Here is a 288358-nt window from a genome sequence, read left to right as displayed (position 1 = left end):
TCTTCCTGCCCCCAAGGATCTGGCAACACTGGTCCACATTCTTCACAAGGCCAAATAGAGGTTCAATAGTAACTGCTGTATTTAGACAGGCTATGCACCCTCCAGTCCACCACCTGGCTGCTTCATTTTCTTAGATAAACTGCCTGCCCTCTACAGGTATTTGAGTTTGTTACTTTGAATCTAAGATTTCTATACCGAAGTCAGTTTACGGTTGACTTCAAGGCACCTGGAACTTCTGATATTTTGGGGTTTTCTTGTAGGGTTGGGGGTTATGGAAACTTTTAAAAGAGCTGTTAATATTTCCCTACCCAAGGATAAGCCTATATATGAGGAACAAAGTCCTGGCTATCATTGCTGGGGCATATGTACAATGTCTAGCACATAGTAGGTACTCAATAAATATCTGCTAAATGTATGGAAACGTTTTTATTAGTGTCAAATGCAATGAGGAAAAAAATGTATCAAGTAATGTGTCAGTTATTAATCTAATTGACACCAGTAAAGTTAGAACATCTTTCTTAAATTAATTGACCATATGTATTTTTATTTTAGGAGTTACCTAGCCAAATCTCTGCCCATTTTCCTATTGGGACATTTAAATTTTCCTTATTCTTTCATAAAAAATATTTATATATTAATCAATTATTTTATGATATGTGCATCCCTTTTTTTCTACTTATTTACCTTTTTATCTTATATATGTTTTTATGAAAAAAATTTTTTAATGTTTATTTATTCTTGAGACAGAGACAGAGCATGGACAGGGGAGGGGCAGAGAGAAAGGGAGACACAGAATCCAAAACAGGCTCCAGGCTCTGAGCTGTCAGCACAGAGCCCGACATGGGGCTCGAACCCATGAACTATGAGATCATGACCTGAGCCGAAGTCAGATGCTCAACCAACTGAGCCACCCAGGTGCCCCTATATATGCTTTTATGTAAAGAAGTTTTAATTATTTTTATGCAGGAAGAGTCTTGCATTTAAAAAAAATTTGGGGTGGGGAGTGATGGAGCTCCTGGGTGGCTCAGTCAGTTAAGTGTCCAACTTCAGCTCAGGTCATGATCTCATGGCTCGTGGGTTCAAGCCCCAAGTCAGGCTCTGTGCTGACAGCTCAGAACTTGGAGCCCGTGTCTCCTTCTCTCTCTCTGCCCCTCCTCCACTCATGCTTTGTCTCTCTCTGTCTCTCAAAAATAAATAAATAAACGTTAAAATTTTTTATTAAAAAAATTTGGCGGGGGGGGCGCGGTGCCTGGGTGGCTCAGTCAGTTGAGCGTCCAACTTAGGCTCAGGTCATGATCTCATGGTTCATTGGTTTGAGCCCTGTGCTGGGCTCTGTACCTCTGTACTGACAGCTCAGATCCTGGAGCCTGCTTCGAATTCTGTGTCTCCCTCTCTCTCTCTGCCCCTCCCCCACTCACATTCTGCCCCTCTCTCTCTCTCTCTCTCTCTCTCTCAAAAACAAACATTAAAAATTTTTTAATTGTTTTAAGTTTATCTATTTATTTTGAGAAAGAGGATGTGAGAAAGTGGGGGAGGGGCAGAGAGAAGAGGGAGAGAGAGGGAGAGAGAGGAAGAGAGAGAATCCCAAGCAGGCTCCACGCTGTCAGTACAGAGCCTGACACAGGGCTTGATCTCATGAACCGTGAGATCATGACCTGGACTAAAATCAAGAGTCAGACGCTTAACTGACTGAGCCACCCAGGTGCTCTGAGCCTTGCATTTTTGAAGCACACTTCGTCCACAACAAGAATAATAATAGTAAAAATAAAGTATCAATAATATCAATAATAATAATATAAGTAGAATTCTCCATTCCTGTTTTACCTTCACAGCCCTTTTGGACAATGGTAATGGCAGAAAGGAATGATCTAATTAGCAGGCTACTGGGATTACACTGGTTACAGGTCAGTTTCCATAGATAACTCAGAGAGGGAATTTCTGCCTTTTCCCAGTTCCAGCTCCCTTACAGAGATTTATGTCAAGAGATAGAACAGGTGAGACAATATATATTTCTAACCATATAATTTCTATACTAGCTCAAACCAAGTCAATGGATGAAGAGGTAGGTCAACAGTACCCAGAATCTCTCCCTGGAGTCAGCAGACTTAAATTCATTCTTGTATATGGAATACCAATTGTGTTCCTGATAGCATCGTTGCTTTGCCAATGGCATAAATCCCACCAAAATTTCTCCCAGTATCTTTCCTCGAAATGGAATTGACTTGACCAAGTGCTGCTCCGCTTCTTACTAGTCTTAACTTCCAGGAAGAGCAAGTTTTTGTGTAAAGGAGCAGATAGTAAGTAGCTACTCCTCAACTTCTCCTCCTCCTCTTCCAGCTCCCCCTTCTACTCTTGTCCTTCTTTTTTTAATGTTTATTTATTTTTGAGAAAGAGAGACAGAGTGTGAACAGGGGAGGGGCAGAGAGAGCGAGACACAGAATCCAAAACAGGCTCCAGGCTCTGAGCTGGCAGCACAGCTGGCTGATGCGGGGCTCGAATCCACAAGCGGCGAGATCATGACCTGAGCCGAAGTCGGACGCTTAACCGACTGAGCCACACCCAGGCGCCCCATCTACTCTTGTTCTTCTTTTTCAAATTACTTTTTTCTTTATGTAATGCCATGAGGTTGGAGAGTGTAACATGAATAGGAATAGAAACATTATTTTTTAGTGGGCCATTTTTGTTTACCCCAGGATCACGTGTTCCCTGCTTTTGTAGGCATCCCAGATTGAACGTGATCTGCTGACTCACAGGCAGTGGTGTGCTAGTGCTGGCACAGATCAGTTGGAGAGAGTTGATTGTATGTGTCCCTTCCTAACTTTGTGTTTGATGACAGTGTGTTGACAGGCTGAAATTAGCCATAGTGTGAGTATTAGCTCCATGGAATTAGGCTAATGCTATAAATCAAGTGTATTAGCTTGCTATAGCTGCTCTAACAATTAGCACAAACTGGGTGGCTTAATCAACAGAAATTGATTTTCTCACAGTTCTGTAGGCTACAAGTCTGAAATCGAGACTGGCAGGGTTGGTTCCTTCTGAAGGCTCTGAAAAGGATCTGTTCCAGTCATCTCTCCTTGGCTTATATCTTCTCCCTGTGTTTCTTCACATTATCGTCCCTCAAGGTGTGTCTCTTTCTCTACACGTGGCATTCTTTTTAAAACATCACCCTATTGGATGAGGGACACAATATATTCCAGTATAACATCATCTTCACTTATTCCATCTGTAATGTAACTGTTTGGAAATTAGGTCACGTTCTGAGGCACTTATGGTTAGAACTTCAGCATATGAATTTTGGGAGTATACAATTCAACCCTTAACATTTGACCTTTATGTTTTTCAGAGAACCAGTTGTTAAACATTTATCAGCATACCACTGCCTACAGGCCTAAGATTGCTCTCTTCCTCCATTAGGACTGAACAGACGACTGAGGCAAGCAATTTCAAATGGAAAAGCAAACACCTGATGATTGTAAGTAACTCGTTAGAACTAGTGGTATTACAAGCCCAGCGTTCCCCTTTCTTCGAATGAGGTACTAAAGAAAATGTAGAAACCTGAAACCATAAAACTTCTAGAAGAAAATATAGGAGAAAAGGTCCTTGACATGTGTCTTGGCAATGATTTTCTTGATATGGTACCAAAAGCATAGGTAACAGAAGCAAAAATAAACAAATGGGACTACATCAAGTTAAAAAGCTTCAACACAGCAAAAAAAAAAAAAAAAAAATCAACAAATGAAAAAGCTACCTATGGAATGGAAGAAAATATATCTAAACTATATATTACAATAACAGGTTGATATCCAAAATATATAAGGGACTTACACAACTCAATAGCAATAGCAATAATAATAATAACTTATTTAAAAATGGGCAAAGGACCTGAATAGACATTCCTCCAAAGAAGACATCCAAATGTCCAACAGATACATAAAAAGGTGCTCAAGATCACCAATCATCAGGGACATGCAAATCCAAACCACCATGAGTGACCACTTCAAACCTGTTAGAATAGCTACTATCAAGAAGTAAGAATGGGGCACCTGGATGGCTAAGTTGGTTGAGGGTCCAACTCTTGATTTTGGCTCAGGTCATGATCTCACAGTTGTGAGACTGAGCCCTGCATCAGGCTCCGCACTGAGGACTGAGCCTGCTTGGGACTCTCTCTCTACCCCTCCCCTGCTCACACACACACACTCTCTCTCTCAAAATAAATAAATAAATAAATAAATAAATAAATAAATAAACAAACTTTTTTTTTTTAAAAAAAGTCAGAAGATAAGTGTTAGCAAGGATGTGGAGAAAAGCAAGCCCTTGTACACTATTGGTGGGAATGTAAATTGGTGCAGCCACTATAGAAAACATTATGAGGTTCCTCAAAAAATTAAAAATAGAAATACCATATGATCTACCACTCCCACTTCCGGGTATATATTAAAGGGAAATGAAATCAGTATCTTGGAGAGATATCTGTACTCCCATGTGGACTGCAACATTATTTACAATAGCCAAGATACAAAAACAACCCAAGTGCCCATTAACAGATGAATAAAGAAAATTATATATATCTCTTAAAATATAAATATATAATTAAAATATATAATGGAATACTATTCAGCCCTGAAGAAGAAGGAAATCCTTCCTTTGCAACAGCATGAATGAACCTGAAGGACTTTAAGTAAAAAAGCCAGACCGAGAAAGCTGAATACTTCACAATCTCACATGTGGGATCTAAGAGTCAAACTCATAGCAACAAAGAGTAGAAGGGTGGTTACCAGGGGCTGGGGGATGGGGGATATGGAGAGATGTTGGTCAAAGGGTAAAAACTTTCAGCCACAAGATGAGTAGGTTCTAGAGATCTAACATATAGCATGGTGACTATCGTATTGTACGCTTAAAATTTGCTACAAGAATAGATCTCAAGTGATCTTTATCATACACCGAAAAATGGTAACTATGTGAGGTGATGGACATGTTAATTAGCTTGATTCTGGTAATCATTTCACAATGTGTATATACATCAAAACATCATATTATGCACCTCACATGTCTAAAACTTTCACTTGCCAATTATGCTTCAATAAAGCTGGGGAAAGAGTACATTTTTTTCAGTATAAATAAAGTATCTTTAAAAATAGAAAATGTAAAACTAGTACATAAAATTCCCCCACAAGGTTAGAAAGGATTACCCAGGAACACATTGCATTCGTCTCATCAAAAGGCATCAGAAAATATGACTAAAGTGTCTGTGAGAGCTAAGTAGTGGGTGACCCTTCATACATACTTGACTTCAGTTTAGAAAGCATACAAATTTATTCAGCATTATTCAGTTATCATTAAAATTAATTTTATTAAGTGTGAATAGCAATAATGACTCTACAGGAGCATAGCCACCTGAATCCAAAGTAGATCAGTCTATCTATCCTATCTATCCTATGAACCTAAATGAATTCACAAAAAATAAGTCAGTGAAACTGGCAAATTAATGCCTATCAATGGACTTTTCTAATTTTTAGCCTATTCCTTTGATATCACACTGGTCACAAGGTAAGACTCTAACATATGCTAACTGAGTAGACTGAAATAGGGTGGAATTGGCAAGGGATGGACATGGGCAGACCTCATTCACAAATAAATTGATCTTTTTCAGAACTGGTGACTGAGCAAAGTCATGTAAGTTTGCTATGGCAACCAAGAGCCTAAAATAACTTTGCCTGAATAAAATGAAGGCTTCACTTTGCCCCTTCAGAGTCATAGGGCATTTAATTTCTGAAAACAGCCTCTAAGGTATAAGGTAGACACTGTGAAAGTTCTGGAGTCATATTCAGATACCTAGCAATATTTTACCTTTTTTCTTGTGTTGTTTAGAAACACTTGACGACTCATATTTCTCCTGCAATGCCATTTGTTCTGTCCACCAATCCATTGGCATATTTTAGGAATATTCTTTTTCTTGTACAAAAAGCTAGGACAAAAACTCCCATAGCCAGATAGATGGGACTAGGACTGGCTTGTTATAAAATCTAGTTAGTCAAATATGGTTTGGTAATGTTCATTAACAAAACAAGCATGAGTAAGCTCAATGCGATTTCTTTTCTTTCTTTCTTTTTTTTTTTCTTTTTGGAATGGGCACTTGGTGAATGGGCCAAAACCCTTTACCAACTCTGCTCATTTTGGTCATTAAGAATGATCACCAAAGAAATTTCTAGGATCTCTTTCTCTGTAAGCCTCACAAAGAAACAGATAGAAATTAGGTCTGTTTTCCCTATCATCCTCCCTTCCTTAACAGTTCTTGGCAGCTATTAATAAGTGACAACCAATTGTAACTGATAACCAATGTAAATTTTGAATGAATGAATCAATCAGTTAAGCAAGCATTCAATAATCACTGAATGAATGCTTGCTTTACTGCTACCACCATGGGAAAGTTTTCTGTCATGTTTGAAGCCATCTTTAAGCTCTAGGTTTCTTTTTTAAATTAAAAAATGTTCAGCTTTATTCAGGCATAATTGATATATGAAAAATAACCCACACACATTTAATGTGTAAAGTTTGATAAGTTTGGACAATACATACACCTATGATAGCATCACCACAATCAACGTAAGATTCCTTTGATTACACAGAGGAAATGAAAAACAAAAGCAAAGAGGTAGGTATTTTCCCTATCTTAGAGGCATTAAGTCTAACAAAATAAATTGCAATGTAAACTCAGAAATTGTCTGTCATAATATATTTGGGGAACCAAAATACATAATTAGTCAAAAGGAAGTTAAATTATAAAGCATTTACAGATAAGGTTAAATGCAATTTCTCTTTTTAATAGAATGTATTAATAGGGTAGTGTTTTGTTCAAAATTTTTTGTTCATTCAGGCCTTGCTGATAAGCAATTCCAACTTCCATCTCCAAAGAGATTAATCACATTTAATGTGTTCATTGGCACAGTGACATGCCTAAAGCAAGTAGGTGGAAAGTGATTTTGCCAATGTCATTGAGATGTGTTTTTGCCAAGCTCTGAATGATATTACTTAATGGCAATTCTAAGACAGATGATATATGTGTTTCAGCCGAAGGAATTTCTTTCTCTCAGCTTAAAATAATTAAATGTGTAGTCAAGTCTGTTTCCATATGTATATAGTAAATAGACTTCTTGAATTCCTACATCTATTCTGAACCCAGGTATATTCTGCAACTTTTTTTTTCAATGTTGGAAAAACAGACACGTGACTTCATAGGTGTGCTATCATAACCCCCTATTAGTGACTACGGTAGATAGAATAATGGTTGCCCAAAGATTTCCGTGTCTTAATTCTCAGAAACTATATGTATTTTACTTTACATCGTAAAAGGGACTTTGAAGGTATAATTAAGTTAAGGATTTTGAGATGGGGAGATTATCCTGAACTGTTCAGGTGGGACTGAAAAAATAATAAGAAGGCAGAAAAGTTAGGACCAGAGAGACGGCATCATAACAAAGACGCCACCAGCCATTGCTAGCTTTGTGAAAGAGGGTCACAAGTCAAGGAATGTGGGAAGCCTCTAGAAGCTGGAAAATCAAGAAAACAGATTCTTCTTGAGAAGGAAATCTTCCAGAAAGGAATATAGCGTGCTGACAGCTTGATTTTAGCCCAGGTGAAACTCCACAACTGTAAGATAATAAATTTGTGGAGAAGGTAGATGGAAAAGAAGAAAGATGGTATTGTATGCGTTTTCTGGAACAAGTTCTAGGCAATATGATTATTAACCAACTAGGGATGTTATTTTGAGGAATCGGAAGAGACAATAAAGCTATGAGAAGATGTTAACTCTTCTAATCAGGTAAGAAAAACGTCTAAACCGTTATTTCTGACTAGATTTGGGGAAGTAATAGTTTCAAGTGCAGTAGCATAAGCCGTTTAATTCATCAGCACGAAAATAATGCCTAATGGAGAATTTCCCAGCAAGAGAAAAAGAAACTTTGTGGAAAGGAGCTTCTCTAGAGGCAGTAGTATTTTACAGGGAACATGACAGCTCAGGTAGCTGAATTCTCAAACTGCATAAACAATTGCACAAAAATCAAGCATGATGTAACTTGAAATCAATATATTCCTTTTTTCACTACGAAGAAATGGTAGATATGAAAACAGGAATTTGTATGCCCAATCTGAGCTATAGATGAAATTAACTAGATGTATCTAGGAAGTCTTCATGGAGGAGAGAAGAAGTGTAATACAGCAGCCTAAAAGGAGGGTGTCACATCCATCACGGGTGTGACCTGACAGTCACAGAGGCAGGAATGAGATGATAACCATCAAAAAGGAGAACGAGCAAAGAAACTCAAAGTTTTGAGATATGAATGCATTCAAATTTTGTGGATCTATGAAAAGAAGCCCGTTATACTTTAGGGCTCAGAGAGCAATGAGGCAATCTACATGACAATCCTAAGAGAGATATTAACCTGAAAACACATGCACACTAAATCCCATCACCTGAATGAGACGCTGCTCCTCAATCCCCCCAAAATATATTTCTTCTTAACTTATTCTTAAATTGGCACAGATATCCAATATTGTAGTCGAAGAAATAAATGTTAACTATACCTCTGAAGAATTTCTCTAAGAATTCCTCTAAGCTATCCCCTAAAGAAAACTTTAATGAATTTGGGGAGCTCATTGGTAGTAAACTCATTGAAAATGTCAAAGAGATAACCTAATATGCTTGATTTATTTTCAAAGTAGGAAAATGTCTGACTAGACAAAGGATAGTGAAGTGGAAAGAACATCAGGCCAAGATGCGGGAGACCTGGGTTTTAGTTCCGACACTGCCACCACCGGACTAGAGAATCTTCTGTAGATCACTTCTCCCCGTTGGGTCTCAGTCTATGTATCTTGAAATTAAGGGGGATTTAAACAAAGTGAGAAAAGGCATATTTATAGAAAACATGCTTCCACTAGTTTATGTTTCAGTCATGGCGGATACACACGATGGATCATGGCCCCCTTTTTCCTGAACCTAGACAAAGCCTTGCAGTCCCAACTCAGCAATCTAGGCAGCTGCTACCGGACCATCAGAGTCAACATGCAAGGTGAAATGTGTTCCCTTCCTTGGAAATGATCTCCGAAATGCCTTCCAGGTCCAAGCGCTTCTGTTTCTGTGCTTTTGTGATTTCATGTTGCCTCTCCTAACTATTTAAAAATAGGCTTGATAAGAATGGATCTTCTTCTGCAAGTTCATTGACTCACTTCTCCTAAGTTTCTTTACAAGTTCTTATGAGATTCCGGGGCAGATAAAGATTTTGTATTATAATGAACATGGCTTATAGGGTTGTTTCTTGTGCTAACAAAAAAGAAGCTACTGAGAATCGTGGGTTAGGTGACTGATGTTGGTCTCTCTGGCCCTCATCTGCCTCCCTCTACTTACTGAAAGTAGATAGTGGTCGAACAGTAAGCATAATGATGACCTGTGAAAGAAACAAAAGGTGTATGGAAGGCTAAAATTTAGTCAAACTGTAAAGTTAACTAGAAGCAGGAAGATAAGATGCCTAAGAAATAAAGAGGCAAGCCTATGTGTTGGAAAGGGCACAGGCTCTAAACTCCGGTGGACCCAGATTAAATAAAACAGTTCTGTCAGTTAAGGTCTGTGCAACCTTAGGCAAGTGACTGAACTTCTTTGAGTCTATGCCTTCACATGTAAAAGTGGAAATAATAACTTCCTCAGGGAGTTGCTATGAAATTTAAATGAGATGAGTTTATTTCAGCCAGTGAAAATATCCAGCATATTGCCTGATACGTAGTAAGTGCTCAATAAATGTCAATTTCCTTCCTCTTAAAGAGAAAACGTGAGTTAAAGAAACTTTCCTTATGCAAAAGCCTATCTACAAAGACTACTGCATTCTTACTTCCTGAGGGGAATTTTTAAAATTTAGAAATAATTTTTAGAAACTAATTTTTGATGTAAAGAAATGACTGTCAGATTAACTGCTGCCTATAGAGCATTTCTGCCTACTTATCTCAAGGTGGAGATTAAAAATTGGAATAGGAGGACATTTTGTAGTTCAGCTCTGAGAAAGTCTGATTGAACTGGGATTTTCTGATTAGGTTGGTAACATAAAAATGTTATTTGGTAGAATATACAATCACTAGTAGTAATTCTATATCAAGCTGAATTTAAAAGGCAAATAATAGTGTATATTAACCGACTCAGCTGGGGCAGAGGTTTGAAAAATGTGGCTTGCAGGCCTTCTGGGTCAGATGGCCGGAGGGGGACGGGGGCAGAGCAGCTCTCCCGAGAAAAGTAGCATGCTCACGGGCCACACTGCAGCGTTGGCAGGCAAGACCGCTGGGAGCTTCCGGGATACACCTTACTGTCTTAAAGGTCCCTTTACACATGCAGGAACCTAAGTAAAGAATATAAATAATGCAAAAGCGTGAAACCCTTCATCTCTTGAAAGGAATAGGAATGAAAATATACAAGACCGGGACCTCTGAACTACACAGGCATGCAGTCCCTAGTGTGGAAGGGCCTATACTAAATAACAATCTCATCAGGATGCCTAGAGAAGCATGATGGGTGTTTCTACTCCAGCTCTCACCTCAACCCACTTTGTCCTTGGCATCTGTATTTTCAGAGTCAAATGTTGTAGTGCATTTTGAATAACTGAGTATATTTTCTGGAAAGTTCATAGGATTTTAATCTCTTAGAAGATGGATAGTTCTGTGACAAAAATTATTTCTGTCTATGGAAAAATAACAGAATTGTCATTTAAAGTGTTTCTTGTGGGAGCGCCTGGGTGGCTCAGTCGGTTAAGTGTCCAATTTCGGCTCAGGTCATGATCTCACGGTTTGTGGGTTTGAGCCCCTCGTCGGACTCTGTGCTGACAGCTCAGCGCCTGGAGCCTGCTTTGGATTCTGTGTCTCCTTCTGTCTCTGCCCCACCCCTGCTCATGCTCTGTCTCTCTGTCTCTCTGAAAAATAAATAAACGTTAAATAATAATAAAAATAGAGGATCTCATATGCATAAATATAAAGTTCGATGAGGTGCCTTTAAATCTCTATAATCCATCAAGTGATACATTATACAACTTATGAAGTGCTGCAAATAAAAAGTGGCAGATGAGGGGTGCCTGGGTGGCTCACTGGGTTAAGCGTCCGACTTTGGCTCAGGTCTTGATCTCACTGCTCGTGAGTTTGAGCCCCTCGTCAGACTCTGTGCTGCCAGCTCGGAGCCTGGAGCCTGCTTGGGATTCTGTGTCTCCCTCTCTCTCTGCCCCTCCCCAGTTCACACTCTGTCTCTATCTCAAAAATAAACATTAACAAAAATCTAATAAAAAGTGGCAGATGAGCAACACAGAGGAGTAAGTGCTCTTATGGTTGACATTTATTTTTCTTACCCTTCATCTGATGGAAGATATTTTCCCGGTACCATTATATTCCCTTCAAACTCCTACAAGGAGAACAGTGTTACTGGAGTGGAGAAATGTTCTGGGCAACCAAAGGGGTATACAGCATAAAGTGTACAAAATATCTCTCCCGAAGTCACTGTGATTCCACCTCACCTTGGGGCATAAACTGTATAACCTATATTAGGGCCAGTTGCTAGTCTCCAGGTCCGGTCCCACAGAGGATTGCACTCAAAGGTATAAATAATATATTATAGTGGGAGATTACAGGAAACTCCCTTACTTACTTACTTACTTACTTACTTATTTATTTATTATAGTTTATTTATTTAGTTTGAGAGAGAGAGAGTACATAGAGAGAGGGAGAGAATCCCAAGCAGGCTCCCCACTGTCAGCACAGAGCCTGACACAGAGCTCAATCTCACTGCCTGTGAGATCATGACCGGAGCCAAAATCAAGAGTCAGACGCTTAACCCACTGAGCCACCCAGGCACCTTATAGTCGCATTTTTAACCTAAAGTTGAAGACTCAGATTTCATATTTTAGTTAACTTCCCCTACAATTATAAAAGAATAGTAACATCACTATTGCACTTGGTGACAATTTCTCTTTATGAAAAAGTACAGAAACATTAGAGCTGTATTACAACGTTGTGATGAAACAAAATTAATATGCTCTACATCTTGATCTCATTATCAAGTCACCTTTAATTTCAATAATGAAATGTCTCCAAGAAGCCAAGGCTTTTTTTTTTTTTTTCCCTGTGTTCAAATGTCTGCGGATGGGAGAATGTTGCAAGGATCTATTCAAATGATACCAAGAGTTAGGTGAGACTATGGGTTATGTCAAGAAGTTGGTTCACTGATCTATTTTGATACAAAACGCCCTCGGTGATTGTTTTTACACTTAAAAGCACTGGGTCAGTCTTAGCAACAACAAAGCACCTTAACTGCTGTTATTTAAAAATTGTGATCGGGGTGCCTGGGTGGCTCAGTCAGTTGAGCGGCCGACTTCGGCTCAGGTCATGATCTCACGGTCCATGAGTTCGAGCCCCGCGTCGGGCTCTGTGCTGACCGCTCAGAGCCCGGAGCCTGTTTCAGATTCTGTGTCTCCCTCTCTCTCTGCCCCTCCCCTGTTCATGCTCTGTCTCTCTCTGTCTCAAAAATAAATAAACGTTAAAAAAAAAGTAATTAAAAATTGTGATCTCTCTCGGGCTCCTCCTGGCTGAAACAACAACAAGGAAAATGTTTTGTATTTAACCACGCATACCGTACCTTGTTCTTACTCTTTTTTTTTCCTTTCTTATTCTTAAATGATAGGAAACGTGAGGGCTCCTTCAGGATGGTAAGTAAAAGGTGCTGAATGATTACAGTCTGGGGCTAAGCCAAAAAAGAGCCAAAGCAACTGAAACTACAATGCAGGACATAAAATTATTTGGCATACAGTAATCACAAGACAAAAATAATTTAGGGGAACATTTTGGTCTCTTCATATTAAAACAAAAGTGTCAAAAATGAGTAAAAGAAGAAATAAGAATGTCCGTTGTTTTTTTTTTTTTTTTAATGAATGTGGATTCTGCCATCCCTATAGTTCTTATTTGGGGACAGAAGATTTCAAAAAAAAAGACTGTTTGTGATACTTTCCTATTCAAAACCTTTCAAGGATTTCTCATAACCTTCTGGGTAAATTCAAAAACTTTTAGGAGGACATTCAAGTTTCTTTAGCATAATTTTCAAAGCATTCAAGGACCTGGCCCTAGCTCAGCTCTTGCCACTTCAACATGCAAATCCATATAAAAAGTGAGCCCTTAAAGGTTTCAAAATAGATCTTTTTCTCTCTTATTTCTCTCTGCCTCCATGCATGTGCTGGGAATATCTTTTCTCCTGAAGTGAATTCCTCCTAGTCCCAAAAGGACCAGTTTAAGCAATAATCTTTTACTGTCTCTGAAAAGTCTTTCCTGCTGCTCCCATTTTGGGTGGCTTCTCACCCATGTGCTCCCAGGGCAAACATGGGAATAGATCAGCTTTATTCCTTTAAGTACAAGGAAAAATTAATGCCACTAAGGATAAAAATGTTAACTGTATGTATAATTGAATAATATGACTTCATAGTGGAACCGAGAAGGCGATGTGTGTCACCTACCCAGCAAGGTTTTACCAAAGACAAGTGACTCCCACAGTATAAGATGGCACGTCGGCAGGGTTGATGTGTTTCGGAAGACCACTTCGCCGAGTAATTTACAGTTCATCTCTGCATAGTAACAGCAGGAACTGGTCATTCCATTACCACAAACAGTGATAGTGATGGCGGTTAGTGCTTCCACTCTGAACATCATTGTGTATGTGTGTTTCGTATACGGGCGTTCTGGAATTAACTGATAGTGGAACCCTAATGTCCTTTCTCCAAGGACCTAACATCTGACTTGCAATATCTGCTTACCCCAGCGGCGATCTCACTCCTATCACTTGGGACGTGGAAATGGCATGTGCATCACCCTACGATTATGACATCGCTTCCCTACCATAAGAAGGCATCACTAACATGTCTAGTCAATTTTTCAAAATCCTAGGTGACCCATAAAATGTAAAAATTCTATAAATGATTAACTCATGAAATTCGATTGAAAGCTCTGCTCCATGCACATTAGTGACATTGAAAGAGATAGTTACAGTTCTAGAATTTTTATATTGGTGGAGTTTGCTGTCAGCAATTGGTTGAGTGAAGCGGGGAAAAAGCTGAAGGACTTGTCCTGGGCTGAATTTGCATAGCAATTTCACCGTTTCTTACCTGCATGTGTCTCTTTGGGGAAGCATTTGTAGGGGACTCTAATGAATATTCTGGTGTCCTAAACCTTGTACCCCAGATGTCTTGACATCACCACTGATTGCAAAAGCTACGCCAACAGCCAACAGCTTCATGAAGGAACAGTTGCGTATTTGTGAGTGTTGGGACCTGGATTCTTGCTTTAAATTTGCTACAAAGTGTGTGGGTGATGCCAAGTTATTTTTCCCTCTTTGGATTCCAGTTTTTTCTTCTAATTGGGTTCCATGATCCTAAGATCTCTTCTAGTTTTAATATTCTGTGCTACAAATGTATTAGCTTCAATAAGGTCCAGTGCTTTCTCTTTTGTGAAGATCTTGGTCCTAGATGTTCAATGCCATGAATCTCCACATCCCAATATGTTCACTAGTAGTAGTTAGCAATACTAAACACACTCTATGTACCAGGCCCTATACTAAGATTTTTACTTTTATGTATATTAACTCACTTGTTTCCCACAACAACCCAGGGGAGTAAATACTAGTATTATTCCTGTTTTTTGGAGGAAGAAATTAACATGCATAGAGGCTAAGAAACTTGCCCTAGATCACCCGATTAGGAAGTATCTGAATCCAGGTGTGAACCAGGCCCACGTCCTTACCTTTGTGCCACATTGCCTCCAGTGAGGAGTAATACTAAGGAGCATAACATCAATGTAAGTCTAGTTGCATTGCATTTGGCAACTTGATAACCCTTACCACTACTGTGTGAATAAGTAGCATGGATAGTATCATCATTTTATAAACAAAGGAATTAATCAGTTTTCAAATGTTACTCCCCAGAAGTTCAGCATTCTTTCTTCTACATGTCAGTGCTTTCTAATATTGAACGCTGCAATACTAAGTTTAGATTAGTATTCATTCACTAAATATTTCTTGAAAGCTTACATGTTTCAGGAACCATGCTAAGATGAAACTGATAAAAAGGATCACATTTTTTTTTCACAGAAATACAAGTACCACTTAATGCTTTCACCATTAAATTGGGAATGGTCTTTCTAGTAGAGGGGCTTCTAAGTAAGGACCTAGAGAAAATGATGATGAAGATCATGAAATGAAATGATGAAAAAGAAGAACCTTTTAGACAGAAGAATACAAAGGCCTTGAGATGGACTTATGCAGGTGGGTCACGGGAATTACAGATTGGTCACTGTGACTGGAGAAGAGCGATTCAGCAGAATAATAAGCATTGAAGTCAGAGAGGTAATAGGTCACCAGATCATGTACAGCCTTATTAGGACTTTGGATTTCACTCTAATCAAGATGAAAACCCATTGGAGATTTCATCAAAGAAAGGCATGATCTGGCTTAAAATATATGTGATTAAGGCTTAAAATATCTGGCTTAAAATATAGGTGATTAAGGATATAAGAAACAATGATTACTACTACTTTACTGAGTATTTTCCAGAAGTATTGTCCAGTTGCCCAGATGTTTTTCAGAAACATTTTTTTAGCTACTTGACTTTCTAATAACTTTATTTTTAAATAGCTGTCAATACTCAGATCTCTGAAGCCTTCTACAAACTCAGGTTTAGGAATAGTTTTCTTTTGTTCTTTTTCCCCCCTTCTCTTTCTTTTTTCATTTCTGTGCTCTTTTAGATTTAGCGTGAAGCATAAGTTAACATAGGACCAGAACTGATGTCTGAAATTTCACGTCCCCTGTTACAACAAGAGTCCAAAAGCATGATAACCTCCAAAGGATGATGTACGAATAGAAGTTGTCTAAAGCTGAAGTCAGCATTATTGTACCATGGGTTATGGGGGCCAGCCTGCACAGTCTATATTTTAGTCAATACCCAGGTATTTATATACACTGGTTCTCAAATGGAACAATGGCCTTGATCAGTAATTCTCAGTTTCTACCGCCCATGAGGAAACTGATGTTCTCACAGACAATATACAACACAAGGGCCTTTTTACAGAATAGAGAAGAGAGAACTCAAGGTATGCTCATTTCTCAGAATCTTAGTTATAACTCTAACACCTTCCTCTTGCACTCAAAAAAAAGAAAAAAGAAAGCATACTGAAATGCAGGTGAGTTTGTGACAGAGTGACATTTTAACGGCACGGTTGGTATATGAATATCCCTGGTCCAAATGCTCAGCTGAGCAAGAAATGCGATGCCATTGTTTCCTAATTGTGCCTAATTTGCATGTGGCAAAAAGTTAATTCAGGATTTCTGTCATATTCCCTAGGGTTGTGTCCATCTGACATTTCCTGAGATGGGCATCATCCATTTGGATCTTTGTGGCTGATCCATGCAAAATACTTCTTTGTCATCCCTCAATCCCAACCACAGAGCTTCTCTAATTCCAACTCTCTGTGAGACATTTCCTTGTCCCTGTTAGGGGCATGGGAAACATTTAACTGCTTCCTCCCACTATTCTAATTCTTCTAGAACCAAGGTAGGCCTGTTAGGGGGCCTTTATTGCCTGAGTGCTACTCTCAGGTAGCACTCTTACTTCTGATACAAAACCCAGCGCATGGTGACTATGTAAGGCAGTCTTAGGCCCATCTTCCCAGATAGATCACTTGGACATTTCTTTCAATCTCTTACTACTGTGGCCAAGAGGCAATTTTTCCTCTTTTCTCCTCTCACGAATATGGACATATTCTCCTCTCTGGTTCTCACATCTACCGTTGGTTTCTTACATTCAGTTATTCTCCACCCCCCGAGGACTTAGTATGGGCATGGGTTGAGAGCTCAGGCTACAGTACTCCACCTCAAGCACCAACAATATCTATTTATTCCTGGTAAATTATGGTACCTATCCCTTCACTCCAAATTTCAAGGATGGATCTTCATATGGTCTAAGCAAATCATGACTATCCCCCAGGATATACTAGTATTTGCTAGAAAAACAAACAAATCCAAAATCTTAATGGCTTTACATGACAAAGATTTAATCATTACGCATACTACACATCAAGGGTGGGCTAAAAAGCCCTATCCACGGGGCAGGGACTACCTAGATTACATCACCAGAAAGTGTGACAGAAGGAAAACAGAGTCATGGTGCATTTCACATCAGCAATAAGTATTCTGGCCCAGAAATGATGCATGTCATTTCTGCTGCAATTCACAGATCTGAATGAGTCCTGCCCCTCGTTGCCTTTCCCAACCCTGTCAGTCTTGGCCATATGATTGCTTTGGCTAAGAAAACGTAAGTGGAAATAACTTGGCAAAAGTTGTAAAACCACAGCATTATTCTTCATGCAGGTTCTGTTTCCACTGCTACAAACTGGCAATGCCCTGCTTCCTCATTCAGCCCACATCCTGGAACTAAGATGATACTAACTAGAGCTGTAGCCAAGATGCAGTCAACTCATAGCGTGAACAAGAAATAAACTTTTGTTATTATAATCCATGGATGTTTAGGGTTGTTTGCTACTGGAATGTAACTGTTTCTAAACTAATTTATATAGTCTTGAAGGGAGGAGAACTGAAATATTTGATGAACAGCACTAATAACTTATCATACACTTTACATGTTCTAAACACCTGGGTAAATAATTTTGGACTTGGAAAAATACTTGAAGTTATGGTAAAAGCAATTGGGGAAGTAAGAAAAGGTGAATCTATTTGAACCCATTACTAGAAGTATGCTCCTCAGAGTGGCACTAATGTTCTGACATTGTGGCCATGAAGGAAGAAATTTAATTAGGCATACTATTGTCGCACAATAAATGGTATTTATATAATCGAAATAATATCAATATTTATGGCTTTCTACCTATACAATCAACTAGATGTAAATTAAAGAATACTTAACACAATCAGTTGTAAACATAGTGATCGGCCTTGACAATATAAAATAAACATAGTGCTTCTAAAGCCTGGGTGCTAGAAAGAGGTAAGAATGGGTATAGGAGGGATACAGGGAAAGAAGAAGGAGGGAATTACCAATATTTCATTCTACAAAATAGGGAGTTAGGAGAAACTGTTTCTGGTTGGTAAAACAAGAAATGGAGATTTAAATACTCCATTTGAAGTAGAAGAGTTTCCCAGTGGAGAAACTAGAATGATTATATATTGGTCAGAATAGGCTAAGTTAGAGTCAACATCTGACCAGCTGCCTATTTTTGTAAATAAAGTTTTATTGGAACATAGGCACCCCATTTGTTTATGTCTTGTCTGTGGTGCCTTGCACACTGCAACAGCAGAACTGAGTAGTTGCAAGAGTCCTAAAACAGAGTCTTAGCCTAAAATATTTGCTATCTGACACATTACATAATTTTTTTCTTTATAACGCCTGCACTAGCCTATGGTAGAGTGAAAATTCAGTCTCACAAAGTGACCTAGGGGCGCCCGGGTGGCTCAGTTGGTTAAGCGAACAGCTTTGGCTCAGGTCATGATCTCACGGTTCGTGGGTTCGAGCCCCGCATTGGGCTCTGTGCAGACAGCTCAGAGCCTGGAGCCTGCTTCGGATTCCGTGTCTCCCCGTCTCTGCCCCTCCCCCACTCAGGCGTGCACGTGCATGCTCTCTCTCTCTCTCTCTCTCTCATCTCAAAAGTAAAATAAAACATTAAAAAATTTTTCGAAAGAAACAAAGTAACCTAACATAGCAAGAGACCTTTTTCTTGCTCACTACGTGTCTAGCATAGGTCCGTACAGACCCTGCTCCATGTAGCCACTCAGAAGAGCTAAGCTGCCTGAGTGTCTACTATCTTATGATGGCTCCATATCAACACAAGTTTTCAGAGTTGGCCACAGTACAAGGGGAGGTCACATGAAAATTCCATGCCTCTTCTTCAATGCTTTGGGGCTGGAAGCAACACATATTACTTTTCTTCATACCCCATTAGCCAGCACTAGTCACATGGCCCTAACTAACTGCAAGGTGGCTTGAAAGCATGATCTTTCATGTAGTTTTCTGTGTGCCTAAAAGCAGAGGAAACAAAGATAGTGGTGAAGCACTAGAAATATCTAGCACAGATGACATAACAATATTGAGAGGAAGATGGAGGGACAGAAGTGGGAGGTTGCAAAAGATCTAAAAACACATCAACCATTACAGGGGATCAACGGATAACATCTAAAGTTGATGAATAGTGTTGCAACTACATTACGCAGAGATAAGAAATTAATGACCAGAAGAACTAAAACTGGGAAGTCAACAAAATGGTTTCTTCTGGGGCACAGAACTGGGCGAGGAGTAGTGTGGGCATGGGACTATTGTGCTTCATTACAAACTCTTCTATAGTCTTTTAGAGTATTGCTCATTTCTTAATGCACGTATTACTTGGATGCTTTATTTAAACTGGATCATTCTGGGCACGAATAGATAACCTCTCTCTACTAGCTTATTACCCAGTTAATATCTGTTTGTTAAGATCTAGTTCACTGACATACTAACAGATTTCCCTCTTTTTCCATCTAGTCCTCCCTCAACCTATTATCCATACTTTTGCTAGAATGATCCTTCTAAAGTACAATTAAATTATTTTACTTATTTTCTCTAATTTTTCAATGTCTAGACATTCTGGAAAAACAAGGTATAAACTCAGTGATGTGGCTGGTAGATGTTTATCAACTGGCTCTCAAAAAAGCCCTGATTTGTAGCATTTGTAACGATTGTGTAAACACTACCATCATGATTGACTCCAACTGCCAACGTGACTTCGCTAAACAGAGTCGAAAAGAAATGCACAGTAGCACACCGTGATATAATATGTCCACCGTGCAGATATAATAGAAGTAAACATCCTCAATAGCATAGATAAGAGTGAAAGAGAGTAAAATAATTAGGAAATGATTAGTCTTGAGTAGATACTATCTTGGCTTTTAATATCTTCTCTTTAATTGCATATCTTACATAATTTAATTTTAGTTATTAAATTATCTCAAATAAATACTTTTCAATAATTAACTGGGTCACGAATTCTACCACACCACTATAAATCTTCTTAGCAACATCTACAAAGCCCTTCATAATCACACCCTATGCTTGGCTTTGCAGCCAATTCCATTCAGCATTCAGATCATAAAGAATGATTAATGGTTCCCTAAGGATGCTGCTCTATGTCCTTTTTCTGTGCATTTCTTCTAAACTTCCTTTGCCTGGAGGGCCACCCTTTTTATCAGGATAATGCAAAACCCCTAATAGTGACACAAGATCCAGATAAGTAGCGATGACAGTGAAAATAGTGGAGTAAGTACTTCTAGAAATTTTCTCCTTAATAAAAGCCATGAGAAAACTAGCAAAAATTCTAAGAATCATCTGTCTCAAAACTCTGGACATTAGCAAAAAGACTAGTAACAATACAAGCATTATTTAATCAAGAAAAAGGGTTGAATGCAGGTAAGAACAGTGAGCTTTGTAGTGTTGTAACTTGCCCTAGTCTAATACCCAGTCCTCTAGCTCCACAGGAGCCATGAAAACTAATGGCCTGCATTCACAGTGAAACCAGCAAGTCCGGCAGCCACTGCAGGGACAGAACAGTGTCAGAACTTTTTCAAAGCTACATTCCCAGATGAATGTCATTATTTGATGTGTCTGATGTCTCCCTGGAAGATCTCACTTGCAAGGCTGTCTGTATTTGACCTCCTTCAGAGATCATCTACTCAGAAGAGCCCTTTCCCTGAAGTTTGAAGAAAACCATTAAAGGCAATTGTTTAAATGCAAGACTGTCTGAGGAAGTGGATAATGGTGCAAGTGAATGATAGACTAACCACAAAGCTTAAAATGAAGAGCTAAGGAATGAGATGTCTATAAAGACTTCAAATCTAGAGGGCCAAGTACATACATGTGCAGACTGTACTGCCAGCCCCAACACGCACACAGAGCCCCTTGGCAAAGACCGGAAGACCTGTTGGTTCCAACCATTTAAGAAAACGTCTGTCCAATCATTAGTTGACGACTAATCTGAGTGGAAACTTTAATGGTGGCACACGACTCAGAAGAGAGATTACAGAATTAGTTCTAATTCTGAACTGATACAGAATTAGTTCAGAACAGTCACTAAACAAACAAACGAACGAGAACAACAATGAACAGCAACAACGATCCCTGAGGTACAGAATTTCATTTCCAAAGTTCCTACGTTATATTATTTTAAATACCTAGTTTTGGACAAAAAAATTGTAAGACAGGCCAAGAAACAAGAAAAAAAAAATACAAACAAAAATTAAAAAGCAATCAAGAAAAACTGTCCCTGAGGAGCAGACATTGGACTATTAGAAAAAGAGTTTTAATTAGCTATTCTAAATATGTTCAAAGAACAAAAGAAAATCATTTACAAAGACATAAAGGAAATTATGGAAAGCATGTCTCACAAAAGAGAGTATATCAAAAAGAAGGTAGAAATTATTAAAAAGTACGAAATAGTAATTCTGGAGTTGAAAAATATAATAACTGAAATGAAAAATTCACTAGAAGTCTCAATGGCAGATTTAAGAAGGCAAAACATAGAATGAGTGAATGTGAGATAGGTTAATTGAGATGATCTGATCTGAAGAACAGAAAGAAAGGAGAAAACTGAACAGTACACAGAGAGTAACATTGGTCACACCAAAATAAGCATAAAGAGAGCCTCAGGCAAAGAGAATGAGAAATGGATACAAAAAAATTGAAGAAATAATTGCCAACACTTCCAAATTTAGGGAAAACATTAATCTAAACATCCAAGGAGCTAAGTGAACTCCCACTACTATAAACTCAGAGATCCGCACCTAGCCATGCCATAATCAAACTGACCAAAACAGCATCAAAAAGAATCATAAAAGAAGTTAGAAGCAACTCATCTTCCATGAGCAATCTTTAATAAACTGTTTTCTCATCAGAAACCATGGAGATCAGAAGGCAGGAGGATGGCATATATAAAGTGCTGGAAGATGAAAGCAGTGAACCCAAAATTTATATCCAGCAAAGCTATCCTTCAAAATGAAGGAGAAATTAAGACATCCTCATACAAACAAAAACTGAGAGAAGTCATCACCAGCAGATGTGCTCTACAATAAATTCCAAAGGAAGTTCTCTGGCTTGAAATGAAAGGAGGCTAGACAGTAATTCAAATCCACTTAAAGAAATAAAAAGCATCAGTAATGATTACTACAGAGATAAAAATGAAAAACAGCATAAATACATTTTGTTTGTGACCCTTCTTATCTTTTCGTGATTTAGAAGACAATTGCTTAAAGCAACAATTATGAATCCACTTTGATAGGCATGCATTGTACAAAGATGTAATTTGTATGACCATAAGAGCCAAAAGAGGAAGGAGAAAACAGAGCTATCTAGAAGCAAAGATTCTGTATACTATCAAAAATAAATTGGTATCTATCCAAACTAGATTGCTATTAATTAAGATGATAATTACAATCCCAAGGTAACCACTAAAAAATTAACTTAAAAAATATATCATAAAATAAATGAAGGGCGCCTGCATGGCTCAGTCCATTAAGAGTCCGACTCTTGGTTTCTGCTCAGGTCATGATCTCACGGTTTGTGAGTTCATGCCCCAAGTCAGGCTCCATACTGACAGTGCAGAGTCTGCTTGGGATTCTCTCTCTCTCTCTCTCTCTCTCTCTGTCCTTCCCCTCTTTCTCAAAAATAAATAAACTTGAGGGGCGCCTGGGTGGCTCAGTCGGTTGAGCGTCCGACTTCGGCCCAGGTCAAGATCTCGCGGTCCGTGGGTTCAAGCCCCGTGTCGGGCTCTGTGCTGACGGCTCGGAGCCCGGAGCCTGTTTCGGATTCTGTGTCTCCCCCTCTCTCACACCCTCCCCTGTTCATGCTCTGTCTCTCTCTGTCTCAAAAATAAATGAAAAATAAATAAATAAATAAATAAACTTGAAAAAAATAATAAATAAATAAATAAAATGAAATGAAATAGGAATTAAAATGGTACACTACAAAATGTATACTTAACACAAAATAAGGCGGTAGTAGATTAATAGAAAAACAAAAATAACATAATACAAATAAAAAACAATTAGCAAAATGGCAGACAAAAATCCTACCTTATCAGTAATTACGTAAGTATAAATAGATTAAACACTCCAATTAAAAGGAAGATACTAGCAGAACGGATTAAAAGTAATCCAACTCTATGCTATTATTTAATAGATGCACTTCAAATGCAAATACACAAATAAGTTGAAAGTAAAAGGATGAAAAAGATATTCCATGTAAACAGTAACCAGAGAACAATGGAGTGGCTATCCACAAAATAGACTTCAGACAAAAACTATTAATAGAGAAAAATAAGGCCATTTTTGTGATGGTGAATGTGTTAGTCCATCAAGTACATATAAAAATTACAAAAATAATTGAACCTAAAAACAGGGTCCCAAAAGACATGAAGCAAAACCTGACAGAACTGAAAATAGCTATAGATGACTCAACTGTATAACTGGAGACCTCAATGCCCCACTCAATAATGGACGAAAAACTAGGCAGAAGACCAAAAAAGAAACAGAAGATTTAGGCAACACTATAAACCAGTGAAACCTGACAAAATCTATTGAACACTCTATCCAACAGTAGTAGAATACACATTTTTCTCAGGTATACATTGAACATTCTCTAGGCCAAACCATATTTTTAGGCTAGAAAGTAAGTCTCAATGAATTTACATACAAAGTATGTTCTCTGACCACAAAAGGATGAAATCAGAAATCAGTAATAGAACAAAATTTGGAGTATATGTGTAAATTAAACAACATACTCCCAAATAACCAATAGGTCAAATAATAAATCATAGGTAAACTTAGGAAGCACTTTGAGGTGAATGGAAATAAAAATAACAACTAACTAAAAGTAAAATGAGGGGCACCTGGGTGGTTCAGTCAGTTGAGCGACAGATTCTTGATTTTGGCTCAGTTCGTGATCCTAGGGTAATGGGACATAGCCGTGCATCGGGCTCCATGCTGAGCGTGGAGCCTGCTTGAGATTCTCTCTCTTCCTCTCTGCCCCTCTCCCCCACTCATGCACTCTCTCTCCAAAATAATATTTAAAAAATCAATAAAGAAAAGTGATAGGATGCAGCTAAAGCAATGCTTGGGAAGAAATTTATAGTTGTGAACCTCTATATTTTTAAAAACTCAAATAGGCAAGAATATGGAGAAAAGGAAACCATTGTGTGCTGTTGGGTGGGAATGTAAATTGGCGCAGCCCCTATGGAAAACAGTATGTAGATCCCTCAAAATAATTAAAAATAGAACGATCATATGATCCAGTAATTTTACTTCTGGGTATCTATTTGAAGGAAACAAAAACACAAACTCAAAAAGATATCTGCGCCCCCATGTTCATTGCAGCATTGTTTACAATAGCCGAAACATGGAAACAACGTAAGTGTCCATCAGTGGATGAATGGAGAAAGAAAATGTGGTGGGTATATACAATGGAATATTATTCAGCCATAAAAAGAAGGAAATCCTGCCACTGGTGACAACATGAATACACCTAAAGGACATTATACTAAGTGAGAAAAGTCAGACAGAGAAAGACAAATCTCACTTACGTGTGGAATCTAAAGAAAAAAATGAAATAAAACAAACACAAAATGAATTCATAAATACAAAGAATGGTGGTTGCCAAGGCGGGGGCTAGGTGGGTGCATGAAGTGAGTGAAGGTGGTCAAAAGGTACAAACTTCCAGTTGTTATAAGATAAATTTAAAAAAATCAAAAAAGCAAAAAATTCAAATCAATAATCTAACCTAATACGTTACGGACCTATAAGAGCAAAGTAAAGCCAAGTCAACTAGAATGAAGACAATAATAAAAATTAGAGTAAAACAATCAATGAAATAAAGGTCAGAAAAACAACAGAGAAAAACAACAAAACCAAAAGTTGGTTTGTTGAAAAGATCACCCAAATCAACAAGCCTTTAGCTAGACTTGAACTAAAATAGAGAAGATTCAAACGACTAAAATCAGGAACAAAAGAGGGGAACTGAAAACATTTGGTCACACAAAAACTAATACACAAGTGTTCACAGCAGCATTATTCATAATAATCAAAATATTCCATATATTTTCAGTCGTAAGAAGGAAAGAAGTTCTGATACATGCCACCACACGGATAAACGTTGAAAAGATTATGTGCTAAGTCAAAGAAGCTAGACACAAAAGGCCACATGTTATATGATCATATTTATATGAAATGTCAAAATAGGCAAATCCATAGATACAGAGAGTAAATGAGCAGTTGCCGAGTGCTAAGGAGAGGAAGGGGTTTCTTTGGGGCAGAAGAAAATATTCTGGAATTAGTGGTGTTGATAGCGCATATTTGTGAATATAGTAAACATCACTAAATTGTACAGTTTAAAAGGGTGTTTGTTATGTGAAAAATAATAAATAGTAAATAAGGAAGTAAATAGTTATAAAACAGTGAGAAAATCTTATTTATTATAATAAAAACGTATAAATTTTTATTGGATAAAAATTCAGCCAAAACATCACTATTTATGAGTCAATGTAAACTCTCTCCACAATGAGTTACAACATATTTCCATGACACTTACTATATTCTATTATTACTTTGTCATGGTGTATACAATGCACATTACAATTGCCTGCTTTCTTGTCTCTCTCCCCTACTATTTCTGTCAAACCATATTTCTTATCTTTGTCACCTGCACAGTATCTGACACATACCAGGTCCTCAAAAAATGTTTGTGGAATGCATGGGTAATTTTTATGACACAAATCTATTAGCATCACCAATCTGGGTACATCATTAGCCACAGAGATCCCACTTTACAAGTGCCAAAAGTGTGACGGGTGAAAATCATGGGAAGCGAACAAGATCTATGTCAAATTCCCAGAAAAGTAACAATTCTTAGGTAGAACTGAGTGCTATTATTATTGCTATTATTATTAACATTAACATTATTGCGTTACATTGTTAACCATACATTTTTGCCTGGAGACTTTTCCAGGTGTTATTTCACATTTCTTCAGCGATTACGTTCTCAGGTTCAGCCTCGTCATGACTTAAAAGAGTAACTGGAAGAACTTAAAGCTTTTTCTGTAGAAGACAGGAATGAATACAGAAGCCGAACATTTAGTCTGCTCTCATCTTGGATCTCCTATGTAGGAGTAACTGAAGCAGTCAAAGGCATGAACTTCCACAGACCCGCAGCGCCACATCTACCCACCCACCTGCATTTGACCATATGCCACTCCCCCCAATCCTGGTTACTCGGGATGAGGCATTCTCACTCCCAGTTAAGACTACTTTCTCCACTGAAGCATCGGATCCCATCTTCTCTTGCTAGTTGAAGGGCACTACTGGGGCAATTATCCCTTTTATTTACAGGATCATCAGGTTTTCCTTCTCCATCGCATTATTTACATCAGGATACGAACACACTCAGTCCTCCGGTATTACCACCCAACAAACAGAAACCAAACCTTCCTTGACCCTACTTCCTTTTGCTCTCTACCCACTCTCCAATAAACTCATTCTAATCAGAATCTCACCCTTACTAGTCCACCTAAACTTTTTTTTTTTATCAGTGTCACTAATAAAATCCACATTGCTACATCCAATTTCAACTCTCAGTCCTCATATTATTCAACCTCTGTACAGCATTTGGCACAATTGCTTATTCCCTCCTCAGAAAACTTCCCCCCCCCACTGGGGTTCTAGGACACTGCACTCTTCTTGTTTCCTCTTATTTTCCTTGTCTCTCTCGCTGAGTCTTTGCTGGTCTTTTCTCTGACTTGTAAATAAATGATAAAGATCCTTAGGGCTCAAAACTAAAATTTCTACTTTATCAATACATTTCTCTAGGTGACTGCATTCATTCGCATGGCTTTAGACACCATCTTCACGCCCATGACTCCCATATTTGTGTCTCTGGCACAGACTTTTCCCCTGAAGTCAACACTCATATGACTAACACGACTTGACATGAATGCCCCAAACTAAGACGGTGATTCCCCCTTCTCTGCCGGAACTTCCTCCATTCAGTCTTTTCCATCTCAGTAAATGGCAACATCCTCCCAGTTGCTTGGGCCACAAAATTTGGAGTTACCTTTGAGTCCTCTTCTTTCTCTCACTCCTCACATCTAATCAGACAGAAATTCCTGCTGGCTCTACTTTCAGAATCTACAATTCATCCACTTACCACTATTCCCTTTGACAATATCTTTATCCAAGCCACCATCATCTCTTGTCTAGGTTATCGCAATAGCTTCCATTGGGACTCCTGGTTCCAGCCATTTCCTTCCTTCAGTCTGCTCTCAACACAGTGATCCTGATAAATCTCAAGTCACATCAAGTCATTCCTTTTCTCAGAACACTCATCCTCAGAGTTAAAGCCATTGCCAAAAGGCTTTTTATAATCTGCCCACCAGGAGCCCTCCTTCTTCACTCCCGGTTACCTCTGTGAACTCATCTCCTACTACTTGGCTCAATCATTACTTTACTCCTTCACCGGCCACTTAAATTTCTTTGAATACTCTAGGCACATTCTCACTTCAGTCTTTGAAGTTGTTTTTCCCTTTTCTGGAGTTTTCTTCCTTTAGTTACCTGAATGTTTCTCTCCCTCAAGTCTACTTACTCATCTGTTTTCCAGTTCCATGCTGTAGGCCCCAGTACAGATTTAGTGATATAGGTTTTTGGATTATTTTTTGACTAATAAAATATTTTAAATGGATGACAAGGTCATCAGCAATTAAGCAGTCTTGGTAAATATCAATTATCCCATTCATTTTCCAGGCTAAGTCTCCCATTATGCTTAATGGTGCCATTATCCTCTATGTCTCTGTGCCCCAAATTTGGCTGTCATCTTTGATATCTCCTAGTTGACAGACCTATTCTCTCCCCCTCTGTTCCATTATATATCTATCTACTGAAATTATGACTATCCTTCAAGTCCCAGTTGAAAGATTCCCTCTTCCATGAAGCATGGCCAAAACTTCTGATTAGAGATTGGCTTACTTCCTTTGAATTCTTAACATTGCATTGTCACTCTCTTACAACATTTCACATATGAAATATAGTGAGGAAGTTGTGGCAAAGCGGAGACATCATTTGGACTTAGAACATGAAGGCAGGATTCACATTTCAGCTGTCGTTTACTAGTATGTATGTGTACACACACACACACACACACACACACATAAATGTGCCTCATTCTAACCACTAGTTGGGATTGTTTTGAAGATCCCATTAGCTAATATATGGAGAAACATGTAACATACAACTTGAAATATAGCAGATAAATAAATAATCAAAATGCAAGGCTTACACCTTTTACTAGACTGAAAGTCTATTGGTAACCAAGGTCATGTCCTGTCCAGCTCTATTTTACACAACCCCACCTCAGACATAGTTAGCATACTGCCTTGTTCACGGTAGGTAGTCAATGTTAAATGAATTAAATTTTACCCTGTTGCCCAATACTGAAGACATTTTATTCTGAGGCTTGTTCTCAAATCTTCACTTTGCCACGTTAGAATAAGGTGACTTTTCACATATACCCTCTTTGATTTGGGTTGTAAAAGATGTATGTTTCAGAAGTGGATTCTATTGATGTTTCCTGCAAGATCATGGCATGTGATGGTGCTATATCTTATGTGTTAAAAGACTCTAAGCAGGATCCCACACCCTTTGATCACACATTGTTTATTTTCCATTTACACCATTACTCTCAGAGCTAGTGCAAAGGGAGCAGTAAGATAGTTCTATAACAAACTAGACATAAATAAATTTCATTTGGAATGTAAGTTGGTTAATTCCTCAATTCAACTTTTTTTTTCTTTCTGTGTGATTAACTGTATCGTCATTTATAATAAGAAAAACTTATAAATTATACTTTTCTACCTGAAAGAAGATTGAAATGAAGGAGTAATATGAAAGATGTAATTATAATGTGCCAAAATAGGATCATTGCAAATTGTTCTTTTTAAGAATTTATTTTGGATGACATTTAAATTAAACTGCATTTTAATTCAAATACAAAGAAGAAAACCCACATCACTAACTAACTTTGCCAATCAACCTGTCAATACACTAATTATCAAAAATTTAGCAAGGCAGAATTGCCCCCTTACAATTCTTATACTCTAGCCCCAGATACAAAGGCAATTACTTTGTTCAAGTTGTCAACTTTGTGAGTTAAGTTTAAAAGTGCATTCACCGACGGTGCTTAATAAGCCCTATCCACGAAAGAATTTTGGTAGCTATGGAAATGGCATTCATTAACTAGAACAGATACAGATCCACTAAGGGCACAATACTGTGCACCAGCCCTGTGCACGACTATAAACAACAAAATAATCGTGTAAAACTAATCTTAACTGCTGTCATTTATTGAGCATCTATCAGTTTTAGATTTTTAAGTGATACCTTTAATTTTCAAACTCTGAGAGACAGATATTGTGGTCCACTTAATAAACAAGAAAGTGACACTTGGCCAAGTTAAGCGACTCCAACAAGGTCGCATGCTTAGGAAGTTCATAGTTCAGTCAGCTTTTTCTGACTAAAGCTCTTGGTTTTTTATCCTATGCCAAAACCAGGAGAAAAAATGCTAGCCTTCAAACAAGACTCCTGAAATCTGACTGCCCCAAAGTCAAGTGCCTCAAGGGCAAGTTTGCACACATAGCTTCCCTCCAGGAATTATTTTTCAGCACAGCTATTTCTTTTTAAGAGGTTTGGACCAGGACAACTTATTCTCTTTTCATAATCTTGGTGGAGTAGGAAGAGTGGCTATGCTGAATATTTTGCATCATGGTTAAAATACTTAAAATATTTAAAATTTTTATTTATTATTTTTGAGAGAAAGAGAGAGCATGAGCAGGGGAGAGGCAAAGAGCGGGAGGCACAGAATCTGAAGCAGGCTCCAGGCTCTGAGCTGTCAGCACAGAGCCCGATGTGGGGCTCGAACCCACGAACCGTGAGATCATGACCTGAGCCGAAGTTGGATGCCTAACCAACTGAGCCACCCAGGCGCCCCCTCCGCCGCTTTTTTATAACAAAATTTAATGGGAGATGTATGAAAAATTGAATTAATAGGATTTATGTAGTATAAACAGGAAAACAATGTCAGTACTATTTTTTTAATTTTAATTCCAGTGTAGTTAACATACGGTGTTATATTAGTTTGAGGTGTACAATATAGTGATTCCACACTTCTATACCTTACTCAGTGCTCATCATGATAAGCATACTACTAATGTATTATTTTTTTTTAATTTTTTATGTTTATTTATTTCTGAGACAGAGAGAGACAGAGCATGAGCGGGGGAGGGGCAGAGAGAGAGGGAGACACAGAATCCGAAGCAGGCTCCAGGCTCTGAGCTGTCAGCACAGAGCCCCATGTGGGGCTCGAACTCACAAACCGTGAGATCATGGCCTGAGCTGAAGTTGGTTGCTCAACCGACTGAGCCACCCAGGCGCCCCATGTCAGTATTATTTTTTAAAAATAAATTATTCAGTGTTTTTAGTATATATGAATTGTATATTTATATGCAATCAATGTAGGCACACAATTCAGACCTATTACAATTCTCTATTATATTTAGGTATCGTGTTTTTCAGTAATTGTCCATTTCATCTAAGTTGCTAATGCATGGTCATAAAGTTGTTTGAGGTGCATATTATTTTTGAACGACTATAGGGTATACAGGGACATTCTCCCTTTCATTCCTGATGTTGGTAAGTTGTATCGTCTATCTTTTCCCCCAAATTAATGAAAAAAAACTTCAAAATTTACATACATACTCATTGTTTTAGGCCCTTTGCTTTGCACAGATCCAAGTTTCTATGTGGTATATGTTTTTCCCCTTCAATCTGAAAGAATTCCTTTTACATTTCTTTTACCTCACGACCTCTTCTGATCTCTGCTTTTGTTTTAATGTGCTGCAAATTTCTGTATTTCTTCATCTCCAAAACAGATTTCCACTGGATGCAGAGATCTAGGCTGGTAGTTTTGTTGATTTTAGCACATTTATAAATTTTGTCAAAGTGTGCTCTGACTTTCATAATTTCTGGTAAGAAGTGTGTAATAATTCCTTTTATTCATCTACATGTAACGTGTCTTTTTTGTTCTCCTGCTTTTAATTTTTTTCCCTACACTTATTTTAGCAATTTGGTTATGATGCCTTAGGCTTGATTTTCTTTGTCTTTATCCTCCTGTATTTGATTGAACTCCTTGGTTCTACAAATTCATAGTTTTAAAATCAAATCTACAAAATTTTATCCATTTGTCCTCAAATAATTTTCTGCTTCCACCTTTCTCCCTTCTCTTTCTTGGACTCCTAATATATATATATATATATATATATATATATATATATATATATTGGATCATGTAACATTATTCTACTTGTCAGTACTGGTCTGTAAATTGCTTAATAAATATTTTCTTGGATAGTTTTACATTTACCGTGAAGATATCAACATAGTACAGTAAGTTCACATATAAGAAAACCCCATACTCAGTTTTCCCTAATGTTAATATCTTCCATATAATGGTGTATATATCACAACACATGAGCCAATATAGATATATTATTAACTAAAGCCAATACTTTAGTCAGTATTCCTTAGGTTTTACTTGATGTCCTTTTCCCACTCCAGGATACCATGCAGGACACCCTATGACATTTAGTCCTCATGTCTCCTCAGGCTCCTCTTAATTGTTTCTCAGACTTGCCTTGTTTTTGATGACCTTGACACCTGTGAGAAGTACTGGTGAGGTATTTTGCATAATGTCCCCCAATTGGGATTTTTTTGTTCTGATGCTGTTGTCATTCTTAGACTGAGGCTATGAGTTCTGGGGAAGAATACCACGGGGTACCTGATAGCACATGACACATCGCTAGTGCCATTAGCTTTCATCACCTAGCCAAAGTAGTGTAGGCCACATTTCTCCACAGTAAAGTTACCTCCACGGTAAAGTTTCAAAGCAAATCGTTTAGTACAGACAACACTCAAAGGGGACGGGAATTGGGTTCCACCTTAGAGTAGGGAGTATCAACGTACGTGATTTGGAGTTCTCTATAGGAGACTTGTCTCTTTTCTTCCACTTATTTACCCAATAATTTATATCACTATGGATTTCCAGATATCTATGCATAGTTTGCATTATAAGTCAATATTATTTATTATTTTTTCATATTGTTCCTGCTTTGGTCATTGGGGGCTATTTCTGTTGGTTTCGGTGTCCTTTTTACATGCCCCCATCCATTTGCTTTTGAGATTTTTAAAAATTTTCTGGCGTTACAAGTTGCTCTAGGCTCATATTGTATATTTCCTGCCCTAGCCCTCGAAACAGTCATTTTTTCAAGGAGCCCTGGTTTCTTTTATTGGAGAATGATACTAGAAACCAAGATTTGAGTCCCAGGTGTGTTGGTTGCTTCTCAGTTGTCATCAATTCTAGGCACTCTCAGTGGATACAGTGAGAAAGTATATACGTATGTAAACTCAACTGTGTATATATCTGTATCTACAAATATTTCTATGTGCAGCCATCTATATCTATGTTAGCTAAACCTGAGTTTATACTGATGTCTTGAACTTGAACCCATTACCATATGTATCATTCTAGCCTTCTGCTTGTCTGCAATCTCCCGTTCCAACAGTGAGAAACTTGAGTCCCAACTCCATCATCTATTTGCTTCATTGTTCAGTTCCAGTATGCATGTCAAATGGCTTCAGAATTGTTAGTCTGTACCCCAGTGGGAAACGATGTTATCCAATAGAGTGCACTATCTATATGAAACTTTGCGTTTAGTCTTATAGACTCGATTCATATCCACCTTTCCCCCCACCTTCTTCAGTGAAGTTATTTAAGACATTTGTAATACAGTCAGATTCTGTTGTCACCAACTGAATGTTCTAATTTTACTTTGGTTTAGTTTTTTTGTTTTTTTTTAATTTTTTTGTTTTGCAGTGCCTAATGTTCTGGAAATTTCATCCACTTAGTTTCTAATTTCAGATAGTGTGTGTTTTAGCTCCAAACTCTCATGTTTTGTTTTCTATTTATCTCCTCATTATGTTCATGTTTTTCTTTAAAATTTAAAACGAAGCTACATTATTTTAAATAACTCTTATAAAGCCCTTGTCAGCTAACTCCATTATCTACAATTTCCTTCTTGTTATAGCTCACAATTTGCTGTTCCATTTGTTTTGCTAGGCAGTTAAATGAAGAGTTTTGGATTTTGATTTAAAGGATTTTTTAATTTGATTTTTTACATCTTGATTTTAAGGTCTGTTTTTAAGCTTTGCTAGAGTGAGTCTCCAGTAGCCTAGTAGGTTTTAAAGACTTTTCAATCCTATGTGTAGAAAATTTAAAAAAAAAAACAAAACCAAAACCAAAAAATCCCCATTTTTTGACATCTGAGAATTGGCCTGACACTTACAGGCCTCAGTGCTATTAGAAGCTGGACTGGCACTCACAGCTAAGCCATATTATTCTCTTGTGGGACATAAATGATCTCACAGAACACCAATTTCAGACGATGATAAAGTGAGATAAAGCAAAGCCATTTTATAAGTTTGCCTAAGCACAGACAAAAATCGGATCTCTATATGACCCACAAAATATGGACATCGCCCTCCCTGCTAACACGAGTGCTACTGATTTGTCCAATTACAGCTTTAAATTTGTTCTCCCCTGCCTTTCTTCTACATAAGATTTATTTTGATACCCAGCCATAGCACTGTCCCTATCTTCTGGCAGCATTCTATCTAGAGCAAACCCCCACTCCTTAGACCCTCTTCCAAATCACCCCACCAAAGCCCTAACACTCTCTGTTGTCAGAATGAACCAGATGCCTCGGTGTTCATTCTCCTCCACTGCAATCAGTAATAAACCCAACCTCTGCATCTATAGGTATGTTCCTAGAGGGCCGTGACAGTGAGTTCTGGGAATTTTTCAACCGGTGACTCACAAGCGGTCACTCTTTCTCTGGTCTCATGGAACTCATCCTACAAATGTGCTGATTAGCAGTCAGCCAAAGATTCCGAAGGCCCTCATAAAGATTCCTGGAGCTCCTTTTCTGCATAGCTCCCTCCTCTCCATTTTTCTGCTATGCAAATTCCAATTGTTTCAATTTACCCCAATTCCCATTTCTACTCTTCAATTTAGTGAAACAACAGTGGTTCACTTGGGTTCTTCTCTCCTGTGCTAGAGCGATTGCAGAGCTCACCTCATTTTTTTCTGTTTCTCTTAGTGATCACAGTCCTGCACTGCCCATTGTCCTGATATCTGATACAAGATTATGTCAAATGTATGTTTTCTAGTTTTCTAGTTGTCTGTGTAGGTATGGAAAGGTCTGGATTGGTTATTTCTTCATGGGCAGAAGTGGAAGTTCAGTAGTCACTTTTTAAAATCGAATCATATTCTATATATTTCTCTGTTATTTGCTGTCCTCACGTCAACCCTTTGAAAACATCTCCAAGATATACTACAGATAAAATATAACATCTCTAAGATATATTATAAATAAAACTCTACGTCACTTGATTTTGGTTACTATCTTATAGAATATAATCACTATTATGTATATAATCAATGCACTTTTATTTTTTCCTTCTTAAACTGAAGTATAATTAACATGCAATATTATATTAGTTTCAGGTGTATGACACAGTGCTTCAACAATTCCATACATTACTCAGTGCAGTGCAGTGGGATGGGTGAATAGATAAAGGAGATCAAAAGGTACAAACTTCCAGTTATAAAATAAATGAGTCACAAAGATGAAAAGTACAGCATAAGGAATATAGTCAATAATATTTCAATACACTTGGAATAAATATTTATTTCCAGTGTGAATGTCTGTGTATGTGGTACTTTTTTTGCGCCTAGCCATAATGTTGCATTATTCTATTTATTCTAACATCCATATGCGCAACAAACTTGTATTGAGATGCTACTATGTACCAGGCCATATGCATTACAATGATCATGGCTCCTACTGCGAAAACTGTAAAAGGAAAAAAAAAATCAATCTCATTGGCTATTTATGAGAAATATATTTTACTTTTTCAGAGCTGACTTTATGCGACATCTACCAGAACTGTAGTTTATGTGTCTTGATAGATACAGTTTAAATTTCTCAAAAAATATCTTTTCTAATCTCTCTCATTAATGCATTTTAAAACCGTAAGTTTATACATAAGTTGTGATTTTAGGAATCTAATTTCAAATTACTTTTTGAGGACAGTCTGTAATTGGGAGAGTCAGACCTACTTGTTCCATACATTTCATTTTCATTTTTTTTTTATTTTCTTTTTTTTAATGTTTATTTTTGAGAGAGAGACAGAGACAGACTTCGAGCGGGGGAACAGAGTTTGGGCAGAGAGAGGGAGACACAGAATCCGAATCAGGCTTCAGGCTCCGAGCTGTCAGCACAGAGCCCAACGCAGGCCTCCAACTCACGAGCCGTGAGATCCTGACCTGAACCAAAGTCGGACGCTTAACCGACTGAGCCACCCAGGCACCCCCATACATTTCATTTTCTAATACCCTATTTAGGGTATTGATGGGAGCAATGGTGGTAGGGAGGTTGGGGCGATAGGTAGTATGTGGTTAAAAAAACAAATGAGGAAAAACAAAAGCAAAAACCCTTGCAAGTTTTCATTGAAGAAACAAATCATGGAGTTTCACACTAGTCAAAAGCTTTGCGCTGTGGGTTGAGATTAGCATAAAAGCACCCAGAAATTACAGCCTTTTCTCCCCCCTGAGTAATTTCTTCTGTGTGCTACCTAAGTCAGGGAAAGGGCAGGCTTAGAAAAAGGAAAACTAGCACCTTTGGTTAGTGGGAAAGATAGTTCTTTCTCGCTAGAAAATGAAGAACAAAGGCAAAGGTGTTTAATGTGAAACTGGCTTTAAAACCTAAGCCACAACCATAACTCACTGTTTATTTTATATACAATGCTATTCTTTAGAACTTCTCATGGTAATCATTACAGTTTATGTTTATTATAGTCATGAAAAACTAGAGCCTTTTTGAAAAAAATTGTAAAAGAGTATTTGAGTAAAACTGTACTAATGTCCCCTTCACTTAATTATTTCCCACCTAATTTCCTTTCTAGTTTACAAAATCCTGATTCTGTATCATTTATTATACATTGAGAGTGAATATAAGTTTGGAAAACTGAAGAGGGGTGGCAAGTAGAGAAGAATCCACTGAAATAAATCCTTGTCTCAGGCAGTTTGAAATACTAAGTCACCAATATGAATAGGCTGTCATTTTTAGGCACATACTGTGTTCCAGGCAGACCACAGCTTTAAGTGATATCCTTTATCCTGCAGCTTTGTCGAGGTGTAATTCGCACATGATACTGTGTAAGTTTAACGTGTGCAACATTTTGACTTGATACACATATATTCCAAAATGATTACCATCACAGCATAAGCGAACACCTTCACTACGTCACATGATTACTATTTATTTTTTGTGTTGAGGACATTTACGCAACTCTCTTAGCAACTTTCAAGTATATTATACAGTATTGTTAACTATAATTACCATGCTGTATATTAGACCCCCATGTTATAATTGGAAGTTTGTACCCTTTGACCAACATCGCCCCATTTCCCCTACCCCCCAGCGCCTGGTGAGCACCAGTCTACTTTCTTTATGATTTATTTCAAGGTTCATTCATATTGTCACAAACATTTCCTTCTGTCCCGTGGCTGGATAACATTCCATTATATATTACATATATCATAATATATATAATATAACATTTTCTTTATCCATTTATCTGTTGACAGATACTTAGGTTGTTTCTTTGCTATAGACACTATGCTTTTTAATCCTCAAACAAGCTCTATGAATTGGGTACTCTTATTATTTCCTGTTTCACAATGAGGTTATTGAGGCCGCAAGAAGTTAAGTAGCTTGTCTAAGGTCACACAGCTAGTGAAAGGTAAAGCTAAGTTTCAAACCTGGGTCTATGTGAATATTTCATCCTAATTCTTTCTTCCCATGTTCTATGCCTCTCTATGGAATCTATGTAAAGTTTGTAGTCTCATTAAAGGGAATAATTGTTTCCTATGGCTAGCTTCCATAGAATATTCTCAGGAGAAATATTTTTACATAACACGTATAACTTCTGGTTCCCTGGTCCTGTGACTAGGGGTTTGACACCATGGCTTTGGAGGTCCATTTCTCTAATTCTATTGTTCTCTTTGGAGGTTAATGTGGGGAGATGAGGTAACTCCACTTAATGTCAGCTCTGCATCTAATTGCCCTGCTGCTCTTGGTTGATACTTGACTTTACTCTACCCAGGGGTAGGAAAGAAGCTTCCCATTAAACAAAGATCAATGATGAGACCTTCCCTAATGACCCATCATCTTCATGGGTTTCAATCTCCTCCATTCTAAAGGAGAGGGAACGTGTTTTAATATATTTTCTTTAAGTTGTGTCAAATGCTTCGTAAGCTCAAGAGATACCAAGACAAATATGACACTCTCCCTTTTCCTGAAGAGTAGTTCACAGTCCACTAGAAGAAACAGACACTAAAGCAAATAATTAAAATTGATGTGCCATGGTCTATTAAAGACAAAGTTTTAGTAGAATTCACAAGAGAGAATTTTGTTAGCAAGAAATCAGAGAAAGCTTCAGATAAAAGGTGATATTTGATCTAGATCTTAAAGGATACGAAAAATCATAAAAACAACATTTGCTGAGTATTATGTGTCAAACACTCTGATAAATGCTTTATATGCATTTTTTGTCTTTAATCCTCCCAGATAAACCATAAGCTGATTATTATGACTGTTATTTTACAGACTCAAAGTTACACAGATAGTAAGGGGGAAAATTGTGATTCAAACCTATGAGTCCTCATTTATTAATGAATAATTATTGTTTCAGGAGCTGTCCTACATTGGTGGCTCCCAACCAGGGCTGGTTTTATCCCATAGGGGATGTTTGGCAAAGCCTTGGGACATTTTGGGTTATCTCAACCGGGGGTATGCTACTGGCGCCTAGTGGGTAAAGGCCAGGGATCCTGCTAAATACCCTACAAGGTACAGGACAGCCATCCACAATAAATAATTATGTGGCTCAAAATGTCAATAATTGGTTAACAAATCCTGTTGCCGTTGAAAAGCCCTGTTTTAAATGTTTAGGGCACAGCAGGGAAACCATGGCTCTGGGATCAACCATCTTACCCTCTTTTGGGTACAGAGAGAAGATGAAATTGGTGAAGTTATATACAATGTAATGTCATGTTGTGACAAGTGCTATAAAGAAAAATAAAGCAGAGAACAAAAATGTGGCAAAGATACACTAATTCAGAAAAAGTGGTCAGAAAATACCTCTCTGTGGAAGTAACACTTGAGCAGAGTGAAATGAAGGAAAAGAGCCATGAGGATATCCAGAAAACAAAGTGCAAAGGCCCTGAGGCAAGAGGCATATTCTAGCAATAGAATGTTCTATGAATGTTCTAGGAGACCAGTGTGTCTACGAAGGGGTGAGCATGGCAGAGAATGCTGGGAGATTATGAGGAGGAGTCAGTGGGAGGCCTGATCACATCAGACTCTGTAATTCATGATAAGGACATTGGATTTTATTTTAGGTGTGACAGAAGGCTACTGGGGGATTTTATCAGGGAAATAACATAATGAGGTTTACATTTTAGGAATAACACTGTAGCTTGTACAGGGAGAATAGACCATTTGAGAGACTCCTCTTTCCATTAGTATATCTGGTTGAGAAGACCAACACCCTGCTAAAATTAAGTAAAAATGTTGATTAAAAACAATCTTGGGGCACCTGGGTGGCTCAGTCCGTTAAGAGTCTGACTTTGGCGCAGGTCATGATCTCACGGCTTGTGAGTTCGAGTCCCGTGTCGGGCTCTGTGCTGACAGCTCAGAGCCTGGAGCCTGCTTCAGATTCTGGGTCTCCCTCTCTGTCTCCGTCCCTCTCCCACTTGAGCTCTATCCCTCTCTCAAAAGTAAATAAACATTAAAAAGCCAATCTTCTTAAAAATACAGGAAAACTGGAAAGAGAGTAAGAATTTATCAAGCCAAAATATAAAGGAAGACAGGATTTCCAAAAGCAATGAAACTACTTCTGTTGCCAAGCCTGTAGAAATTGAGCTTTGTTTGTATGATCTCAGAGGCTGGGGGGAACAGAAGGCAATGCCTAGGACCTTCAGAAAATGGGCAATCTAATAGGAGGCCGTACTTCCATATTTACACTAGTGTCAATGTGGTCTTAGAAATGCATATAGATGTTGGTGGGGCACCCATAGATTTTTCAATGAAAAGCTGGCCCTGATATGCATTAGAAACCCAAATTCATATTGCCTAAATAGCTTTCCAGAAAACATAAGCCATGAAATGGGTAGTAGCCCTAGACACGTGACAGAAGCAAAAAAACAAAAATTATCTTTGGAGAAAGTTACCATACATTTGGGTCTCAAAGGATACCAAACAATAATTTTCTGAGGAAAATGAAAGGCTCATCATAAAAAAAAACTATTTAGCAACTATAATGTGTAAGTTTAAATTTTTTTTAACGTTTATTCATCTTTGAGAGACAGAGAGAGAGACAGAGCATGAGCAGGGGTGGGGCAGAGACAGAAGGAGACACAGAATCCAAAGCAGGCTCCAGGCTCTGAGCTGTCAGCACAGAGCCCAACGCGGGGCTCGAACTCACAGACCGTGAGATCATGACCCGAGCCGAAGTCAGGCACTCAACCGACTGAGCACCCAGCTGCCCCTATAGTGTGTGACTTTAAAGAATTTAAGTGTAGCTGGTATTCTATGGTCCCTATATTGTCACAAGGAAGAGAAATATATTTATTATCTTTAGACTTTGAAAAGTGAAGCATTCATGTTGTCATTTATAGGGTAATCACTAAAAACAGAAAAATTGTGTATCACAAACTGGTAGAAAGAAAAAAGTGGAAATATGAAAAAACTTGATCCAAGGGAAATCATGAAAGAAGGAAAGAAATATAAAATAGTTCCAGCAAATAAAAGAACAAAATTATCTGGTAATATATAAATGCAAATATATCAGTAATTATATTAATTTTAATTGAATTAAATTATCTAGTTAAAAGGCCAATATTTTCAGGCAGGATTAAAAATTCCAAGTACAACAACAAAAATTCCAAGTACATGCTGTTTACAAGAGACATCTAAAATATAAATGCTAAAAGCAAAAGGATGAAAAAACATTTACCAAACCAATTCTAGCCAAAGGAAAAAGAATTAGAGCTATTGCTTTAAAAGAAAGCAGATTATAAGTCAAAATCTATTACTTGAGTGATAAAGTATCTAAATGTGTCGGAGTTTTTTGTAAGTATATCTAAATGTAAGGTCCATTAGGGCAGGTTTTTTTTTTTCTATTTGGTCACTACACCTGAAATAGTGCCTGGTGCATAGTAAATGCTCAATAAATAATAAGTAGATTTTTAATAAGTTTATTTATTTATTTTGAGAGAGAGGGAGAGAGATAGAATCCCAAGCAGGCTTCGCACTGAGCCTCTCTACACTAGACCCGAGGTGAAATCAGGAGTAGGAAGCTTAACCAACTGAGCCACCCAGGAGTCCAGAAGTAGATGTTAAATAAATGAGTGGATGAACTTCCTAATGAGAAAAGGTTTAATTCATCAGGAAGATACGACAGTTTTAAAATATGGATTTACCTAATAACATACCTACCAAATAGGTAAAGCAAAATTTGACAGAATTATAGGAAGGAAAACATAAGTTCACAATTAAGAGTGAGAGACTTTAATATACCTAATAGAAATCTAAATAGAAAAATCAGCCAAAAATATCAGTAAGAATCTCATTCTTGAGGATAGAGTGTAATGAGCACGGACAGACACCGGGAGAACGGTTAAGATGCTTTATAAAAGTCCAGTTGAAAGATAGTACTGTCTTGGCCTTGGGTGGTAAGAGCAGAAAACATAAGAAATGTTAAAGTTCTGGGTATATCCTGAAGGTGGAGAAAACAGGTTTTGCCTCTAGAATGCATGGCTTATCTGAGGGAAATAAAGAAGCCTGACTTCAGGAGCTTTTACCTGAGCAACCAGGTGAATGGTGTTTCATTTATTGAAATGAGGTAAATGGGGAATTAGCAGATTTGTACAAAAGATGATTGTGGTGGTAATTCAAGAGATCAGTTTGGGACATATTAAGATGGAGATGCCTATTAGAGTTCCCAGTTGGAGATGTAAGGCAGTTAATTGGAAATAAAAACCTGGAATTTATGGAAGAAGCTGGGAATCAAATACAAATATGGGAATCAACAGCATATAGATGGCAGTTGAAGCTGTAAGACTAGATGAGATTATCTAAAGTGAGAGAAGATAGAGATCTAAGAACTGAGTCCTGGTGTACTTTTAGTGGCTTAGAAGAATGGGTGTCTGGGAAAATGGGGGTAGGGACAGCAAATGAGACAGGAAGGAAAAGTCACAAAGGTAGGAGGAAAACAAAGAAAGTGTTATATTCTGGTAGCCAAGTGAAAAAAAAAATACTTCAAAAAGTGATCAACTATGTCAAATGATGTTCAGAGGTGGAGTAGGATGAGAACTGGAAATTGATCATTGGATTAAGCAAGATGGAGGTCACTGGCAGGCCTTGATGAGTGTGGCTTCAGTGCAGTAGTGAGGATAACATCCTGATTGAACCACTTTACTTTCAAGAGGTAACAGGAAGAGAGCAACTGGAGATGGTTAAGTATAGATTTTTTTTCAGGCTTTTGTTTGAAATGGAAGCAAAGGAGGCAGAGAAAAGGCATGGTAAAGTCAGAATGTTTTCCTGGCTTAAAAATGGAAAGAGTAACAGTATCTTTGTGTATTCATTGGAATGATGAAATAAAAAAAAAATTATGAAAGGAAGAGACACGATAGTTGGATGAGAAAAGTCCTTGAGCTGGGGATACAGGATGTCTGTTGCATCCACGCGACTCCTGAAACAGAATGCTACGGGCACCAGTGACAGTTGTAACAAAGTTTATTACAATGAGAGGCAAGGCTGACTGATCAGGACCAACACTCTTGACAAGAGTGTGGCCGACCGATCGGAACCAACACTCTTGATAAGAGTGTGGCCTCGAACAGCCGGGGTACAGAGTTTTTAAAGCCGATCACATCGTTTTATCATTATCTGGGAACAGAACAGAGAAACAGTTCCCAGATGAGTTAGAAATAGTTGCCAGATGAGTCAGAAACAGTTATCGAATGAGGTGATTATTTTAGACTTTCTGCCGCTAAGTTGCAACCAGTGGATCTCTTTGACCTTGTCTCTGACGCTCTTTTTTGAGGTTTTGTTTCCTTCATTGGTAAAGCCTGATTCACAAGAGTATGAAGTATGATTTACAAGAGTAAAAGCAAGGTTGTTATCTTTTGACCTTCAGTGTCAGAACAAAGTTGTTATCTTTCAAGCTAAGCGTTAGCCCTACAGTACAATTTAACCCTTACATGTCATCTAATGCCTTGGATAGATGCTCGTAAGTTTCCCGCACACTAAACTGGGAGGGTATGCAGAGTACATTGGTGCAAACGCGGGTGGGTTCATGTGTTTGGTGGTAAGAACGTATGGAAGGTCTCTTATGATTGTTTCTACTTTTCTCAGTGAAAATGAGAAACAAAGTCACATGTACGAGGGCAGGGAGTATATGGGAGATCTCTATAACTCTCATTCCATTTTTCTGTGCATCTAAAACTGATCTGAAAAAATAAAGTGTACTTTAAAAATCAAACAAAGTCACCCGTTCTGTTAGATTTTTTTTCTTAAAAACATAGTCTGAGATAGCAAGTTACTACTGAATATTTATTGAGAAGTGCTCTCAGAAGATCCACCCGTAAGAAAAAGAGAAGGGCAGGTTAAGGCAGAAGGAGATGATACGCAATGCTCTTAAAACCAAAGTCTCAGCCAATCCTGCTTGAACCCGTGGATCTGATCAGTCGGGGTTGTTCCAAATTGGGGCAAGAGGGCTAGGGTTTCACATTCCTGTATTGGCCAGTTTTCGGCCATGGCTCATGACCTGGAAGGGGCCGTAATCCTGGGTAAGCCCATTTTCTATAGCAAACATTAATTACTACTATTTCTTACAGCTTTGTGGTGATCCCTTTCTTTGCTGTTCTCTAGACACGAGAAGCCCAATGTAACAAGATGTCCACCACAGCTTAAAGCTCAATGGGACTCTTACTATATACCTCTTGGAAGTATACCCCTCTGGGAACCAAAGCTTCTAGACCTGAAGAACTTAAGGTTCAAGGCATCTGGCCAACCAGCCAGACCATTCTACATTCCTCATGAATTGAAGTATATTCCAAATTCAGGACACTTCCCTTTCCACAAAAAAATGTATGACTCACTCAAAACTCTGTCCATTGGGAATATTTCTCCTCAGAGCTGTCTTTCAAAGCCATCTCTGAGTGAAATGCAGTGCAGCAAAAGTCTATTTAGGCTTTATCTACATACTGGTTATATTAGTTTTCTAGGGCTGCCATAACAAAGTACCATAGACTGAGTGGCTTAAACAACAGAAATTTATTTCCTCGCTATTCTGGAGTCTAGAAGTCTAAGATCAAGGTGCTGGCAGGGTTGGTTTGTTCTGAGGCCTCCTTGGTTTGCAGAGAGTGTCTTCTCTCTGTATCTTCACATAATCTTCTCCCTGTGTCTATGACCTAATTCCCTCTTTTCATAAGGACACCAGTCATATTGGATTAGAATCCAACGTAACGATCTCATTTTAACTTAATTATCTCTTTAAAGACTATCTCCAAATACAGTCACATTCTGAGGCACTGGGGTTTCGGATATCCCCAAATTCAACATATGAATTTAGCTCATGATACCCGGGACCAGGAAACCAGGCTCATCATTTTGCCATCTCTGTCAGCTCATCATAAAGGAACTCCCATGTGGCTGTGAATCGAAGGGGAGGCACTAATGCAACAGTGGAGAATGACATGGAGATCTGGGCCACCCCCTTGTGCAGCTTTATCATTGCACTCTGGCCCTCTTCAATCCTGTTCTTGGGTGCATTACGGTCCCTGACTTACGATGTTTCAACTTAGGATTTTTTGCATTCACAATGGTGCAAAAGCAATACACATTCAACAGAAACTGTATTTTACATTTTGAATTGGATCCTTTCTGGGGCTAGTGATATAGACGATACTGTCTCCTGATGCTGGGTGGCAGCAGTGAGCCGCCGCTCCCAGTCAGTCACACAATCATGAGGGTAAACAGCCTATACACGTACAGCTATTCTATACCTGAACAACCATTCTGCTTTTCACTTTCAACACAGTATTCAATAAAGTACATGAGATACTCAACATTTTATCATATAATGTGGTAGCTGATTTTGCCCAACTGTAGGCTAATGTGTTTTGAGCACATTTAAGGTAGGCTAGGCTAAGCTCTGATGTTCGGTAGGCGAGGTGTATTAAATGCATTTTTGACTTACAATATTTTCACTTACAGTGGGGTTTCCTGGGATGTAACCCCATGGAAAGTCAAGAAAGAACTGTACTTCAATTTTACAATGGATTCCTGCTGGGTGTGCCGGTCCATATGGATTGGGAGGTCTGATAGGATCCAGCTCATAATGAGTAGCTCTGGCCCCATTGGTCAGATGTTGTGACGCTAGCACACAGTAGAGTAGCACAACAGTAGTTGCTTTTGAAATGGTTCCTAATTCTCTGTTGCAGATGGCATAGACTTGAGATTAGAATCTGAGTGGAGAGCCACAGTATTTTCTACACCAGCCAACTTTGAGTTGGAGGGTCATACTAATTGAAGATAATGTCCATGGTTCTTGCCATGATGTTTGATATCTTTCAAATCTGCAGTGTTTCCATTAGAGGTCCCTCACAACTCTAAAATGATGTGACGAATTCCATTTCATCAACATTGGAATCTGTGATCCATCCAAACGGGAGTATCTGCTGTTCCGTTAACTTGACTCCCACCTCTGCCTTTTTTACGTTATTCCTCCTGCTTTTAATCCTTTACCTCCCACCCCCCCATGTTTAATTGTTACTGATCCTGATAAGACCAGCATGAATATTCCAAAACCCTTCCTTAATGCCTCTAGCCTGTCTTCTCTAAATTCTAACGGCATTTCATTGTGTATGTTCCTTGTGTCTATATATGACATCTACTCAACTGCTAGCTCTTTGGTAAAAGGATCTAAGTCTGACAAAGCCAAAGAATTATTTAGTATATAGAAAGAAGCAATCTATACTCCTTGAAGAGTTCTAAGTACAGCAGCGATTCTAGTCCCCTCCATTGTTAGGGGACATCGGTGGCAAAACAGGGAGGTGGGGAATGTGGATGGACCAACACAGATAGTAAGGCTTGGAGTATGAATAGAAAGTAACAAGTTGTGTTAAATAAGCTCCTCAAGAGACGCTTTTCTTTCTGGGTGCATACTGCTCAGTTTCATTCATTATCTCTCATTTGAAAGTATGGGTGCCAGAGCAGAACTTTCCTTCACATAGGTCAGCGGGAATGTATAGGGTATTACCAAATGGATTCTACAGAGTAATAAACGAAGGCATCAGATGACTCTGGTAAGCTATCACTATGCCTCAAAGCCCTAATGTGCTCATCTGGGCTGAGCAGCTCTTCCTGTGACACATCAGACATATTCTAATGCAAAATCAAAGTTAAAATGCCAGCATGGCTAATAATTAAAATGTTGAACCTTGTAAAGGGACAAGAGAGAGATTGGGGGGGGGATATTTTACTTATCAGGTAAGGATCACAGAAGGGTTGTTCCTTGAAGGTTCCAGAACCTGACTGTGTTAACATATTCAAGAAAAAAGGAATAATCAGTCTCAGGGGGCAGACACACGCAAACTAAAATCATCTTGATTAGAGTAAAAACTTCTGTGCCATTTTAGAAATGGAAATTCTAACTGCCTTGTAGACTAGCAATATAGAGCCACACAATAGAACCACAGCTTGTCTGAACTGAAAATTATTTAATCACCATATTAAATTCACTTATTTTAGGAAAAAGCGAAGGAAAGGAAAAAAACTGAGACAGGCAAAGGGGATGTGATTTGTGCAAGGTCACAGAGCTAGTTAGAGGCAGAGCTGAAGACAAAACTCAAAATTCCTGATTCATAAGCCAGTGAAATACAACTGCAAGTCATTATCAATTCAACACATATTCATGGAGCACCTGAGATGGGTCAAACACAATAAGGCACAAGCAGCAAAATGTGACATGAAGGCCTGACCACAGCACAACGACACTGTCATTTCCCTGATGAAGGACCAGCAGCTGACTAGCTTTTCTGGGTAGCCCAAGAAGCAAAAGCTTCTTCTACTTTAAGCCATCTAAAAATCTCTCTTCTCTGTGTAAGTGCTGACTCACAGAAATACAATGCAAGCAGATATGTAATTTAAAATTTTCCCACAGCCACAATCAGAACATTCAAAAGCTACTGAAATTAATTTTAATTTGGTTTTACCTACTCTACCTAAAATATTATCATTTCAACATATGATTTAAACAAAATGTAATGACATATCACACCTTATCTTATTTGTATTAAATCTCCAAAATCTAGCATGGATTTTATACTTATAGCAAATATCTATTTAAAATGAACACATGTCAAGTGTATAACAGCCACATGTGGCTAGTTTTAGCTAGTTACTACTGTATTGAACAGCACAGCTCCGTATTATATACTAGAAAAATCGGTCCCCAACTCATTTATTAAAATGCAACTCTAACATATCACATTTAATCATCCAATAAGTTACAAAAAGCAGAAAATGCTTTTTTTCAGATGAAGTTCTATGAACTTCAATTAACTGTCCTACTTCCCTTAGTTATTCTATACCATGCCTGAGCACACCAGGTCACTGGAAAGGTTAAATGAAAAGAAGCAAAAAGAACATTTAAATAAAATTTTATATTAAACCCAATAGGTTTTTAATGATTTCTGGCCTTCGTTTATTCCAAGTCTTTATAATTGGGATTAAACATTATTTTCACAGTGGCAAGTCAGAACAGATAACAACAGGAATAGAGACACTTTCTGGTAAGACATTAGGGACTAAACTGTCCATTCCAAATTAGTTTTTCCCCCCAATATCACTGTCAAGACTAGTTTTTCATAAAAGGAAGATCATTTTACATGGAAGGAATTGCTAAACAGGCTAGAGGTTCCAAATCCATTACCTGCTCATCACCTAGCTAATAGATGCTCATCCTCTATAACCTTGGAGAAATTCTGCCACAAAATTCAAATGCAACATGCAACTCATATTTCTGAGCCTAGTGCTGCAAAATATGGCTCAACAATGTTACAGAATCTTTCAAAGGAGAACTTTCTAGAAAATTCAGAATTTATGGTCCCAGTAACTATAAATTAATGAAATGCCACAACCAACTTTGGATCCCAGAAAGATGTAGCCTAACATTTTAGTAGTTGGTCAGGAAAAGGTAGTTTCTACAAAATCCTCTTTTTAAAAAAATTTCTTCAGAGGGAGGGGCCAAGATGGTAGAACAGCTTGGAAGTTTCTGTGCATCTCTCATCCCTGAAATGCAGCCAGATCAACATTAAACCATCTCACACACCTAGAAAACTTATTTGAGGATTAACACAACGATCTGCACAACCTGAATCACAGAACTCAGCAGGTACGTGGCACAGAGAGGTGAACTGGGGGAGACAGAAGCCGCAGAGGGCAGGGAGCCGCTATTGCGTGCGGAGACAGGACGGAGACAGGTGGGTGGGGGAGAATAAGGGAAAAGCACCCCTCCCCAAAAGCAGCTGGAGAGAAAGTGGAAAAGTGGAAACAGCCGCAGGGACTGAACAAAAAAGGGAGAAAGGACAAAGGAGAAAGGAGAAAAGAGAGGGTTTAAATTCCATTAAGATTCTATAAACAGGGAGAGCACAGAGTCGGAAACTCCACAGCTCAATACCTGGTGGTGCTCAGGTGGGAAGGGCTCCAGGTCCCCAGGAGCAGAGTGAAGTCCAGGAGTCTTCAGGCCACACGAGGAGAGGCGGTTCCCCTGCTGGGACGGCATTTCAGAGAACAGCCACATTCGCTGGTGCTGGAACAAGGAAGCCTGGCGCCAGAGGTGTGTTGTGATTTTCCATAAACCCTGAAATGCTGCTGCTACAAGATCACGTGAACCTTTCCTGGGGCGGGCTGGCACCCAGCCACATGCTCTGGGCATCAGCAGCAGCACAGTCCCACGAATGTTCCTGGGTGCGGCCGGCACCTGGCCATTGCTCCATGAGACCCTCTTGCAGAAGGTCTGAGCAGGTCAAAGCTGCAGTCCCTCAGAAATGAGGGGTTGGGGGGCGCCTGGGTGGCTCAGTCGGTTGAGCATCTGACTTCAGCTCAGGTCACAATCTCACGGTTCGTTGGTTTGAGCCCCGTGTTGGGCTCTGTGCTGACAGTTTGGAGCCTGGAGCCTGCTTCAGATTCTGTGTCTCCCCTCTCTCTGTGCCCCTCTCGTGCTCATGCTCTGTCTCTCTCTGTCTCTCAAAAATGAATAAAGATTAAAAAAAATTAAAAAAAAGAAATGAGGGGTTGGGAAACACAGATCCATTTGAGATAAAACTCAGGATAGAGGTGCTGTCTGGCAGCCTGATGACGGCTTGGTCAGAGACAGTGTAGAAGCGGGGAGTGGATGGAAGCTGGAGACAAAGGAGGAGTGCTTGATTGCCAGTCGTGGAGAGCACAGAATTCCGATATTAGTGACTGGGTAGCTGGGTGATGCCATTTTCACCCTCCTGTGCATGCGCATACATGCCTACACGGGCCACAGCAATCCACCACAGTAAGCTAAGCAGTGCCATCTGTGGAGAACGGAGCCATTACGCTAAGCCCCACCCAACTGGGCCAACGTCAGTCTTCAGAACCACAAGTCTCTCTGCCTGCTTAGTTTATGGACTATAAAGTGCTTCATAGTTTGACTTCTAGGGGAAACTTATGTAATTTCAACCATATTTCAGTCTGTTTCCTGGTCCGTCTATCCATTTTCTTTGTTTTTTTCTTCTTTTTCGTTTCTTTTCTTTTTCTTGAATACAGAAAGAGAAAAATTTATTTTCAATTTCATTTCATTTCATTTCATTTTCATTTTCTTTAATTTTTTTCTACTATATTTTTCACTTTTTTGTAAATTTTTCAAATTCTATTTTACTTCCATCATTTCATTTTATTCTATTTCATTGTATGCATTTTCTCACATTTTCAAACATTTTCCTTTTTTTTCTTTTCCCTTCTTTCTCTAATTGATCATGCTCCTTTCAATAAACAGACCAAAACACACCTAGAATCTAGCATCATTTATTTCATTTGTGTGTGTGTTTTAATTTTTTAATTTTAATTTTTGTTTTACTTTATCAATTCCTTTTCTTTCTTCAAAATGATGAAAAGAAGGAATTCACCCCAAAAGAAAGAGCAGGAAGTGACGACAGCCAGGGACTTAATCAACACAGACACAAGCAAGATGTCTGAACCAGAATTTAGAATCATGATAATAAGAATACTAGCTGGGGTTGAAAATAGATTAGAATCCCTTTTTGCAGAGATAAAAGAAGTAAAAGCTAGTCAGGATGAAATCAAAAATTCTAACTGAGCTGCATTCTCAAATGGATGCCATGGCTGCAAGGATGGATGAGACAGAGCAGCAAATCAGTGATATAGAGGACAAAGTTATGGAGAATAATGAAGCAGAAAAAAATTGGGAGATCAATGCAAAAGAGCACAATTTAAGAATTAGAGAAATTAGTGACTCATTAAAAAGGAACAACATGAGAATCATAGGGGTCCCAGAAGATTAAGAGAGAGAAAAAGGGGTAGAGGGTTATGTGAGCATATCATAGCGGAAAACTTTCCTAACCTGGGGAAAGACACAGACATCAAAACCAGGAATCACAGAGGACTCTCATTAGATTCAACAAAAACCATCAACAAAGCATATCATAGTCATATTCACAAAATACTCAGGCAAGGAAAGAATCATGAAAGAAGCAAGGGAAAAAAAGTCCTTAACCTACAAGGGAAGACATATCAGGTTTGCAGCAGACCTATCCACAGAAACTTGGCAGGCCAGAAAGGAGCGGCAATGTGCTGAATTTGAAAAATATGCAGCCAAGAATTCTTTATCCAGCAAGGCTGTCATTCAAAATAGAAGGAGAGATTAAAAGTTTCTCAGACAAAAATTAAAGGAGTTTGTGACCCCTAAACCAGCCCTGCAAGAAATTTTAAGGGGGACTCTCTCAGGGGAGAAAAGACCAAAACAAAACAAAACAAAACAAAAAAAAGACCAAAAGCAACAAAGGCTAGAAAGGACCAGAGAACACCACCAGAAACTCCAATGCTACAAGAAACATACTGGCAATAAACTCATATCTTTCAGTACTCACTCTAAACATCAATGGACTAAATGTTCCAATCAAAAGACATAGGGTAACAGAATGGATAAGAAAAAAAGATCCATCTATATGCTGTTTACAAGAGACCCACTTAAGACCTAAAGACACCTTCAAGTTGAAAGTAAGGGGACAGAGAACCATCTATCATGCTAATGGTCGATGAAAGAAAGCCGGAGTAGCCATACTTATATCAGACAATCTAGACTTTAAAATCAAGACTGTAAAAGAGATGAAGAAGGGCATTATATCATAATTAAGGGGTCTATCCACCAAAAAGACCTAACAATTTTAAACACTTATGCTCCAAATGTGGTGGCACCAAAATATGTAAATCAATTAATCGCAAACATAAACTCATTGATAATAATACCATAATGGTAGGGGACTTCAACACCCCACTTACAACAATGGACAGATCATCTAAACACAAAATCAACAAGGAAACAATGGCTTTGAATGACACACTGGACCAGATGAACCTAACAGATACATGCATAACATTTCATCCTAAAGTAGCAGAATATACATTCTTCTCCAGTGCACATGGAACATTCTCCAGAACAGATCACATACTGGGACACAAATAAGTACAACAAGTATAAGTTGTTCAACAAAGTACAAAAGATTGAGATCATACGATGCATATTTTCAGACCACAATGCTATGAAACTCGAATCAACCACAAGAAAAAATTTGGAAAGTCAGCAAATATTTGGAGACTAAAGAACATCCTACTAAAGAATGAATGGGCTAACCAAGAAGTTAAAGAGGAAATTTAAAAGTACACGGAAGCCAATGAAAATGATAACACCATAGCCCCAAACCTCTGGAACACAGCAAAGGTGATCATAGGAGGGAAATAGGTAGCAGTCCAGGCCTTCCTAAAGAAGGAAGAAAGGTCTCAGATACACAACCTAACCTTACATCTTAAAGAACTGGAAAAAGGACAGCAAATAAAACCCAAAACAAGCAGAAGACAGGAAATAATAAAGATTAGAGCAGAAATCAATGCTATCAAAACAAAAAAAAACAGTAGAACAGATGAATAAAAACAGAAGCTGGTTCTTTGAAAGAACAAAATTGATAAACCCCTAGCCAGTTTGATCAAAAAGAAAAAGGAAAGGACCCAAATAAATAAAATCAAGAATGAAAGAGGAGAGATCACAACCGACACAGCAGGAATACAAACAATAATAAGAGAATATTATGAGCAATTATATGCCAATAAAATGGGCCATTTGGAAGAAATGGACAAGTTCCTAGAAACATATAAACTACCAAAACTGAAACAGGAAGAAATACAAGATTTTAACAGACCCATCACCAGTAAAGAAATTGAATTAGTAATCAGAAATCTCTCAAAAAGCAACAGTTCAGGGCCGGATGGCTTTCCAGGGGAATTCTACCAAACATGTAAGGAAGAGTTAACACCTACTCTCTTGAAGCTGTTCCAAAAAATAGAAATGGAAGGAAAACTTCCAAACTCTTTCTATGAAGCCAGATTACCTTGGTCTCAAAACCAGACAGAGACCCCACTAAAAAAGGCGTCAATTTCAATTTTATAGACCAATTTCCCTGATGAACATGGATGCAAAAATCCTCAACAAGGTATTAGACAACAGGATCCAACAATACATTAAAAAATTATTCATCACGGCCAAGTGGGATTTATACCTGGAATGCAGGGCTGGTTCAGTATCTGCAAAACAATCAGTGTGATTTGTCACATCAATAAAAGAAAGGACAAGAACCACATGATCCTCTCAATGGATGCAGAGAAAGCATTTGACAAAATACAGCATCCTTTCTTGATAAAAACCCTCAAGAAAGTAGGGATAGAAGGAGCATACCTCGAGATCATAAAAGCCATATATGAACGACCCAATGCTAATATCATCCTCAATGGGGAAAAACTGTGAGCTGTCCCCCTAAGGTCAGGGACAAGACAGGGATGTCCACTCTCACCACTGTTATTCAACATAGTATTGGAAGTCTTAGTCTCAGCCATCAGACAACACAAAGAAATAAAAGGCATTTGAATTGGTCAGGAGGAGGTCAAACTTTCACTCTTCGCAGATGACATAATACTCTATATGGAAAACTGAAAAGATTCCGCCAAAAAACTGCTAGAACTTATCCATGAATTCAGCAAAGTGGCAGGATATAAAATCAATGCACGACAATCAGTTGCATTCCTATACACCAACAATGAAGCAACAGAAAGAGAAATCAAGGAATTGATCCCATTTACAATTGCACTAAAACCCATAAAATACCAAGGAATAAATATAACCAAAGAGGTGAAAAATCTATACACTGAAAACTATAGAAAGCTTCTGAAAGAAATTGAATAAGACACAAAAAAATGGAAAACATTTCATGCTCCTGGATTGTAAGAACAAACATTGTTAAAATGTCAATATTACCCACAGCAATCTACATATTCAATGCAATATCTGTCAAAATAACACCAGCATTCTTCACAGAACTAGAACAAACAATCCTAAAATTTGTATGGAACCACAAAAGACCTTGCATAGCCACAGTGATCTTGAAAAAGAAAACCAAAGCTGGAGACATCACAATCCTGGACTTCAAGAAGTACTAGAAAGCTTAATTATCAAGATGGTATAGTACTGGCACAAAAACAGACTCAGATCAATGGAACAGAATAAAGAACCCAGAAATGGACCCACAAACATACGGCCAACTAATCTTTGACAAAGCAGGAAAGAATATCCAATGGAATAAAGACAGTCTCTTCAGCGAATGGTGCTGGGAAAACTGGACAGCGACATGCAGAAAAATGAACTTGGACCACTTTCTTACACCATATAGAAAAATACACTCAAAATGGATGAAACACCTAAATGTAAGACAGGAAGCCATCAAAATCCTCGAGGAGAAAGCAGGCAAAAACCTCTTTGACTTTGGACGCAGCAACTTCTTACTCAACACATCTCCAGAGGCAAGGGAAACAAAAGCAAAAATGAACCATTGGGATGCCATCCAAATAAAAAGCTTCTGCACAGCAAAGGAAACAATCACCAAAACTAAAAGGCAACTGACAGAATGGGAGAAGATAATTCACAAATGACATATCAGATAAAGGGTTAGTATCCAAAATCTATAAAGAACGTATCAAAATCAACTCCCAAAAAACAGATAATCCAGTGAAGAAATGGGCAAAAGACATGAATAGACACTTCTCTAAAGAAGACATTCAGATGGTGAACAGACACATGAATAAATGCTCAACATCACTCATCATCAGGGAAATACAAATCAAAACCACAATGACATAACACCTTACACCTGTCAGAATGGCTATCATTAACTCAGGCAACAACAGATGTTGGTGAGGATGTGGAGAAAGAGGAACCCTTTTGTATTGCTGGTGGGAATGCAAACTGGTGCAGCCATTCTGGAAAACAGGATGGAGGTTCCTCAAAAAATTAAAAATAGAACTACCCTATGACTCAGCCATTGCACTACTAGGTATTTATCCAAGGGATACAGGTGTGCTGTTTCAAAGGGGTACATGCACCTCAATGTTTATAGCAGCACTATCAACAATAGCCAAAATATGGAAAGAGCCCAAATGTCCATCGATGGATGAATGGATAAAGAAGATATATATAGATATAGATATAGATATAGATATAGATATAGATATAGATATAGATATACATACACACACACACATATATATACACACACAATGGAGTATTACTTGGCAATCAAAAAGAATGAAACCTTGCCATTCCCAGCTACATGGATGGATCTAGAGGGTATTATGCTTAGTGAAATCAGTCAGTCAGAGAAAGATAAATATCATATGATTTCACTTATATGAGGACTTTAAGATACAAAACAGATGAACATAAGGGAAGGGAAGCAAAAGTAATATAAAACAGGGAGTGGGACAAAACATAAGAGACTCTTAAATATAGAGAAGAAACAGAGGGTTGCTGGGGGGGGGGGTTGTGGGAGTGGGGGGATGGTCTAAATGGATAAGGGGCATTAAGGAATCTACTCCTGAAATCATTGTTGCACCATATGCTAACTAACTTGGATATAAATTAAATAATAAATAAAATAAAAACAAAACAAAAAAAGAACAAAAAACATTTAATTTTACTTGAGAGAGAGAGAGAGAAGGAGAGAGAGAGAGAGAGAGAGAGAGAGAGAGAGAGAGCCAGAATGGGTGGGGCAGAGGAGGAGAGAGAGAGAGAATCCCAAGCAGCTTCTATGCTCAGCATGAAGCCCAATGCGTGGCTCAATCCCATGACCCTGGGATCATGACCTGAGCCGAAATGAAGAGTTGGGATGCTCAAGTGACTGAGTCTCCCAGGTGCTCCTAAACACCATTCTCTTGGATGTACATTTTTCCTATCACTCTAAAGAATAAATTTATGGGGAAAATGAGGTACAAATTGTGGGTGGTCCTCAACTTTTTTCATGGTTCTTGTTTCATGCACAGCAACTTAAAGAAATATCACTTTTCATTTCCTGAAAAGTTATAAAACACACTTATTTCATTAACAGGTCTTTGTGGAAAAAACCTTACTTTATCTCTAGTTTGCCTGAAATTTCAAAATGTGCTACTCTAATTACTAACAGGATAAACAGTGCAAGTTTATATGCCATATGCCAGAAATTTTATTTTCATAGAAGTTTACTTTCAGATAGAGATAACTCCATTTTTTGAAACCCAGGTGTTTGGAATTATTTTGGGGTGGAAACCTACCAACATTTTTTTTTTGCCCACTATGAAAATTCTTCAATACTTACTACATTTATCGGGAGCATTTGCAAATTTGAGGGTATTCTAAAGAATGTGGCCAGGATGTTATGTAAAGAGAATTAAATCATGCCATATGAGGAACGGTTGAGGGATATACAGACAGACTGTGGGAAGAGGCCAATTTTAACATAAATACTAACAGATCTGAAGGGAGAAATAGACAACAATACAATAATTGTAGGGGACTTTAATAACTCACCTTCAATAATGAGTAGAACACCTAGACAGAAAATCAACAGGAAAGCATTGGACATGGACCATACTTGAGACCAAATGAAACTAACAGACAGATACAGAACATTCCACTGAACAGCAGAAGAATACACATTCTTCTCAAGAGCACATGGAACATTCTCCATGATAGATCATATGATAGGTCACAAAAGAGGTCTTAGTAAATTTTAAAAGATTGAAATTATACCAAAGCCAGGTAAGGACACTATAAGAAAGAAAGTTACAGGCCTATATCCCTTATGAACATAGATGCAAAAATCTTCAACAAAATACCAAACAAAATTCAACAGCATGTTAAAAAGATCATAAACCATGATCAAGTTGGATTTATCCCTGTGATGCAATGACTGTTCAACATACCCAAATCAATCAATGTGATATACCATATAAACAGAATGAAGGATAAAAATCACGTAGTCATCTCAATAGGTGCAGAAAAATCATTTGACGAAATTCAGCATTTTTTCATGATAAAAATTCTCAACAAATTAGTTGTAGAAGGACTTTACCTCAACATAATAAAGGCCCTATATGACCGGCCCACAGCTAACATCATACTCAACAGTGAAAAGCTGAAAGTTTTCCTCTAAGATCAGGAACAAGACAAAGATGCCCATTCTCACTACTTCAACACAAGGTAGTACCAGAAGTCCTAGTTAGAGCAATTAGGCAAGAAAAAGAAATAAAAGACATCCAAATCAGAAAGGAAGAAGTTCATTTATCCCTGTTTACAGATGACATGATCTTACATGTTGAAAACCCTAAAGAATCCACCACAAAACTGTCAACACTAATAAATGAATTCAGTGAAGTTTCAGGGTCCAAAACCAATATACAATAATCTGTTGCATTTTTATACACTAACAAGGAACTACCGAAAAAAGAAATTAAGGAAATGATCATTTATTGAGTGGCTTTGGGAGAAAAATACCTTCTATCAGCTCTGCTAAGGATTCGGGGGTTTGTCAGACTTTTTCTATAGGATATGTCTGTTCCACACTTTTTGTTTCTGCTTAAGGGGTGGGGATATTTATGATCATATGCCTTCTCTCACCCTGCAAAGTCAGGCCAAGTGCCGACAGTCTCCCATTTGCTTTCCTAGAATGGTGCTGAACGGCTCCAGTTGGTGTGCTTTCTTCAAATCCTGCAGAGTTGGGCCAGCTTTCTGTACATGTTCCCCAGCCATCTGCAAAAGCTTGCACGCCAAGCCCTCGAGGGCATGCACAGGGAGACAGGCACAGTGTGGGTGTGCGTGGGGGTGAGGTTCACAAAGCACTGGGCGTGCCTGTGGGCCTCTTGGGCTATCCACAGGCTAGTCATCCCCAGTGGCTTGTGGGCAGGCTTCCTGATGAATTCTGCAAAGCGCTTAGTAGGATCTACATTCCTTTGATGCTCTTGGAGAAGCCTGTTTGCTGTTCTCTCAGCCCCTTCCTCCACTTAGGCAGCAATGTCTTTATTCTTCACGTGATGAGAAAGAAGTGTGCTTTGTGGCTGTGCCCCACACAGGTGGGGCACCAGGGTGCTCACCTACACACTCACTCCCCCCTGCAGCAGAGCAAACCACAAGCTGAGAATCTCTCTCTTGGCATTGAGCTGTGCTGCTGTCGGGGAGGGGAGATGCAGGTAAAGGAAAACTGGTCCTCTTATCCTCTTCTGGGTTTCCAATCTCAGATATTTTTGGCCCAACAGTGTGCTGGAAAGGCACCCTAGTATGACTGATTGTCGAAATTATTCTTTTTTCCAGTGGGAAAACAGTAGAAAACTTGATTCCACGATTTTGCTAATGTCACTCAAGGAACTGGAAGTTTAAAGTCTTGGTAATGGTCCTTGTTGAGTAGCAAAAATATTGTCCTTTAAGGTGTATATGATGTTTGGGGTACTGATGTGACCATTCTGACAGAGAGCAGAATAAAAGCCTAGGAGCTCTTTTGCTCAGAGTTCCATGGGTCTAATATTCTTCTTTGACCAGATCCTAAGGTGTTCTTACATGTAAATGATGGAGCTGTTGAGAACCATGTTTGAGGAATCTAACATTCTTATAGTGAAATTTTATGATATGTGATATCCAAAAAGAAATCACTACATAGCATCACAGAATGAGATCTTATTAAATTATAGCTATATATTTAGACACATGCATAGAAACAAGAAGAGAAAAATGTATGCCAGCTTGTTCACAGTTCACCTCTCCAGAAGTGCAATTGGGTTTATTTTCCTTCTTTTAGTCTTATGTATTGGCTACATTTGGAGTAATTAATATGTATTACTTTGGCAATCAGAAAAAAATTATGTTAGTTCACAAATATAATTAAATAATAAACAATAAATGCCATAAAGTTAATTTATTATGGTAGTTCTTAATTAGTCCACTTTTTTCACCAATATGCTGGAAAATTCCCACTGGGTCTAATAAGAATGACCAAGACCTATGGGGGATGGGAAGAACTGATTGATTTCTACTTTGAATAATGGTGTCATGGATAATTTCAAATTTCTGATTATAAAACTAACAAACATTGAATTTATCCATGAATACAATTCATACATATGAGTTTAAATATATAAAACTAAAACTCTCATTTTAAACACATAAATAATCCTGACTAAAATAATTCAGGACACTTTATTTAAATCCTTAAGATTAAATCTCTTAATTTAAATAAAGGAAATATTTTATTTCCATTAATAGAATAGAGAACCCAGAAATGGACATATGGCCAGCTAATCTTCGACAAAGCAGGAAAGAATATCCAATGGAAAAAAAGCACTCTCTTTAGCAAATGGTACTGGGATAACTAGACATCAACATGCAGAAGAATGAATCTGGACCACTTTCTTACACCATACATGCAAATGGATGAAAGACCTAAATGTGAGATAGGAAACCATCAAAATTCTGCAGGAGACAACAGGCGGCAACCTCTCTGACCTTGGCCAGAGCAACTTCTTACTTGACAGGTCTCCAGGGACAAGGGAAACAAAAGCAAAAATGAACGATTGGGATGTCACCATGATAAAAAGCTTCTGTACAGTAAAGGAAACAACCAACAAAACTAAAAGGCCACTTATATGGAATGGGAGAAGATATTTGCAAATGACATACCGGATAAAGGGTTAGTATCCAAAATCTATAAGGAACTTACCAAACTCAATACTCAAAAACCAAATAATCCAGTGAATAAATGGGTGGAAGACATTAATAGAGCCTTTTCCAAAGAAGACATCCAGATGGCTAACAGACACATGAAAAGATGTTCAACATCACTCATCATCAGGGAAATACAAATCAAGATCACAATGAGATGCTACCTCACACAGGTCAGATTGGCTAAAATGAACATCTCAGGAAACAACAGTTGTTGGCGAGGATGCAGAGAAAGGGGAACACTTCTGCACTGCTGGTGGGAATGCACACTGGTGCAGCCACTCTGGAAAACAGTGTGGAGGTTCCTCAAAAAATTAAAAATGGAACTACCCTACGACCCAGCCATTGCACTACTAGGCATTTATCCAAAGGGTAAAAAAATGCTAATTTGAAGAGACAACCCCCCCCCAACGTTTATAGCAGTGCTGTCAACAATAGCCAACAATAGCCAAGTATGGAAAGAGCCCAAATATCCATCGACTGATGAGTAGACAAAGAAAATGTGCCATACATATACAAAATACTATTCAGCAATGAAAAAGAATGAAATCTTGTCATTTGCAACAACCTGGATGGAACTAGAGTATATTATGCTAAGAGAAGTAAGTCAATCAGAGAAAGCCACATGTCATATGGTTTCACTCATATGTGAAATTTAAGAAACACAACAGATGAACATAGGGGAAGGGAAGGAAAAATAAGATAAAAACAGAGAGGGAAGCAAACCATAAGAGACTCTTAAATACAGAGAATAAACTGAGGGTTGCTGGAGGGGTGGTGGGTGGAGGGACGGGTTAAACGGGTGATGGGCATTAAGGAGGGCACTTTTCAGGGTGAGCATTGGGTGTCATACGTAAGAGATGAATCACTGGCTTCTACTCCTGAAGCCAAGACTACACTGTATGTTAACTAACTTGAATTTGAATTAAAAAAAATAAAACAAAATAGCATCTTCTTGGAAAATGCAACATAGTTCCTACAATGGGAATCATACTAGACTGGTGATCTGGATCTGCTAAATATGTTACTGTGAATTAGGCAAGTCAGGTTTACTGTATATCCTGTATCTGAAAACGATCAGAAATGTATATAGATAATACAGGTATTTCTACAGAACAGCCCTCTAAAATACATGACCACTTCAAAGTTTTTTTCCTGAGCAAGACATATTTTCCTCAGGTATAAAATGACTGAGTTGGAATAAATGATCTAAGATGACCCTTTAACAGGGCGATTGTCACCCCACAGACACACCGGCTCCGGGAAGGAGTCTGTGTTAATATAAAATCATCTCTGTCTTATACGGAGTTTCAAAGTACTAACTTAACAACACATTTGTCCCCATGAAGGAATATCCTTTATCAATATGACCCAATGACCATACTGAAATGTCCCCGTGATTTTAAAGTATACCAGCCTCACCCACAGAAATACCTCCTGCTCCAGAGACTGTAATTCCCTTTAAAGAATCTCTGTAGAGAATGTCCTGCTAGTTGCAATCTCACCAACCCTTAAAAGGGTTTCTCAAGCACCATTTCCTTCAGGAGCTGATACAGCTATACATCTAGATGCACTAATTCACATCAGCCTTTTACACTTCAGTTTTATAGGAAAATTTATACAGAGGCCTTATTTGCAAGTAAAGGATTACATTCTGTTTTTCAGAAGTATGCACCATTTACCACTTTCCATAATGTTATCAAAATATGCCATGTTTGGTTTTGATCTGTGCAAAGCAAAAATAAAACTGAAATCCTGAAAAATACAGTGTAACTAATTTAAATTGTATTAAAATTCCTTGTTACGTCTAAGTGAACACTGTCATCATTAATCCTATAATATAATTGTGACTCCAATAAAATTAACATCTTTGCATTTAAAATGTTCCCCAGAACAAGAGGCCAGTGCTTTGGCGTATATTTTATTATTATTTTAAAAATTAAATTAGAATTTCTAACACTGCATCTCATAGTCACATTATCATTTAGTGAATTCATTATGATTAATATCACCACTGTGACTATCTAGGGAACTAATAAATGACTGCTTCTTCAGCATTTTAGCAATGAAAGCTAAAATGTACAGTTTTATCCCTTCATCATGTGATTTTTCTCTTTAGTTCATTCCAATAAATGAAGTCTTTAATCTACCATTGTTTGACATATAATCTAATTTGGGCAATATATTTCTCTTTTCCTTTATCGCATAACTCTTACTACCTCATTATTTCTTAAATTATATCATCAAATGTAATCAATTTATTAAAAGAGTTAAATGTTATTATAATGGTAGTTATTGCACTATTGAATGTTTTTCTAATGGTTACATAAAACATGTCTCGATTGCTAAACATTAATTTTAGTAGGCATGTAAATTCTTTTATCCTAATAATTTCAAAGGTCCTATAATGAAGGGCCCCTGCCTGCCTAAATCTGAGGGGCACAACACTGACAGTAACTTTGCGGCTAGGGATACCAGGTCTAATTTGCCAGGGCCTTGGGGACTCTTCCGCAACTTTCCCCAGAACCCATTGTAAGTGGAGCCTAAACAGACTCCACAGAGAAGCCATAACATCCAGAAGGACTGGCCAGATAAGGCCACGTTAGACAAAGAAGGGTGGATGCAGTTTTCACGGTACCAAAATGTCTCTTTGCAGTCAAGTCCTTGACACTGCTTTACAAACTTTATGAAAACGATGTCAGGCTAAGGTGAGATGTCTTGTTCTGCTACCTAACTTTACCATTTGATGACAATCTTGCCTTGCTCTTTGCGTTTAGTCCCTCACGATCCGGCCAGTGACAATGGAACGGTGTTATCTCGGTCATCCTCATTGGCCAGATAGTTCAGATTCAGCTGTAAGCAAGTCAGATGCCATTGCAATAGCCCCCATTACAGTGAAAATCTCTTTAAGCCAAAATTCAAAGCTGTCTCTAAGGCCTGCTTATTTCAAACGATCCGTGTAAGAGCAGTTTTGATATTTATCAAATGCTAGATCATGCGGTAGACAGAAGATGTACTGCCCAGGTCCCCCTTCAAGGAAAGACATGTTGCCCACCTGCAGGGAGTTTGGTGGGCACACAGCCTCCAGCTGTCAGCCCCTTCACCGTCTACCTCAGCGGCAGAGAGCTGCCTCGCCCGCAGTAATGCCCACCACAGCCCATATCCGGTGCCAGAGCAGATACAAAGGCAATACTCTCTTCAGAGCATCCAGGAAGTTTGGATGAGATTTTGTTGAAACTTCATTGAAGTTCAATTTCTTCCTTTGCCCAATCGTGCCCTTTCTCTTTCTCTCTTACAGCTACTGATCCTCAATAAATATCTTGTACCCCAATCCCTCAATCTCAGAGTATGTTTTTGGAGATCCCAAAGTTCAGCAATGCATCAGGTGTGTGTGTGTGTGTGTGTGTGTGTGTGTGTGTGTGTGTATGTATATATATATATATATATATATATATATATATATACACATATATGTGTGTGTATGTATACACACACATGCATATACTATAAATCCCAAATTCTGCTTCCAGCATTAAGGCAGACTAAATTCCCCTCCATTGCAAAACAGTTAAAAATAGTGTAAGACCTATTTTTTCAAGCTTTCTAATGTATCACCACTCCGGAAAATCCTTAGAGGCCAACAATGAAGATAAAGTCTAGTTCTTCCTATAGGCAGATAGTCCAATAGAAAATTTGGTACACACTCCTGAAATACCTAGTAAAGAATATCTGATTCAGCAAAGAAATACAGAACTAGACAAGTCCCTATGTGAAGATATCAGAAGGAAAGACAGTGTGATGGTTTGTATCACTGTTCACCAAATGTTCTTGGTGTTTCTCCTTTAGTCTTTCTCCAGTGAAAGGATTTATCCCTATCCTTTTGAATTCAGAAGAGGCCATGGGAACACTTTGGGTAGTGAAATATGGAAGTGATATGTGTCTTTTCTAGGCCAAAGGTTTATGAGAGTGGCTCGCTTTGCCTCCTTTCTCTCTGCAATGATGATTGACAGTATTACAGAGAGAGGATGCTCCACCAGCCTATTTCCTAGAACAGAGAAGACAAAGCAGAAAGAAGTAGCTGACCCAAATTAGACATGTAGCTTGAGTGAAAAATGAACCTATATAATTCTATGCACTGAGATTTTGGAGCCATTTGTTACTAAACTATCACTCTGTCAATTCTACAAAAGAGAAATTTGATTTTATTCAGCATTATTTTAGATATTATCTTATATGACCTTCAAATCAGCCATGTTATGCAGATAATTATTCCACGTGGGGATTTAGTTTGCGAACAATAGAAACCGAGGCTGCTACTATAAGCAGAAAAAGCATTTTATTAAAGATATATCAGATGGCTCTTAGAATCCATGAGAAGAGGAAAGAAACAGATGCAAAGAATGGCCGGGAACACCCAAAGGGAGAAGAGGAATCACACCAGAGAACCAATCTTCTGCAGACCCTACTGCAGTCACTATCACTACTGAACACTTTCTGCCACACCCAACTGGACTCCACCCCCGCCGCAAACACTGCAAATAAGCTTTGAATTTCTCTACGCTTTAGTATTACACTCTGAAGACTCAAAACTCCTGTGAAAAGCAGTCCAGATGGCTAAGATTAGGTCTCAGGTCTATGCCAACAAGTTGGCAATGAGAATATCTGTCCCCCGCTTTCAGTTTCCAAATGGGAAGTGGGGCCTTGCCTCATGTTTCTCTTTGTATTACCCCCGTAAAGGGTACATAGACACTAGGAAGACAAAAGTGACAGATGTAATATTATTTCCAGAACACGCTGAAAAATACTGATGTTTGCAGAATTTAAGTGACCAATAAGGACTTGCATCAGTTAGAATGATTTCGGCAGCCAGCAACCAAAATCACCAACTCAAACAATAAGGTTCTTATTATCTCACGCAAAAGGCATTCCAAGTAAGGGTAAAGCTTCTGGGTTGGCTGGATCAGTTCCTTAATGATGTAATTAGTTCTTTTAATTTCTTAGCCCACGTGACCCTAATATAAGTTCATATTACTACTCCTACCTCTTATAAGATGGCCGCAGGAGCAATCAGGCGTCTACACGTTTTGTTGTTCATTCTCTATGGGAGAAATTCTATTGTCCCCTCATCCTGTTTCCTGACTGGGCTAACTTATATCATATGTTTATCCCTAGACCGGCAACCATCGCCAGGAGATTGCCATGTGCTGATTAGCTTAAGCCTGGCTTCCTGAAGTAATTGCTGGCAAAAGGACAGTATTCCCGTGATTGATTGGCTTATCATCCACTCTGAAGCTGGAGATGAGGACACCTTTTTTTCTGAATCATATACGCCTCATGTAGGAAGGCAAATACATGAAGAAAATTTGGGTTCTGTTATGAGGAGAGCGCGGGAAAATAGGTCCTCTGTAGGCAACAGATATCCATGCTGCACCTACTTCTAATATATATATTTCCGTAAGTGCTCACACCTCCATGAAATGACTTTGACCATCCTCAAAGAGAGGCTACCTAGAGTCTCGTCTGGTTACTGCACTCAGATCCAAACCCACGATCTCTAGATGATGCATCGGTGACTCAGGGTGAAGTAATACTATAGAAACACACAGCCAAGCTGGCTGCCCCTGGATCTGTTCTCAGAGAAAACTTCCTTCATCAGTCAAATCTGTGACGAGCATTTGCCAGATCTTTTTTTTCTTCGTAGGGGATTGCACTGCCTTAGTAGTTTCCTTTGTGTCGCTGGAAGCATGGAAACTTAGGAATTAAGGTTCTTGACTACAATTTCTGTTTCTTTGGCATGTAACGTACTTATAAATTCAAAGAACTCTCAGCCTATTTACTTTTAATCAGTTCTACCAGCTAGAAACCCAGGCCAGAGATCTTGTCAAGTCACCATCTTTGAGTCTGAGAATATTGTTTCCCTTGCTAGAGGTTTTAAGTGGCCACACTCAGCGTTCACTATTATAGGACATTCACGAAGGCAGCAGGAACAGCTAAAACACTCTAACATCCTAAAATTTCCTCTAATAATACATTCCAAGTATGAACGTAGTTTGAGTCCTAAAGTAAAGGCTATGGTACTGTAACAAAACGCTGTGTAATCACACAATATGTCAACAACTTTCTACTAGTTCACTGATTTCATGATACTTATTGAACACATGTAGTGTCTAAATCGGCTATTGTTGCAATCATGCCGTATGACAAACAACCATAATATCTCAGAGGCAAACAAATATATTCATTTCCTCACTCACAGGTCTGCATGTCAGCTGGGGCACAAACGATTTAGGCTGTAGAGTGAGTTGAAGTCGCTTTCACAATGTGTCTCACGCTAGTAGGCGTGCCAAAGGGACGGCAGGTACTCAGGGCGTGTTCTTCTTAAGGCAACGGCAGTAGACAAAAAGATACGCCCAACTTTGAAAATACATTTCAAGCCTACGTTCACATTGTATCTGCAGACATCTCACTGAACAAGAAGAGTAAGTGGTCAAGACTAAAGCAATGGGGTGGGTAAGTATAATTCCCCCGTCCATCATAAAGCCATGGTGAGGACATGGGTGTATGAGAGTACTACACGTGACTGAATAATTATTAATTATTAATAACTAATAAATATTAATAATAAATATTATTAATTATTAATTAGTTTAATTTATCACCACATCTGCTACATAACAAGCGTTGTGGCAAACACTGAGGATACTGCGGTGCTCAACACAGACAAACCCACTGCGCTTCTGGATTTGAAATTGCCATTGTCGGGGGCGGGGAGGGGATGGAGCATAGAAACCATGAACACAATCAAAAGAGAATTTAGAAAATGTTATACAGTGCTAAAAATGTTAATGGTGGAATCTCAGTGATGAATAGGTGGGCGTTTGCTCTAAAATCCTTTCAATGATGTTGTATGTTTGAAAATGATCCTAGCGAAAGGTTGGAAAAAGTACAGCAGGCTAAGGAGTTTATAGAGTGGTTTGTAATTGTGGTTTCTTGGATAGTTGGATCGGTGAAGCATTTTTGAGGAGCTAACATTTGAACAGAGACCCGACTCCTGCGAGGGTAGATGCCAACGGAAATCTGAGAGAAAATCTTTGCAGGACGATGGAACAGCGCATCGAAAGGGCTTTAAGATGACAAATGACTTGTGCTTAGAAGTGTGGTAGTGGGGGTCCTCAGCGTGACAAGGACTTTCCATCTTATTTTAAGCTTTGTGGAGAGTATTACAATGTTTTCATATAGAAAGACAGTGAGCACGTGTGAACATTTACTAACTTCATTAAGAAGGGAACCGATAGGCAAGAAAGAAGAGGAAAAAGAAATGCTGAAGTCAGACTATAAAGTTAGGTATATGGTTCGTCTATCTTTCTACAGGAAAGCGAAATCATGACAGTTTGGGGGTTGATATTTCCACCAGGCTCTATACTTTATCACTTTCTACAGGTGAACCTTGAACCTGGCAAAGCTCTAAGTTGATCTCGACATTAACAGTTGTGGGTAATTATTAGTGAAATAAACTGTGACAACAAGGCTACACTCAGACAAAAATGTGTGTCAGAGGAGAATCAAGCAGGCTTCTCAGAACGATGCTTTAGCCTGATACCGAGATATCAAACAATTAACACTCTGTGACTTTCCAACTCGGGGTAAAACTCTCACTCACAAAAGACACTGGAGGGAGAAGAACGCTGACATTATGACTTCGATTTTTTAAAAGATTTCTGTTTCTGTTATGTGGACAAGAGACTGCGGGACGCAACAAAGTCGGATTGCCGCTGAGGAACCCATTACAGTAGTTCTGACGAGAGGTGATGGGGACTTGGATTAAGACGGGGTCAGTGTGGATGAAAACAAGCACAGGGATTTATAACCTAATGCTGATGTTTAGGTTCCAGGAACTGCTGATATGTGCCTATATCAACATACGTATGCCCCTGTAAGACTACAACCATGATTGGTAGTTTACGAGGCTTACCAATGTGGGGGCAGAGGCCAGCTTCCAAGTACACCCCTTCCCTGATTTGTTCAAAACCTTTACTGGTAGCTTATCTCCCCCTTGATGTGGTATCAAAGTCAGCACTCCGTTTTATTTGTTAGCTATTTAAAGTCCTCAGGGATGATGAAAAGTAATGTGTTCTCCCACCCAATGCTGTTGAGAAACACACTTTCATCATATCACTCCACCAATTCCCCCTTGTCTCTCTGATATCATTACACTTCCCGCTCTCCCAGATCAGTATCATCAGATACAAATATGCTAGTATTTCCACCACCTTAAGTAAAACTTTTGTCCCCACGTTCAGCGTCATGCCAATTTCTCTTCTCTGTACGGCAAAACTCCTAGAAAGGTTTGTCTATACTATTTCTATTTCGTCTTGAACCCAAAGACATCTTGTGCTCCTACTACTCCAATAAGGAGTGTCACAAATGAATGAACTGAACTGCACTGAATGGAAATGAATTAGAGCCCGCTATTTATTCCCGAGGCCTCATCTTAAACTTAGCAACATTTGACGCAGTGGATCCTATCTTCCTCCTCAATACATTTTCTTCAGGTAATACCACACGCTCAGATTTATTCCCCCCTCTCTGGCCACTCCTTCCCAGTCCCCTTTTCATATTCTTCATTATCTCTCAGACTTCTTTTTTTTTAAATGTTTATTCATTTTTTGGATACAGGCAGAGAGAGCGCGAGCAGGGGAGGGACAGAGAGAGAGGGAGACACAGAATCTGAAACAGGCTCCAGGCTCGGAGCTGTCAGCACAGAGCCTGACGCGGGGCTCGAACTCACGAATCACGACACCATGACTGGAGCCGAAGTTGGATGCTCAACAGACTGAGCCACCCAGGCACCCCAATCTCTTAGACCTCTAAATGGTAAAATGTGTCTCACTGCCTTTGAAGAATCCGTGTACACTCATATCTTTGGTATTCTGTTTGTCTCCTGTCTTAAATGCCATCTATATGCTGATGAGTCCAAAATTTATGTCTCAAATGTAGATCCCTCCCCTGACACCTCAACTGAAATGCCTAACGGTAACAATAAATAATAGTAATGATGATAATAATAATGGTAAAGACTAATGCTTGTATGGTGTTTATCATCTAGACCTTATTCTAAACATGTTTTCATATATGAGCCCTCTTAATGAGCACAACAACCCCATCCTATCCAAAACGACCCTTTCCTCCATTCTAAGAGGAGGAAACAGGGACACACAGACAGATTAAGTCATCTGCTCAGGATCACACAGTCGCTGAGTGGTGGAGTGTGAATGCGAACTCAGGTAGTTTGGCTCTAGAATTTTGTGCTCTGAACTATATGCCATCACTGCCAGCAATGAATAGATGTGTCAGACTTAGCATATCCCAAGCTGAGCTCCTGTTCCCCATCACTACCACCACCACCACCAAACTTATTCTTCCAGAGTTTTCCCCCATGTCCGGAAATAGTACGTCCAGTTGCTTAGGGAAAAAAACTATTGGAGTCATCCTTAACTCCCCACCACCTTACACAACCCACATGTACTTCATCAACAAATCCTGTTGGCTCTCATGTCAAAATACATCGAGAACCTGACACCTTCGCCACAATCTCCATTGCTAAGATTCTGGCCCGAAACATCATTATCTTTCACCTGGAACACTGCCATCCTGTCATCACCTGGCTCCTCGCTTCTATATTTGCCTCCCTTGCTTCAAACTCTGCAGTGGATTCCGATCTCACTGATAGTAAGATCTAGAGTCCTTTTAACGGTCTATAATATTCTGCGTGAACTCCCCTATATCTTTCGAACTCATCGCCTACTACTCTTCTGTTCCCTCATTCTGGTCTAGCTATACTGGCCTCCTACCTATTCCTGGAAAACATCAAGGCCTCTGAAATTGTTCCGTCTGCCTAGGATGCTCTTCTTTGGATATCCACGTGGTTCATTCCTTCACTTCCTTCAGATCTTTACTCAAACATCACTTTCTTAGTGAGACTTCCTTGGCCACCCTGTGCAATTTAAACCTTACCCAACCACTGTACAATACCTCCTACATGGTTTATTTTTTTCTAGATTTTACTTACTTATCTTGTTTATTGTCTATATCCTCCTACTAGAATGTACATTCTATGAGAGTAGAGATTTGTTTGTTTTCTTTGCTGCTATAAGCTCAGCATCTAGAATAGTTCTTAGCACATAGTTGCCATTCAATAAATACGTGTTCAAAAAATAAAGAATGAAGCCAAATAACTAATTTTTAACCGTGAGAATTTCTGGCACAAAAACAGGAAAGGTGGGGTTTCTCTCGGTTAAGGAGTAAGTGGTACCTGAGATCTCTTTCTCTTAGAGATTCCTCTCTCATTCCCAGAGACACTTGCTAACCTGGGACTAAACTCATGAGGCAGACTGATGTCTCCCACAGACTACATGCGACATACATAGAGCTAACCAGAACATCAAACTGATATTCAAAAGCTTTGCAAAATTTGTTTACAAAGACTTTCCCAGCCAATATTCCTTCGCTCCTACACTGGAATATCAGAGGCCTCAAATACTCGTCAATGAGCTGCGTGTACTCTGCTGTCATCTTCTGAAACTCATAGGAGACTAGCAGCCAATGCATTCTTAAGGCAGAAGCTCCTTCCTTCCAAAGTTTCTAAACCTGTGAATTATAAATAAATTAACTGGAGGAAAAAAAATCCTCATTAAACCTTAATTATTGACACTGAGTACTGATTACAAAAGGAACTAAAAAATATCCATCCTTTTGATCCCTTAATTCTAAGAGGAGATTTCCAGTCGAACCCCTTTCTGGCACTGGAGCTGCGTGTATACGGGAATTTTAATTGAACTTCCTCAAAGACAGAGCCTCTGTGTAAGTACAAGCAGTCTTTGCACATATCTTCATAAGTCACTTGTTTGACAGTACTTACTTTCATGGGGCATTCAAGTATTACATATGCCACCAATATCAGTGGGATTCGGTTACACTTTCAAAATAAATACATGTCAAAGAGCACCTAGTTTAGGTAGGATCTGGCATCATAGAAAATCCTCTACAATTTTAAGACCAGCGCCTCTGAGCATTTTATAGAAATCTCTTTATTAGGGCACTCCATTGCCCTGTTGTTTGAGCCTAGCATTTTGGTCTTACCTTGAGGCCACATAATGGCTCAGAAACCACTTTGTGATTATCACACAGTGACTGCTATAAAACAGTAAGTGAGGTATTTTTTTCTGCACTTCAAGGTTATTAGACTTACACAGCTCAAGTACACAGTAACTGCTGATCCAGGTAGTAAAGTAGGAAGGGAAATGAAGCCTGTGGTCTCCGGGAGATTCTGATTCTTCTATTGCCTGCCATTAGCAAAAGTAAGTTTTATTAAGTCTAGATTTGTTTCATCAATTGGGAACTAATGGTGGGCTGCAGAGTTGCTTCTAAGGAGTGCTGAGACTGGTTATTGATTTCAAAGAAAGTGGGGAGAACCAAGGGGATAATTGTACTCCAGGAACTCTTATCTCCATCTGCATGACCTTGGATAAATTGGATATATTTTCAGGCATATACAGATTTGTATTATTCTAACTCAAGAGGACCTAACCCAGACCCACATGGTACAGAAGAACAAAAATGAGGCCCGGAGAAGTTAACTCGCTTACCTAGTTAGTGAGATACACAGCTATGATAGAAGCCAGATCTCCAGATTCCCAGTTTAGTCTTCTTTCCATCAGCCAGTTTACCAAAGATGTCTTGAAAACCAATGATACCAGGCGATGTGTTAGGCATGTGGGGGGATGCAAAAATGACCATGATGTTTCCTGTCTTCTAGATGTTTCTAAAAGCAAAATGTGTCCTGATCATACTACTTTACACAGATATTACTTTAAATATCCAGTTTGAAGGCTATACAAAGAAGAGGGCTAAGATTCTATCAAAATGCTTCTGGGAGTTCAAGTTCAAAGCTATCTATCCTCACCCCCCTAAACACATAGAAACAGTCAGGTTTTTATTTTAAAAAAGAAGATATAACTGGATTTTAAAACTGAAACTGAAAGAGAAATATGGAGTGAGTAGATTCATTTGCTAGGGTTACCATAACAAAGTATGATAGACTGGGTGGCTTAAAAACCAGAAATGTATTTTCTTATAGTTCTGGAAGCTAGAAACTCAAGATCAAGGGATTGACAGCGTTAGTTTCTTCTGAAAGCATCTCTTCTTGGCTTGTGAATGGCTATCATCCTCTTGTCTTCACACAGTCGTCCCTCGGTGCCTGTCTGTGCCCCCATCTCCTCTCCTTATGAGGATACCAGGCATAGAGGATTAAGCCTCACCTATTTTACCTCATTTTACCTTGATCATCTCCTCTTTTAAAGGTACTATCTCTACATATATTCATATTCTGAGATTTCAGGGCCTAGGACTTCACCATATGAATTTGTTAGTGGGAGGTGAGAAGAAACACAATCAAGCCCGATAACAATGAGTAAGTGGGGCTAAAGTCACAGGACAGGAAAAAAGAGACTCGTTTGATTCCTTCGAGGTGAAAGAAGCCAAAACACCCTACATATGAGGGAGGATCAAAACTAGATCATTGGATGAAGCTGGAGCTGGGAGAGGTCCCTTGCTCTGAGAAAGGAGGATATAAAAAACTATACCTGGTACCCGATAAAGAACACAGATTCTGTTCGTATTGAAAAGAAGAATTAAGTTTTACACAATAACGAGGATAATGGGAATGGGGAATGAATGGTTTGTTGAACACTTGAAGACCTTTGTCTTGCACTTAAGAGGCTGGAGATGTTGAATAACTTTAGAATTTAGTAGAAAAACTATATAAGTTACTGTGGATGTTGAAAATTTAAAAATAACCATCAGAAATATAGGCATATAAGCTATACTTTCTAAAGTAGAATAAAAATAAAAGTGAAGAAAAAAGCTTTATCCTCCAACATAAATAAGTAGAAAAAAATCAAATAAAAAGTATGATAAACAGGAAACATAAAATAATATAAATAAGTCCAAATATACAAAAATAATGACAATAAATGTTGATTAAACTCGCCGTCTGGCAAGAAAGATAATGAATTAGATGGAAAAGTCCAGCTATTTACTGATTACAAGAAATATACTTAAAAACAAAACAGAAAACAACAGAATGGTTGAAATAGTGATATAAAAAGATATGCTAGGCAAATACTAACCAAATCAAACTGGTATACCAATGTTAATATCAGAATATATTGAGTTTAAAGTATAAAACCCTGAAAGATACGAAGATGTACACTTTAGTATGGTAAAAACCATTATCCACCTAGATTAAACCTGTAAGAACTAGACAGCATAGCCTGAAAATACATGAAGCAAAATTTGATGAAACCACAGAGAGAAATCAATAGGATAGATTTTTAACACAAATTCTCTTCAAAAATGAAAAATACATATATAGAATGACATAAATTATTTGGACAATTCCGTTAATATGCTTGATCGTGTGTGTGTGTGTGTGTGTGTGTGTGCGTATCTGTGTGTGTATGTGTAGAAAGAAATAGAGGGGGAAGAGCAAGAAAGAGAGGTGAGGTAGGGGAGAGAGTTTTTTTACATGCACACAATGAACATTTACAAAAATTGACTATGTGCTAGGTCAGGGGTTTACAAACTTTTTCTACAAAGAGCCAGCTCTTTAGTACTAAACATTTCAGGCTTTGTGGATTATAAGTTCTCCCTTACAAGTACTCAACTCTGCCATCATAGTACAAAATTAGGAACACCCAATACCTAAATGAGTGAGTATGGTTGTGTGCCAAAATATCCTTACTTACAAAAATAAGCAGCCAGATAAATTTACCATACGGGCCTTAATTTGTCAACTTAACCCTTGTTTCAGGTTATGCAGAAAATTTCAAAAAAAATTTAAGAACTGACGTCTTACAGATCTCATTGCCACAAAAAAAGTAACTAAAGTACAAGTCAAAAATTAAGAGTCTTTTTAAAGTTTGGAAGGTAGGAAACTTTGGCTCAAATCACTCATGTATCAGAAAAAAACCATGATATTGGAATTTATAAAACACTTAGAAGTGAATAACAAAAATCTACACACAAAAACATGTGGATCTCTGCTTTCAGTTATGATAGGGAAGGATTCAAAGAGGTTTTGAGAAGATTAATAAACTTGATACATCTTTCATAAAATTAAAATAAAAAGAAGAGAACACACAAATTTCCAATGTCAGGAAAAAGAGGAGAGCACTATAAATCCTCTTGGCAGTAAAATGATAATAAAGGAATATAAAACCAACTTTATAGCAATACATTTGAAAACAGATAAAATAAGACAAATTACTTGAAATATCCAACTTATGAAATTTTACACAAGAAAGAATTGAGAGATACATATAGCTTCAAATCTGTTAAAAATTGAATTTGTCAATAAACAATATATGTGTAATTAAGAAAAAATCCCCTCCCACACACACCCAGGTTCTGATGTCTTCACTGGTGAATTTAATCAAACATTTAAAGAAGAAATAATGTCAAATTTACACAAATTGTTTCAAATATTGAGGAGGAAAGAACACTTACCAACTCATTTTAGAAGACCAGCATATCCCTGATACAAAAATCTGTCAAGAATATTACTAGAAAGTTATAGATCAATATCCCTCATGAACACATGCACAAACATAGGCATAGGATACAAAGCAATATCAGCAAAAGGAAAAGTCACATAGGGCAAAGTCCAGAGAAAACCAGGCACAAGCCTCCAAAAGTTCTCTGGGAATTAAATACAAGATATACTTAACTCCTGCAGACAGTTGTGACAAAGTATGTGAAATGCTGTCTATCAGAAAATCCCATTAGAGATTTAACACCATGGTTTTTTAATGGGGGCTGGTCATGGAGGCACCCTCTGCTTAGCACATATCAAAATCCCAGACTTCAAATAGGAAGGCAGACATTCAGCATAACCACATTGTCTGTACAAGCAATTTAAGCACAGTGAGTCACTTTTATCAGTTATAGAGTCTTCCCAAAATCCGGGTTTCTGAACACCAGCCAGTAGCCACCCATGCAAGCAAGGCTTCCTAATGACAGTAGTCTCCAGGCTGCAGTGTTAACTCTTTTCTGAGCAATAACCAAGTGGGATTTACCCAAGGAATTAAAAGGTGGTTTAATAATTAAAAACCGGCCAATGTAATGTGCAGTGTTAACAAAATAAAAGAACATTAGATCATTTGGATAGATTCAGTGACAGAATTTGACAAAATTCAACAATCATCCATGATTTTTAAAATTCTTAACAAATTGGACACAGATAGGAATTTCCTCATCCCAATCAAAGGCATCTATACAAACTTACAGCTAATATCATACTTAATTGTGAAATAGTGAACATTTTTCCATAAAGCTTTCAAAAAGGAAACAGTTTTACTGTAGGTCCTAGCCAAGCCAGTGAAATAAAGCAAGAAAATTAAATAAGGGTTTACATTTGGGAATAGAAGCAGACAATATGGTGGTTTACATAAATAGTTCTAAGTCATCTACAAAGCAAGCAGTAAAATTAACAAGCGAATTAGCAAATTTACAGAACACAAGTCAATACAAGAATTGTAGTTTTTAATCTACTAGCAACCAAAATTTCAAAATAAACTTTTAAAATCCCATTTCCAGTAGCATTCAAAAGCAGAAAATACCAAGGAATAAATTTAATAAAAGATGTGTAGAACCTCTACACTGAAAACTATAAAACACTGAGAGAGGTGACATCAGTAGTCTGGCAGAAGAGAAGATCCCTTACTTATACCCACCCCCTCAGCAATGATAATTTGGCAGCCATCAATGGACAAAAGTGCCTTTGTGGGAGTTTTGGGATTCAGATAGACTGTGAAACTCTGGGGGAGCCCAAGACCAAGGAGGGCCATTTTGAGAAGGCGGGCCTATTACCAGGGGGTAGGCTCACTGGTCAGGAAAACAGTCTTATAGCCCTGTGGACTTGGCTAGAGCTTCACTCGGCCTTGATCCAGCCACCAGCATCATCAGCCCAGGGACACCAGAGGAGTCACACCTGCCTATGCCTCGCTGATCTCACCCCCAAAGCAGATCTTGAAATGGCCTTGTATCTCGGCTCTAGCCCGTCTCAGCCATGGTGCTGAAATACTCATGTCAAAGCAGGGTACTGGCAGGATACATGCTCCTCTGTGCCCCTGAACGTAGATCCACTACCCTTAGTCTGACCACAAATCCTGAAGCAGCCCTGTGATAGGGCTCCAGCCCGGCTCAGCTGAAGTCCAGCAGAAGTCCTGTCTGCCCAGAAACCTGGCAGGTCACAAACCAGTCCAAGCCCCTAGAGGTAAGCTTGCAGACCTCGGTCTCTATTTTGAACTCGGAAGCATCACTGTGTCTGCAAGAGGCATCAAAATGATTTCAAAATATATTACAAAGCCATAGGGATCAAAAAAAATATGGCACTGGCATAAAAACAGACACACAGACCAATGACCAGAATAGAGAGCTCAGATATAAACCCATGTATGTTTGGTCAAAGAATTGCTCTTGATAAGAGCACCGAGAATAAACAATAGGGAAAGGGTAGTTTTTCAATAAATGATACTGGGAAAACTGGATATTTATATGCGTAAGAACAAATTGGACTCATCTCACACCATCCACAAAAATCAACTTAAAATGAGTCAAAGACTTAAATTTGAGACCTGAAACAACAGAACTCCTAGAAAAAAATCCAAGTATGAATAAAGCTCTATGATATTGGTCTTGGCAATAATTTTTGGATATGACATCAAAAGCACAAGCAACAAAAAGAAAAATAAACAAGTGGGACTACATCAAACTAAAAATTTTCCACACAGCAAAGGAAACAGCCAGTAAAATGAAAGGGCAACCTATAGGATGGGAAAAATACTTGCAAACCATGTGGCTGATAAGGAGTTGATAACCAAAAATATCAGAAGCTCATACAACCCAACAGCAAAATAATAAGCATCATCATCCAATTTTTAAAAAATGGCAAAGGACCTGAATAGATATTTTTCCAAAGACATACAAATGGGCGATGGGTACATGAGAAGGCACTCAGCATCAGGGAAATGCAAATCAAAGCCACTTCACGCCTGTCAGAATGAGATCTCACCTCACATCTGGGTCTTTGACTCTGGCAATTTTATTTGCTCTGAAATCTACTTTATGAGTTATTAATATAGCCGCTGCTGCTTTACTTGATTCCTGATTATATGCTATGTCTCTTCCATTCTTTTATTTTCAATCTATGCATGTTGTTAAATGTAGTTGAGTTTCCTGTGAACAGCATACAGCTGGATTTTATTTTTAAAATCTACTCTGCTAATCTCTGCCTTTTAATTAGTGTGTATTTAAAGTATTTACATTTAAAACAACTATGAATATTATTGAACTTAAACCTGCCATTTTATTATTTGGTTTCCATTTGTTTCCTCTGTCTTGTTTTCTATTTGTTTTATCTTTATTTGTGGGATACTAGACCATTTTCTAGGATTCCAATGTGAATTATTTATAATGTCTTGGGATTTATGACGTTGTATAGTTTAATTAGTGGTGGCTTTGGGTAGTACAATATTCATTTGTGATTTATCACAGACTACTTGGTGTCAATGCTTTACCACTTCCAGTGAAACATGGAAATCTTGCTTCCATATTCCTTTACCTTTCATACTTATAAATATCATCATCACAAGTACCAAGTGGTGTTAAAATGCTTGTTTCAATCATCACATATGATTTAGAAAACTCATGAGGACAGTCTATTGTATTTAGCCATATGTCTGCTTTTTCTGTTGTTCTTCCTTCCTGATGCTGTGATTCCTTATTTTATCACGTTCTTTCTGTTTAAATAACTTTCTTTAGCCATTTTTAAGGTTACTTCTGCTAGCAACAAATTACTCTAGTTTTCTTTTATCTGATAATGTCCACTTTCCCCTTTTATTTCTAAAGAATGGTTTCTCGAATGCAAAACGGGAGCTTGAGAGTTCTTTTTATATAGCACTTGAAAAATGTTGTATCTCTTTTGGCCTCCATAATTGCAAACGAGAAATCCATTGATTTTCCTCTATAGGCAATGTGTTAAATGTCTCTAGTTCTTTCAAGATATTTTTATGTCTTTAGTTTTCTGAAGTTTAATTATGATGTGCCTTGGTTTTAGTTTCTTTTGGTTTATCCTATTTGTAGTTTGCTCATATTCTTGAATCCACGAGTTTATATCTTACCATTTTGGTAATTTTTCAGCCATTATCTCTTTGATTATTTTTTCCAATCCCAATTTATTTCTCTTTTACTTCTGGTACAAATGTTATCTGAATGTTGGATTTTTAAATTTTAGTCCCAAAGGCCCTGTTCATTTTGTAGTCTATTTTTTTTATTATTTAGATTGTATAAAGTTTATTGAGTTGTCCTCAAGTTCACTGATTTTTATCCTCTGTCTTTGCAGCTTTACTACTGAGACATTCCAGACAGGTTTTTCCCTTTGTGGGTTTTTGTTATTGTATTTTTCAGTTCCATAGTTTTCACTGATTTTTAATAACATATTCCTTTTCTGAAAATGTTTATTCATTTCAAATGATTTTCTAGTTGCTTCTTGCATCATTTTCATGATGGTTTCTTTAACATCTTTAACAGATAGTTCCAACATTTGATTCACGTTGGTGTTGGCATCAGTCAATTGCTTTTTCTCGTTCATGTTGTGATTTGCATGATACTAGGTATGATGGGTGTCTTCTTATTGTATCCTGGATATTTGACTAATATGTTAGAGGACTCTGGGTCTTATTTGCTTTTATCTTAGTTGGCAATCTTCTTGCTTAGATTTGGGACAAAGGTCCCAGACTACTTTGTTGGCTGTGGTTCCAAGAACAGTCTAATTTTCAGAGGACATGTAGTATCATTTTGGTTTATTTGGTGTATTTCATATTGCTGGCCCCTAAATTCAATGGTCTCTGCTGGTGCTGCTTCAGGGGGAGGAAAAAAGTTCTCAGGACAGGTTGCCTAGTGCCTCTAAGTGGGGAAAGAGAATCCCTATCCCACAAAATGAAGAGTGATTCCCTGGTTGGGCACTTGTGATAGTTTTTCCCCTGCATGTGGGGGATAGAGAGGTTCCCTGGATCCTGTTGTAGCATGATTGACTTTGTTGGTGGCCCTCAGTTGCACAGTGTCTCTGGCTATGGAAGAATAGTCTCATGCCTGGTGGTGAAAAAGAGCACTTCCTGGACCAGGTGCTTGTTGTGATGGCATTCCCCTTATCATGTCTCCTGGCCCGGGCATACAGTGTTTCTGGGTGAGGGAGGCACACTTGTTTTTCCAAACATATCATAATCTCATACACCAACAAGCTGGACAATCTAGAAGATATTAATACATTTCTAGAAACATATAACCTCCCAAAACTGAATCAGGAAGAAATAAAAAAATTTGAACAGATGGATTACCAGCAATGGAATTGAATCAGTAATCAAAAAAAAAAACTGTCAACAAACAAAAGTCGAGGGCCAGATGGCTTCACAAAGTGAATTCAACCAAACATTTAAAGAAGAGTTAATAACTATTCTCCTCAAACTATTCTAAAAAACAGAAAAGGAAGGAAACTTCCAAATTCATTCTACAAGGTCAGCATTACCCTGATACCAAAACCAGATAAAGACACCAAAAAAAAAAAAAAAAAAAAAAGAAGAAAAGAAGAAAAAAAAAAAAAAGAAAACGACAGGCCAAGATCTCTGATGAACATAGATATAAAAATCCTCAACAAAATATTAGCCAACCAAATCCAACATGAAATTAAAAAAAAATCATTCAAGTGGGATTTATTCTCAGATGGCAAGGGTGGTTCACGATTCACAGATCAACGTTATGCGTCACATCAATAAAAGAAAGAATAAAAACCATATGATCATTTCAATGGATGCAAAAAAAAAATTTGATCAAATACCATATCCATTCATGATAAAAATCCTCAACAAAGTAGGTTTAGAGGGAACACACCTCAATATAATAAAGGCCACATATGAAAAATCCACAACTAACATCATACTCAATGGTGAAAACTTGAGAGCTTTCCCCCTAAGACGAGGAAAAAAACAAGGATGTCCACTCACCAGCTTCATTCAACACAGTATTGGAAGCCCTAGCCACAGCAATCAGACAAGAAAAAGGAATGAAATATATCCAAATAGGTAGGAAAGAAGTAAAACTTTCAGTATTTGAAGATATACAGGAAACCCTCAAGACTTCATCAAAAAACTACTAGAACTTATAATGAATTTAGTAAGGTTTCAGGATACAAAATCAATGTACAGAAATACATTACATTTCTGTACACCAATAATGAAGTAACAGAAAGAGAAATTAAGGAAGCAATCCTCTTTACCATTGCACCCAAAATAATAAGATACCTAGGAGTAAAGGAAACATTCCTAGGAATAAATACCTAACTAAAGAGGTGAAAGGTCTTTACTGTGAAAACTACAAAACACTAATGAAAGAAATTTGAGACAACACAAATAAACGGAAAGATATTCCATGTTCACAGATTGAAAGAACGAATATTGTCAAAATGTCTGTACTAGCCAAAGCACTCTACAGATTTAATGTAATACCTATCAAAATACCAACAGAATTATTCACAGAGCTAGAACAAATAATCCTACAATTTGTATGGAACCACAAAAGACCCTGAATAGCCAAAACAATGTTGAAAACGAAAATCAAAGCTGTAGGTATCACAATTCCAGATTTCAAGTTATACTATTAAGCTGTACTAATCAAAACAGTACGTATTGGCACAAAAATAGACACACAAGTCAATGAAACAGGATAAAAAGCCCAGAAACAAACCCACAATTATATGGTCAATTCATCTTTGACAAAGCAGGAAAGAATATCCAATGGGAAAAAGACAGTCTCTTCAACAAATGGTGTTGGGAAAACTGGACAGCGACATGAAAAAGAAAGAAATTGGACCACTTTTTTACACCATACACAGAAATGAATTCAAAATGGATTAAAGAGCGAAAGGTGAGAACTGAAACCACAAGAATCATAGAAGAGAGCACGGGCAGCAATTTCTCTGGCATTGGCCATAGCAACATCTTTCCAGATATGTCTCCTGAGGCAAGGGGTAAAAAATCAAAAATAAACTATTGAGACTACATCAAAATAAAAAGCTTCTGTACAGCAAAGGAACAATAAACAAAACTAAAAAACAATGTACTGAATGGGAGAAGATATTTGAGCTATCTGATAAAGGGTTTTAGTATCCAAAATATATAAAGGACTTATACAACTCAACATCCCCAAAATACAAATAATCCAATTTAAAAATGGGCAGAAGACATGAACAGACATTTCTCCAAAGATGACATTCAGATGGCCAACAGACACATGAAAAGATGCTCAACATCACTCATCATCAGAGAAATGCAAGTCAAAACTGCAATAATATATCACTTCACACCTGTCAGAAAGGCTAACATAAAAACTCAAGAAGGGGTGCCTGGGTGGCTCAGTCAATTAAGCATCTGACTCTTGGTTTCAGTTCAGGTCATGATCTCCAGGTTCATGAGTTTGAGCCCCACATTAGGCTCTGTACTGGCAGCACAGAGCCTGCTTAGGACCTTCTCTCTCCCTCTCTCTCCTCCTCTCCTATTTTCACATGCTCTCTCTCTCTCAAAACAAACAAACAAACAAACAAACAAACAAACAAACAGAAGTGCCGTTCCATTAAAAAAAATTTCAAGAAACAACAAGTGTTGGTGAGGATGTAGAGAAAAGAGAACTCTTTTGCTCTATTGGTGGAAATGCAAACTGGTGCAGCCACTATGGAAAACAGTATGTAGGTTCCTCAAAAATTTTAAAAATCGAAATACTCTGTGACCCAGTAATCGTACTACTGGGCATTTACCCAAAGAATATGAAAACACTAATTCAAAAAGAATATGCACCACTATGTTTATTGCTGCATTATTTACAATAGCCAAATCATGGAAGCAGCCCAAGTGTCTATCAATGCATGAATGGCTAAAGATGACGTGGTATATATACAGAATGGAATATTATGTGGCCATAAAAAAGAATAAAATCTTGCCATTTGCAACAACATGGATGCAGCTGGAGAGTATAATGCTAAGCAAAATAAGTCAGTCAGATAAAGAAAAATACCGTACGATTTCATTCATACATGGAATTTAAGAACCAAAACAAACTGATGGTTACCAGAGGGAAGAGGAGTAGGAGAATGGGTGAAATAGGTTATGGGGATTAAGAATACACTTACCATGGGGCGCCTGGGTGGCTCAGTTGGTTAAGTGTCCAACTCTTGATTTCGGCTCAGGTCATGATCTAGTAGTTCATGAGTTCGAGCCCCACATTGGGTTCTGTGCTGACAGTACAGAGCCTGCCTGGGATTCTCTCTCTCTCCCTCACTCTCTGCCCCTTCCCCACTCAGACGCACTCTCTCTCAAAATAAATGAACTTCAAAAAAAAAAGTACACTTATCATGATGAGCACTGAGTAATGTATAGGATTGTTGAATCACTATATTGTACCTCTGAAACTAAAACAGCACTGTATATTAACTATTTTGGAATTAAAATAAAAGCTTAAGAAGTAAAAAAAACACATAATAATCTCAATTTTAGAAAGGCTTTAATTCTGAAAATAGTCAAGAGAATCATATTTAATTTACTCCATAAACTCACATGTTGGAATGAAGAATCAGCAAAGCTCTAATTGTTATTTTGTGTTAATAGATGCTTAAGACATATGCAGAAAACCCTCAATGGAGGATACATTTCCTCAAAATCAAGGGTCTGTATCCTTACTGTTGAAGGTAAGCAAGTAATATAAATTTGGCATGCCTCATGGCAGTCTACAAATCAGACGATACTAGTGAAGTTTCTGCCCATTTCATTCACAACATACTTTGGCAATGAATACTCCACATCTTAAGGCTGAGATATCTTTTCCATGGAACAAGAAAACCTCAAGAAAACTCTAGCTGGCTTAAGGGGCTGTTGGTTCTTCATAATTAGACCTCAGCTGAAGATATAACTTGTTGCAGCTAGACCTGTGAATTTTTATGCTTCCTGATTTGGGGGACCAGAGAAGCCAAAGAGCACGGTTAGGAGTAATTAGATAGAGAGAAAAAAGGGAAAATTTCTCTCTCCCTTCCTCGCTCTCAGGCAAAGTTGACTGCCTGTTCAGTCCTCAATGGGGAATGATCAGGATTGGGGAAAACAAAAGAAAAAGAGGGGAAGAGAAATAAAGCAGTAACAGTAAGGCTGAAAGGGAATTAGAACATAGCACATAAAAGAGGTAGAAAGGAGGCAATAAGCATATTGACAAGTAAAATTAGTTATATACAATCTTTCAATTCCATCATTAAAATCCCTCTCCCTCAGATCTTGCTTCCTCACACTCTATGTAGAATTTGATAGAATAGGAATAGTCAATACATGAGATTAATTTTGGAATCATTGTTAAGAATTGGTAAGCAAACCCAGTACTCTGGATGTTACCAAATACAAATGTGACGGGGTAGACTATATAGCCATAAGATTTATTTGATTTTTCACTTTGTGTGCATCATATCAATTAGTCTAAATAAACAGATCTCAGGTACTTAGTCAAGAATAATTCTAACTTTGGTTATATCGGCAATTATCTTTCTAAATAAGCCTTCCTCTCAGGATCATCCTTATATCAGAGTCCCTTAAATGCGACAGGTTATGTGTTGGCCCCAGGGCCTTTGTACATACTACTGCCGCTGCCTTGACTATTATTTTGTCCCCAGCCTCATTGTCTGCAACCTATCTTTATTTTGATTATTATTCAAATACTTCAAATCTCTGCTTAACCATCCACCTCTCCATAAAGTCTTCCTCGACAATGTTACCCATGAGCTCTTATTGTACGTACACAGTAGCTTGTTTTCCCTCATCATAGCACACACTTATCCATATCTCCCAGTAAGCGGTAAGACAGCACAGACCAATTCTATGCTACTCATTGTGGTATTCCTAATACCTTGCATAGCCCCTGGCATAGATATTCCCAATACATATTTGAAAATGAACAAATAACCCAACCTGAAGTAGATGGAGTACTGGTTAGTAGAGTGTGTCCTGAGGGATAAAAAGTGGCTATTAAATACTCCCAGTTTTTGTGGAGTGGTTTTGATCATTCTGCAGTATTCCAAACTTTCAGACAAAAGCCCATAGCACAAACTGAGGCACAGTCATTAAATTCCTGAAACTGAGAATCACATCAAGGGCATAACTGCCCCTCAGGCTTTCCATGAAGATCATCTCATCGCACACTAAGCTCATAAAAATCGTTCTTAACTCAGGTTGAAATGATCTAAGCCTAGGAGTCACAGAGACATTGGTTTAAATTTCAGCTCCAACACTTCCTAGTTGTGTGAGACTGAATAAGGCATTTAACTTCTCAAATCCCAGATTTACATGGGCTTTAATAACTATCTGCAATGGATATAACAGTATATAACACACACTCAATAAAAGTTCCCACAATAATTGTTCAGGGAGAAAACATGAGTAAGACTTGGTCCCTTTCTCTGAGAAGCTCACAGGTCAGTGTAGATAAATCATTACAACTCAACAGGATGAGCAAATGATTACACAAAATGATAGAAGATCACAAATGACATTGATTTACTGTCAAGAACACACGAAAGAACAGATATTTGAGATGGATGACAAAAGGTGAGAAGACATCAGCAGATAAATAAAAGAGCTGGAGGGAAGTTGGGGGAATAAGCATTTGAAGAAGTATATCCAGAAACAAAGATGTGTGCCAGAGCATGGCACATTTAAGGCAAGGTAAATTGTTCGATATGATTGAGTGTAGTAGGTGGTGAGGATGAGGAAGGGGAAGGGCAGATGTTGTCATAAAACTGTCTTGTATGATAGGCCAAAGTTCTTAAAATAGGAACAGCATGATTAGAGTTGTGTTCTAGTATGTTAACTTACAACCATGTAGAAGATGAACAGGAGGAGACAGAGGTATAGTTTGGAATACACTGCATTAATAGGGGTGATAATCTGTAAAGTCTGAACTAATGTTGTAACAGGTAGAACAGAATAAATAAACAGATTCAGGAAGGGGCACCTGGGTGGCTCCATCAGTTAAGCATCTGACTCTTGATTTTGGCTTAGGTCATGATCTCACAGTCATGAGATCAAGCCCCAGGTTGGACTCTGTGCTGAGCATGGGCCCTACTTACGATTCTCTCCCTCACCCTCTGCCCCTCCCCCACTTGCGTGTGAGCTCACTCTCTCTTTCCCTCAAAAAGAAAATAAATAAATAATAAAAACAGATTTAGGAGAGAGCGGGACAAGTTTTGGTGATTGTGGTAGAACAGAACCATGGTCCCCAAAAGATGTGTATGTCCTAAGACCTGTGACAGTGTTTTAAATAGCGCAAGGGAAGTAAGGTTGCTGATGGAATGAAGGTTTCAAATCAGCTGAACTTAAAATATTGAGATTCTCTTGGATAATCTTAGTGGGCCCAATATAATTAGAGGGGTCCTAAAAAGTAGAAGAGAAAGCCAAAGAATCAGAGTTAGAGGGGCATGTGACAATGGAAGAGTATAAGGGTTATGCAATATGAGAAAGACTACGCCAGCCATCGCTTGATTTGAAGACCAAAGGAGACCACAAACCAAGGAACATGAGCATTGTCTAGAAGTTGGAAAAGGCAAGAAAATTGATTCTCCCTCAGAGCTTCAAGAAAGAAACACAGTCCTGCCAAAAGCTTGATTTTGACCCAGTCGGGGACTTTTCACCTCCAGAACTGTAAGATAACAAACTTGTGTTGTTTTAAACCAGTAAGTTTGTGTTAATTTGTTACAGGAGCAATGAGAAACTAATAGAGTGACCAACTAATGGCGAGTGGGAAGAAAAGAAAGGGACTGAAGATCAATTCTGAGTTTCTGACCTCAGTGATAAGATGCTACCATTAATCAAGATAGAAAATACAGGAAGGCAATAAGGTTTGGCTATAGAGGGAATGAAGATACAATAGTGGAAATGAGCAAATATAATGAGTTTGGTTTAGGGTATGTTGATAAATATATAACATACAGAAAGACTTGTCTGGAGGGTAACTGATGCATGAATCAAGATCAGAGGAAACAGAAATTGCTGGAGATACATATTGGGTATTGTTATTATATGAAGGATAGGAGAAATCAGGGGAGGATATCACAGGGAGAGAGAAGATAAAGTGAGAAGAGAGCCAATGATGGAACACTGACAACACAATATTTAAGGATGTGTGTGTGAAGGAGTTCAGTTAAAAGAAGCTGAAGAAATGAAAGAAGGTAGACAAGAATCAGGAGATAGTGTAATAGAAACAGATGGAAAAGAGTGCTTCAAAAGGAAGTGAGCAAAAATCCTAAGGACACAGAGAGATCCAGTAACATGAGACTGAAAATTGGCCATCTCCAGTACAAAATAATAACTGTAATCCCAAGGACCAAACCATGAGTACCAACAGTTTGAATCCCTCTGCTGGCTCAGTGTTCCCCCCAAATACTTCTGCAGTTTAGACCCAGCAAGAGAAGAGCTAGATTTTGGACCGGCATACACAGGACCTTATATAGCTGATTATTAAAAAGATTATATGTGATCTGTCCATTTTTCTATAAAACTTGAATCAAGTTTACTTGGAACAAAGCCCTAAGCAAAACTTATGAATTGTTCCTTCCTAAACAATATCATTTGTACACTTGCCCTTCACTTTGAAAACATATTAGATGAATATATAACAGATTAACCCACTATAATGGTTTATACTTATTATAATCAAACTAATTTCCCTCCTATTTTTTTTTTCTGACTCAAGCTGTATTTGGCCATTCTGTACTCACAGCTTACCTATCATGCTGAATCACTGTACTAAAATCGGAAATTCTTTCCTCTCAGGTAAAGAAAAAAGTTACTAGTTTAATTAACTAAGCCCAAGCCACCAACTGAACTTAATAAAGACACGCACAGAAGATGATTCTCCTGTTGCTCCTACAACAGTGTAGCATACCAAATTGAAGAAAAGCAAAAATTAAAAGGACAGGGATTTACCTTGTTAACATGACACTTACTTAGTAAAATCAGCCCTGTATTCCCAGGATTGTAACTTGTAGTGAAAGGCTCTCAGTTGTGTGTGTGTGTGTGTGTGTGTGTATATATATATATATATATATATATATATATATATATATATATATATATGATGCATGAATCAAGATTAATGCACAATGACTTAAATATTAAAAATAAAACATTTAAGGCTTAATTTTTACTAATTCCAGGAGCAATGTATTTATATAGTGGCTGATTTCCATACATGGAGAAAAATCAAATAAAGCCAAAGAAAATACTTAAAAACTGTCCTATACAGTTTATATGGGAAGTCTATATGGGAAGAATAATCCATATAGTAACTACTCCTGTATAAAAAGATCCAAGTTAAAATTTACAGTAAAAATAATTAAAAGAAAATACGTTTGTGGTTATATCCACACACCAGAAGTACACATAAACAGAAAAAATCGCCCATGTGAAGTATTATTTATTTAGAAGTTTGGTCTAAAATAGCCACATATTTGGCTCATGTCTATATGATGCCAACCAAAACAATAAAGATAAAAAAAGAACTTTCATCTTCATTTTGGATACACCTGATGAAATCAGTCTAAGGAAGGTATACCTGAAGAAATTATTCAGAACCCTTCATAGAGTGACAGACAGATGGAAAATAGTGGTTAAGAGATATGGAGAACAAAGTGAGCACTTCTAACATTGCTCTAATCATCCTTCCCAAAGGAGAAAATAAAAGAGTGGGGAAATAATCAAAAAGCTTCTAGAAAAGATAACAGTTCAGTGTTATCCATAAAGAATGAATAATATGTATCCTCACATTCAAAATAGCAAACCTCAAGTAGCATAAAAATAAATCCACATCTAGATACATTTTAGTGAAACTGAAGAACACATAAGTGAGAGAGAAGATCTTAAAAGCAACCAGAAAAAGAGACCATAATACACAAAAGAACAAAATTTAGCATGCCAGTTGACTTACAGCAACATCAGAAGTGGGAAGGCAACTGGGTAAATTCTTCAAAGTGCAGAGTAAAATTATCTGTAATAGATTGACTCAAATAATGGTCACAACATTTATACCTCCTTATATCAACTTCCTTTGTGGTATCCTCCCATAATGACTGTATGTATGACTGGCTTTGGAAAAAGGAGTAGCAGCAAACTTTATACAAGCAGAAAATTGATAAAGAGTTTACATGTTTCCTCTCTCTCTCTCTCTCTCTCCCTCCCTCCCTCCCTCCCTCCCTCCCTCCTTCCATCACAATCTCCATCACAAGATGCCTGGTCTGGACTGATATAGAATGACATGGAACAAAGTCTGTCATCGTAGCTAAAGCTGTCTTAGATCAGCCAACAACCATCCAGCAATAAGACATATATGAACCCAAGTGGAAAAGAGAAAAATTGACCAGACAAGTCCATCCAAGATAATCCTAACGTTACAAGTGACATGTACAATAATAAATGGTTAATTTAGAGGTCACTGTGTCCTGGGGTGGCTTGTTATGCAGTATCATTGTGTCAAGAGACAAATGACACAGAAATTAGTACCAGATTGATATAGTGGTACTGTTTCAAAGCCTTAGAATAAGGAACTATCCATGAAAACAGTGGAATGATGATCTCTGAAAGTGATCTCCATAAAAGCAACACAAAATGCTGACAAAACTATCAAAATCAATGTGTTTAGAGGGGCTCCTGGGTGGCTCAGTTGGTAAAATGTCTGACTTCGGTTCAGGTCATGATCCCATGGTTCATGGGTTCATGCCCCACGTTGGGTTCTGTGCTGACAGCTCAGAGTCTGGAGCCTGCTTTGGATTCTGTGTCTCTCTCTCCTTCTCTGCCCCTCCCCTACTCACTCTCTGTCTCTCTTTCTTTCTCTCAAAAATAAATAAACATTAAAAACATTTAAAAATCAATATGTTTAGAACTATAGAAATTAACCAATGGTTTGCAGAAATTGAGGAAACATTTACTGAGGAAAAAAACTAAAGCATGGAACTAACAGCATTGTTGCATTATAACTTTCTCTATTCCTATCATCTCTGTTCCGACTCCATAATATTCATTTAAAAAATCATAGTTCACAATCATAGTGAAAATGAGCATCCTAGCAGAAACTATAGAGGACAGAAAAGTTGGAGGTCTTTTAAAAACTGAAGGTTTGTGTGCCCCCAAAATTCATATGTTGAAGCCCAAATTCCTCGCTTGGCTATATTTAGAGATCAAGCCTTCAGGAAAGTAATTAATGTTAAACAAGTTTATAAGGATGGGGACCTAATCCAATAGATAACTGCTCTTATCAGAGACATCAGAGAGTTCACTCACTTTCACTCTCTACATGCTCATAAAGCAAATACCATGGAAAAGCCCAGCAAGGAAGCAGCCACCTACAAGCCAGAAAGAGAGTTCTCACCAGACACCAAATTTGCCAACACTTTCATCATAGACTTCTGGCCTTCAGAACCATGAGAAAATAAATTTCTACTGTTTTTTCAAAATTTTTAAATTTTATATTAGAGAGAGAGTGTGTGCGAGTAGGAGGGTAGAGAGTGAGGGGGAGAGAGAGTGAGAGTCTTAAGCAGGCTCCATGCTCAGCACAGAGCCCAATGTCGGGCTGGATCCCATGACCCGGGGATCATGACCTGAGCTGAAATGAAGAGTTGGACACTCAGTTGACTGAGCAATGCAGGCACCCCTAAAGTAAATTTCTACTGTTTAAGGCACCTACTCCACAGTATTTTGTTATGGCATCCCAAGGAGACTAATACAAGATCCTCCAAAGACTCTTCTCAGACAATATTCTTATTTGACCTATCTGGTATTCCCATGGAAGACTACATTCCAAGGATGTCCTTCTTTGACCTGACTCAAAGATCACCATAAATAACAGCCTTTTCCCCAAGGGTGTCTTTAAAAAATACTTTGAGGTAAGTACTGCACATCACAGCTTCCCAAAGTGGCATATAACAGTTGGAACAAGCAAGAGGCTAACCAAAAATCTGGGAAATGAGATGTTCATAGAGGGTTTTGCTATGTTCCAACATATTCCAGAGGTTCTAGAAACCACATACATGCATAAAGTTATGCACATGCTCATGTCTATATACCTTTTTGGGAAAGAGCTGAGAAGTCTTTAGGCTCTTATCTCTGGCTAATCCTGAGATAATATACAAGCACAAAGAGAAGGAAAATCCTTAGTTGTAAACTACTTGTCTGAATGTTGAAAGAATGTTCCAAGTCACAGATATAGCCCATTAGCAAAGACAGAAACATTCATTGTTTTCAAGCATTTAAGGAAATAACTGTCCAGTCATTATTTGACAAATAAGCTAACAGAAATTTTCGAACAGAAACTTTAGTGATTACACATGACCTATATATGTATATATATTTGACTGAATTCATTCTAAAAAATCATTTAGTCATTAAATAAACCGTGGCCAACAACAAAGAGGGAAAAACCGCAGTATCTGATTTCCAGAGTTGCCACATTATTTGAAATGTTGAGTTCTCAACCAAAAAACTTATGAGACATGCAAAGGAATGGGAAAACATGGCCCATACACATAGGAGAAAAGCAGTCAATATAAACTATTCCTGAGGATGGCCAGACATTGGACTTAGTGGACAAAACTTTAAATCAACTATTTTAAATACATTCAAATAACTAAAGTAAACCATGTCTAGAGAATTAAAAGAAAGTATGAAAACAATGTCTTACCAAATAGAGAACATCAATAAAAATATATGCTATAAAAAAGAACAAAATGAAAATATGGAGTTGAAAGTACATACGTGTGATGAAAAGTTCACTAAAGGAGCTCAATAGCAGATTTAAGCAGGCAGAAAAAAGAATTCATGAACTTGAATATATATCAATTGAGATCATCCAGTCTGAGGAACATAAATAAAAGAGAATTAAAAAAAATAACAGATGGGCACCTGGGTGGTTGGGTCAGTTGAGCATCTGACTCTTGATTTTGGCTCAGGTCATGATCCCAGAGTCATGGGAACAAGCCCTGTGTCAGGCTCTGCATTGAGGGTAGAGCCTGCTTAAGATTCTCTCTCCCTCTCTCTCTCTCTCTCCATTCCCCCTCCCCCTTCCCGATTTGTGCTCTCTCTCTCTAAAGTAAAATAATAGTAATACTAATAATAAATAGAATAACAGAGCCTCAGAAATCTGTGGGACATCATCAAGCACATCAATATATGAATAATGGTAGTTCCAGAGAATAGAAAGGTGAGGCAGAATGAATATTTGAAGAAATAATGTCTCAAATCATCCCAAATTTGATGGGAAAAAAACATTCATATATACATCAAAGCTTAGTGAATTTCAAATAGGATATAGTCAAAGGCATCAACACCAAGACACATTATAACCCAATTATCAAAAACCAAAGACAAGGATGAACCTTGAAACAGGAAGGAAAAAAACTCATCACATAAAAAGTACACTCAATAATATTAACATCCAATTTCACATCATAAAACATAGTGTACAGAAGACAATGGGATGTCATATTAAAAGCAGTCTTCTAATAAATATCTTCTAAGTCAACCAATCCAGTAACTATCCTTCCAAATGTAGGAGAAATTAGGACAGTGTCTTATAAACAAAAACAGAGTATTCTTTTCTAGAAAAGACGTACCCTAAAAGAAATCATAAAGTGAGTTCTTCAGTCTGAAGTGAAATGACACTAGACAGTAATCAATATCAATATGAAGAATAAAAAAAAACACTGGTAAAGATAACTACATAGGTAAATGTAAATACACTAATGCATTTTTTGTAATTTTTTCTTCTATCTGATTTTAAAGACAATTGCTTAAAGAAATGACTATAAATCTCTAATGATGGGCATACAATGTATAAAGTTGTAATTTGAGGGACAATAATAACACAAAGGAAGGGGGAGTGATGAATCTATGTAGGAGCAAAATTTTTGTTTACTACAGAAATAAGTTGGTATTAACTTGAACTAGATTGTTATAAATTAGCATGATAATCATTATCCTCAGTTCAACTACTAGCAAAAAACATTTTAAAATACTACCAAAATTAGAAGGGAATTAAACATTGCATACTATAAAATATCTACATATAACAAAACAAAGCAGTAATGGGAGAACAGAAAAAACAGAAAGGAAATTACGTATAGAAAACAAATAGCAATATGGAAGAGTAAATTCTACTTTATCAGTAATTGCATTAGATGTAAATGGCTTAAACACACCAATTAAAAAGCAGAAGTTGGAAGAATTTTTAAGATTGCATAACTGAATTATTTACTGTCTACAAAAGACATTCACTAGATCCAAAGACACAAATGAGTTGAATGTAAAATGAAATATATACAATGCAAAAAGCGACCAAAAGACAGTGTATATACTGATATCAGACAAAATACACATTAGGAAAAAAAAGTATTACTGAAGAATTTCAAGCCGTTAAAGATGGACATTTTATAATGACAAAAGGGTCAACCCATGAACAAGATGTATGAATCATAGTTATATATGCACCTAAAAAAGAACCTCAAAATAGATGAAGCAAAAAATGACAAAATTGAAAGAAGAGACAACACAACAAATAGTAGAGACCACATTCCCTTATAAATATAGTCCCTTAAACCTTCAACAAAATGCTAGCAAACCAAATATATAAAAGGTTTATATACCATGACCAAGTAGGATTTATCCAAGGAATAAAAAGTTAGTCAAACATATGGAAATCCATGAATAAAGTTAAAAAGAAAAAAAGGCACAGTCATCTCAATAAGGCAAAAAAAGCATTTGACAAAACCCAAGATCCTTTTGTGGCAAAAATATTCAACAAACTAGGGACAGAAGGGAGCTTCCTCAACCTGATAAAAGGCATCTATGAAAATCCCACAGCTAACATCAATCATACTTACCAACAAAAGCCTGAATATTTCCCTCATAAGATTAGAAACAAAGAAAGAATATTTGTTCTTTCCACTTCTATTCAGCATTGTAATAGAGGTTCTAGGCAGGGCAAATAGGCAAGAAAAAGAAATAAAAGGAATCCAGATCTGAAAATAATTCAAATTTCCTCTATTTGCAGATGGCATGATCTCATATATAAAAAATTCTAAGAAGCCTGTAAAGAAACTCCTATAGCTAGTAAGTTCAACAAGTTTTCAGGATACAAGCTTAATGTGTAAAACTCAGTTGTATTCCTATACATCAGCAGTGAGCAACTTAAAATGCAAATTAAAAAACAAGTCTATTTACAACAGCATCAAAAAGAATAAAAAACTTAGGAATAAATTTAACAAAACTGTAAGACTTGAACACTGAAAATTATAAAATAGGTTGAAACATATTAAAGAACACCTAAAAGAGTGGAAATAAATTCTGTGTTCATGGATTTGAAAAGTAATCAATAAGATGGCAACTCTTTGGGGTACCTGGGTGGCTCAGTTTGTTAAGCGTCTCACTTGATTTCGGCTCAGGTCATGATCTCATGGTTTGTGGGATTGAACCCCACATCAGGCTCCATGCTGGCAGTGTGGAGCCTGCTTGGGATTCTCTCTCTCTCTCTCTCTCTCTCTCTCTCTCTCTCTCTCTCTCTCACACACACACACACACACACACACACACACACACACACATAATAAATAAATAAACATTTTTAAAAAATGAAATGGTAACTTCTCAAAAATTGATCTATAGATTCACAGCAATCCCTATCAAAATCTCAGCTGTCTTTTTACCAGAAATTGACAAGCTGATTCTAAAATTCTTATGGGAAGGCAAAAGAACAAGAAAAAGAGACCAAAGTTAGAAGAGACACTTTCTTATTTCAAAACTTATTATAAAGCTACAGTAATCAAGATTGTGTGTTATTGGCATAAGTATAGACATATAGATCAAAAGAACAGAATTTGAAGTCCAGAAATAAACCCATACATTTCTAGTTCATTGCTGAGTGGCAAGTCAATTCAATGGGGGAAAGAATAGTATCTTCAACAAATATTCTGAGATGACAGGATATACTGTGAAAAATTATTAATTTGGACCAGCTTATTAAAAAGCTTAGAAAACCCCTCATACACATACACACACCTGCACACATACACACAATCACACACACACACGCACACACACACAAACTCTGGATGTTAAGGAAAATCCTTACTACCCTTCAACTCCTCCCGTGCACCTTTCCCATCCAGACAGCCTGCAAATAGTTGGCCCAGGAAAAACTTTCTTCATTCAAAGATGTGCTCAAAAAATAGAAGACCCAATCCTATTAAAAGTATACTACCAGAAAAAAAAAAGAATGGAACTGAAAAATGTAGTATATCACATGAAGAACACTAACTGCTAAAGGCTGTCACAGAGGAGATTAAAAAAAAAATACCGACTTCTGTGTTCCGTAATGGCAACTGAGGTTATTTGGGCCCACTCCTCCAATGAAATACTTCTAGACAGAAGGAACTTTAATAGTATTGAAAACTGGCAGGCTGGGAAGGAACAATCAGCCTCATGTATCAAGAGAGACTGTAACCAATGCCCAAGGCCTGCCTAAGAAAAAGGAGTTTAAATTTTTTTTAGCGTTTTATTTATTTGTGTGAGAGAGAGAACGAGTGGGAGGACAGAGACAGTGGGGGGAACAGAAGATCCGAAGTGGGCTCTACACTGGCAGCAGAGAGCCTGACGTGGGGCTCAAACCAAGGGACCACATCTTCATGGTAAGTGCGAAACAAAGTAAACCTGTTCCCTTTTCCAATGTCAAGGAACTTCAGCCATGGTTGCCTTGGTGCTGAGCAGAGCAAGCGGAGAACCAGCAAAAATATGCATCCCTGACAAGTCATGGCCACGGGCTGGTTGTCACATTTATTTCCAGTCCAGTTCCATATTGCTCAAGTACTATAGGAAACCTCAAAATAGGAATTTTTGTTGGGTTATCCCAGAATAGTAGTGATCGTGGACCAATGGCAGAAGCAAGCTTCATCTTAAACCTCAAAGAATCCACGCGAATGCTTTTACATTTATGATTTTACTATTTGGGTCTCATGAATAGGAATGGAGTATAATTTTAATATCCTTTTTGGTACTTTGTGTGGTGTTGGTATCAAAGCTCTCTGCTAACCTCATAGAATAAGTTTAGAAGTTTACTTTTTTATTTTTTAGAATTTGTCATATAAATTGGAATCCTCTATTTGGAAAAAAAATTCTAGATCTAGTGTTTCATCTGTTGGACTTTTATTAATCTTCATTTCCTTTAATATTTATGACTATTCAGATTATATATTTCTTCTCGTATCAATTTTACTAAGTCACATATTTATAAAACTTTCCACTTGATCTGTTTTCAAAGTTTTGGTATAAAGTGTTTAGTATATTCTCTTATTAGCCTCTTCATCTACACTGTATCTATAGTTATGTACCCATTTTAATTCTTAATTTTGTTTGTAGTCTGTCTCTTTTTTTCCTCAATTCATCTTGCCTGAGATTTGTCCATTTTATTATTTTTTCAAGGAACAAATTTGGGCTTTATTGATTCTATTTCATTTATTTCCACTTTGTCGTGTTACCTTTTCACTGTAGGTTTTCAGAATTGATTCTATGTTTCTCTTCTAATTCTTGAGGTAGATACCTAGCATGTTAATTTTCAAGTTTTTCTTATTTTCTAGTATAAACACTTAAGTCTACAAATTTCTATCGAAAGACCACTTTCGCTGTCCCTCACAAGTTTACCCTAATACTTTCAAGATTATTAAATTCTAATTATTCCATTTTGATAATCCATGAATTGTTGGGAAGTATGTATTTACATTATTGATTTTGTTAGCAAATTCCAACTTAATTGTGCCTTGATTTTTCACTTCTTCGATCACAAATTACCTAAATCTTTTCCCAAGACTTCTGTCTCATCAATTGTTCTACCAATGCCATTCATCTTGAAGAACACTATCCTGAATGCTACTGACCTACAACAACCTTGACTGGCTGCTCTACGTCAGGTTCAAAGTTGTATCCTATTTTCTGCATCCCACATCTCCCTCTTGGTTTACTTCTTCCTTTTTGTGGAGAAAAATCTCCAACAGCTTCCTGAAAAAAGGTGCACAGGGCGACAAAATTTATGAGAGCTCATATATCTGAAAACATCTGTTTTCTATGTATATATTTATTGGTTTACGTATGTCCAGAAAATTTTCCTTAGGAATTTTTGAAGCATCACTCCACTGTCTTCTCGTTGATACTGATGGTATTGGAAATTCTTAAGCCATTCTGATTCTTGACCTATTTTTACCCTTCTAGAAACCTGTACAATTTTCTCTTTGTTCCCAGCGCTCTGAAATTTCCCAGTGATATATCTTGGCATGAGTCTATTTTCATCTGTTTTCCTGGGTGTGTGTCTTTTAATCTATGAATAAACATCTTTGAGTTCTGAGAATTTTTCTTGAGTTATGTTGCTGACAATTTCTTCTCCTCCTTTTTATGCATTTTTTAAATTAATTAAAATATCAAAGAAAATTTTCATATAATTTTTTATAATTAATTAAGATATCATATAATTAAATATCAATTAAAATTAATTAAAATTAAAATATGATTAAATTATAATTTAATTTTAATTTAATTAAAATATCATATAATTAAAATATAATTAATTAAATGATATAATTAATTATATTAAAATTAATTAACTAAATATAATTAAAATATCATATAATTAAAATATCATATCATTAAAATTAATTATATAATTAAAATATCAAAGAAAATTTTCATACAATTTTTATAATTAATTAAGATATCATATAATTAAATATCAAATGATTAAAATTAAAATATAATTTAATTAAAATATAATTAAAATATCATATAATTAATTAAATGATATAATTAATTATATTAAAATTAATTAATTAAATATCATATAATTAAAATATCATATAATTAAAATTTAATTATATAATTAAAATATCAAAGAAAATTTTCTTAGCGAAGCGACAGCCACACTGATTCTGTTATATATATACTTTATAAGACATGGTGTGTGTGTGTCTGTGTGTGTGCGTATATAATGTATTATATAATTAATATAATATATTATGTTAACTAATCATATTATTATATTATATTAATCATATTATATACTATATATCATTAACTGTATTAATGCTCTATATTTGTATCTTATTATATTTTATATATTAAGTATGTATTTTGTATTTTATAATTATATATTATATAACTGTTATATATTACGAACATTATTATATTATATGCTATATAACATATATAACAGTGTATAACATGTTATATAGCATATTATATATTATATATATCAAACATACATATCCTGGAAGTCAATGTATTATAGCTCAAGATTTTCATATCTTATTTAGCAAAAATATTGTATTTCTTGGTGTTCATATCAAGTGTGACCTGAAAAAGGAAATGAGTGGTCAAAAATTGAACCATATGGGTAATAGTTAGAAGACACAAACGCTGCCAACTCCAGAACTTCAGTGTACGAAAATTTTAAATTCCAGGCAAGTTGATCTGAACTTCAGCATTCTCTCCAGCTGTATACAGATGAACATGTTTGTACTAAGCTTTGGGATCAGACATGACTGTCATTGTCCCTGCCTTCAACAAGCTCCCAGTACAAAGGGAGACAAGTAAACATGATACAGAAAGAGGGCCATTTAAAATACTGTGGGAACTCAGAAGAAGGACAGAGTAACTGTGGCAGGGAACTCAGCATGAGCAGTTGGAGACGAGGAGGTCCCAGAAAGTGCTTCCGCTGTGTCACATCTGAGCACAAGCAAGAGGAATGGATTTGAATCTTTACGAGGTCACAGACCATCTTGGGGACGTAATTAAATGTATGATATTTCTTCCAGTCAAAATGCATATAAGACAAATACACAGACGTATACTTTGCTTACTAACTCAGAATGTGCACCATGAAGAACTCTTGGCGTAGAAGGATGAGTAGGAACTTTTAGGCAGACAAGAAGAGACAGTCCAAACAGAGGAAACAGCATGTGCAAAAGCCTGCACACACAAAAAGCGTGTCGGTTATTGGGGCGGAGGGGACTGTAACATAATTGAGTGTGATTGCAGCATAAGCTGGAAAGAGAATCGGGCACAGCAGAAGATGGAAACAAGATAAGAAGATAAACAGGGATGAAGCATGAAGCATCTCAACTGTCAGTCACGCGCTTTGTTTACTCAGGGCCTAGACCACGATTGATAGAGATTACACATGGCATGTCAACCCTCTCTTAACTCTTAAAAAATTTCACTGGAACAGCTAGTGCCCAGTGGAATACGAATTGATATTCTATGTGTGGAGTTTCACTGGCGTTCACTGGAGGTGTTGAGCCGTGCAGTACTCACATCTCAAGCTCGTAGCTTTATGAGAGAAAAACAGTGTTAGAACGAAACCAAAAGTCCCTGAGTATCAATTAGTTTACCCAGTAACCTACAGCAGAACTTCAATCTTCGAGGAGTTACAGTGGTTCTCAACACTGGCAGCAAATCCGGTTCACCTGGGCAACTTTCAAAAAGCCAACCGGGCCTGAGATTCACCCCCGACCAACTAAGTTAGAATATGCACGGCTGGGGCCGGGACACCTGATTTTTTGGAAGCTCTTCAGACAGCTTTAATGTGCAGCTAGAATTGAGAACTACCATGTTAAGGAAAATATCCCACAAACTAAATTCCTGCCTACTAATAATTTAGCCTTAATTCTATTACATTGTTTCCATACATCATTAAAGAACTCAAAACTAATTTTTTAATTTTTAATGTTTATTTTTGAGAGAGAGAGAGAGAGAGGAAGAGAGACGGAGTGTGAGCAGGGCAAGGGCAGAGAGAGAGGGAGACACAGAATTGAGCTGTCAGCACAGAGCCCAAGGTGGGGCTCGAACTCAGGAGCTGTGAGATCATGACCTGAGCTGAAGTCGGATGTACAACCGACTGAACCACCCAGGCGCCCCTCAAAAATAAATTTTAAAGAAAATTTAAAAATACACGTTGGGCTATTTGAATTCCTTTGCCAAGCGGCCGAGAGGGTCACACAAGGGACTATGGGGGTGGTGAAGGTAGTCTAAACAGTATGCTTGGGGGTCAACCTCGGGACCCGCAGGCAGTCAATCTGTGTTGGGAATGGTCAGAGTGGACTTTTGCGCATTTTACAGTCTCATCTCCTGGGTGTGCTGCCTAAGGCCGTTGTTCTTTTCATATCTTGCAGATCTGTCTGGCAAAAAGGCTACATGCATCAACAGTTTTTGCTAAGGGTCTTGTAATTAATTGGATGGCCTTTTAGTTGGACAGCTTCTGAGGACAAGGTTTCTTTTCCTATTTTGGCTCAGGAAGCCACAAGATTAGTTGTGTGAATATATTGAACGTTACCACAGCTAATAAGTCATCCGTTGCCTTAAACAAAATATACAGTATTCATTCTAATTTCAGTTATGCCAAAACACTATATGGGTTTGCAATCGATTATTTCTTATATTCTGTAGCCTGTTTGATCCTGAACTTAGAACTGCAAGATGAGGGTCATGCAATGATTTATAAAAACAAATATATTTATAAAAAACAAATACCTTACCATGTATCAAGATACTTTGTATCAACTGTGCAAAGGGATGAGATTAGAAAATATAACATGTGTTGGCCCTCGAGGCGCTCTCGTTCTACTCAAGTGGCGTAATAACTCCACACTGACTCATAAAAGCTCCATAAGAGACGTACAGTAGTCCCTCCTTATCTGCAGGGGATATATTCCAAGATCCCTTGTGGATGCCTGAGACTGTGAATAGTACTGAACCACACATACACTGTGCATTTCCCTGTACATACATACCTTTGATAAAGCTTGATTTATAAATTAGGCACGTGAAGTGATTAAGAACAATAATAATAAACTAGAACAATTATAACAATATACTGCGATAAAAGTTATATAAAGGTGGTCTGTCAAAGTATCTTATCACATTTTGTACTCTCCCTTCTTGTCATAATGTGAGATGACAAAATGCCTACGTGAGGAGACAAAGTGAGGTGAATGACGTAGGCATTGTGACACAGTGTTAGGCTACCACCGACCTTCTGACAGAAGGTGTATATAGAAGGATCATCTGCTTCCAGACCAACGTGGATAGTGGGGAACCGAAACTGTGGAAACAGAGACCACGGATAAGGGCAGACTCTGGTACATAAAGAAAAACATTAAGAAAGATGAACTCATGAGATGTCATGATCACTTACACCCGAGAAGGGGTAGAGCCAGATCATTGAGGGCCATAAATGCCAGGATACAAACTTTAGTAGAAACCCTCTAGACAAAGGGGAGGCTTTTTTTTTTTTTTTTTTTTTTTTTGCATAGGAAAATGCTAGAGTCTGGGGTTCAGGAAGGTTATAAGGTTAACCACAATATATAGGATCGGTTGAAGTTTGTTAAGAGAAGAGAGAAGCTGAGTTATAGGTTTTATTAAATGGTTAACGTAAGAGGTGATGGTGACTTGGGCAAGGGATGTAGAAGTAAGGACTGAAAGGAAGAGACAGATGCTAGAACCAGTGCAGAGAAAGTATAAGGGACTGAGCACGCATTTTCACGTGAGACCGCGAAACGCATTGTGGGGCTATTCGCATTCTTCTACCCATCAAATCATTAAACAGGTCTTTACTAAATAACTATTATGCATCAAACATTGTGCTGGGTTCTGGAGGTACAGCAGTGAACATAGCAATGAATGGCCCCCGCCTTCATACAGGTTCAGTACTGGGAGAGACAGACAATAACTAAAAGATGCAAATAACTGGCAAACACTTATAAGTGTTATGAAGGCAGTTTTGGGCTGCTGAGAGAACACACCAGATCTGAAGGATTTATCAGAAAGAGCAAGCATTGAAGAAGAGGGAAAATCAAGGGCAAAGGCTCTGAAATGTGACAGTCTTGGTGTATTTCTATGTTTGAGGAAGAGGGAGCTGCCAGTGTGTTAAATGACACCGAGAAGTGGAGTAAGATGAAAATGGTAACATTGGCCCTTGGTCTTGGTCGCACAGATGTTACTGTTGACCTTGATGAAAGCGGTTCCACTTGCATAAGGACAAAACCAAACTGGGGTGAATCGAAAAGTGAGTGGGAAGAAAGGGAGAAGAGAAGAGACTGTATCTAGTAGAGAAAGTGTAAAGATTCTGAGCACTGCAGAGGAAGACAAGGGTGCAGGAAAGCTGAGATCCTGATCACCAAACCGAATGCTGCCCAATTTTGAGTTTAGCTTCATGTGAGCCCTGCCCCAAATTCCAAAAGAGGAGAGATTACTTCATTTGATCTAGCCAAGTAATAAGTGGCCAGGTAGGGAGCATACTCTGTGTCCTTTTTCTACCTTTAAAAGCCAGTGTAGTGGCCCCAGACTGTTATTTCTCCATTCGATAGTATTTATAAAATATATTGGGCGAACCACCCATGTTTCCTTTTGTCAACCGAGGGCATTTTAAACATCCCATCGTGCATACACATCATCTTATAGAAGAAATAATATGTTAGGAAGCAAAAGTTGGAAGAAGGTAATACCAGGATGAAAGACAAATAACAAATCTAGCTTCATGGAAAAACCTCTCTACACTGTTTTCTTATTTTATTTCTAAGTCTGTCATGGATTGGTGAAAATACCATCCCAGTCTTGTGTCAGCATGGAAATTAGTGTTACGAAATCACTGGACCAGAATGCCTTATAAAATCTCTTCCAATTCAAATTCTATGATTCAGTTAATAGTAACAAAAAAGTATCATACTTGAAGCGAAATAGTTTTCTTTTCATGTTCTGCTCAATGATCTTATAAATAACTTTCCCCTGAGTCACCTTTGCAGTTCTCCACTCTTCCCAGCAGTTTTGAAGGCCTCTTCTCCCAAGTCTTCAGAGAGCCCAGGGCATTTACAATAAACACCTCTCTCAGCAGAAAAGATAATAGCAGGTGCAACTCTTTCCTGCCGGCTTAAATGTTGATTAAGACTTCAGTAATCACTCCACTCTGTACGGATCCAAAATAAAAAATGCAGGTTATTTTTCAAAGAACTGAAAGGGGAAAAAAACCATAAACCCGCTGAAGAAAAAAAAAAAAAAGGAAAGAAAGCTCACTGGTTAGCTTTTGTGAATAATTTTTATTTCTCGAGTATTCAAATATCTTAGCATTTTTGACCGCTCTTAAAAGAAGCGTATTAATTTTTTTAATGTTTATTCTTGACGGAGAGAGACAGAGACGGAGTGTGAGTGGGGGAGGGGCAGAGAGAGAGGGAGACACAGAGTCTGAAGCGGGCTCCAGGTTCCGAGCTGTCAGCACAGAGCCTGACACAGGGCTCGAACTCACAAACCATGAGATCAAGACCTGAGCCGAAGTCGGACGCTCGACCGACTGAGCCACCCAGGCGCCCCTCTGCATAGAGACAGAGAGACAGAGCACGGGCAGGGGGACACAGAATCCGAAGCAGGCTCCCGGCTCCGAGCTGTCAGCACAGAGCCCGAACCGGGGCTCGAACCCACAAACCGCTAGATCATGACCTGAGCCCAAGTCAAACACTTAACTGACTGAGCCACCCAGGCACCCCAAAAGAGGCATATTAAAATATTACATCAAATAGGATATTTTACATTTTTTTTAAAGTTTATTTATTTATTTTTGAGAGAGAGAGCAAGCACGAGCAGGGGAGGAACAGTGAGAGAGGGAGAGGATCCCAAGCAGGATTTGGGGCTCGATCTCACAAACCATGAGATCGTGACCTGAGTCTAAACCAAGAGTCAGATGCTTCACCTACTAAGCCACCCAGGTGCCCCCCAAATCGGATATTTTGAAAGATGACTTAGGTTACTAAAGGTGAACTTAAAATACCAGAATTGTTACTTAACGGGAGCTCTGATCTGTGGGCATGTGCCTGATGACATCTTTTCAATTCCACCAGCAAGGTCCTAGAGCAAACTTCCTTCCACTGCACTGTCTGCTTTATTGAATTCCCTACCTGTCCTAATTTTATATATTTCCAACGAGCTCCCTTCGAAGCTGACATTGGTGGAAGGGAATTGTTTTCTGACAAGCTAACATTTTAAGGCTAATGGTTTTTTAATAAGCAATTGAGTTTGCAGCTTTCAGCTCTTGTTATGTTTTATTGGTTTTTGTGCTTTAATTTGGTATGTGTGTTTTGGCACAATTCCATGGCAGGTGCAATTTTAAAAATGGAATCAATAAAATTCACTGTGATGTATGATGTGAGCATTCCAAGCTTAGCTTTCAAAACAAAATACTAGGCATGGCTCTTTCCAGAGCCCTGCAAAGAAAATGTGCTGATTCCTCAGGGCTTTCTTCACTGTAGCCTTTTGAAATCTTGTTCGCACTCCTCAAATGTCCAAATACGCCTTCCTGTAAACAGCTCTCACTCAGAGCTCATGACCTCATCTTCTCGTTCTTGAAGAGATGAACTGCATCTAGCAGGAAAGCCTAAGTGTGACTTGTTTTCCTGTTTAAAATCCCTCTTCTGTGCTTTCTGTAGTATTGTCAATCAATAGGGACTTAAGAAATCTTTGTTAAATGACTAGTTGAAAAAATTCATCCTCTCTTCCTTCCTCTCTGACCAAAAGGAAGAGAAATTCCTCCTTTCTAAGACTAACACCTCATAAAGATGCAGAATTTATCTGATTCTATCCTCCCCTGCCTTCTTTAAAACCCTGCTTCATCATGTATTCCTTCTTACTCTAAGTGTGTTTGATCTTGATTTCTCCATTGGTCACTTTGTGGCTGCCTATAAACACAGATAGATGTCTTAATTTTGTTAAACTATGGTCTGGGGAGGGAGTGGTGATTGGGACAGGGCACATGGGGGAAAAAGTTCAAGGGAAAAAAAAGAAAACCACCTCAAGGGCAAGAGGATAGTTAGAAATATTGATAATCGACTTGAGAAAGCAAACAGCTCTAATGATTCGGTAGCAAACCCTTTTTTGCAAGTCAGGTAATTTCCAATGCTTTCTTTGCAACAAAATTGAAGAATGACTTGTAGTTGTCATATAATTATATATAACATATAATATGTAAAATACATAATTTTGAGTAACTCACAAAAAGTTTAAAGAATTGAGTGAAATGAGTATAAAAAGAAAACAACGCCATCCATTCCCATGTACTCACTTATGAAACAAAGTCCCTTTGGTATTTTCATCCAAAACAACAACAACAAAAAAATGAAGATAGAATTGGTAATGAACCCTGTCTCATTCTAGCAATTAGTGATAATCATCTATGTATTCAAGAATGAATGGGAAGGAGACAGAAAAAATTCCATGCATCTCATTAAGAAATGCATTTTCAACAAATGCTAACACTTTACATTTAATAATTGTTTTCAATTTTTATACTATTTTAATTTCAATCCATTGTATGCTGCTATTACTCGCAATGCTATGTCAAGTCAGAAGGAATTTAACACCTAGAGCCTCATGGTCACTTGATTTAAAAAAATCAATGTGTACACATTTTTCTTGAAATTAATAATACGGTGATCCATAAAAAGGCTTTTAAGCATTAGAAAACAATGGTCTGCTGTGGATGACTCCTTCAAATATAATGCTGAAGGGGAAAAATCAAGTCACAAAGAATATATACTGTATGATCCTTTTTGTACAAAGCTCGAACGCAGGCAAAACTAATCTATATCAGGGATTAGCAAACCTTGCCTATAAAGGGACAGATAATAAATGATTTAGATCTTGTGGGCCATAAGGTCTCTGTCTCAACAACTCAATTCAGACGCTGTGAGAGCAACAATGCCAGAGACATACATAATCAAAAGGGTGTGGCTCTGTTCCAATAAAACTATTTACAAAAAACAAGTGGCAGGCCAGATTTGGTTCATGAATATGATCAATCCCCGGTATGGCAATCACCGGTCTATATTGTTCAGGGACTCATACATACATGTAACACTATCATAAAGCTAAGATTACCACTGGGGAAGAGGCAGAGTTACAACTGGCCACAGGTACAGGAGGAAAGTCTTGGGTGACACTTTGTTTCTCGATCTCAGGTTATTACAATGTTGTTCACTATACGAACATTTGTTGAACTTTACATACATGTTTCATGTCTTTTTCTTTGTATTACATTTTACAACACAATTTTAAGACAATTCTATCTTATTGCATATTACTAAATGATACTCTATAAAAATTATATTAATTCACTGGTATGCTGATTATGAATAAAAATACTCCTTTCTTTACACACTCAATAAAACATGTTGCTAGTCTTTTGACCTCAAAATTCTCAATTCTAGGAATTCATCCCAAGAAACTAATTGCACAAGGGGAAAACTATGTATGCACAAGGAAATTTCCCCCAGCGTTACTTGTGTTGGTAAAATCCTGGAAACATCCGTAAGTAGCCACCGATAAAAGGTTTATGAAATGAATTATGGAACACTACATTGCTACTAAGAGTTATAATGTAAATCTATATTTATTGACGTGGAGATATCATGAGAGGAAAATAAGATTATCAAATAATATACAGTATGATTCTACATGTATAATAATATATGCACATACATATATAAAAATATTCCTTAAAATGCTCCTTGTGATTATCTAACCTCAAGAATTAGAATAAAACACTGATATGGTTTGCAGCCTGGACAGGAGCTTCTCCTTCTGCAGATGCATTTCTTCTCCTTCAGGCTCACACAGTCAATGGCAAGTGTTCAGAGAACAACGATTTGGCCCATTGTAATACCATGAATCAAAATATTGCACTGTACATGGTCAAGAGGAACCTGCCAGAAGAATGTTTTGATTTATTAAACCTGTCTCCCTAAGCATGATAAAGTAGCTAAATCATCAATAGATGAAGACACCACCTTCTCTGCCTAGATCTTAGGAGGAAATAAGCCAGTACGTACGGCCCCCACTTCTGATGCGGCAGCTTTGGGGAAGGGGACCAGTGAAAGGCTGGTTCTACTCTGAGTACGTGAATATGACTCAACATTCACACTGGAAGAACTGCTATAAATGATCTGAGTCCTGGTTACAGCCTGAAGTTTAGAACACACCCATGACCTCGGGGTGGTCCCCTGCAGGCAAATGCTACTTCTCTTGATCACCCTGAGACAGAAAAAACAAATGAAGATCCATACACCTGAACCATGGACTAGAGTGAATACAGAGGAGGTATACAGAACTTTCAAAAATTGGAGATATATGCATAGATAATTATCTGCAGGTATGTATATCAAAACAATAATGGTGGTTATTTTTCCGTATTGTTGCTTTTCATATATATATTTTTTTACTTTCTAATTTGCATTTTTTTGAAATTTTAATCTTTACAATAAGTGTGTATCACATTCCCACAAAATAAAACAATAACCTAATAAAGCTATTTTAAAACTGCTTTCACCTGGGGAGTGCCTGGGTGGCTCAGTCAGTTAAGTGTAAGTGTAAGTCTGACTTCAGCTCGACTCACGATCTTGAGGTTCCAGAGTTCGAGCCTCTCATTGGGGTCACTGCTGTCAGCACAGAGCCCACTTTGGATCCTCTGTCTCCCTCTCTCCTTGCTCCTCCCCTGCTTACATGCAATCTCTCTCCCTCTCTCTTGCTCTCTCTCTCTCTCTCTCTCTCTCTCAAAAATACATAAACATTAAAAAAATTCTTTCACCTGGGGACGCCTGGGTGGCTTAGCTGGTGAAGCGTCCAATTCTTGATTTTGGCTCAGGTCATGGTCTCAGTGACGTGAGAACCAGCCCCGTGGGTGTAGAGCCTGCTTAAGATTCTCTTTCTGTCTCCCTCTCCCTCTACCCCCGCCTCTGCTTGCATGCACACTTTCTCTCTTGGAAAAAAAAAAAAGTTTTCTCCAGAAAATACCACTCCCTACAGCTATTTGTCTTCTTTCTTTTTTGCATCCTTTCCCTTATTATTGACTCATCTCTTCTTCAATAAGACTTCCACCCCTACCATTTCATTGAAAATGTACTTTTCAGGGTCAACCTTATCACTGCAAAATCCTCAGTCTTTATTTTCTTTGATAGCTCTAGCCAGCATTCAGCATAGTTAACCCCTCCCTCCCTGCTTTCCAAAATGTCTTCTTGGCTATTCATTCTCCGTTTGTATTTTCCCCTAACTTTCTGCCTTCATCGCATCCGTCTCTTGATTGGCTTAATTTCCTCTGCTGGTTGTGAAATGTAATCCCCAGCCTCAGTCCTTAGAACACTGCTCCTAGCTATGTCTCAGGGCCATTACACTCTGACGAATGACTGTCCAGACTGTCCTAAGCTCGAGCTCCATCTTTGTAACTGCCATTTCCACCAGGATATCTTGACATCACCTTAAACCTAACATGTCAGAAACTACATCTGTTGGCCCAAATCAGTTTTCCCTCTAGACTTTCCTCTTTCTGCCCACAGAACTAGGTCATAATTTCATTGTCTTTGCAATAGCCTTTGGCCAACAACAAAGGAAAGGCACAAAGTGAATCTTTAGCTACAGTAGAAAGATCAAAACAGAACAAACAGTGAGTCTGAATACAATAATTGTTTTAGAGCCGATGTCATAAAAGAATTCAGACCAATATATCATGTCAATTGAAGTGTGGCCATAAGAGTAAATTTAGCTCCAATTTTGGAATCAGTCAGTCCCTGGAGAGAAATGTGTTCATTACCAAGTCATATGGATTAAGAATCACGAATAGGTACACTTCTCCATTCTTATGTAATCATTCACCAACTCTTGTCAAGTTTTCTTTACTGTCTTTCTCTGTCCATTATTTATTATATAGTTCCACTCTCACAAAATACCTAATTCAGGTCCTGTTCACCTTATATCAAGACATTATAATGCTCTGCCGCGTAACTTTGTAAGTCACATACTTTGTTTCTCATATTCTGTTCCTGCTTTCATAAATTGAACCTGCTGACAAAATGACCTTTGGCACATTGCTGACCACACCATAGAGTCCATAAAGCTGACTATATAAGGCCTATAAAATCTGATCCAAAACTGCCTTTCCAATCTTATCCACCAGTTCATTCCTTCACAAACGATTTCTGATCTTGATAACTGCTATATACGAAAGGAATTAAAAATAGTACACGGATAGGGAAAAAAAAATCCTGGAAAGCAGAGATGGGGTGGGATCTAAAGAGTGTAGACAATGAATAGAAAACCTGGGACCAAGGCTCCGGGGTTGAATAAAGTAGGAGCCAGGAAACGAGCAAAAGAAAGAGAAGTCAGTGAGGCAGAAGAAAACTCAGGCTAAATATGAAGTTACAAAAGGGAAGAAGTTGTTCAAACAAAGATGGAGTGTCCAATTATGTAGGCAAAGACTGACGGCTGATCGTTAAATTAGGGACACGGATGGCTGGAGTCCTTGAGAAAAGCAAGATCAGTGGGGTGGAGAGACTGAAGTGTGGAGTGGGAGAACGAGAATGGAAATGTTGGATTATATGTGGAGAGATAGGTAGTGTGAAGAAGGAGTATTGTAGTATATGTGTATGCTAACAGAAACAATCCAACAGACAAGGATACACTGATGTTGCAAGGGAAAGAAGGTGTAAGCGAACAAGCAAAACACTTGGTTAGGGTAGGTGAGAATGGGATTCGGCGCAATTGTGGAAGGATGGCCCCGTGATAGGAACGGGGATGCCGCCTTGGTTGTAAGGGAAGAGAGGGGGTATACAAACATGAGGTGTAGAGAGTTAGCAGCACAAAGGTGGAGCAGGCTCCTCTCCGTGGCTTTTATGTTCTCAGTGAGGTATAGGACTGGGAGTGTGGAGATGGGGGTGGTATAAAAAGTGTATGAAGAGAGAAGGTATTCAAATGAGGTCTCAGAGGGTAGAAAAATGAGCTGGCTATAGAGAAACAGTTGAGATTACAGGCATTATTGCGACCCAATTTGAGTTTTGAGAGCCTTACTTCTAAGTCAAAGTCACTTTAGCTTAAAGTGAAGTCAGGGTGCCTGATGGGTTGATTTTCTCCAGGTATGAAGAAGGCGTAATTACTTCACAGGGCAGAAACAGGATGCAGCCTCATGATCTCATGATTTCTGACCTCTAAGACCAATGTTCTTGCCATGAAATTATTTTTCTAGTGGTATGTGTTCATAATTTCCTCTCGAAAAACCATAGTTCGGGTTATAATTGAATAAAATATTTTCTTTAAATTTAAAATAATTATATCTAAGGGGATGGTGAGCAACAATACTTCAGGGAAAAAAACTGAAGAGGCTTCCAACATGAAAGCATTCGTAATCTCTGTGCCAATCAGCATACATTTCCCCCTGTAAATATTGCAAACTGTCCATATGCTCCTGCTGCAAAAGCCCTCTTGGAGCCTTGTAATCAGGCCAGTGTACCATATTGTTATGCACAATCTAACCTCCTTCCTTCTTGGCCCCTAACAAAGGACAGCAGGCTGATAGGGCTAGAGCTAATTAGCACCCCGTTCATCTTGCCTTATGCTGTGAAATCCTAAAGGAAGCTTCTTTTTCCTGGCTGATGATAAAACAGAATCAGTCCCTTTGCTCTCTGAGCTGAGTCATTTGTCAATCATGATTCTGCAGACGCAATGAAAAGCAAAGAAGATAGAGACAGAGACAGAGACATGGGGACATACATTCCTGTATTTAAAATGTCTTATGTTGCGGGGCGCCTGGGTGATTCGGTCGGTTAAGCGTCCGACTTCGGCTCAGGTCATGATCTCGCAGTTCGTGGGTTCGAGCCCTGCATTGGGCTCTGTGCTGACACCGCAGAGCCTGGAGCCTGCTTCAGATTCTGTGTCTCCCTCTCTCTATGCCCCTTCCCTGCTCACACTCAGTCTCTCCATCTCTCAAAAATAAGTAAACATTGAAAAAAAATTGTAACGTTTTATGTTGCATACGTATGTTTGTGCATATGTATATTTAGTGCCACAGTATAATGGAAAACAAGTGGACATAAATGAGGAAAGGTTGACACAAGAAAACTCGGGAGACTGTGACGACAGCTCTTCTGGAGAGGCAGAATAGTGCAGGGGTAAAAGCATAGACTCTCAAGTCAAAACTCCAGGGTCAAATCCTGCCTCTGTCGCTTATTAGCCATGCGGCCCTGGGCAAGTAACGTAGCTTTTCTGGACCTCGGTTTCCTCAGTTGTAAAAAATGAATAAAAATAGTAGCTAAATCAAAAGGTTATTGGGAGGATTAAATGAGTTGTTTGCATTTCTAGCATTTAGTAGCTTGTGATCCTGAAGACATCATTTCACCACTGGAAGTTCAATTTCCTTATCAGTAAACTTATTTGGTTTTGTGAAATTTTTCCTCTCACGGGAGCCTACATTTTCTGGTATTTTGGCCATATAGCTTGCCAGAGTTGTGGGGGAGTCAGTATTGAATCAGTTATGGAACTTTTTAAGAATTCTCTCTGTTACCAATGCCTATGCTTCCGTCAGTGGCCAGATAAATCTATCATTTATATTTGATTCAGGGATGTCACATATGAATCTGGAAAGCAGGTACGTCTTCCTAAAAATGCACCCGCGTTAATATTCAAGTTGGCTTGCATTCCGTAAGGACTTATCAATGGATGGCCAAGAGGTGCACAACTGAGGAAGCTCAGTCTGCAAGTATGCCCTGCATAGAAAATGCCTCACCTACAAAGCTGCTCCAAGGGGGCACACTCATGTCTTATTGACTCTGCATTCCCAGGTTGAAAACAGGGACCAGCACAAAATTGGTCTCCAAAATGTGTGAAAAGTGAGTGAGGGAGTGAATAAGAAGGCTCATTTGATCATTTGTCTCATTTTTCATCTGCTTTGAAGTCACTTCCCATCATCTAAATCCCTTGGGGTATACTCATTCTAATATGATAGAAGCAGAGTAATAAATATGTTTATGTAATCAATTCGTAGGCAATGTCTAAGAGGTTCCCCCCAAACTCCCCCACACACACACACTGCAATCTCTTCCTACAATAGAGGCTCCATTTCAGCAGCAATTAAAAAGACACATACTCAAAATGCTAAGGAGGAAAGCAGAACAACAAAATGCTGGTTCACGTTTAAGGCCCCGGGCTTTGGTGTTCCGTATGGTTACTGAGCTTGCAACATACCAAATACAGATTCCAAAAGATCTTTTTATCCCCCTGTTTTGTGATTTGTGCAGTCAAGCATGTTAGAAAGAATCAGTAACCAGAACAAAGAGCTGTCCAGCCAATAGATAGCAATTTGTAATCGGTGAAGAGAATACTTTCCCCAGGTTCCAAGATTACTTTTTTTTTTTTCTTTTTTAAACCCTGTATTGCGAAGCAGGTCAAACACAGTTGTATAGCACCCAATTAGAAGCAAGTGAAACCACCGTCAGGTAAGACCCTGAATCTTGGTTAGACAAAGAGAGTCAATGTATTTTTTTTTTTTTTGAAAGGGTGGGGGAGTAATTCCAAAAGAATCACTCCGAGGTGAAACGACTGGCAGTTATTTTTTAAATACACTTTTGTGGCTCAAACATAATCTCATAAATACCCTGAAGCCTTTAACATTGAAAACTGTTTGGGGGTTCAGAGGAGTTAATCTCAAAGAGTGTCATCTCAGAAATCATTAGGTTGGGTGGCTCAGACAGTTAACTGTAGGACTTTGGTTCAGGTCATGCTTTCACATGAGTGAAACGTCATGAGTTTGAGCCCCACATCAGGCTCTCTGTTGCCATCGCAGAGCCTGCTCGGGACCGTCTCTTTCCCTCTCTCTGCCCCTCCCCCTTCTTTCAAAAATAAACCTTAAAAAAAAGAAAGGATGCTAGACTCCAGTCAACCCCCAAAGTCACTTTCTGATCTAAGATAAGCCAATTCTTTTCTGTGTTTTTTGTGCTCCATGAAAATACTGATGTGCAGTCAGTTCCCTTCCAGCTCTAACATTAAATGTGTTTAAAAGTCCTTCATATTTACAGGACGTGTAACCTTGTAAGATAAGACTTATTATCTCCATGTGCAGATGAGGAAATCAGAGCTCAGACAGAGCAACCAATTTCCCCCAAACCATTCTGCTCGTATGTTGCCAATTGAGATCTCCTCGTGTCAAAATCACAGTGCTTTTTCAACCATAGTACACGGGCTCCCGGATACTATTTGCCCTGACGTACATAGATAGTATCTCTGAGAGTTTAAATTATCATATGGCAGGAAATGACCTTTTCTATTAAAAAATAAAGCACTTTGACTATGGGCCACAACCTTTTCGTAACTATCCTTTCGGAGCCCTTTAGCCAAAGACCAACAGGAACACAGCACAGGGGAACCAGGTGGGTTGCTTTCTCACTGCAGCCACAGAGGACACACCGCAGGGCGCTGTGGCACGTCTGGGTAAGAAGACAACAGACGGTGCCTGTTACGGGATTTGGGCTTACAGAAGGTGCTTTGGGGGAAGTTTTAAGAAAGCAGTGATTTGGTGGGAATTGGCTGCTGTCAGGAAGTGGGGGCAATAGGGTGACCGGGCACCCTGATAAATCTTCTCTATTGGGAGGCCAGTCTAGGGCAAAGGTAAAGCTGTAACTGCTAAACAAACAGCAGTCACTCATATGAGCCAGCAGAGGGTAAAGTGCACTCATTTGGGGGGACGTTCATAGTGGTCATCTTTTCTCTAGGCGCAGTCAGGGTTTTGGAGTGGTCTTGTGTTTGTTTGTTTGTTTGTTTGGTTTTGGTTTTTTGGAGGGGGGGCCTTGATCCACCATGGTCACAGAAGGGCCTCGTTTGATGTTGCTGTTCACGGGTGTTCCATGAAAGCGTCCAACTTCGGCTCAGGTCATGATCTCACGGTTGGTGTGTTCGAGCCTCGAGTTGGGCTCTGAACTGGCAGCTTGGGGCCTGGAGCCTGATTCAGATTCTGTGTCTCCCTCTCCCTCTGCTCCTCCCCGACTCATGCCCTATCTCTCTCTCTCTCTCTCTCAAAAATAAAATAAAAAACATTAAAACATTACCAAAAAAAGGAACGCCAAAGTCTAGCTGTGACAGAAAGGCCTCCTCGTAGCAATACCCAGGCCTCGCTCCTCAGTGTCAGAGGCTGCTTTTCACTTTTCTCAACTCCAGTTAACCATTTCAGTGCTTTTCCCTGCAGCTGATCGATGAGGGGGAGTTTTTAAAAGAGAAAAGAGAAAGAGGGCTACTCCTTTTTAGAAGACACTTTTTGAAGCATTACTTCTCTATGGCAAAGAGTGTCTGGTACAAAGTCAAAACATAAACAAGAGCCTGAGAGCAAATAATCACAATGTGTATAATAGAGAAATAAAAATATAAAATTCTCAGATAAGTCAAAAAGAAAAAGAAAATAACCCAACCGAAAAAGGCAGTGGATAGGAAGAGGCAATTCATCAATTCATAACTACAAATGAATGAGAACAGGTATTCAATGCCACTATTCATATAGTGAGTACAAATTAAAACAAAGGAACAATTTTTGGTTTTGCTCACATTGACAAAAAAAAAAAAAAAAAAAAAAAAAGATGTGGGACTAGGAAATGCTCCTACGCAGTTGGTTAGGAATGTACAAACTACAACTACTTTGTAGGATATTTTGGCAATTCCTATGAAACCTTAAAAAGTACATTACATTTTTAGGAGTCTTTTCTATACTAATGATAACACATATAGAAAGACGTATGGCTCAAAAATGTGCATTGTAACATTTGTGATAGTGAAAATTAGGTGAAAATCCATATGTACGTCATTAAAGGAATAACAATTTAAAAAATGGTGCATCCAGGGGGCCCCTGGGTGGCTCAGTCAGGTCAATGTCGGCTTCTTGATTTCGGCTCAAGTCATGATGTCATAGTTTGTGAGTTCAAGCCCCTTGGCATTCCCTCTCTTCTCTCTCTCTGCCCTTCTTTCTGTCTCAAAATAAATAAATAAACTTAAAAAAAGCTGCATGCATACTATAGAGTTCTATGCAGACAATTACAATAATTAGATGGATCTGTATAGCATATACCAAAAAAATCAAAGTTACCGAGCCAGAAATCCAATTTAGAAAATAATACTTAATATCTCATTTTTTGGTCAAGATATTTGTATATATATATATATAATGTCTGCATATATGGATATGGTTACACATATATATGATGTATGCATGTATATATTTTTAAATGAATATAAAATTATCTGGAAGTGAACATACTAACTACAGACAGTTTATTCTGAAGAACATGAATGCCGTTGAGTTTGGGGAGAATACAGGGTGGGCAGAATGGTGGAAAGGCTCATTTTTTGTATACATGTCTGTTTTGCTAGAAAATTTTATAAGAAAATCATATTTTCATAATAAAAAGTTCAATAATAAAACAATCTCTTAGGAAACATATAACTGGGGTGGAGTAACAGAGAACGGAGGCATCCTCCTGGCAGAAACAGCTAAAACACGAAACTGTATACGAAACAATGTTTTCACATATTGGCGTTGAGGTACAGTAAGACACAAAACAACAAAGCGAAGCCTTATTACTGTCCTAGTTTACCGCCTGGAAGGAGATTTTCGGCCGAATCACAGCAGCAGAACTCCAGCAGAAGCCAGCGGCCTCCCTAAGTAAAGCAGACAGAGCTGGGAGTCTAAGGAGGCAAACGCAGCTAGAGTTCCAAGGGCAGAAGACGAGAGAGGAGAGACCAGCACAAAGAGACCACTACGGCAATTTTCCCCTCAGCTCCCCAGCCGAGCCCTCATCAGTGCTTGAATGTGAGGCAACCACCTGAGGCTGGGGAAGGAATCACATGCACAGAGGAGGAACAATTCCTGGAGCTCGACCAGCACAGGAAACCTTTCATGTTCCTGGAACCCAGAATGGAAAACCTTGTACTTCACATGGCATCAGGTAGGGTTCTCACAGGGCCTGTGTACTGAACAAAAACTAGTCCTACATTAATAGCTAGTCTGGTCCTGTCTAATGAAGCTTCAAAACAAGTCTCAAAAATATCAAACTGCTTCCAAATAAATTAAAAGCGTCTTAGATTTAAGTCTGAGAATAACTTCAAGAGAAAAAATCCAACACTAAAACACAACGCCAGAAAACAATCCAACGTTGCCTGGCATCAAATAAAAAATTACCAAAAATGCAAGAAATCAGGAGAATAAGACTAATAACGAACAGAAAATAATTTCAACAGAAACAGACCAGAAAATGGCACATGTGATCAAATGAGTACACAAGAACATTAAAACAGCTATTACGACTATATTCTAGATGTTAAACAAACAACAGAAAAGATCGAACATGTTAAGTTGGCATATGATACATATAAAAAACACCCAAATTAAACTTTTAGTACTGTAAATTATAGGTCTGAAATGAAAACTACGCTGCATGGCATATATAACATATTAGACACTACAGAGGGAGAAACCAATGTTATAGGTTGAACTGTGTTCCCCCATAATTCATATGTTGAAGTCCTAACCACCATTATCTCAGAATGTGACCTTATTTGGAAATAGAGTCACTACAGATACAATCTGCTAAGATGAAATCATTAGGGTGGGTCTTAATCAATTTGACTGGTATCTTGATAAAAAGGGGAAATTTGGACAGAGCTGTACACATAGGGAGAACATCATGTGAATAGGAAGGCAGAGACGGAAATGATGCTTTCACAAGCCACGAATGCCAAAGATTGCCAGAAAATCACGAGAATTTTGTCGAGAGGCATGGAAAAATCACTCTCACACAGTTCTTGGGAGGATCCAACTCTGCTAACACCTTGATCTCATAATTACAGCCTCCAGAACAGTGAGACAATAAATTTCTGTTGTTTCAGCCGCCCAGTTTGTGGTACTTTGTTATGGCTACTGTAGTAAATGAAAACTACCAGCAGCCTGAAAGATATTAGAATAATAAATATCTAAATTTATGCAAAGAAGAAACATTAACCAAAAGAAAGCTAGAATACCTACATTAATATCTGATATAGATTTCAGAGGCAAAGATATCACCAGGCAAAATGAGGGAAATTATAAACTTTCCAGTTTATAAACTTCCAATCTTCCAAGGCACAATTCACTAAAGGAACATAGAAATGCAAATATTGAGGCAACCCAAATAATAGACCTTCAATCCACAATGTAAGAAATGAACAAACCTGCAAGGGGAAATAGATAAATCCATAATTATCATCAGATATATCAATATCCTTCTTTCAGTAATTGATAAAAGGAACAGAAAATCAATAAAATGCACCAACTTGAACAATAATAATCAAACTACCAGATTTATTTGACATTCATGTAATAGTCAACCCAAAACAGCAGAACACTGTCTTTTCAAGTCCACACAAAACACTAAGATAGAACGGTATACGAGGTCATAAAATGAGTCTGAATAAACATAAAATGATTCAAGTCATACACAGCATGTTCTCTGACCACCATGGATTTAATCAGGAAACAATATCAGAAAAATGTCTAGGAAATTCCCAATTAATTATTAAATAATATACTTCTAAGGAGCATATGGATCAAGAAAGTAATGAAAGGAAATTAGAAAGTATTTTGAACTGAATGAGAATGAAAACACAATCTTATCAAAATTTGGGGGATGCAGCTTTGGCAATTTTAAGAGGTAAATTTACAGTATTAAAATTCTTATGTTAGAAAAAAATGGTCTCAATGCAATGGCCTAAGCTTCTACATTTAGAAACTAAGACAAAGAGCAAATTAAATCCAAACTAAACAGAATCAAAAAAATAACAACACTGAAACAGAAATAAATAAAACAGAAAACAAAACATAATGTGAAAAAAATCAGTGAAACAAAGGTTCTTTTAAGAGATCAGTATAATTGATAAACCTCTAGCCAAACAAATCTGGAGAAAAATAGATATTAGGAATGATGGAGGTGGCATCACTAAAGGTTCTATGGATTTAAATAGATAATAGTTGAATGTTATGAACAACTTTGTGAATAGATTCAACAATTTAAATGAAATGATAAATACCTTGAAAACATAAGCAACCTGAGCTCATACAAAAACAGATAACCTAAAAAGTACTATATTTAAAAGTTCCAATGAATATTCTAGGCTTTTTTATTTCCATGTAAATTTTAGAATCAGCCTGTCCATTTATTTTTTTAGAAGACTACTAAGATTTTCATTGAGATTGCACTGGCCACAGAAAAATTGGAGGATTGATACAGAAACCAGGCAAAGATATTACATGAAAAAAACCTGCAGACCAATGCCCTCCATGAACAAAAATTCAAAAAGTCTTAACAATTTTAAAACAAACAATATACAAACATATAATATACCCTAACCAAGTGGATTTTAGGTAATAATCGGATTAGCATTTTAAGAATAACAAATGTGTTATAGCAGCCTGAACAGACGAGGACACCCTAAATGTATTTTTTGTAAACATTATCAAAGTCCATAATCAATTGGCTTTAAGGAAGGGAGGTTAATTCAGATAATCTAGATGGGTGTAATTCAATTAATTAAAAGGCCTTAAGAGCAGAACTCATGCTTTCTTGAAGAAAATCTGCCTGTGAATAGAACCGTCAACTCATGCCCGACAACTGCAAACTGCCCTTCCTGATTGCCTGCTTCATGGATTTCAGAGGTACTAGCCAGCCCCCAAAATCAAGGGAGCCAATTTCTTCTAATAAATTTTTTTTAATTTTTAAAATTTGCTTAATGTTTATTTATTTTTGAGAGGGAGAGAGAGCGTGAGCGGGAAAGGGGCAGAGAGAAGAGGGAGATAACAGAATCTGAAGCAGGATCCAGGCTCCATACCAGCACAGAGCCCGACGCAGGGCTGGAACTCACGAACTGCGAGATCTTGGCCTGGGCTGAAGTAGGACGCTTAACCGACTGAGCCACCCAGGTGCCCTTCTAATAAATTTCTTCAGATAGATAGATAGATAGATAGACAGACAGACAGACAGACACATAGATATAGATACATATAGATAGATTCTACTGGTTCCAAATTCTGGTTGACACTTGACTGATGCACTCAAAAACAGAGTAAAGTAGTAGATTTTAAAGAAAAGCTAAATAGAAATTCTGGAGTTAATAAGTATAATAACTGAAATGAAAAAAAAATACTAAAGGGACTCAAAAGCATATTCGAACTATTGATACTGATTCCATAGAAATAGAGAATGTGAATAGAGTTATAAAAGAGATTGAGTTAGTAATCAAAAACCAAAGAAGAAATAAAGCACAGATGGCTTCACTGATGAATTCTACCAAACCTTTAAGAGATATTAACACCAATCTTTCACCATCTTCTCCCAAAAATATGAGAAAGAAATACATCCCAACTCATTCAGTGAGGCCGCATTATTCTGATTCCAAAACCAGACAAAGATTCACAAGAAAATAAAACTACAGACCATTAATTCTTATTGATAAAGAAGCAAATTTCTTAAAATATTTTCAAACTTATCCAGCATCATTTGGACATGATTATACACCATGACCACGTAAGATTTAGCTATGGAATGCACAGTTGTTTTTGACATGTGAAAACTCATCAGTGAAATACAGCATATTAACAGAATAAAGTCCCCAAATGACATCTCAATAGACACAAAAAAAGGCATTTGGCAAAATCTAACACCGCCTCATGTTGCAACCACTCAAAAATAAGTTTAGAAAGGACCAATCTGACCTATACAGGTCATCTATAAAATTTCCATAGCTAACATTATACTTAATGATGAAAATTTTGATTCTTTTCCACTAAGATCAGGAAAAAGACAAAGGATGTCTGTTCTTATCACTTTTATTCAACATTGTATTGAAGTCTCTAGCCAGGGAAATTAAGCAGGAAAAAGAAAATAGAAGGACTGGAAAGGAACAAATAAACTATCCCCATCTGCTGATAATATGATCTCATTTGTAGAAAATTTTAAGGAATCCACAAAAAAAAAAACCTATTAGAAATAATAAACAAATTCAGTATGGGAGCATGAAAGAAACTGACAACAAAAAAACAGCTGTATTTCTATTACTGACAATGAAACTCTGAAAATAAAATAAGAAAAAATTTCAATTACAGTAATAAATTTTTTAATGTTAGGAATAAGTCTAATGAAAGATTTTCAAGATGCATACACTGAAAAGTACAAAACATAATTGAAAGAAATTAAAGAAGACCTAAATATATAAAGACATCCCACGTTCATGGGTTGAACAACTTAATAAATGGCAATACTCTCAAAACTTTTACATAGGTTCAACACAATCCCTATCAAAATCTGTTTCCTTTTTTTCCTTAATCCTAAAGTTCATATGGAAATGAAAGAAATCTAGAATAGGCAAAATAATCTTAAAATCGAACAAAGTTGGAGGACTTGTGTTTCCTGATTTCAAAACTTACTACAAATAAAAACTTACTACAAAGCTGCTGTTATTGAAATAGAGTGACACTGGCATAATTATAGAAATATAGATCAGTAGAACAGAATTGCAAGGACAGAAACTGACCTTTATAATTTTGGTCAATTGATTTTCAGCAATGGTACTGAGATAATTCAATGGAGAAAACACAGTTTTATCAAGCGATAGCACTGGGGAACTGGATATCCACATGTAAAAGAATAAAAATGGACCCTTATCTCACATCACAGAAAAATTAACTCAAGCTGGATCACAGACCTAAACATAACAGCTAAAGCTAGACAATTCTTAGAAGAAAATATGGAAGTAAATCTTTGTGGATCTGAGTTAGGAAAAGCATTCTTACATGTGCTATCAGACATAAGCAATGGAAGAAAAAAATAGATATATTAAATTCCAACAAAACCAAACCTAAAGCATAAGTGACAAAAGAAAAAAATATATTAATTAAACCTTATCAAAATTTTAAAAATTTGGGCTTCAATAGATACCATTAAGAAAGTAAAACCACAACTCACTGAACGGAAGAAATATTTGTAAATCATACATCTGATAAGACTTGCAGTCAGAATATAAAAAAGAATTATTACAACAATAAAAAAACAAATAACTGAATTAAAAATGGAGAATCTGGGGGTGCCTGGGTGGCCCAGTTGGTTAAGCATCCATCTTCGGCTCAGGTCATGATCTCGTGGTTGGTGGGTTTGAGCCCCGGATCAGACTCTGTGCTGACAGCTCAGAGCCTGGAGCCTGCTTCAGATTCTATGTCTCCCGCTCTCTGCCCCTCCCCTGCACACTCTCTCTCTCTCTCTCTCTCTCTCTCTCTCAAATAAGTAAACATTTAAAAAATGGAGAATTTGTGAAGATGTTTCTCTAAAAAATATACACAAATAGTCAATATGCACATGAGGGGTGCAGAAGTCATTTAAGTCATTTAAGCATCCAATTCTCAATTTTGACTCAGGTCATGATCTCACTGAGATCAAGCCCTGAGTCGGGCTCTGTGCTGACAGCACAGAAGCTGCTTGGGATTCTCTCTCCCTCTCTCTCTTACCCTGCCCTGCTTGTACGCATGCACATTCTCTCTCTCTCTCTCAAAATAAATAAATAAACTTAAAAACTATGCACATGAAAAGGTGCTGAACATCATTAGTCACGGGGGAAATGGAAATCAAAAGCACAATGAAATACCACTTTACATCCACTAGGATGGCTATATTTTTTCAAAGAAAGCAGAAAATAACAAATTTAATGAGAATGTGGAGACTCTGGAACCCTCAGACCTTGCTTATGAGAATGTAAAATGGTGCAGCTGCTGTGGAAGACACTTTGGCAGTCCTCAGAATGTTAAACATAGAGCTGCCATGTGACCCAGCAATTCTAGTTCAAATACATACCTCAGAGTATTCATAACATGTGTGCACACAAAAACCTGGACACGAACGTCCACTGCACCATTATTCACAAGATCCAAAAAGTGGAAACAATCCAATGTCCTCAGCCAACAAATGGATACACACAACAGGGTAAATCTATGCAATGGAATAGTATTCAGCCATAAAAAGGAATAAACTTCTGATGCTACAACTGGATGAACCTTGAAAACATTACGCTACATCAAAGTCCAAACACAAAAGCCACATATTACATGAGCCCATGTATAAAAGGGAATAGGACAGTCCATAGAGATAAAAAGTAGACAGGCGGTTGCCAGGGGCCGGGAAAGAAGCAATGAGGAGTAACTTCTAATGGATATGGGGTTGCTTTTTAGGGTGGTGAAAATGTTCTGAATTAGATTGTGGTTATATTTACATAATTTTGTGAATATGCTAGGATAAAAATACTTCAGTACTTCAGCATACACTTCACGGTGTGAACTTCATGGTATTATATCTGAATAGAGCGGTTATCTTTAAAATATCCATCAGTAGATGTGAACAAATTATGGTATATCCATATAATAGAATACTACTCATTAATAAAAAGGTATGCTACTGATAAACATAAAGCATTGATGAATCTCAAAATAGAGTAATTATGCAAACTGAAAAACTCAGACAATAACACATACATATTGTATCATTGCATTTATGTAAAATTCTGGATACAAACTATTCTCTAGTGCTATAGTGACAGCAGATGTGTGTTTGCTTGGGGACAGGGTGAGGGGGAAGAGTGGAAGGGAAGAATGACAAATCTTTTGAAGGTAGCAAATGTGCTCACTTTAGTGATTGTGATGATGCTTTCATGGCTATATACATTTTTCAAAATGTTTCAAATCATGCAACTTAAAATATGAGCAGCTTACTGCATGTCAAATACACTTTAATCAAACTTTAAAAAGTATAACCACATATAAATCTGTATCTTGTGCTGAGTAGATAATCTGTACATTGTCACTCCCTGTTTCAAAACTCTTCAAGGGCTTCCGTTTATCTTTAGCATCACATCTAATTTTTTTGAGAGGGTACATGCGTGCGCGCACAAGCAGGGGAGGGACAGAGGGAGAGGGAGAGAGAGAGAATCTTAAGCCGGCTCCATGCCCAGCACTGAGCCAGATGCAGGGCTCCGATCCCACTACCATGAGATCATGATCTGAGCCAAAATCAAGAGTCAGACCCTTAACTGACTGACTGAACCACCAAGGCATCCCAAATCTAAATTTCTTAAGTGGTCTATGATGCCCTTACGTTATCCCATACTTTGTTAGCTCTCTGACATCCTCTACTACTCCCTCTCTAGTTTGCTCTGCTCCGGAAACACTCGTCTTCTTTGGCTGTTCCTTTGATATTTCAAGCTCTTTCATACCTCAGAGCTGTTGCCCTTGCTATGTCTTCTGTCCAGGACACATTCTCGCAAGTATTTACTTATGCCATTCCTCACGTCACTCAAATACCACCTCATTGTAGAGGTATTATCTACACCAATTCCTTCTTCCAACTCTCTATTTCTTTTTTTTTTTTTTTTTTTAATTTTTTTTTTCAACGTTTTTTATTTATTTTTGGGACAGAGAGAGACAGAGCATGAACGGGGGAGGGGCAGAGAGAGAGGGAGACACAGAATCGGAAACAGGCTCCAGGCTCCGAGCCATCAGCCCAGAGCCTGACGCGGGGCTCGAACTCATGGACCGCGAGATCGTGACCTGGCTGAAGTCGGACACTTAACCGACTGCGCCATCCAGGCGCCCCCAACTCTCTATTTCTTTTACTGTAGTCAAAGAGCTACCTGAAATCATACATTTGTGTATGATCTGTAAGCTCTATCAGGGCAGAGGTATTTGGTTGCTTTTATTCACCACTCAATTACTCAGTGCCTAGAAGCGTACTTCCGAAATGCGAATCTCTCATTAAACACCTGTTGAAATAACTCTATGCATAAATGTTGGTTGACTTAATATTCCAAAAAAAAGTAAAGAAATAAAATATTAGGTGTTAAGGCAAAAAGTCTTTCATATTAGTACTTCAGGCCAGAAATGCAGAGTGAGTCTGAGTACAGAGATACTCTAGACAACAAGAGAGGAGAAACTGGAAAGCTTGAAACTCACATTGGTAAAATCCAAAGATCTGGAAGATTACAAATGAGTCTTTTGCCTCCAGCATCTTAGGGCTTGAAGGATGTATGGATATTTCCCTTAGGGAAGAATGGGGGTAGGAAAGTGATGTAGTAATTAGATATGTCTCACACATATATTTATTATAAATAATTATTGGTGTGTCTTAATTTACTCTGATATGCCTAGGTTCCCCATTGGTCTCCTTCTGAATTCCCAGTCCATTGGATAGTTGAATAGTTCTGATCTATTTATTTAATATTAATCTCTTCATTTAATGTAATATACTATATGTGTTCCTACTGAATTTATGTTCAATTATAACAATAATTTATTTGTCCATCTTTTTATAATGTGATTTATATTTTGAGAAAGATATAATGAAGATATTTAGGTCAACTACTGAAATTAACTATTCTCAGTATTGTTAAGTGGCTCACTTCATCTCTCCAAAAAGAGTTTGTTCCAGAAATCACAGGGCCAAATAAACACAAATGTTTTCATTTCTGCAATGTTGTATATTGTTGGCATTTATTGGATTATCTTACAAATAAATTATTGAGAGAAATTAGCATTAATTATATTAAAATATGTATGTTTTTATTTTTTAATTTTTTAATGTTTATTTATTTTTGAGAGAGAGAGAGAGAGAGAGAGAGAGAGAGAGAGAGCATGAACAAGAGAGGAGCAGAGAGAGAGAGAGAGACAGAATCCAAAGCAGGCTCCAGGCTCTAGCTGTCAGCACAGAGCCCAACATGGGGCTTGAACCCACAAACCGTGAGATCATGACCTGAGCTGAATTCAGACGCTTAACCAACTGAGCCACCCAGGTGCCCCGAAAATATGTATGCTTTTAAACAGATAAATGTACCCATTGACTAAATGGAAAGAAACAAAAATCAACAACACTTAAAAGCAGTAAATTCTCAAAAAAAATAAAAATAAAAATAAAAACAGTAAATTCTCCCCTATGTAAAGTATATTCTGAACATAAATAAACCAACAATAAAAACCAAGTCCCCCCACCAAAAAAACAAAACAAAACAAAACAAAAACCCAGGAAGGTGGTATTTTAAAAATTCATGTAAATAAATTTTATCTTCACTAATATCTTCATTTATAGCAGTAGGCTGTAACAAAGTCATTTCAAAATCTGCATTGCATTAAAGAAATGAAACAATATAGCCTGTGTTTTTTTAATCCCATAAATATATTTACAAATAGATTTGAAGATGCTTCCCAGATGTTTTTCATGTGATTTTTTTTTTTCAGACACAGAAAGCAAATGAGGGTTTTCGCAGAAAACTTGTTTTTTAATAAGTTGGTGGTTGATTGTGCAGGTGTGTGAATGAATTTCAAGAGGCTCCCAACATTCCTTGGGGTTTGTCCTCCAGGGGATATATTGTGGGGCACAAGCACAGGGCTGGGGCCTCTGACTCCCTTCTCAATACCAAAAACTCAAAGTGTCTGATTTGCCTACAGCCAGCCACACAAGCCTTAGGCTATAAAAAAAAAAATCTAAAATGAGCCAACTGTGATTGCTATTTTTGTCAGAACCAGCACTAAAGTAACGCTCAGAATGTTTTGTCCTCTAAATTCTAATAGACAATGTTTCTCATACACAAAGCACCAGAACGTTTTGGGGGTTTTTTTTGTTCTGTTTTTTTTTTTTTTTAATGAAGCTTGAGTAGAGATTTACCAAGCACCCACACAAAGCTGTTTCAGTATTTTGGAAGAATCTGAGTTATATTACTAAAAAAATATATTGAATTCCAGGTAGTTTTTGAGTTAGTGAAGGGTCTCACCTCATTTGATTCCAGTTATCTCATTTTACAGATTTTACATAGCAGAGAAGGGAAATGATTTCTGGAGATTCATACTGCCAAACAGTGAGAAAACTAATAGCAGAAACCAGGTCTTCTGCCTACACTCCTACTCGATCTTTCTGCTATACCTGTCCATCTATGTTTGAATTCAAAGTTGAAAAAAATAGCTGAAATGCGCCCCCAATAGTTTCTCGATTTTTGAATTAGTTATTCAATTTAAGCCTACAAAGAGTATAAGAAGGGGCATTTTGTTTTACAGCTAATACACAAAGCATATATATTTTTCTTAAGTAGAAAGGCAGAAACCAAGTTGACAAGTCTGGTGCACAGTATCATTTTCAAGCATATCCCTGGTGAAAAAACATATTGAAAGGAACATAAACAGCACTGACTGTTACATCAAGCATATGACAAGTTGGTAAATTCTTTTGATCCTTCCAGTGGGAAGGAAAAATGGAGTAGATGACCTCCATCAAATTGTGGAAATATACCCACTGCCCTCCACCCTGGGAACCTGCTTTCTGCATGCAAACAGAAAAGGAAAGCAAAATAAAGTAAGCAGTTTACCCATGTAGAGCTAACCTGAAAATACGTAGTATATGATGCTGTAGTTGAAGATGTCAACTGTGAAGTCAGTCACCACCAAGAAGATAGCCAGCTAACTGAATCAGGGAGGAAAGCAGAATGAGGGAGTTGTCTTGAAGAGCACTGTGGGCTCCAAACTATAATAGACTAAGTAAGGTTATATACAGGTTCACAGAGACAAAAACAAGGTCCTGGACTGGGCTCCAAAACTTTACTGTGCAAGATGCAAAGTAGGGCCTTCCTGGTAGTCCATTCATATAAGATTTAAGGAATTTAGTTGATAGTTAATATGAATCAATTACCAATTAAAAAAAAAAACTAATGTGGTCTTAGGTGCATACGTTGCAAAATGATATCAATAATAGAAATTCTAGTTCCACTCTGTTCAGTGCAGTCTTGTGTAAATTACTTAACCTCCACGGGCCTCAGTTTCCTCATTAGTCAAATGAGGGGTCAAAAGGCCAACTCCCAGGATTGTTGTAAGGATTAGATTAGTTGATACATGTAAAATGCTTAGCACAGTAGGTGATGCTCAATAAATGTCCATTTCTATTATTAGAAGCATCGTTATTCATAAGGCATTGAATCCAGTGACACAACTTTTATGTGTGTTCCAGTAAAAACATTTCTAGAAATGAAAAATTTGAATGCCATATCATTTTTTAAGTTTATTTATTTATTTTGAGGGAGAGAGAGAGAGAGCACAAGTTGGGGAGGAACAGAGAGAAAGGGAGGGAGAGAGAGAGAGAGAGAGAGAGAGAGAGAGAGAGAGAATCCCAAGCAGGCTCTGCACTGACAGTGCAGAGCCCAATGTGAGGCTCAAACTCACAAATGGTAAAATCATGACCTGAGCCGAAATCAAGAGCTGGATGCTTAGCCAACTGAGCCACCCAAGCACCCCTATGCCATATCAATTTTACTTGTCACAAATGCATTCTTTTGATTTGTTTTCAACCATTTAAAAATGTAGAAAAACATTCTTAGCTTAGCCTGTGTGCCATACAGAAACAGGTCCAAGTTTGGTCTGCAGGCCGTAACGTCGTGCGACTCCCTGAATTAAGGCAGGATGTTTGGTTTTCAGAACTTCCTAGATTTTGGAGTTGTGGATGAGGAATTGTGGACCTAAAGTCTCCCCAAGTTAATACTGTCACTAGTGTAAAGTGGGAATGGCAGCCTGTTGTTATTTTGGTGGCTGTTTCCTGACAGCGGAAGGGCTTGAGACCCTTGGCCATGTGTCTGGGGCTAAGCCTTGCATCCTGCCCTCAAAAGGAGCGGCAGCCACCCCCCTTGGCCTGATGAACCTAGAAATGTACCTGTCTCTCTCCCTGCTCTTAACCAGGCCAAGCCTGAGGCTCCCACCCACAGGGCTAGAGGTTATCATGTTGGAAGACAGTGCTCAGTCCAGGGATACATTTTTTCAAAAAAAAAAAGAGGGCATAAACAAACTAGGAATTGTTCAATAGAAAGTAGCCAAGAAGGTGGGGGGGGGGGGACCCGTAAAAACCCATCAAATAAGGAACATATGGAAACCAGCGTGTTTAACGTGGAGGAAAGATAACTTGGAGTCCTATAGAAACTGTCACCACATACCAAAAAGGCTGTCATGTAGAAGAGGAGACAGACTTGTTCTCTGAACTCAAGACGGTGGGTAGAAACTATGGGGACTCAATATCTGGATTGATACAAGGCAGACCGTTCCAATTAACAGAACTGTCCACTGATAGAATGGGTTGCCTCAAGAGGCAGGGTTCAAGCATTAGTTGTATGCTTGTTTGGCGAGGATTTTGAAGACAGAGTTTACACCAGATTAACCACTTAGCCAAATACTTAGAACTGCAGAAAGTGGCAATCCCCTGGGGTAGGGGGGGATCAGAAATATATGACAAGCTGCTCAATATCCCCCAAATCGCAGAAATGCACATTTAAAACAATAATTCAGGTGTTAGCATTTATAAAGTTTAATGATATTAAGGGCTGGCAAGGGATGTGGTAAAATAGGAACCCTCACGCACTCCTAAAGGAATAGAAATTACAATTCCTTGTGATCTCAGGACACTCACACAAAGCAAATATAGACAGGGTTGTCCACGGTAGCCTCGTTTGTCATAATGACAAACGGCAAACTATCCAACAATATGTTATAGATAAATAAAATATGGTAGACTGATATAGTAGATCTATATGCATTAACTTGGTAAATCTACAAGACTCATAGTAAAATGATAAAAGTAAGCTGCACAACAATGCATACAATAGGAGACGGTTTAAGTTAAAAATACACATAAAGACACAACGCAAACCTACTAGTTCTACAGAAATATCCATATTTATGTTAAATGCATAGAAAAATTCCTAAAAGATAGACACTAAACTGATGGGAAAGGAAAAGGAATTAGCTCAGAGCTCAAAGGTACTTTAGTTTAATCTGTAATATTTGGAATGTTTACAATGGGAATTCTTCATGGTTTACTTGTTTAATTAAAAATAAATATGTAAATTGGAATATAAGAGAAAACTAGGGCCGGGAAGGAAACTAGAGATTATTGATCCAGCTACTTCAATTTACAAATGAAGAAAGCTGAGGCTTGGAATAGCTAAGCAATTTGTTCAAAGCTCTACAGGTATTTAAAGCCAGAGCCACAATGACAGAACATGTGTGTAATAAGAAAACATAGGCTTTGAGTCGAGAAGCCTGGATCTGGGTTCTACCTCTACATGATAGGTTTATGACCGTGGGAAGCACACTTACTATCAGATTCTCAGTTTCCTCTTCTGTACATTGGGGGTTGTTTATTCAGGATTCATTCAGTTGCAAGGAACAGTAGCCCAGCTAACTGAGATATAAAGGAAATACATCCTCTTAAAATAGACAAGTGGAGAAGACCTCAGGCACAACAGCATTCAGGGATGCAAAGAATGGCCTCAAGACTTCTTCCCCAAATATCACTACTCAGGTGTTGGTTTATTCTCTCCCACTCTAGGACCATGTGGTTCTTGTGGGATGGTCAGCCAGGACACCCTGCATCCCTCTAGGTATTGGGTTTGGGATATTTCCCCAAAGAAAAGGAGTTGCTGTAACAAAAAAATGGGGGAAATTTTTTTATAGGTACAAAGAAACACACAAACAAAACAAAATAAATTTTCTAGCCACTTCATAGTTTTGAGAGGAGAAGCAAACAAGAAAACTTAAGAGATGCTATTGCACACACTATATGATGTTATGCAAACCAAAAGAGTCATTAACTCATGTGCCTAAACTCCTCGCAGCCTGTAATTTCCACTCTTCCATGTTGTATCTTTTAGGACTATGATGAATGATCATTACTGGTATGTTCACAGTGGGCCTCTTCTCCCCCAACGTTTGTGTCTTATGTAGCCTACTTTGTCAATATTTCATAATGGCCATTGTATTCCCATTGAAATAGTCAGAAAACATTCAGTATAAAATGTTTCTACTTCAGAGGAGGAGGGAAGACTATGGAAATTTAGTAGCTGTTAGCAACAACATTGAAAGAAGTTGCCCCACTGGAATTTTATTTCTAAAATAACAATGTTGAGGGGGCACCTGAGTGGCTCAGTTGGTTGAGCGTCCAACTTCGGCTCAGGTCACGGTCTCACAGTTCATGAGTTTGAGCCCCACACAGAGCTTGCTGCTGTTGGCATGGAGCCCCCTTCGGATCCTCTGTCTCCCTCTGTCTGCCCCGCCTCCACTTGCGGGCTCTCTGTCTATCTCTCTCAAAGATAAATAAACATTAAAAATAAAATAAAATAAAATAAAATAAAATAAAATAAAATAAAATAAAATAAAATAAAATAAAATAAAATAAAATAAAATAACAATGCCGAGTGAAATACTCTTAAAAGCTCTACCTTCTCCTGTCTTTGCTGCTCTTGTGACAAAGTTGGATGCTTAGCCGAATGAGCTAAGTTCTCTCTATAACGTTGACAACCTTTAAAACTTAAAACTCTCAAAACTATCATTTTCTTCAGGCACGTTCTAGCATTTTAAAGTGTTAGTGCTGGTCGCTATTGGGATAGCATGTTGAAAATATAACGGCAAATTGACGACAGCTCAAAAGAAAGCAACCAGAATGATAGCAGGTTCAAAGTTAACAGGTTAGCTTGAATTTTTCAGCCTTGTTTCTCCCATTTTCTGTTACTTCTTCCCCTTCCAAGTTACAAATAACTTTCCAGCTCTTATCTGGTCAGTCAACGATGAGAAAAATCTGTAGTGTTGTACCTTACCAAGCACTGACACCCCATCAGCTCATTTATCTTCATGGTAAGATTCAATGAACTAGCGAGGCAGAGATTACTGTGCCTATTTTGAGAAGAGGAACTTGAGGCTCATACACAAGAGGAACAAGAGTTCCTCTTGTGTTAGGTCACAGGGTAGTAAACACAAGGGCCAGAAGTTGGATCCCATTCTAGTATTTTTTATGTGACATCACCAAGTCATTCAACAAAAATTAGTATCCACTCTGCACAAAACATGGAGGAAAATTCATGGTATAAATATATGAGGAATTGCCTATATATTCCTCAGTGCCTAAGGGGACACGGTTTCAATAGTGGAAAGTTCTGAAAAATGAGCAGGAAACTTTGTTGATGTCATTTACCACAGTATGCCCAGTGTCTAGCATATGGCTGAAACACATTAGGTGCTCAATAAATATTTATAAAGTGTGTGAATAAACTAATGAATGCAAGACCACATAAAGGCCAAAGTCACAATAAGTATGAAATATTATGGGGCCGAGTATACAAGTGCTCAGGAGACTGCCATTCTTCAAAATCTTCCTTAAAACAGACTATGTAGTATGACACTTATGAACTTTAGACTTGGGGTCTCACAGAAAGTCACTTAAGATCTATGAGAGGGGCCTTGGGAAAGTTATTTTATCTCTTGGACGTTAATTAAGTCCTTCATTCAACAGACACGGTACACTTTCAGAAACTAATAATAGGCTCAAAGAGTTGTTATGATAAAACGAAAGAAGGCAGATGAAATGACTAGCATAGAGGAAGACCACGATTCATGGTAGATTTTATTTTTATTATTATACCTTCCAACGCTCCCTTTCTTGTAACACCCCTAGACAATTAAACAGGTGAGGTGACACGGGGGCAGAACACTGTGCCTTCTCAATTCCAGAACAAAATAAACAAAAGCCCATGATCAAAAACCCAACACAGATTAGTGCTTGGATGTAACAAGCCAGCTCTACTAGTGTAGGATGGGGGTCATCTGACGTGACAGCAGCCACTCTTCCTGAAGGTGACAGAGTCATCACAGCAGAATATTTTAGGTAAAAGGAATCAAACATTTCTAGGAGGAAGAGTTTGGCAGTAAGTGAGGATATTTAGCTTGGGGAAGAGAAGAGAGAGACACTGGGGCAGACAGAACAGATAATATGTGAGCTGTTCTCAAGGGCTATTAAGGAGGAAAAAAAAAACCCTAAAGCTGTTCATGATTATCCCCAAGGAAAGCAGAGCTGAGTGACAGCTTCATGGAGGAAAAGTTGGATTCACAAAATAGGACATGACTGAATTTTAAGCAGACATATTAGGGTCAGAAAAGGCTGGAAGGGAGGACAGAGTGGCCCACAAAGACAACATAAAAAAATGTTAGATGTCCTTTGAATAGTGCTGTGGTATTAGAGCGCAGGTGCATTAGGCTGAAATGAGCATTGTGACCTGGCCTGGGTCAGATTTATGGGTAACACAGACCCAGACACTAATAGGAACATGGGACCTGCCATAAACGGATTTAAGGAACCGAAGTTAGGTGGTCCTTAAATGAAGAAAAATTATAAAAACCCAGTAAATAGAATTCAACCTCTACAGTCTGTGTTGTCTTCATTTGGGGGCAGGGGGTTGAGGTGGGGAGGAGGTGTGGTAAGTCCTCTGAAAGCAGCTTGAATAAGGAAGAGCTTAATGATGATAATTACGATGCCTCACATACCCCAGCACTTTTCTTCATAGCCACATATATCTCCTCATTCAGCCTACAGCAAAATGGTTACATTGTAAATATTATTTAACATTAAATGTAATTGCTTCACAAATCTGCTTTTATTAAGCAATCCATAACAACAATTCAGTTATTCTCTTTCACTGCTCCATTAATCCTTCGCTTCCCTACCAGGAGAGCAGAGAGGTAAAAGTTTTTTGTACGAGTTGCCAAATCTTATCTGAGCATCTCTGTCCTTGGGAATAGGTGCATCCTAAAAGCTTTACAAAACTGTAGGGGAAATAAAATCCGTAGGAGAGATAAGATAAAGTCTCCTAATGCTGAGGAACATGTCGTAAACAAGTCAGTTAAAATGCGGCAAGAAGAGTTGCTTTAAAAATGGCTTCAAATTTATTTTACTTCATAAGGATGTTCATGATATCAAAAGAAATATGGGATACATATGACAATGAGAAGAGAAGAACTATTTATTTTTTTAAGTTTATTTATTTTTGAGAGAGAGAGAGAACATGAGTGAGTGGGGGAGGAGCAGTGTTGAGACAGGGAGGGTGAGAGAATCCCAGGCAGGCTCCGCACCTGCGGCGCAGAGCCCGATGTGGGGCTCGAACCCACAGACCGTGAGAATCATGACCTGAGCCAAAACCAAGAGTCAGATGCTTAACCGACTGAGCTACCCAGGCACCCTGAAAAATTTGTTCTATAAAGCATTTTAGTGGAAAGAAAAATCTCAGGTGTCTCATGCTACAGAGGTACCTTTCTCAAAATGGTTCTACAGATCCATAAAGAATTTGTTTTAGGGGCGCCTGGGTGGCTCAGTCGGTTAAGTGGCCGACTTAGGCTCAGGTCATGATCTCACGGTCCATGAGTTCAAGCCCTGCGTCAGGCTCTGTGCTGACAGCTTGGAGCCTGGAGCCTGCTTCTGTTTCTGTGTCTCCCTCTCTCTCTGCCCCTCCCCCATTCGCGCTCTGTCTCTCTCTGCCTTTCAAAAATGAATACATGTTAAAAAAATTTAAAAAAAAAATTTGTTTTATAACACTACATCTTAATGTGAAGTCCAAATCAGAGATCTACGAGTCCTCAAGATTCCAATTTGGAATCTTATCTAGACATCACTGTATCACATGTATGTATCAGTCTTGAGTAAATTCTGAATAGGCAAAAGTCAGATGGAATACGAAAGCTTCCTGATGTAAATGAAATGTCTTGAGATTATGAGCAGAAAGACACGCTCTGACTTTATTACTCTCAACACATATCGGTTGAATTCAAAGGAGATATTAAGAACGTGGCCCGTGCTTAGTACCAAATAGCACATAGACATGAATAATTTATGCGTCCATCCTTGGAGGAGTGCTAATAAAATGTGAAATAGGCACATATTGAGGACCGGTGTACGATGGCGAGTTTCATAACAAAGGTACAACAAATTCATATGTATCAAATGCTACACGAAGGTGAAGTCAAATTATAAACCAATAATTGCAAAGCTGACGAAGACACCGACAAGAAACAGTGTGCTAAGAAATATATAGTGTCGAATTAGCAAAGAAAAGCCATATGCAGAGATTTAAGTGAGGCGTGGATGCTTTTAAATGTTAACATTGACATCCAACTTACTTTGGGAAATTGAACGATTGACTTTCTTAAAAAATACATCAACTATACCAACCATACAGTCATTCATTTTAGGAAATTTAAAAGGACAAATGTCACACAATTACTAGAATCTCTGTTACACCCATTTCCAAAATCTAAAATCGAATTATCTTGGCTTTCAGTCAGGGATCATTTGTCTAATGAGGATCATCATGAAAGGTGGGTAGCGGCCACACTCCACACTACCAAGAGAACCCAAAGAATACTTGGACAGTCTGAGGACAGAGATTCTGAAACAGAAACCTAAGATATGGTAACTGACAATTACCCAGAAAAAAGATCTTGCCATCTATAAGCCTTATGTGATTTTCTTGTATGTCACTTTATTAACACTCAGTACCTGTTATACCCATTTCACTTGAGCCATGAAATACTGTTAAGCACAGTGCTTACGAGGATTGGCTTTGGAATCAGACAATCCTATGTTCTCCTAGGAGAACTTTAGTTCTCAGAGCCTCATTTTCCTTATCTTGAATTGTTTTCTGGATGTTTTATAGTTCCCTTATTCCTTTATTCCTCTCTGCCTGCCTTAGTTTGTGAACTGAATGGCTTCCACAGCAGTATGTTTGGATTCCCTTTCGATTATCTTTTGTAAACCTACTGTTGGTTTTTGCTTTGTGGTTAGCATGTGGCTCACCTAAAAGTTCTCACAGCTGGAACAGGCTATTTTTGCACTGATTGCAATTTACAGTTGACCCTTGAACAACACGGGTTTGAACTCATCTAATCTTCACAATTCTACTTCATAGACTTATTTTGCAAATGAGGAGACTAAAGCTCGTCGAAGTAAAGGGACTTGGAAAAAATCATATGCTATGTAGTGGGGTCAGAACTTGAAAAGACAGCTGCCTAAATTTCAAACCCAAGCTCTTAAATTTTATACCACTGTTTTTCAAAGTGTCATACAAGAAATAACCATGAATATCAGAATCTATGCTGAAGGACGAAAATGGGGTGGGAGGAAAGGTTTTTGTTTTGTTTTGTTTTGTTTTGTTTTTTAATGAAAAGAAAGTGTAGGAGAAAATCCATGTTACCCTAGATGAGACGATGAGTTTCTAGAAACAAACCAAAAGCATCATCCATGGAAGAAAAGAAATGATAAGTTGAATTTTGTCAAAATTTAAAACTTATACTTGCAAAAGATCCCATTAAGGCCACAGAAAGATAAGCCATAGTCTGCAAAAAAAATATTTACAAAATACCTACCTCATAATACATGTCTGATAAAGGGCTTTTATCCAAAATATATAATGAGCTCTTAAAACTCAACAATAAGAAACAAGCTAATTAAATAACATACTCTATATCACAACACATCACCAAAGAAGATCAGCATGTGAAAATGCTCAACATCATTTTGCATCAGGGAAATGTAAATTATAATGAGACACTACTACACATCTACTAGAATGGATAAAACCTAAACACAATGCCAACTGCTGGGGAGGAATAACTATTCATTGGTATGAATGCAAAATGGTACTTTCACCTTGCAAGACAGCGTGGCAGTCTCTTACAAAGCTAAACATAGTTTTACCATATCATGTAGCAAATGTGCTCCTAGGTAGTTACTCAGTTGATTTGAAAACATATGTTCACCCAAAAGCCTGCATGTGAATGTTCGTGGTAGCTGTATTCATACTCACTCAAAACTGGAAGCAACCCAAATGCCCTTTAATGGGTGAATAGACTTTTTTTAAAAAGTGTGGTATTTTTACAGAGTGAAATGTCATTCTGTAATAAAAACAAATGAGTTACCAAGCCATGAAAAGACATGGAGAAACCTTAAAAGCATACTTTTAAGTTAAAGAGGCCACTCAGAAAGGCTACATACTGCATGATTCAAATTACATGACATTCTAAAAAAAAAAAAAAAGCAAAACCACAAGAACGATAATAACAATCAGTGGCCAGAGGTGTGCAGGGCATGGGGGTTGAGGAGTAAGGTTTGATGTCTGAACCCTAACCGTAACCCTCACCTTCAGTGCAGAGCCTGCTTGGGATTTTCTCTCCCTCTCTCTCTGCCTCTCCCAGGCTCTCTCTCTCTCTCTTATAAAGTAAAATAAAATTTAAAAAAATGTAAAAAGCAACTTGACAGTATGCATCAAGAGCCTGCGAGAAACAGCTTTCTCTGCTGGGAATCTATCAGATTGGCTGGATATGTTTATCACAAAATTATTGGCTACTATTAAGAAAACAGAGAAGAAAAATAATTTCAACTCACTTAATAGGAGAGTATTTACAAAAACTGATAAATCCACTTGATGGAAACATAGGTACTCATCAAAATGTTTATAAAGTATTTACAAGCATTAGGTTTAAAAAGGCAAATACAGAATTATACATAATATATCATTATAATTATGTAAAAGTTACACATAATAAACAGACTAGAAGGATATACACCAAGAATATTTATAAGAGTTGTCTTTTTAGTTTTGTGTACTTTCCAAAATGGTCTAGAGTCAGCATGTTATTATGGCTGAAGTTAAATAGACTGTGTGTCTAATTAGCTGCCTTCCCCCAGGGGTACCAGCACAATAATGGAAAGCCCAAGAGCTTACCAGAAGATATCACTGAGGAAGCATTTTAGCGATATTGCTGACGGCCTAAAACTGTCATGGACAAACCACCACTGAGCCCCTTCTGCATCATAGGGAACATGTTGAGAACAATGTGGCCTTGACTGTTTAGTTGCATTTTACTCTTATTGTTCCTGAATCTCAACTGGTTTAGCATTTTGTCAAATAGACTCCCAGACAGTATGGAGATAACGAGCCCAGATAGATTCAGACACTTTATTCTCTACACAGACAGCAAGAGCAAGACCAACAACGTGCCAGGTTCATGCACCGCTTGACTGACAGGATGGCACCCAATCAAAGTGGCCAGAGGAAAGACACCGTGAGCAACAGGTTGCTCGGTTGCCAAGGAGCCCATCTAGGCTTTGGCTAAGCAGACTGACAGGATGCGGCTGTACTCTGAGGACAGGGGAATGAGGTGGCCTGGCCCATGCCTCATCCAAACCAGGGAGGCAGATGGGCAAGCGCCTTCTGGTAGCCTCGCACAAGATAAGGGGTCAAATAAGAAATGCCTTATGACAGCTCCCCGCAGGGCTGCCAATGCAGCCATGGTCCTGGGAGGATCACAGGGCATTCCACTAAGACTCAGGGCAGCCTGTGTTGGAGTCTTGCCTATGTGGCCTATGTGGAGATATGCCAGGTCGTCAAGAGTACCGGTGTGGACCTACTACCCTACACAGCTGTCCTACCTGCTTTCACTCTTAAAAATGTCCTGGTTTAGACATTAAATTATATGGGCATCCTCATACCTAAAGGCGATAATCATCTCCCCCTTCCCACAACACACAAAACACCGCACACATAGATCAACCTATTTATGGGTCGAGAGTGAGAACAAATGGAAGAGTGAATGCCCACCTCTGGTTTATTTAACGTGGTTTTTAGAACTTAAGAAAAGTGATTCTGAGGTTTACATACAATAGATGGACAAGATTAACCAGCAAAAGGGACGCACATATTAATATGCATTATAAAGCCACAATAATTAAACAGTTTAATGATAAAGGATTAGGTAGATGAATACTTGGAAGAGAAAGAAGAAACAGAGCTGTTTCTCTGTTCACATAATGAAACTGGCACAACCAATAGGTGGCAGAATGGATTCCTTAAATAAGTGGTATTGAAACAACTGGCTGAGGGTTTGAAAAGAGCGAGATGAGGTTCCCTGTCTCACACCAAATACCAAAATAAACTTCAAGAAGATCAGAGGGATAAATGTAAAACGTCAAATGACGGACGAACTGGAAAAGATACGTTGGGTAAATCCTTATCTGATGAGGCATGGTCCTGCAGCATATGAAACACAGGCAACCTCAAAAGCAGAGAAAAACTAATAGGTTCAGCTATGCAACTATGAAAAAAAGTATGTCAAAATAATAATCATGCCTACTCCACAGCATCATTTTTCCCATTTTTCAGATGAGAGAACTGAGAAAGTTTAAGTGACTACAATCCGAGCACCACGGCACCAATCTGAGGTACAGCAATGTATCTCTTAGTAGATAGCATGCCCCAATTTCCTCATGAGTGCAGAGGTCATATCTTCTCCGGGCTTCTCCTACGACTCTGTATGTGAGCTTTGTTAATAACCGTAGGTGATTGAGGTATTGATTAAAATTCCAGGAAGGTCTGATGCAGCCAAATGTAGCCCACAGAGAATCTGCAGGAAAAATAAGCAGTGAGCATATGTAGCCTCCGTTACTGTCTCAAAGATATGTTATGACTTAAACCCAAAGCAAGGGGATTATTTCTAGTCTTGATCTTACATCACTCATCTCGCTGCTACTAGCGCCAATCCTAATTACGAGGAGAAAATTTAGCAGCAAAGCAGTCATCCAGGACATTCTGGAAGGAAAATTTACCTTTGTGAAGTTTGTGTATTGTCTGAGACTACTCCTTTGTAGAGACGAATAAGCGGATCTCCAGGCAAAAAATCATGGCCTTGAAGAAGTGACTAGGCTAACGTAACGTGACAGTCACAAAATACTTTCTTCTGAGTAATGAAACCTGAGCGACTTGGGAATAAATATGTAGAATATTATGATGCCGCCTAACAAGAAACCAGATTTGCAAATGCCAATTGTCTCTTTCATAAACTACAGTTTCAAAATGCTTTCACAAACTTTAGGGGTCCAGGTCCTTCTCATTGAAATGGCTCTGCCTTTAAGACACTTAGAAATATGAAGCATACACGCCTGAAAGGCCTTTAAAGAGCAGCTGATAAAAACTCTTTATTTTGCAGACAGGGAGACTAACCAACTAAGAAAAAGATGAACACAGCGTTACAACATTGGCAAGGAATGTGAGTAGGAAATTCCTCCAAAAATAAATAATAATAATAGAAAATAAACACATAAAAAGATCTATAAACCCACTAGTACCCAAGGACACAAAGTTGTAATAATAGACAACATCTAACATCTACTGAGCATTTTCTATCTGCTAGGTACTAATTGCTTATTTAGTCTTCACACTGACATATGAAAGAGGCACTGTTCTTATCCACATTCATACATGATCCTTAACCTTTCACCTACTGGGCCTACGGGGAGACGTGCAAGGTTGTCAGGGCACGGGCACAGAGCTGCTTGCTCACAAACAAGTTCTGCTTCCTTTCATTCTCCAAGGTATTCTGGTTTGGATTCTCACCATCCTCCTCTTTCCACCCGCTACATGGAAAAGTGTCCTATGGCTTTAAATATCTTCATGTTTCAATTTCAGTCATTCTCCAGAGAGAACTTTTCTAACTACCCAATATAAAGTATATCATCATGTTAGTATTTATCAGCGCACCCTATCTATTCCTCCATAGCATTAACCACATCCTATAATTACTCATTTAATTTTTTGTTATCTGTTCCCTGTTTCTCACTGAAGGGTGGGCTCTTTGACAGGGTAAAATATCTTAGTTGTCTATAATAACACATATCACACACAGTATGACAAACAGTAGCAGCTTAAAATAACTTTCTCAGAATTTCAGTGCTAACCTACTATTCAGGATATCATGGCTGGACTATAGGAATAAGCTTTTGGTTTTTTTGTTTTTTGGTTTTCTTTAAGAAATAAGCATCCCAGTGATTCTGATGCAGGTGCTTTGCAAATTTCCCTTTTGAGAAACACAGGCAAAAGATATTGAATTTTTAAAAATAAATACCTCTTTATTCATTCAAAATGTATTGAGGGCCTACGATATGTCAGACATTATGCTAGGACCTAAGCCAAAGAATCATTCGGTAAGTCCTGATGAAGGTTGGAAAAGGAAATAGACCTCACTAATACAAAGGAAGAAAATCTCCTGAATCACTTAAGCAGCTAAGACAATGGGATAAACAGCCCAGAAGGACACAGAAAAGTTTTTAAGACTTTGGTCTTACTAGGGGCGCCTGGGTGGCGCAGTCGGTTGAGCGTCCGACTTCAGCCAGGTCACGATCTCACGGTCCGTGAGTTCGAGCCCCGCGTCAGGCTCTGGGCTGATGGCTCGGAGCCTGGAGCCTGTTTCCGATTCTGTGTCTCCCTCTCTCTCTGCCCCTCCCCCGTTCATGCTATGTCTCTCTCTGTCCCAAAAATAAATCAAAAAAAAAAAAAAAAAAAGTTGAAAAAAAAGACTTTGGTCTTACTGCTAACATAATGTCTAGCCAAACGGTTTGAAAGGAGTTTTCATATTTATATTTCACAGCAGGTTTTGTGGACTTTCTTAAGTAATGATTCCGCTTTGGGAAGCTTCGTTTGGACACTGGGGCAATTATAATACCATGAGTACTTCAGAATAAATGTTTTCAGACTCTACAGGATGTAGAAAAATCGTGTTTATGATGAAAAGCAGCTTGTACAATGTCCTGTGTCGGTGGGTGATACTCAAACATCTTATCCCTTTAGCACACCCCTCTTATTTCCTCACATGGGTAGTGCTAAGTGGCGTTTCTTGAGGTAAAAAAATAACCTCAAGAAACTATTAAATTTACACCCAAATTGAAGCCATTAAAACAAGTGGATTTTTTAATGTAAAAACTTTTAAGGCATCACTGTCAGAAAAAAGCAATTACAGGACTGGATTTCTATCCATGGTTCCCAACATCTCCTTCCTTTGAATTCTAAATAATCTTGAGAGTGTTTTTATTTCTCATAACTTACTCTTCTATGATAGAATCTGGAGCCATTAATATCATGTGGTAATTCATTCAACAAATACTCATGGGACTCGAAATATGTGCCAGGTCCTGTCTTAGGAGGTGGGCATACAATGGTGAACAAAACGGACAAAAATGCATGCCCCCGTGGAGTTTCTATTTGAGTGTGTGTGGTAAGTAGGTACAGTAAGTAACTCATAATTTATGTCACATGGTAATAAATGCTATGGGGAAAAGCAGAGGATGTGAGAAGGTGACATCTGAGCAGAGTCCTGAAAGAAGTTCAGGACAGAGACACACAGCTATCTGGGCAAAGTCCATTTGTGGCAAAATGAAGCAAACGGAAATACATTCTGGTGGAAGCATGTCTGTCATACTCAAGGAGAAGCAAGGAGGCCGGTGTCGGCGAGAATAATAAGCAAAGGGGAGGGTCATCGGAGGAGTTAAGGAGGTAGGCTGGAGCAAGAGGGCCTTATGGTAAGGCGTTCACCCGAGTGGAGAGAGGAATCGCTAGAAGGTTTTGAGTAGAGAAGTAATATGATACTTCAGAAATATCACCGTGGCTGCTATGGGGAGAACAGACTGCTAGTCCAATGTGGAAGTGGTGAGTCAAGTTAGAAAGATATAGCTGTGCCCTGAGTGTTGTCTGTAAGTGCTGAATCATGGGCGTCTACTCCTGAAGCCAAGAGCACACTGTATACACTGTATGTTACCTAACTTGAAAATAAATTATATAATAAAAAAAGGATATAGCTATAATCCAGGCCATAAATGATACATTGCACCAGAGTGGTAGTAATGGGAGTGATGAATAAGAAATGCCTAGAGGGTCCAAGAATCAATCCCCAGAGCACTCCAAAGTTTAGAACTGAGGAAGTAGAGGAGGGGGTCCTCAAAGGACACGGATAAGGAGAAACCAGTGAGGTAAGGGGGAAATGAAGAGAGGAAAATATCCTTGAAACAAAGTGAAGATATTGTGTCAAGGAGGAGGAAGTAATTAACTATATTAGACACTGCTGATAAGTCAAGTTTCGTGAAGACTGACAGTGGGCCTTAGGTTAACAACATGGATGTGACTGGTAACTGTATTAGTTTGCTAGAGATTGATTGGCTCACCGTTCTGGAGGCTAGAAGTTCAAGATCAAGGTGCTGACAGGTTGAGTTTCTTCTGAGGCCCTTCTCCTTGGCTTTCCGCCACTCACTGTGCCCATACGCACCGGGTGTGCCTCTGTGTGTCCTAATTTTCTCTTCTTTTAAAGACACCAATCCTATTGGATTAGGGCCCACCCCCAGTGACCTCATTTTAATGTAATGGCCTCTGTAAAGGCCCTACCCCCAAATAAGGCCGCATTCCGAGGTACAGGGGCTCAGGACTTCTACATATGAATTTGGGGAGGGCACAATTCAGTCTACAACAGTTACTTTATAAAAATCGATTGTGCACAGAGTGGTAAAATTGAAAGCCTTTAAGAACAAATTGGAGAAGAATCGGAAACAAAACCACTCCAGACTACCCAAGGGCTTTTGCCACAAAAGGGAAAGCGAAAAGGGGCAGCAGCCAGAGGGGAAAATAAAACCAAGAGAGCTATTTTGTTGTGTTTTATTTATGAGGACAGGAGAAAGATTAGTAGGTTATGTTTATGAGGAAGATCCAGGGGAAAATTAATGGCACAGGTAAGGAAGAAGAGAATGGCGAGACAGAGATTCTGCAGTTGGTGAGCAGGGATGGGATTAAGTGCAATGCTTTGAGCTGGGAATATAGATAGTTCATCCATAGTAACCGGAAAGAAGGCTGAATATATGGGCAAAGAAGTTGGTTGGTGGGAAGATGTGGTGATAGTAGCCTGAGGAAAATTTCTCCTGATTGTTTCTATTTTCTCAGTTGAATAGGAAGCGAGTGGAGGGAGTGAATATTTGAGTTTTGAAAAAGGAGAAGGCATGAAATTGTCATTGAGAGTGCTAATGGAATTGGCAAATACAGCATAATTGCCAGGCAGCATTAAGGACCCACTTGAGGCTGGTGATCTTGAATTTAAAGTGAGACCACTTAGCATGATTGTATGGGTTTCTCCAACCACATTTGATTTAACTGGGCTTGGGATTTTGTCAAGCGAGTATGATTAACAAGAGAGAGGCAATGGGGTTTAACATAATAACAAGCGACGGGCTCTAAGCTGAATGCGGAGGGAAGTGAGGATATGTTTGGGAAGGGGGAATGGGAAAGAATTTTGGAGGTCCCGGTGGGATAAAATAACTTTTATCAGGTACCAGAGGGACTGAGTTGGTAGTCAAGTGGGATGCTTAACACTGAGGTTACGGAGGGGTTGCAGTTATGAATAATGACAAGATAAGTTATGGCCATGGGAACAAGTGCCCCACTTGGTGAGGAAAAAAATACTGAAAAAAAAAGTCATGAAGCTGAGAGGCCAGGGTGTCAAAAGGATCGTCTACATGGGTGTTAAAGGCACCAAGAATTAAAACAGGAGTTGTATCGACGAGAGTGGTAGTGTGCTATGAGGACAAACATCTTCAATGACTGAAGAGTAAACGAGGAGTCAGAAGATGACTGTAATAAAGACAGGTGTATTAGTCATGGATTCTCCAGAGAAACAGAATCAAGACCTGCAGTCAGCAAACTGGAGACCCAGGAGAGTTGATGATGCAGTTCTAGTTCAAGTCCAAAGGCCTGAGGACCAAGAGAGGTGTTGGCCTACTTCCTGGCTCAAGGGCCAGGAAGAGCCAATGCTTCCGCGGACTGACGTCCAAAGACAGAAAAACACAACAACAGGGTCCCAGCGCCAAGACACTTAGGCAGGAGGAATTTCATCCTATTTAAGGGAGGTCGGCCTTTTTGTTCTATGCAGGCCTTCACCTGATTGGATGAGACACATCCACATTAGAGGGAGCAATACGCTTTACTCAGTCTATCAATTTTAATGTCACTTTCATCTAAAATCACCTTTACAGACACAGCCAGAAGAATGTCTGACCAAGTATCTGGACACCCTATGGCCCAGTCAAGTTGACACATAAAACCAACCATCATAAAGAGTAACAGGAGATGTAAAGTCTAAGATTCAAAGCTGGGAGGAGGAGAAAGGGAGAACAGCCTATTATCAGCAAGGAGGAGCAAGGAAAATACCTACCCTAACTCCAGGATCAACAGTAGTTTGGCTGTGTTAGAGAAAAAAAAATAAGCAACTCTTGAAAAAGCCTACAGTGACAGCCTTTAGGGGAGAGCCCGATTTTGGTTAGCCTTTAAGAAGGTGAAGGAAATATTGAGAGAAGTTATTGAAAACACAACTTTACTGAACACTGATTCTGATTCCCAGAGGGCATAGGAGCTGAGAAACAGGGTTAAAATGAAGGTGTCCAAGGCAAATATGGAGATAAGGAAGGCTGGGGTGCCTGTGGGAGGAACACAGCAAGGATAGAAGGGCAAGGTGACATTAGTCCTAACAGCTCCACAACAAACCAGTGGTGGAGGGACTCATTATTGCTGGCCAGAGATGAAGGTGGGGATTTTGTCTGAGAGTATACCTGTTTAGCTTTATTATGCTCTTCATGTTTTTACCCCGGTATGGTGATTTCTCCCCTTAACACCTAATTTTTTTGCTGTGGATTTGTAGGAAAACAAATCCAGCATCTGATGAACTGTTATGAGAGGCCCATGCCTTATTCGGTAAACCATCATATTGCCTAGAATGTGAGCCCCTTGAAGACAGGGTCTACACAGTGAACATTCACTCTAAAACTAGTTGATCCTATAGAATCTTTCAGCTTTTCTATTAATGATTTCCTGTTGGCTGGTTCCAGTCCATAGGAATAACCCTGCCATACTGCTTCAACATAACCCTGTCTGTTCAATTTTGTTCAATTTATCTGACCTACCCATCTCCTCAGGCCATTGGGAGAGCTCCAACAATCTCATCTCCTCCAGGAAACCAAAACTGGGAGAAAGGGGGCAAAGACCCCGAGGCAATTCAGTCTGACCACAGAAACCCCTTACTCGCTGCGGTAAGCTGACTGGTACCCACCCCCTCCCCACTCCGCCCCCCAAAAACATGCCTACGTTCCCATTCCTGGTAACTGGGAAGGTTACTTTATTTGGAAAATGGGAATTTGCAGACGTAATCAAGTTAAGGATCTTGAGACGAGGAGACCGTTTTGGCTTATCCTGATGATCCTTAAATCTAATGGCAAATGTCCTTATAAGAGTGAGGCCGAGGGAGGTTTGACAGGGGAGGAGGAGGCGGCAACGGGACTCCAGAGGCAGAGATTCGAGTGATACAGCCACAAGCCACCAGAAGCTGGAAAAGAAACAAACACTCTCTCTCTCCTCGAGTCTCTTAAGAGGCAGCCTTACAGTTCCGCGTGCACCTTAATGTCAGGCCTCTGGACTCGAAAACCGCAAGAGAACAAACTGATGGTAGATTAAGTCACCAAGTGTGCAGTACTTTCTTACACTAGCCACTCACCCTTCAAATGTACACCCTCCCGTGTACGCTCACTACTCTACTACATGATACATTCGTTTGATGCCTATGATTATTCATAGAGAATCATGGTGTGCTGATGCCTTTGGGGGTCACGCAGACTTGACTTCGAATCCTGGCTCGGACGCTCACCAGTCTTGACACGTGGGCAAGCGTTTATAACCCACTGGGCTTCATAAGAATACTACTACTTTCGAAAGAATGCGATAAAAGCTAGAGATAATGATGTGCTGTGCTGAGCAGAGTCCGGTATCCTGTTCGCGTTCAGAGGTGTCATCAGGCTCAGTACTCCAAGGGGTCACATCGGTGATGCCTAACGTTAAAATACCGAGGGGATCGATGACCACATCGACTTAAGCAAGCCACCCAAAACCCAGCGTACACCTCACTTCTTGCAAACTGCCACCATCTACACTTCTCTTTATCACTATCTCTTAACAACACCAAGAACCCAGGGATTCTAAATTCTAATCTCAATTCTGGGACAGGCTTATGAGTATAACCCTAGGTACTTCCAATAGTCCTTACCTCAATTTCGGTGCCTACAAAAATAGATTTTTTTAATGTTTATTTATTTATTTTTGAGAGAGAGAGTGTGCCCACACGCACACACACACAAGCTGGGAAGGGTAAGAGAGAGAGGGAGACACAGAACCCAACGCAGGTTCCAGGCTCTGAGCTGTCGGCACAGAGCCTGACACGGGGCTCGAACTCACAAACTGTGAGATCGTGACCTGAGCCGATCCTGACATGTAACCATGTGAGCCACCCAGGCGACCCTACGAAAAAGATTTAATATACCTCCCGAGAGACACAAAGATGTTTGTATATTTATTATATATAAACAAATAAAACACCATAAACATTTTCAGCCTTGATGTGAACTGCGTCATCACTGAGCCATTAACTGCAGTGACACTGGACCTCTGTTCAAATGGTTACTTTTTGCAAAAGAGAACGATTTGTCCCAGGGATTAAAAGCTACTTCAGCAGCAGCTGAAGCATGGTGTCAGCAAAACTAAAGCCACACGTTGTATGTCTGCTTTCCAGAGACATCTCTGCAAGGGGCTCTCTCCCATCGTAGATAGCTAGATGTACAGCCAGAAACCAAAATGGGTTGTTGTGGTTTTCAAGGGCGTGTGCAGGTATTTTTAAAGTATTGAACAGATATATAATTGACAATGACCTGCCATTCAATGATTTGAAGGAGTTTATTTATATTCTATAGGCATTTTTCAAAATCTATCCAGCAATGCCTTAATGTAAGAGGATATTGAGACATCTTTCACTGAGATGAAAAGCAGGACATTTTCCAGTATCGTATTAGCTTCCGGACTGCACATCCATGAAACTGTATCTCTCAGAGGCAGGGCTCTGTTATGACCATTATTAGAGAAAGGGCAAAGTAAAGCTCAGTAAATACATACTCTCTTCCCGCTTCTATCTCTCGCTCCTAAAAACGTGTTGACTGCCATGCCACTGATCAAAAAATGTCCCTCAGGTTTTCTGGAATAATCCAATTTAAGTGCTAAAGGAGTATGAGGAAAGGGCAATATTGAATCTGATGTGCGTGTATATGTGTTCAGGGGAAGGAGGCTGAGGCCCGGGAAGGTCTCACTGAGGAAGTAAACTTTTGAACCAGACCACCAACAGCCATACAGCAGACTATCATGCAAATGCTAGATATCAAAGAAATAGTTCTATCATAACTTCCAACTGAAAATTTAGAAATTACTATCAATGATGCTTAAGTTTTCCATGGGTACTTCTGACAAAAGAAATTTTAAAAATAACCAAAAAGCATTAAATATGCAATGCTTAACAGACAAGAACACATAAATAAAATATTCTCTCAAATTCTATTGTTCCATTCACATGTATGAGGGTAGATGCCATCCCAGAGGCAATTATACCAAGCTCACTGCAGAATGGAATGTTGCATCCAGAATTCCTTTTACTGCACCTTTCGAAATTTTAGACCTAAAGGTGTATAGGCTAAGCATACTTATGAAAACTACTTCATTCCATGGTTGATTCATCACTCAAGGGAAGAGGGAAGTACACAAAAAAGAAAAGGACATGGAAATTGGAAGGTATGAAAGAAGAAAAGTAACCTCAAAACAGGTAACTACTGTATGCATACAGACATGTCTCTTGTATTGACATTTTTAAAAATGCGTTATGCTTCCTTCTCCAAAAGTGTCCTTTAAGCCTAAAATTTAAATCAGTAGCATTTCCCAATTTCCCTAGGGTGGAAACATGAGTCCAGTGTTCTCAGTGGTGATGCCTTGATTTTTTTTTAATAGTAAAACCTTGGTTTGCGAGCATAATTCGTTCCGGAAACACGCTTGTCATCGAAAGCGCTCGTATATCAAAGCAAATTTCAAGAACCACTGGCTCAGTTGTGATCATGTGGCACTCGGCGTCACGTACTACTCGTATTGCAAGACATCACTCGTTTATCAAGTTAAAATTTATTAGAAATGTTTGCTCGTCTTGCGGAACACTCGTAGAGCAAGTTACTCGCAATCCAAGGTTTTATTGCACTTGCATCGCCAGCAGAGCGTAGGACAGTTTAATGTTATGATTGACAATCAAGTGATAGGGAAAGCAGTAGCTGGATACGTCATTGATAAACCACACAAAGATTTCCACTCCCAGCTCTCCTTGCTTTCTACTTTTCATTGGCAAATTAAACAAGGAAATGATCATGACATACAAAGTGCCGAAACACTTTACCAAAAGAGCACCATGCCAACCTGCTTTCGCAGAAAGGCTTACTTCCTTCTAGGGCATGCTCCTGCCAGTCTCCTTCCTTTTGTATTTACTAAGGTAATGCTGCCTGAATTTTCTGATTTCCCCAGACCTGAGTATCTCATGTTTAAAATCATTCATTCACTCATTCGTTCATTTATATAACAGATATATACTAGTGCCTACTAGATGACCTAGGTACTAGGGCTATAGTGGAGAATGAGACAAGCAAGGACACTGACCTCAAGGAAGAAGTATAGCATACTGAGAGTTTATAACAGGGTAAACTGGAGTCATTTGAGAAGCGGGTGGCACTGGCCAGGTAAGGCCAATCTGGGAAAATTATATTTGAAGTAAGATCAGAAGAATGTTGGAGTCAGCCAGGGAAAGAGAGGTGGGGAAAATTGTTCCAGGTGGGAAAACAGCAGGTGGACGTTCTTGTGGAAGGCAAAACCGTGGCAGTCCTGAAACTTCAAACAGCTGGTGTAGCTGGAGCTCTGAGTGAAGAAGAGAAAGGGAAAGATGAATTCCAAGAGAAGTAGGAAGAGGGGGCACCTCGTGCGTGGCCCTGGCAAAAAGTCTACATTTGACAAAGCACTCCAGGTACTCCTAGAATTTGGTGGAATAAAGACAATCATGTTAACTAACTTGCTAGAACTCTTTGTACAAATCAGTGTCAGGATAAACATCCATCAAAATGAACATGCTTCATATCCGCAAAATGTGTACATTTTTACATTGATATACTATTGAGTTTATTGAATGCAATATATTTTCTCCCATTATTTTTCATTTATATTTTCCCATTCCTCATTACCTTAAATACAAGTAGTCAAATTTAAGATATATGAGATTATGCACTATGCTTGTTTCTGAAACTTCAGTATATTGTAGAAAGCATCTGTCATCACATTAAATCTGTTCTCACAGATATTTGGAATTTTTGTTTGCTTTGGTTTTTATTTTTAAGAGGCCTGTCTTCAAAATGGCTGGTAACATAGAGCAGATCTTGTCTCTTGATTAAGCAGACGAGTAAACTGAGGACATACTATGAAATAAAAGTATGTTCTCTAAATAATAACAACTCTGTATGCCAAAAGCCTATTTGGATTTTATGAATCGATGGTTTAAGGCAATCTTCTCCCACGACATCCTTAAAGGATGTGTGTGTGTGAGAGACAGACAGAGGTACAAACAGACGTACACATACTGCTGTCTTCCATCGCCAAGGATACTACTTGTAGCGAGAACTGCTAGTGTCATACTACAACAAAAATAGAATCAAGACCAAGGATGTTTTTCTTTACTAAATGCACACGTAAACTGACCTATGGGTTAAAATGTTTGGCCAACTACTGCCATAAAGACAGTGAATTACATTTCATGGAACCAGCATGGAATGAACAGAGTATAGGGGTTTAAGTTCTTCTATAGCTACTCACTCAGTGTGTGCCTTGCACAAACTACTTAATCTTTCGGAGCCTCAGTTTTCTTATCCATAAAATGCGTATAATGCATTCATAAAATCGAAGTGCAGATCAAACTATATAATATAAAGGTATTTATTAAACATTTTCTTAAGTTATTCACTATTATCAAAAATTAACTACAATTAATAATTATTAAAATGCTAGTAAACTATTTATTAAACAAAGTATTTTGTAATGTCACTTTTTTTTTCCACTGGAGAATTCTGATGTACTAATCTTGCAATGATTATTTTGCTCATATAGATTTAAAATGAACCTGAATATGACAATCTCGCTGATACTTAAATTGTCCCAGAGCATAGTAAAAAGAAAACTTTCATTTTTTTGGATGAATGAAGCACAGTATTAATATAGAAACCTGGTAAAAACACAAACAGGAGAACTACAGACCAGTCTTCTGAATATTGATGGAAAACTTAGAATTATATGTGCAAAAAGATTCCAATTACACATCAAAAATAAAAAGATAAAAATATATGATGACCAAATCAGGGGTGCCTTGGTGGCTCAGTTGGTTAAGTGTCCAACTTCAGCTCGTGAAGGTCATGATTTCACAGTTTGTGGGTTTGAGCCCTGTGTTGGGCTCTCTGCTGTCAGCGTGGAGCCTGCTTTTGATCCTCTTTCTCACTCTCTGTCTGCCCCTTCCCTGCTTTATTTCTCTCTCTCTCTCTCTCTTTCTCTCTTTCTCAAAAATAAATAAACATCAGGGGTGCCTGGATGGCTCATTCAGTTAAACATCGGACTTTGGCTCTGGTCATGATCTCATGGTTCAGGAGATTGAACCCCGCATCGGGCTCTGTGCTGACAGCTCGGAGTCTGGAGCTGCTTCTGATTCTGTCTCTCCCTCTCTCTTTGCCCCTCCTCCTCTTGTACTCTGTCTCTCTCTCAAGATAAATAAACATTAAAAAGAAAGTTAAAAAGATATTATGACCAAATGGGATTTATTCCAGAAATGCAGGGATGGTTTAATATTAGAAAATTCCTTATCCACCATTTTAATAAATCTAAGGAAAAAAAACTATAAAATTTTCTTCATAGATGCTGAAAACAGGCTATACAAAATTTAGCACTGTGACGTAACATGACCTCTCTGTCTCTCTCTCTCTCCCTCTCTCTCACACACACACACACACACACACACACACGCACACACACTCACACACATACACACACTACACAAATGTATACCTATGTGTTTATAAATATGAAGGTAGGGAAGCAGGAGCTCTGTCATTAAGGAGTACAAAAAGGGAAGAATTCCCTCTACCTCCATTACAATTTCATGACAAAAGAAAAAAAACTGTAGGCATGAGAATAGGAAAAAAAAAAAAGCTTTGCATATAATAGTCTATCTGGAGAAACAAAACAAAAAAACACAAAAGCTAAATTAAAGTTTTTGGCGTGACATAAAATTAGCACAAAGAAATAGCATACATATAGAGAAAATTAGCACAAAGAAATAATAGCATACATATATATATAGAGAGAGGGAGAGAGAGAGAGAAGTCAGTTAGAAACTACTTAGGAAATGCAGTATTCAAAACCTATATAGGAAAATATTAAAACATCCCTGAAAGGCCTGAAATGAAATCTGAACAATTGGAAATGCAGCTCTTACACTTGGATAGGATAACTCAACTTTGTAAAGACGTCGCCCCAGTTTAACATATTAATTCACTGCTATCTCATCAAATATAATGAGTTATTTATGAAACTAGACATGTGGATTCTGAAATTCACATGGAAAAATTAACATGTAAGAACCCTGAGAAAAAAAGAGCACTATAAGGAGAGCTATGGCTACCACATGTTAAAACATACCCTGAAGTTTCCATGATGAAGATTGTGTATAATGGCAGATAAACAGGCCTACAGGCTCATTTTACTAAACAGAAAGTTCACACATAGACACAAAGACACATGGAAATACAGTATATATAACTATATCACATAACAGAAAAATACATGTTTTACCAAATGGCATGGGACACCTGCATAGCCACTTGGGGAAAACATTAAATTGGATACATCACACACTAGAATAAACACCAAACAGAACAGCAATGTAAATGTTAAAAAATTGAAACCACATAAATATTAAAAGAAAACACTGGGGGGAATTTCTATACAACCTGGACGTGAGGTAGGTCTTCTAACTATAACTCAAAGTCTAGAAGCAATAAAAGAATGATGAATTTATCTACATAAGAATGAAAAACGTCAGCACTGCAAAAAATAAATACATAAAAATGGTAAAAGAGAAATGAAAAACTAGAAGAAAATCCATGCAAGTTATATCATAAACAAAGGGCTACTTCCCAAGGATATAAAGAGGTTTTCAATGATGAGAAAAATAAGAAAAATAGTCAAAAGACATGAACAGATAAGTCATAGAAAAAGAAATAAAAATAACCCTTATCATAGGAAATATACTTTGCTCACAATAAGAGAAGTGCAAGTTAAAATTAAACTGAGGTACCATTTTAAAAAACCTATCAGATAATAAGAATTCAAAAGAGCTTTTATCCTGGTAATGCTACAGGATAACAGGCAGTCTCAGCCATTTCTGACAGGTATGTAAAAGGGCAAAACCATGGTGAGAGGGAATTTAGAAATATCTGACACAATACACATGCACTCACCTTTTGATCTAGCAAGGCTTTTCCCAGGAATTTACTTTAAAGATATACCTCCACAAATATAAAAATAAAATATGCACAGTCTTTAATGGCGAAAGCTATTTTTTCATAACAAAATATTTCCTGTACATAGGACCATACATAAAAGAATGATGAATAAGTAGGGCAAATCCACAAAGTTAATTATGCTGCTGCACCAAAATGAGGATGGTTATCTATGAATTGAGAGTTACTTCCGGATTTACAATTAAGTGAAAAAACCAAGCGCAAACGAATGTGTGTAGAAAACTCCCCAACTGATTCTATGAGGCCAATATTATGCTTATACCCAAACTATACAAAGACATCACAAAAAATTACATGACATTATTCCTTATGAATACGAACAAAAATTATCAAATTATTAGCAAACCAAATCTAGCAACATATAAAAAGGTTGTATTACATGAATAACTGTGATTTATTCCAGGAAGCCAAGGTTGATTCAACATATAAAAATCAGTCAGTGTAATACCCCCATATTAGCAGAATAAAAAACAGAAAAGACACAATCATCTCGATACATACAGAAAGAGCATGTAACAAAATCCAACATCTTTACATGATAAAAACACTCAAAAAACTTGGAGTGGAAAGGGATTTCCTCAACTTGCTAAAGGACATCTATGAAACACCCACAGCTAATCTTAGATTTAATGATGGAAGACCAAAAACTTTCTAAGATCAAGAGTAAGACAAGGATATCTGTTCATGTCACCTCTATTCAACATAGTACTAGCGGTTATAGCCAGAGAAATTAGGCAAAAAAAAGAAAGAAAGAAAGAAAGAAAGAAAGAAAGAAAGAAAAGAAAAGAATGAAAAGGCATCCACATTGGAAAAGAAGTAAAACTATCTCTATATACAAGATACGACATATCTCTATATCTCTATATACAAGGTATCTCTATATACAAGATACAACATAATCTTGTATATAGAGAATCCTATGTAATCTGCAAAATGAACTATTAAAGCTAATACACAAGTTCAGTAAAGTCGCAGGATACAAGACCAGTAAACAAAAATCAGGTGTATTTCTATACACTAACAACAATATGAAAGTGAAATTTAATTTTTTAATTTTTTAATTTTTTAAATATAATTTATTGTCTATTTTTTTTGAGAGAGAAAGAGAGCGCATAAGCAAGGAACAGGGGCAGAGGGAGGGAAGGAGGGAGGAAGGGAGGTGGAGAGGGACAGGGAGAGAGAGAGAGAGAGAGAGAGAGAGAGAGAGAGAGAGAATCTTCAGCAGGCTCCATGCTCAGCACAGGGCCTGACACAGAGCTTGATCCTATAATCCTGGGATCGTGGTCTAAGCTGAAATCAAGAGTCAGATGCTCAACCAATTGAGCCACCCAGGCATCCTTGAAAATGAAATTTTAAAAACTCAATTTAGAATAATAGCAAGGAGAATAAGAAACTAAGGGATAAATTGAACAAAATAAGTGGAAGACATACAATAAAAACAGGAAAACATCACTGAAAGAAAATAAAGAAGACCTAAGTAAATTGAAACATAATGTTTATTGATTGGAAGACTTAATGTTGCTAAAATGGCAATATTCCCCAAATCGTTCTAGATTCAATAGAGTCTCTATCAAATCCCAGTTGTCTTTTTGGAAGACACTGGCAATCTGAGCCTAAGATTCATATTAAAATGCAAGGAATCCAGAATAGCCATAAAAATCTTGGAAGAAAAAAAAGTTGGAACACTCATGCTCCCAAATTTCAAAACTTACTACAAAATTACTGGCATAAAGATAGACACACACAGCTCAATAAAGTAGAACAGAGATTCCAGAAATAAACCCACACATCTATGGTCAACTGATTTTCAGTAAGAATGCCCAGATAATTCAAAGAGTGAAATAACAGTCTTTCCAACAAATGGTGCTAGGACAACTGGATATCCACATGCAAAATGATAAATATATGCTACTACCTCACACTATGTATAAAACTTTGACTCAAAATGGGTCAAAGACCGAAATGAAAGAGCTAAACCTTAAAACTCAGAGAATTATGAACACATAGATGTAAAACATTAAAAGTATGAAAATGTAGGTGTTATTCTTGTGACCCTGGGTTAGGAAATGGTTTCTTAAATATGACAGCAAAAGCAGAAACAACCAAAAAGAAAATAGATAAATCGGACTTCATCAAAATTAAATATTTTTGTGCTCCAAAGGACACTATCAAAAAAGTGAAAACATAACCTGTGGAATAGGAGAAAGTATTTGTAAATCATATATATGATAATAATTAGGATGAGTACGCAGAATATATAAGTATTTCTAACAACTCAACAATAAAAAAGCAACCCAATTAAAAAATGGGAATTTCTGTAAAAAAGATATACAAATGGTCAATAAGCAGAAGACAAAATACTTGCCATTATTACTCATTAGGGAAACACAAATCAAAATCACAGAGACCTACCACTTCATGCCAACTAGGATGACTACAGTGGGAAACAGACAATAATAGGTGCTCCTAGAAATGTGGAGAAATTGTAAAACCCATATAATGCTGGTGGGATTATAAAATGGTATAGCCGCTTTGGAGAAACAATCTGTCAGTTCCTCAAAATGCTAAACATAGAATTCCATGTGACCTAGCAATCCCACTCCTAGATATAATCCAAGAGAATTGAAAACAGGTGTTGAAACAAAGCCTGTACATGAATATTTATAGCAGCAGCATTTATAATAGCTAAAATTGGAGATAGCCTAAATGTCCATTAATTGATGAATGGAGAAACAAAATTTGGTACATTCTACAGTGGAATATTATTCAGCCACAAAAAGGAACGAAGTGCCGATATATGCTACAACATGGATGAATCTTGAAGGTATTATACTAAGTGTAAGAAGTCAATCACAAAAGGGTATGTATTGTGTATCATTCCGTTTGTATGAAATGTCCTCAATAGGCAATCCATAGAGACAGAAATTAGTGGTTTCCAGGATAGGGGGGAGGGGAGGGAGATGCGGTAATGGGGAGTAAGTACTAATGGGTACAGAATATCTTCTTGAGGTGATGAAAATGTTCTGGAATTAGACAGTGGCATGGTCGCACAACTTTGTGAATAGTGTACAGATACTGAATCGCCCAAACGAAAGGGTGAGTTTTACATGGTATGTTAATTGCAACTCAACAAAAAGGTAATTTTAAAAGAGCAACCCAGATATAAATGTTTTGTTAAGGAATTCCAAAATTTTCTGAATATGGGGATCACTGAAGGATTTTTGAATAAAAAAAAAAGTGGTAAGTGAGATTTAGGTTTCAAAAACACAAACACTAACAGCAATGAGAACAGGTTAGAAGGAAGAGAGCCTGTAAGAAGGGTCATCTAGGAGTCCGTTGAAATAAACATGGCAGGCAAGCAGGGCCTGAACTAAGGCAACAGTAGCTGAAAGAAAAACAATAATCTGGAGAGGTAGTAGAGGAATGTATCTTTTTCCAACTGTACTGACCTGAGTTACCACTAAGGTAAATGTTTCAGGACAGCCTGTTTTCACTGATAAAACACAGTTTTCTTATCAACTGTCCAGCAGAATTAAAGTAACATAACAGAATTTATAAATCCAATGATCTATATTTTACAACAGGATGTGAATGAGTTTACGGTTCTTACAGTATAAATTACTGTTTCCAAAGGAGCATGATTTTACAATAGTATCAACAGTTGTTTTTCATTTTCACCGTAACTTTTCCAGAATAAATGCTACTTCTATTTGTTTTAAATTATGTTAGTACTCATTGTAATAGAGCTGAGAAATATAGAATGAAAGAGCAAAAAGATTCCTTAAAACTTGGCATTGAGCTTTCTGTTCTTTTCACCTTCTATACGTGTCTGTATACACACACACACACACACACACACACACACACACGTTCATATACACATAGGTTTTAAAATATTTGTAAATGGCATCATACTCTACATGTATCTGTGAATTACTTTTATGCTTAATAAATCCTGTCAGAACTTCCCCTCCTAAATATAAAGAAAATATTAGTTTTAACCCTGCATTGTAGCTCATATAGGTATATAATTTATTGTAATTTATCTAAGTCTATCTCCTTTGATAAACAGTTTGACATTGTTGCTCTTGCTGTTGCTATTAAAAACTAAAAGAGTAATCCCAGAATCTTTTTCTTTTTTTTTATTTTTCTAATGGTTATTTTACTTTTTTTACATTTATTTTTTAAATATAATTTATTGTCAAATTGGCTAACATACAGCATATAAAGTCTGCTCTTGGTTTTTCGGGTAGATTCCCATGGTTCATCGCTTACATACAACACTCTGTGCTCATCCCAACAAGTGCCCTCCTCATCACCCATTTTTCCCTTCTCCCCCACCCCCCCATCAACCCTCAGTTTGTTCTCTGTATTTAAGAGTCTCTTACAGTTTATTTATTTTTGGCAAAGAGAGAGAGAGAGTGTGTGAGCCGAGCAGAGGCAGAGAGAGGGAGGCACAGACTATGAAGCAGGCTACAGGCTCTGAGCTATCAGCACAGAGCCTGATGTGGGGCTCAAACTCACGATCTGCGAAATCATGATCTCAGCTGAGCCGAAGTCAGATGCTTAACGACTGAGCCACCCAGGCAGCCCTCTCAGCGTCTTTTTCAAAGCTCACACTAGTTCCTGCAAGTATCCCAGTGTTTGTATAAAATGGGGATGGGATCACAGAAGTTCAGAGTTGGAGGCGACAGGGGGAGTTGTTCATTCTAAGAGCTATTTTTTTTAACGAAAGAAGAATCTGTAGAGGTACCCGATAATGAAAATACTTCAAATTACAAACAAGGAAGCAAAGATCTATGAGACATGAGCAACCTGAACAAGGCACTACTTTCAGAGGCAGCATGAAATTTATCAAAAGAGCACTGGACTTGGGGTGGGAATTCCTGGCCCAGATTCTGACATTTTCTAACATGGACAAGTCCTTGAGCATCTCTATCCCCAACTGTAAAAGGTAAATAAAAATCCTTGTCCACTGAGTTGGTGTGAATCTCAAAGAAGAAAATGAATACAAAAGTGACTTTTAAAGTGTTAAATGATGTTCACATGTTAATTAATATTTTAATGTGTTGAATACCTTTTATCCTGACACTCCAAATCCAGGATCAGTATCTTTCTACCAGAACATGCAAGTCCATAACAGTCAATCTTACATTCCTATTTTACTACATAGTATCTAATGAAGAAAAGGAGAATGAAGTTAACATTCACTGACTACAAGATAAGCTACTAGGCAGTTTTTTCTTATATTAGTCCAGAGATGTATTTATTCCCATGATATAGGTATAGAAGTGTTGTGTTGTGTTGTGTTGTGTTGTGTTGTGTTGTGTTGTGTTTTGCTTTGCTTTGTTTTAGTAGGCTCCACATCCAATGTGGAGCCCAATGCAAGGCTTGAACTCACGTCCTTGAAATCAAGACCTAAACTTATATCAAGAGTCAGATGCTTAACCAACTGAGCAACCCACGCACCCTAGTACAGAAGTTTAGAGTCAAGTAAGTTGTCTGGGGTTGGCAAAGCAAATCGGTAGCAAAGCCACAACAGGGATCTAAGTCTTCTGATCACCAACACATTCTCATTGAACTCAAACTTTAAGAGCAATCCATTCTCACCTCACAATAAACCCATCCTTCTATATATACTTGTCCACTTCTTCAAAGGTCCATTTTCTGATACTAACTTCTACGTCCCCAACTTTTATTCCAATGAATAACAGATTTGTTTCCCTTTTCTATACACATATTGATCAGATTTCTACACAAGCAGCCTCTCTGCTCCACAGGTGTCTAAAACCCTTTCGTTTTTCTTCTTGCTACAAAAGGGGAAAAACAGTTGTTTCCAAAACTGATAGTGCAATTGACTTTATTTTTGAAACACACATGTGTGCGCACACACACCTACACACACACACACACACACACACACACACACCTGTAGTGAGAAAATATTCTAAGTCATTAATATTTTCATTTCCTTTCAGGTTCTCCCACCCCTAGAGTGGAGTCTTTTTCAATCCCTCTCAAAAGTTAGCTTGACACTTTGTGGGAACGCAGACTACCTCAGGTGACCGAGACATCAGAACTACTGAGCAGTGGGGTGAGAGCAGAAAGTACAGAATGTTGACTCTGAAAATAATGTCAGAAATCATCTAGGTACATTCAGGTACAATGAAAACAAGAGAGCGCCACTGAAATGACCCGTGAAATGTTAAAGCAAAGGTGTAGGGGGTCAGATTTGTCTCATCTCCAGAAAATGGGAAGTACACAAGGTACGAGCCACCAATGTTGAATTATTTGTGCCAGAGAAAATGATTTTGGGACTGGACTGAAAATGACAAAAGAAGGCTGACTATGGTTACTGGGGAAGAGCAGCATTACTACAGAGTAGACAGGATCCTGAAGCATCCTTGGAACCCTGCCACCGGGGTGGGGGGGGGGTGGCGAATAACACTTCCTAGAAAAATATTGCCAGAAACAGATGTGACTTCATATCACTGACATGAAGCATCATACTATCTCATATCCCCCTCAACTTTAAAAATAAAAAGCAATCATTGCTAAGCAACAAGAAATCAGAGATATGACATTCAAGAATATGCAGGAGTCAGTAGAAGCTAACACATGAGCTGCTAGTACCCAGCAGAGACATAGAAGAAAAACAAAACTATCACAGAAATGAAGCCACTGTAAAAACATACAAGACAGGATTGAGAAGAGTAAGCAGAATGAAATAAAAATGAAGAAAACATTTCTGAGAAAATTTAAAATATTAAGGGCAGGTACAAGGGAGGGTCAACATAAATATCAGTCTATATTATATGTATTCAAAGAAATAATTAAGATAGTTTTGCATAAACAAATCAGGCCTTGAACATACATATTAAATGGTCAAACCAGGTTCCACAAAATATAACAAATAATAAATAACACTCAGATATACCATGTTCCAATGTAAAGAAAAAATATCTGACAACTCAATAAAAATATCAAATCACTTATGAGTGAAAAATATTAGGGTGATCTCAGACTTCTACAAAATTACATTCAATGGTAAATGTTGACAAATTAGTGAAAGAAAACTGTTTGCCTTCAAACACTCAGGGAATATAGTTCTGGGAGGTTTTCAGGGGGTTTTTTGTTTGTTTTGTTTTGAAAAAGAAACAACTACAAAGTGAAGGGGGGGGGAACCTGGCTAACCAAAAGGAGTTGTGAAAATTGAACAAGATAATAATTATTTCTTTCATTTAGCAGATATATTAAGATTATAACACATGTAGGGAACATGGTCACAGAAAAATATGTAAATATTTCAAACATGGACGACATAAAAACAATGTAACTTACAAAGTTGATAGGGAAATAGAATTAGTGCATATGTTCAGTTCCTCATCTTTCATGGCTCAGAGTCAAAACAGATCATTCGTATCTGAAAAATAATAGAGGTATATACACTATTTAAAGGTATAAACACTAAGAGAAAGAATGTAAGCATATAAACTGGGAAGCACAGAAATGGGAGGACAGAGTGGAATAAACGGAAACATTTTAAACATTTTCACAATGACCTGAAATATCATAAAGAAAATAAAAAGGCAAGTGACAAACTGGGCGTAAGTATTTACAACATATATCACAGATCCCTCATAAATAAGGAGCTTCCAAAAAATTGAGAAACATCCAAAACCCAAGAGAAAATTGAGCAAGGATATGAAAAAAATAAAGCAAATCCAGAATATAAGAAATTCCATAGGACAAATGACCCAGTTTCCTCAACAAATAAATTACAGGAAATAAAAAGGGCGGAGAGAAACGTACCAATTAAAAGGTTAAGAGATATATAAACCAAAGGCAACATGCTGACATTTTTCGAAAATGGATTCAAGCAAGTAATTTAAAAGACCTTTTTGTTTATAATTTAGAAGATATTTGATTATGGATTATTAAATGTTACTGAGTCGTTGTTAATTTTAGTACATGTGATCATAGTATTATGGACTGTTTTTAGAAACCTTATCTGTCAGAGAAGTATGCTGAAGTATTGATGTATCTGGGATTTGATTTAAAATATTCCACGAAAACTATAAGAAAAGGGATAAAGGAAGCAAAAATATTGGTAGGTTTTGAATCTGGAGATGGGTTTAGGGTACTCATTATACTACTCTCTCTACTTGTGTGTATGTTAAAAATTCAACATACATTTGAATGCACATTTCTAAAAGTCCCATATGGCAATGCAATTATCTGTGCCTAGGGAACAGATAAATCAGAAATATCACAATTATCTCAATTTCCACTGAAATATAATTGCCTTTGCTTTCCTTTACTGGTATTATTTTTTTTAAACTAAAGATTTAAAATGAGGCACAAAAACAGTCACGTGACAGTTTTTATCTTGCGCTGACGGGTTGACTCTGAATTGGCTGTTCGATTCAATTAAACTAACTATATAAAGAGTTTGGCTAAAATATAAGACTTGCAGTACTGCAATTTTGCTGATGAAATACTTCCATCATTTAGAGAGGGGAAGGGAGGAAGTATGTAAATGTTGTGAATAGTATCATGGGAAAAATAAATTTGTGATTGATCACACCTCAGATACCAGCCCAAGGGGAGAAAGGGAAGTACACATGTCTGGCTATTCTGAAATCCCCTTCATAGTACCTCAGCCCCCCACCCCCTGCCGCTCCATGAACAAATCTCACCATGCTATTCATGATGGCTTCAAGCAAGCTATTGCCCATCCCAGGGTAATTGCATTGTTTTTTTGTTTGTTGTTTTTTGTTTGTAAGTCTCTGGAAACCAGAACATCTGAAGATTGAAAAAAATTCCTAAGAGGCATTTCAGACAGGAGAAAGAAAAATGCAAAGAGAATGATCAGAGCTTCATTAAGGGAAGTAGGGTGGTTACCAGCACTATCAAAGGACAGCAACCAATTCATTGTATCTACCTTTAAAACTAAATGATCATCAGACTGTAAGGAATATACTTGAACAACTCAGTAATGCAAACCACCAGACACGTTAAACACAACTTTAACAAAATTCGTATTTCAAAGCAAATAAGAAATATGCTTTATACAATTATCTCACCCTAATCACCCATCAAGGAAAACATTTTCAGGACCTTGAATTCATGCTCCTTTATTAGCTTTAATTGCTTTAAGGACCTAGAATTTTTTCTTTGGAATTCATTTGTTAAAAAACAAGTGTTCCACTAATTTCAAGATGTCTCCTTCTCTTCTGCCTACTTCCAAATTGCTGAGGTTTTTACTACGTTGCAATAGCAGAAAATAACCAAATACAATGTGCATAATGTATCTCTAGCTTCATATACCATCCTGCAAAACACAGCAACACAAAATTATGAGATAGCAGTGTTTACCTATTCAAATGATTAAAGAAATCTAAAATACAACGGTAGATATTTCATGATTAAATGATTATGACCTTTAATATGATTAATTTCATTTCCTTGATCGCATAATGTCAGTGACCATTTTAAGGCCAGCATGACCAAGATGAGAATTCAGGAGTCTTGAGTTCCTATCTGCTATTTCAGCATTTCTACCTACTTTTAACAATTTACATCCAAGTGGTGCTTTTATCTTTAGACCTGTTTATTTATTTCCCCATTCTCTTCTGCTCTGCTTTATGCCACTGTCACGAACTTCATCCTAGGTGGTAGAGTCCTTGCAAACAACTGTGCTTTTCTTGCAGAATCTGCCTCCCAAGGTAGCCGGATTCTCACACTTCTCTACAACTCACAGAACAACCTGCTGTTCCATCATACAGGAAGGACATCACCCCCCATACACACCCATACACTCAGAGCAAGCTCATGTGCATACCCGCATACACACACATACACACACGCGCGCACGCCCAGGACATGTGCATTTCAGATCTCAGAAATTCCTTGGCCTAGCTTCCCTGGCTGCTACTCAGAGAGCCGTTCCTTCCCCACAGAGCATCTGCTCACTTGGTTTGCTGCTAGGGAATAGATCTCATCTACTCATGTCTTCAACTTCCACACCAAAAAGTTTGCTCCCGGATCTAATCACTGTCCAGATTCTTTCTGGACCTTATCTGTAGCTAGATATCATCCCAGTTCTGGCCCAAGGCACCATAGAAACAATAACCTGGAATCCTAACAGGGCAACAAGCACCTTTCATTCACCACTGTAGCATTAACTCCTCTCAGTATATCTGGACCACTGATAATTACGAATGACTGATTTGTGGTCTTCCTGGGTCCTTTTCCTAGCTTTCAGCTCTTGCCCACCACTTTCTCACATCTACTCCCAGTTTGGGCTTCAACCTCCTTTGCTAAGCCATATCCATGCATTCTTACCCTCCAGAAACAACATTCCTGGGCCAGAGAAATCACTCCTGCCCTCAACTTTACCTGTTTACCAAGTAAACTGACTGGCCACCTCTTAGTCCCACAGAGTAAATGAGGTCTCAACCATTCTCTCATTTCTACTCTCCCTGAGCCTGTTCTGTACCTGTTCACCCCTGACGTTTTCCTACTAAAGCCAAACTCACAGCAAAACACCTGCTCCGAAAGTTCGACTTCCGATCCCGGGTCTGGGAGTTAACAGCCCATGTTTAGTGAGTGCTCACCATGTGGCAGGGACAGGTGTAAATACCTCATGGGTGTGATCTCAACAAATCCATACATGTGTGGAGACCAGTATGATGACCAGTATCTCATTTAACCCACACTGTGCGGTTTAGCAGTACCAATAAAAACATAACCAGCCTCAAAAGGTCTTACGCAATAGGGAAGTTTATTATGTAAATTAGAGATCTTAAGGTAGGGCTGGCTCCAGCCATGGTACAAGGAGTACATTTGGGCAGATACAGAGGATTCTGAACCCCTCACATCCTCTTCAATGTTCCTGGTTGGCAGAGGTAACCCCCAAAAACCGCACAACCAAACCTCTCTAACATTTCAATGAGTTTAATGAGCACCCGCCCCACTCCCTCAATGCCCCTGAGCCCTCCAGGTCCACAAAGAGGTCCCAGCATAGCCCAGAGAGCAGTATGAGGTCTCGTTCAGGAGACAGCCAGGCATCTTGCCAGTTTCTATAGGTAGGAATCTGGGACACATGTATGGGTGGGGATTCTAAGAGGGTTCACCTGGGGTGATGAAATGTTCCGATCATGCTCTATTTACTATGCGTACCCTCACCTAGGATTTAGGATTTAATGTTAGCTCAAGCACTTGAAAGGGGGCTTTAGAACAATGTGCTACCTTGTTAATCATAGTCTGAACTCAATAACACCCCACAGGCAATAAGGATTAAAGGGCAGAATTTCCCTGGTGGTGTTGAGAGAACTTAAAGGCTCTGGAAGATAGTAACATTGTATGTCTGGATTTATGCCTATTGTCCCATTCTAATTATTAATAGTGCCCCCTTTCACTCTCAAACGTGTTCCAATTTGGGACAGTGTGCCACCTGCCAAACCACCCCTTACCCATGCCACCCTGGAGGCCCCAGAGGACACTCACTCCCTTTGCCAGGGCTTTAAGAAATGCCTTGGCGAGGAGAGTACCAGAATCCCTATATAAAACCCTGTGGGCACTGTCCTCTGTAGCCTGGAGATGACAGTGGTGAATACTGGGATTGAACTAGGTTTCCTGATCTCGGTGGTAGTAATGGGAGTCAGAGTGAGACTGGGAGAGGCCAATGATAGCACTTAACCATTAAAAGACACTCCTTTCTTTTTTCGTAGTGCTTGATATTTATTGAAAAGAACGTAAACGCTTTTTCCAGGTGGTATCGAGGAGCTGGGCTGAGTGCCTGTTTTTCTTTGTTTGTTTTGTTTTTGGCATTTTTGTCCAAATGCACACATCTGTGGGACTGCTGCAGTTTTGAAAGAAAAAGGACAGCTGTGCAAAACTGGTGCATAGGAGAAAAGAAATGTCAACAATTTGGCTGCCAGGCACGTTAGGCTCCTGCAGCAATCTGGTGGGACAGGGGTGGGGGGACTCTGAGAGTAGGTAGGGAACTAACCAGGTTCAAAGACTGGCCCCTTCAGGGGTTGGTGAGTTGTCCGAATCAATGTCCGAGGACCAACTCAGGCATCTTCTAGGTCGGTCCTTGTTTTCAAGGCTGTGGTCTGTCGCTGGAATGTGGTGGATGGTGGTGAAGTGGCAGCGTAGGTCTCTGGGCAGATGGAGGCCTTGCAGTCGGCAGGGCTGTGCGTAGTCTCACCAGTTTGTAACAGGGGCCTGCCCTATAGCCGGGGCTCAGGACACAGTCCAAATTAGCAGGGCAGGGTCCTAGGGCTGGCCAGAGAGGGTGGCGGCAGGCTTCAGAACGAGGCCCCAGCGGCAGGTTAACTGGGGTACAATTCCTGGAACAAAGGCAAGCACTACGGGGGGCGGTGAGGAGGAGAATCGGAGGGCAGGGGTAGGGAAGGGGATCGGAGGGCGAAACGGAGCTTGGCGGCTCCCGGCCGGGCGGGGGAGGGGGGGGAGAGGATGGCGGCGTGCAGGGCCCTCCCCCCTGGGCCCGAGGGTCTCCCGGCCTAGTAATCATCTTCTTCGTCGTCGTCGTCGTCTTCTTCGTCGTCATCCCAGCCAAAACACTGTTTCATCTCATCGAGGAAGGCCCGGTAATCACCTAGGATGGGGCTATCCATCTCAATGTAGGGCACCACCCACTCCTCGGCTTCCCCGGTGAGCAGGCTGATTAGGAATGCCACCTTCATGGCGTCGTTGCAGAATCGGTTCTCGTTGACGAGCATGTAAGACGCCGTCTGCACGATAAACTCGGGGAGCCGGGAGCTCTCGCCGCTAAACGTTTCGGGGAAGGGCACCGGGCAGCTCGGCGGACGTACCTGGCGCAGCAGGGTGGCCCTCTCGCACACCAGCAGCCGTAGCTGTTCCATGAGCTGGCTGTTCTCGATGCTCAGCGCGCGGTGCCGCATCAGGAGCGCGTGCAGCAGTAGCACCAGCTCGTCCACCATGGCGAACGACTTGGAAGTGCAAGGTTGAGCTCGGCTCGGTTCGGCTAAGGTGCGCACTGAGGCCTCGCAGGAAGTGCGTGTCCGCGGAGGCGCACGGAGGCCAGGGGCGGGGGGCGGTGCGCGCAGGGGTCCGGCGGCTGCGCAAGCTCCGCCCGCAGAGCCACTGGGGCGGCCGGCGCGCCGGCGCGGCCCGGGTCGGGGGGTGTGGTCAGGGAAGCCACCGACTCCGCGTGGGGGCGTGGTCAGGGGGAGCGGGCCGAGCCTCTAGGACTCGGTCTGGGAAGGGGCGGCCGGGGTCGCCGAGCGGCGGGCCCGGTAGGATTCCAAGTCCGCCCTTGTAAGGGCAGGGGACCGCGGTGGAACCCCGGATATGGGCCCGGCTTTAGCCAGGAACGAGTGAGCGCCACAACCCATCTCTCAGAGAGAGCGAACCCGCTCAAGTTGAAAGGATTAATCACCGTGCAACTCAGCCGACTCACCCAATGCAGCGTTCCTTGTCGGGTCTGTGGCCGCTAGATTTCAATTGCGTGTTTTGTTAACACACTTCCTTGCTTATTTAAATCTCAGTCGCCCGGAGAACTATTAGCACTAAGCGCCGCACTGCGGGAGTCACACATCCTTTCGGAGTTTTGAAAGACCCTTAGGGCTCCTCTTTCAAAACAAAACAAACAGGGATTTTTCTTTAGTTGGGAAATAATGTATACCTACATCCTTCTTTTAAAAAAAAAATTATTCTTTTAAAGAGTGAACTGTAAAAAGTTCGGCAAAATCAACTTTCGAGAACCATTTGCAGGCTCTTGCCTATCTTTGACTTTTTCATGTCCTAATGTTAGTCTCCCCAGGCCATCATTCATACATTATTCGTTGCTTAACAATGAAGACTTGTGTTTTTAAATGCTTTCGGTTTTCTGCTTTGAGTTTGATTATTTAAATAGCCGCTGACAACGAAGTTGGGTCCAGGACCTTAGAGCTGACATTATGTTGGCTGTGCTTTTAAAATATATCCCCAGTTCAGTCACCTCTTGTCACTGTTACCACTAGCACCCTGATCCAGCCTTCCTTTCTTCCAACCAACTGCTTAGCTCTCACTCTTCTGTTCCTACAGCGTACACAGGAGTCCCCCCTTATCCGTGGCTTCGCATTCCGGTGGTTTCAGTCACCTGTGTCAATGGTGGTTCGGTCTGGAAGCGGATGACCTTCATTCCCACCTAGCCTCAGATCAAGACTAGCCAGATGCTGCATCACCATGCCTGTCATTCACCTCACTTCGTCTCATCACTAGGCATTTTAGCATCTCACATCATGACAACTAGGGTAAGTACAGTACAAGAAGATATTTTAAGAGATATTCTGAAACTTGTATTATAGTAAAGTGATATAAACATTCTGTTTTATTCTATTAGTTGTTAATGTCTTGCTCTGCCTAATTTATAAATTAAACGTTATCACAGGTATGTATGTATAGGAAAAAACCTGGTCTGTATAGGATTCAATACCGTCCTCAGTTTCAGGCATCTACTGGGGGGGAGGGGGTCTTGGAATCGATCCTCCGTGGATATGGATATGGATATGGATATGGATATGGATATGCCCGTATTTCTCAGTGCCCACGGAGAAAGGCAGAGGACTTCTCCACAGAGTAGTCACAGGAATCCTTTGGAACAGAAGTTAGAACTTTTTGTTCCCTTGCTCCAAATTCTCCAGCAGTTTTCCCCTCTCACTCAAAATACAAAGCAAACTCTTGCTCATGGTCTACAAAGCCCTGCCTCACCCCCTCACCTATTCCCATCCGCTGCTCTAATCACATTGTCCTTCTTGCTGATCCTCAGTACACATCACGTAGCTCTGGCCTCAGGATCTTTGCATCTTCCATCTTTTCTGCCTTGCAAGGCTCTCTCCCCAGTTAGCTGCCTGACTCCTTCGCCCACTGTTTTCAGAGAAGACTTTTCCTGGCCACGTCATCTATCAGGACACCCTACTCTCTTGTCAGTAATGTCTAACCTCTTACCCTGCTTCAGGTCTCTACGTAGCATTTATCATACCAGCGGCCATGGTTACCATATAGCACTTTGTTCATCTGTCTGCCTCCACTTTACGATGTAAGTCTCTGTGAAGAAAAGACTTTGCTTTGTTAGCAGCTCTATCCCCAATGCCTAGAAAAGTGGCCCGGGGTAGAAGATCCACCAATATTTGGTGGGTGAAAGAATCTCGGGCTGCAGATGTCGAGATAAAAATTAGAAGCGGTAGCTACACCCGGTGTGCAAAATACTCTTTAAATTGTCCAAAATGATCTATCTCCGGTCATGAGTCAGTGAAATGACGACTGATGTAATAAAAATGGCAAAGTGGGTTTCTAAACATCCGATTTTGTATTTTTACAATAGAATTGAATGGGCATCCGTGGAAGTGAGAGGCTGAGAGGAGACAAACAGGGCAAGTCCAAGTAGGAAGAGGGGGGCACATAACACTACTGGGAGGGTGTGCAGGGGGGAGAGCATACAGGAGGCAATATGAGCCTTGGGCTCTCCTGTGGTATGGGCTCCCCCACTAGATGAGAAGCCCCCGGGGGCCGTGCAGAGACCCTCTCTCAGTCATCCTTGTGTTCAGCCTCTCACAGTGTTTACTGGGCACCGTATAGGTGTTCAGTGGAGGGAATGAAGGGGCAGGAAATATGAGGGGTAGGTATCTGGCCATTCTGCCCATTCCCAGCTGAGGGTAGAGGGTGGACCCGCTGGGCGGTTGTGTCCAGCTCCACTTTCCATGTCCAGACCCTAATACAAGAAGAGATGCCCGGGATTCTGCTCCCACTAGCAAACATTGTGTGACAGGCACCATATCTCGTGATTGACATGAGCTGCCTCACTGACCCTGGAACAAGGGCCTTGCACAAGGATGGGCACTCTAGGAGCCTGAGACCCGGGAGAGCAATACGTTGGTGGCACAGCACCACAGTCTCGGCTTCTGTAACTCTGGTGCACACGCCCTCTCACTGCACAATTGTTACACACTGGGCCTCGGTGAATGAGGCGGGTCTGGTGGGGACCTAGAGATAATTAGGCCCCTGCTGCCCTAGTCCTCTTCCTTATGACCCTGTGGCAGAGGGAGTCTGGAAGGAAAACAGAAGAAGAAACCATTAGTAGCACCTCTGAGGGGGCTAGTGTTGCTAGGAAACAAGAAAATGCCCTGACCAGAACTGATCACAGAGCTGAGCAGTGACTTTGGAAGGTGCTTTCCAGTTTGGAGGGAGGGAGGAGAGACAGGCAGTTCATCAGTGACCCAAGGGGGAAGCAGCTGGGAAGAGGTGAGTAGGATCCATAGCCAAAATCATCGTATAGACTCATAATGTTCATGATAACCAGTTTGCGGGTACCCATGATGCTCTGCCACCAATGCTAAGGCCTGCTAGCCCTTCCTTCTCCATTCATCTTGCTCAGGGCTGCACATCGCCTTCCTTGCTCCCTTTCTTCTCTCAAATGACCCTTGGATGTTCCCTTTCACCCGTGCGAAGATGCTGGGGGCAGGGGCAAAGTACACTGTGTGTCTTTTCTCAGGCTCAGAAACTTTATCAGGACAGCTCTGGCTCGGAATGTTCTGATGGTGGTTCACACCCCCACTATTTAGCAAGAGCATTGGCCCAAGGCCAAGGAAGTGATCTCTGGTGCTCCTCACTTCCACCACCTTCGAAGCTTTAAACCCTACCCTGGTATAAACTTGTAAAATTACAGCCAGACTTGTAAAATTGCCTTGAAACAAACATGAAAGTGTCCCTTGGTTCTTTAGCCTCCAGAAGGGTATATACAGATCGGACAAACCAGTCTGGCACTTGACTGTGAAGCCAGGTGCACAAAGCAGCTTTGGAGGGGATATTTGTAAGAGGGGCAAATGGATGCCACTAAGATCCAGGCTCCTGCCTATAGACCTGTCCCTTTCCTCCTTCTTAAGCAGGGACACTCTGGGCTACTTTTTACAGCACCCACATCAGGAGGGCTGTGGAGACCTCCAGCCTAGGGAGAGGAATGAGCAGGTACAGCTTACCAAAGTGTCCTAAAATATTTTTACATGTTTATTTACGTACTAAATTAATGTATTCTTATGGCTAAGAAAATTAAATAATACTGACGTATTAAAATTAAAAGGAAACGTTCCTCGTACCTCACCTGCTACCTACAAAATCTCACTTGAAAATTCAAAATTCAGTTTGTCTCCTTCCAGATACATCCATGGGGTTTGCAGGATCCAAATACACATAGTTCTGCTAATAAACATATGTCAGTCCGTACATGTCCGTAGACACAGATAGCATACACAGAGCTGTCTTCTTAATGACTGCATAATACTCCACCCGAATTTCTCAGGTACACTCCTGCTTCGGAGCTAAAGACACCCAGCTCTGTTCATTTTCTCAGACGATGCAGGAGAAGGATTGCACCAAATACACTCACAGTCCCAAAGATAAGGAAGTGGAAGATCAGATTTCTTTTTTTTTATTTAAAATACCTTTTTTAACATTCATTTATTTTTGGAGAGAGAGACAGAGCACGAGCAGGGGAGGCATAGAGAGAGAGGGAGACACAGAATCGGAAGCAGGCTCCAGGCTCTGAGCTGTCAGCCCAGAGCTCGACGCGGGGCTCGAACCCAGGAACTGTGAGATCATGGCCTGAGCCGATGTCGGACGCTTAACTGACTGAGCCCCCCAGGTGCCCTGGAAGATCAGTTTTCTATAACTGAATGATGATTTCTATAAATTAATGTCTTATTACTAAGTAATTTTCATTATCCATGTATATGTTTCTATTTTGCTATAACCTAGAGTTTATTTCCTTTGGTATATTGCACTAGATTTTTGTTCTCATTTTTTTTTCGTTCCTAATTCTTTTAATGTAATGAGTCACCTGGAACAGACAAGAACTTACACTTTTGGTTTGTTTCTAGCATTTTGATACATTTGTTGTTATAGATATTGGCATGTGTCCTGTCAATTTGTGTTCACTTGTTTTATTTTAAATGTAGAATAGGCCTCTCTTTCAAATTGGTTGGTTACTTAATTAAGAGAGATGTTTCATGAGGCAGAATACGTGAAGTGAATCGAAGATAATCACAGATTCTTTGCCACTTAGCATAATCAGCAGGTAGAAACAATTTTTTTTTTTTTTGCCCCTTTAATCTGGGCTGACTTTGTGACTTGATTTGACAAAAAAAAAAAAAAATGGGATGGAAGTAACTTATAACTTAGGAGGCAAGGTCTTAAAGACCTGAAGATTCTGCCTTTGCCACTCAGAATGCTCCCTACTAGGAGCCAGCGGCCAGGTAAGAAGTCTAACCACCCTGGGACGCCTGGGTGGCTCAGTTGATTGAGCGGCTCACTTTGGCTCAGGTCATGATCTCACAGTCCGTGAGTTCGAGCCCTGAATCAGGCTTGCTGCTGTCAGCGCAGAGCCTGCTTCAGATCCTTTGTCTGCCTGTCTCTCTGCCCCTCCCTTGCTCATGCTCTCTCTCAAAAATAAATAAAAACACTTAAAATTTAAAAAGGAAGTCTAACTACCCTGAGAACACTGTGCTGTGAGGAAGCTCAAGCTAGCCCCATGGAGCAAGGCTGCAGACACACATGAGAATAAAGCACCCCCCACCCCCTGGATGTTTCAACCTGAATGCAGCTGAGTGAATGACTCCAGCGGGCCGCTTAGAGCCAAAACACTATCCTGAATTCCAAAACTACATGAATTCCCAATCTACAGAACCATGAACAAATAAAAGGGCAGTGGCTTTCAACCACAAAGGTTTGGGGTAGTTTGTTGGCATGACAGTAGAGACTGAACCTGGAGAAACGGGAGATGCTACACATAAAAGCATGTACCCCGTGCAAAAGCACTGACACGATACAGTGAATCTACAGTCCTGTTCTCTTTTTGTTACATTCTGTATACGTCCACTTCGTTATCAATCAATTGCAGGGCCAGACTCGCAGCCAGAGTTGTTTACACCTTCCCTGAGATCCAGAGCCTTTACCCTGAAACCGTCTCCTTTTCTCAGTCTCACACACCAAGCAGTATTTCCACTGTCTTGAATCGACCCAGAGCCAGGCCCTCCACAACTAGAGACAGTCCCTCTGCCCCAAAGCCTTCTGGGATCATTTAAACTCATGAATCCTAAACTCTTTACCCTGCATTGCCTAGCCTTTCTGGTGGGAACTCTAATAAGAGCTCTGTCCTGTATCTTCCCCTTACTCCCTTCTGCCTACTGTCTAAAACCCGGTGCATCCCCGTGTGGCCTCGCATAGCGTGGTATGCCCTTTATTCTTGGCAAATATAAGGAATACAAATTTTATTCCGATGGCCTTGACCTGTCCATATAGTTAGGCATCTCCATAGTTTAAATTGCTGTGTGTACGATTGAGAGAAGTCCAAACTATTCCGCTCTAGTGGGGAGCTCTAAGGAGACCGCACATCTGTGTCATTGTGTGAGTGGCTGTACCCAAGTGGACATATGCCTGTTGCTGCCCTCTGCCACCAGCGATGCTACTTGTCATGAGAACTGGCAGGGTCACAGTATGACAAAAATAAAATCGAAACTGGCTATGTTTTCTCTAAGGCATATGCATGCTACGTAAATGCCGTGAAGCACATTTCGGGGCAGCATCAGGGAAAGAAAAGAATTTGTGAAATTTGGGTTCAAATCGTCAAACTCCTGTTTACTGTTGTGGCTTGAGCGAGTCACTGAATTCTTCTGAGCTCAGTCTCCTTTTTAACAAATGTGTATAATAATAGGATCTAAATCACAAGACTGCAGTGAAGATCAAATGCTAAAATATAAAAGTATTTGGCAAACTACAAAGTGCTATACATAGAGTGCATGTTATTTTTCCCTGGAGAATTGTGATTTATTAGTCTTACAGTGACTATATTACCTGTATTTTAAATCTAATATGTAGTTTGTTCACCTCTCTTACTTACTTCTGGGATCTATAAATTTCGCTATAAAATTTAAATTAAAAAATGTTTACTCTTGAAAAAAAAGTAGTTGGAAGAATAAAATACGATTTCATGGTAGTCGTGCTTTCTGCCAGTTCAAAACATGCTGCTCTCATAATGAGAAGACATGCTTTTTCAGGGAAAAGAAGTGTCTAGCCTAGCATTCTGAAGGCCATTGTATAGCATTTTCTATTTTCTCTCTCAGTCTTGGGAGACTTCATGCTCCATCTGGGTTGTGGATATATAACGCTCTGTCAGAGTGAAGAGGCGACTGTACTTCCAGAAACCTTCCTTCATCACCTTGCCACCATATCGGTCCTCCTGGGAGAGGCCAGCAGCCCCAGGGCATCTGAGAGAAGGAAACAGGGTCTTCCTTAGCCCTAGGAGCATCTCTGGTCGGCCCTCAGCTGAGTTCCAGCATCCTCTCCTCTCAGCTTCCCTAGGCTTTCCTGCTAGCTGCCCTCAACTCCCTGGGCTCCTGTACACCCAGTGTCTAGTTCTCTCGATTTGGAAACTGGATTCTTTCCGTAAAAACCCTCCCTAGTTAAGAGGAAGTGTGTGCTGTATAAGAGTGATCCCAGGGGCGCCTGGGTGGCTCAGTCAGTCAAGCATCTGACTCTTGCTCTCTGCTCAGGTCATGATCTCAAGGTTCATGAGTTCGAGCCCTGTGTCAGCCTCTGTGCTGGCAGTGCGAGGCCTGCTTGGGATGCTTTCTCTCCCTGCCTCTCTGCCCCTTCCCCACTCTCTCTCACAGACACTCTCTGTCTTTCAAAAATAAATAAACTTTTTTTTTAAAAAAAGAGTAATCCCAGTACCTTTCTCAACGGTCATACTGTTTCCTGCAAGTGCCCCGGTGTTGGTGCAAAATGCAGATGGCCCGCTAATGAAAACCAATTATAAATGAGGAGCTGAAGTTCTAGTTCTAAAGGAGTAACTTGCATAAGGCAAACCTAAGATCCTATCTTTAAAGGCAGCATGGAATTATAAAAATAAAGTAGATTGGGGAGGGAATACCTGGTCCAGGTCCTACATCTGACACGTTCTATCACAGATAAGCCATTGAGCGTCTCTGAAACCCAATTTCCTTATTTGTAAAAAGTGAATAAAAATGTCCCCTCACAAAGTTGGTGTGAGTCTCAAATGAGAAAATAAATATGAAAGTAAGTTTTAAAGTGTAAAATGCTTTTCATACACTAATTCTTCATTTCCTTTCTTTTAAAACTTGCTTTGAAATCATTTCAAATGTATAAAAGACTTGTAAGATTTTTATTAATTCCTACATATGCTTCCCCTAGGTGAACCAATTGTTAACATTTTACCGTAGTTGGCATATCTTTCTCTCATAGTCAGTATGTTTGTGTGTGTGTGTGTGCAATCTTTTTTCCCAAACCATTTGAAACTTGCAAGCAGGAAAACTCATTTCCACTTATTATTACAGCATGCATTTACTGGAAGCAAGTACACTGTCCTACAAAACCACAGTCTAACTATCGAAATCAAGGAGATTAATATTGATATAATGCTACTTTTAAATTTTTTTTTCAATTTTAATGTTTATTTATTTTGAGAGAGAGAGAGAGAGAACAGGGGAGGGGCAGAGAAAGGGAGAAAGAATTCCAAGTAGGTTCTGCACTGTCAGCACAGAGCCCAATGCAGGGATCGATCCCACAAAGCGTGAGAGATTATGACCTGAGCTGAGATCAACAGCCAGACGCTTAACCTACTCAGCCACCCAGAAGCCCCAACATGATGCTACTTTTGAGTCCACCGACCCCATGAAGATTTTTCCCAGTTGTCACCAAAGGGTCATTTTTAGGTGTACCATCCACTCCTGGATCATGTATTACATTTAGCTATCATGCCTCTTCAATCTTCTTCAGTCTGGAAGAGTTCTTCTGTCCTTCTTTGACATGACCTTGATAGTTTTGAACAGTACAGGCTTTTTAGTAACTTTGCAAAGTGTCCCTCGATTGCCGATATCTCTCCATTATTAGATTTATATTACGCATTTTTGGCAGGAATACCCCAGGCATGTCACTGGGTGTTTTTCAGTGCACCGTATCAGAAAGCACATGATGTTCTTGTGTTCCATCACCAGTGGTAGTATTTTATCAGTGGGTTAAGGGAACTTCTGCCAGGTTTCCCCACTCCAAAGTTAAGGTAATTATTTTGTGCTCATTAAGAAATATTTAATATTAGTTTACGTTCTACTCTAAAGGAGAGTTTTCTGTCTTCTTTTATTCATGTTTATTTTGATCAGCATTGACCCTTGAATTCTTATTTTATACAATAGATTATAATCCGTTACTATCTTTATTCATGCTGATATTAAAATTTCCCAGATTTGAAGTGGGAATCCTTTTAGGCTGGCTCCTATGTCCTCTGAATATGTTTACCGTATTCTTTAAGCACTTTCTTTCTGGGACAGTAAGATATTCTTGGCTCATCTTGTCCTTTTCCTGCTCCAGCTCTGGAATCAGCCATTTCTCTAAAGAACCCTCATTACCTTTAGTGGAGAATGGTTTTCAGAAATAAAGATATCACGGTTAGGAATGCAAATTGATATTATAGATTATAGATTTTTTACTTCTAGAACAACTATATAGGCATGTGGAAAGAAAGGTGAGCTTCAAATCTTACCTCATTTCATGTATAACCATTAACTTGAGATAGACCAAATAAAAGTAGAAGCTAAAACTATAAATGAAGCTTCTATCAATAAAAAAAACTTAGAAATTTGTTTCATAAAAATGAAAAATATATTGCTCATCAAAAGATGCTGTTAAGAAAATGAGTAAGGTGTTAGAACTTAAGAGACTATCAACTTACAATGGACTGCTGTGTACATCAGGTGTTGTATATGAACATCACGGTAACCACAAACCAAAAGCCTATAATAGATACACAAACAATAAAGAGAAATGAATCCAAACATAACACCAAGGGAAATCATCAAATCAAAAGGAAAGAGAGTGAGAAAAGATGAAAGAGACAGAGAAGAACTACAAAAATAATCAGAAAACAATGAAAAAATAGCATCTTTTCTGACCACAACAGTTTGAAACTTGAAATCAATTACAAGGAAAAAGAAACTGGAAAAAACACACATGTGAAGACTGAACAATATACTCGTAAACAACCAGTGGGTCAATGAAGCCATTAAAGAGGAAATTATAAAATACCTTGAGACAGATTAAAATGGAAACATAATATTCCAAAACCTTTGGGACACAGCAAAAGCAGTTCTGAGAGGGAATTTTATAGTGATACAGGCCTACCTCAAGAAACAAGAAGAATCTCAAAGAATCCAACCTTATACCTACAGGAACTAGAGAAAAGCAAACAAAACCTAAAGTTAGCAGAGGAAAAGAAACAATAAAGATCAGAGCAGAAATAAATGAAATAGAGACTTTAAAAATGGGAAAAAAATAATGAAACTAAGAGCTGATTCCTTGAAAAGATAAACAAAATTGATAGACGGCTAGGCAGACTCACCAGTAAAAGAGAGGGACCAAGTAAATAAAATCAGAAATGAAAGGAGAAATTACAAATGACACCACAGAAATACAAAAGATGGGAAGAAACTATTATGAAAAATTATATGCCAACAAATTGGGCAAGCTAGAAGAAATGGATAAATTCCTAGAAACATGTAAACTACCAAAACTGAAACTGGAAGAAATAGAAAACTTGAACAATAACCAGCAAAAAAATTGAATCAGTAATCCTAAAACTCCCAGCATAAAAAGCCCAGGACCAGACAGCTTCACAGGTGAATTCTACCAAACTTTTAAAGAAGAGTTAATACCTGTCCTTTTCAAACTACTCCAAAAATTGAAAAGGAAGGAATGCTTCCAAATTAATTCTATGAGGCTAGCATTACCTTGACACCCAAACCAGACAAAGACACTACAAAACTTACAGGCCAATATCCGTCATGAATATGGATGCAGAAACACTCAACAGAATATTAGAAAACTGAATCCAACAATACATTAAAATGATCATGCCAACCCCTCTGAAAAAAAAAAAAAAAAAATGATCATGCATCACAATCAAATGGGATTTATTCCAGGGATGTAAGGATGGTTCAATATCCACAATGAATGAATGTGATACCCCACATTAACAAAATGAGGGATAAAAATAATATCACCTCAATAGATGCAGAAAAAGCATTTGACAATATTCAAGATCCATTCATGATAAAAATTCTCCACAAAGTGGGTATAGAGGGTACATACTTCAACATAACAAAGGCTGTATATGACAAAACCCAGCTAACTTCATACTCAATGGTGAAAAGCTGAAAGCTTTTTTCTAAGATCAAGAACCAGACAAGGATGCCCACTTTCCACTTTTATTCAACATAGTACTGGAAGTCCTAATGATAGCAATCAAACAAGAATATAAATAAATGACATCCAAATTGGTGAGGAAGAACTAAAACTGTCACTGTTTACAGATGATATACTATATATAGAAAACTGGGAGCATCTGCGTGGTTCAGTCAGTTACTCACCTGACTCTTGATTTCAGCTCAGGTCATGATTCCACGGTTCATGAGTTTGAGCCCAACATCAGGCTCTCTGCTGTCAGTGGGGAGCCCGCTTTGGATCCTCTGCCCCCCTTTTGCTGGCCCTCCCCCACTTGTGTGTGCACACTCTGCTCTCTCTCTCAAAAATAAATATTTAATTTTTTTTTAAAAGGCAGAGGGTGCCTCAGTAGCACAGTTGGTTAAGCGTCTGACCATTGATTTCACCTCAGGTCATGATCCCATGGTTCATGGGTTTGAGCCCCATGTCAGGCTCTGTGCTGACAGTGCAGACTCTGCTTGGGTTTGTCTCTTTCCCTGACTCTGTGCCCCTCATGCCTCTCAAAAGAAAGAAAGAAAGAAAGAAAGAAAGAAAGAAAGAAAGAAAGAAAGAAAGAAAGAAAGAAAGAAAGAAAGAAAGAAAGGAAGGAAGGAAGGAAGGAAGGAAGGAAGGAAGGAAGGAAGGAAGGAAGGAAGGAAGAAAGGAAGAAAGGAAGGAAAGAGAAAGAAAGAAAGAAAGAAAGAAAGAAAGAAAGAAAAGAAAGAAAGACAACTGAAGACACCACAAAATAACTATTAGAACTAATAAATGAATTCAGTAAAGTTGCAGGATACAAAATTAATAATCAGGTATACGTTGCATTTTTTTAATTTGGAACATAGAGGAATTTTATTTTATTTACTTTTTAATATGAAATTTATTGTCAAATTGGTTTCCATACAACACCCAGTGCTCAGCCCAACAGGTGCCCTCCTCAATACCCCTCACCCACCCTCTCCTCCCTCCCACCCCCCATCAACCCTCAGTTTGTTCTCAGTTTTGAAGAGTCTCTTAGGTTTTGGCTCCCTCCCTCTCTAACCTTTTTTTTTCTTCCCCTCCGCCATGGTTTTCTGTTAAGTTTCTCAGGATCCACATAGGAATGAAAACATATGGTATCTGTCTTTCTCTGTATGACTTATTTCACTTAGCATAACACTCTCCAGTTCCATCCACGTTGCTACAAAAGCCATATTTCATTCTTTCTCTTTGCCATGTAGTATTCCATTGTGTATATAAACCACAACTTCTTTATCCGTTCATCAGTTGATGGACATTTAGGCTCTTTCCATAATTTGGCTGTTGTTGAAAGTGCTGCTGTAAACATTGAGGTACAAGTGCCCCTCTGCATCAGTACTCCTGTATCCCTTGGGTAAATTCCTAGCAGTGCTATTGCTGGGTCATAGGGTAGGTCTATTTTTAATTTATTGAGGAACTTCCACACTGTTTTCCGGAATGGCTGCACCAGTTTGGATTCCCACCAACAGTGCAAGAGGGTTCCCGTTTCTCCACATCTTCGCCAGCATCTATACTCTCCTGATTTGTTCATTTTAGCCATTCTGACTGGCGTGAGGTGGTATCTGAGTGTGGTTTTGATTTGTATTTCCCTGATGAGGAGCGACGTTGAGCATCTTTTCATGTGCCTGTTGGCCATCCGGATGTCTTCTTTAGAGAAGTGTCTCTTCATGTTTTCTGCCCATTTCTTCACTGGATTATTTGTTTTTCGGGTGTGGAGTTTGGTGAGCTCTTTATAGATTTTGGATACTAGCCCTTTGTCTGATACGTCATTTGCAAATATCTTTTCCCATTCTGTTGGTTGCCTTTTAGTTTTGTTGATTGTTTCCTTTGCAGTGCAGAAGCTTTTGATCTTGATGAGGTCCCAATAGTTCATTTTTGCTTTTCATTCCCTTGCCTTTGGAGATGTGTCAAGTAAGAAATTGCTGCAGCTGAGGTCAGAGAGGTTTTTTCCTGCTTTCTCCTCTAGGGTTTTGATGGTTTCCTGTCTCATATTCAGGTCCTTCATCCACTTTGAGTTTATTTTTGTGAATGGCATAGGAAAGTGGTCTAGTTTCATTCTTCTGCATGTTGCTGTCCAGTTCTCCCAGCACCATTTGTTAAAGAGACTCTCTTTTTTCCATTGGATGTTCTTTCCTGCTTTGTCAAAGATTAGTTGGCCATATTTTGTGGGTCTAATTCTGGGGTTTCTATTCTATTCCATTGGTCTATGTGTCTGTTTTTGTGCCAGTACCATGCTGTCTTGGTGATTACAGCTTTGTAGTAGAGGCTAAAGTCTGGGATTGTGATGCCTCCTGCTTTGGTCTTCTTCAAAATTATTTTGGCTATTCGGGGCCTTTTGTGGTTCCATACAAATTTTAGGATTGCTTGTTTTAGCTTCGAGAAGAATGCTGGTGCAATTTTGATTGGGATTGCATTGAATGTGTAGATAGCTTTGGGTAGCATTGACATTTTAATAATATTTATTCTTCCAATCCATAAGCATGGAATGTTTTTCCATTTCTTTATATTTTCTTCAATTTCCTTCATAAGCTTTCTATAGTTTTCAGCATATAGATATTTTACATCTTTGGTTAGGTTTATTCCTAGGTATTTTATGCTTCTTGGTGCAATTGTGAATGGGATCAGTTTCTTTATTTGTCTTTCTGTTGCTTCATTATTAATGTGTAAGAATGCAACTGATTTCTGTACATTGATTTTGTATCCTGCGATTTTGCTGAATTCATGTATCAGTTCTAGCAGACTTTTGGTGGAGTCTGTTGGGTTTTCCACATATAATATCCATGTCATCTGCAAAAAAGTAAAAGCTTGACTTCATCTTTGCCAATTTTGATACCTCTGATTTCCTTTTGTTGTCTGATTGCTGATGCCAGAACTTCCAACACTATGTTAAACAACAGCTGTGAGAGTGGACATCCCTGTCGTGTTCCTGATCTCAGGGGGAAGCTCTCAGTTTTTCCCCATTGAGGATGATATTAGCTGTGGGCTTTTCATAAATGGCTTTTATGATGTTTAAGTATGTTCCTTACATCCCGATTTTCTCGAGGGTTTTTATTAAGAAAGGATGCTGAATTTTGTCAAATGCTTTTTCTGCATCGATTGACAGGATCATATGGTTCTTTTCTTTTATTAATGTGATGTATCACACTGATTGATTTGCAAATGTTGAGCCAGCCCTGCATCCCAGGAATGAATCCCACTTGATCATGGTGAATAGTTCTTTTTATATGCTGTTGAATTCGCTTTGCTGGTATCTTATTGAGAATTTTTGCATCCATATTCATCAGGGATATTGGCCTGTAGGTCTCTTTTTTTGCTGGGTCTCTGTTTTAGGAATCAAAGTAATGCTGGCTTCATAGAATGAGTCTGGAATTTTCCTTCCCTTTCAATTTTTTGGAAAAGCTTGAGAAGGATAGGTATTATCTCTGCTTTAAATGTCTGGTAGAATTCCCCTGGGAATCCATTTGGTCCTGGACTCTCATTTGTTGAGAGATTTTTGATAACTGATTCAAATTCTTCACTGGTTATGGGTCTGTTCAATTTTTCTATTTCTTCCTGTTTGAGTTTTGGAAGTGTGTGGGTGCTTAGGAATTTGTCCATTTCTTCCAGGTTGTCCAGTTTGTTAGCATGTAATTTTTCATAGTATTCCCTGATAATTGCTTATATTTCTGAGGGATTGGTTGTAATAATTCCATTTTCATTCATGATTTTATCTACTTGGGTCTTCTCCCTTTTCTTTTTGAGGAACCTGGCTAGAGGTTTATCAATTTTGTTCATTCTTTCAAAAAACCAACTCTTGGTTTCATTGGTCTGCTCTACAGTTTTTTTAAATTCTATATTGTTTATTTCTGTTCTGATCATTATTATTTCTCTTCTTCTGCTGGGTTTGGGGTGTCTTGCTGTTCTGCTTCTATTTCCTTTAGGTGTGCCGTTAGATTTTGTATTTGGGATTTTTCTTGTTTCTTGAGATAGGCCTGGATTGCAATGTATTTTCCTCTCAGGACTGCCTGTGCTGCATCCCAAAGCATTTGGATTGTTGTATTTTCATCTTCATTTGTTTCCATATATTTTTTAATTTCTTCTCTAATTGCCTGGTTGACCCATTCATTCTTTAATAGGATGTTCTTTAACCTCCATGATTTTGGAGGTTTTCCAGACTTTTTCCTGGGGTTGATTTTTCAACGTTTTTTTTTTAATTTATTTTTGGGACAGAGAGAGACAGAGCATGAACGGGGGAGGGGCAGAGAGAGAGGGAGACACAGAATCGGAAACAGGCTCCAGGCTCCGAGCCATCAGCCCAGAGCCCGATGCGGGGCTCGAACTCACGGACCGCGAGATCGTGACCCGGCTGAAGTCAGACGCTTAACCGACTGCGCCACCCAGGCGCCCCTCCTGGGGTTGATTTTAAGTTTCATAGCATTGTGGTCTGAAAGTGTGCATGGTATGAGCTCAGTTCTTTTATACTTAAGAAGGGCTGTTTTGTGACCCAGTATGTGATCTATCTTGGAGAATGTTCCATGTGTACTCGAGAAGAAAGTATATTCTGTTGCTTTGGGATGCAGAGTTCTAAATATATCTGTCAAGTCCATCTTATCCAATGTATCATTCAGGGCCCTTGTTTCTTTAATGATCCTGTGTCTAGATGATCTATCCATGTTGTAAATGGGGTATTAAAGTCCCCTGCAATTACCACATTCTTATCAATGAGGTTGCTTATGTTTGTGATTAATTGTTTTATATATTTGGGGGCTCCCGTATTCGGAGCATAGACATTTATAATTGTTAGCTCTTCCTGATGGGTAGACCCTGTAATTATTATATAATGCCCTTCTTCATCTCTTGTTACAACCTTTAATTTAAAGTCTAGTTTGTCTGATACAAGCATGGCTACTCCAGCTTTCTTTTGAGTTCCAGTAGCGTGATAGATAGTTCTCCATCCCCTCACTTTCAATCTGAAGGTTTCCTCAGGTCTAAAATGAGTCTCTTGTAGACAGCAAATAGATGGGTCTTGTGTTTTTATCCATTCTGATACCCTATGTCTTTTGGTTGGAGCATTTAGTCCATTTACATTCAGTGTTATTATAGAAAGATATGGGTTTAGAGTCATTGTGATGTCTAGGTTTCATGCTTATAGTGATGTCTCTGGTACTTTGTGGTCCTTGCAACATTTCACTCACAGATCTCTTAGGATCTGTTGTAGGGCTGGTTTAGTGGGGATGAATTCCTTCAGTTTTTGTTTGTTTGGGAAGACCTTTATCTCTCCTTCTATTCTGAATGACAGACTTGCTGGATGAAGGATTCTTGGCTGCATATTTTTTCTGTTCATCACATTGAAGATTTCCTGTCATTCCTTTCTGGCCTGCCAAGTTTCAGCAGATAGGTCTGCCCCTAGTCTTATGGGTATCCCTTTATAAGTTAGAGCGTGTTTATCCCTCGCTACTTTCAGAATTTTCTCTTTATCCTTGTATTTGCCAGTTTCACTATGATATGTCATGCAGAAGATCGATTCAGGTTACGTCTGAAGGGAGTTCTCTGTGCCTCTTGGATTTCAGTGCCTTTTTCCTTCCCCAGATCAGGGAAGTTCTCAGCTATGATTTGTTCAAGTCCACCTTCAGCCCCTTTCTCTCTCTCTTCCTCTTCTGAAATTCCTATTATACGGATATTGTTCCGTTTGATTGCATCACTTAGTTCTCTAATTCTCCCCTCATACTCCTGGATTTTTTTTATCTCTCTTTTTCTCAGCTTCCTCTTTTTCCATAATTTTATCTTCTAATTCACCTATTCTCTCCTCTGCTTCTTCAACCCGTGCTATGGCCACCTCCATTTTATTTTGCACCTCATTTATAACATTTTTTAGCTCCCCATGACTATTTCTTAGTCCCTTGATCTCTGTAACAATAGGTTCTCTGCTATCCTCTATACTTTTTTCAAGCCCAGCGATTAATTTTATGACTATTATTCTAAATTCTGGTTCCGTTATATTGCTTAAATTATTTTTGATCAATTCGTTAGCTGTCGCCACTTCCTGGAGTTTCTTTTGAGGAGAGTTCCTCTGTTTCGTCATTTTGGGTAGTCCCTGGGATGGCGCCAAACTGCAGAGCACTTCCCCTGTGTCCTCTGGAGTAACTTGTGTTGGTGGGCGGGGCACAGTCAGACCTGATGTCTGCCCCCAGCCCACCGCTGGGGCCACAGTCAGACTGGTGTGTACCTTCTCTTCCCCTCTCCCAGGGGCAGGACTCACTGTGGAGTGGTGTGGCCCCTGTCTGGGCTACTTGCACACTGCCAGGCATGTGTTGCTGCTTCTATGGGATCTGGCGTAGCCAGGGTGGATCCACAAGGTGCACAGGTGCAGGAGGGGCAGGCTTAGCTCCCTTTGCCATCGGTGGTTCCATGCGAGAGGGGCCCTGCAGCACTGGGAGGGAAGCAGACCCGTCAAAGGGATGGATCCACAGAAGCACAGTGTTGGGTGTTTGCCTGGCGCAAGTAAGTTCTGTGATGGGAACTGGTTTCCTTTGGAATTTCGGCTGGGGGATGGGAGAGGGAGATGGCACTGGCCAGGGCCTTTGTTCCCTCCTCCCCCCAGGCTGAGCTCTGTCTTCCGGGGCTCAACAACTCTCCCTCCCGGTGTCCTCTCACCCTCCCCGCTCTCCAAAGCAGAGCTGTTCACTTTTAACATTTGAGATTTTAAGTCCTGCTGGCTGTCAGAACTCATGCAGTCCGGCCCCTTCGCTTTTGCAGGCCAGACTCGGGGGCTCTGCCTTGCCGGGCTGGCTGCCCCTCCACCGCGCCGGCTCCCTCCTGCCAGTCAGTGTAGCATGCACCGCCTCTCCGCCCTTCCTATCCTCTTCCATGGGCCTCCTGTCTACACTTGGCATTCTGCTAGTCTTCTGGCAGTTTTCTGGGTTATTTAGGCAGGTGTGGGTAGAATCTATGTGATCAGCAGGAGGAGGTGAGCCCAGTGCCCTCCTATGCTGCCATCTTCCTCAGCTGTCCTGTGTTGCATTTTTATATACAAATATCAAACAATCAGAAAATGAAATTAAGAAAGTAATCCCATTTACAATTACATAGAAAATAAAATCCCCAGGAATAAATTTAGCCAAGGATGTGAAATATCTGTACTCTGAAATTGTTAAGATAGTAATGAAAGAAATTGAAAATGACACAAATACATGGAAAGACATATCATGCTCATGGATTGGAAGAATATATAATGTTAAAATGTCCATACCACCCAAAGCAAATCTACAGATTCAATACAATCCCTATCAAAATTTGAATGACTTTTTCACAAAACTTGAACAAATAATCCTAAAATTTATATGGAACCACAAAAGACTCCAAATAGCCGAAGCAGTCTTCAAATATAGCAGAGCTGGAGATATCAGACTTCCTGATTTCAACTATGCTACAAAGCTATAGTAATCAAAACAGTATGGTACTGGTACAAAAACAGACACATAGATTAATCGGAGAAAGTAGCTCAGAAATCAGCCCATGCTTATATGGTCAATTGATCTACAACAAAGGAGGCAAGAATATACAATGGGGACAAGACAATATTTTCAATAAATTGTGTTGGTAAAACAGGACAGCTACATGCAAAGAGTGAAACTAGGCCGTTTTCTTACACCATATAAAAATAAATAAATTCAGGGCTTATGGGTGGCTCTGTCTGTTGAGCATCTGACTCTTGATTTTGGCTCAGGTCATGAACCCAGGGTTGTGTGATCGAGCCCCATGTTTGGCTCTGCACTGAGCATGGAGCCTGGTTAAGATTCCCCCTCTCTGTCCCTCTGACCCTTTCCCCTGCTCACACACTCTCTCTCTCTCTCTAAAATAAAAAAATTAAAGAATAATAAATTAAATAAACTCAAAAAGGTTTAAAGACCTAAATTTAGCCCTGAAATCATAAAATTCCTAAACGAAAATGTGGACAGGAAACTCTTGGACGTTGGTCTTAGAATATTTTTTTTTTTTTGGATCTGTGTCCTTGGGCAAAGGCAACAAAAACAAAAAGAAACAAAGAGACTATTTCAAACTGAAAAGCTTTTGCACTGCAAAAGAAATCATCAACAAAACAAAAGACAACCTACTGAATGGGAGAAGATATTTGCAAATGATGTATCTGGTTAATATACAAAATATATAAAGAACCCATACAACTCAACACCAAAAATAACGCAATTAAAAAATGGTCAGAGGACCTACATAGACATTTTTTCAAAGAAGACTTACAGATGGCCAACAGACACATGAAAAGATGCTCGACATCATCAGGAAAATGCACATCAAAACCACAGTGAGATAAGAAATCTAAATTAACATGAATCAGTAAAAAAAAAACAAACAAAAAACCTATGATGAGATATTATATCACACATGTCAGAATGTCTACTATCAAAAAGACAAGAAATACGTGTTGGTGAGGATATGGAGAAAGGGGAATTTTGTGTACTTCTGGTGGGAATATAAATTAGTGCAGTGGAAAATAGTATGGAAGTTACTCAAAAAATTAAAAACAGAAATACCATACAATCCAGCAATTCCACTTCTGGATATTTACCCAAAGAAAACAAAAACACTAATTTGAAAAGATATTTGTACCCTCTATGTTCATTGAATTATTTGGTACAATATTCAATATATGAAAACAACCTAAGTGTCCATAATAGATGAATGGATAAAGATGTGATCTCTCTCTCTCTCTCTCTCTCTCTCTCTCTCTCTCTCACACACACACACACACACACACACAGTGGAATATTACCACTCAACCATTAAAAAATAATGAAATCTTATCTTGTCATTTACAAAAACATGGATAGACCTACAGTGTATTATGCTAAGTGAGATAAGTCAGACAGAAAAAGACAAATACCATATGATTTCACCTATATGTGGAATCTGAAAAACAAAACAAACAAAACAAACAAAACAGTAATAGAGTCATAAAGATGGAGAAAAAACTGGTGGTTGCCAGAGGGGAAGAGGATGAAGAGATAGATAAAGTAGGTAACAGGAATTAAGAGGTACAAACTTACATTTGTAAAATAAATAATTCACAGGGACATAAAACACAGCATAGGGAATATAGCCAATAATATAATAACTTTGTATGGTGACAGATGGTAACTAGACCTATTCTGGTGATTACTTCATAATGTATGTACATGTTGAGTCACTGTGTTGTGTACCTGAAAGTAACATAATTTTGTATTTCAACTATACTTAAATAAAAAGTGTATTTTTACAAAGCTTACTTTTAATTGGAAGCTAATATAAATAAAAATTATCAGGGAAAAATGAATAGACAAGCCACTGAATATATATATATATATACACATATATACACACATATATATACGTATATATATATATATACATATATATATACATATATACATATATATATACATATACATTCTGACATATATATATGTATATATATACGTGTATATATATATATACGTATATATACACATATATACGTATATATATGTGTATATATATATATGTATATATATGCATATATACACATTGAGGACTAATATATATAAAAGGTAAATATATTTTAGAATATATAATAGGACATATGTATCAGGAATATATAAGTATGTAAATAATGCCTAAAAATCCACAATAAAAAGACAACCCTTAGGAGATATTCTGGCAGTTTCTTATGAAGCTAAACATATTCTTACCATACTATCCAGCAATTGCATTGCTTGGTGTTTACTGAAATGAGTTGTAAACTTATATGCAAACAAAAGTCGGCACATCAGTGTTTATAGTAGTTTTATTCATAATTGCCAAAAGTTGGAAGCAACCAAGATGCCCTTCAGCAGATGAGTGATAAATAAACTGTAGTACATCCAGACAATGTAATATTATTCAGCAATAAAAAGAAATGAGCTATCAAATCATGAGAAGACATGATAGAACTTTAATGCATCTTGCTAATAAAAGAAGCCAATCTGGAAAGGCTGTATACTGTATGATTCCAACTGTGTGCCATTCTGGAAAAGGCAAGACTATGGAGACAGTGAAAAGATCAGTGGTTGCCAGGGGTGGGGTGGGGGTAGGAATGAATAGGGAGGATTTTTAGGGAGTGAAACTATTCTTTATGATATAATAATGGATACATGTCAATACCCATAGGATGTACAACACAGAGTGAACCCTATTATAAACTACAGACTTTAGTTAATAATAACGTATCACTGTCGGCTCATCAGTTGTAACAAATATACCACACCAGTGCAAGATGTTAATGACAAGAGGAACTGGTGAGGTGATGGTTGAGGGAGAATACGAAACACTATACTTTGCATTCAATTTTCTGTAAACCAAAACTGCTCTAAAAAATAAAATTTAGGGGAGCCTGGGTGGCTCAGTCAGTTAAGTGTCTGACTTCAGCTCAGGTCGTGATCTCACGGCTCATGAGTTCTAGCCCTGTGTCGGGCTCTGTGCGGACAGCTCAGAGCCTGGAGCCTGCTTCGGATTCTGTGTCCCCCTCTCTATCTGCCGCTCCACTGCTTGCTCTCTCTCTCTCTAGCTCTCTCTCTCTCAAAAATAAGTAAACATTTAAAAAATCTCTTTCTCTCTCTCAAAAATAAGTAAAAATTAATTTTTTTTTTTTTAAGTTTATCAGGGCACCTGGGTCGCACAGTCGGTTAAATGGCCAACTTCAGCTCAGGCCATGATCGCATGGTTCATGCATTCAAGCCCTGCATCTGGTTCTGCACTGACAGCACAGAGCCTGCCTGGGATTTTCCTCTGTCCTCTCTGTCTCTGCCTCCTCCCCTATTCATGCACTCTTGCTCTCTTTCTCTTTCTCTCAAAGTAAAGGAACTTTCAAAAAAATAAAATTTATTTACTAAAAACAAAAGGCAAACTCAAAATTTTTAAATGGGCAGAAGTCCTGAATAAACCAATTTGCAAAAGAAAACATAGGAGTGGTCAATAGGTACATTAAAAGGTGCTTAACATCATTAGTATAAGGGAAGTAGAGTTAGACACTATTTTATATTCATTAGAATGACTTTTTTTTAAAAAAATCTGATAATTCCAAATGATGTTGAGAATGTCAAGTGACTGCAATTCTTATACACTGCCGTTTAGAATGTAAAATGGTACAGCCACTCTTGAGAACTGTACTGTTTGGTAATTCCTTATACAGTTAAATGTATATCTGGTCCTAAAATAAAAATATACGTTCACAAAGATTTCTACTGGAATGCTCATAAAGCATTGGAAACAACCCAAATGTCTATCAACAGAAGAATAGATAAAACAAATTGTGGCACATCCCTATAATCAATATCACTCAGCAGAGTACCAATATACACAGCACAAAGATGAATCCCCAAAGCATTATGTTGAATCAAAGAAGCCAGCCATACTTGTGTGGTTCGATTTATATAGAATTCAAAAACAGACACAACTGCTCCGTGGTGATAGAAATCAGAACAAAGGCTGCCTGGGGCTGGATGTGCAAGGGAGATTGACTGCAAAGAGACACAGAGAAATTTTGAGGGTGATTAAAGGGTTCTAAGATTTTAACTGTGGTGGTTACATGGCTCTATACAATTGTTAAAGCTCATCCAACTGAACACTTGAGATCTATGCCTCCTAATTTATATAAATATACCTGAATTTAGGGGGGAAATGACTGCAGCGCTATCTTCAACGATCTTAACAGAAGAAAAGCTGACACGAGAATTCTAAGCATTAACAAATCTGACATTTGAATATAAAGATACAGAGTGTTTTTAGCACTTGGGAAAAACTAATGGAACATATTTCCCATGAGTCGTTTTTTAAGATACTGCTAAAATTCAAAATTTAGCTATATCTCTGAGGGTCCATTCAGATAAACAAAGGACACTCTCTTTTTGCACAGTTTATATATGCACAGATTTCAGTTACCACGTTTTATGGGCTGAATTGCATACCCCCATTACCACCAATTCATACGTAGAAGTCCTGAGCCCCAGTATCTCAGAATATGACCTTATTTGGAGATAGGGAGTTTAGAGAGGAAATTAAGTTGAAATGAGCTCATTGGGGTGGGCCTTAATCCAATAGGGCTAGGAAATTTGATTGCAGACACATACAGAGGGAAGTTGATGTGAAGATATGGAGAAGATGGCCATCTACAAGCCATGGAGAGAGGCCTGGAACAGATCCTTTTCTCATGGCTCTCAGAAGGAACCAACCCTGCTAACACCTTGATCTTGGACTTCTAGCCTCCAGAACTGTGAGAAAGTAAATTTCTGTTATTTAAGCTACAAATCTGTGGTACTTTGTTATGGTAGCCCCCCAAAACTAATGGACTATGATTTGGTTGATTAACATCACTGCTCAGAAATATGCTTCAAATGTCAGTTACCACAGTATATCAATTGACTAATCGCATAAAGTAGTAGATTCGCTGCTAACTCTTCAGCCCACACGTGACTAATTAATTAATTAATAAGTATGCATCACGTTAAATGACCAGTCACATTACTTCTAACATGGTCTGTCAGTGATTGGTCACTATGCGCTTGATATTCAGTTCAAACACAGCAAAGCCCGCATTTATGTTGCATACTTTCTTTCCATTGATAAGGCTATGTGACATTTTACAAAAGTGGATAATAGAAAGATGGAATTAACCAGTAAACAAAAGTACATATATCAAAGCACCAAAAAATAACACCAAGCATAAAATGGGAAAGTGATTGTAATGAGAAAGATAAAAATGTCATGAAGACGTGACATGGACAAAAGCCCTCACATTAAAGGAACTCTTAAAGAAATCGCACAATATTGAAAATGCAAAGGGTAAAATGTTGGGAGCTGACCCATACTTAGAAAAGAGTATGATAATTTGCCGAGGTATAGGCAAGATGTTTGTTTTATATCATAAGTGATATTACTCATATGCTGGGAAGCTATTGTGATTTTTCGAGAATCTCGAGGAATCTCCCAGTATCTATCTCTGTCTGCCACTGCGAAGCAGATGTCTCTCAAGAGCTTACTAGGAAGCTCCTATGAATCTCACATCTGCCAATGCATCTGGCTACAACCGCTGGCACAGTATAAGAGAGTGATGTGTTCCCACCTTCTAAATCTCATGCAAGTGCCTCTCATTGGCAAATTTTAATACAGAACCGTTTAGGACAAGGAATTCTGGGAAACTTCCCTCTGGCCTCTCTTCTGTGATACAAAGAAAACCTTAAAATGGTGTGATGGTTGTAGGAGGCAGAATTATTGCCACCCAAAGATGTCCAGTCCCTGGAACCTGTGGATATGTTACCTTTCACATGAAAAAGAACTTTGCAGATGAAATCAGAGATACCTCCAAATAGGGATATCCTCCTGGATAATGTATGTGAGACCAGTGTAATCATATGAGCTCTTATTAAAGCTGGGAGAAGGAGGCAGAGGAGTATGTGGGAGAGATTCAAAGTATGAGGAGGACTCCAAACCACCATTGCTGGCTTTGAAGAAAAGTTTCTCTTTGGAGAAAGGGAACTAGGACTGAGGGTACGCAGAGAGCTGTACGATCTGTCAGCCAATGAGGAAACAAGAACCTCAGCCCTGTAATTGCAACGACTTGGATGTACAATGACTCTCACTTACAGCATTTAGAAAGGAATGCTCTGGTGACTCACCGATTTCTGCCTAATGAGAAACTTGTCAGACATTAGACCTACAGAAATGCAGGGTAATAAATTTGTGTTGTCCAAGCCACTGAGTCTGTGGTTATTTGTTACAGCAGCAGCAGAAAACTAATACAGTGGTCATGCTGCATTCATGAGGAGATGAGTGCAAAATCTGGGAAAACCACTAACAATAAGTAGTGTATCCATTGAAATGTAAGGCTAAAAGTAAAACAAATGTGGAGATTATAATTAGAGATGAAAAATACAAATTCCATAAACCCTGATAATGTAGAAAGAGGCAAGTTAGGAAGGGCAGGACTGGAGTAAGATGGCTAATGTTCTTTATAGTAGCAAGTTCATATGTAATGACTGAGGTCAAATCATGGTATTCTAATTTGATAAAGTAATTTGTGTATCCATATGTTCTAAAAGATAATGATAAATATTGGATAAGTAAGATAACTAAAATTTCAGGAATAGAGATGGAAAAAGTGAAAATCTATCAATTCCACCAATGTCCATGATCAGCAACGAATGCTGTCTCAAACAGCAGAGGATTAAACATGTTCTTTATAATTAATGGAAAACTACTATATTAAAAATGTAATCCTTTGAAAGTATCAGAAGAAATAAAAAATCAAAGAAAATATATTAATGGTAATAAAAACAGAAAGCATAGCATACAATAATTTGACAAAGCTATGTCCATAAATGCCTGCCATTTCAATAAATAAAATCAGCTAAATTCGCTTATTAAAAAATGAGAGCTTTCCGATAAGACCGTATTGCAAAATCCAATGTACATAAAGGGACTCCAAAACACTGATATGAAGTGAAGGAAAGAGTTAAAGTATGCAAATACAAGCAAAAATAAAACAAGGTTTATAATTTTGAAATCAGGCATGTTGAATTTAGGGCAACAAACATTAAAATAGAAAAGAAATTTGGGATGGGTGAAATTCTTAACAAAGGACCAACAGTTGTGAAAATCTGTGTGCCCAATAATATAGCATTAATTTTCATAAGACAAAAAAATAACAGGTAATAAAATGAGAAAGAAAGAAACATATGAGTAGTGCAGATTTTAATTCATCTCTATCAGGCCATGGTAGATACAAGTAGACAAAATAATAAAATCAAACACTCAGAAGATCTTGGTATTATAAGTAAAGTATATCTAATTGACAAATATTGAACCACAAGTACCAGTGGCAGGAAAAGAACAGAACTTGAAGTTCACAGAGTCCCATTTTGCTGCTTTGTTGCCTTTAAAACTGTGATCTCCTCTAAGACAGTAACATGCAAAAGAAAGAGGTTGAATTCATTGTTTCACTCCAAATGAAACAAAAACCTTAATATAAGAGCTAAAACTATAAAACTCTTAAGAGAGAACCTAAGTGCAAATCTTCACGACCTTGTATACTCCAAACACACAAATGACAAAAGGAAAAAAAGTAGGCATTTTGGATTTCGCAAAAATGAAAGACTTTGTATCTCAAAGGACACTGTCAATAAAATGAGTAGACAACCCACAGAATGGGATAAATTATTTGCAAGTCACATATCAGGTAAGTGACTGATATACAGAATATATAAAGAAATTCTGCAACTCAACACAGAAAGACAAAAATCACAGTTAAAAAATGGACTTGAATAGACATTTCTCTAAAAAAGATACACAGTTGGCCACTAGGCACATGAAGACAAGCTCAACATCGCTAATCATTAGCTATATATTAAAAAAACAGTAAGTGTTGCTGAGGATGTGGAGAAACTAGAACCCTCATTTATTGCTGGTGAAATTGTAAAGCAATGTAGCTGCTTTGGAAAAGTCTGGCTTTTGATCCAGCAACTCGATTCCTAGGTATATACCTATGAGAAATGAAAACATATGTCCACACAAAAATATAGACGCTCTTCTTCATGGACGCGTTATTTATAATCACCAGAAATGGAATTAACTCCAATGTCCATCCACTGTTGAGACAAGTAAAATGAGGTGTATCCCTAGGAGGGAATATTACCGTGCAGGCAGAGCTATGTAAGTGACACAGTCTTGAAGAACCAGATCTGTATGGCAACTGCAGACACCGCTACGAGTGATAGAAAATAAAGCAGTTAAGTTTTTTAAATTTGTATTTGATTTATTTTGAGCAAGAGAGAGAGAGAGAGAGAGAGGGAGGCAGACAGAGAAGGAGAGGGAGAGATTTGCATTAAGTGTCCAAGACAGGCAAATGCATAGATGTAGAAAGTAGATCAGTGGTCGCTTAGTGCTGGGGGGATGGCAAGGATGGGTGTGACTGATCAAGGATATGGGGTTTCTTTTTGGGTGAAAATGTTTTAAAGTTGATTGTGGCAATGGTTTCTCAACCTTGTGAATATAACAGAAACCATTAAAGTGCACACTTTTTTTTTTTATATTTATGAGACCATGCAAGCAAGGAGGGACAGGGAGAGGGGGACAGAGGATCTGAAGCGGGCTGTGCGCTGACAGGCTGACAGCAGCGAGCCTGACGTGGGGCTCGAACTCACGAACTATGAGATCATGACCTCAGCCAGAGTTGGATGCTCAACTGACTGAGCCACCCAGTTGCCCCTAAACTGCACACTTTGCAAGGGTGAATTTTACAGTATGTAAATCGTGCTCCTCTCCCTCTCATGTATGTATACGGAAGCACTCATAGTTACAGTCAGCGTAGCGTATGGTTATGCAGTGTGGCAGTCCTCGCACACTGTCACAGATGTACTTCCTCATCCTCCTGACATGGGTATCAGCGTCGGGCTTCCAGCCCCTTTGGCTCCTGCTGGACCTTCAGCTTCAGCTCCTCTGACTTCTGGACCAAGTGTGTGTTCAGTTTCCTGCTGAGAGATATCGTCTCCTCTTTTCGTTTATCTACATCATCAGAGAGGTGGCAGGAGACCGACATGGCTTCTGGCTTATCCTTGTAGATTCTGGTTTGTCCTTTCTTCCCTCCACTCTCCGTGCATCTTTCCATCCTAACTACCTGCCCTCCTATCTTCAGGGCAAACACAAGCCTCAGAAACACCAGATACCAGTTCACCAGTTCCAACGATAGCACGCAATCAAATAATTCCCGTAATAAATGCTTTATTCTAGGGGCGCCTGGGTGGCTCAGTCATCTTGATTTCGGTTCAGGTCATGATCTTACTGTTCGTGAGTTCGAGCCCCATATTGTGCTCTGTGCTGACAGTGTGGAGCCTGCTTGAGAATCTCTCCCTCTTCTTCTCTCTCTGCCTCCCTCTCTCTCGCTCTCTCTCTTGCTCAAAATAAATGAAACACAAATTTTAAAAAATTAAGTGCTTTATTTTCTATCACTGGTAGCGGTGTCTGCAGTTGCCATACAGACCTGGTTCTTCGAGATTGTGTCACTTACATAGCTCTGCCTGCACAATATGATTGGCCGCTTCGCTTACCCACGTTGCTGAACTCCATGGCAGTTCTTTCAGACAGCTTTTATGTTATGCCAGTGTGCTCTCAAAGCAACAGTCCTCTTATGCCAACAGTTATGCCAACAGTTCTCTCTCAGTGCTCCCTTAAATCATATTTTGCATCTCTCAGTCTCCTCCGCAAGAGAGCAATATGAAAATAATACTTATTATTTTATTGCTTTAAATGTGCCTTACCAGAGATCATTTTTTTGTACTCTAGTTGTTCTCTGCTCTGTCTTATAAGGTCTCCCAATCTATAAACTTTTTCATTTGAAATGAGAAATTTGTATGTCAATTGCTTTTCATAAAGAGACGATGTCCTGAGGCAGAGTGGAGGTAGGGGAATATTAGTGTCCACACTTACAGGTTTCCACACCAGTGAAAACCTGGTACCTTCTCTGCTAGTTTTGGATAGATTTATTTTGGCAGCTTGGTAGTGACTGTTGGAAATGATCGACAGGAGCCTGAGATATGGCAGAGAGTAGAGATAACACTCTGGGGTTTAGACTAATCTGTGAGATATGGTTTCTCCTTTCCTTGAAGAACTGCTATTTTGCTTGGCCTCAAAGACAATAGAAAATCATAGTTTAGAGGAAGAAATGATCAAATTAAAGCTGAAAGCACTCAGTTTCTCTGTATTGAAAAGCCCAGTCTCACTATTCCAAAAAGAATGGCCAATAAACCTTCGAGTTAATTGGCCTCATTTTGTGAGCAAAGTAAGACAAAATTGCAATGCTGAGAATTTAGCACTACTTGTTCATATAACAGATTAAACTAGATATGCGCATTTCAGTGAACAACTGCCTTGAGTGATTCTTCAGAGGAGCAGTTCATTATAAACAAAGAGATAAAATATGCAAGTAGTGGAAACTGATAATGATTTTTCAAAGTAACACTAACTCTTATCAGACTTGTGGAAGAAACCACTACAGACAATGATAAATCATAAGTTTCCAATAGCGGGTCCCTAGGCTTTCAGAGAAAATAGGGTGGATACACATTGAAGTTTGCATTGCTGTTAACTTTTAATTAATCAGTTCCACTACCTACCTCTGAAAACAGAATAGCCCTGTATGGAAGCCCATTTCTGACAGACAGTGTCAAGACAAAACCTGCGTGTGTCACTTCTGTTGCGATGAGACCTGTTATCACATTAGAGCAGCTCAATGGCAAAAGGAGCTTTGTGACTTAACTAGAACTGAGGACAAAGGCATTCAAGTAAACACTGTGTTTCACTAGGGTTCTTATGAAGGCGTGCGCTCAGGCATGCAAATGATTTGGAAATGCATCGCCTTATTATCTCGTGGAAGGCTATAGTTCTTTTTCTTGAAATATATTTGGCACGTAACATTGTGTAAATTTAAGGTGTACCAACTGTTGATTTGATACGTTAATATATTGTAATATGACTGCCATTGTAGTGATAGCTAACACCTCTATCGCAGCACGTGACTATCATTTCTTCTTGGTGATGGGAATAATTAAGATCTAGTCTCTTAGCAGATTTGATGATTATAATACAGTATTGTTGTCTGTATTCACTATGTTGTGTGTTAGATCTCCAGGACTTACTCGTCTACTAGTTGCCAATTTGTATCCTTAAGCAACACGTCTCCTATTTCCATACCCCGCGCCCCCTATATTAGTGGTATCGTACAACCTTAGTGCCCATCAGTGGATGAATGGATGAAGAAAATGTGGCAAAAATGTACAATGGGGTATTATTTATTCATCCATAAGGAAGAAGGAAATCCTTCCATTTTTGATGATATGGTAGAAGGCAAAAAGTTACTAACGTAGTAAGGAGTTGTAGGCACTTGTGAGGAGATAGCCACAGGACCAAGTGCATGTGATTGGAGGAGGTTTTTAGTTTCAGTACTTTCTGACCTTCGCTGCTACGTACCAGGAAAACTATTGGGTTACCTTATGCATTTGGGGCTAGGCCACCAACATTATGACCATCCCACTCCCAGTGTACTCAAGGTCTATGAAAAAGGACCTTCAGAATGAATGGGGGAGCTTTCTGAGCAAGATTCTTATTTTACATGTGGACCTTCTCACCAAATCCTTATCTATTCAGATCAGAAAACTGTACTCGAGATAAGACTGCTGACTTCTATTCTTTAGGGTTTTTTTTTTTTTTCATTTTTCTTTCTGGTTTTAGTAAAACTGTTTTGTTTTGAAAATCCCAGTTTGTCATACCTTTGTTAAAAGGAGCAAAAAAACCAAACAAACCGGTTTTAAGAAAAGCTTTTGCTGTTTATTCTTTGGCCAGAAAGAAAGTGGGTATAGCTTTCTCTTGACCTGGGGTATAATGAGAACAGTAGGAAGAGAGAAAGAAGAGGGGCCCACCTGCCCAAACTCTCTCAGGGGTGTCGTGAAACTGACATTTTTGATGTGAGCATCTCTTGGCTTATAAAAGCTTATAAAAGGTAAAATGGCAGAGAAATGCTAAGAACACTGGGAATAATAACAGGCAGATTTCCATGAAAGCACTGGTCTCCCATGTGATGTTAACTAAGCCACCGGACCTCTTTACTACAGCTCCCTTTTTGGAAAATGTAGCTACTACTGCCAAACTTGAAAAATCACTATGTGTTAAATAACATAGTGTATATTAAAGTAGCTCCCAGATAATAAACATTCGATGGATGTTTATTATTATCACTATTTGTGTGAGTTAAACAGAGTATTTCTTCTGAACATGCTGTGTTAGTTTCTTGGGCATATTGTTCTTAACACAGAAATGTTTGGGTGGGGGGGTTCTCATGTTTTTAAATATCAGTTCTGGACGTTGGCCTTCCATCTGATTTTTGTCATAATGGACATCCTCTTCCATTAGATTTTGTGCCTCTCTGTGTTCATTATAATTTGTGGCTATTGTAGAAGTATTCACAATGTAACTGACATGCCTATTACCCACCAGAATACAATCTGAACTACCCAGTTGAGCTGGAACTAAATCAACTTTTCCAAAAATGAATCATAATCCTTACTAATATACCTTGACTGCTGTTCATTATGCTTGTAATTGTGGCTGATACATTTATTGAAATATTTCCATCTAATTGGACACTCTCTGAACCAGTCAGCATATGATAGATACTCCCTCCCTATCCACTCTTCTAATACTGAGCAGGAGTGGGGAACTAAATGCCAAGAAAGTTCGAGGTTCGATACTCATGGTCCTTTGCTTAAACCCCAAAAGAAAAGTCTCTCTTAAGAGGAAAGAGGATATTGTCTATCACTTTTGTAATTTAATCTTTTTTATTTTAGAGAATCTTTAGGTTTACAGACAAATTGAGCATAAAGTACTTCTCTCTCATTTTACTATGTTGTGAAAACCTGATGTTGAGCCATTTCAGGTGAGAAGTTTATTGTCTGCTCCTTTCACTCCTGAAGAATTCAATCTCACTTCTGCTCTAGAGTGAAATGGCATTCAGTAATCACATATTACTTCCTATTATGGGCTCATCAGAAGGGTAACTTTCTACTACTGCTAACCCATTTGAAAGAAAAAAAAAAGAATGAAAAATGTAGGATTTGCAGTTCTGAATAAGAAGAATACCTAAGAGAGATTATCGTGAAATCTTACTGTGCCAATAAAAACACCAACTTCAGCTGGAGGCACGTAACCGGCCCTGTGATCTAAAAGAGTCACTTTACCTGGCTAAGTCCCACTTTCCACAGCTGCAAAATGAAGACATGAGACCGGCTCAGTGGTCCTCAACCTTAGTGATGGCACATTGCAACCTTCTGGAGTGGGTTTTCAATCTCACTGTGGCTGGGCATCCAAAACAGTTTTCTAAAACAGGATCATCTCCTCCTTAAAGGTTTGACAGCACTTGACAGCAAGCCTGCCTGGGATGTGTGCACATGGGGTTGTGTGTGTGTATTAGTGTTGTTTCCGCGGTAGATTTTAATCTACTGATTCCGCTTCCTTAGTGTCTATACTTCCATTCAGGTTTTCAATGTTTTGTGAAACACTTTTGAGAAGTCTTGTTTTTCTAAGAAATCATCCATTTCATGCATGTTTACGTGTAAATTATTAATAGTAGTCCCTTATACTTTTTGAATCTTCTGCTCTGTTTTCAGTTACGGTCATATTTTCACTCTTAATAGTGGTTTTCTTGGCCCTTTTGTCTTTCTTTTTGATCTGTATTTCCAGAGTTTTATCTGCTCTATTTGACTTTTTATAAAAAACAACTTTTTGCTGCTCCTTTCTGTTTCTTGGTTTCTTTTTCCTTTATTTCCATTTTTATATTTATTTACTTCCTTTTTTATTTTCTTTAGTTTTATTTTGCTGTTCATTTTATAATTTCTGATGCTGTACACTTTGCTCACTCATCTGAAGTCCTTACTCTTTTCTGACATATGCATATGAGTACAAATTTCCCTCTTACCACTGCTTTGGCTGCATCCCACAACTTTTGATATGAACTATTTTCATTGCCATTAAGTTTAAAATATGATTTGATTTCTATTATTGATTGTCTTTTTTGCATGAGTTATTAGAGATATATTTTAATATTTTTTAATAAATTGGGAGTTGGTGATCTTTTAGTTGTTTATTTCTGTTATTTCATCTCAAGCAAAACAAATACTTTCTGATCTATATGATATTGTTTGGCATTTATTAATATTTTTGTCCTGGGCTAAAACATGGTTAATATTTTTTCTTGACAGAGTCTCATTTATTTATTTATTTTTATATAATATAATTTCCCACCTTTTATTGAGGTATAATTCACAAATAAAAATTATATATATTCAAGGCATACAGCTTGATGTTTTGATATACATTGTGAAATCATCAACACAGCCAAGGCAAATAACATGCCTAGTAGCTCACATAATTACCATTTTCCATTTTTTTCTTACTTTCTTACATTTTCTTTTTATATGGATGAACTTGGACAACATTATGCTAAGCTAAATAATCCAATACTGCATGATCTCACTTGTATGTGGAATCTAAAAATAGCAAAACTCAGGGGCACCTGGGTGGCTCACTTGGGTAAGCATTCAACTTCAGCCCAGGTCATGATTTTACCATTCCTGAGTTCGAGCCCCACCTTGGGGTCTGTACTGACAGCTGAGCATGGAGTCCACTTCAAATTCTCTGTCTCCCTCTCTCTTTGCCCCTCCCCTGCTCGCTCACTCGCTCTCTCTGTCTCAAAAATAAATATTAAAAAATTAAAAACATAAAAATAAAAAAACTCATAAAAGCAGAGAGTAGTAGAGTGCTGGTTACCAGGGGCTGGGGTGGAGTAGAAAATGGTGAAATGTTGCTCAAGGAGTACAAAGTTTCAGTGATGCAAGATGAATAAGTTCTAGAGAGCTAATGTACAACAATGTAAATATACTTAACAATATTTTCCTGAATACTTGAAATCTAAGAGGGTAGATATTAAGTGTTATCACCAATAAAACTTTATTTGTTTAAATGTTCCATTTGTGCTCTGAAAAAAATTATTGCTGGGTGTGAGATTCTAAATATGTCCATTAGGTTAACCTTGCTAATTTTGCTGTACAAAGTATTATAGTCTTAATACTTTGACTACTTGCTTCATTCGTTTATGAGAAATAAGTATTAAAATCTTTCACTATGATCATGGATTTGTGATTTTCTCTTTCTGGCTCTGATACTTTTGATGTCGTGTGTTTTGACACTGTGTGTTATATGACTATATATGCCCAATAATATAACTTTAGTATATCTTTTAGCATTATCTTTCATTTTTTGCTTTTTTAAATTTACATCCAAATTAGTTAGCATATAGTGCAACAATGATTTCAGGAGTAGATTCCTTAATGTCCTTACCCATTTAGCCCATCCCCCCTCCCACAACCCCTCCAGTAAACCTCTGTTTGTTCTCCATATTTAAGAGTCTCTTATGTTTTGTCCCCCTCCCTGTTTTTATATTATTTTTGCTTCCCTTCTCTTATGTTCATCTGTTCTGTGTCTTAAAGTCCTCATATGAGTGAAGTCATATGATATTTGTCTTTCTCTAATTTCTCTTAGCATAATACCCTCTAGTTCCATCCATGTAGTTGTGAATGGCAAGATTTCCTTCTTTTTTATTGCCGAGTAATATTCCATTGTATATATACACCACATCTTTATCCATTCATCCATCGATGGACATTTGGCTCTTTCCATACTTTGGCTATTGTTGATAGTGCTGCTATAAACATGGGGGTGCATGTGTCCCTTTGAAACACCATACCTGTATCCCTTGGATAAATACCTAGTAGTGCAATTGCTGGGTTGTAGGGTAGTTCTAGTTTTAATTTTTTGAGGAACCTCCATGCTGTTTTCCAGAGTGGCCGCACCAGCTTGCATTCCCACCAACAATGCAAAAGAGATCCTCTTTCTCCGCCTCCTCACCGACATCTGTTGTTGCCTGAGTTGTTAATGTTAGCCATTCTGACAGATGTAAGGTGGTATCTCATTGTGGTTTTGATTTCTATTTCCTTGATGATGAGTGATATTGAGCATTTTTTCATGTGTCGATTGGCCATCTTGATGTCTTCTTTGGAGAAGTGTCTATTCATGTCTTTTGCCCGTTTCTTCACTGGATTATTTGTTTTTTGGGGTGTTGAGTTTGATAAGTTCTTTATAGATTTTGGATACTATCCCTTTATCTGATACGTCATTTGCAAATATCCTCTCCCATTCTGTTGGTTGCCTTTTAGTTTTGCTGATTGTTTCCTTAGCTGTGCAGAAGCTTTTCATTTTTATGAGGTCCCAGTGGTCCATTTTTGCTTTTGTTTCCCTTGCCTCAGGAGATGTGTTGAGTAAGAAGTTGCTGTGGCCAAGATCAAAGACATTTTTGTCTGCTTTCTCCTCGAGGATTTTGATGGGTTCCTTGTCTTACCTTTAGGTCTTTCATCCATTTTGAGTTTATTTTTATGTATGGTGTAAGAAACTGGTCCATAAACTAATCAGGTGGAGAGATTTGTGTTCCTGAAAAGCGAGCTTGGCCCAGTTGGGCAGGGCTTAGCGTAACGGCTTCGTTCTCCACTAGATGGCACTGCTAGCCCAGTGGGGTGGATTGTTGTGGCACTTGGAGGCGCGTATGTGCAGGAGCAGTGAAAATGGTGTCACCCAGCTACCCTGTCTCTAGTATTGGAACTCTGTTCTCCCTGATCAGCAATCACACACCATCCTTTGTTTTCAGCTTGCATCCACTCCCCACTTCTACACAGTCCGTGACCAAGCCCCAGGCAGCACCTCCTTCCCGAGTTTTGTCTCAGATGCAGCTGTTTTTCCCGGCCCCTTACTTCTGAGGGACTGCGGCTTTGACCCATTCTGCCCCTCTGCAGAGGGTCTCATCGAGCAATGGCAGGTTGCCAGCCGCACCCAGGAATGTTTGCGGGACTGAGCTGCTGTCGATGCCCAGAGACTACAGCCAAGTGCCAGCCCACCCCAGAAAAAGTTCACATGATCGTGTAGCGGCAGCATTTCAGGAATTATGGAAAATCACAACACACATCTGGCACCAGGCTTCACCTTTAATGACCTTGTTCCAGCACCAGTGAATGTGGTTTTTCTCCCGGGCCCACTGGGGCCTTGCCTTTGTGGGGCTCACACAGCCTCTACCAGGTGTCCTCCCAGCAGGGGAACCACCTCTCCCCGTGTGGCCTGAAGAACCCGGACTTCACGCTGCTCCTGGGGATTCGCCCTTCCCAACAGAGCACTGCCAGGTATCGAGCTGTGGAGTTTCAGACTCTGCGCTCCCCCTGTTTATAGTCTTAATGGAATTTAAACCCTCTCCTTTCTCCTTTCTCCCTTTTTAGTTCAGTCTCTGTGGCTTTTTCAAACCTTCAACTTTCTCTCCAGCTGCTTTTGGGGAGGGGTGCTTTCCCCATATTCTCCCCACCATCTCCATCCTCTCTCTGCACGCAAAAGCGGCTCCCTGTCCTCTGTGGCTTCTCTCTCCCCAAGTTCACCTCTCCGTGCCACATACCTGCTGAATTCTGTGGTTCACGTTGTGAAGATTGTTTTGTTAACCCTCAGATCAGTTTTCTAGGTGTGCAGGATGGTGTAGTGTTGGTCTGGCTGTATTTCATGGACGCAAAACACACAGAAAACGTCCATGCTGTGCCGCCATCTTGCCTCCTCCTCCTAGCATTATCTTAACCCTTAGAATACTTATTTCATCTTAAAACTGATTTCATTTAATATTGATATATCCATGGCATATGAATCCTGATATATTTTCTTCCATTTCTTTGTCTTAACTCTTCTAGGTCTTTGCATTTTAGGCATATCTCCTATAAACAACATATGGCTAAATATTTCTATATGCAATACAAGAACCTTGATTTTAAGTAATAGTTACAAACATTTATATTTATTGTGATTATAGATATATTTGGATTTATTTCTATCATTTTTTGCACTTTTTTCTTTTCTATACTCTTTCTTTGCTTTAGTTTACCTCTCTCCTGTCCTGATTCTCTTTACTAATCCAGTCTTCTTTGTTTACCTTTTCCCCTTCTACTAGTACATGTGACCCTTGAACAACATGAGGTTAGGAGTGCCGACCCCCTGTGCAGTGGAGAATCTGTGTATAACTTATGATTCCCCAAAACCTTAACTACTAATAGCCTACTATTGACTGAAAGCCTTACCAATGACACAAACAGTTGGTTAACATATATCTTGTATGTTATATGTATTATATTGTGTTCTTACAACACAGTAAGCCAGATAAAAGAGCATCTGATTAAGAATATCATAAAGAAGAGAAAATATGTTTACAGTACTGTATTGTAAAAAAAAAATCCATGTATAAGTGGACCTTTGCAGTTCAAACTCATATTGTTTAAGGGTCAACTGTATGTAAAGAACACATTTGATTCCTTTTTTAAAGCTTATTTATTTATTTTGAGGCAGAGAGAGAGAGAACATGCACACACAAGTGGGAGAGGGCAGAGAGAGAGAGGGAGAAAGAGAATCCCAAGTAGGCTCCACACTGTCAGCACAGAGTGCCATGAGATCATGACCTGAGCCGAAATCAAGATTGGACGCTTAACCAACTGAGCCCCCCAGGCACCCAACACATTTTATTTCTATTATTTTAGTTTTTAGCCTTAACATATTATTATTTTTTAAGTTTATTTATTAATTTTGAGAAAGAGTGTGTGTGCCTGAGCACAGGAAGAGAAGAGAGAGAGAGAGAGAGAGAGAGAGAGAGAATATCCCAAGCAGGTTCTGCACTGTCAGTGGGGTCAAACCCATGAACTATGAGATCATGACCTGAGCTAAAATCAAGAGTCTGACACTTAACGGACTGAGCCAGCCAGGAACCCCAGCCTTAACAACTTAAATAAATGACTTAAACTGTAAATTTCAACAGTATCTCTACCCTCCTTTTGGACAATTCAAAAACCATAGAACACTTTTACAGAGATCATTTTCTTTCATTCTTAGATGTCTGGTATTTTAATTCCCTTTGGCTTTGTACCCCCTCTGAAATTAGCCACAATTATTATTTTATATAGTCCATGCTTGGATTACCCACATACTTATCACTTTCTTTTTCACCATTGCTCCTTATATCTCACTCTTTCTGCATTCAATTTCTATACTATGAAGTAGTTCTGTTAATAGTTATTTCAGCGAGTGTCTATGACTGGTGAACACTCATTCTTTATTTCTTTGAAAGTATGTTCAGGTTTACATTACAAATTTGCTAGTTAGAGAATGCTGGATTGACAATTACTTTCTTCTATTATCTGTGGTGATGATTTCATTGTCTTCTGGCTTCTATTGCTGTTTTTGAGAAGCCCTGGCCCATCTAATGGTCTGCCATTACTTTGTACATAATCATCCCTCCTCTGGTTGCTCTTAAGATGTTTCCCTGTTATTGGTCTACAGTTTCACTATTATATGTCTACAAGTAGTCTCAGTTGTATTTATCTTCTTGTGATGCATTATACGTCCAGAGTCTGAAAATTTATATTCATAAATTCTAGAAAAGTATTTGCATATTGCCTCATCCCTATTCTATTTGCTCTTTCTGGAACTTCTGCGAGATATATATCAAACCGTTTCATTCTATCTTCCATGTTTCTTGTTATCTCTTTCACATTTTCTTTTTTTGTTGTTGTTAGACTGAAAATTTTGCTTTATTTATTTATTTACTTATTTTTAATAAAATTTATTGTCAAATTGGCTTCTATACAACACCCAGTACTCATCCCAACAAGTGCCCTCCTCAATGCCCATCACCCACTTTCCCCTCTCCCCCACCCCCCATCAACCCTCAGTTTGTTCTCTGTATTCAAGAGTCTCTTATGAACTGAGAACAAACAAACTGAGGGTTGATGGGGGGGTGGGAGGGAGGGGAGGGTAGGTGATGGATATTGAAGAGGGCATCTTTTGGGATGAGCACTGGGTGTTGCATGAAAACCAATTTGACAATAAATTTCATATATTAAAATAAATAAATAAACAAACAAACAAATACAATAAAAAAAATTTTTTTAAAAATTTAAAAAAAGAGTCTCTTATGATTTGCCTCCCTCCCTCTCTGTTTGTAACTTTTTTTTCCCTTCCCCTCCCCCATGGTCTTCTGTTAAGTTTCTCAAGATCCACTGGAGGGTATTCTGCTAAGTGAAAGTCAGTCAGAGAAAGATAGATACCATATGTTTTCACTTATATTTGTCTCTTTCACATTTTCTATTTATCTCTCTGGAATGAACTCTAGGTAATCTTTAAATATCTATATTCTAGTTCACCAGTTCTAAATGGATTATAGACAGCTGTGCCCAATATATTGTGACTTTAGGTTCAAACTTCCTATTATTTATTTCTGGAAGTGCTATTTGGTTATTTTCCGGATATGCTCATTTCTTTCTTTTTCATAGCATCTTGTTATTTCTTAAGGCTTTTATGCTAATCAGATCTTTAATTATAATAAATATAGCGATTTTATAGTCTCTCAGATTATAAAATCTACTGCCTAGATGGAGGAATGAGGGAAAAGTAGGAAACTTCTCTTTAAAAAAACTTGATTCAATTTTGAGACACAGAGAGACAGACCGTGATTGGGGGAGGGGCAAAGAGAGAGGGAGACAGAATCTGAAGCAGGCTCCAGGCTCTGAGCTGTCAGCACAGAGCCTGATGTGGGCTCGAACTCATGAACCATGAGATCATGACCTGAGCCAAAGTCAGATGCTTAACTGAGCCACCCAGGTGCCCCTAGGAAGCCTCTATTTTGCTGTTTCTGCTGATTGTCACAATGAATTGTTTCCTCCTGTGTTCTTAAATTTGGGGTTGAGTTATATTCTGTAGAGTTTTGTATGAAGAAATTATGGGTCACTGGTCTGGAGGCATGTTCCCTCAGGATGGTTTTATGTTTGTCATTATCCAGGGATAATGACATAATCCAGGGATTGCAACTCACTCCCAATCTTATGCTAATTTTTTGGCTTAGAGTTTCTTGCATCACACAGGTGGAGTGTAGAGCTTTTAACCCAAATCCGCATGTGGTACAGATCCTAGGGTTTTGAATTATTGAGAGGTACATTTTGATATTTTTCTACCCAGATACATGGAGACAAAAATTCTTTGTCATCATATCCCTCCACTGTTGGGAATCTTGATTTGTTTTGTTTCTTTTTCCCATAACTCATCAGTTAGCTGAAAATTCAGCTCTTCAATGGTCCTAGCTTTAAACCAGCTTTTTACTTCAAATTATTTTTCCTGTATAAGCCCAAGGGCTAATCTCCTGTCCTCAGGTAGATGTTAAATACCCCAACCCTTACATTATTGATACTCACAACCCCCTATCGTTTCTATCCCTATGTACTCATGTACTTCCTGCTCTGGTTTTCGGTTTTCACTTCATTTCTGATAACAGAAACTATGAGCTGAACTATGTACCCACAAGAGTTTTGTTGTATCCAATTAGGCATTACTAAGTGTTCATTACAGGAGTATTTTCAATTCTCTTTATCTGCCATTTTGCTGAAATCAGAAGACTATTCCGGGTGTCTGTCTTTCACAGTAGACTGAGAGCTTCTCTCAGTTACAACTAGAGTCAAGACTTCATGGAATGTGTGGCAGGGGCATTCCAGGCAATGATAACAGAATGTTCAAAAGCATGGAATTAAAAAGTCCATGCTGTTTTCTGGGAATAGCTCTGGGTGGTTTATCTTTTGGTTATGTTAGAGGAAGCTATGACAGGTGCCAAAGATGACAGTCATTTCATTCCATAATGAAGAATTTGGATGTATCCAACAGTAAAATTGAAGCCATGAAAGAGATTTAAACAGTGGAATGTCATAATCAGATTTATGTTACAGGCTTATCCTTCCAGTTTCTCTGGGACTGGACTGAGTGTAAGAGAAAGTAGATTGGGAGACCAATGAGATTGCCAGCACAGTCCAGGAAAGAGCGAATTTTTAATCAGCCTCTTTTTAATAGCACAGTTTGACCTCTAGATTTCTGGAGAGCAGAGAAGATACTCCATAGAAATTCATTGTGCACACATATACCACCACTTCCCCCAAGCTTTAAATAAAACTTGGCATGTTTATGCACTCAATAAGTCATTAATTACTCTCTAATTGATTTGACAAAGTAATCTATTATTGCATAGCCTCACCCCAGCTACAACATCAAGCCCTTAAGATTCATATTAATCTTCCGAATAGCATGAAAAGAAGCTGAAGTTTAAAATAAATAAAATATGGGGCGCCTGGGTGGCTCAGTCAGTTGAGCATTCAACTCTTGGTTTCAGCTCGGGTCACGATCTCGTGGTTTGTGAGTTCGAGCTCTGAATCGGGCTCTGTGATGACAGCACGGAGCCTGCATGCTGTGTCCCTAAATCAAATGCTTGTATGGGTAATTAGTTCCTTCTGTCAGTGAATTAACAAGTATATGAGAGTTCGCTCTCCTAACAAGTTACTCCAAGACCTAAAATAAAATCCCTCCTTATATAAAAACTTATTGTCTTCTCTAAGTAACCCACCTTGGATGATTTCTGTAGGAGAGAAGCTGGCTGTCAAGATCAGTCTGTTTCCTGAAACTCCCATGTACCCTCTAGTGAATACCTTTCAGCACATACTCAGACTTGCCTTTCTCCACCAATTCCCTAGGTTGTCTGATGGCACAGGGATCTACTGGTGTCTAACCTGTTTTATTGTCTTCAAACAGCTGCTGAAGACAGACAGAGTCCACACCGGTCAGTTTAGAAGGAAAAAAGATGTATAAAAATATACCCAGGTGGGCACAACATGACATTTTCTCTCAAATATTCTGTACTTGTGGTCCACCAAATATTTCAAGAATATTTTTCTACTTTATTTGGACAAGGTTCTTCTGAGTAAATGGGCTGTATAAAACACCACAATGAATAAGATAAGAGATTGATAAGGTATTGAGAATTAGTAAGCAAGCTATCCTTATAACAATATCCATATGCTGTTTACTCAGCTGAGAGTAGTGTGATTTGTTTTAATTTTTAATTTTACTGAGAAGATACCCTTTCTCTCTCTCATCCTCATTTATCTCATCCATGATTTTTAAGGTTCACGAGCAATTCATTTTGTTCCGAAGAACAGTGATGGCCCGCTGCTTTCAGATACGCATACTGTATCAGGAACGGGAGAGTTTCCTGAAGAATGTTCCATCAGCTAGTGGCGCACACTCCTTCTTCGAAGGAGGAATGCGGAGACACACAGCTAGTCGTGATGATCATAGAGAGACATCAGGCGTCTGTGCATCACCCCCGTGTGGCAGTCTGTTTTCCGCGAGTGCGGAGTCGCTGCCTGCTGGCACCGGGGGATTCTTAGCCTCTCCTGAAGCCCCTGTTTTTCCATAAGTGCCATGCACTGAGCCTGTGTGTGCTCCATCCTTTGTGCGTTCATTTAGCAAATCTGCATTGCACTCTTAACATTTACCCTGTTCCGCAGACAGTATAACAGGATGCTTTGGAGCAAGAGCTCGGAATCTGGGCAGTCAGGCCAGGTTCAAGTCTTGGCTCGGGCAATTATTGCTTTGTGACCTTGGGCAATTTGCTTAATATCTGTCCCTTGCTCTTTTCATCTGCAGATTGGAGGGTAATAATACCTCTCAGGGTTATTTGTTAGGATTAATCACTTAATAGTCAGTGCTTAGAAAAATACACTACCACTACGACACTGCTTATTATTGCCAGACACTGTGCTAAGCACTGAGGAAATGCCTGTCAGGGTCCCTGTTCTCAGGAACCACCAAATCCACCTGGGGAGACAGATCCCTGAACTGGCATTACAAGAAAGTATGGCCAGTGCTTTGAGGTGGAAGTTCAGGGGGTTATGGGAACTCCCATGAGGAGGACCTAACAAATTCCCAGGTGTGTCACAGACAAGTGGCATTAAAGCCAAGATCTCCGGAGGATGATTGGAGTTAAGAGATGACGCGTGCGGGAGTACGTGCTCCTGATGGCTTGAGTGCGCAGACAGAAGCTCATGTACCAAAACCCGAAGGAGATCTTGACATGATACAGAGTAGGAAATGAGAACATTTGACCTGGCGAGGCCATGAACTCTTAGTGACTTTGGGTGCTGGGGAACATGTAGGGATAAGGGCAAGGGATGAAAATGGAGGTGGAAAACAGGTAACACAAAGCCTTATAAACCTTGTAAGAACACGCAGACTCTGATTAGCCATTAAAAGTATGAGTTTTGCCCTAGGAGCAATGGGGAATGCCTGAAAGGTTCCAAGCAAGGAAATTATACAGTTATTTGTGAGCAATAGGAATATTGTTTTGGCTGAAGTAGAAGAATTCATTCATTTATTCAACAAATATTTCTTACTGAGCGTCTGTTGTGTGCCAGGAACTGTCCTAGGCCTTGGGGGATACAGCAGCAAGCAAAATAAAATTTTTAAAAATACCATGTCATGGGGCGCCTGGGTGGCTCAGTCATTTAAGAGTCCAACTTCAGCTCAGGTTATGATCTTGCAGTTTGTGGGTTTGGGCCCACATCAGGCTCTGCACTGACAGAGCTCTGAGCTGTCAGTGCAGAGCCTGGAGCCTGCTTCAGATTCTATGTCTCCCTCTTCTCTCTTCCCCTCCCCTACTTGTGCACGCTCTTTCTCTCTCTCTCTCAAAACTAAACATGAAAAATTTTTTTTAATTTAACAAAATACCAAGTCATTATAGGGTTTGAGTGGGTGGAGAAAGACAATAAGCATGATATATATATATATATATATATATATATATATAGTAATTATAGATAGTAATTATATATAGATAATATACATAATAGTAATTATATTATACATATAATATATAAAATAGTATATACGTGGGTGTGTGTATATATACACACACCCACGTATATACTATTTTATGTAATGATAGAAGCAACATAAGAATTAAGACTGCTGGGGGATGGCTTCAAATTTTAAATGGGTCTCATTTGAGAAAATGGCATTTGAGCAAAGTCTTGATAGAGAATAGGGAGTGAGCCATGTGTCTGTAGGGAAAGGGTCATTCTAGGCAGAGGAGATAACCGATGAAAAGGCCCTGAGGCAGAAATATGCCTCACATAATAGTATGAAGGCTAAGGAGACTAGAAGACAGTAAGTAAACTAGGAGGGGTCATAGGCAATGAAGCAGAAATATAATGATGGGGTATGGGACGTCTGTAGGCCATTGTAAAATGGGCTTTGATGATGTAAGGAACCTTTGAAGGGTTTTGAATATCGGAGTGATTCAATCCGACTTACATTTCAACAGAATTGTTCTGACTACTCAGTTAAGAATAGATGGTATGGTGACATGTAAGCCAGGAAACCAGTTAAAACATTACTGCAATAATTCAGGTGAGTGATGAGGGTGGCTTTGAACTCAGTAGGGCCAGTCTTAGGCCACCCTAAAATATGTAATGCTCAAGGAAAGAGTTTAAATGAAAGCCCACATATGATATATTCTGTCTTCCTATCTTACAAATATGCCTTCGTATTAAGATTTTTTTTTTTTTTTAGCATTTATTTATTTTTGAGAGACAGAGACAGTGCCAGTGGGAGCAGGGCAGAGAGAGGGAGACAGAATCCGCAGCAGGCTCCAGGCTCTGAGCTGTCAGCACAGAGCCTGATGCGGGGCTCGAATCCCTGAACCGTGAGATCATGACCTCAGCTGAAGTCGGACGCTTAACCAACTGAGTCACTCAGGCACCCCTATGTTAAGAATTTTTTAATGCATAAGTATATGCTTTTCAAATAACTAGAAGCTGGAAAAATATCAAATATGACCATATATATATATATATATATACATACACACATATTATTATGTATATCTGGGAGTTTTATTGGTGGGCTGACAATGTATGCAAAATTAATAACATAAAACATGTATTTCATAGTTTATTATATATCTATCCTATAAAATTTTTCTTGTCTTTTTTTCTGCAAAATCATTGTTGTTATAATTGAGATTTTAACATAATATTTATTCTGTTCATGACAATGGCAGATATCCTTTTTTGAGTCATTATAGTAATAATATACTGTTAATAATTTCAATTTGGGGAAACGTTATCTGTGAGGCAGTAGCAATTGAAATTGCAGATAAAATTGTTAAAGCAATACTTAGATTAATAAATGAACCATAGATTTTACTTACCACATTCAAATAGCATAATGGAGAGCATTTGACAAATTTCATTATTGCAGAAAATATTACAATATATTTAAATTTCATCATTTAATTCACCAGGATGTATACAAATTTCATAAGCCCTTAAAGTGATATATAGATGTGTATAGTGATTTTAAAAATTGGTTTCATGCTTCCCACAAGTTATGTGGAAATTTAAAGAAATTTACATTTTAAACAAATACGAATTATTTAATATGAGAAAATATTCCTCAGCTGCCATGTCCCATTGTGAATGCTGAATGAATTCATAACTCCTTCTGGGACCATGAACTAGAACACAAAAGAAAGCAAGAAAGTGGACATGTAGCACTCCTAGGAAATGATTTTCTTCCTCAAGACTCTACTGCGTTTATGCTGTTTGAGAGGGAGGATTTGATAAGTTAATTTGCTCTTTTCATTATTTAGGGGCTTCTGCATCTGACATCCTCCCCACTCTTATGCAGTCTCCATCTTCAATTTCAGCAGCCATACAAACTGAAAGTCTTCAGAACATTTATATGCAGTTATTTAGTTTTCCAAGAATACAGAGTAAGTGATGTGTTTCTCTGGCGCCTGAATGGTATTCGTCAGGAAAATAGACATTTAGGGTTACAGATTATATTTTGTCAGTGCTGAATGTTCATTCTCACATAACAAAAAATGTCCGCGTGTTCCTTAACAAATTTATTTTTGTGTGTTTGGGATAGGCAGGGCCCTCTACAGAAGTAAGCCAAGAGAAAACGCACCTCTTCTCTGGGGTCTAAAGGTAAGACTGATGGAGGAGTTCAAAGGGAGGCAGATTCTGGATATATTTCAAGGCGTAGTCAAAGAATCTGCCATTCACCAAGATGGGCAACACTGTACTAGGATCAGGCTTTAGTGTGGGAAGATTAGGAGCTCTCGTTTTGAATCCTGAATTTGAGATGTGCGTTAGACATTTATTAGACATCCAAGTGGAAATGTCAAGTAGGCAACTGTATATACAAGTCTGGAGTCTAGGAGAGAGGTCCAGGCTGGAGATGTAGATTTGGGAGTCATTAGCATATAGATGGTATATAACGGCATGAGATTAAGTAAATTCACCAGCAGAATAAATATATTTTAGAGAAGAGCTATGAGTAGGGATCCCTTGGTCCTCCTCCTTTAAAGTTTGGGAAGAAAAGGAGAAGATGGAAAAGGAGACTGAGAAAGGAAAGCCTATGAGGTGAAAAGAAAAGAATAAAATATATCATAGAATCCCGATATTTAAGCCAGAAACTGTTTAAGGAGCATTGTGCCAAATGCCTCTGGTAGATGAGAACTGAGACTTGACCATCGTCTATAGCAATGTGGTCATCATTGGTGACCATGAGAAAAGCAGTTTAGTATGAAGTTGTATGAGTGAAAGCCTGATTTGAAGATGAGAGAATGGAAGGAAAGGAATTGGATATACAAGTATAGACAACTCAAGGAGTCTTGCTGCAAGGGATAAAAAAATGTGGTGGCACCTGGATGGCAAAGTGCAGCCAAGATTATTTTTGGAAGATAGGAGGAGTGGCCACATGTTTGATCGTGTAGGAAGCATGATCATGTAGGAGAGATCCAGGAGAATAGCTGGAGCACTCAGCGTCTGGAGTAAGTGAGAGGAACATGTGAACTAATGCATAGATCAGAAGGAATGGCCTGAGATAGAAGCGTGTATCATTAATCCATGGTAACAGGTGGGAAGGTAGAGTATGTGAGGACAGCTGCTGGCAGGTGAGCATGTGTGATGGCATAAGCATGTGGGAATTCTTTTCTGATTACTGCAGATTTCTCAATGATGGAGTAAGCAGTCTCATCAGCTGATAATAAAGGTGGGGTGGGCAGTTGTAGAAGTTTAAAGAGAGAGGACATAGTAAAAATATGAATGTTGGAGAGTGAGGGAGTACGTGGATTACATTAAATATCTGCATGTAGTCGCTGGGCATGAATTTGAAGTAATTCCAGTAAGCATGGCTGTGTGATTTTACCCAGCCACCTTCAGTTGCATAGGTACTGGGGCACAAGAGGAAGAGAATTGGTTTTAACCAGGTTATTGTTCTTCTAAGAGAGTACAACAGAGCAAGAGAGTATCAAGGGAGTGAGGGTCCTGACACAGTCATTGCAAAGGAAAGACTTTAATGTTGAACTCTGGAGTTTAATCTGGTCAAGGAGGTAAGAGAAGACATGAGGACTGAAGGACGGTGGCAAAGGTGGTAGAACCACTTATGTCAACATGAGTTGAAGAATCTTTTGAGTTGATGTAAGAGAAGGAATCAGATGGGCAGATAGGAGGGAGCGGGCACAGTGATGATTGAAATGGAGATTACGGAAGAGCTGATGTGACAGAATCAAGGTTATGACCATGGGAATGAGCGTCTGAGTGAGAGTAACGACAAAACCATTAGAGGAGAAAGCTTCAAGGAATTGAGACATTGGAACGTTGGAGTATCTATCACTTATGGCTATTATGAAATTGCTAAGAATTAAGACAGGAGTCGCTTTAGAGAAAATATCAATGCACCAGGAAATAACATCTCTGGGAAATGATTGGGGAATGGCCTAGCAGCCAGCAGAAGTCACCACAATAGGGCAGAGTGAGTAATTTAGCCTCACTGATTAGACAGGAGAATCAAGACTGACAGTGTTTAGGGAGGAGGAAGAGAGAATGGTCTGGAGACAGTAATGAAGAATCAAAGTGGACAGCTCTCTCTGACCTCCAGATGTAGTGTAAAAGGAGGCAGTGGGAGAAAAATGAGGCACGGTGTGAGATGACGGCAGAAGAAGCAATGTGCTCATGGGAGATCTAGGTTTTAGTTAGAGAAAATGGGAAAGGGGAATTTCAGAACAGAGACTGACATCATGGTGGCTTTTGCTAATGATGGGACTGGTGAGTTTCAGAGGACACAGTGGATGACTTTCTGGAGTCGGGGAAAGGTCAGAGAAATGGACAAGATGGGGGTGGTGGTATGGAATTATAAGGAATTTAGACTGGTGACGATGAACCCTGGGAATCTGGGGCTTCTCGTGGTAACTGACATATCAGGGATAAAATCACCCAGGTCCGGTGGTCTCAAGACGGGCTGTGGTGGTAAAGCTGTGTGTTGGAGAGAGAGAGTGCGTGGATTACATTAAATGTCTGGGACTAACTCTTGACCCAGGAAATGTAAGAGTATGAATTGGATTAGCTGCTATCTTGATTTGGTCCACTATATATATCAATTCTTATTGTCATTGGTTTAGTGACTACCTTTGATTTGTTCGTGTGTTTCTGTATGTACGTATAACCATCTGATGCCATTAAGCCAGTTGTTTTCATTAATACTAGTTAATTAACTCATGAATTAATTACTTGTATATTTAGAGAGCAAATTCCTTGGACCAGGATGCCAGGCACGGGGACTGAGAGTGGAATATTGTGCCTACCTTTGAAGAGCTCACAGAACATCAAGGGAGAATGAGTAGAACAATGATTATAGTTGTATATAATTAATAATTCTAAACGTGGTACAAAAATAGGCTAATATATTGTCCGTCAGGCAGATGATTGAATTTACCTTCAGTAGCTCCATTCATTTTCATTTGTTGATCCGTAAAAGTGCAAAAAATAAAAATTGTGTCTAGATACCAGCTGTCATGAGCCCTTTTCAGCTTACTGTCCCAAAGAATCTTGGGCTTGAGCGGCAGGGTATTTAATGTAATCCCTGCTTCGTGACAGCAGAGTGTTTAGCGGGAAAAAGACTGGAATGGGAACAGGGAAACCTGGCCTAGCTTCACTCATGTTATGAGTGTATGGCCATGAGCTTGTGTATAAGAGTGTGGGCTTAGACATTAATTCACAAAGCATTTATTGAGTGCTTATTATGTGTAAGGATTTCTAATAGAAAGCCAGATCAAGGAAAATAGGTTTCACCTCACATTCTGCTGCCTAATTATTTCACAAATGCAAAATGCACTTTTCATAAAGAAATAAAATTTCCTCTGAAAAAGCTTGAATAAGAAAGAAAAAAATCCACCCCCCCACCCCACCCCCTTTTTTTTTTTTTTTTTTTTTTTTTTTTTTTTTTTTTTTTTTGGTTGGCAGGGCTGGGGAACTCATTCTTGCTGGTTACCATTTAAATCCCTGACAAAAGCTTGACTGAAAAACTGGGCATTAGTTTCCAATTAGCTGATAATTAAGGTGCTAACTAATAATTAGGGGGTTGGTTGGTAATAGGTCGATTTTTTAATACTCCTAACAATTACATTGTTGCAGGGTGGGAAGCGGACAAAACAACACGCTGCTCTCTTGCATTTCCTGTCCCATCATTTCACTGCTTACCCGTGGAGAAACGTCCCAGGGTTGAGGGGTAGCACCCAAATGGACACTCATTCTTTTTCTATTGGTTTCATCCTTCAGGTGCTTTGGTGTAGTCCCTTTAAAGGGTCTTGAAAAGGGGGTGGGGAGAAAAGGTGCTAACCCCTGTCTTACAAGAAAGATGGCTGTATGGAAAGCAAACAAGAACAGCAAATAACCCTGATAATGTCTGTTTCTCCATAGCTTTAATTCAGATACATACAGCATCACATTACCTAGTACTAGCTACCCGGGTGATATAGTCAACAGGTCGACAGGGACACCCGGAAAAATGCCACTGCAGCACAGGAAGTTATTCTTGAAACCAGCTGAACAGCAAAACTGATTTTATGCTGCTTTATCTTATGGTAAAACCAACAGTTTTACAATGCCTGAGCCATCGCTAACACAACGCAACTTTTAGAGGTGGAGGCAAAACTAAGCGAAAAGAGCAGTGATTGTCTTTGAATAATGATTCGAAAGAGCTGCTGTTTCAGAGATCAAATCGTGCTCACCTGAGAAAAGCCATTGTTTCTGGGTAGAGGGCCAGATAATGTCTCAGAGGGAGAGGAATTTCCATGTGCACTGAGACTCAAAGAACAATCTTTACATTCAATATTTGTTCACTGCTGAAGGTTAAGCCGTTTAGGGACAGGATTTCTGGAGCTTTTAAGTGTTACCGAGCCTTCCTGGGGGAAAAGAAGGCCATCACTCAGTGGCTTTGTCAGCTTTGGCCAACCTGCCTCTTTTAGAATCAGCAAATATAAGCTGTTTGGGAGGCGGGCAGATATCTGAACTAGAAGTATACTTCTGGGAAAAACATAGCTGGAAAGACTTCTAATTCTTCCAGGAAGACGACAGTGTCAACATTAGCAACATACTGAGGAAGCCAACCTCTAGGACTGACAGGAACTTTTATTCATGGATTTATCCATATGTTCAACAAACAGTACAAACTACCTATTGTACTCAATGCAAATGGTTAGTAGGTGAATATTAAACCATCTCTGCCACATAGGAGCCGTCCGGTATGGAAGATTAATAAAAAGATAATTACAATATAGTACAAACAGGGTTTTGATCGGGGAATCACAGCTTGCTGTGGAGATAGGCCGGAGAGTCATAGGGGTATAGGTAGGGAAGGTTTCCCGATATTCAAGCTCTTTTATTTGTACTCAGGCGACTCCTTCTTAGTGTCAGGAGAAATCCACTTTTTAACTAATCTATTTAGTAAGTATTTAGTGAGCATTCACCATGTTTTAGGTACCATTGTAGATATTGGAATCATGAATAAGGAAGAAAAGATTATACCATAGAAATAAGAAGAAAGAAATAAGAAATAAGAAAGAATATAGTATATATATGCATATATATATATATATATATATATTCATATAGTCTAAAAAACAGAGTCAGGAAATAATATAAATAAGTAAACAAATAGTATGCTAGAAAGTTCAAAGTGTTAAAAAGAAAGTGCAGCAAGGAAGGGGAATAAGGAGTGTCAGATGAGCAGAGGGTCAGATGAGGGGGACGTCTGCAAAATTTATTTATTTATTTTTTTAACGTTTATTTATTTTTGAGACAGAGACAGAGCATGAACAGGGGAGGGTCAGAGAGAGGGAGACACAGAATCTGAAACAGGCTCCAGGCTCTGAGCTGTCAGCACAGAGCCCGACGCGGGGCTCGAACTCACGGACCGTGAGATCATGGCCTGAGCTGAAGTCGGCCGCTTAACCGACTGAGTCACCCAGGCGCCCCATTTTTTTTTACTTTTTTATTTTTTTTAACGTTTATTTATTTTTGAGACAGAGAGAGACAGAGCATGAACAGGGGAGGGTCAGAGAGAGGGAGACACAGAATCTGAAACAGCAAAATTTAAATGCTCTTACTCTGAGTGAAAAATTATGTTCTAGCAGAGGAGTGACAAGATCTGATTTCTACTTCAGCAAGATCACTGTGGGTGGTATGTCAATAATAGATTTATGGGGCCAAGTTGGGAAATAGGAAAGCTATTAGAATAATCAAGACAAAAGAAGATGATGGCCTGGATCAGATTTATAGCAATGGGAATTGTGAGAAATGGGTAGATAGAAATGGATATATATATATGCAGGATATATCTTGAAGATATTACCTAGGTGCATTTGTGGATGGGTTTGGGATGTGAAAGGAAAAAAGAAATCAAGGACGGCTCCAAGAATTTTGGACAGAGCAACTAGAAGGATGGACTCAGCATTAACTAAAGGGGAAAAGAATGAGGAAGCAGCAGGTTTAGGACGGGAAGGTGGGAGATCAGGAGTTCAGCTGTGGACTTAAAAAAGGTTGAGGCGCTAATTAGCCAAGAGGAGATGTCGATTAGGCAGTTGGATATATGAGTCTGGAACCGAGGGGAGAGCTTGGAGGAGTAATATAAATATGTAAATCATCAACTTAACGATATTATGTAAAGGCCTGAGGCTGCATGACATCACCTAGGAAGTGAATGTCAACAGAGAAAAGGCTCGAAGACTGAACATTTAAGAGTTTGGGGAGACGAGGATGAACTAGCAAGGAAGACCGAGAAGTACCTGCTGGTGGGGCAGCAGGAGAATGGGGACTGTGATGTCAGCAGCTAAACACCAGAAGTGTTTCAAGAAAGAGGGGGTCACCAACTATTCCACATGCTGCTAAAGACTAAATGAGTTGAGGAAGGAGGATTGAACACTGGATTTATCAACGTGGAGATGTTTTCTGGCCCGGACAAAAGCGATTGTGGTAGAATGGTGGGGTCAAAAGCCTGATCAGAGTGGGCTCAAGAGAGAATGGAAAGTGAAGAATTGGAGACATTGCATAGACAACTCTTGGAAACCACTTCTGACATCCTCTGTTTGATAAATAAAGGCCTCCTCAAGCAACTTTCCATTCTTTTCCTATACATTTAAGGGCATGGAGTCTGAACTGGCAGCTTTCTTTTACAGGGGAGGGGGAAGCAGGGAGAAACCATTTGGAATGGAATTCAGCAGGAGGTTCTCAAATTCAAAGAGGGCAGTAATGTTACTGGACTCTTCCAGTTTTCAAGGAACAGAGAGATGTTCTGGTTGACTGAGTTCAAAAGTGCTAATCGGAAAAATACACAGAGAAATGAAAGCTAGGAAAGAGTCTCTTGGAGAGCTGGAACATTACTCAAGATACAAGCAGGGACCCAGTCTCCTCACCAACAGATGTTCATTGCTCCCTATTCTAACAACCTCACCATATTCCTGACTCAGATTTTCCCTCTATCTGCTTCCATTTGTTCTACTTGGGCTACTACTCCTGGTCATCTCTGTGCTCTCTTATCTCGTGGCTTCTGAATAATTATAAACTCTGCTGCCTCATGCTTCCACTTCCTGTTTTGTCTCATCCAGTTTCTGTCGAACGACCAATCGCTAACTTTTTCTGTATCTCCAAGTTAGAACTCTCCAATAGAGAGAGGATTAGATTGGTTTGCCTAGAGAGGGTAACCATTCTAATGAGCACAGTTCTTTTTTTTTTTTCTTTTTAAAGGTTCTTGTTCTATGTAGGACTCGTTCTGATCTCTGTTCGATTGTGGTCAGGGTGTTCATTAAGAAAGAAACATGGGAGTGTTGTCATGGGCATTGGTAGGCATTCAGAGCTTCACAAACTTCTTTTTTCTATAATTTAAAAATTTTTAAAGATTTTACTTTTTAAGTAATCTCTACACCCAACATGGGGCTCAAACTAATGACCCCGAGATCAAGAGTTGCACATTCTTCCAATTGAGCCAGCCAGGCGCCCTCAAACTTTTCCTGAATACAGTTGGCTGAAGGCAAAATAAGTTGGAAAAAGAGATAAATACATGGAAAAGATGGTTAAAATGACTTCAAAGTCAATTGTGTAGATAGAACTTTTTGAAATAAAAAATACTATAATACATAATTAAAGTAAGCATGAATGCAGAGGTGAATCAATTCCTATATAGGAATACTCTATATTATAAAGATAATTCCCTCCAATTAAGCTATCAGTTGAATCCAATTCAAGAGGAACCAAAATCCCAGTGAAAATTTCTTTCGAAACTTGACAAGTTGATTCTAAAATTCTTATAGGAAGAGAAAATACGTTGAGGGAATCTTGCCCTACAAGTGTAAAAGTCTATTATAAAACTACAGCAATAAAAAGAGTATGACCTGACACTAAGTAGAATAGACAAATGATCAATTAAACAAATGGAGATGGCAGGAAAAAAAAGTGCGCATCATAATTCAGTAGGCGATAAAGATTTCATTCTGTGTCATCATTAAATATATAATGATGAGACAACAATCTGGGGAAAAAGAAATGAAACAGAGCTAAACTGTACTTCATACCATACATCAACAAAAATCCACATAAATTAAAAACATAAAAAAAGTTAAAACCAAAAGAAATAGAAGAAAACAAAGGAGGCTATTTGTGTAACCTTGGAGTAGAGAAGGCCTTCCTAAACATTAAATCAAACATACGTATTAATACATAAAGGAAAAGTTCTTATATTTGATAATATAAAACTTAAAAACTTAGGCAAAAGGTACCATAATAAAGTAACAACAACAGCAAAAAAAAATAGAGATGGGAGAAAATAACTACCATATATGTGGCAAACGAAAGGTTAACATACAACATACAATGGCACATTAGGAACCCGACAGAAAAAAGAGCAGACATTATGTCCCATCCCTTCTCCTTTTGAGGTTCAGGAAAAGGTATAGTATGTATAATTAGAAATTGTATATACGGACCAAGTTCTGCTATTTACTATGGCAAGCAAACCACATCACTTAACTCTCTGAGATACCAATCGGACCTAATTCATGGGGAAGGGAGCATTTACTTAATTCAAAGACATGAATGATGCCATTTCAGCTATCAGTGCAGGGCTCTTTGTTACTATGGGACTATACCATGACCTTCAAATGATGTCTATTTACTCTGTACATGCAAATTCTAAAGATCTCAGGAAAGACTTTAACTTCTCTTCTTCACTACCCTAGACCCTTCAAAATAGTGAGTAATTTGTGTGGTAATTTTATTACACGAATCCTTACCTTCCAGCACTTAAAGCCTCTATCAATTCACCCTAGATGCCTTGCTTACAAACGTTCCTAAGTTGTAGAGTACAGCTCCCAATTGGGTCATAAATTTTTTCCAGGGCAAGTACCACATCTTTGAATTCTTTGTATTTCCTCCTGGTATTTAGTGGTATTTAGTGGAGTTCTCTTCACACGCACTGTGAATGGGCTTTGAGTGCATATATCCACATCTACTGCCGGGCACAACTGTAAAAGGGAACTTTGATTGTAACAAGAGAGTGGATTTACAAATGAATTCCTTACAAGAAATGCGTTTCCCTCTGATTTAGGGCTATATGTGCAAAACCCAAGGAGACTTTGACTTAATTGATTTTTCATTATAACCGTTAAGCCTACCTTTTACCGGATTATTTTTATCACTAATTCTTACTCTACAGAAAACTAAAGTGTGAGTTATCCTTCAACATGTGTGAAACCAAAAGTAAAAATATTAGCCCTGGTATGTCTTAAATGTTATGGACTTGATTATTCTTTCCCAGCTGCGTGGTGAGGATATTAGGGATGACATCACTGTGTATATACAATATATTTCAAATCCCCATTTGGAATGCAGTGACAGTCCTAGCGCCATAAAAGTATTATACTACTAAATAATTAACTAAGAAATTATGAAAAACACAATGGAGAATAAAAGACAACTGCAAAAGCATCTATCACAACAAAATAGTTGTCTTTTATAGTTTATTCTGTTTATTTTTCTGTGACTGAAGAACAAAATATCAGTTATGGGCAGATGGCCATTAGCATAATCCATCATGCCAGAAGACAAAACAATGCTTTGTATCTATCACCTTTGATTAGTAGCATAATGTTTTACTTGACTCTGTATAAATAACACTGCGTAACAGAATATGGGTCTTGACAAAGCAACAGTTTGTTTTCGATAGCAGCATCTCTGTTAGGAAATAAAAGAAAGGATGAAAATACCATCTAAAACCTCAAACATGGGGACACCTGGGTGGCTCAATCAGTTAAGCATCCCACTCTTGATTTCCGCTCAGGTCATGATCTCACAGTTAGTGAAATCCAGCCCCGCGTCGGGCTCTGTGCTGACAGGGCAGAGCCTGCTTGGGACTCTCTCCATCTCTCTCTGCCCCTCCCCTGCTTGTTCTCTCTCTCTCTCTCTCTCTTTCTCTCTCTCTCTCTCTCTCTCTCCCTCTCTCTCTCTCTCAAAATAAATAAATAACCTTTTAAAAAAGTAAAACTAAAACCTCAACCATGGATCAAAATGTGGGAAGTTCCCGATTTGCCAAAACCAAGAACACACATTCAGTGTATAGGCAGTCCGCTTAAAAATGAACATTTCCATGAAAATCTTCTGTAACAAGATGAAAAACAATTTGGGCTTTCTAACATAAAACCAAACAGCTTATATAGAATATAGCTATATTCTAAGGGCCTGAAGGAAAGTTTATGCTTTCAAACCTGGCAGGTTTGGAATTCTTGTCTTAGATTTTACCTAATAGGCCTTTGACAGCTTCTACCCTATGTGGTTTCCTTAACCTCCATTGCCCTCCACTCTATTCCCACCAGGAGGGAAAGAAATCAAAGGCCACAGACAACAAAACCTGCAGAACCTCCATCCTTAAAATTTAAGATGCTCCTGTGGCTTAGATTGGCTGACTCACAGCTAATGGCAAACGCCGGCAAACATCTTTTCTAAATAACATCTCAGAAGGAAGAATAGGCAAAGGCTATAAAACATGAGACTGCAGCTTCTTTAATTCTACTTGGGTGCAAAAGTCACAACCATTTTATAACTTGCATGAAATGGAGGCAAACACCAGCAAACCTGCAAAGAGACCAGTTCTAACTGGAACTGGGTCAGCTAAGGGGATGACTGCTGGTAGAGAAAGCAGAAAAGAAGTTCTGGGGGGAAAGGGACTGTTATGTAACGCGAGAGAGTCCTCTAGGCAGCATTCAGCAAATGTTCTTCCTTTCCTCTACCTAGCACCAACGAGGCAGCTATTTTGCAAATACCTTTTGCAGCAAATGTATTTTGCAGATGGCATTGGCAGACCCAGTTTGCACTAAAGGAGAGATGCAGTGCCAGCCTTCCATAAATCTGTGAAGAGAGCAACTAAAGTCATAGAAATATAAAGACAGGATATTAAGCAACTGCCATTGTATTAAAAACTCTCTGCGGTTGATATTTTGGAACTTAATGGCTAGACTTTGCAGACCAAGTAAGGAGCCCCTTTTCATCATCTGATAGTACTTCCCCTAAAAATCTCTATCGTGGTCTTAATAACATTTTTGGGTTTATACAGATCATGAGAGCAATATATGCTCAACATGGACATTATAAAATCCCTAAAAAATATTTTTAATGGAAAATTCTATCATCCCATGATACAGTTTCTATATTCACATATATTCACCCAGGATTCTTCTTTCATTTTAAATTGTATGTGAGTGTGTGTGTGTGTGTGTGTGTGTGAGAGAGAGAAAACTTAGACCCTATTCCAAAAATAATTCTGTATCTTTAAAAATGAGTACACGAGGTGCATTTCCCTTGTCATTAAGTATTCAGATTTCCTCCTATATAGTATTCACTATAACTATTGAGCCTTAGTATAAAAACTATTTTGCTCTCTCTGTAATTATTATTTGGAGTATTAGTTAATGCAATAAGACAGCAAAGTTAAATATGTAGTATACATTTTAGAACATAAGACAGTATCAATATTATTTGCAAATACTATGATTGTGTATCTAGAAAACTCAAAATCACCAAGCAAATCAACTATCAGAATAAGGAAATTTAGGAAGTTGGTTAGAAACAAGATGAACTTTGTTTTATTCTAACTATATACAATTAGAAATTGAAATGGAAAGAATAAGAAATTCTATTCACAATTTCCACAAAAGCTATCAAATACCAAGGAATAAATGTTATCATGAAAAATTATAAGAACATATTGAAACCATATACAAATACCTTAATAAATTGATAGACATAGCATAGTCCTTGGAAAGGAAAAGAATACCTTAAAGGTGTGATATGTTCCTAAATCTAAATTAAGTTTCTGTTTCAAAATACCACTGAGTATGTAATTAGTATGGCATGAGATAAAATGTAAACCACGTGGCTTACGTGAAAATCATCTTGGGAAGGTGCAGAAATCACCTCTGGGAATAAGGCAAGTGCCCTTCAGAGCAATTGACACTGAAGCACAAGACATCCATGCGGCGACTCATCAGTAATGACATATAGGAGGCTGCAGATACAGAAAACATCTAAGCAGCAAGTCACAGGATGGGATATTATGAGTGACAGATGTTGATTTGCAGTCAAAATGATTTTTCTACCTGAAGAGCAGTATCTAAAGTTAAAGAGCTAAGATTTATGTATTTGGTAATGGCTGATAATAGCAAAGTTGGGCAATAGAGTTAGCATATTAATTTATTTTCAGTCAAAATCCAAGTGGATTTTTTTGCAATTATAAAAAATACATCTAAAGTTCTTGTGACAGAAGAAATGCTTGAAGTGCCAAGAGATTCTTTGAAGAATACTGTGGAAGGACTAGACCTATCAGGTATCTAAATATATCATAAAGCTACAATAACCAAAGGACTATGGCGGTGAAAAAGAATAGGAAAAAAAGATGAATAGAACAAAAAATAGAGTCGTGGAACAGATCCAAACATATTCAGGGATGAAATATATTTCAATGGGAGTAATCAAAGATGTGAAGGAATGAAGGATTATTCAATAAATCTAATTGTAAGAAAATAAATTTATGTTTTCATCTACATATATTTTGGAATGATTAAAATGGAAATGGAAAAAAATTCAATGTTGTAAGAAGGTAATAATTTGTAAATTCTGTATGGATCAGGATTTCCTAGCAAGATAAAAAAGTTCCAGAGGGAATAAAATAAAAACTTGATCACTTTAACCACATAAATATTAAAATTTTCAATATATCAAAAGATTCTATAAATAAATTCAAACAACAAAAATGAGAATAGAGCATTTAAAAAAATTTTTAATATATATTTATTTTTGAGAGAGAGAGAGAGAGACAGAGTGCAAGTGGGGGAGGGGGAGAGAGAGAAGGAGACACAGAATCCAAAACAGGCTCCAGGCTCTGAGCTGTCAGCACAGAGCCCGATGCGGGGTTTGAACCCATAAACCAGGAGATCATGACCTCGGGTGAAGTTGGCCAGTCAACTGACTGAGCCATCCAGGCGCCCCAAGAATAGAATATTTTTTTAAAATATAACAGACAAAACATTCACATCTCTGTACGCAAAAAATCCTGCAAATCAATAATAATAATTTATTATACCAAATACAAGTAATGCATTGTAAAATAGGCAGAGTGTGAATACAACATCTACAGGGTTAATACACAATCAATAAACATATGAAAATATGTGCAACCTCAGTAGTTTTCAAGGAAATGAAAATTGAAATAACAAAAGTGTATGATTGTTTTGAAAATTAGAGTGGAAAATCAGGAGCTGATGATACCTACTGCTAGAGCGGGTACAGGAAAAGGGCAAGATCTCACAGATGTTGGCAGCAGTATAAGTTTGCTCTACGCATTTTGGAAAGTAATTTGGCAGCAACTATGAGCATTTTAAGAGTGCATACCTTTTGATCCAGCCACTTGCTTCACTTGTATACATGGATATATGCGTACACGGATGCTCATTATAGCACCCCTGAGTTTCCCAGACATGGCAACGGCTCTTTATTGCCCAAAAACACCTGAAATAAGTCTCTCCGATCCAAGATAATTGACCTTTAGAGTTTGACCCCAAAAGCAGACATCCAAATAATGCTATCAGGCTTGCACCCTTAATTGACCAAGGCAGTCAGTCATTTTGTTAAATTTATTCAAGCACATTGAACTTCATAGAAAAACTCTTAGAATCCCAGTAGTAGACAATGGGCATTGGGGGTAGACAAAAAAAAAATGTTCAGTCTGTACCATTGGTAGATCTTTTATCCATCTCTGTCCCTTTAATTCTCTGCCTATGTATAAATCTTCAGGTGTGGAGTCAAAATTTCTGATACCACATGATATAGTGTGATTCCAGTCTTCTTTGCATTTTCTTATTTCCCAGTTGACAAGGATGTAAGACAAATTCAATTATTAAGGGAGTTTGCTCTACTAATACTTTTAACATGTTAGTTCAGATAGTTATATTACAATATCACTAGTACAAATTAGACCCTCAGGAAGTTTTGATTGAAAGAATGAACAAATAGCTTTTATTGAGGGAAAGAAAGATGTGGAGCATGGCAGGGGAAAGACATAAACCATTTACCCAGGTATTTGTGGCATGTCTTAACTTCTTATTTTCTTCTCCAAATATTTGTGATGCGCATACACAAGGCACCATTCATTTATTCAACAAATGTTTCTTGAACACCTACTATAAACCAGGCCCTGTTCCAGAAACTGAGGACACAGCAATGAATAATACAGATGATGGAGCTTTCATTGTATCAGAAATTTCCTAGTCCTTATACATACACTACCTACCTGAAGGTTTTTCCAGCATGTTTCAGAACACACACACACACACACACACACGCGCGCGCGCGCGCGCGCACATCTCCCAGTACGGACTTCCTTAAAGCTGCAAGTTGTTTGAGATTTCATTCATTTGATCAAAACATGTCTACTGAATGCCTGGCACTATGAGTCAGCCACTGTTATTGGCACATCAGTAAATGAGAAAGACAAAGCCTTTGTCTCAAGGGAATCGTGTTCTAAAAACAAACAAGATAATTTTAGATATTGATAAATGGCATGAATAAAATAAAGAGGGCCATATGATAAAAGTAATTGACGGGAAAGGCTAAAAGTTAGGGTCATCTGTGGAGGTGACCTGTGAACTGAGGCCTGAATGACCAGAAGGTGCCAACCATGGGAAAATACAGAGCAAGAGCTAAAGCTAGATCTTTATAGATGGGAGAACAGCTTCTGCCAGAAGGGATGAACTTGTGGTGTTCTGGAAACAGAGAGGCACAAATGATCAATGGAGAGAGTGGTAAAAGATGATTTCAGAGAGATGTCAGGAGGCCAAATCATGTTGGACGTGGTAGGCTAGGGTAAGGAATGTGACTTTTATTTTAATATGTGGTGGAAAGTCACTGGAAGGTATTGAATAGGGAAGGGAATGATGGAATAAGATTTACATTTTTTGAAGATTACACTGGCTGCTCTTTAGAAAACCGGATATCGGGAAGTCAGTGTGGAATCAGCGTTGCATTATCCCAGATGACAGATAATGATAGTTTGGAACAGAGCAGGAGCAGACAAGATGATATAAAGTGGTTAACTCCTGGATATATTTTGAGGGTAGAGTGTTTCAGGGGCCCCAAGACCACCTTCGACTTTGTTGATTTCACTACAAGGACTCACAAAATTCAATAGCAATTCAATGTGAATGGTAAGGTTCATGACAACAAAGGATACAGTGTAAAAGCCACAAAGAAAGATGTGTATTGGGCAAAGTCCAGAGAGGCTAAACACAGGATTCCAAGTCCTGCCCCATCTGGCGCCGCACAGGACATGCTTTCTGTCTAGCGGCAAACGTTGGGGACAGGTGTGCAATGTATCAGTCAAGGGAAGCCCATTTTAATCTTCTGAGCTGAGGCTTTTAAGATCAGCTAACATAGGCACGTCATGCTACATGATGGCTCTCAAGCCACCATACTTGCCAACCCGTCTGTCTTGATCTTGAAAAGTAGCCACACGACAGCAGATGGACACCAGAATATCATGAAGACCTAAGGTCCTAAAAGCATATTAAGTTAGAGCGGAAACAAATGAAACAGTGAAAAGGGAAAATTTAACAGCTCTTCACATTCGAATAGATTTACAGTTTACAAAGCTTTTGCTTTCATGTACCAGTTTCCCTGATTGATGCAGCCCAGGGTTTCAAATCGGGCTGCGTTCATCATTTCCTTGGTCCTTATACTACTAGCCTCTGAAAATTGCCAACTAACCATGGCTTCTTATCCTTATCTAGAAGCCCTGCACTGACTACGGCTTCATTCACTGAGCATGCCCACCTTTGGTAGGACCCACTGCCATTTCCATGGAGCTGCCATCTGCCCAGAAACAGCTGGTGAGATCAGCGCGCTAGGGCCCTCAAGGTGTCAAGGCTTCAGAGTTCTGTGGCAAAATGGGGAAGATCACTTCTTTACCCTTTTCTCCCATAGAAGTCCCAGAGCAATACCGCATGGGTCCTAATATGTTACAGGCTCTTTAATGAAATACCCGTGCCCGTTTCTGCTCCCAGTTCTCTCTTTTCTTTGGACACAGACATAAATATGCTCGCAGGAATGGATGTGGAGTGATGCCCTTTCCAATGACATCATGTTCCTAAATGGAGGGACCCATGCTAGGGTAACACTACCGGCCTTTCTTCACAGAAGAGGAAAGTCTTCACTCAGCTCAACATTTCTCCCTTCTCCCTTTGGGAGAGGACTCCCGTCAGGGAAGAGTCTTCCTTCTGCACACCATGAGTTTTGTAAACTCAAGTCCCCATTGGAGGGGGTGCACCGCATTTGTTTAGTGCTGCCTGTGACTAGCTAATTCTGGGGTGTGGTCCTAGGAGTATGTTATGCACAAACTACGTTCTCCAAACCCATCAGTGTTTAGGAATAAAGATGATATGGTTGATCTTCATCTCTCTGACTCCTTTAGTTCCAAACTCACATGAAAAAGAGGTATCCCATTGACTGGGCCCACCAAATTCCACAGCCTATGGGAACTTAGCTGGAGACAGTGTCAATGACAGACTTTCCTTAAAACTACTGCTCTTCTCTTGTCACCATATTCTTTTCACTGGGCTAATTAGCTGCCTATAATATCTTAGGAGAATGAAAGTATAATGATATTTGCAGTGTTGTGTTGAGGTCCTCATTTATTACTTCCTCTTGGCCTTCCTTAATATTTTATCGAGTGTATGTTGTATTCCCGGCATGGCCGTTAGCTCTGGCCATGCAAGAGTGCACAAGACAGACATAGCACCTACTCTCAGGAAGCTTGCAGTCTAGTAGTCCAAAAGACATTAATGAATCGATCACCCAAGTCTTAGAATGTATAATATCAACAAAGTAAGTGCCGAAAGGGTCCTGAGCTCTGATACAGTCTGAGGGACCAAGGAAGGCTTCCCCACGGAAATGGCACTTTAGCTGAGATCCGAAGGATGAGTTGGGAGTTCACAAGACAGAGGGATGGGGTGAGAGCAAGAGAGTACCTTAGGGAAGGGTAAAGGAACCAGCAAAAGGCCCTATTGTCACAGGGAGGTGGTGCGTCACTGTGTGCCAAACTTTGTACATGTCTGCCATTTTAATTCTCTCCTTTTTTTTTCTTTTTTTTCTTTCTTTTCTCTTTTTTTTATTTTTTTTTTAATGTTTTCATTTATTTTTGAGACAGAGAGAGACAGAGCATGAATGGGGGAGGGTCAGAGAGAGAGGGAGACACAGAATCTGAAACAGGCTCCGGGCTCTGAGCTGTCAGCACAGAGCCCGACGCGGGGCTCGAACTCACGGACCGTGAGATCATGACCTGAGCCGAAGTCGGACGCTTAACCGACTGAGCCACCCAGGCGCCCCTTAATTCTCTCAACAGTCCTTCCTACAAAGTAGCTAAGACCCCCATTTTACAGACAAGGAAATTGAAGCACTCACAGTTACTGGCTGCATGACCTCGGGGAAGCATTAGAGCCAGCATTTAAGGCCAACCTTGAATGCCCGCAGGGCAGTGGTTCTCAATTGGACCCTTTCCCCAGGGCACATTTGGCAATATCTGGAAGCAATTTTAATTGTTGCAACTTGAGGAATGGTGTACTCCTGCGTTGAAGCCAGGCAAGCTGCTAAAATCCTACAATGCACTGTTGAGATTCAGGTCGAGCCCAACCTCCACTCTTCCACACCTCCGCCTTTCTCCCTAGAGGCCGCTCAGTCCTTTGTGCAGATAGACTTCTGGCCAGTCAGCTGCAATTAGCCACATGTGCCGTAGTGACCATGCATTGGACTCAGGCAGGGACCTCTGCTACTCAGCAGTTCCCTCGGGGATCCACACCAGCTTTGTGTTATCAATCCCATCTCACAGATGAAGAAACAGAGCTCGAATAACATGCCCCAAGTCACAGCAGCCACACTGACAGAGCAAGTGAGCCCAGCTCTTTTAAAATTGGACCCGATGCCATTTTCCCTTCATAAGGCAGCCCTTCAGAGGACAAACACTTCTTCTCAAGCCTCTGCAGGTAAAACTGGCCAAGGCTGGAGATGCGGGTCTGGATGTGCACTGACTGCCGGCGTGCTATCAAGAGTCTGTCGAGTTTAGTGCCTGCATTATTTTTTTAGGAGCTTGAAAATCAGCCCAGTGTTATTCGGCTTGAATTCTTCTCTTGCTAGGCTCAAAGCGCACTAGACACAATCTGCTGTTTGTGTAGAGAACGTGTCAGGAGAGAAAAGAATAGCAGCCGCGTGCGAGCATCTGCTAGAAAAATCCATCTCACCATTAACCGTACAATTGAGTGAGAAAAACATCTGTGCCTGCGATTGCAGATGTAAATCACAAAACCCAAATGGAGCAATGGAACAAACTGGAAGAGGAGCAGAGGGCAAGAAACAGGAGAAACACGTAGCTTTTGTGTCAGAAGGGGAGAGGTCTCGTCTGGGCTTCTGCACCGAACGCTCTCGCCTTCACCTTTCAAACACGACACCATCTGTAGGAAACTGCAAGATCGTCAGCAGGCAAATTATGCAAGGCAGCTCCAAGGAAGCAATAAACAAGGCGGAGGAATCCCAGACACTGTACATCAACAGCAAAAAAATGTCTGAGTGTATGTTGGTGGCATTTCAGTGTTAAGGCTGATGACTTAAAATCGTGGAGATAGAGAATGTAAAAAACGGCAAAGCTGAAGGGCCCTCAGAGATCTACTCGTTCAATCCCCCTTGTACCCGTGAGGAAACTGAGGCCCAGAGAGGGATGTGACTACCCAAGGTCACACAGCTAGGTAGCGGCAGATGATTCTGGGCAGTTCTGGGGAAACTTTTTTTTTTCCCCAGACTCGCAAAAGAAGGAACATTTCACAAAACTTTACAAATAGCTGAGAACATCAGCTTCAAAGCATAACTGAGTTACAACCATATATATAAATTTATACCTCGATTCTGGAAGCCGAAGCCAATGCCGATTACCCACCTTCGTCCAAAGTGCTGAGGTGTAATTGTGCCACTCAGAGTGGAACAGAGACACCTACTACATCTCAGCAAGTGACACTGCACATCTGCTTTGAAAATATATCTCAACTGTAAATGTGGCTCTGTGCCTGCGAGCCTGCCCCTTTTAAAGTACCATGCAGTGTGCATCTAAAGGTAGGAGGAAAGGGAAATCAACCAAGCCCACAGCACCCCAGGCCATGCTCCCTTCATTGGCCCGTGAAGAGTCTGCATTGAGGGAGTCAGGAGGGCTTTAGCTTCCGGTTCGGCCTAGAGCTAGCTATATGACCTTGAAGCAAGTACAGACCACTGGACTTGAGCCCTCCAAAACCTTTTCAGAGAGAAGGAGATAAGAGGCAGCAAAGGGAATGGAAAAATTAGAGAAATATATGGGAAGAGGTGTTGGGAAGAAGCAGGGTTCTCCTCTCTCCCTGCCCTATGCCCTCAATTACCAGCCTAACTAGCAGTATTTTCTGGAGCCGAGACAATGCCCCTCTTAAATTTGGCCTGGGTTGCATCATTCATTTGTGGCCATTCATTTGATGGCCATCTTCCTTTGCGAAATAGCTCTTCAAATCTTTGCCCATTTTTATTGGCTGTTTGTTTTCTTAGTAATGACTTATATGAGGTATTTATATATTCTGGATACAAGCACCTTGTCTGATACAAGTGCTATGAATATTTTCTCCCATTCCAAGGTTTGTCTTTTTTCTCAACGATATCTTTCAAACATTAAAGGTTTTAAATTTTAATAACATCAAATTTATCACTTTTTTGTATTTCTGTGCTTTCTGTGTTCCATCTATAAACTTTTGCCCACCCTAAAGTCACAAAGATTTTCTCCTATGTCTTTTTCTAGATGTTTTAGAGCTTGAAGTTTTACATTTATGTATATTGAGGATCCATTTATATTTATTATCTATCTTGAGTTGATTTTTACACATGACCTAAGGTAAAAGTTGACGTTCCCTTTTTTTTTTCTGTATTGAGATCCATCACTATTTGGTGAAAAGACTGTTTTCCCCTCCACTAAATTGCTTTGGCACCTTTGATCAATTGACCACGTATGTATGACATCTTTCATTTTTTAGCGTATGTATTTTTCAAGGACAGCACCAAAAGGACATAAATCTACATGTACATTTGCACTAACCACAGGTGAAGGAGGGTGGAAGGACAGGAGGCCATTTAGAAAAGTAATTGGGGGGCTCCTCGGTGGCTCAGTTGGTTTAGCGTCTCTCTCTGCCCCTCCCCCCCCCAAAATAAACACATTAAAAAAAAACCTTGCGAAAAGCAATCGATATGATCCCCATGGTTCAGAGTGAAGCTCTGAGAGGTTATCTTATGTAAGGGCACATTGAGCTGGAGAAGCTGGAATCTCAACCTAAAGTATGATGCCAGAGCTGTGCCTTCAATTACTGCTTCTGTCGCTCCATCACTCTTACCTCCATAATGCTCGGTGATAGTTCCACCTGAAACTGTTCCCTTCCATCCGAGCTGTTGAGGGCTAGCTGATAAAATAGTCACTATTTGTTGAATACCAAAGGGTTCAGTCTTTTTGTGTTTATTAACTCATTCAATCATCCCAACTGCCCTAAATTGTTACACACTATTGTCATCTTCATTTTAATGATGTGGAAACTCAGGCTCAGTAAGTTTATATAACTTGCTCTAGATCACGCAGCTATTAAATAGCAGAGCCAGGATCTAAAGCCAGATTGACCTTCCCCGCAAATCTCTTGCTATTAACCATTATGATATGCTACCTTCTCGACTTCAGGTAGATTGCCCCTGCACGGTTGCACAGGATGAGTTAATGACACTGGTCAGTCACTAATGTGCTGTCATAGCCAACAACACAATGGGGGAAAAAAAGGTAGTCACCCTTTCCCTGTCAGCACATAGTGGCTCCTGTGTTTTCCCAATTCCGCCCTGTATGCCCTTCTGTATTTTATCATTCAAAGCCATGGAGGGGAGGGATGAGCATTCAGGAAGCTCCCACACCAGACTTAGAATTTCCATATGGAACTACCTACTCTCAGAAGATCGAAGGCTGCCGTATCATAAAGGGACACCATTTGCTCTGTTATGCTTTGAACTTCAAGAAGTACAATATATGCAAAACAATTCATTTTGATAAGCTGGTGTGACTTCCTCTAACAACGAAGAAATCACTCAGGATTTTCCCAATAACTTTTTATGTTTAATCTTTATGGTCTCTTACTTGGTGTTTCACAACCTAGCGAGGTAAGCAGAGGAGATCCTACTATCTCCATTTTACCGATAAAGAAACTGAGAATCCCATGGAGATAAGAGACTTGTCCAGATTCACATAGCTAGTATGCCGTGGAGCTAAGACTGAACCCTAGGTCTTCTTAAAACCTGCTACTAATTTTCAAATTAAAAGCCACTGATACTCTAATCATCATTTCTTAAGATTATGTCTCAGCATGTTCAGATGAAGTGTATCGCATCACCAAGGTCTCTAAAGATTTTATTTAATAACACTTTCCCCACATTGTAAGCACACTGGTTATCACCCTCTGGACCACTAGGATAGACACAGTTGCTCCCTGACCTTTCAAGTGATGTCACTTTAGCAGGCTTTTAAAAGAGTGGGCCAAGGAAAAAGATTCCTGAGAGGAAGAACGTGTTACCTTGAAGAGTAATCAATTATGCGAATGGTTTCACTGCCTGTTATATCACGGATTATGCTTTCATTTTTCATATTAATGTTCTTTATGTTTTTCAATTAGTCACGGCAAATTACCTGTCCTTCGCCTTGGCAAGGGCAGCTCAGTGGTCCTCAGTGGAATATTTTCCAAGTTCTGTCTGGTGAATTCTTGATCAAATTCTTCTTGAGGCATTAACATGTAATTTTTTGAATGAATGAATGTGTTCTCTTTGACACTATCTCATTCGTGTAGGAAATTACCTATTGAATAAGGAATTGGAAAGATTTGCGTTTCTTTTTTTTTCTTTTTTTTTTTTTTTTTGCAATGGTGCACTGCGAAGAAATTAGTTTAACTTAAATCTAAAACAAGAATGAGAACATTAAAGAAGGTTAAAATTCATCTAATACTTCTTAGTCATTCTAACAGAGAGGGTTTGTGGCATGGAGCTTACAAAGTAGCAGATAGTCCAAAATCCATGTCTGCCTCCATTTCCCCCTGCCGAGTCCTGGCAAAGTGCCTGCCCCTCCCCTGCACTCCATCCCACTGCCCCCCCCCCATATTTCCCAGACCACAATAGCCAACTATCAGCATTTTAATAGCCTGTTTAATAGTCAGTCCCCATCCCCTCCCCTGAGAGTGTAAGACCTCCTAGGACAAGAAGAATGTCTTCATCAGGACTGAATCTCTACCTCTTAGCACACTGCACAACCCAGAAGTGCGTGCCTAGTAAGTGATGGGGGAATGAAGCCATTTGCCTTTGGAACACACAAGTACGTGCTCGTTAGCTACAGCCTTATCTCGTAAATTAGGCTTTGCTCAGTCTATAATTTAACCATTATGTTATGTTTCCACAATCCTCTCTGGGTAAGAAAACCAAATAACTTCCCTCCCTTGACAATCTCACAGTCCAATGAAACTCTGCCGAATATTACCTTTGTAAAGGCCACGTGGTAACCTCCCTTCAAAGTACTTCATCAGGAGCTGCCATTTTCCTTTTCCTTTGACATGTGGAATGGTCCTTAAAATTAGCAAATTCGAGGCACCTGGTGGCTCACTCAGTTGAGCATTGACTCTTGCTCTTGGCTCAGGGCATGAGTTGGAGCTCCATGTCAAAATTTGTGCTGACAGTGTGGAGCCTGCTTGGGATTTTCTCTCTTTCCCTCTCTCAGTGCCCCTCCCCTGCTCATGTTCTCTCTCTCTCTCTCTCTCTCTCTCTCTCTCTCTCTCTCTCTCTCTCAAAAATAAATAAATAAACATTTTTAAAAATTAGCAAATTCCTTCAAACACTGCTAGGATGGTGCCTCAAAGGTCAAATACTTTGGTGTTACAAGCTGGTCAGTTCTTTAGAAAGACATCAGAATATGGGGCGGGAGGCTCTTCTTCCTCAGACTGGTTTTATTATATTTTGTAATCTTTTTGGCTGGGGAGTGCACTATAGAAACTCCAACCCAAGGCCTACCCACAATTACATCTTTGGTCTTCACCAGAGGATAATTTAAATTTCTTTACACTCCATTTTCTAGTGTCATTTGATGACTTGGGGAGGGGAGGAGAGAGCCGCTGTGGACTGAGTCTCCCTAAAGAACTCTAAGTTATTATTAAACCAATATCTTTGCTATTGAAATCCCTCATTGCTATTCATAATTCTTGCAGTCACCAAGGTGGAGAGTTACAGAAGAAAATGCTGTTATTTGTTCAAACTGTATGTTAATTAAGTCAAACAAATGATATAAAAGTAGATCTCAAAATATCTCTAATTTTTATGCATTGTGCAAATGAATGAGTACAAACATCCACTCAGTGAGTGCTTACTTGACGTGAGACACAACTAAACTGCAGCTGAGGTCAAAGAAGTTTTTTCCTGCTTTCTCCTTTAGGGTTTTGATGGTTTCCTGTCTCACATTCGGGTCCTTCATCCATTTTGAGTTTATTTTTGTGTATGGTGTAAGAAAGTGTTCTAGTTTCATTCTTCTGCATGTTGCTGTCCAGTTCTCCCAGCACCATTTGTTAGACTGTCTTTTTTCCATTGTACCCCAATGTTTATAGCAGCACTTCCACCAGTAGTCAAATTATAGAAAGAACCTAAATGTCCATCAGCTGATGAATGGATAAAGAAGGTGTGGTTTACATATACAATGGAATACTACTCAGTAATGAGAAAGAATGAAATCTGGCCATTTGCAGCACTGTGGATGGAACTGGAGGGTATTATGCTAAGTGAAATCAGTCAAACAGAGAAAGACAGATACCATATGTTTTCACTCATATGTGGATCCTGAGAAACTTAACAGAAGACCATGGGGGAGGGGAAGCGGGAAAAAAAACAGTTACAGATAGGGATGGAGGCAAACCATAAGAGACTCTTAAATACTGAGAATAAACTGAGGGTTGATGGGGGGTGGGAGAGAGGGGAAAGTGGGTGATGGGCATGGAAGAGGGCACCTGTTGGGATGAAGACTGTGTATTGCATAAAAACCAATTTGACAATAAATTATATTTAATTTAAAAAAGGACAAAAAAAGATACGACTAAACTGCAAAAGACCTGAAAAAGAACCCATGAGGTCTCTCTTTCCAGAGAAGTCTGTAAGTGATACTCGCTGCTAATGGACTGGCATGTGGAAACAATCAAAGGAATAGCATAGCAGAGTTGAAGAGTTGTAAAAAGCTTGAAAGAATGTCTGTTTTCCTGGGCTTCAGTACAATGTAGGATTATTTGCCCTTCTCTCGAACCCTCCAGGAAGCAGAAATGCCACACAACTCTCAGTTACCCCTTCTTGCAACTTGACAAAGCAACAAGCAGAGTTCCTTCCTATGACTAAGGAACACTTTTCCTGCTTTGATATCATTTCAGTTCCCTTTACTGTGATATTCTGATGCAAAGAATACAACAAATCCCTATTCCTTTTGTGGAAATTTTTCATGCCCTTTAACACCATAAATAAGATGACTCTGATGCTCATAATCTCCACTAGACAAACCCTAAGATATTCTCATTCCCTCTAATTTTACTCATTTAATCCTGTTTAGACACCAAAACAAGAACAGCTCCAGAATCTACTTTCTCCATTCCTGGTTCTCAGAACTACTGGAGACTGATACAAACTGGATCCACCACTCACAAAGTCATTATATCACGCCCACAACTTCACATAGCTAATTGCCTGGTTAAAAAAACAAAAACAAAAACCAAAAACAGATATACAAAGAATCCTGTAGAGGCAGGCTGTGTGTGTGTGTGTGTGTGTGTGTGTGTGTGTGTGTGTGTATTTCATTAAGGGTTAGAATTGAGTAGACATGCAATTTTTGTGGTATTAACTCTGAAATGGATGATTTCAAAAATGAACAAGAAATTAAGGTCAGCTAATTTGGACATATAAATTTGATGGCAAAAAAATAGGATTTTAAGATTCCTAGGGAAAGGGAAATCACTGGCAGTCAAAATGTCCAGCAGACAGAAAAGTCAACAGTTTAACACAGATGTGGTAGAGTGGAAAAGATGGAACTAAGGTTTATATTCTGTGTGATGTTGGGCAAGTCTCTTAATCTCTGTTAGCATGTAGTAAACACCTCTTGGACTGGTGTTCCAGCTGAGAATTCTCCTTCCTCTGAGAATGGCCTCAATATGCAGGGATGGTAGGCCACCAGCGCTCATGTTAATACTATGAGATCCTGATCACTTCGCCATGGTTATTGATCCAGGGGTTGGTACAGGATCCAAACCAAGTACATAAGGTTCTTTCTTTTGGGATTGTAAATCTTGAACAGAGAGGCACAGTGTACTGTTTGCAGTTGGGTGTCCTGTCATTTCATTCTGCCTAGCCCATCCACAGTAAGTTCTTTACATGTCTTTAACTTGACGCTAGTTTCCTTGAGGACAGGACCTTTGTCATATATCCCTCTACAGGGTAACAGAGAAAACTTTTATAGTGATATAAATATCCATTATTTTGATTATGATGGTGAACTCATGAGTGTATACCTATGTCAGAATCATCGATTTTTGTACTTTAAACATAGACAGAATGTCATGTGTCAATGAAACCTCAACAAACCTGTAAAAATGTTGCGGAAACCCATTGGAAGGAGCAATTAATCTGTATTGGTGTGAATATGGGAGAGATTTGTTTCAAATAAGAAAGGCTTACGGTTTTCCAGTTAGCTCTGAGTACTTTGTACCAATAGTACCACTCTCACGGTCCTCTTCTAAGAGAAACTGCTCTTTCCATGGGCTCTGCTAATGAAAGTGTCATTGGGCTGCTTCTTGAGCAAGGGATAGTACTTACTGTATCATAAATGGATCACCTCACCTAAGGATGGCCAATCCCGTTAGGTGATTAGCTAGACCAGTCAAACCCTTTCCAGCCAGAAATTGATTGGATAGTAAGATAATCTTCTTGTTGGTAGCAGAAGAAAATATTTGGAATGAAGAGAGAGAAGTCAAGATGCCATGAGAGAGAGACAGAGAGAGAGAGAGAGAGAGAGAGAGAGAGCCCTACATCAACAATGTCACCTTGGTTGCCCAGACAAACAGAGCATCAGAGCAGTTACTGTGGCCACTTACAATAACTCCATGATTTAGGATAACCTGAGTGAGACTATAACTTTCTAATTAAAACACCGGAATCATCCCATTACATTGTCAAGATGCCCACTGGTCAGGAGCAGCATGGGATCTGATTAAACTTCTCTCTTTTGCCATTCCCACTTCCTGCCAATTAAGACCAAGTCTTTTAGCAGTAGCAAATGTACTGGTGACTTGTAGCATTAGATATCTGCCCCAGGGGTGCCTGGGTGGCTCAGTCACTTGAGCATCCAACTGTTGATATCCACTCAGGTTGTGATCTCACCGATCGAACCCCGCATCAGGAATCAGGATCCGTGCTGAGCGTTGAGCCTTTTGGGATTCTCTCTCTCTGCCCTTCCTCCTCTCATGCTATCTCTCTCTCTCTCTCTCTCTCTCTCTCTCTCTCTCTCATAAATACATAAATAACATTTTTAAAAAATAAAGAAATCTTCCCCAAGTGATGCTGTACATCATTAGTTTCAAACAAGTTGTTTTAGGTCACTTTCAGAGTAGATATCCAAACTGACCTATCTGGGTATGAAGCAGTTTTATTCCTTTTTTGGCAGAGAGATGGTGGTGGACAGTGCTGGATATTCTCTGTTTGCACCTCAGGATCCATTTTCTGCCTTTCTTTGCCCTTCTTTAAGCCCTGGTGGACTGACATCATTGACTGGGTCATCCAGGCTCCCTTAGCTTCCATTAGGTTCAGCCCCTTGGAAACTCTAGCAGACTGTTGGAGAGAGGGAGGAGGGAGAGTTGGTAGGGGGTGCTGTTGGGCAGGGCCTGCGTTCCTCTACCTAAGGCTACAGCTCCTCCATGGCCCCTCTTCTATAACTCTCACTATATTCCAGAAATGGTTGCCTTCCTTGTCCCTGTAGGCCTGGGGATGATAATGGGTTCCTAGGCTTCCACCATTGCTAAAATCTACAATACTTCACTATTCCTTATTGGTTACCTTGCCTTTAAATAGTTCTTTTATTAAACTCTTCATATACTCTTTTTGAATAGGTCATCTGTTTCAGTGAGATCCTGACACAGGGACCTGATCAAAGTTAACTGTGTAAGTTTGGAGCACCTATGAAGCTTTTCTTTTCCATAAACGTTCTAAGTGACAGTAAGGGCCGACATGACATACACCTCCTATTCTAGACACAAAGAATCTGTTTGCCTCTTTGTATCTTCTACTCCTATCACAGTACCTGACACAGAGCAGATGCTCATCAAACATGTACCAAAAGATTTTTGTTAATGACTCAATTAATTTAAATTAATGTGACTTCTGCAATTAATGCTTGGATAAAGGTTTCCTGATATTTTATATGAACTTTTCTAATTGGGAAAGAAAACCAACAGTGAGCAACCTCAGCAGTAATTTAAGGGATGCAGATAAAATCAGCAATGCTGTAACATTCTGCACCTATTAAATACACAAATTTAAGCTATAATACCAAATGCTGGTATTGTAGCAAAGCTGTATATTCAAATACTGCTGGTAGCTGTATGAATTGGCAGAGCCCATTTAAAAAGCAATATGGCAATATGTGTCAAAAGCCTTAGAAATGACCCAGTAATCCCACTCTTGGGGATTCATCCCAAGGATGTAATTGAGGAGAAGCAAAAAGCCATATGCGCCGAGGTGTTTAATGAAGCAATACCTATTATATCAGAAAAACTGGAAACAGCCTAAAATGCCCAACGTGCATTCGATGTTTTGGGGGGATATTATAGAGGTGGCAACAAAAGAGAAAAGAGTTCTATGTATAAAAAGAAAGAGGAAATCTGGGGACATAGACACATGCAGAGAGAAGCAAGGTGCCCATCTACAAGCCACGGACAGCAGCCTGGAGTGGATCCTTCCTCGTGGCTTTCAGAAGGAACCAACCCCAAGAATACCTTGATCTTGGATGACTGTTAGAAAATAAATCTTTTGGGGGCACCTTGTGGCTCAGTCGGGTAAATGTCCAACTCTTGACTTCAGCTCAGGTCACGCATGATCTTGCGGTTCTGAGTTTGAGCCCCACATCAGGCTCTGTGCTGACAGCACTTTCTCTCTGCCCCTCCCCACTTTTGCTGTGTCTGTCTCTCTCAAAATAAATAAATAAACTTTAAACAAAAGAAATCTTTTAAGTCCCCCATTCTATGGTATTTTGTTGTGGCAGCCATAGCAAACTAATACTGAAGCAAAGGTCAAAATGGTGAGAGCAGTACAACTATTAAAATACAGATGTATGTCAACAAAGACAGAAAGTGAATATGCAAAACCAAAATGCACTGATGAGTTATGGTAGTCGGATATGCGTGATTCCTTTATCTTGGCAAATGCTGCAATAGCTACATTTATCCAATTTAAAAAATTGCCACAGGGAGGGGAAAATGTGTGTCAAAGGTTTATTACAACAGCATCAATGAAAAACAGACTTGGTTACACTGCACTATATACCTATGATTAAATGTATCCTAATTCTCTCTCTCTCCCTCTTTTTCACATAATTTCAGTAGCTTTGCATGCTGTGCTTATGTAGCCATTTGTAAATGATGATCTGTTGAGTGACGAAACATGGTAAATTAACTTGTGTGATGTGCTTAATAACTTTTTTTTCTCCTGAGGGATAAAGCTTTTGTGGCTGGAAACAGTTGAAAACTTCATGCTATTGAACCACAGCTCTACAGCTGGACCTCGATCCCTGTTTGGACATTTTGCCAATCCCTAGAGAATCTTGACTGGCCCCCAGGTTCTTTAGGCCTCTCCTTTCAACACCCGGGGTCATCAGCTTGTGTACCTATACAGTGAGCCATCACAAACCAAATCTGACCTCAAGCACGGGAATGTGAACCAGACTGGAACATTTTGGCAAGCTACCTGATTGTGAATGCACCCTTAACCTTGTCTCACAGCCATCTCCCATAATTGGATCTTGTCTTTTTTGTGCTTGAAGCTATGTATTAATAATGTATAAGGTACTTCAGCCCTCTCAGAGGCTCCTGTCTTGTTCTATCCAATACTCAGAGCTCAGTTTCTGAACCTCAGTCTAGAGTTACCTTCAGTAACTCTCGGTCTCCCTGATTCAGGACTTGCTCCTAACTCCGATAACCACCACCAAATCCATATGAGGACCACTCGCATCTGAAAAAACTCCCTCAATTCTTAAAATGCACATGCATGAACCCCGTGCTCTCTTCTCTTGGAGTAGACTCCATGAATCTGCATTTTTTAAGCTTCCCAGGTTATTCTGAAAAGAATATAAACATATAAAGGATATAAATATATATAAAGAATATAAACATATAAAAACTCAAGTTCAAGAGCAATTGTTCTGCACAGCAGCCGGAAAGATCTTCCTGAAAGTCAAGTCTGACACCTTACTTCTCTGCATTACAACCTTCAATTTCTCATTACATTTGAGTTTAAGCCCCAAATGCTTAAGACAGGTTGCAAGGCCTTTCAGGACCTGACTCCTGTCTGCTTGTCCATGGTCATGTCTTACTGGTCCCTGTGTTTCTAGGAATACTCAATTGCTACTGGTTTTCTGTACTTACCATGCTACTGCAAACTTCCATGCCTCTGCTTAGGCCTGTCTACCTAGTGAATATCCGGTCTTCAAAACCCCACTCAGGTAACCTGTACCAACACTACAAAGGCTTTACACATCACACACACACACACACACACACACACACACACACACACACACGGTCTCCAGACTTAATTGCTCTTTCTCTATCTTTACTGTGTATGTCATTCTGTTGTTGCATTGAACTCATACAAACTGCATTTCTTTTATTCCTGTCACTACTTCACCCTCTGCTAGACTGTGAGTTCTTGGAAGGCAAGGACACCATCCTAATAACCTCCATATTCAGAGTGCCTTACATATAGTAGGTGCCTGGTAAATGTTGACCACAATGCGTATGTGCTCTTTAAAGCATCCAGATTCCAGTGAAACTCTTTCTGTCATGATAGTTCATTTCATGTGTCAAGTTGACTAGCTACATCGTGCCCGGATTAAACATTATTTCTGGGTGTTTCTGTGAGGGTGTCTCTGGATGATATGAGAATTTGAATCAGTAGACTCAGAAAAGTAGATTGCCTTCCCCAGTGGATGTGGGAGTCATCCAATCCACTGAGGTCCTGAATAGAACAAAAGATGGAGGAAGGAGGAATTCAACCCTTTTTCTTTCTGCCTGGTTGCTTGAGCTGGGACATGGATCTTCTCCTGCCCTCAGTGCTCGTAGTTCTCCTTTGGACTCAGACTAGAGTCTACAACATTGGCTTCTCTGGTTCTCAGACCTTTGGAGATAGAGAGATAAAGATAGAGATAGAGATAGAGGGTTATAGATATATAGATATAGATATTCTGCCCTATTGTTTTTGTTTCTCTGGGGGAACCCTGACATCTATGATACATCTATGATACACTGATCCAGGAATAATTTCTGACTATCTTGCCTCCTGGCTTGCTATTTCCATGCATGCTATTTCCTCTCAATAAAGTTTACTTACTCCATATGACAAGATTAGATTAATTTTTTTAAGTCCCGCATTTAGTACACAACGTATCTCTTTGTACCTCTATTGTTGTGATTTTCACACTCTGTTTAATATCATCGTTAACTGAGGATCTATAGTTTTGCTCAACATTGTATGTTCAATGACTGCCACATGGTAAGTGCTCAGTAGTTAGGTATCAAATTAATAACTGATATTCTTTTTTTATAACTGATGTTCTTTTGCCAAGGTCATGAGGTCTTATTCGATTAGAAACCTAGAAATGATTTCCTTTATTCAGCAGACTGTAAATAGTATGTGACATTGATTTTAAAGTATTTTGCTTCCTCTTGTCAGTTCTTGATGAGATGGTTCAATGTAATCCATCATTTTAGTATTTGATCATTCTCAAAATAAATCAGTTAGTTCCAAGTCTTCATGGGAAACAGGTTACCATTCAGAAAGCACAAATACTCTTTCTGATTTGAAACGTGATTCCTTGGGGTGCCTGGGTGGCTCAATCGGTTAAGCGTCCGACTTGGGCTCAGGTCATGATCTCACAGTTCTTGGGTTTGAGCCCCACGACTAGCTCTGTGCTGACAGCTCAAAGCCTGGAGCCTGCTTTGGATCCTGCGTCTCCCTCTCTCTCTGCCCCTCCCCTGCTCATGCTCAGTCTCTCTCTCTCTCAAAAATAAATAAACCTAAAAAAAGGAAAGTGATGTCTTTGGATGTTATCTTATGCTTTCTAAAGATTGAGCTAAAATATTAAACTTCACTTGTCTCACATCAAAAAGTGCTTTGGGGGGTGCCTGGGGGGCTCAATAGGTTAAGCATCTGACTTCTGCTCAGGTCATAATCTCACAGTTCGTGGGTTTGAGCCCCACATCGGGCTCTGTGCTGACAGTTCAAAGCCTGGAGCCTGCTTCAGATTCTGTGTGTCTCTCTCTCTATCAGCCCCATCCCCGCTAGCTCTCTCCCTCTCTCTTGCTCGCTCTCTCTCTCTCTCTCTCTCTCAAAAATAAACAAACATTACAAAAAAAATTTTAAGTGCTTTCAGATGGAAGAAACAGGGTGGGAAGGAAGTCAATCAGCATTCCCTGAGATCCTACTATGTTCTCGTTGTGACATAACAATATAGGCATTACTGTCCCCTTGAATGTAAAAACAATGCAACTATGATACCGATTCCCATTTTAGAAATGCCAAAAAGGAAGTTAAGGAACATGAAGTGTATTTCTCACTGTTACTCAACTCAAGCAGAAGAGGAAGGATTCAAATCCAACTCTGACAGCCACTAAGACTGTATACTTTTCAGTGAACTAAGCACATCATCTGCCTTAGAGCTCTTAAGCCTTTCCCAGTAGCAAGAAAAACAAAGAGAATAAATTGTTAGATAAAACCTTGGCCACGGAGATTAATACCGGATCTTCTGTATGTGTTTTGAACTTGCAGTCTATGCTATTCATTCAACAAATAAGTATTGAGGGGTCTCCTTTTGGGAACTGGGGATACAGCAAGTTCAAAGACTAGCACAGTGTCTGCATTGGAGGAGTATACATCTGAGAGGGAGATCTGAAAAAATAAATAAACAGCAAATCATCCATTCCATTTTCAGTAAGTGATACAGAGGGGAAGACGAGGATGCTGTGGATCATAGAAATGGGCCTGACCTCTGGATGTCAGAGAAGGTTTCTCTGAGGATGTGACTTTTAGAGGTAAGATTTGTAGGTGGCAAAGAGTTGACCAGGCAAAGGATGGAGAGAGAGTTGCAGGCAGTGGGAACAGTGTGGGAACAGTTGCAACAGTGTGCAGTGTGCAACAGTGGGAACAGTGTGCCTTTGAGGCAAGAAAGAACACGGAGTTTTAGAAGAACTGAAAGATAAAAAGGCAGACAAGGGTGGGAATAGAGCAAAGATTTGCACCCTCAGCCTCTGCAGTGCTAAGCTTCTCCATGTCAATGCTGGGTCCAGCCAACTAAGGTGAAGAATATGCTACACTCAGTCGCCAGGAAAACGGACAGCTGGTGAGATGAGCGGCAAAGCGGGTACATGCGTGGCAAAGACGTCCGGGCTCTTTATTCCTAAGTCACCAAAACCTTCCTGTGTTCCCAGTGAGCATCAGGGCTCTGCCCTTGTATCTGCGATGAAAGTTACCCAACCTCCTTGTCATCATGCCTATTTTTAACCTACTCTAGGGATCTCTCACCTGCACTCAACCCAGAAGGGCCATCCTGCCTAGCTCTGAGCTAAATAAACTGTTCTCCAGAAGTTTTCTATTCCTATTTCTATTATTTCTATTTTCTAGTCATGAATGGCAGATGCAATCTCTCAGGGCCCCGTTTAGTGTAAAAGAGACACAGTTCACTGAAGAATTGTATTGTTTTCTGAGTCTCAGTGCCCTTAACGATAAGGAAGTGAATAAAGTGCTGGTTGGTAAGGATTACAGTATAAACTGAGGTTGATCAAATCTGCAGGGAAGCCATCTAGAAAGAATGCGTTTAGATAAAGGTGTAAGTCATGGCCCAATAACAGGCCCAACTGTGTAGCCTTTCAGGCCGACCAATTCCCAATTTCTATTCTTGAAAAGGAGTGTAAAATGATCATTATAAATGAAAAAAACATGACATGAGTAATCTGTTTTCTTAAAATTCAAGAGGAAAATTAATTCAAACATTGCTCTACTTGACGTGCACAATTAGCAGAGTTTTGGAATGGCCCCAAGTGACAGCTTCAATCTTAGCTCTTCAAATAAAAGCCTACATATTTTTAGACAGAAGAACTGACTAAGATATAAGTGGCTCGCAGTTAAAGTAATTGCATATCTGGTGGTGGTAAAGTGAATTATAGAAGTGACAAATGCTGTACTTAAATAATTTCAGGCAAACAGCATCCCCCTTCTGCACAGAACGGATCCAAAAGAGCAGAAGTCAGTACAACATCTGCCTCATTTATTCTGTTCTTGCCTACACGGCCAAGGCCCAGTTCCCTGTTTGAGCTGGAGTCACCAACCAGCCTCTGACAACAGCGGATAGACCAAGAGTGATTCCTAGCAGCAGTCAGCTTCCTTTTCTGAAAAGTGAAAAAATGATGACAGTATCTCTAAATCCACAACATTTAACCTTGACAAAAACTTTTCTTCTGGTTTCAATGAAAAAGGACTCTGCTCTTCAAGAAATGTGAAGAATGCCACTCTGCCTGGAATGCTTTGTCCTCACCAACTCTCCATGTCGCCATCACAGTGAATTTCCCCCTACCTACCCCTAATCCTGGGTTATATGCCGGTGCTTACCACTCTGCGTTCTTTTAGCTGTGCCGGGATTCATCTCTCTTCCTAAATAATTTGCTGAGATCTAAGGTCCTGGAAGACAGATACCATGATCCCAACTCCACCTCCAATATGTAAAATAGCTTTGGGCACACAGTATTATTATTTAATAAGGGCTTTTTGAAGTAGATACCAGGATTTAAAATCTTCTTTAAGCCAATCATTCTGAGATTGTTTACGTCATACTTTGAAAACAGGTTGCATCAGCATAAGCAGTGAAGAAACTACTTCTGAACTATTCAGCTGACCCTCTTAGTTTTTTTAGAAGGTTCCTAGCTGCTATGTTTCACAAAGTCATGGTTCGACTGGTTTGGGGAACGTTATGCTGCCCATTGGGTAAATAGAGCTTCTGTGTTAAAAGAAGACAAACTTCAATTCTGCAGATTTTTTTTTTTTTTTTTGCAGGTGGGGGGTGGTGGGAGGAGGGGCAAATAGCAAAAATTACAAAGGAAAACTTCTGGTATCTATCTTTGTTAAGTTCACAAGTATGTATTTCCTTTGAAAATACCAGCCTAAAGAGCATTAAGTTGCTCTTTAGAATAATTAAGAATATGAATTTGTTCGGTACATATTTTTTTGATTATCACAGTCACTGCATTGTTTCCATTAACATATGCAACGTGATTATTGATTAAATGCTTGTTTATGCATTCAGCCAAGCTAATAAGTTATGTAGCTTCATCATCAAGTTCTGCCGCTGGATCTCTGAAATATGAAATTGGATAAGCATGGTATAGAACTTTTTGTTAATAAAATATGCAGAAAAGGTAGCAAAGTGTACACCGTGAGTATTCAACTGGTAGACTTAATCAGCATAAAAGTGTGATTATGTAAGTGCAGGGCAGAATCAATGAACTGTGCCACATGAGCCCTGCGTTGTGCTGCACAATTGTCAAATTACACCCCTTGGTGACCATGCTTATCTGGAACACCACAAACCCAGATCAGAGAAAAGGAACACATACCTGACCATATGACATTTATGGGTCTTCCCGAAGAGGAAGTGTTTTCGATCTCATTTCTTTCCTCCTAGAATTTTACTTGGCAAAACACTGACCCTTAGTGAAATTGGCAAAGTTGTGTCTAAACATACATACAATTGAGCTAGACTCAGGCATCACTCAAAAAAATTCTTGGCACCTTTTTAAAACTCTTTCTTTTTGATCAAGGGCAGTAGGAACTTTTCACCTTTTGTGTTACATGAGGAATCTTTTGAAGGTTACTCTGTCAGTCAACTAGAGGCTTTAGTGTAACAAAGGGTTTTTAGGTATGTAATAGATTTTTTTTTTCTTGAGGTTAAGTGATACAGTGGGGCCAAAGTACCTTGGCACAGGCATCGGCCTTCTTTATTCATGGACTGAACCTGGGGACAAAGGAAGCAGACTTCTTTACCTCTCTCATCAAAGATACTACTCTGCCATAAGCATTCTCTCTTTGACTTCTGCCTTGTACTGATGGACCCTTAAGATATACACACAATTGGATGGGAAACTAAACATTACCCCAGTCTGGAGAAATTTAGAAGGACAGTATAAAAGCCAGGTATCTAGCATTTTCTTCAGTCTGGACTATAATATTTCAACATTCATATCCTAGGATTCACATAATGCTTTTATTTATCTATGTACTTGTCAGTTTCATTGAGATATAGTTGGCATTTTACACTGTGTAAGTTTAAGCTGTACAGTGTGTTGATTTGATACATTAATATATAGCGAAATAATCACCACCATAGCATCAGTTAATACTATTCCTCCATCCCGTCACATAATTACCATTTCTTTGTTTGTGGTGAGAACATTTAAGATCTACTATCTTCACAACTTTCAAGTATGTAATACGGAATTATTAGCCATAATTACCATGCTGTGCATTAGATCCCAGAATTTGTTAATCTTATAACTGGAAGTTTGTACGCTTTGAGCAATATCTCCCCATTTCCCGTATTCCTCAGGCCTGGTAACCACCATTCTACTCTCTGTTTCTCTGAGTTAAGCTTTTCTAGATCCCACATATAAGTGAGATCATACAGTATTTGTCTTTCTTCGTCTGACATATTCACTTAGCATAATGCCCTCGAGGTTCATCCAAGTTATTGCAAATGGTATGTTTCTTCTTTTTTATGGCTGAATAATACTTCATTGTGTGTATCTACTGCATCTTCTTTATCCATTCCTCTGCTCAGGGACACTTAGGTTATTTTTACATCTTGGCTATTGCGTACAATGTTGCAATGAACATGGGGACGTAGGGATCTTTTTGAGATCCTGTTTGCCTTTACTTTGGATCTATACCCAGAAATGGAATTGCTGGTTCAAATGGTTCTAGTCTTCATTTTTTGAAGAGCCTCCGTAGTGTTTTCCATAGTGGCTATATCAATTTACTTTCCCCCTAAAATTGCACAAGGGTTTTCTTTTCTCCATATCCTCACCGACTCTTGTGATTTCTTGTCTTTTTGATGATAGTCATTCTAACATGTATGAGGTGATATCTCATTGTGCTTGTAATTTGCACTTCCCTGATGATGAGTGATATGGAGAACCTTTTCATGACCTGTTGGCCATATGTATGTCTTGTTTGAAAAAATGTATGTTCGGTACCTCTACCCATTTTCTAATCAGGTTTCTTGGGTATTTGCTATCGAGTTGCACGAATTCTTTATACATTTTTGGTATTAATCTTGTATCAGATATACCATCAGATATATGATCTTCAAATATTTCCATAGATTGCCTTTTCATCTTGTTGATTCTTTGTTTTGCAGAAGACTTTCAGTTTGATGTAGTCCCACGTGTTTATATTTGCTTTTGCTACTTGTTTTTGATGTCATACCCATAAGACGGTTGCCAAGACCAAAGTCAAGAAACTGTTTCCCTATGATTTCTTCTAGAATTTTATTTTCAAGTCTTCAATCCATTTTCAGTTAATTTTTGTGAGTGGCATAAGATAAAGTTCCTATTTCGCTCCTCTGCATGTGGTTACTCAGTTTTCCCAACACCATTTATTGAAGAGATTTTCCTATTGTGTGTTCTGAACTCCCTTGTCAAATATCAGTAGCCCATATATGCAAGAGTTTATTTCTGGGCTTTCAATTTTGTTCTGTTGGTCAGTGTGTCTATTTTTATGCCATTACAATACTGTTTTGATGACTATAGCTTTATAGTATAGTTTGAAATTAGGAAGTCTTGTGTCTCCAGCCTTGTTCTTTCTCTGAATTGCTTTTGCTATTCAGGTCTTTTATGACTCCATACAAATTCTAGCATAGTTGTTTTCTATTTCTGTGAAAAATGCTCTTGGAATATTGATAGAGAGTTCATTGACTCTGCAGATGGCTGTAAGTCGTATGGACATTTTAACACCGTTATTCTTCTGATCCATGAACATAGGATCTCTTTACATTTCTTTGTCATGTTCACTTTCTTTCCTCAAAGTCTTTGTGGTTTTAGTGTACAGATATTTCACCTCTTTGGTTAAGTTTGTTCCTAAATATTTTATGTTTTTAATACTACTGTGAATTGAATTGTTTTCTTTAGTTTCAAATGCTTTGTTATTAGTTTATATAAACACAAATAATTTTGTGAATGTTGATTTTGTATCCAGCAACCACACTGAAAATGTTGATTAGTTCTAACAGTTTTTGATAGAATATTCAGGATTTTCTACATATAAGAACACACCTGGGTGGCTCAGTCAGTTAAGTGTCTGACTCTTGATTTTGGCTCAGGTCTTCATCTCATGTTGCATTCTGTAAGTTTGAGCCCAGTATCCAACTCCACGCTGACAGTGCGGAGCCTGCCCTCCCTCTGTGCCCCTCCCTTGCTTCTCTCTCTCTCTCTCTCTCTCTCTCTCTCTCTCTCTCTCTCTCTCTCTCTCTTTCAAAATACATAAACTTAAAAAAAAGGTCAGGGGTGCCTGGGTGACTCAGTTGGTTAAGCATCCAACTTCGGCTCAGATCATGACCTCGCAGTCCATGAGCTCGAGCCCCATGTGTTGACATCCCCATGTGTCAACACAGGGCTCTGTGTTGACAGCTCAGAGCTTGAAGCCTACTTCAGATCTGTCTCTCCATCTCTCTCTGCCCCTCCCCGTCTTGTGCTCTCTCTCTCTCTCTCAAAAATAAACATTTAAAAAAAATTTAAAAGATCATATCATCTACAAAGATAATTTTGCTTCTTCCTTCCATATTTGGATTTTTTAAAAATTTCTTTGTCTTCTTTAATTGCTCTGGCTAGGACTTCCAGTACTATGTTCAATACGAGTAGTGAAAGTGGGCACCCCTGTCTTCTTCCTGATCTTAGAGAAAAAGCTTTCAGCCTTTCACCATTGAGTACACTGTTGGCTGTGGGTTTTTCATATATGGCCTTTGTCATGTTGGTTTGTTCCTTCTATACTCCATTTGTTGAGCATTTTTATAATGCAAGGATATCGTATGTGACAAATACTTTTTCTACATCCATTGAGATGATCATACGTTTTTTATCTTTTATTCTATTAACGTGGTGTATCACACTTATTGATTTGCATATGTTGACCCATCCTTGTATTCCATGGATAAATCCCATTTGATCTTGGTGTATTTAGTCCTTCAAATGTGCTATTGAATGCAGTTTGCTAATTTTTGTTGAGAATGTTTGCATTTATATTCATAGGAAATATTGGTCTGTAGTTCTTTCTTATTATAGTATTCATATCTGATTTTGGCATCAGGATAATGCTGGCTTCATAAAGTAAGTTTGAGAGTAGGCCCTTCTCTTCAGTTTTTTGGAAGAATTTGAGAATTATTGGCATTAATTCCATTATAATGTATGGTGGAATTCACCAGTGAAACCATCCAGTCTCAGGTTTTTCTGTCTTGGGCAGGTTTGATTACTGATTCAATCACCTTACCCATTGATCTGTTAAGATTTTCTATTTCCTCATGATTCAGTCTTGGTGAGCTGTATGTTTCTAGGAATTTGTCCATTTCTTCTAGGTTATTCAGTTCGGCATATAATTGTTCACAGTTATCTATTATGATCCTTTACAATTCTGTAATATCAGTTATAATGTCTCCTCTTTCATTTCCGATTTTATCTGAGTCTTCTCTCTTTTTTTTTGCTGAGTTAGTTTATCAATGTAGTTTATCTTTTCAAAACACCAGCTCTTAGTTGTGTTTATCTTCACGATTGTTTTTTGGTCTCTCATTTATTTCTGCTTTTTTAATTTCCTTCCTTCTGCTACCTTTCTTTGGACTTGGCTTGTTCTTTTTTCTAGTTTTTTTGAGGTATAAAGTTAGGTTGTGTCCTTGAGATCTTTCTTAATGTAGGCATTTTGCAGTATAAACTACCCTATTAGAACTGCTTAGGCAGCATCCAATATGCTTTGATATGTTGTGCTTTCATTTTCCTTTGTTTCAAAATATTTTACTTTCCTTTTGATTTTTTTCTTTGGCCCTTTTATTTTTCGAGAGTATGTTGTTTAACTTCCATATATTGCGAATTTGCCAGCTTTTATTCTATTACTGATTTCTAGTTTCATCTCATTGTGATTAGAAAAGATAGTTGGTATGATTTCAGTTTTCTTAAATTTGCTAAGGCTTGTTTTGTGACCTTTCCTATGTTCTAGGATAGGAGAACATAATATGTCCTTTCCTATGTTCTTTCCTATGTTCTAGGAGAGGTGAACATAATTCCACGGGCATTAGGAAGAATGTGTATTCTGCTGCTGCTGGATGGGATGTTCTGTATATGTCTATTAATGCCATTTGGTCTAAAGTGTGGTTCACACTCAATGTTTCTTTGTTGATTTTCTTTCTGGATGACCTATCCATTGTTGAAAGCAGGATATTGTAGTCCCCACTATTACTGTATTGCTGTCTGTCTCTCCCATCAGATCTGTTAATATTTTCTTTATATAATTAGACACTCTGATGTTGGATGCATCCATATTTACAATTACTACTTACTCTTGATGGATTAAACTAGGTTTTCTCCTCCAAACTAGTAATAATTATTGTGTATAGTTGTGGTATCCTTCCCTAGCTAAAATGAATTCCAAATGAAGAAAAGAAAAGCTCTACTAATCGTTTGTTGTCTGATGATATAGTTTATAAGGAATGTATGTGTGATCATTTGCTTACTGCTATATATTGGAATCTATACCTACTATGGCAATGTTGTAACATCATGGGGTGGAACCTCATTGAATTTTTTTTTGGATTCTTTTATATTAGCACTTTATCTATGCTATGTTATACTTCCATTTTTTTAGTTATTATATTTTCTTTTTTTCCTCCACTGGATTGAGTACATGTGTTTCTGCTGGTACATGAATAGCACCACCATTCTGAAACAGTCTTGTATAAGGATTAATTGAAATACATAAGTGCAGATTTGCTGTTCTCTTTCCTACTCCCTGTTTGGATAGCCTTTCCCAGCGTGATGATAAGCATGGAGATCAATGCAAAAAGCAAGCTGTCTAAACTGTTTTAAACCTCATACAATGTATCAGGAGAGTGTGTCTCTTTTCTCAGTCCAAGTTCCCTAATTTCTCAAGTCTCTTCCTAAGTAATGATGACAGAGTAGACCAGTAACACAGTGTGTATATATAACTTTCATCTAACAACAACAGTTGTCAGTGCAGCAAGCTAACTTTTATATTTAAGTCTCCCTTCATAACACCATTTTTTGCATAATGTATGTCTCTAAAACTTCTTTCCCAAACTTCCCTCAAGGAGGAACTAGAGAGGACATGTTACTCCAGCCCCAGTTATTGTTTACTTCATTTACTTGTAGTTTTCCTATTGTAATGCTATTCACATAAAGAAGGAGACCTAGTTTTAAAATAACTGAGAATGGACTATGAACAGTGCAGCTTTGACTAAGACCTTGAACTTTATCTGTTAAGATTATTACTCTGCTCTTGGCTATCAGCATTCTTGTCATTAGTAAAACTAAAGTCATTATTCAACTCTGTCTTTTACTCTGTATGTTTGTCTCTCTCCCTCAAAGGTCTCTCTCTTGCCTTAAGTTCTGGCTGACCTAAATAGTTTGCTTTCACTTTATTAATTTAAGTCCTTCTACTTCTATGAACTAACCCAAATGCCTTTCTTTCCTTTCAGTCAATACTTTTCTTCTCTGATCTATAACTTCCACTTGATACTAAATCCATGTACTGATGAAGAGAGCTCTGAATTACTAAACCCTGTGCGTTCAATTTTAGTTTTTAATAGGTACAATTGCAAAATAACAAGACCAAAAAAATTATCAAAGGCAAGAGGAAGGAGCCAATAACGATAAAAGCAGAGAGTAGTAAATTGTATAACAGAAAAGGGCAGTAGTAATTAATAAATCAAAATATGGCTATTTCAAAATTCCAATACCATAGACAAATCTCTGACAAGTTTCATCCATTCAGCGTTTGCAATAAAATGGTTGAGTGGCAGGTTATAACTACTATAACACATTTTAAAAAATACTACTCATATACAATGTTAAAAAGTATAAACTTCTGAAGGAAACAGGTAATTAATTTTCAAAACAAAAATTAACGTTTGCTCAAGAAGTAAAAATTCTGCAATAGACATGGAAGAAACGGACAACGCTGTGAAAGAACTATCTCTTTATAGATAAATGGCTAAAGAAGATGTGATGTGTACACACACACACACACACACACACACACACAGTGGAATACTACTCAGCCATAAAACAGAATGAAATCTTACCCTTTGTAACAACATGGATGGACCTTGAAGGAATTGTGCTAAGTAAAATAGGTCAGACAGAAAAAGACAAATAAGGTATGATTTTGCTTATATATAGAATCGAAAAAACAAATGAACAAACAAATAAAACTCATAAATACAGAAAGTAGAATGGTGGTTACTAGTGGGTGGGTGTTGAGGGTTGGGCAAAATGGCTGAGGGGCATCAAGAGGTACAGACTTCCAATTATAAAACAAGTCAGGCATCGGGATGGATTTACAGCACAATGACTACAGTCAATTAAAAACCTCTAACAAGGCAGGGATTACTCTTTTTTGAAACTCTGTAATTTCTCGCACTTAACATAAAACTTAAAAATTATTTCCTGATATAAAAACTTTAAAAAAAGAACAGAAGAACTACCTCAATAAAAGCACCAAATCCCAATTGTTTTACAGATAATGTGTTTCAACTCTTCAATAAACATATAATTTCGATATTATTACACTGTTTCACAGCATATGAATACCTGTATATTTTCGTTTCAAATTTGAATAGTTTATATAGCATGATAAAGTTCTGGATTTGGAGTAAAGCATATCTGGATTCAGTTCCTAGTTCTGCCAGTTACTAAAATTGTGTGAATTTGAACAGTCAACTTCTCTGAGTCTTATTTTCCTCCTTCTTAAATAGGGATTACATGTCTCTGTCTCTCTCTCACACACACATTCTTACCTCCTAGTGTTATTGTACAAATTAAATATGTAAAGCATTTAAAGTTTTCCCTAGATTTGGTAACAATATAAAATGAAAGCAATTATTATTAACAATTCCACTTGTTAAGCTAATAAAAACTTGATACTGAAATCTGACAATGTCAGAAAAAGAAAAGTACCCATAGATTGCACTTACGAATTCACCTGCAGAATCTGTAGTTATAATCACAGGTTATAGCCAACAGAATATTTAAAAAAAATAACATAAAACTTCCAAGCAGGTTTTATTCCAAGAATGGCTCAATATTAAGAAGTCTCTTAGTATATTTTACACCATTAACAGGCATATTATCATATCAATAGATGCCAATATGATAAAAAGCCAAGTACCACTTCATAAAAGTCTTATCTTTTCTGATAAGAAGTCGGTTCATAATTAGTAAAGAAAGATTCTTTCTTACTGTGTTTTTCTTAAAAATACCTAGATCAAACACTCATCTACCCATATGAAATGATCGAACAATTGAGAGGATAATATTAAAGCTATGGTGAAAAAAAGACCATCATCATCTCCATTATTGTTTAATACTAGCCTAGAAGTCAGAAGAAGAACCCAACCAACACTATAGTCTTGGTTCCTGACTCCAATAACCTTCACCTTTATTCACTTCACTCTTTAGACTGTGTCATCATCTGGAATTCGTCCACTGCTGACATCTTAAATTCAAATATGCAATCCTCTAACTATTATTTCCTCCCTTTCCTACTCTCTTATTCCATTGTTCCCATGCCACTTGTTCTTTAACTCCCTTTCAGTTCCCATTCCTTATCCTCTTCCACTTCCTCAAATTCTTTTATCTCTTTGCTGGTTGCACTTGGTTCAGTACCTTTTAGCTAGACCCTATTGTGTATCAGTGAAGCTGCTATCCTCCATTTTTTTTTTTTTTTTTTGTCGCTGTTCCTATCCAGCATACCTCCAGCCCAAACCAATCCAACCACCTGCCCTCTTTGCCCCCTACATACACCAGCCCTGCTCTTCACAGTCAGGTGCCACCACAAAGCCATGGTCTCCTACCTTAGCTGGACCACCAAGACTACTTGGAAGCATGTCTACATGTTCCTGATCAGATTCCTCATTTTCATTGCCTACCTTTCTTTCTCTGCAAGTGATCTTATTTCCTATTTCACTGATTAATTAGAAGTAATCAGTAGTGAGACATGAAAAGCCCTAAACCTACAACTCCTTCCTGTGCAAGAGAAATGTCTACATCTGGGATCTTCTGTCTTTTAAGTGTATCACTAGCAATAACTAACAGTTACTAAGTAAGTGCTTATTGTGTGCCAGGCATTGTGCTAAGTGCTTAATATATATTATTTCACATAATCCTTCAACAGCCCTATGAGTTAGGAACTATTATCATGTCCATATTACAAGTAAGGAAAGAGAGTCCCGGAATGGTCAGGTAAGTTGCCCAAGATCACACAGTTAAGATATAGTTAGTCAGGAATGAAACCTAAGTCTAATGTACTTCCAGGCCTGTGGTTTTCAATAACCACTCTATCATTTACTAGTTGTGAACTTTCCCTTTTGTCTTTCACATTTTCTCTATATTGGCACTTTAAATGCACTCAATCCTCTCCCATTAAAAATACTTCCCTACACTGGGGCACCTGGATGGCTCAGGCAGTTAAGCGGCCAACTCTTGTTTCGCTCAGGTCATGATCTCATGGTTTGAATTTGAGCCCCGCACCAGGCTCTGTGCTGGGCACCAGTGCTGCCCCTTCCCCACTCGTGCTGTGTCTGTATCTCTCAAAATAAATACATAAACTTAAAAAAAATACTTTACTACACTGATCCTATATTTCACTCTACTCACTGTATCCACATCCTTGCTCCCTTTTGCTCCAAGCCCAATTTTTACCCGCTTAGATCAGCACAGTCCAATGAATTGTGTGAGCCATGTGTGAGCCACACGTATACTCTTAAATTTTCTAGTAGCCACATTAAAAAAAAAAAAAAAGAAACCAGTAAAATGATGGTTACTAATATATTTTAATCCAATGTATCCAAAATATAATTGGACTATGTGATCAATATAAAGATTACTAGAGAGATATATTGTATTTTTTTCTTATGCTAAGTCTGCAAAACCCAATGTGTGTTTACACTTACAGATGACTCAGTTGACAGTTGCCACATTTTAAGTGCTCCATAGCCACATGGGGCTAGTTGCTGTTGTAGTGGACAGTGCAGACCTAGCGCACGCCACAGTGACTGTGTTTGAGGTGGTCAACACTGATTACTTACGTGCTAAATCTTTCTTTTTCTTCTATGTTTTATTTTTACTTTCAGATAGCACGGGAGCCAGGGGAGAGGAGCAGAGGGAGAGAGAGAGAATCTTACGCAGGCTCCGTGCTCAGCGTGGAGCCCAATGCGGGGCTCGATCCCACGATCCTGGGATCATGAACTGAGCTGACATCAAGAGTCAGAGACGCTCAACTGACTGAGCCACCCAGGTGCCCTACTTACATGCTAAATCTGATGAGCATTTTTAATATCTTATTGACTGAACGTTATAGAGCAGTTAAGACCATTAACTACTTCTTAAAACTCTCTGTCTTTAGCTTCTAAAACACCATTCTTTTTAAAATTTTACTCCTGTCTGTCTAGTGCTTCTTAATATCTCTTCCTTCCTCTCAAACCTTGTATTTCAGTCGTGCCTGGGACTCTGTCCTTATGCAGAAGTCTACCACTGGTGGCCCTCAGGCTGTAACTTGCTGGAAAAATTCTCAAGTCTACCTCTGTCCATTAGCACCTTGCTGTTCCCAGGACAGACAGCATCAGCATCATCTGGAACATTACTAGAAATCCACAATTTCGGGCCCCACACTAGTCCCACTCACTCAGAATCTGTGTTTTGATAAGCTCCCCAGGTAATTCACATGCACATTAAAATTTAAGAAGCACAGATCTCTGGGGCGCCTGGGTGGTTCAGTCGGTTAGACAGCCGACTTCGGCTCAGGTCATGATCTCGTGGTTCATGGGTTTGAGCCCCGCATCGGGCTCTGTGCTGACAACTGAGAGCCTGGAGCCCGCTTCAGATTCTGTGTTTCCCTCTCTCTCTCTGCCCCTCCCCTGCTCATGCTCTGTCTCTCTCTCTCTCTCTCTCAAAAATAAACATTAAAAAATTTTTTTAATAAATGAAAAATAAGAAGCACAGATCTCTATAGCTCTGCCTCTCTGATGCCTTTCCCTATTATGTTTTCTTGGAAACTGTCTTGTTACTCTCTAAAATTTAGCTCAGGTTTTATTCCTTCTGTGAGGCTTTTTAAAGAATCCTCTACTTTCCCCCCAATGAAGAGCCAAGTACCTTGACTTCTTTTTGCTCCCTGTTGTTGTATCTCTAGCCTCTATTGTATTGCAGTTATCTTTCTACTTAAGTGTCTTTCCTAGTAGAAGTAAGATGATCTCTTTGAGGACAAGCATTTTAGGCATTTTGTTTGCTCATTCTGGGATCATTCATTTTCATGCCTTCATTTCACCGTTTTTTATATATATCGGAGGCTCAAAAATGCTTGTTAAATAAAAGAACTGTGGGACATGGGCAGATGACTTGCCCTTTCTGAGCTTGAGTTTTTTTCAACTGTAAATGAATTTCTTAATAATCCTCCCCTTAACCATAACAAGTTGTCATGAATATTAAATCAGAACAAACATTAGCTTTCTGTTTCCTAAGTAAGGAGAACTACCTCAGAATTCAGTAAATAGACACGTCAAGTCAATCTAAATCAAGATCTCAAAATACTTACATCTTAGTTGGGTTTTATAGGTATGTTCACATTTGAAACCCCTTCTGCGGTACCTGGTTACTAGGCCAAAATGCAAAGTCTTGCAATTCTGGAGTTCCTTACATCCAACCTCCTCCCCAAATAGCCTGAATTTCTTGAGTGGAAATAAATCTGTTTTGACTTATTAAATCCTTTCATCATAAAAGTATCTAGTAAGAAAGAACATAATCATGGCTAGTACTCTTAGACTGAACTCCTTTCACTAGCTGCTCTGCTAAATCTTTCCCCTGCTTATTAAAAAAAAGTCATCTTCAGCCCTAACATTTTCAAGAATTTCAGAAAGAACTATGTCATATTTTTATCATCAGCTCCCTCTGGAACCCTCAGAATATGAGTAGTGAAGACTTTCCTCTGATTTTCCAGCACCTCTGTACTGCAGCGCTCTCAATTATCCCTTAGAAGTCTGCTTTGCACATTAATGGTTTGTCTTGTTTTTTCCCTCCTGGATTTAGAGGTTGGCATCAGTTTCCAGAAGTTATAACTTTCTTCCATCCATATTTTCCAGTGGAGTAGTTTCCATCTCATTGGTCTGTTCATTTTCCCTTGATGAGTTTGTAGTATATGTCTTCCCAGCTTTATCTGCTGTGAAAGCAGAAGGGAGATAACGAGCAAACTGGGCAGATATCCTGATCTCTAGATCAGGACACGACCATTGCCAAAGCCAGTTTGGCTCTTTCCTTGTTCAAGGGCAATCATGACACACAACTTTGTGTTTTGTTTTGTTTGTTTGTTTGTTTGTGGAGACAGACTGAAGTGCAATGAAAAGGCTTCTTTTCCTAAAATTTTTAATTGTTGTTAGTTGACAACAGCAGCAAACATGCTTCCCCAACACTGCAAACAGGTGGGCTGGTGATCTGGGAGAAGAACGAGGAAATGAGAAAATACAAGAGAAATTTAGAAAACAAGTCATGTGATGTGACATGACCTTTGGATCTCACAGTTGTGAGATCTTTGGACCTCTTCAGTTGTGTATTCAGAGGGAAAGAGGTAAAGGCTTGTTTTAGTCATTCACTAAAAATAATCTAGGAGTGGGGGTGCCTGGGTGGCTCTGTGGGTTAAGCCTCCGACTTTGGCTCAGGTTATGATCTTGAAGTTCGTCAGTTTGAGCCCCAAGTTGGGCTGTGCAGACAGTGGGGAGCATGCTTGGGATTCGCTCTCACCCTCTCTCTGCTCCTACCACGCTTGCGTTTTTTCTCTCTCTCTCTCTCTGTCTCTCAAAATAAATAAACTTGTTAAAAATCTCGGCATTTGTCAATTTTTTTAAAAAAAACATATAAGCACACTTATGTCAGAAAGAAGTAAAGAAATAAAATGTGAAAGTCAAATCTTTATCCCCAAGTTCTGAGTAGTTCTTAGGATCCTTGACTGTATGTGCCTTTTCTTCTTCTTTTTTAGTTAGGCAATTTTCATCTCTGCAATTTAGCTATATGAACATGACCAGTTACTTCACTCTCTGAACCTGAGTTTCCTCTTATGTAATGTAGAGAAAACAAGACTAACTGTAGAGTTTTTATGAAGATAAAACAGATGTTATATTTTTTAACCTGTGGAGCTATACATGTTGTATTAGTAATAACAGACTCTCACAAAGGAGATGGAAGCTGAATTAAAAAAATGATAGATGGGCCAGATGGGCAGAATGAGGGGAAGAATATTCAGGAACATTCACGTAATGCCTACTGGGTTCTCCAGGCACCTTTCCACGTTACAGTTTCAAAAATGATGAGTGAAAGCGTGGAGGTAGCATTGTACAAACTGTCACTGAGTGAAGGAGGTTAAACAAGCGTAGCTAGAAACGGTTGGAGCCAGATTGCTGTGGTCGCAGATACCAAGCTCAGTGCTTGCATTTTTCGCCCTATCGGCAACAAGAACCATATCCCCGCCATTAGTCTCAGTGGTGGTAGCCTAACCACTGCTGGCAGTGACACTGATGAAGGTGAACTTGCTTCTCAGGGGAAGCGGGAGAGTCGAAAAACCAGTGCTACATATAAGATGCTCTTTACTGGGTGCCCGGTGGCTGAGTCGGCTGAGCGTCCGACTCTTGACTTAGGCTCAGGTCATGATCCCAGGATCATGGGATTGAGCCCCACTTGGGGCTCCACAATGAACATGGAGCCTGCTTAAGATTCTCTCTTTCTCCCTGCCCCTCTCCCTTGCTCACACACTCTCTCTATATATAAAGTAATAAAATTAAAATAAAATAAAAAAATAAAATAAAATAAAAAATATGATCTTGAATTAGTTCAGGATTCAAGTGTTTGTGCAATCCAAAAAAAAAAAAAAAAAGGAACCCTGGAATTACTTTAGTTTTAATTAGAAAATAAAACCTTGTGTGTGTTTTTTTTTGTTTTTTTTTTTTGTTTGTTTGTTTGTTTTACATAGACCACTTCTTAAAAGCCATATGCGGAAATGTCACCATGAGAAGTTTACTTAGACTAGCAAACAGTTGGTCCTGGTTACAGATTCGCCATACTGTCTGAACCCCTGGCTTTGTCATATTGGTAAGAAGAAAAGGGCAGTTCCCGGGAGGAATAATCTTTGCACAGCATTTAGGGAAGGGGTGAGGAATACGAGTCTGCGTGAACAAGTTGTGTTGATTTTTCCAGCATCCCGCCTAAAGCTGTGTTTATGGCTTGAGAGTTGTTGCCTTTGCAAATAGGCCGCATTCCAAAAGCTCATTTGGGAACCCACAGAGTCCTTTTACGGTCGTCAGATGAGCACCCTGACAGTCTACGGTGAGGCAGCAAGACGGGGAGGCGCAGCTTAGCAGCGAACTTGTCCAGGCATGCCCGGAAGTCCCCCAGAGCGTCAAGTGGCACAGACGCAGCGCTCCGATTGGCGAGAGGATCGGCCATCGCGTAGCTGCATCGTCACACCACATCCCGAAATGTACTCAACAGATGGCGGGTTACCAAAGAGAGACCGGCACACCTGCCCGCACGAGCCGCACACAGGAACGTGTGCTGCTGAATATGCAGAACATTTCAGAGCCAGCCAACCCCAGGGCCCAGCAGTCGCTTGCTGGGTGCTAACTTGAAGGGGAGATTCCAAGAAATGAATCCTACGTTTCGTTAGTGCCAAGATTTTCCCCCCGATGCTTCTCTTTATTATTCGTATCCCGTACCCTCAGACAGATGTGGAGATATTGGCATCAGCAGTGGAGAAACACAAAGCCAAGTGCCGTATGCAGCCCGGATGCCTCCCTGGGAGCTCCTTTGCCGTGACCCCAGGGAAGTGTAATGGGATGTCTTATGAAGGTTCCGTATAGTTGTTGCCAAGATCCTTCATGAGGGGCCCTTGGTCTTTGCTTTAATGGAAGATCAGTGGAAAGTCTTTGTGTGGTGAATGTCAGCATGTATATTTTAGTACCTCGAGACTGAGAAATTGCTTTCCCCGGCTTCTTCAGCCCGCCACTCAAGACAGCGGCAGGGGTAGGTAGTGGGGGGAGGGCGGATGGCAAATTGGGAAAACCACCGGAATTGTCCCGGAGCATAGTCAGTACGGGCTTTCACTTTGAAAGTCTAAGGTCACTAATTTAAATCCTAGCCCCAAAGAGGTGAGGATTCACGTTGGCTTTTCAGATCACATGAGAACACAAAATTAGCATTGTGCTTTTTCCTTCTATGAAGGGCAAAGGGAAGGGCTCTTTAGATGTTCAAAGGAAGTGATACCATAGATGAACAAGGAAAAACATAGTTTTCCCAAATTCAGCACAGAGGTCACCACATTTGGCCCCTTTCTTCTCTGCATCGGGCCCTAATAACAAATTAAAACTAGGCTTCACACGCTTATATGCCCGGACATGACCCTCAAAGATAAACACGGAGTAACTTCCTAGAATGCTACGTTACCTTGAAAATATGGAGTGGAAAAGCACTTTATATTAAAATAAAAACACATATATTAGGAGTTAGAATTTTTAAATCACATTTTATTACATAAGGAGAAGTCTTCAAAAAGTTTGGGGCTTCGAGCTGCTGCGTCAGGCCATACATAAGTCCAAAAGAGACGTACGTTCTCACTCCTGCACCATGAGCACCTTTTTCTCAGAAGAATTTTCGAATTACTGCCGTGAACATAATCCCCCAATTCCTGGGAATATTTCTTGGGTCTTTAAACCATGCAACTTCTGGTTCTGATCCAATGACTACCTTTGTTAAAAAAAACAAAAACAAAAAAACGATGTCCTCTCTACAGTCAAATTCAAACTAGGGAATTTGGGGGCTAAAAATCAAAACCTCTGTAAGTAGGTAGGGTGGCTGTTTACTCATTACTCTAATTTTCCAGATGACACAACTGAGGCCTGGAGATATAAAATGGCTTGCCCAAGAGCACACAGCTAGTAAGCAAAAGAACGGTGACTGCCACAAGTGGTTTTGGAAAAGTTGTGCCCCCACGGCATGCTACTCCACAGGGAATGGGAGGCAGCAAGGACGATGCTTCATGCCAAGGCCACAGCTAGTCAGGAGCCCCTTCAAAGACCCCATTTTTATTCTCAAGTGATATGTCATAATGCTGCTTCTGACAAAAGACTGACACAAAGGTCACAGAGATTGTCTCTGAAAGAAAAATCTCCTCAGAGTTTCACCTTGTTAGAGAGGTAGTAGGAGGATAGGATACCAAAGAAAATCCCTTAGCCCAGTAGTTCAAGTTTGATTTTTCACTTCACTCAAAGTGTTTGCCTCTCGCTTCTCATTAAAAAATAAACAAATACAGGGCACCTGGGTGGCTCAGTCGGTTAAGTGTCTGACTACCGCTCGGGTCATGATCTCACAGCTCGTGAGTTCAAGCCCTGTGTCCAGCTCTGTGCTGACAGCTCAGAGCCTGGAGCCTGCTTCAGATTCCGTGTTTCCCTCTCTCTCTGTCTTTCTCCTGCTCGCTCTCTCTCTCTCTCTCTCAAAAAAAAATAAAATAAAAAATAAAAGTTTATTTTAAAAATAAATAAATAATAAAATAAATAAGTCCCCCGAATAACCATGACTGATGCTGTAACTGCATAAGTAATAAGACTTGCCTTTATGTTCTTTTTAGCGTCTTTTCAAAAATCTATTTATTTGAGTTGATACACAATGTTACATTACTTTCACATATACAACATAGCGATTCAACAACTCTATACATTATGCTGTGCTCACAAGTGTGGCTACCGTCTGTTACCACACAATGCTATTACAATACCATTAACTGTATTTACTATGCTGTGCCTTTTATTCTCATGAGTTCTATTCATAATATATAATGGTTTTGTGCTAAATGCTAACTAAGCCTAGGAAATCCAGGAAGAGGTTCCTGGAGGTGATTTTAGATGTACATCTTAAAATAAATAAAAGGAGTTTGACATGGAAAAGGAGGAAAAACACTCTAGAGTGATGAAATAGAACATGCAAAGGCTGGCGTACTGGGAGAAGTTCAGTGTTGGAAAGGTCGGAAAGGTAGGCTGGAGTCAGTTTGTGAGGGGTCTGGATTTTAGACTTCATCCTGAAGAAAATAGAGAATGATGGGCTGCTTTTATGTATGGTAGTGCCTTGTTTAGTTTGCCTAGTTCAGAACAGAATTCTATGGGTAAACATGGAAAGTGAAATGGACGAGAGTGTGTGAATTTAGGGACAAGGGAACAAATGGAGGCAGGGAATGAGGTCGAAGGTTACTACAAGAAAATACTCATAATAGGGGTGCCCGAGTAAGCTCAGTTGGTTAAGAATCTGACTCTTGATTTCAGCTCAGTTCATGATTTCATGGTTTGTGGGATCGAGCTCCATGTCGGGCTCTGCACTGACAGCTCGGAGACTGCTTGGGATTCTCTCTCTGCCTCTCTCTGCCCCTCTCTGCCCCCCCCCCGCTCCCCCACTCTGTTGTGTGTGCACATGCGCTCTTTGTCTCAAAACTATAAACTTTTAAAAAAAGAAAAATACTCATGATAATATGAGTCATGATTATACCAATTACTTACCATTTATTGAACCCTAGCTATATGCCACAGCTGGGCTAGGGAAAGAGCAGTGAACAACACAGACCTATTGAATGAAATCTCCAGGGTTCCCCATGACTGAGGTTTTTAAAAAGCTTCCCAGGTGATTTCATATCCACAGCTAAGTTTGAGAACCACTGGACTGGACACTAACTTAGCTAAATCTCTGAGTAGCATATATTAATGCACTTAACCAATATCTACACAGCACCTATTAGCAGAAACTAGGAACAAAGTAAGGGGAAGAAAAGAAAACTCCCACTTTCTTGGAAATTGCTTCCTGGAAAGAAGAGAATGGCTCAGGGCATGGGGCAGGGTGTGGGAAGTGACTGGTGACTGGTGATGACTTCTGAAAGGAGGTAACAGTTAGCCTAAGAAGAGAACTGAAGGGCAGTAAGTCATGACCAGAAGGTGGTTGCATATGTTACTTGTTTGTAAGCGTATCTTCATAAGTTGCTAATATGTTTTATATGCATGCTTGTTTATTTGCCAACGGATGCTTCTCTCAAACTCAAATTTAGTGTGACTCTACATACAGGCATACTGGAGCACACACACAAACACACACATACACAAATGCATGTGTGCACACGCGCATACACACACGCACATAGCTGTCTCACACTCATACATTGAAGGTGGCCAAAACTCATTTCTTTGGAAGTTACAGAAGTGCTGCCTTGGCAAACTCTTGAGAATTAAAGCTAAATTTTCTAAAAAGAATTCTTTCTACAAATAGTTTTGAAACTAATGCCATTTTTCATGTAGACTTTGTAGAACGAACTAGTGCTCATAAACTTCAGGAGATATATACCCCTGTTTTAAAATTTTAGGGTATTATGGAAGAGTCAGGTCATCATAATCGTTACTAGTGGTGAACAACTTAATGTTACTTGTCATGGTAAAAAGTGTAATGATCTTTAACATTTAAGTCACAGCTGTTATGTTAGAAGAGAAACCAAAGTGAAGGTCTGTGATTAGCACCGAACCTTCGAAATTAAGACACAATTGTTATGTTTTTCACATGCTCTTATGAAATGTGCCAGTCGACCATTTAAAATACTAAATGTACTTTAAAATACATTTAAAATCACTGCCACTTTTAAGTCAGTGATACTTTATTAATTACTACAAATGGATTTTATATTTATTTTCAAAGGATATTGTACACAAGTAAACAGATACTCTATAAAGCTTAGTGTTATTACAATAAAATGGAACCAATAATCATTTGAGTTCCCAATCGTAATATCAGTAATGGTGATTATGACAATGGAAGATAAAATTTATGGAGTGCCTGTTTATAGTGTAAGATATTGTGCTAAAAATTTCATATGCATGATCACACGTATTCCTCACCATATCCATACAAGGTAGGTACCACTACTTGTCCACATGTTGCAAAGGAGGACACTGAGGTTAGATGTTCCATAGAAGATCATACAGCTACCAAGTGGGATTTAAATCCGTGCTGTCCAATTCCACCACCTAAATGCTTAACCAGCATACTCGACTGCCTCCTATGAGTTCACAATGTGCTAAGTACTACAGAGGACATTGAGATGATAACACTGCATGCTTCTGCACAACTCCTAATTTTGTGCTTAAGAGAGATATTGGCATCAGTATTGATGATTCAATACAGAATGTGATGATCTTCAGAAATGATGCCCTTGTTTTCCTCTAATTGTTCTCTTAGAGCAAAAAATGGCTATTCCAAATAAAACAGATTAAGTGGGACACATTGTTTCTGACTGGAGAATAAAGGAAGACATAGAAGAAGTGAGATGTGAGTGAGGTGTCATAGAGGGGAAAGGACACCAACAGAGGAATATGGAGGGGAAACAAATGTCAGAAAAGGGGAACAAACGGGGGCACCCGGGTGGCTCGGTTGGCTGAGCATCCGACTTCGGCTCAGGTCATGGTCTCGCGGTCCGTGAGTTCGAGCCCCACGTCGGGCTCTGTGCTGACAGCTCAGAGCCTGGAGGCTGCTTCGGATTCTGTGTCTCCCTCTCTCTCTGCCCCTAACCCACCTGCCTTCTGTCTCTCCCTCTCTCAAAAATAAAAATAAACATTAAAAAAAAAGGGAAAGGGGAACAGACGGAAATAAGACATGGAAATGGGACTACAGAACAAATTTAAGAAATGTTTTAATCATTCTGCAGTTACTGATAATGAGAATGCACTATACACCAGGCATTGTTCTAGACCAGGAATACACAGTTACAAACAAGATCTCCAAAGACCTAACCTGATGGAGCTTCATAAGTTGTAATTAAAAGACACATTCAACAAGATAAACAAGAAAACATCTGGTAAGCATAAATAATATGGAGTAAAGTATTGAGATAGGGATGGAGGGAGTGCTAGGTTAGGGGAATACAGAAAGTGTTTCTGAAGACATTGATCTAAATAAGGTAACACTCAGTTGCCTTTTAGTTTTGTTGATTGTTTCCTTCACCGTGCAGAAGATTTTTATCTTGATGAAGTTCCAATAGTTCATTTTTGCTTTTGTTTCCCTTGCCTCCAGAGGCGTGTCTAGTAAGAAGTTGCTGTGGCTGAAGTCAAAGAGCTTGTGGTCTGGATTCTCCTTTCGGATTTTGATGGTTTCCTGTCTCACATTTAGGTCTTTCCACTATTTTGAATTTATGTGTGTGTCTGGTGTAAGAAAGTGGTCCAGTTTCATACTTCTGCATGTCACTGTCTACTTTTCCAAGCACCATTCGCTGAAGAGGCTGTCTGTATTCCTTTGGATACTGTTTCCTGCTTTGTTGAAGATTAGCTGGCCATACATTTGTGGGTCCTTTTCTGGGTTCTCTATTCTGTTCCATTGATCTATGTGTTTGTTTTTGTGCCAATACCGTACTGTCTTGATGATTATAGCTTTGTAATACAGATTAAAGACTAGAATTGTGACACGTCTACTTTGGTTTTCTTTTTTCAACACTACTTTGCCTATTCGAGGTCTTTACTGGTTCTATACAAATTTTAGAATTGTTTGTTCTAGCTCTGTGAAGAATGCTTGGTTCTTTTGATAGGGATTGTATTCAATGTGTAGATTGTTTAGGGTAGTATAGACATTATAACAGTATTTGTTCTTCCAATCTATAAGCATGGAATGTTTTTCCATTTTTTTGTGTCTTCTTCAGTTTCTTTCTGAAGGAAAGAAACTATTTCTATTGTTTTAAGCACGCAGATCTTTTCCTCTTTGGATAGGTTTATTCCTAGGTATCTTATGGTTTTGGGGGCAATTGTAAACAGGGTCGATTCCTTGATTTCTCTTTGAGCTGCTTCATTATCAATGTATAGAAATGCAACTGATTTCTGTATATTAATTTTATATCCTGTGACTGCTGCATTCATGTAATAGTTCTGGCAGGTTTCTTTGGTGCAAACTTTCAGGTTTTCCATGTCATCTGTGTAGAGTGAAATGACAGAGTATCATGTCATCTGTGAAGAGTGAAAAGTTTGACTTCTTCTTTGCCAATTTGTATGCCTTTTATTGCTTTTTGTTGTCTGATTGCTGAGGCTGAATTCCAGTATTATGTTGAACAACAGTGGTGAGAGTGGACCTCCCTGTCGTGTTCCTGACATTAGCACAAAAGTTCTCAGTTTGTCCCCATTGAGGATGATATTAGCTGTGGGCCTTTCATGTATGGCTTTTATGATGTTGAAGATATTTGCAAATGACATATCGGATAAAGGGTTAGTATCCAAAATCTGTGAAGAACTTATCAAACTCAACACCCAGAAAACAAATAATCCAGTGAAGAAATGGGCAAAAGACACGAATAGACACTTCTCCAAAGAAGACATCCAGATGGCCAACCAACACATGAAAAAATGCTCAACATCACTCATCATCAGGGAAATACGAATCAAAACCACAGTGAGATACCACCTCACACCTGTCAAAATGGCTAACATTAACGACTCAGGCAACAACAGATATTGACAAGGATGCAGAGAAAGGGGACCCTTTTGCACTATTGGTGGGAATGAAAACTGGTGTGGCGACTCTAGAAAACAGTATGGAGATCCTCAGAAAATTAAAAATAGAACTACCCTATTATCCAGCAATTTCACTAGTAGGTATTTATCCAAAGGGTACAAAAATGCTGATGTGAAGGGCACACACAGCCCAATGTTTATAGCAGCACTAACAACAATAGCCAAATTATGGAAAGAGTCCAAATGTCTATCGACTGATGAATGGATAAAGAAGATGTGGTGTGTATATATATATATAATATATATATATAATATATATTTATATATTATATATATATATATACGTATATATATATTATATATATATGTATATATATATGTATATGTATATGTATATATGTATATATCTACATATATATTATGTACAGATATATATATGTATATATATACACATATATGTATGTATTATATATATAGAATATTACTTGGTGATCAAAAGGAATGAAATCTTTTTTTTAAATTTTTTAATGTTTATTTATTTTTGAGAGAGAGCATGAGCAGGGGAGGGGAGAGAGAAAGGGAGACACAGAATCCAAAGCAGACTCCAGGCTCTGAGCTGTCAGCACAGAGCCCGACGTGGTGCTCGAACCCACGAACTGTGAGATCATGACCTGAGCCACAGTCAGACACATAACCAACTGAACCACCCAGGCGCCCCAAAAAGAATGAAATCTTAAAAAAGGATAGAATGAAATCTTGCCATTTGCAACAACCTAGATGGAATTTGAGTGTATTATGCTAAGTGAAATCAGTCAGTCAGAGAAAGACAAATATCATATGATTTCACTCATATGTGGAAGTTCAGGAACACAAAAGATGAACATAGGGGAAGGGAAGGAAAAATAAGATAAAAACAGAAATGGAGACAAACCATAAGAGACTCTAAATACAGAGAACAGACTGAGGGTTGCTGGAGGGGATGTGGGTGGGGGATGGGCTAAATGGGTGATGGGCATTAGGAGGGCACTTGTTGGGATGAGTACTGGGTGTCATATGTAAGTGATGAATCACTGGGTTATATTCCTGAAACCAGTACTACATTGTATGTTAACTAACTTGAATATAAATAAATACATACATACATACATACATACATACATACAGAGGAAGAAACCAAAATTGCCCCAAGTTCACTGCCCACTCAGAGGGTATTCTTTCTATGTATGTGCGTGCGTGTGTGTGTGTGTGTGTGTGTGTATGCATATATATATACTTGCAAAATTTGCATGTACATATTAAAATATAACCTGGGAAATAAATAAATAAATAAATAAATAAGGTAAAAGTTGTCCTCCTCTTGCATCCAGTGAACCACTACTTTTGTTGTTTGATCCTGGAAGGATTAAGCCCATAGAACATGAGACGGATTGATACCCGTGGGGGTTCACTAAACCAGGTTCATAATATTCAAAGAGTGGGGCTGGTAGAACCCATGCAGTGTCTTAAAGGAGGTATGTTCTATCCAAGTCAGCCAAGTGTGTAAGAACACCATCTCACTGTATGCCCGATGTCAGAGATTAGATTTCCTGTCTGCGCCACGAGTCACATTCCACACTCAATTAATTTTGTTTCTACTGGTTTCCAGTATTCATTTTGTTCTTATCATGATGTTTTCACCTTTCCCGTTCAATCTAACCCACTTTGTTCTGTCTTTGGCTTATGATCTAGGCTTTCCTCATGATAATACTCTTTTCTCGACTGTAGTTCAATAACATACTGTAGGTTGTGACTCTTCAGGCTTGATCCATCCCCAAGTGTTCCCTTTCTCTATTCTCTCTCTGTCTCTCTCTCTCTCTCTCTCTCTCTCTCATATCCTGACTCCATGGAGACAGCTTTCCATCTTCCCTGTCTGAGCCTTGCTGGAAATTCTGATGATAATTGTAACCAATTAGGTATTAACAATTGTTTACTGAGCACCTACCATATTCCAGTCCTCTCAACAGCCCCATGAGATAGATAATTATTATTACTCCATTTTTATAGCTGATAAAATAAGGCTCAGACTTGCAGAAGCTACTCAAAACAAATCTCTGGAGAAGAAAAAGAAACATTTAGTATATGGATAATGTAATAAAAACTATTATTTATTGGGTGCTTTAAGTTGTGACCAAGAGGGGTGCCTGGGTGTCTCAGTCAGTTAAGTGTCTCACTTTGGCTCTGGTCATGATCTCATGGTTTGTGAGTTCGAGCCCCACACCGGGATCTCTGCTGTCAGCACAGAGCCCACTTCAGATCCTCTGCCCCCCTCTCTCTCTCTGCTCCTCCCCCACTTGCACTCCGTCTCTCTCAAAATAAATAAATAAGCTTTTTAAAATAGTTGTGACCAAGAAAAGAGAGAGTGGGGTGAAATACTTAAAGTTTTGAGAGAAAAAAAGAGCCAACCTAGAATTCTGTTCCCTGTGAGATTATCCTTCAAAAGTGAAGAAAAATAAAGACTTTCTCAGACAAAAATTGAAGGAATTTGTTGTCAATAGTCCTGCCTTGCAAGGAATATTGAAAGAGGTTTTTCAGAGAGAAGGAAAAATATATGTCAGAAACCTGGATTTACATAAAGAAAGGAAGATCATCAGAGACTAAGTGAAGGTAAAATTAAAACTTCTCCTTTTTCGTAATCTAACAGATTATAGTTTGTTGAAAATAATAACAGCAGCAATGTACTTGATTGTATATATGCTTATGTATGTTTATGTATGCATAAAATGAATGATAATAATGATACAAGGACAGGAGGTAGAAACTAGAATTATTTTATTATAAGGTATTCATACCACCCATTTGAAATTGTATAGTGTTATTTGAAAGTGGACTTAGATTATTTCTAAATGTATATTTCAAACTCAAAGGCAACCACTCAAATTTTTTTAAAGAGGTATAATTGATGTGCAAAGAAAGGAGGGAAAATGGAATAATACAAAATGCTTGATTAAAACCACAAACACCAGACAAAAGGTGGAAGACAAAAACAGGAACAAGGGCAACAAATAGAAAATAGTACCAAATATGATACATATTAATCCAACTACATTAATAATCACTTTAAACATCAGTGGCTTACATACACCAGTTAAAAGAGATTGTGAAAGTGTCAGAGTAGATCAAAAACCAAAACTCAACTTAATGTTTTCTATATGAAACATTTTAAACATAAGGACACACATAGATTAAAAGTAAACAGATGGGGGCGCCTGGGTGGCTCAGTCGGTTAAACATCAGACTCTTGATTTTGGCTCGGGTCATGATCTCACAATTCCTGAGTTCAAGCCCTCATTGCTTAGAATTCTCTCTCTCCCTCCTTCTCTGTTATGAGAGATAAAGAGGAGCATTACATAATGATAAGAGAGTCAATTCTCCAAGAAGACGTAACAGTCTTCAATAGGCATGCACTTAACGACAGGGGATCATGATACACGAAGCAAAAACTGACAGAGCCCCAAGGAAAAATAGATGCATTCACTCTTATAGTTGGAGACATTTTTCCTTTCTGTAAAATAGGACTAATACTAGTATGAGGATTCAGTGAATTAACACATGTAAAGCCCTTAAAGTAGTGTCTGACACATTGTAGGAACATGAGAAATCCTAGCTTTTATTATTCCTATTATTACTATTATTAGCCTACCCAGAACCATTATTATTTTCTGTGTGTGACACACAGATTACTGTACTAATCTGTCACTTTTGCTTTTCTTCTGGAAACCTGGGAAAAAGGGAGGTGAAGAGAAGTGTAGAGTTTTGTCGTTGTTGTTGTTGTTGTTGTTGTTGTTGTTGTTTAAATCACAGAGGGAAGCCATGTAATCTTCCACTCTTACCCTCAGCATGACCCTTACTGAACCGAAGGGAGAAAGAAAATTTCTGAGAGAAGAGATAAATAAAATGTATTCCTCTTCACATTCTTCCTCTACTGTTTGGATCCACCATTTTGTTGGGCATAGGGCAGGATTTAGGCTGCAGGGGAGATGGGATTCTTCCCCTGTCCATCACTCACGTTGCCTATTATCTAGCCTGGACGAAATACTATGAGGTAGTAGGGAAAGTGGCACATGAATTCATTAAAAAATTGGAAACCGAGTAAAGATACATTTGGAGGAAAAAATACGAAATAATAGGGCAACAATAGATATATTTATAATAAAGGCTAGTAGGCAGTAGTTTTGGGTGTTGCTCTTGAAAGAAATTTTTGTTGTGTAAAAACTTCTGACAACTTCAGGTCTAGAGGAACCCTGTTTTGTTGTTGTTGCACTCCGATTCCTGTGTACAAGGGTGCATTAGGTATAGATGCCAGTGCCCTTGTGATAAGAAGCAGGAAGGAGCTAACCTTTATTGAGTACCTACTAAGGAAAAAGGTGCCTAATTAAGTTGATAAAAATCCCTTGAACAAACCAGCAAGGTCAATTTTGTTTATTTTACATATGAGGAAATGAAGTGCAAAGAGATTCAAGTGAACTGCTGAAGTTTACATAGCAAGTAAATTGCATATATGCAATTCAAACCTGGCTCTGTCTATTTCCAAAGACTCTTTCTGATATGCCCACCCTATCTTCATTTTTTTAACGTGCCTAAAGAGGAATTTGGGACCCCCCCCCAGAAAGCCAGTACGTGGTATAAAATTGTACTTCTTCATACATGACTAGCCTTAGGATATAAGTTTTGCTTCCTGACGCCTGTATTTTTAAATACTGGTCCAAGTTCATCTCCATTCATAACTCTTTAGGTAGGTGGTACCGACACTGCTGAGACCATGCTTCTCAGGCATGCAGATTGGTAGGTCAAAAGGAACCTGGAGTTGGAATCAGACAGTCCTGAGTTCCAGAATTAGTTTCATAATTTGGTTGTCTACAACATCGGGGAAGTTTCTTAAGTTCTCTGAGCTTTGCTGCCCCCTTTAATTCTCTTTTCTATCTCTCTCCTTCCTAATCTCAGTTGGGATACATAAGAGGCATCTGTTTTCTTACCTCTGGTCCATCTCTTGTGTGTGTTAAATATTGCCACCGTAATAATGTATAACGATCCTCGTCCAAACTGTGGCTTAACGTTATCATTAATTCTCATGAACCTGTAGGTTGGCTCGGCGTTTCGGGCTGCAGTGGTGTAGCAGCTGGGGAAGTTCTGCTCAATGGGTTTCCTTCTGGGGCCCAGGTTGAAGGGTGAACAGCTATCCTGAGGACTTTCTTCTCATGCTCGTTGCAGAGGCACAGGAGGGCAAGCAAAAAATATGTGAGTCCTCTTGAGTTATAGGGTCCGAACAGGCATACTGTTACTTCTGCCCTATTTTCTTGGCCACAGCAAGTCACAAGGCCAAGCGCCAAATCAAGGAATGACAGTGTACCTTTTGCACTCATCAGTGACAAAAGTGTGGATGCAGGGGAAGGTGAAGAATTGGGGTTGATGAGTCAATCTGGCACCCTCTTTGAAACCATTTGAAACTTTCTTGATCTTTCTCAGGCCTATTATTCTACTTCATCAATTTCCTGACTTCCCATCTACAAGCCTTCTGTATCCACACTTACCAGCCATTTTCTCTTTTCTTCTATTCTCAGAATAAGATAATGCCATTCAAGGGCGCCTGGGTGGCCGAGTCAGTTAAGTGCCGAGTCTTGATCTCAGCTCAGGTCATGATCTCACAGTCTGTGAGTTTGAGCCCCATGTCGGGTGCATCTGATGGCACAGAGCCTGGTTGGGATTCTGTCTCTCCTCTCTCTGCCCCTCCCTCATTTATTTTCTTTCTCTCTGTCTCTGTCTCTGTCTCTTCCCCTCTCTTTCTCTCTCTCTCTTTTCTCAAAATAAATAAATAAATAAACTTTAAAAAAAGATACTGTACTTTGAATTTCCTTCAACCTGTACTTTGAATTTCCTTCCCTTCTCATGCCTCTGGGAATCAATTATCTCTTCTTTTCCCCACATACTCAGACTTTTCTGTTTTCTCCTTCTTTTAAAATGCCAATTTCCCAATCTTCAACAAAAAACAAAAACAAATAAAAAATTATTTGACCCTTTATTTTTCCTTTCCTTCCCTTCTCATCCAAGCTTCTAGAAAGCGTTAATTTCCTTTTTTCATTGCATTCATTCCTCAGCATACTTAAATCTGGCTTCTGCTTCCATCACTCTACATTGAATAATGTTCTCTCAAATGTCAATGTGGATTATTCCTTTCCTGAAACACGCTTCCTTTGGTTTACATAAAATTAGTCTCTTCCTATACTCCTTTTATATCACTGTATGCTCTTCCTCAATTTCTTTCACTGAAACTTCTTCCTTGCCTGTGTTTAAAATGTTATTTCTATCAACAGACTAATAGATAAAGAAGATGTGGTATATACCATGGAATAGTACCCAGCCATAAAAAATAATGAAATCTTGCCGTTCTTGACAACATGAATGGGACTAGAGGGTATCACGCTAAGTGAAATAAGTCAGACAGAGAAGGCCAAATACGGTAGGATTTCACTTATGTGTGGAATCTAAAAAACAAATTAAACTGTACCAACTACAATAACAAAAAAAGAGAGAAACAGAGTCATAAAAATAGAAAACAAACTGGTGGTTGACAGAGGGAGTGGGGTGGGGGATGGAAAATGGGTGAAGGAGATTAAGAGGTACAAACTTCCACTTATAAAATAAAAGTCACAGGGATGACAAGTACAGCATAGGGAATATAGTCAATGATATAGTAATATACTTCTTGTGAGTATTTTGTAGTATATATAATTGTTGGAGGTAACATAAAATAAAATGTTGTTTCCTAGAGGTTGGACCATAGTCCTCATCATATTCATCATCTTTTCCACAAATCATCTATTCACCAGGTTTTGTCTATGTTTATCTGAATTTAAGATCTTTTTTCTAAACTCCAAGTATCTCCAACTGAATACATAGGTAACTGAAACAAAACTCAACCATTCTGAATTCACTGCTTCCTACGTAACACACACTGACTCTTACAGTTCTGAGAAGGTTAATGTTGCCAGTGTTTCTTGCTTAGTCTTCCAAATAAAACCTGATACTAGTCCTTCCTTCCTCTGTTTTCATCTCTCCATATCCAGCCAGTCACCACATTAGATCAAATTGAAATCAATCCTTTACTCCCCCTGCCACACTTCAGGTGCTTGTTATTTGGGGGGGGGGTTGTTTTTGTTTGTTGTTTTATTGTTTGGGACAGGGACTATTTCAGTAGCTTCTTAATTTCTCTCTCTCATTTTAGCCTTTAGGAGTAAAACTTTTATAACTAAGTGTGTACCACAATATTTGACACACATTAGGTGTCCAGTGTGAGTTAGATCCCTCCTTCTCTCGTTCTCAAAGCAAACTCATAGCACTAGGCTTGACCCAAAATGAAACTCACTCTGTGCCTTGATGACTTGTTGATTCCTCTTTTGAGAAACAGCTCATTTGGAAGTGAAGACTCGATTTGTTTCTGGCATCTCTGGTCTCCCATTTACTTTTTGGGCCCAGTCTCCTTTGCTTGGATCTCAGAATACTTAGTTTTCCACTTCTCTTTATCTAGCTCCGTTCTTGCGAAAGGATATAATTAATACCATCGGGAGGATTCAGCTTCAGGAGAGTAGATCTTAAAAATTTTCATTACCAAAAAAAATCACGTTGAGTGGATCTATGTCTTAATTGACCTTATTGTGGTAATCATTTTGCAATATACATATAACAAATCATCACGTTGTACACCTTAAACTTACATGTTATATGTCAATTACATCTCAATAAAGTTGGAAAAATCAATGCTGTGTATAGCAAAGTAATGAGTTATTAGTTTTACTTGCCAGGGAATTTTCTTCATGGAAAAGAAATACATTAAGCATGACTTCTTTCAGAAGGATTAGTGTTTTAAAAGGCTCCAAAGCCTTAATTAAACTAAAGGAGAAATTCTCCAATAGAGGAGTTTGGGGATGCAGTCATTGGTGAATGGAATTGTTTGTGGGTGATGTTGGGAGTTCCCTGAAATCATAGCCATGTCTGTAATCTGCTTCTACTCTCAGGCTGGCTCTGTACCTTGTTAAAGGTTACTGCTGTCAACACTGATTATTTAACAATCTTCTCCCCTGTTTGGAAAGCAAGGTAGATTACCATGGTACCTCAAGTGCCTTCTGCCATCAGGTTTGGATAGAGTTCATTTTCCTCCAATGGCTCCCAAATTGTTATTTTAATTAGTCCATTAATACCCATATCACTGTTGGTGGATTACAGTAAAATATCTCACTGACTGAAGAATTTTCAAAACAAATTGGAATGTGAAGGTGAATTTAATTGTAAATCTAGACTGTATGTGAATTAATTTGTACAATAATAGTGTTTAAAACAGTAATGTCAATTCTGAATATATAATCATGAAATTCGATGACCTTGGACAAAGATGATGTTGGAAAAATTAGGTTACATGAAGAAATAATAGTGACTGGCGGATAAATTTATATGCTGCTAATTAGGGCTGATTTAAAATTTGAAATTCGAAATGGCAGCACATAACATCATTATCTTCATTTTGTTTTCTCAAATAAAAGAATAATTGAGAAGCCAGACTGATTTATGAAGCATGCTGAAATCATTGCTAATAGGCTGCTTATATTGTTTTCTTAAAAATCAAAAGACAATATCTTCCCTATCATGAAACATATTTGGAAGTGAATTTGTCCCATGGCTTGTTCTGTCTACTTTTTTCCATCAAGTTTTCATGAAATCCTCTTCTCTTGTTTCATCCTTGACCTCATTTTGTTGGCAGAGGTGGAAAAGAGAATCTTTGTTTGCTTTTTTTGTTTGTTTCAAGTTTTTATTTTAACTCCAGTTAGTTAACCTATAGTGTAATAATAGTTTCAGGAGTAGAATTTAGTAATTCATCACTTACATTCAACACCCAGGGCTCATCACAACAAGTGCCCTCCTTAACGCCCATCACCCATTTAGCCCATCCCCCTGCCAGCAGCCCTCAGTTTATTCTCTATAGCTAAGAGTCTGTTTTATGGTTTGCAGTCCTCCAGCAGCCCGCAGTTTATTCTCTATAGTTAAGAGTCTGTTTTATCGTTTGCCTCTCTCTTTTTACCCCCTATGCTCATCTCTATTGTGTCTTAAATTCACTTCAAATATGAGTAAAATCCTATGGTATTTGTCTTTCTCTGACTGACTTATTTCACTTAGGATAATACTCTCTAGCTCCATCCATGTTGTTGTAAATGGGAAGATTTCATTCTTTTTGATTGCCAAGTAATATGTATGTGTGTATATATATATATATATATATATATATATATATATATATATATATACATATATACACACACACACACACACACACACATATACCTATATATATATACCACATCTTCTTTATCCATTCATCAGTCGATGGACATTTGGGCTCTTTCCATAATTCGGCTATTGTGATAATGCTGCTATAAACATCGTGGTGCATGTATCCCTTTGAATCAGTACTGTTGTATTCTTTGGGTAAATAACCTGGTAGTGCAATTTTTGGATCATAGGGTAGTTTGAACAAAGATACAAAGTTACTCTGTGAAAATTCATATCAAGTCAATCTTTATACAAGCAAATCAGTTTCCTTACCTCAAAATGATAACTTACTCGGTTAGTGGCAGAGTTAAAGTTAGGTAACCAAGTTTGATCTCCCACTTCAAATACTTTTCATGTAAATTTCTATCTCTTTTTCTTTTCTGGGATTCCAAAGACACATGTATCATAAGACTTGAAATTGGCCCTAACTCATATGTCTCTGTTCAGTTTTTCACCTTTTTTTCTTCTTTGTGCTTTAGTTTGTATAGTTTCTATTTGCTACACCATCTATTTTACTGATCTTTATTTCTGCAATTTCTAATTCATTATTAATGCCATCTAGTGTATTTTTTAATTTCATATATTGTTTTTCATATCTGAAAGTTCCATTTGGTTCTTATTTATAGTTTTAATATGTCTCTACAACTCTCAAAGTCATAGGACTACCTATATAATCTTGTATTTCAGTTTAACTATTAGTTACAAAGTGTTTTGTACTAAGTTTTGTATTCATTTTTAAGTTTGGATCTTAGTAATCATTTTACCAAAAGAGCCTAGTTAGACCTCCCTGGTTAACTCATATCCTTCCTAGCATTTGTAATTTTCCTTCATAGCACTCATCAGTACTGTAATAATATACATTTGAGTACAATTCATTTAATATCTATCTTGTTAAGTAGACTGTATGGACATGTCTCTTTTTGTTTAGTGGTGTATCTTCAGCACTTAGGACATTGTAGTGCCCGACATATTGTTTGCACTCAAATATTTCAGCAATGCTTCCAGGAAACTGAAAGACTTCGGATGTTTACTCAAAAAGTGTCCATTTGAAGCCTTGAGATTTAAACAAAAAAGTCTCCAGAGCTAATGGTGTATAACTTTGCCTATAATAATCAGGACCATCGTGGATCATAAAGTTGATTTTTATAACTTTTCAGAGCTTTAAAATTTTAATTTAAAAGGTATTATAAGGCCTATCTCTAACTTATTTACTGATTTAGTTGTTTGTGAAATATATTCCTCTCAATTAAGGCAAACATCCATAACATACTGTATAATGTGTCAATAATCATGCTCTCCAGTGATCTTTGAAGAATACACAGAATCTTAATTTTCTCTCATTTTAAACTGGGAAAAGTATAACTTTCTGTTCAGGAAATCAATAAAGGTATTATACCACCTAATTAGGTTGTGTTTTAGTTGACCAGGCCAAAGTTTAAGCTTTAGGAATTGCCAGTAAAGCCATTTTTATTTTATTTTATTTTTATTTTTAGTAAAGCCATTTTTATAATGATGCCAGTGCCATTACCACCACCCAGCCTTCAGTGCTACTTACTAAATATTTGTTAAGGATCAAGTCAGTAATATAGCTACATATACTATCTTGAATCATTAAAACATTCCTACCTGATTAATATTGTTAGGCCCATTTTTGTATCTATGGTGAATGAGACTTAGAGCGGCCAGTCACTTGCCCAAGATCACACAGCTGGTAAGTGTCCAAGTGGGTATTTAAGTCCATGACCAGGGCTCACAAGAATTGGCTTTGATTTTATTCTGGTAACATGTACATAACATAAAATTTTAACCATCTTACAGTGTACAATTCAGTGATATCTGGTATGTTTAGAATGTTGTACAACCGTCACTACTATTTAGTTCCAGAACATTCTCATCGCCTCAAAATAAAATCCAATGCTCATTTAGCCGTCATTTCTCATTCCCTCTCAACTGATTTTGGAGTACTGATTACGGACCCTGAATTCTGCTCCACTGTTTATTTGTTTATTTTAAAGGATTGTCTGCATATGATCATGTCATCTTTGAACAGAACTAGTTTGGATAACTTCCTTTCCAGTTTGGATGGCTTTCTCTTCCTTGCCTAACTTCTCTAGCTAGAACTACCTATACAGTGTTGAATAGCAGTAGTGAAAACTGGCGTCCTTGTATTGCACCGATCTTAGGGGGAATACTTTCAGTCCTTCACTCTTGAGTCTGACATTATATGTGAGTTTTCCACATTGCCTTTATCATGGTGAGAAAGTACCCTTTTGTTCGTAATTTGCTGAGTATTTGTGTTTTGAAAGAAGGTTCAAATTGGCAAAATGCTTTCTCTGCATCGGTTGAGATGACCATGCATTTTTCATTTACTCAGTTGACACAGCCTATTGAATTGAATGATTTTTATATTTTTTAAATATGAAATACATCACTTTCATTCTCACGATAAACCCTGGTTTGACATGTTGTATAATCCTTTTGGTATGCTGCTGGATTTGGTTTGCTAGTATTTTCTTGAGGAAATTTGTATCTCTATGCATAAGGGATATTGGCCTCGAGTGGGTTTTGTTTGTTTTTACTGTGATGTGTTTGTCTGGCTTTTGTATGAGGGTAATGATGGCATCACAGAATGTGGGAAACTAAAGGCCTAAGAACCAGAACCCATGAAAGTCCTGAGTTCTGGCATCCTCAGACTACCACTACTGAGAAAGAGTAAAAGAACAATGTTATCATCATCTGACTTTTATGGCATAAATGAAATTGTGAACTCATCCATTTGTAAAGGCAATGACTTCATCTCTACCCTTTTATCTAAAAGGAAATCTATACCAAATGCTCTGATAAATGGGAAGATATACTTTGACTTGTGAACTGATGTGAAATGCAGAATCTTTGAGCTTTGAGTGTTTTGAAGATTGAAAAATCTTGCTCAGCATGGATGACCACCAAAAAGCAATCTAAAGCCATCTACATACCACAACTGAGATAAATTTGGGAATGTGTTGCCTAAAGTCAAATAAAATGTACTGTTTTGAAAAAAACAATGAGTTGGGAAGTATTTACTTCTACTTTTTGGAAGAGTTTGAGAAATATTGGTGTTAATACTTGAAAATTTTGTAGAATACTCATTAGTAAAACCATCTGGTCCTGGGCTTTTCTTGTGTGCTCTTTGATTACTGATTCAATCTCTGTATATTATACATCTATTCAAATTTTCTTTTTCTTCTTGAGTCGATTTTAGTAAGTTGTGTGTTTTAGAATTTTGAGTCATCCCTCTTTTTCTCTTAGACAGTCTTGATAATGATTTGTCAATTTTGTTCATCTTTTCCTTGAACAAACTTTTGGTTTAATTAATTTTCTCTATTGTGTTTCTGTTCTTTATCCCATTACTCTCTGCACTAATCTTTATTATTTTCTTCCTTTGGCCATTTTTGAGTTTAGTTTGCTCTTCCTTTTTGAGTCTCTCAAGGAGTAAAGTGAGGCTGAAAGTATGCATTTATAGCTGTAAGTTTCCCTTTGAGCACTGCTTTCTGTGCTGCACATAAATTTCGGTATATTGGATTTTCATTTTCATTCATCTCAAAATATTTTCTAGTGTCTCTTGTGATTTCTTCTTTGACCTATTGGTTATTTAAGAATGTGTTGACTAATTTCTATACATTCCTAAATTTTTCAGTTTTCCATCTGCTATGGAAAGGATAGTTTGTATGATCTCAAACCTTTAAGATTTATTTGGACTTTATAATCTAAAATAGTCTATCTTGGAGAATGTTTTGTGTACACTTGAGAAAAATATGTATTCTGTTCTTGTTGGGTGGAATGTTCTGTGTATTTCTATTAGGCATAATTGGTTTATTTTGCTGTTCAAATCCTCTATTCCCTTAGTGATCTTCTGTTAGTTGTTCTGTCCATTATTGAAAATGGAGTATTGAAGTCTGCACATATTGTTGTACAACTTTCTGTTTACCCCTCCAGTGCTGTCATTCTTGCCTCATCTATGTTGGGGCTTTCCGGTCACGGGTGTGTATATTTATAACTATATGTCTTCTTGATGGATTGATCTTCTTATTGATATATAATATCCTTCATTGTCTCTTGTAACGATTTTTTACTTAAATTGCATTTTGTCTGATATTAATATAGCCATCCCATCTCTCTTTTATTTACGATATGCTTGAAGTATAATTTTTATTTTGTTTACTTTCATCCTATTTGTGTCTTTCAGTCTAAATTGAGTATCATGTAGTTAGCATGCAGGTAGATCTTTTTGCATTCCTTCTGCCAATCTCTGTCCTTTAATGGGAAAATGAATCACGTCTACACTTAAAATAATTACTAGTAAGGAATTACTTTTGCCAATTTGCTTTTTGCTTTCTGTACCCTTTATGCATTTTTGTTCCTCAATTCCTCCATTGTAGCCTTCGTTTGTATTTAATTGACTTTCATAGTGTACTGTTTTTATTATCTTCCCAAGTATATTAAAAGATGTTCAATATCACTAATTATCAAAGAATTGCAAATATCACTTCACACCTATTAAGATGACTATTATCAAAATGTCAAAAGGTGGTAAGTGTTGGCGAGGATGTGGAGAAAAGAGAACCCTTGGGTGCTGTTGGTGGGAATGTAAACTGGTACAGCCATTATAGAAAACAGTATGGAGGTTACCCAAAAATTTGAAAATAGAACTACCTTTTGATGCAGCAACTCACTTCTCAGTATATATCCAAAGGAAATAAAATCACTCTCTCAAAGAGATATCTGCACTCCCATGTTTATTGCAGCATTATTCCCAGTAACCAAGACATGGAAACAACTTAAGTGTCTGGTAACAGATGAATGAATGGATAAAGAAAATGTGGTATAGATATAAATGGGATATTATTTAGTCATAAAAAAAGAAGTAAATCCTGCCATTTGTGACAACACAGATGAATTCTGGAGACCATTATGCTAAGTGAAATAAGCCAGACACAGAAAGACAAATACTGTGTGATCTCACTTCTATGTGGAATGTAAATGAAATAAAATAAAATAAAGCTGAATTCATAGAGAGTAGAATGGTAGTTACCAGAAGCTGGGGGTTGGTGGAAAAGGGAAGATATAAAAAAAAAAGTAGAATAGCGGTTGCTGGGGATCAGGGGGAGAACGTCATAAAGAGTTATTGTTTTAGGAAGGTTCAGAGATTTGGTTTTGCAAAATGAAAAAAGTTCTGGAGATGGATGGCAGTGATGTTTGCACAATAATATGATGCACTAAACATCACTAAACTGTATACTTCAAAATCGTTAAGATAGTATATTTTATATTATGTGCATTTTACCACAATAAAAAAATCTTAAAAAGAAATTTTTTACCTTTCGTCCAGTTTGTCAAATTTATTGTCCTAAAATTATTAATAGTATTTCCTCTTACCTCTTTAATTTTGTAGAATTTGTAGTAATGGCCGCCCTTTTGTTCTTGATACTGGTAATTTGTGTTTTCTTTCCTTATCTTTTTCAATCCAACAAGAGGCTTATTGATTTTATTGGTATTTTCAAAAAAAATTAGATTTTGGTGTCATCAATTTTTGTCTATTATTTTTCAATTAATATTTATTTGATTTTGCTTTTTTTTCAATGATTTCTTTCTATCACTTCACTTTGGCTTTAATTTCCTCTTCCTTATTTAAAAAAAGATGTTTTTAGGTGGGAACTCAAATCCCTGATGTTAGGTATTCCTTATTTTCCAATATAATTATTGGAAGCTATAATTTTCCAAGTACTGCTTTAACTCTGCCCCACAAAGGTTAATATAATGTATTTTTATTATAACTCCTTCAAAACAGTGTCTAAATTCTCTTGGGATATTTTCTTTGTCTCTTGTATTATTTAGAAGTGCATTGTTTATGTTCCATATATAGTTGGCATTTTTCTAGTTATGATATTATTATTGATTTCTGATATCATTTACTTGTGCCAAGAGAACAGATTCTGTATTATTTAAATCTTTTTGAAGTTATTTAGACTTGTTTTATAACTGATCATTTGATCGATTTGGGCTTAAATGACAGGTGCCCTTAAAAAGAACGTGTTATTCTGCCACTGCTGGACAGTGCTCTGTAAATATCGATGAAGTCAATGTGTTTGAGAGTGTTGTACAGAACTTTTAAGACATTACTTTTCTGTTGTTTGTTTAGTTGTTCTAGCAAATTCCAGGAGATGAGTGTGTGAAGATATCCAACCACGAATGCCGAAATGTATTAGTATTTCTTACTAATTTCTGTCAATGTTTCCTTCCCATGTTTTGAAACTTTGTCAATAGATTCACAGTCATCTATTATAGTTATATCTTCCTAGTGAACTGGCACTTCTATTATTATGAAATATTTCTCTTTATTTCTGGTACTACTTTTTATCTTGAGATCGATTTTATCTGATATTAATGTAGCCAGTCCATCCTTCTTATCCTTATTTTTTGCATAGTCTATCTTTTCCCATCCATTTACTTTCATTCTATATTTGTCTGTCTTTACATGTAAAATGCGTCTCCCTTAGAAAATATGTAAATGTGTCTTTAAAAAATCTGTTTTCCCAGTTTTCCTTTCAATTAGGGTGTTTAGTCTATGAATATTTGATGTAACTGTTGATATTGGTGAATGTTAGAGGTTAAATTTTGTCCCCTCAAAATTCATATATTGAATTCCTAACACCCAATACCTCAAAATGTGACTGTATTTGAAGACAGGGTCTTCCTAGAAAGAAAAAGTTAGATCTCTTCTTCCTAGAAAGAAAAGTTAAATCTCAGTTAAAATGAGATCATTGGGATGGGCTCGAATCTCACATGACTGGAATCCTTTTCAGAAGGAAGTGACGAGGCAGACGTGCACAGAGGGAAACCACATGAAGACACAGGGAAGAGACACCATTGGCAAGTAAAGGAGAGAAACCTTGGAACAAACAACCTGCTGACATCTTGATCTCAGACTTCTCGTCTCCAGAACAGTGAGAAAATACGCTTCTGTTGTTTTAGCTGCTGAGTCTGTGCTACTTTGCTATGGCAGCCCCAGAAAACTAATAGTGAGTCTGGATCTACTCATTTCCTTTTATTTCATTCTTTTGTTTGTTTTGGTGTTCTTTGCTTTATTGTCCCTCAGTTACCTTTTTCCTGCCTTTTAATGAGATTAACTATATTTTCAGGATTGTATTTGACTTTTCTTACTGGGTTTTAGCTAGCTTACTGGCATATTTTTCGTTTCTTCTAGAAATTTCCTTATACATCCTTCACTTTTCACAATTCATTTTCGGTTAATATTATGCCACTTTACATAAAATATTAAAACATTCCAAGAGTCAAGGGCCACATACACCACTCCTTCCTTTATTCTAGTGCTATATATGTTATTCTAGAGTTATTGTATGTAAAATCTACTTACATTAAACACCACAAGGCAATGCTATATATTTTTCTTTCAATAGTTACATATATATCATAAAGAATTAAGAGGAGGAGAAAAGCCAGAATAATAGTCTTTTGAATGTACTTTTGACATTTACCATTAAAGATGTTCTTTATTCTTTTTTTTTTTTTTTTTTGGAGTTGATACTTTCCATCTGGTATAATTTCCCTTTAGCCTGAAGAATTTTCACTGGTATTTCTCTTAGTAAAGATCTGCTAGTGATGAATTCTTTTTGTTTTCTTTTCTTAGAAAGTCCCTTTATTTTGCTTTCATTATTGAAAGATATTTTTGCTGAATATAGAATTTTATACCAACACTTTTTTTCCTTTCAGTATTTTAAAAGATGTTCCATCTGTTCTAGACTCCATTGTTTCTGATCAGAAGTCAGTTTTTAATCAGATCATTGTTCCCTTGTATGTAATTCATCATTTTTCTTTTGCTGTTTTCAAGCTTTGTTGTTGTAATTAGTTTTCCACTGTAAGACTGTTATGTGTTTTGGCATGGGCTTCTTCATGTTTATTCTGCTTTTTTTTCTTGAAGCATCCTGTAGATGCAAAATTTTTCTGTCAGCCTTTATTTCTTCAAGTAATTTTTTCTGTCTCATTCTCTTTCCTTTGTTCTGGAGTGTCAGTTACACATATGCTGGAAAGTTCAGTATTATCCATTAGTTAACTGAGCTTCTATTTGTTTATTTTTATAACTTTTCTTTTTCTTTATCCATATTGAATATTTTTTTCCTTTTTTGATGGTTAAAATCACATGTATTTTGCATCTATTTGGAATTTTAAATTATGACATATTAAACATAAAATCCATCATAAAAATGAATAAAGAAGAGAAACATTTTATTAAGTATTCTAAGCAGTCTGTTGTTACACAAGTATTTGTTATTCAGAGCACTCCTAATAATACATTTTCCTTTTTTTTCGAGGTTTTCGATTTTTTAATTGAAGTATAATTAACATAAAGTATTATATTAGCTTCAGGTGTATGATATAATGATTCAACAATTCTATACATCACTCAGTGCTCATCATGATACGTAGACTCTTAATCCCCTGCATCTATTTCCCCCACCCCCACCCACCTCCCCCTGGCAACTAGCAGTTTGTTCTCTGAATTTAGGACTCTGATTTTTTGTTTGTCTCTTTTTTTTGCTTGTTTTTTCATGTGTTTTGTTTCTTCAGTTTCCCATATGAGTGAAATATGGTATTTGTCTTTCACCGGCTGACTTATTTCACTTAATATTAACATTAACATTTCACTCAATATTCACCTTTAGATCCATCCATGTTGTTGTAAATGGCAAGATCTCCTTCCTTTTTATGGCTGAATAATATTCCACTGTATATATACCTCATCTTCATCCATCCATCTCTGGTGGGCATTCGGGTTGCTTCTGTATCTTGGCTATTGTAAATAATACTGCAATAAACGTAGGGGTGTATATATCTTTTTCAATTAATATTTTGTATTCATTGGGTAAATACCCAGTAGTGGAATTACTGGATCCTGTGGTAATTCTACTTTTAATTTTTTGAGGAACCTCCATACTGTTTTCTACCCTGGCCTCATTGAATAATTTCTACTGATTTATTTTATGGTTCGCATATACCTTGCTGTCATCTCCATTTAGCTGTCCAATCCATCAAGTGAATTTTTCGTGTTTATTTATTTTTGAGAGAGAGGGAGACAGAGCGCGAGCAGGGGAGGGGCAGAGAGAGAGGGAGACACAGAATCGGAAGCAGGTTCCGGGCTCCGAGCTGGCAGCACAGAGCCTCATGCGGGGCTCGAGCCCACGAACTGTGAGATCATGACCTGAGCCAAAGTCAGATGCCCAACTGATTGAGCCACCCAGGCGCCCCCATCAAGTGAATTTTTAAAGTTTCAGGTTCTCTGGCCAGAAAGAACAGAGAAGACCAAAACAGACCCCAAAAAAGTGATTTTTCCACTACTGCCTCCACCACTTTATGCATCATACAAGCAGCTGCACTTAATCTCAGGATAAAGTCCACAACAAAAGCAGGAACTTCACGTAGCTACCTACCTCCCCCTCTTCTGAGAATACACTCCTTACCAGAATCTGCTTCTGTGGACACTCCTGTACCTTCATGCAGTTGCCTTCTATATTAGGTAGAGATTTTATAATTATTTTATGCAGGGGACTTCAGGAGTGTCTGAGCCTGTCATCAGAGAAATCTGATGGCTTTTATTTGACTAAAGCATGGGGTTTGAGTGGGCAGTGGTGATAAACCAGGAATATGCAGTTGAAGTTTGATTGTGAAAATTCCTTGACTATCAGGTTGAAGAGTTTGTGCTTAATTTGGAAAGTAACAAGGAGTAATCAGAGCACGGGAAGCTGGAATTCTATTCTTTAAACATACCTACCTTAGTAAGCTTGGGATGGTAAAATACCATTGACTGGGTGGCTTATAAACAACAGAAGTGTATTGCCCACAGTTCTGGAGGCTGGAAGCTCAAAATCAGGTGGCCAGCGTGGTCGGGTTCTATAGAGAACTGCCCATTTCTCCTCACAGCCTTACATGGGGATATCAGAGTGCCCTAGCCTCTCCTTACAAGGGCACTAATCCCATTCAATTCCACCCCTATTACATAATTCCCTTGCAAAGGCCCCACCTCCAAATACCATCACATTGGAAGGGTTTCAACATAAGAATTTGGGTGGGGGGGGGGGGGATGGCACAAGCATTCAGTCCAGACAATACCTGTATGTTGAACTTAATGAAAGTAGTACACAGAAAGAAAAAAAAAAACATTTGTGTAAATAGATACGTTTGGAAAAATTTTCTGTACTGATTACACGCCTTTCCGCAAAGCGTGTGAAGAGATTTCAAAGAGAAACACAGAGGAATTACAAAACACACTCTCCTTCTTCCTAGGGCAACCAAATCAGAGGTGGGAGCAACAGGTAGCCAGCACATTGAAATTCAGTAACTGACTTTCAATTTCACAGACCATAATTCTGAACTGACAGGAAGCAACAGGGCTCAAACTACGGCCCTTTAGTGAAGAGGGACCAGTAATTATGTGGGGTGCCACACGTTCCCCTTTTGTGCTTTCATAATTACATCCTAGTCACTCACTCAATGCACTGCCCTAGCTGCCGACATGGAATGCTTTGAGTTGTTTCTAGCCATGTAAATGAAAACGATGGAAGAAAATAATTACCCTAAATTGTCTGAAACCCTCAGGAAAAATTAGTTTTATTAACCTGATGCCTGAGTCATCACAGGTACTGTTTTTGAAAAATGTCCTGCAGTTTGGTTTCATGAAAGAGCCTTCTTTTTGTAGTTTATTAATTATCAGCAGGGTAACCAATGTTGTGTCGCAAGGGGCCACCAAAGAAAGAGGTTTGGGAGAAAGAGTAATTTTATGATTCGCTTTTTATTCTTCCTAATAATCTCTTCCATTAGTAAAACTCCCAAGGATAGCAATGGCACACAAGTGTTTGAAGAGGCAGTGGAAGCTGAAATCAGCTAAAAGAGTAGTTTGTCTGCTGCATTTAAGATGGAACAGAGGCAGCAGTGCATTGAGGTTAGTGTGAAGGTGAAAAGGAAAAAACTAATAGGATACAATTGAAAAATAGATTTCTTTGTGGTTACCACCATGGAATGGGAACAATTATTACCTTGCAAAGAGATTTTTACTTTATCACTTCTGCTCACCTAAGGAGACAACAAAGGTAGGTTAACATGGTCTACAGGGCCTTAGGAAAGCATTTATAGTCATGAGATTGCATTTACTTTTATAGAAGTTAGACCTTAATTTACCCTGGATTCAGTTATCCTTCACTATAGCCGGGAAAATCTAAAATATGTCTCTTGCGCTTGTCCTCCTCTTGAACACTATCACAGTCTTCTGTTGGATTTGTACCCCTGTCTTCCTCTTAAAAATAGCTTTACAGTTTTTTTTTCAGAAGTGGTACATCATATATTTTCTAGAAGACCAATCTTAATTTGAGTGCCGATGCAATATTTATATATGTTCTCTAATGTTCATCTAACAATGAATTGTGTTGGAGAAACGCGACACTTAAAACAGTCCAAGAGGGGCCAAGATGGCAGAACAGCATGGAAGTTTTTTTGCATCTCTCATCCCTGAAATACAGCCAGATCAACATTAAACCATCCTGCACACCTAGAAAACTGACTTGAGGATTAACACAACAATCTGCACGACCTGAACCAGAGAACTCAGCAGGTATGCCACGTGGAGAGCTGAACGGGGGAGAAAGCTACAGAGGGCAGGGAGCTGTTTTTGCTTGTGGAGAGAGGACGGAAACAGGGAGAGAGTACAGAAAACATCCCTCCCCACCCTCCGCCCTAAAGAAGCTGGAGACAAAAGAAAGAGTATGCAAGGGACTGAACAAAAAAGGCAGAAAGGAGAAAGGAGAGGGTTTGAATTCCATTAAGACTCTATAAACAGGGGGAGCGCAGAGTCTGAAACTCCACAGCTCAATACCTGGTCGTGCTCTGGTGGGAAGGATGAGTCTCCAGGAGCAGAGTGAGGTCCCTGCGCCACACAGCGAGAGGTAGCTCACCTGCTGGGAGGACATTTGGTAGAGGCTGTGCAGCCTCCCCAAGGGCGAAGGTCCCAGCTGACCCCAGAGAACAACCACATTCGCTGGTGCTAGAACAAAGAAGTCTGGCACCAGATGTGTGTTGTGATTTTCCATAAGCCCTGAAATGCTGCTGCTACACGATCGTGTGAATTCTTCAGGGGTGGGCTGGCACCCAGCCACAGTCTCTGGGCATCGGCAGCAGCAGTCTCCCGAACATTCCTGGGGGCAGGCCAGCACCTGGCCATTGCTAGGTGAGACCCTCCCCCGGAAGGTCTGAGGGGCTCAAAGCCATAGTCCCTCAGAAGTGAGGGGTTGGGAAACACAAACGCATCTCAGATAAAACAAAGGAGGGAGGTGGCAGCCTGGCAACCTGACAGCTTGGTCACGGACAGTATAAAAGCGGGGAGTAGATGGAAGCCAGAGACAAAGGACAGGTGTGCAATTGCTGGTCAGGGAGAGTACAGAATTCTGATACTAGAGACTGCGTAGCTGGGTGACGCCATTTTCACCCCTCCCGCTCTTGTGCGTGTGCACCTTCACGCACCACAATCCACCCAGTAAGCTAAGCAGCGCCATCTAGTGGAGAACGGAGGCATTACACTAAGCCTTGCCCACCTGGGCCAACCTCGCTCTTCAGGAACAACCCAAGACTCTCCGCCGGCTTAATTTATGGAATAAAAAATGCTTCATAGTTCAACTTCTAGGGGAAACCAATGTAATTTGAATCGTACTTCAGTCCGTTTTCTGGTCCATCTATTCAATCTCTTTTCTTTTCTTATTCTTGAATACATGAAGAGAAAAGACTTATTTTTGTTTTCCATTTGTATTAAAAATATTTTTCTTTAATTTTTTCTACTATATTGTTTACTTTTTTGTAAAGTTTTCAATTTCTATTTTTTTACTTCAATTTCAGTTTATTCTCTTTCATTGTATTCATTTATTCAAATTTTCAAACGTTTTCCTTTTTTTTTTTTCTTTTCTTACCTTTCGTTTTTTTTCTCTAATGTATCAAGCTCCTTTCAACAACCAGACCAGAACACACCTAGGATCTAGCATCCTTTATTTGACTTTTTGTGCTGTTTTTAATTTTTTAATTTTAACTTTTTCACCTTATTAATTCCTTTTCTTCCTTCAAAATGACAAAACAAAGGAATTCACCCCATAAGAGAGAACAGGAAGAAATCACAGCCAGAGACTTAATCGACACAGATATAAGCAAGATGTCTGAACCAGACTTAAGAATCATGATAATAAGAATACCAGCTAGGATTGAAAACAGATTAGAATCCCTTTCTGAAGAGATAAAAGCTAGTCAGGATGAAATTAAAAAATGCTATAACTGAGCTGAAAACTCAAATGGATGCCACAGCGGCAAGGATGGATAAGGCAGAGCAGTGAATCAGCTATATAGAGGACAAACTTACAGAGAATAAGGAAGCAAAAAAAAAAAAGAGGAAGAGTAAGGCAAAATAGCATGATTTAAGAATTAGAGAAATCAGTGACTCATTAAAAAGGAACAACATCAAAATCATAGGGGTCCAAGAAGGTGAAGAAAGAGAAAAAGGGATAGAAGGGTTATGTGAGAAAATCATAGCAGAAAACTTTCCTAACCTGAGGAAAGACACAGACATCAAAATCCAGGAAGCACAGAGGACTCCCATTACATTCAACAAAAACTGACCATCAACAAGGCATATCATAATCAAATCACAAAATACTCAGGCAAGGAAAGAATCATGAAAGCAGCAAGGGAAAAAAAAGTCCTTAACCTACAAGGGAAGACAAATCAGGTTTGCAGCAGACCTATCCACAGAAACTTGGCAGGCCAGAAAGGAGTGGCAGGATATATTCAATGTGCTGAATCGGAAAAATATGCAGCCAAGAATTCTTTATCCAGCAAGGCTGTCATTCGAAATAGAAGGACAGATAAAAAGTTTCCCAAACAAAAATTAAAGCAGTTTCTGACCACTAAGCCTGTCCTGCAAGAAATTTTAAGGGGGACTCTCTGAGGGGAGAAAAGATGATAATAAAAATAAAAGACTAAAAGCAACAAAGACTAGAAAAGACCAGAGAATA

General features: G+C 38.7%; 1 protein-coding gene and 1 long non-coding RNA gene across 2 annotated transcripts; one reads left to right on the top strand and one right to left on the bottom strand.

Annotated features, from left to right (window-relative positions):
- Positions 1–160739: 160739 nt before the first annotated feature.
- On the bottom strand, positions 160740–163078 carry LDOC1 (LDOC1 regulator of NFKB signaling). The gene has a single exon (XM_042974128.1). The coding sequence runs from the start codon at positions 162944–162946 to the stop codon at positions 162506–162508; it is 441 nt and encodes a 146-aa protein (XP_042830062.1). The 5' UTR covers positions 162947–163078; the 3' UTR covers positions 160740–162505.
- A 180-nt stretch (positions 163079–163258) lies between these two features.
- On the top strand, positions 163259–281739 carry LOC122235414. The gene is made up of 3 exons (XR_006213490.1): positions 163259–163447; positions 164052–164260; positions 281105–281739. It is a non-coding gene; the product is annotated as an uncharacterized LOC122235414 (long non-coding RNA).
- The last annotated feature ends 6619 nt before the right edge of the window (positions 281740–288358 follow it).

The sequence above is a fragment of the Panthera tigris genome, chromosome X, assembly GCF_018350195.1.
Source record: "Panthera tigris isolate Pti1 chromosome X, P.tigris_Pti1_mat1.1, whole genome shotgun sequence".
Classification (NCBI taxonomy): domain Eukaryota; kingdom Metazoa; phylum Chordata; class Mammalia; order Carnivora; family Felidae; genus Panthera; species Panthera tigris.
The sequence above is the reverse complement of the archived record's forward strand: the minus strand, read 5'-3'. Positions and strand labels throughout refer to the sequence as shown.

Coding starts and splice junctions, on each gene's coding strand:
- LDOC1 (XM_042974128.1), bottom strand. CDS start 162,946: ATGGTGGACGAGCTGGTGCTACTGCTGCACGCGCTCCTGATGCGGCAC.